Source organism: Antechinus flavipes, chromosome 5, assembly GCF_016432865.1.
Source record: "Antechinus flavipes isolate AdamAnt ecotype Samford, QLD, Australia chromosome 5, AdamAnt_v2, whole genome shotgun sequence".
In the NCBI taxonomy this organism is placed as follows: domain Eukaryota; kingdom Metazoa; phylum Chordata; class Mammalia; order Dasyuromorphia; family Dasyuridae; genus Antechinus; species Antechinus flavipes.
The window spans coordinates 108020060-108302494 of record NC_067402.1 but is presented as its reverse complement, the minus strand read 5'-3'; the positions used below and the strand labels follow the sequence as shown (position 1 = coordinate 108302494).

The window sequence follows — 282435 nt, the reverse complement described above, 5'->3', positions numbered from 1 at the left end:
CAGTTTGACTGGGGCTGCACCCATTCATTCAGTGATTAAGGCTAGGTGAGGTATAATGCTGAACGAGAGAGAAACAACAGAAGAAACAGAAATGTCTAAATTGTCCAAAAAGGGCAGAACAGAATTAGGAAACTGTAGTCTCAATGAGCTTGGTTTTTTTTTTTTTTCTGACAATTTTCTAGTTTATAGATGAGATACTAAGGAGAATACTAGAGAACTTTGACCTGCACAATGCTTTTCTCTCTAAGACGTGCCCACATTTAATAACTCATTTCTATCCTTCTGGAGAGAAGAATCCAGGCAGTAGTTGAATAGGAGGAGGAAGCCCCCAGGGCTTGCTTCTTTCTTCCTTCCTTCTTTCCTTCCTTCCTTCCTTCCTTCCTTCCTTCCTTCCTTCCTTCCTTCTTTCCTTCCTTCCTTCTTCCTTCCTTCCTTCTTTCCTTCCTTCCTTCCTTCCTTCCTTCCTTCCTTCCTTCCTTCTTCCTTCCTTCCTTCCTTCCTTCCTTCCTTCCTTCCTTCCTTTCTTTCTTTCTTTCTTTCTTTCTTTCTTTTTCTTTCTTTCTTTCTTTCTTTCTTTCTTCTTTCTTCCTTCCTTCCTTCCTTCCTTCCTTCCTTCCTTCCTTCCTTCCTTCTTCTTCCTTCCTTCCTTCCTTCCTTCCTTCTTTCTTTCTTTCTTTTCTTCCTTCTTTCTTTCTTTTTTATTTCTTTCTTTTTCTTCTTCTCTCTCTTCTTTCCATCTTTCCTTCCTTCCTCTCTCCCTCTCCCTTTCTTTCTTCCTCCTTCCCTCCCTCCCTCCTCCCTCTCTCTTTTCTTTCTTTCTTCCTGAGCTCAGAAAGTTCATCCCTCAGTGGTAAAATGCTCCTTTATTCACAGGCAAATGATAACCCACATTTTATCTGAGCTGGCTTACTTAAGCTTGTAGTAGAATCTGGGATTCCTAATTTTTCTTTTTATTATAAATTTAACAAAAATAAACATTAACAAAAAATATGAACTATTAGTCCAGTTTTTAAAGTGTATCTCAGATTTAACATAAAATTGCCCTATTTGTCTATATGTCTCTTTCCTCTTGCTTCTTTTGTATTGTTTTTAATATTTTGTTGATGGTCTCTTCTTTTTCTTCCCTTTTTGGGGCATTGATACTGATATCTATCATCTATTTCCCCCACTATGGATTTCTCCATAGTATTCCAAACAGGAAGAAATAAATTCTCTACCCTAGAAAGTCTGAGTCATTTGAGCTGTAAAAGAAATATTACAAATTATAATTTGTCTCAAACTAGATCTTAAACCAGCATTAGGCAATGTGCTTACCTATTCAGATAGGGATTTTGTTGTAACCCATTAGTTTGGATTGGGGAAGAACAGAGGGAACAGAGAGCCTGCTTTTTCAGGGTCCAAGTGAGGAGTAGAAAAGGTATAGTTGCCAAAAATACCTGTCAAATACTTTCAGAATTCATAAAGTGTAGATTTAGAGTCAGAGGAGACTTCTAAGCACATCTATTTCAATTCCCTCGTTTTGCAAATAAGGAAACTGAGGCCCAGTAAGCTTAAATGACTCATCCAGAGTCATACACTGTTAGTAATAGAGATGGATTTTGAACACTGAATTAAGAATCTAGTCTAACATCCTAATTTTTCATATCTTGCTCTTCTGGAGTCTGTTACCAAAGAGGAACAGTAGTGTTTGTGGTCACAGAAGAAGAGAGGACCTGGTCACAGTTCCAGGGCCAAGAAGATTGCTAATATTTGTGACTGCAAAGGACGAGAGACCCTTTCTATGCTGACCAGAGCACAGGGAAGCAGTGATCATATCTCTCCTCAGCCACACCACACATGCCTGATCAAACTTGCCGATCCCCAGAGCTAGCTCTGAAAACAACAGCATGAAAAAGTCTAAAGCTTGGGACATTGACTTCTCGTCAGTAGAGCCCAAGTTTAAAATAAAGTTCAAAGTCAAGAAATAGGCTAAAAAAAGTCAGGAAACAGCAAAAAAAACCTGGACCATAGAAAGTTACTTTGGTGGCAAGGAAGACCAAGATACAAACTTAAAACAATAATGTGAAAACAGCTACCTAAAAAGCTAATTGGACCTAAACTGAACAAGGATTTCTGGAAGAGTTAAAGAAAGAGATAAGAGTGGCAGAAGAAAATTTTAAAAAAAGAAATGAGAGTAATCCAAGAAAATTATGAAAAGAGAATTTACATCTTGGTAAGAGGCACACATACATATGCAAAAAAACAAAAACAAAAACATAAAAAACTCTGAAGAAAATAACACCTTAAAAAAAGACAGAATTGGCACAATCATAAAAATTCACTGAAGAAATGAACTCCTTAAAAAATAAAATTGACCAAATGGAAAAAAAAACGGTACACAAAATCACTGAAGAAAATAATTCCTTAAAAATTAGAACTGAGAAACTGGAAGCTAATGCCTTCATGAAACATCAAAAAAAGTGAAAAGAATGAAACAAAAAGAAGAAAGTATGAAAAATCTCATTGGAAAAACAACTATCCTAAAAAATAGTTTAAGGAACAATGATTTAAGACTTACTGGATATTCTTCCTGTGCAACAAGAGAACTGTTCAGTTTTGCACACATATATTGTATCTAGGATATACTGTGACATATTTAACATGTATAGGACTGCTTGCCATCTAGAGGAGAGGGTGGAGGGAGGGAGGGGAAAAGTCGGAACAGAAGTGAGTGCAAGAGATAATGTTGTAAAAAATTACTCAAGTATGGGTTCTGTCCATAAAAAGTTATAATTATTAAAAAAAGAAAAAGAATTATTGGATTGCCTGAAAGCCATGACCAGAAAAAAAGTGCCTAAAGATCATCTTTCAAGAAATTATGAAGGAAAACTTCCTGAATAGAATCAGAGGACAAAATAGAAATTGGAAGAGCCCACCAATCACCTCCTAAAAAATATCCTAAAATGAAAATTCCCTTAAAAATTAGAACTGAGAAACTGGAAGCTAATGGCTTCATAAAACATCAAAAAAAAAAAAAGTCAAAAGAATGAAATAAGAAGAAAATATGAAAAATCTCATTGGAAAAACAATTAACCTGAAAAATAATTCAAGGAACAATGATTTAAGAATTATTGGATTACCTGAAAGTCATGATCAGGGAAAAAAAAAGCCTAAACATCATCTTTCAAGAAATTATCAAGGAAAACTTCCTCAACAGAATGAGAGGCAAAATAGAAATTGGAAGAGCCATCAATCACCTCCTGAAAGATATCCTAAAATGAAAATTCCCAGATATAAAATAGTCAATTCCAAAACTCCTGGGTTAGGGAGAAAATATTATAAGCAATCAGGAAGAAACATTTCAAATATCATGGAATCTCAGTCAGGATTACACAAAATTTAGCACCTTCGATGTTAACAGCTTGAAGGGATGGACTGGAAGGCAGAAGAGCTAGGTTTACATCGAGAATCATTTACCCAGAAAAAATGAGTATAATCCTTCAGGAAGAAAATATCTATTTAATGAAATAGAGAACTTTCAGGCAAACCTAAAGAAAAGACAAGAGCCTTAAGGGGGTGGAGCCAGGGTAATAGAATGAAGCCAAGAAGCTACTCAAAATTTCCAGTTTCCCTTGAAAACCACCTGAAACCAAGCCTCTGAACAGAGTCTGATGTAATGAAACCACTATCCAGATCAAAATAGATTGGAAAAATTTCAAGAAAGGTCATTCTCACTGGGGTGACAAGGGGGTATTTAACTCAATTCAGACAGTCTGGGAAAGTCAGTGAGAGAATTTTAATCACAGCAGACCAGCAAATGAAACCCTCTAACCTGGCTCAGCAGTGATTAACACTAATGGAGCAGCCTCCAGTCCCAGCTCAGAAGGCAAATTCTTGGAAACCAAGCTGTTTCCTCAAAAAAAAAAGCTTTCCTTTCCAAACACAAGGGGCCCCTGTGCTCAAAGCCAAGGCTAAGAGCTGCACAGGAATCTTGGGACAGCACCACCTTTACCCCAGGAGCAGAATTCAACTATATAAATAAAAAAGAGAAAATATCAAAAGAATAGGAAAGAAAACGACCAAGAAACAGAAGTCTTGACCATAGAGAGATACTATGATGATAGGTAAAACCAAAACACCAACTCAGACAAGGATAAAATGTGCACAGAAGAAATCTCAAACAGTGATATAAATTGGTCTCAAGAGGCTTTTTGGAAGTGCTCATAAAAAACTTTTTTTTTTCCTGAGGCAATTGGGGTTAAGTGATTTGCCCAGGTTCACACGGCTAGGAAGCATTAAATGTCTGAGGCTGGATTTGAATTCAGGTCCTCCTGACTTCAGGATTGGTGCTCTATCCGCTGCACCATCTAGCTGCCCCTTTGTAAAAAACTTTAAAAAGCAAATAGGAGAGGTAGAAGAAAAATGAGAAAAGAAACAAGAGGTATGCAAAAGAGAGTCAATAGCTTGAAAAAGGAAGGCAATTCCTTAAAAAAATACAATTGGCCAAATGCAAAAAAAAAAAAAAATCCACTGAAGAAAACAACACCTCAAAAAATGACTAATGACTCTATGACAAGAATCAGTAAAACAAATTAAAAAGATTGAAAAATGAAAGAAAATGTAAAATACATCACTGCAAAAACAGCCTACCTGGAAAATAGATCCAGGAGAGATAATTTAAAAATCATTGGTCTACCTAAAGGCCAAGACCAAAAAAAGATCCTGGATATCATTCTTCAAGAAATCACTAAGGAAAATTGCCCTGGTATATTAGAAATAGAGGGAGAAATAGTCATTGAAAAAATCCATTGATCACTTCTGGAAAGAGATTCCACAAAGAAAACCTCAAGGAACATTGTTGCAAAACTTCAGAACTACAATCTCAAGGAAAAAATACTGCAAGCTGCCAGACAGAAACAATTCAATATCAAGGAGCAACAGTCAGGATTACCCAGGATCTGGCAGCTTCTACAATAAAGGATCGAAGGGTCTGGAATACCATATTCTGAAAAGCAAAGGCCTTGGGGTTACCACAAAGTATCTACTACCCAGCAAGACTGAGCATCATCTTTTAGGGGAGAAGATATATCTTTAATGAAGTAAGAGACTTTCAATCATTTCTACTGAAAAAAACAGAACTAAACAGAAAATTTGCTCTTCAAACACAGTACTCAGGAGAAGCCTAGAAATATAAACAATTGTTTAAAGTTTAAATTATTTACATCCCTACATGGGAAAATGATATCTGTAAGTCTTGAGAACTGTATTTTGGGGGCAGTTAGAGATGGGCATCACATGGACTAAGGACATGGTTGTGAATGGTTCTGATAATGATGATATCAAAGAAAAAGTCATTAACCCTATTATAACCCCAGGGAAAGAAGGGAGAGGTCTGAGCATTGTCTGAAGCTTGATCTCATTCCTTTTGGCTTAGAGAGGGAATAAATTAATCACTCAATTGGGTATAGAAATGTATCTTACCCTATAAAGAAGTAGGAGAAAGAAGAAAGAAAAAGATGGGGCTGGATTAAAGGGAGGGCAGAGAAAGCAATAAGAGAAGGGGGAGAGGTGATAGAACATAGGGCAGGTAATGGGTAAGGTAGGTTAAAAACAAACCACTACTAAGGAGGGACAGGGTGGAAAGAGAGAACAAAAGTATATACAGGGGAGAAAATAGAATGGAGGGAAATACAGAGTTGATAATCATAACTATGAATATGAATGAGATTAACTTTCCCATAAAATGAAAGCAAATAGCAGAATGGATTAAAAAAGAGAATCCTACAGTATGTTGTTTACAAGATGTTGTGGTCTTAAGAGCTCAAAGCATATGAGTCCTTTGATCTCAGAGGCAAGATGAATGAGATGGGAGACTCATAGAGTGTGAAAAGAGCTCCAGTTTATTATGCTGAACAGCCTTGTTGATATATATTTTTGCAAGAATGATTAGTCCATTGGCAATCCCCAATCATCATTCAGAGAAGCAGGTGCTTCTCTTGCATATGCATGGTGTCTGCCAATGGAAGGAGAACCAATCCAGCAATCTAGCAATTCACTTACAGGCAAGAGGCCCTGTTAAGACATTCCTGCTCATGAGCTACTACGCTGTGACCCTCAGGCCAACTCATTCCACACACATCACTGCTCCTTGCTCAATAAGGACATTTCTGCAACGTGGCAAAAAACTTATTGTGCACCAAAGGTTGAGGTGGCCTCTGTACTCCCTCTTGATGGGATCCCATACCTAGCAAGAAGAAACACATCTGAAACAGAGAGATATATACAGAATAAAGGTAAAAGCATGGAGCAGAATTTATTATGCTTCAGCTAAAGGAAAAAAATAACAGGGTAAGCAATTCTCAGATAAAGCAAAAGTAAAAATAGATCTAATTAAAAGAGACAAGGAAGGAAAGTACATCTTGATAAAGGGTATCATAAACAATAAAGTGGTAATGACATTAAATGTATATGTACCAAATGGTAGAGCAGCTAAATTCCTAGAAAAGATGTTAAGCCAGTTACAGGAAGAAATAGACAGCAAAACCATACTAGTAGGAGACCTCAACCTTCTCCTCTCAGAATCAGACAACTCTAACCACAAAATAAACAAGAAAGAAACTAAGGAGGTTAATAGGATGCTAGAAAAACTAGAAAGGATAGCACTCTGGAGAAAACTGAATAAGGACAAAAAAAGGATACACATTTTTCTCAGCAATACATGGCACCTACACAAAAATTGACTGTGTATTAGGGCACCAAAACCTCACAATCAAATGCAGAAAGGCAGAAATAGTAAATACTTCTTTTTTGACCATGATGCAATGAAAATTATATTCAATAAAGGGCCTGGAAAAGATGGACTAAAAATTAATTGGGAATTAAATAATCTAATTCTTAAAAATGAATGGGTCAAACAAATCAAAGAACCAATCCATAATTTCATCTAAGAAAATGACAATAATGAGGCAACATATCAAAACCTATGGGATGCAGCCAAAGCAGTTCTTAAGGGAAATTTTATATCTCTAAATAGTTACATGAATAAAGAAAAAGAGGAGATCAATGAATTAAGTATGCAACTAAAAAAGTTAGAAAAAGAACAAATTTAAAAACCCCAATTAAATACCAAATTAGAATTTCTGAAATTCAAAGATCTAATAAAATTGAAACTAAGAAAACTATTGACCTAATTAATAAAACTAAGAGCTGGTTTTATGGAAAAAAAATCCAACAAAATAGACAAACCTTTGGTTAATTTGATTAGAAAAAAAGGGGGGAAAAAACCCAAATTACCAGCATCAAAAATGAAAAGAATGAATTTACCACCAATAAAAAAAAATTGAAATAATACTTAGGAGCTATTTTGCCCAACTATATGCCAGTGAGTCTGACAATCTAATCAAAATGGATCAATATTTACAAAAATATAAATTGCCCAGATTAACAGAAGAGGGAATAATTTACTTATATAGTCCCATTATAGAAGAAGAAATTGAACAAGCCATCAATGAACTCCTAAGAAAAAATTTCCAGGGTCTGATAGATTTACAAGTAAATTCTACCAAACATGTAAATAACAATTAATTACAATACTATGTAAATTATTTGGAAAAATAGGCAAAGAAGGAGTCCTGCCAAATTCCTTCTATGACATAAATATGATACTGATATTTAAACCAGGAAGGGCCAAAACAGAGAAAGAAAAATATAGAAATCTCTCTAATGAATATTGATGCAAAAATTTTAAATAAAAATATAGGAAAAGATTATAGCAATTTATCAGCAGGATGATACACTATGACCAAGTGAGATTTATACCAGGAAAGCAAGGGTGGTTCAATATCAAAACTAGACCTAAAACTATATTATAAAGCAGCAATCATCAAACCCATTTGGTACTGGCTTAAAAATAGAATGGTGGACCAGTGGAATAGGTTTGACACACATGACACAATAATCAATGACTTTAGGAAAATAGTATTTGATAAACCCCCAAACTCCAGTTTCTGGGATAAGAAGTTACTATATCACAAAAATTGCTGGGAATATTGGAAAATAATATCAAAAGCTCAGCATAGACCTATATCTCATACTCCATACTAAAATAAGATCAAAATAGTTATGTGATTTGGGCATAAAAGGTAATACCATAAACAAATTAGGAAAGCAAGGGATAATTTACCTATCAGATCTTTGGAGAAAGGAGGAATTTATGACCAAAGAAGAACTAGAAAACATTATGAAATGTAAAATGGATAACTTTGATTACATTAAATTTAAAAGTTTTGCACAAATAAAACAACAGAAATAAGATTAAAAGGGAAAAAGAATGCTGGGAAAAAATTTTATAGTTAGTATTTCAGATAAAAGTCTCATTTCTAAAACATATAAAGAACTGTGTCAAATTTATAAGAACACAAGTCATTTCCCAATTGATATCAAAAGATATGAACAGACAATTTTCAGACGACAAAATTAAATCCATCTATAGTCATATGAAAAAATCCTCTAAATCACTATTGATTAGAGAAATACAAATTAAAACAACTCTAAGGTACCACCCTTACACCTCTCAGATTGGCTAAGATGACAGGAAAAGACAAGGATGGAGAGGATGTGGGAAAACTGGGACACTAAAGCATTGTCGGTGAAGTTGTGAACTAATCCAACTATTCTGGAGAGCAATTTGGAACTATGCCCAAAGGGCTATCAAGTTGTGCATATATATCCTTTGACCCAGCAGTGCCAATACTGGGTCTGTATTCCAAGAAAATCATAAAGGGGGGGAAAGGACCCACATGTACAAAAATGTTTGTAGCAGCTCTTTTTGTGACAGCAAAGAGTTAGAAAATGAGTGGATGCTCATCAGTTGGGGAATGGCTGAATAAGTTGTGGTATATGAAGGTAATGGAATATTATTGTTCTATAAAATGATGAACAAGCTGATTTTAGAAAGGCTTGGAAAGATTTACATGAACTAATGCCGAGAGAAACAAGCAGAACCAGGAATACATTGTACATAATAACAGCAAGAAAGTGTGATGATCAACTATGAAAGATTTGGTTCTTCTCAGTGATTTAGTGATCCAAAGGAATCCCAATAGACTTTGTATAGAAGATGCCATCTGCATTATATATATTCAATACTTCTTTTTTCTTTTTTTTCCCTCTCCTGTGATTCTTTTCCCTTTTGTTCTGATTTTTCTCTCTCAACATAAAGAAATATGTATTTAAAAAGTTAATATACATGTATAACCAGAAAAAATAAATTTAAAATGTTTTTAAAAATAAAGTATTATATAAATGTGAAAAAAAGAATCATTTATCAAAAAAATTGAATATAATTCTTCTGGGGGAAAAACGGATATTCAATTAAATAAAAGATTTTCAAGTATTCTTGATTTTAAAAAAATTACCAGAGCTGAATAGAAAAGTTGACATTCCAACACAAACTCGAGAAAAGCACATGAAGGTAAACATGAAAAAAAAAAAATTTCAAGATACTCAATACAGTTAAACTGCTTGCATTTAAAAGTTTATTCTATCTTAATGAAGTCATGTTGATTCTTAGTCACCACTATTTCCTTATATAAATGCTCACAAACAATACCTTTTGTAAGGAGTTCTAGAATTCTGCCAGGAAACAAAGTTAAATTAAGCAACTCCCTGTTTGAAGACTCTGCTTCTTTCTACCTTTTGGTAACTGTAATGTTTGCTCTTCTTGAATTCATTTGCCCTAAAATTTCACAACAATTCACAGTGGCTCCTCAATGAAACCTGCCGTTTTCTATAACTTTAGTTGTAGTCCTGGATCTAGTGACTCAAATTCATGGGAAGATAATTTAGGTACTCTGTTAAATGCTCCCATCACTTTCATTTTGAGTTCAACTATCTGGTTAACCATTTCTATTCTACAATTCCCAGTCCAAAAATCATTCTTCTTGATGGAGAAAGTAAAAGATTAAAATAATTTTGCCTTCTCTCTGTCATCCAATACCACCTTCCCCTCCATGTCACCAACTTCTTTGATCTCTTCCCTTTTTCCTCTTTGAGACTTTTGTCTTCATACCATTGCCAGTTATCACGATCTTTACCACTAATGACACTATTCTTATAAAACCCTTTTTGTTCATGATCTATTACCAATCCCTATTTCTATCTTCTATGCTTACTTTAAAAAAAATTTAAGTTTGTTATTGAATAACCAACAAGCTTCATGAAATAACACTTTTTTTCATTGGCAAGCACTTCCTGTTTTTTCTCATGAAAATAATTTATATTTAATGTAAAATTGCATTCTTAAAAGCTTCCTATCCTTCTTGGTCTGATTTTTCCTGGGGGACTTTTCACTATAGAATCTTTTAAATCCTTTAAATTCTTTTGTTCCAAAATTTAAAATTCTTTCTTTCTTCTCTTCCATCTCAAATTTTAAGAGGGGGACTTTTCTTCCAAATGCCCCATTCCTTATTCAACAACCAGTTCTTCTCTATCAGGTGCAGAATAGTATTTCTTCTCATCATTTGTTCTATTTTTTAAAGCATAGATTTATCATTAAGGCAAATCAAGAATTTATCAGCTGCTATTCATCAGCCAGTCAGAAAGCTTTATTAAGTGCTTACTATATACTAAAAACCTTTTTTTTTCAAGAATAGAAGGTTTTGGCAGTCCAAATAGTTGACATTTCTCCCTCCTTTCCCTTCCTCAAACCTATCAATACTATATTGTACTTTCCTACCAAGTGTATAATTTGTTTCTTAAACACCTTGCCTATTCTTCTCTTCTCCCTAGGTGGTCTGTAGTATATGACACAATATTGCTTCTATTCCTCCCTCCATTAATTTCCACCCAGAGGATTCACCATATTTCCACCTCATCTTCAGTTCCTAGATTTCCTCCTACAAATAAGCTACATCTTTCTAACCATCATTTTCCAGCTAATTATTTTCCATCCCACCACTGATCACTGATTTCTTTATAATTATATTTGCCTTAGCTTTCTAGCTCACTTTATTACTAATAATTTGAGATTATAAATTTTGTTACTGGACCTCTTCTTGGTTATGCTCTCCTATGAATTACTAGTCTTTTCTACTGCTATTCTTTGGTCAGAGTAGCTCTTGCCAGTCCCGGTGGTATCTGGTTTGATAGACATTTGTAGACAGTTTTCTCCTTTCTCCTCTCTTCAATTTAGATTCACAAGACTTCAGGAAAATATACTTTAACTAGATCAAGATTTTTTATGGTGTTATCAGTTGCCTCCGAGTGAACCAATAGATTCTGATTATATTTGAAAAGCCCTTGAGAAGTCTGATATAAATCTTTTTGAGAAAAATGATCTTATCTCATTCCCAGACCAGATTTAATTTAAATGACTGAATAATTATTCTAATAGAAATAACAACAAACTCTTCAGTTTCTATAATTCCCATGGGACTTGCCAAGCCTAAAACATAAGAGAGTAATAGAAGAAGAAAGAGAAGTAAACAAAATAGCTATTTGTACCTGTATAGTGTTTTAAAGTTTAAAAACACTTTAGAGACATAACGATCTCTACAACAACCCTAAGAGATAGTGAAGACTGTTCCTTGCCCTATTTTGTAAGTCAGAAAACTGTCTCAGAGAAGTTAAGTTACTTATCCATGATCACAAAACTGAAAGTGAAGGAAACGAGATCTGAACTCATGTTTTTCTTAAGTCTGATACTCTTTCCTCCACTGATACAATGAAGAAGAAGATGGCCAAGAAAGGAATTGGAAAAGCAAGAAAAATGGAAGCAGGAAAAAATAAATTGGATTCATAGAACTGTAGGATGATGGAATGTTAGAACTGAAGAGATGATGGAGATTCTATTTTGTCATTTAACAGACAAAGAAATGGAAACCTAAAGGGGGAAGAAGATCTTCCAGCCAGTTGGTGCTTGTGCTGGGAAACCATTACAGAATTACAGAATGGCAAGGGTTGGAAGAGGTCCCAGTCCATACCTAAGCAGGAATCCTCCTGATTTCCCCCATGGGCTTCCCCTTACAGGTGTCTACTAATAGGGAAACTCATTGATTAGATTGTAAACTACTTCAGGGAAAGGCCTGTCTTTTTGTATCCTCAGCACTTAGCGTTTAGTGCCTGGCATCTAGGAACCACTTAATAAATGTTTATTGATTGGTTGAATTGGTTGATTGGGGACCTCATTACCCTTTTAGAAGACCCATTTCATTTTGAGGTTGCATTTATTGGCAATAAAAGAAAAAGAAAACCTCACCATGCCCTTGCTTGAACTGAAATCCATTTCTCTGTATTTTCCATGCATTATTCCTCCCTTCTGAAGTCAAACAAAACAAGCCTAATCTCTCTTCCTAATGACAGTCTTTCAAAAGACTCCCCTGCTTTCTCTTCTCCCAGTGAAGCATCTCTGGTACTTTCATGCAACTTTTTACTATCTTTACTTACTTCTCTTGGTAAATTATTTCCTATTTTTCCCGTATAGCAATTGCTTTGTAAATATTTATTTCCTCATTGTCTCCCATTAGATTGTAAACTCCCCAATGGCCTCTTTTTTGCCTCTTTTTGTATCCCTAGCATTTCATAAAGCGCCTGGAATATAAACATAAATGTTCACTGATTATTGACTGACTTGCACAACACAGTCTTTTTGACCCTCTGCTCCCCTTCCTCTGATACCCTCTAGTTTATCATTTCCTAAAATGATATTCCTAGAACTGAGAAACAGCCAGGATAATTTTCTCCCACTGGATTATGCTCAAGTCACATCTAGAGTAAAATTTTTCTGTTGTAGGAACCACATTTTAGCAAGAATATTGATAAAGTGGATTATATCCAATATGGATTGCTTCCAATGGGGTATCAATAAATATTTAACAACCGGCTGTCTGACACATTTTTCCAGTTAAGCCTAGACAATCAGTTGAAGCTTCCTTGGCAGCATTAACAGACTTTTGAGCTGTAAATACTCAGGACTGAAAATTTAACAAATGAAAGAGCTGGTATTTTCTGGTTCTGTGATACCTCTGGTTGCCTGTCTCCTTTTCTATCTGTCCAGATATCAAGAGTCAAGTTTACTAGTGCTTGTCAGCAAACATCTTCCTTTTTATAATCCATTTTAATTATCTAAGCATATCTAATCCCCGAATGATGCAGGAACGAAGGGAAAATATGAACCTGGGAACAGGTTTGGAGGAACACAAAGTGGAATCTCTTGATCTTCTTGCCTCTAGTTTTTCTCATCTTCGAACCATCCTCCATGTTGCCATAGTAATATTCTCCAGGTCCAAGTTTGACCGCTTTACACTCTTGCCTAAGAAGCTTCAGCGATTCCTTTTTGCATCATCTGCAAACTATTCTACTTGGTATTTAAATCCCTCAGAGGCTGGTTATCCTTATACATACTATCGCCTGATTCTATACTTTTGCCCAAGCTTTTCCCATTCACTTCCACCTCTTAGAATCTCTCACTTCCTTCCAAGTTCACCCCAAGCGCTTTCTCCTAGATGATGCCTTTTCTGATCCTTTCTCCCAGATATTAGTGCCTCTCAACTTCAAACCACCTTGAATTTACTTTGACTATATTTTGTATTTGTTGATATATGTGTATATCATCTTCCCTAATAAAATGTAGGCTCCTTGAGGGCAGAGAATTTCATTTTTCCCTTTTTATCCCCAGTACCTATTACAGTACCTGACACATAGTAGATACTTAATAAGTTTTAACTAATTGATTGACGTGCCAAGGGAGATAACCTATATTAAGAAAATTAGGAATTTCTATTGCTGGAAAGTCACTGTCAAAAGAAAACCATGGGGAAGAACTATCCTCTCTAATGGAAATGAGGAAGATTCCTTCTTCTCTCTTTGAGAAAGTCAAAACGACCTTGTACCTTTAGAGTGACATAATTTAATTCTTTCCAGAACTGGACAAAATCACACAGATAACAATAAATGCTATGCCAGAACACTGAAATTGGAATCAGAGGTCCTGTGTTCAAATATTGTCTCTGTCACTTACTTCCTGTGTGACACTGGACAAATCATCTCATCTTTTTGAGCCTTATAAATATTTGTTGCCTTGCCTTATTAGTTTTTCTTACTCCATCTCTAAAATTCTATAAAGTAATAATTTCTAAACAGTTTATAGATTGTATCTTTTTCACAGCAATCTCTTGATCATCAGTATGGCTGAATCAATGTGACAGTCACATTCTAATCAGTAGGGCTAGATGAAGAATTATTGGCTAGATGAAAAACGTAGGGAAGGTTCTGGGTACCACTCTGGTAGTCACATTTGAACCTTGTAAAATAGGACCAATAATTACTTTAGAAATATAGTTTATTTTTCACTTGGCTACTCATTCAAACAGTATGTCCTCAATAAAAATTTAAACTTTAAAAAAATTTTAACTTTATAGCTTTACTTTATTTTATGAATTTTTTTATTTTATATTTTATTTTATGAAGACTGCTTAGTGATATCAATGTTGCTGATTTTTATTTTGGTTTTATCTGCCAAATAAAACAGAAGAGAAAGACAGTGGATGGAGACAATTCAAAATTAGTAGTGCTTACGGTTGGTGTGAATCATTGAAAACTAGGACTGTTTCACCTTGTTGAATTGGAAATAATTCCCATTCCCTATAAGAATTTTAATGTGCATGGATAAGTTAAAGGACAAAAACATAAAAAGAAATGGATCTTTTCAATATCACTTGGCCACAAAATTCTAGAAGTGAAAATACTCTGAAAGGTTATCTGGTCCAAATGTCTCATGCCACAGATAAGAAAAGTCAGGGCTAAGAGAGACGAATGATTTGTTCAAGGTTACAGAGTAAATTAAGGTTGGAGCTAGAGCAAGACTTTAGATCTTCCAATCTGTTTCCAAGTTTCCACAGTTCCCCGCTACTTTTTGTCTGTAAATTCATTCCCACTTTTATATCTTAAGAGCATAAACAAGATCTACTCCAAATGACAAAAAACCTGTGCTGGATTTGGGGGACTGGGATATTGCCCTTGGCCTGGGTTTAGTCCCAGTCAAAAGGAAATTTAACTTCTGAAGAAAGGAGTCAGGCTATTTTTCTCTTTAAATTCTGATTCATTAGATTACTCATCCCAAGAATCCTGGGGAGAGGCACTTAAAGCTTTGGGTGGGCTCACATTCCCCAAATAAGAGTTGAAAGATACTCCATGCAAAGTGTAGGTCAGATAAAAGACAGCTATTTAATATCCAGCTCTTAGAGCTTTTCTTTTTAAGATTATTTTCCATCTACTTTGCGGGTATCTTATTTATACCTATTTGTTTACATGCTCTCTCTCCCATTAGACTGTTTTTTTTCCTTTTTCTTTTTTTATTGTTTTTTTTCCTGGTTATACACGTATATTAACTTTTAAATACACTTTTTTTTTTATGAATCATGCTGGGAGAGAAAAATAAGAACAAAAGGAAAAAAAAACACAGGAAAAAAAAAGAAAAAAATGAACATAGCATGTATTGATTTACAATCAGACCCCATAGTTCTTTTCCCATTAGACAGTAAGCTTCTTGAGCACAAAGATTATTTTTGCCTTCCTTTATATTTCCATCATTTAGTATAGAGTCTGGCATAGAAAAAGAATTTAATAAATGCTTATTGATTGTTCCTTTACACATACAAAATGCATGAAACACAAAAGACCTGCAAATACATATTGACAAAGACTTAAACATGAAGAATAACTTTTAATTACTATAATGATCTCTAAGGAGGTCTATAGTTAAATCACCAATTTGACCCCATTTAAGGGTTTTCTTGGTAGAGCAATTTGTCATTTCCTTCTCCAGCTCATTTTACAGATGAGGAAACTGAGGCAAACTGAGTTAAGTATCTTTCCTAGGCTCCCCCACCTAATAAGTGTCTGAGACTGAAATTTGAATCAGATGATTCTTTCCTTCTGTAGGACTATTGCTCTATCTAATTGCACTACCTACCAGCATGATCCAGCAAAAAAGAACATTGACTCAAGTAAAAGACCCAGATTCAAATCCTATCTCTGCTGTTTACTACCTGTATTACAGGCAGTTCTGGTACAATGGATAGAGCTACTTCACTCTGCCCCAGTTTCCTCATCTGTGAAATGAGCTGGAGAAGGAAATGGTAAACTACCAAGAAAAACCTCAAATGGGGTCATGAAGGTCTAGAACAATTGCAAAGATCTGTGTTAATCCTGGATACGTCATATCATTTCAGTTTCCTCATATGTAAAAATGCAGAGGTTGGACCAGATGTCCTCTGCAATCCCATTGAAAACTTCATCTATGGTTTGATTTTTCTCTCAAGACTGGGTGGAGACAAGGAAGGAGCAGTCATACAAATGAAATTACTCACAACCAACCCATCACATAGTCATTTGAATATCACTTTCAATACCTGTAAAAGGAGAAGTTGACCTCTCAGGTCCCTTCCAGCTTCAGATCCTATGACCCTATTATGAAATTGGGGACATCACACAAATGCTTTCCCCTTGGGAACTATTTGGGAGCTATCTAGCAGAGGGTTTGATTCAGAGATTGTTACAGAAGCAAAGGCAGTTAGGTATCTTTTCTGGAAGCTCACATCTACCTTTACAAAGACCAAAGACCTCAAACAATATTGTCATGCATGTTGCCGGGTCTACCATTTTAATTTTAAATACACTCCATTGCCCTTCTTTCTAATTTCTCCTCTCAAGATGCAAGGATCTTCCTCATGGCTGGCCACGTCTTACCAGGCAATGGGCATGTGAGCCAAGGTGAGCCTGAGTTTCTATGGATCAAATGAGAAGATTGTTCCAAACTTCCCAGAAAGATGGGTATGAGGGTTGGGGAGAGAAGAAAGGAGTTCTTCAGAAAACTTTGTGATATGCTTCTCCCTTTCCCTAAAACAACTTCTCGGATTCTCTCAGAAGACACAAAAACAGCCATATGCAAATCCCTCCCACTTTCATGATTAAAAAAAAAGGAGGGGAAGGAAGAGTTCTTGTAAGAGAAGTATGCAAAAGCAGTATAATATTTATTGACCTTTCCTGATGGAAGGGAAGAATTAATTCAGCTAACTAAATACTTATTAAGTTCTGAATCACAGAAGGCATTCTGCCAGGAATCAGTCATACCTGGGTTCAAGAATACCAAGATAGAGAACAAAAAAATTGTACTTCAGTGGTACAAAGATCCATTCTCTTCCTGCTTAGGGAGGTGGGGCATTTGATTATGTTAGTTTTGCTAGGTAAGCAAGCAGAAACAACTAGTTAACAAGACAAATTGGTTAAAAGATAAAGTTGGATAAAAGCTAACAAATCAAACCCTACACACTGTTCTATGAACTATTAGAATAATAAATTTTCCCTTATGCTCAACTGAATTTCTTTTAATTATGTCTTTTCGTGAATGAAGTTAAAATTCTGACAGTCAGAGATGAAGAAGGAGTGTATTTCAGGCCTGAGCAAATACACAGAAGTTGGAATGGAATACTGAGTTCAGAAAATAACAATCCAGTTTGGCCAGAACTTGTTAGTTTGGAATAATGTGAAATAAAGTTAGAAAGAAAGAGAGGAGTAAGACTGTTGAATCTTCAAGTCCAGGCTAAGAAGTCTGTGATATATCCAATAGCCAAAGATAATCACTGAAGGCTGTAGAGTTATCCTTTGACTTAGAATGAAAAAGGCAGACATGGGATACTAATTGGGAAACTAATTAGAAAGCTTTTATTATGTAATCCAAGAGGCAAAACCAAAGCTATAGATTTACATATACTATGTTCAATATAGGGATTCTTTCTAGTGATACTCTGTTAGCTAATGTTTCTCCTGAGAACATCAGAATTTGGTTCATGTCTAGTTCTCAAGAAAATGGTGCCCTCAGGGCACTATGGTGGTGCAATAGATAGTGCACTGGCCCTGGAATCAGGAGGACCTGAATTAAAATCCTGTCTTAAAACATTTACTAGCTGTGTGACCCTGGGCAAGTTACTTAACCCTGATCCCAAAACAAAATAATAAAGAAAAAAGACTCCCATGTGAGTTAGTTTAAATCCCACTTTTTTCAGGTGACCTTTCCCCAATATCCTCCCTCATTTAGTTGCTAGTTCCTTCTCTCATATTACCTCCCATTTACTCTATAAATCTTGTATGTACCCTGTATCTTGCATGTACATTATTTATATGTTGTTTCCTTCATTTGAATATGGATTTTCTGTATTTCCCAGTATTTAACATAGTACCTTATATATAGTAAATGTTCAATAAATGATTGGATTTAAATTTTTTTTCAATCAACATAAGTCTATCTTCTCTCCTTCCTCCTTAATTGATAACAAAACCAAAACCAAAAAATTGTTACAAATGTGTATAGTTAGGCAAAACAAATTTCATTGGCCATGTCAGAAAGAATATACATATATATGTGCGTAGGTATATATTTGATATATACAATCATGTTATGTAAATCATTGATCTCATTCAGAACTTTGAATCTCCCACTTATTAGGAGGCAAGTATCATATTTTATTATTACTCCTCTGAAATTGTAGTTAGTCATTATGTTGATTGGAGTTTCCAAGTCTTTTTTTTTTAATTTAATAATAACTTTATATTGACAGAATCCATGCCAGGGTAATTTTTTTACAACATTATCCCTTGCACTCGTTTCTGTTCCGATTTTTTCCCCTCCCTCCTTCCACCCCCTCCCCTAGATGTCAAGCAGTCCTTTATATGTTAGATATGTTGCAGTATATCCTAGATACAATATATGTTTGCAGAACTGAACAGTTCTCTTGTTGCACAGGAAGAATTGGATTCAGAAGGTAAAAATAATCCGGGAAGAAAAACAAAGATGCAGATAGTTCACATTCGTTTTCCAGTGTTCTTTCTTTGGGTGTAGCTGCTTCTGTCCATCATTTATCAACTGAAACTGAGTTAGGTCTCTTTGTCAAAGAAATCCACTTCCATCAGAATACATCCTCATACAATATCTTTGTCGAAGTGTATTATGATCTCCTGGTTCTGCTCATTTCACTCAGCATCAGTTCGTGTAAGTCTCTCCAAGCCTCTCTGTATTCATCCTGCTGGTCATTTCTTACAGAACAATAATATTCCATAACGTTCATATACCACAATTTACCCAGCCATTCTCCAATTGATGGGCATCCATTCATTTTCCAGCTTCTAGCCACTACAAAGAGGGCTGCCACAAACATTTTGGCACATACAGGTCCCTTTCCCTTCTTTAGTATTTCTTTGGGATATAAGGTTTCCAAGTCTTTCAAAAGTCACTCAACTTTACAATATTGTTGTCATTGTATGAATAATTCCCCTGGTTCTCAGATTTCTCTGAAACTAAATCTTTTATAATTTCTCATAGCACAATTCATCACATTCATATACTATAATTTACACATTGTGATTTATGTATCCAAGAGGTGAATATCCCTTCAGGTTCTCATACAAATAGCTTTGTACATCCTTAGAGTGTGTTTTGCATGGATTATCCCTCTCAATATATCCTCCCTTCAATTCCTCCTCCTCTTTTCCTTCTATTTCCTTGGTGAGTGAAATGTATTTCTGTGCCCATCTGTGTGTATTTTTTCTTTCTATGACTAGTTCAGATGAAAGTGAACCAGAGGCAGCCAGTCCCTCAATTTTTTGGTAAAATTTTCCTTGTGCACTCCAATTAAGCAAGATCATTTGCCCTAACCTTCTTTTCCCTTCCTCTTCCCAATGTATTTCTCTTTCCATTCTTCATCTAGACTCTTTTTAGGACTTTTATCTAATTATATTTCCTCTTTGACTCCTTATGATGACAGGGTTCAGAAAGGACAAACATATAATCTCCCCATATTAAAATGTAAACAGCTTATCCTTTAGTCATTTAATCATATTTACATTTTTGTATTTCTCTTAACTCCTGTATTTGAACTTCAAAATTTCTTTGCAGCTCTGGTCTTTTCATTAAGAATGCCTGAAAGTTCTCCATTTCATTCAAATTTTTCTACTGTATACTTAATTATACTCAGTTTTGCTAGTAAGTTATTCTTGGCTATAAACCTATCATATTCTAGGCTCCTATTTCTTTATAGTGCTGGCTACTAAATCGTATGTGATCCTAACTGTGGCTCCTGATGCTTAATATCTTTCTTTTTGACTGCTTGTTCTATTTTTTATTTTAATTAAAAGCTAAGGATTTTCCCGGGTTATTTTTACCTTCTGAATCCAATTCTCCCTGTGCAACAAGAAAACTGTTCAGTTCTGCACACATATATTGTATCTAGGATATACTGCAACATATCTAACATATATAGGACTGCTTGCTATCTGGGGAAGAGGGTGGAGGGAGGGAGGGGAAAAATCGGAACAGAAACGAGTGCAAGGGATAATGTTGTAAAAAAATTACCCTGGCATGGATTCTGTCAATATAAAGTTATTATAAAATAAAATATTAAAAAAAGAAGCTAAGGATTTTGACTATAATATTCTTCAGAATTTTCATTTTTTTAAGGTGGCAATTCGTAATTTCTTCTTGTTTCTACTTTACTCTTTGGGTCTAAAAGATCAGAGCTGTTTTCTTTTAAGATTTCTTGAAACATAATGTCTACATTTTTGGTTACAGGTTTCAGATAGTCCCATAATTCTTCAATTTTTTTTGTGCTCCACCTATTTTTCAGGACAATTGTTTTTGCTGTAGGATACCATATTTTTAATTTTTTTCAGTCTGAGGTTTTTTTTTTCAGACTTTGTATTAATATTTCTTGTTATTTCATTGACTCATTTGATTTTATATGGTCCATTCTTATTTACAGGTATTCTAAATTGGACAAGGTCTTGTCCTGTACCATGCTATTAATTCCCTTCCCAATTCTTTCTTTCACAACTCTCATTTCTCTTCTGATTTCTTCTTTTTTCCATTCTTCTTTCATTTATATGAATATTTTAGATTCTTTTTTTAACTCATACTTATTTCTTTTAGTAATTGTGTTTGAGTTTCTGCCTAAGGTTGGTTAGTTGTTTTGTTTTTAGTTTTTTTTTTTTTTAAGACTTTGCTTTTTTATGTTTTGGAATAATTTTATTTTTCTGGGTTTGTGTCTTCATTGTCTTTTTTATGATAGGATTCCTTTAGGTTTGCTCATTATTTTAGCCATTTTCTTAACTTAACACTTTATGTTAAGTCTAGGCCCTTCTGGAGGAAAAGTCTGACTTAGTTCTTTTTTGTGGCTATTTCCATTTTTCAGAGACACCTTAAGCTAGGGAGCTGAAAGTTTTCAGTGCTCTTATGTAGTCTGATCTAGGGTAAAGTCTGATCATTGCCCCTCTGGTCTGAGCTCTGCAAGATCCTGATCTATGATGCTACTAGACTGAGCTCTCATAAGCCATTTGCTGGTTCAGAATGACAGATTTGTAGGTTTTCCTTTGACTGGAGATATCTGTCCTGTTCATTGTTCTTCAAGCTTCAGATTGGGTTAGAAATTGGAACTGAGACCCTATTCCACTCCTGGGATCCAAGCCATATATGTACTGCTTGCTTTTGATCCTCGCTTGGAACACAGGAGAATTAGAGATCCCAGCTCTGATCATCTCAGAAAGGTACTATTGAACAAAGGGCCCTTTCTTACTCTTCCAGGTAGAGAGTAATTAGCAACAAAGCTGACATTTGGCATCTGTTCCAGAATCCCATACCAGTTCTTGGTGTCCCAAATGGCTTTGGGTCCTCATCCTCCTGGGAAACAATCCCTAAGCAGTATTCCTTGTGGCCAGCTGGTTTCCATCTCCAGCATCCCTGGACTCTTTCTCTGTCTTTTCTTACTAACCTGTATTGGTCAGATAATTCACTGATTTTTTTCTTAGATTTTTATGATCAGGAATTGATCTGATGCATTTTCTAGATCTGCTTAGAGGAATTTGGGGAGGTGAGTAGAGTTTGCTATATTTCTTCCTGCTATTCCACCATCTTGTCTCCTTAATAAATCCTGAGGTGGCCTAGTAATTAAAGCACCAGTCCTGGAGTTAGAAGGACCTGACCTCAAATCCAGACTTAGACATTACTTCTGAGATCTTAGGCAAGTCACTTAATCCTGATTGCCTTCAAAAAACAAAACAAAACAAAAAATATTAAATCTTTAATAAATGCTTATTGACTTGATACAGACCAGCACATACAACATACAAGCCAAGTTTTATTTAATACTGAAAAAGAAAGAGAGGGAAATAAAAGACTTTCACCCATGTATGTCAACAGACAATTTACCTTCACAGTGAATCTCTAAGTCTAAAGAACCTATGTAGTCACCTCCAAATATGTCATATCACCCTAAAGTTCAGCCTCCTTCCCAAACAGTAAAATAAAAACGGTTAAGGAATCTAGAAATTTGCCCTTCCTGTTAAGTCTCTGCTTCCTTTTGGGTAACTGAGCTAGTAAATGTCTGAAACTGGATCTGAACTCTTCTTACATAGTCCATATAACTCATAGTACTAATGAAGGACAAGATCTAATTTTCTTCCATCTTGAAATTGTCACTCTTGTTCATTGGTTCCAGCTTCCTCATTCAGGAAATACCCTGATGTGTCCAGAAAGCTTAATCAACAAAGTTCTTAATTGTTTTCCCTTGTCTTCCCACTGCTTCTGGATAAAGTTTCAGTTGTTCTTGGCTGGACTCGGTGATGTCACCCCTGGATTCCATCTTTGGAACTCTACGATTATCTATAGGAACTTCAAATGAAGTTCCTTCCATGAAATCAAGTTCCAGCATCCAACTGTAGCTTTTTCCTTACTGAACAATATACTTTTCTCTGCCTGTGTATTGGTTCTCACGTCAAAATACCAAGTCCAGTGATATAGTCTAGCGAATCAATAAATTATCCTCTATGTCGCCTTCATGGAGATTGGTGATTACTCCCTCAGGCAAATGGGCCCGGCAAAATCACCCCTTATCAAAGAGCAAATCTTGTGAAGGAATCCAACATTGATAGCTGCAGGTACTAGAGGGATTTCAGAAAGCTTTCAGGTTCTGATGTGAGGAGAGTCCCTGTCTAACCTAGGGGATCATACTTTTGTTTTACTGGCAAGTTATGTCAAATTGGTCTGGTCCCCAGAACAGATGGTTTTAGGGGGTGTTGATTCATCTCTACCATTGGTTGATTTAATCTAGAAGCTGTTATTTGGTAGAAGAAAAAGACTCCCACAATCAGTTAAAAGATTCCATGTGGGGTTGCAAATCACCGTTTAAGAAGCTGGGGTCTGGAGGAAGGCCTTGAACCTACGTTTTCCTTATTCTCTATCCACTGTACCAAACTGTTCCTCTATAATAACAATGTAATAATAACAATTGGCATTTATCTAGAATTCTAAGTTTACAGAGTATTTTATATACGTGATCTTTTTGAGCCTCATCAAAGTTCTGTGAGGCAGGTGGTGTTGGTAACAGTGTCACCATTTTATAGATAAGGAAAGGTTTAATTAAGGAGATTTTAAGTTTCCTAAGGCTGTCATGTTAGCACATGCTTTACCCATGTCTTCAAAGTTGAAGTCCAAGACTCCACTAGACTTCCCTGGTTCCTGACATATTTGAACAGAAAGGGATGGAGGGGCCACCTCGTCCAATTCTCTCAAGTTCACAGACTGAGTTAATAATTCTGAGAAATGTGAAATAACTTGACCTAGGCTAAAAAGCGAGCTAGCATCTGAGCCAGGACTACACCCAAGTCTATGAATATTCACCCTTTATCATGCCACAATTCCTGTGATTCCTTTTTGAAGACTGTGTTGTTGCATTTTCATGGACCCAGGGACTTTCCAAGATTGCCAAGGGCTAGATTCCTCAGGCGAGAGACTGAATGGCCAAGAAACAAGCATGTTGCCCAGTGAAAACAGTTTTCCTCTATTGTTTCATTTCCCTTTCTTCTAGGCTTCCCAGCATATGCCTGATTTCCTTTTGTTCACAACTCACAGTTTATCTGTTACTAAGCTACAAAGCTGATTTGGGCAGAGTGGAATCTAAGAGGTTTACTAAGGCAAGTTTTTGGCAGTGGTTGACTCTTATCTCTGATGTGGTTTGAGCTACTGAGCACTGAACAGACTGTTGGGTACATGCCGGGTACAACTTAGTGACGTGCTCACTTCTGTAGGTGGAGATGATGCTGGTGACTCTGCCTGTACTTACACTCCCTTCTCTGTAAGGATAACATTCTATTTAAGTTATTTTCCCCAAGAGAAAAGCACAATTTTTTTTTATTTTCATGATATCCTCCTCATGACAACTCTGAGATAGACAGGGGAAGAAAGAAGATATTTTTACTTTCACATTACAGAAAAGGAAGAAAAGGTCTATATCACTATTTTATTGTTGTTTAGTTGTTCTCAATCTTATCCAACTTTTCATAACCTTATATGGAGTTTTGTTTTTCTTTTTTAAAAAATTGATAATAGCTTTTTATTTTTCCAAATACATGCAAAGATAGTTTTCACCATTCACCTTTGCAAAACCTTGTGTTTCATGTTTTTTCTCTCCCTGAAACCTCCTCCTATAGACAGCAAGCAATCCAGTATAGGTTAAACGCATGCAATTCTTCTAAACATATTTCTATATTCATCATGCTATACAAGAAAAATTAGATCAAAAGATAAAAAAATACGAAAAAAACAAGCAAACAAAACAAAAATGAAGATACGATGCTTTGATTCACATTCAATTTCTCTGGATGCAGACGACACTTTCTATCACAAGTCTATTGGAATTGTCTTGAATCACTTCATTGTTGAAAACAGCCATATATATATGAATTTTCGTGGCAAAGATACCAGAGCTATTTGCCATTTCCTTCTTTGGCTCATTTTACAAGTGAGGAAACTGATGCAAACATGATTAAATCACTTGCCCAGGATCACACAGAGTCTGAAACTGAATTTGAACTCAGATCTTCCTGATTCCAGACTTGGCGCTCCATCCACCAAGCCAGCTAGTTGCCCCTATATAATCAGTATAGCAATACATTGCTTCGGATAGTTAAAGAAATTAAAAAATAACACACTGGGACTGTAGCTAGTTAAGTAGATTAAAAGCAAGGACTAAGAGCTCGTGCCTATCACATACTATAAATATGCTTATTTCTCTCTTTCTGAAGAAGGTCAAAGTCAAGGTCCTTGTCCTGGTGACAGAGCAAAAAAGAACCTTGGACCATATCCATAATCTTGGCTTGCTAACCTCCATTAGTCACAAGAGAAACTTAGCAGAAGAATGTGGAGGATTCAAAGCAACTATCTCTTTTCCAGGAAAAACATCTCAAGCATGTGTTTATGTGGATGGATTGGGAGAGATTATCACTATATAATAATGCCAGTAGCATTCAGCCCATTTTATGAATGAGGAGATTAAGGCTTAAGGTGGTTATAACTTTCCTATGACTTGCCATGCCATACTTAGCATTGAAGCCATGTTTTCTAAGTCTAAGTCTATGTCCAGGGCTCTTCCCATTGGACTCCCCTGGCTCTTGACGTATTCAAGCTGAAAGGGATCATTAAGGTCATCTAGTCCAACTCTCTCATGTTTACAAATCAAGAGAATAAGCCTTAGTATTTTATTTTTTTTTTATAAAGTGGGCACATTTTTTTTTTTTTTTTTGCCCAGAGAGCAAACAGGGAGAAAAAAAAAATCTGCTATATTAGGTTTTTCCACTATCTAAGCTAACAAATGTTCCCATGATCCCATGATCAAGAAGGTGCATAATAGCTTAAGGGGCTTAGGATACATATTAATGATTAGACACGGACTCTGGCCCCAGAAGCCCACAGTCTAATATTAGAAAGTACATTCCTCCCATCCCGGATTAGGGTGCACATGGACTTATTTCAATGCCTATTAAATGGATGTGGGGGACCCTTCCAGACTCCAATTCTCTTCATTATAATATAAATCAGACTAGAAGATGCCTTTAAAATATTTGTTATTATTGAGATCTTTTCTTTTAGTATCATCCTCATTTCCAAATATATACCTCTGTGCTCCTTGTCAGTAAGCCAGAAGAGTGAGAAGAGAAAATGTTTTAAAAGTTCAGTAAAGCTAACCAATACTTCTACTGTCTAATAGTATATTTGTAAACCCATAGTAACCTGCCCCCGCCAAGAAGGGAGAACAGTATATTTTTCTTATCTTTTCTTTGGGTACAGCTGAGGATACTTTCTTAAATGCTTAAAAGGAACTCCCTCCATAAGGAAGAGAATCCTATGGGTCCTACCAGAAGGGATGAGAGAACCTGTTTTAATAAATCCTTTGAATTCCACTGTGTTCTAATCAGCTTTATAGCTTGGTGAAAATGACCTCTGAAATGTAAAAGAAAGGGAGGAAAACATATACTGAGGATCCCAGAGGAAAAGGGGACAAATGTAGAAAGACTAAGAAACTAGCGTGTCACTTGTCTCCTGGTCACTTGGCTTCTTGTCTGGGGATCTAGATGATGAATAGAGAATCAGAGGGCAGCTTACAAAGTCCCACAGATTAGTGAAAGCAGCAGCCCAATCCCACCCACTGAAAGGAATTTATGGAATTGTGGTAGAGAAAGAAAAGCAAAAAATCTAGGAATCAGGAGACCTGAGTTCTCAGGCTAACTTAGATACATGGCACAGATGGTAGAATGATGGGCTTCGAGTCAGAATTACTCATCTTCCAGAGTTCATATCTGGCCTTAGACATTTACTAGCTGTATGATCCTGGCAAGTCACTTAATCCCGTTTCCTCATCTGTAAAATGAACTGGAGAAATGGCAAACTACTTCAGTATTTTTGCCAAGAAAACCCCAAATGAGGTCACAAAGAATCAGAGATGACTGAAAAATAACTAAACAGCAACAATTAAATAGTCAAAGGATATAAACAATTTTCAGATGAATAAATTCTAATCATATGAAAAATACTCTAAATCACTATTGATTAAAGAAAAGCAAATTAAGATAATTTTGAGGTACCACCACACACCTCTCAGATTGGCTAAAATGATAGAAAAAGATAATGTTGGAGGGGGTGTGGGAAAATTGGGACACTAAAACATTATTGGTGGAATTGTGAACTGATCCAATCATTCTGGAGAGCAATTTGGAACTGCTCAAAGGGCTATCAAACTCTGCCTAACTTTTGATCCATAAGTGTTTCTACTGGGCCTGTATTTCAAAGAAATCTTAAAGGAGGGAAAGGAGCCCACATGTGCAAAATTTTTTGTAGTGATAAGGAACTGGAAACAGTGGATGCCCATCAGTTGGGTAGTGGCTGAATAATTTAAGGTATATGAATGTTACAGAATATTATCGTTCTTTAAGAAACGACCAGCAGGATGATTTCAGAGAGGCCTGGAGAGACTTACATGAACTGATGCTAAATGAAGAACCATTGTACACAGTAACAAGATTATGTGATGATCAACTGTGATAAATGTGGCTCTTTTCAACAATGAGGTAATTCAGATCAATTCTAGTAGCCCTAATATGGAGAGAGCCATCTGTACCAGAGAGAGGACTAAGGGGACTGAACATGGATCACAACATGGTATTTTCACCTTTTTTATTGTCGATTGCTTGGGGGGGAGGGAGTTCCTCATTTTTTTTTTCCTTTTTGATCTGATTTTTCTTGTGCACCATGATAACTGTGGAAATATGTTTAGAAGAACTGCACATTTAACCTGTGTTTGGGTTACTTGCTATCCTGGGGAAGAAGGAGAAAAATTTGGAACACAAGGTCTTAAGGGCAAATGTTGAAAATTATCTTTGCATGTGTTTTGAAAAAGTAAAAAACTATTATAAAACAATTAGTGCAGGACCTCAGGTAGCAAGTTGCTTAACCAGTTCTGTAAAATGCTTTGCCAGCCTTAGAATGCTCTACAAAAAGTTTGGTGTTCTGAGATTCCTTTCAGCTCTAATGGATCACAGATTTGGAGCTGTATGGTACCTTAGAAGTCATCCAATCTCATTCCTTTGCTTGGAGTGAAATAAATTTACAAATGAAGTAACTAAGGCACAGACAGTTTAAGTGCCCAGGTCCAGTGAACAAGCAGAGGCAAGATTTGAATCCAGTCTTCCCGACCCCAAATCCAGAACTTAATCTGCTCTTCCACACTGCCTCAGGAATTCATCTTGCCTTCCTCCTCTTCTTTTCTCCTCTCCTCTAAGCTTAGGGAATAATGCCTTTCTGGGACGAATAGAACACTGTTAGAGAAGAAATGTAACGTGGCCTATCTTTAACTCAGATGAATAAAAAGGATGGTCGGCAAGGGGTACACAAGTCAGATGTGACTGAATGGTTAAACAATAACAAAAACCATAATCCATTGAGATGGCAGGACTGGTGAGATGAAATTAAGCCGGTTGAGGGAATGGTTAACTCAGAGGTCCTCGGTCAAATCCCCTTAGTGCAGCTTGTTCTGAAACCAGGAAACATAAGAAACCTCTCGTGACCTCCTCCTTCCACAATCCTTTCCCCTGGAATGTGAGAGCTCTTAAATCATAGTTTGCCCTGAAATGATTCGCAGGATCAATTTTTGAGGCTCTTGATAGCAGAAGTGGTGACATGGAAGGAGGACTTCTGGAAAACTCCAGCCACTTGATCTGCCTTCCAGGTAATCTCTCAGGTAAGGCTGGAATTCAGCCCTGACCTTCAGAATCCTCTCAGTGACTGACTAATGTGATGAAATTTTATGGGAGCCAGCAGGGAGATCTTTTTGAACCACAAGGTTGTTCTTGTTCTTGTTGTTGTTGTTGTTGAAAGAAGGGGAAAGAAAAGACGAACAGAACCAATGATGTGCAAATCTAGGTTAAGGTTATACAAAGTACCAGCTAGAAAACAGTTTAAGCTTCATAGATTTTAATAAAAGCAGAGACCAACTTGTAGACAATTGGCTCCAGGACAGTCACTGAACCAATAGTTGTGGCAGCTCAGATGCAGCTCCCAGACAGATGGGAATCCTGTGTGTGCATACTGACTGGGTAGCAGAAGATCACAGGATTCAGAGACACAAGGGACCTGAGTTATCACAGGGTCATTTTACAGAAGAGAAAATTGAGACCCAGAAAGGGGAAAAGGCAAGCCCCAGATCACATAGTATGCAAATGCAGGTCCTCTGCCTCCATATTCAGCAAACTATATTACATAATAATAGGGATACTAGTATATAGCTTTTCCTATTTTGTATAATGTCACACATGCTTTCTTAATAGAGATATGGGACAGAAACAAACTCAAAGTTTTAAAAACAAATGTAAAAAATTGTTTTTAATGTAACTGGGGAAAAATAAAAATATTAAATGTATATACATACAAATATATATGTGCATGTATATACATACAAATATATACATGTATATATGTGTACATGGGTGTGTATATATATATGCACACACACATATATGCATACACACACACACACACACATATATACAGTGGTTTGGATGAGGTGGAAGTAGAAGAGCACCAAAGGCAGGTTGTTCTATGGGGCTCAAATGGTATGATTGAAACTCAGAAGAAAGTCATAGCAAACACAAAATAAAAATTTTCTATTGCTCATGTGTTCAAATGTTTTTGGGGGAGGGAAGGTAATAGGAGTTAAATGATTTGCCCAGTGTCCCACAGCTGACAAGTGTCTGACGCTGGATTTGAACTCAGATTCTCCTTACTCCAAACTCAATGCTCTATCCACTGCCTAGAGCATTGGTGAGCCCTGCACAATGCATGGTTTTCTGGAGACAGGATATTCACTGTATTTATCTCCAGCCTTGGCAACCAGACATAGAAATGTCAAAAACCCTTGTTTTTTTGTTTTTTTTTTTTAACAATAAAATCTCAGTAGCTAAAAGAATAAGATGTTCTGTACAGTTGTTTCAAATGGGATTCCCCTCCACTGACCCATGAAGTTTCCCATTCATTTGGTACCAACTTGTATTCAGAAAAGCTAGGAGGGAGAGTGACAGCTAAGAGGATGAGCTCTGATTTTGATTATTCTCCTAGTGTCTCTAGAAGCTCAATGTGCCAGACTCCTCCCTCCTCCTTTTGGCTCTTACAACGTGGAGAAAGGCTCGGGCTGTTCCCTAGGGTCTGTTGTGGTTTTCTCATGTCAAGTGGGATATCAACTAATAGGAAGCAGAACAACGGTTTGCCTCTTGGGGAACAATGGTACCCAGTGGAGTCATCCTGAACCCCAATGTGAGGAAGGTAAGAAATTTATCCTGTCACATCACATGATAAGATGCTTCTGTTTCAAGGACCCTATGGCTGGGATTGGCCATGTTGGCAGCCATGCCCTCTCACAGTTAAGTTTCCTTTTATTGTCTTCATCCCAGTTATCCCTACCCCACCTAATCATGGCTACCAAGGGGCACTGATCATCTCTCTCATCAGTGGTGCCATCATCCTTGCCATCTCCATCTCATTTGTCATGTGCTGTCTGCAAGAAAGGGGGCTAAGGAGCAGCTCTATGGCCACTCACACCATGTAAGTATTTCATATTGGGGAAAAATGAGTTCCCAGGACATATAGCAAGTTGGTCTAAGGTTTATCTTAGGAGATAGAATATAATAATAATGATAATGATTATAATAATAAACACTAAAAATAACTTGTCTTTATATGGAGCCTATTATGTATCAGTATCAGGCAGTAGGATAGATTATGGGCTAATGTCAGAAAGATTCCTCTTTGTGAGTTCAAATCTAGCGTCAGATACTTAGAAGCTGTATGAATCCCGGTTGCGTCACCCTGTTTGTCTCAATTTCCTCTTCAGTAAAATGAACTAGAGAAGGTAATGGCAAACCTCTCCAGTATCTTTGCCAAGAAAACCAAATGGGGCCATGAAGAGTCGGAGCTGATTGACAAATGACTCAATGACAACTATGTACCAGGCTTTACAAATATTATTTCATCCCTCTCAATAACTTAGATGCTATTATCATTGCCATTTTACAGTTAAGGAAACTGAAAAAAAATCACTTAATATGATTTGTCCAGGTTTACATGGCTAATATCTGAGGATGGATTTCAACTCAGATCTTCTAGACCCAAGCCCAGCATTCTGTCCACTGGGTCACCTAATTGCCTTGAAAAAATCTAGCATTCTTTGGCAGAGGATGTTATCCTACAATCAAATGAACAGTTTATAAGAGGTATCAGGGGCCAATGCAAAAGAGACCTGAGATCTTTATGACGATAAGAAACACTATGGTAGAAGCTGGAAAAACTGAGTCAAAAACAACTATCTACTCTTCAACCATAAGTTCATAGAATTTCCAGTTCTGAAAAGAGAATCTCTTATCTTATTCCCTCATTTTATAAATGAAGCAATTGAGCTTGAGTCCAGAAAGGAGAAATAACTAAAACTAACCAGGTATTAAGTAACAGAACCAGGATTTGCATCTCCACTTACTGACTCCATATTTAGTGTTCACTATCCTGCCTTCAGACTTACTGAATCTTGGACTTTCTGAATATAGCCAACATACAAACTTACAGAGTACTCTTCTCTGATATACTCACTGGCTCCAGAGTTAAAGGACCTGGATTCAAATCCTTTTACTGTTATTTAAAAGCTGTCTGACCTTGGTTAAATCCCTCTATAGGGCAGCGAGGTGACATAGTGGATAGAGCACTGGGCTTGAAGTCAGGAAAACCTGAATTCAAATCCAGACTAATATACTTACTAGCTATGTGGCCTTGGGCAAATCACTTAAGCCTTTTTACCTCAGTTTCCTCATCTGTAAAATGAACTAGAGAAGGAAATGGCAATCCATTCCAGTATCTTTGCCAAGAAAATTCCAAATGGAGTCACAAAGAATTGGATAAGACAAATCCCTTTATCTCCATGGCTATTTTATCTGTATGGTGGAATGAATAAGTTAGTCTAGAAGGTTCCTGAAATCTCTTCCACCTCCAGAGATATAATCCTTTGATTACTGAAAGTTCCGATTTCTCACCTCATCCTAACAAGTGTCTTAACCGAAGCTTCACCAAGAATAGCAGCACCACCCAGTGGAGAAATCCAGACCTCTTCTTCCTCCTCCTTTCCCTCCCTCTCTTCCTCCTCCCCTACTCCCAACTCCCCCTATTGAGGAGAGACTTTGCTGCATCAAGAACAGAATACTAGAGTGAACCAGTTACTTTAGTTTGGTTTTTAAATAAATTCAAAGCTCTGTCCAATCCCTTAGCACTGTCCATGGTCCTGCTCTATCAGGATTATATTACAGGTTAGGAAGACCCGATTAAAACTTCAACATCAGTTGCTACAGCTCTATTGGGACCTTCTGATATACAGCCACCCATTGAGTAGTTTCCTCTGCTTTCCTAGCTTGTCATAACATGGATGATAGATTTGAGGGGGGATACAATAATTGCCTTGAAAAAATCTAGCATTCTTTGGCAGAAGATGTTATCCTACAATCAAATGAACAGTTTATAAGAGGTATCAGGGGCCAATGCAAAAGAGACCTGAGATCTTTATGACGATAAGAAACACTATGGTAGAAGCTGGAAAAACTGAGTCAAAAACAACTATCTACTCTTCAACCATAAGTTCATAGAATTTCCAGTTCTGAAAAGAGAATCTCTTATCTTATTCCCTCATTTTATAAATGAAGCAATTGAGCTTGAGTCCAGAAAGGAGAAATAACTAAAACTAACCAGGTATTAAGTAACAGAACCAGGATTTGCATCTCCACTTATTGACTAGTAAGTCATTTCCCACCCATCCATGACCATAGTTCAATTCTTCCAAGTCTCTAATAGTGTTCTCATATTGAAGCTTCAAGTCCTTCATCACAAAGACTGCAGATATATTCACATCCCATCCAACTGAGACAAGCAAAAGGAAAGAAATGTTGCACCAATTTAACTCCAGCAATTCCAAAGGCCCACCTTGCTGTTTAAGTCATAGAATTACAAATGCAGAGCTGGAAGGGACTTCAGAAACCATCTAGTCCAATATCCTCATTTTACTCATGAAGAAACTGAGACCCAGGGGTTAAGTGACTTGCTCAAGATAACATAGGAAATAAGCATCCGAAGTGGGATTTGAACCTAAGACCTCCAAATCCAGAGCCAGTGTTCTTTGCCTTGTGAAGATGTAATAGGGTCTGCTTATCTCATTTCATGATGTATCTTTGGTTGAATCCTCTACCTACATCAAGGCAGGACAAATTCAAGCAATCTTACTTCTCTCTAAATTCAAAACCATTTAGTCATGAACATCGATACTCTGTGAGAGAAGGGAAAAAGAATCAAGGAGAACTATTCATTTGGTCTGAGTCCATTCTTCTCTCTTCCTTAGCCCTCCAAATTAAGAAAATGAGGTCAGTAGCGTCTACTGTTTGGGCAAGAGAAATGCTTGAAGGCTGAAGAGAGAACCTATCCTCCATATCATGATAATGCTCCTTATCATCCCCACTCCACTCCTGAAATTTTTGGAACCTGTTCACCTCCTTAAGTCAAGGATTTAAGACTATTCCTCAACACAGGGAGGCTTTCAACCAAGGCACACAAATGGAGGAGAGTGATAATTGTATCCCCCCTCAAATCTATCATCCATGTTATGACAAGCTAGGAAAGCAGAGGAAACTACTCAAATCACGTTATCTAGCCAGAGCCTTCACAGATCCTTGGTCAGTGATCCTCTGGACTATACAGGAAATTTGGGGTAAGGCATTTGTCTTAGGAGCTTCTATTTGGGAATTTAGCTGAGAACTCCTTGTTTGGCAAAAATTTCAAAGCAATCATCCCAAAGTTTAGACCAGGAAGCACTGAGAAAATAACTGCAATGAGGAAAGAATCAAGTTCTTCTTATAACCATAGCCTTGAACTCACTATATCAAGGATCCTTAACCTTTTTTGTATCATGGCTCCCTTTTAGTCTAATGAAATTTATGGATTCCTTTTCAGAATAATATTTTAAATAATAAAATACATAGGATTAAAAATGAAACCAATTATGAAATGAAAATTCAGTTTTCCTTATACAAGTTCATGAACCCTCTGAAATTAATTCACAAATCCCTTAGGGGATAATTCTAAGGGTGGGATGGAGTTCATGGACTGTAATTAAGAACATCTGCACTAGAGGCTATGTTCATTTTGCCTATGAAAAAGAACAGGTGAGTTTTTATTAAGGAAAATCCTGCCTTTCTTAAGATTAAACACCACCAATCCATGGGTTTATTTCCATAGAGTCAAAACCACCATGTCATTGGCCTCTCATGGCTATTATAGCTAAACAACGTGAGATGACCTCCCAGGACAAAGATAGCACCACAGTACTCTGGTCAGAAGGGCTGGCAAGGACACATTCTAGTAAACATAGATACCTATTATATTGATGTTTCACTTCTGAGGATTGAGACTGGCAATGGAGAAGTTAGAAGATGTGCTAATGGAGAACTATTTCTGAAATAAGTGTTGATCTAGGGATTGGGATAACTGTATTTGAATCTTAGTTCTTTCATAGTGGTATAAACTAGGGCAAAATCATTCTGTATCTCTGGTCCTCAATTTTCTGATCTATAAAATGAGTGCTATGTACATCTCACTGGGTTATTTGTAAGTCTCAGATGAGATCAGATATGTAGATTGCTTTGCAAACCCAAGCAAATGCCAACTTTTTCTCACCATCCTTTCTTCCCTGCCCAACCCCATAAGTTTCCCATGTTATTCTTCCTATAACAGGCAAGCCAAGATAAAGTAGAATAAAAAGAATTCATAGAGTTCACCTTGTGGTTTCTATTTGGTGGCAAGACACACATCCCCAAATCAACTATTCAGCAATGGCCTTATTTTACTTCAGAAACAGAAACTCCTCCAGGAAGGCAAGAGAAGAGATTCCATGCTGCTTTCATCCACAGTAATATGATCAAACCTTTCACAGATTATTGTTGAGCTAGAAAGGATTTAAAGATGACCTGATCCAAATCTTTCATTTTAAAGCTGAAAAAGCTTTTTGAAAAAGGGAAGTTCAAGTGGGTGAGAACCTCCAATTTCCAATGCAATGCTGTCTTCTTTCTGGGACAACAGACTAATATTAGGATTTTCTCTGTTTTGCTTTGATTTTTCCCTATAGGTATCATCAAGGGAGGATGTCTAATACAGGAAGAAGAGCTGATCCAACTGACAAGATGTTACAGAGGCATGTGGGGGCTAACAGGAAGGACCAGAGACAGAGAGAGAGCCTTGCTACTCAACTAAGCTCCATTTATTCTGGCAACCTTACAATCTATGACAACTGGGGCTTTCAGAGGTATTCTTCTTAACTAGGTTCATGGGACTCTTTACATCTAGGTAGGATATCTCCTAGTTAGACAAGCATGGATCCCAAAACAAATACTTTCCTTTGGAAAGCAGAAGAGCACCTTTGAACTGAGCAGTAAAATGAACCAAATTAAAGAGTAGTGTCGGCAAAGCCTTGGGACCAGGGATGCAGCCTGAAAATAAGGATGCTGGCAGAATTTGGAGCCAACTTTATCCCTATACTCCTTCCCACTGTACTTCCAGATCATTCCACAGTTTGGGTCCTCATCACAATCCTTGCCACACAACATTATACATCTGATGTTCTGATCCATCCCTTCATAATCATAGATTATGTTTCTTGCATATACTTGCTTCCCTCTGTTTTATGAAAAAGCAGCATGACACAGTGGATAGAAAACTGATTCTTGAATGCCAAATGATCTAGATTCAAGTACCATTTTGCCTGATGACTTGGGCAAGCCATTTTTCTCTCAAAGACATAGTCAACAACCTAAGGTAATAAGTGACAGAGGAGCCAGCCTGCATTGTTGACTTATACCAATAAAATCAAAAGTCTTGTCCCTATCCCCTCCATCACATGCAATTCCTACAGCTGAGTTTCATTATGGCATAATAGCACTTAGAGCTAGCAGAGCCAGATTTGAACCTGCTTCTGCTACTCCTATACACAATAACTTGAGAAAGTTACTTGATCTTTCCAGGGTTCAGTTCCCTTACTTATAAAAGCAAAAATAAAAATAAATATATTTAAATTTTAATACATGTAATATATACATAATATAAAAGATTTTTAAAAATAAAAATAGCTAGGATGAGTTTAATGATTTCTAAGGTTCCTTACTATCTGATGATCCTATAATCCTGTACCAGCAGAAAGCTATGCCCAGAGAGGGCAATCTGGGGCTCTGATATCTTGTGCCAGCAGAAGATTGTCTCTTCCTTCCCCACCTTAAGCTTCTCTTCACCCAAACCAACCTGTACTTTTTGATTAGAGGGACCAGCAACATGTATTGATTTTGCTTATCAAAAAATAGAAGAATCATTCACTTCTCTAATATCACAAGGGTCAGAGCAAGATTGGGAAATTGCGGCCATGTGGCAGAAAGCTTTTTCCTTCTAGTCACCTAGCACAATTTTGTGAAGATCCCTGAACCCAACTCTGTCAAGTGAAGGGGATACAATGAGAGCATGGAAAGTAAGAGTTGATGCTGGAGCTAGGGAGGCAGAAATGGATAGGAAAATGGTAGAGGAGTATAGTGGCTCCTTTATATTAGGTAACTAATGTTTTGACCTGTCCCTGAGTAATTCTATACTAAGTCTGCTGGGTATGTTTCCTTCGTTCTGTCTTACATAGAGGCAGTGTGGTATGTGCTGAAATAAGCCTTCACTCTAATATTCCGCATGAGGGAGAAAGATGCTCCGTTCTCTTTTAGAGCTCAGAAATAGCATTTAGACCCGAAGGGAAACAGGACAGGAAACAGACACAATTGTGTTCTGTCATAGCCACAGACTTAGCATGGTTGCCCATGCTAGCACAACCTCCATTTGGATCATGGTCCTCTATGTCTCATTTTATTTTTTTTTTGGTTCTACACAGGAGTCAAGAGGCTCTGCCGTGGGCCACTGTGCAGACTTCGGGTTCTGAAATCCCACTCTTTACCCCAGTGGTCTTGCAGCAGGGACCCCGGTCCCCTCCTCCCACTTACATATACCTACTCCAGGAGCCCAGGGACCTGCCTCTGCTGCTCCCAATTCCACACTGCCACACTCACCTTCCCAGAGAACCTCAGCCAGCATGCTCCCGAGGAAACAGCAGCAGCAACAGCGTGGGGGACAGAGTTCAGGATGAACAGACCTAAAACACCTTCTCTACACATCCTTTGAGGTTTTCTAAGCAGATCTCGCAACTAGCTTTTCCCTGAGTCTCCCTTTAAACTTCCTGATAAAGCATAGAGCAGAACAAGAAGACAAAAAGCCAGTGAGCCTTGAGAAGAGGAAAAATGCTTATGGACCTCATATTCTTCCTGGTATCTTCAGCTTAGCTGAGTTCAGAACACACTCAGATCACCAACTGGCTCCCTACAGTAATACAAACTGCTTCACTGGGCTTTTGAAACCATTCAGAATTTTTATCTAGTCTACATTTCCACACTGATGAAATCTTATTCTGTCCTCCACCCTAACTCTGCATGCCAGCCTGATCTTCTTGTAACCCCACAGATTTGGAAGGGTCTACTCCCCACCTCCATATTTTTGTCCAAGTTTTCTTTCTTGCCTAGGATGCTTTTCTTTCTTAGCTCTATTTCTTGGGCTCCTTAGTTCCCTTTAAGCTTTTCCTCATCCTCCATGGATTTTAGTGTTTTCTCCCCTCTGCCATCTCCATTATCACTTTGCATTTTATTTTGTACATATTTTGAATTTACTTATCAGCATGCATATTTTATTTTTGTAGTCCAGTGAACATAAGTTCCTTGAAAACAGGGACCATTCTGTTTTAGTCTTTTAATCTGCAATGCCTTTCACATAGTAGTTGCTTTTAAAATATTTGTTGAAACGAATTGAAAATGCAGCACTTTTGCTTGCCATCTGGGGGAGGGGGTGGAGGGAGGGAGGGGAAAAATCGGAACAGAAACGAGTGCAAGGGATAATGCTGTAAAAAATTACCCTGGCATGGGTTCTATCAATAAAAAGTTATTTAAAAAAAAAAAGAAAAAGAAAATGCAGCACTTTGACCTGCAGGAAAGAATTCTGAGGGGCTGAGGGAAGTAGAGAACCTAAGTCTCCAAATCTATGAAAGTATATTGTACAGCTAAGAATCACTAAGGGGCTAGATCAGAGGAAGTTGGTTCAAATATAGCACAAGATTTGGAAAACTTCTCAACAACTTGGACGAGATGCTGGAATCCTTCCTTACATATTCAGAGAGAAGCCCCTACTTGTCTAGGTTAGCTTGGGGGGAATAGTCCTGTCCAGTGATAGGAAAAGTAGCTATTGAAATTAAGGTCCTACTAAATGAGCAACATTTAAATTAACCTGGATTGTAGAGACCATTCCAGCCACTTAGTCACTCATTTGTAGGCTGCATTTACCAATCAGAATACAACCAACAGCAACATGAATCAAGTTCACTCTTTAAGCTGACTCATGGGTGCCAAAACAGTTGCAAAAACCCTTTCTATTTTTTATCTTCTCAAACCAGATCAGGGAGCAGAGTAAGGAAGACTTTATGTAAAGCTGCTTCTTTTATTACCTCTAGGGGGCACTGACAGGCACTAATTTGTTGCTAAAAGCTCTTAGTAAATGAAATCAATTCTCTAAAAGAAATTGCTCAACTAAAGCACTATCCCTACTCCTGCTTCTAAATGCAATAGTTCCAAGGAAGCAGCTTTCCAAACCAGCCCCAAGCACGTGTACATACATCACACACACACACGCCCATGAGCTGCTTGCCTTCTTGTCATCCTCAATAGCTTTCATGAGAGCCTGCTGGCTCCCACTGACTCATCTTTCATTTATAAAGTCACACATTTTTCTTTTAAATTGGCAATCCCTATAAAGCCACACCTATGTTTCTAAGGGGTCATATAATTTTTCATTTTCTTAGATTTTCCCTCTTTAGTGATAAAGCAACTGTATGTAAATTAGGTACCCCTCATGCTTTAATTCTGTAGTCTTCAAGGATGTAATAGTGGGTCTCTTTGATGCTCTTGTAATTTGTATTTCTTCACACTCAGTTCTCTATTTAAAAACTAAAAAAATTTTAAATGAAATCTTTCTTTGCCTCTTTATAACATTAAACTGTACCCACACAAGTGAGATGTAGTTCTACATCATTAATAAAGAGATCCCAGTCCTCAAATCTATACTACAGATGATTTTCTCTCCAGAATCATCAAAAATCCATCTACAAGCTGTTTCTCCCCACGCACTGTATTGTAGCAGTTTATATCAAAATAAAGTTCATTTTTCATGCATATACAGAAACTGTAGCTGTATTATCTTTACAGAGCCCATATTCAATCATCTATGTAGATTATGTGAGGAAATTATGGAACACATCATTGCAGGCTGAATAAATTTAGCACCTACCAAATAACAGGCAAGATATGATCTGATAGCTAGAAGTAATACATCAAAAGCTTATTCTAACAATTACTATGAATAAAATCCTCAAAATATTCTACAAAATTCAACTAACATTCTGTCCTGAAGACCATTATCACTTGCCAGACTGTTGCCCACAATTATTTGGACATAAACTTAATCCATAAAACAAGAGAGTGTTTAATAGATGTTGCCATACTAAATACATATCATTTCTAAGCTGAACATAAATGTAAATGTGGGAATAGAATTGAGGTTTGCATCACTCTAGCTGTCTGATCTGCCACTGGAAAAGTGAAGATATTTTTAATGCATCTACAGAGGATGAATTTTCAGCTTAATACTTTTACTCAACCTCAAACAGCAGTTATTTTATCCACTTTTGCTATAGTCCATAGAATATTTAATAATTACAAAAACTAAAATTTACATATCACTTGAAGGTTTGCAAAGTACTTTACATATATCTTATGTGATCCTCACAACATCCCTGGGAGGTCAGCATTAATATTCTCATTTTATACATGAGGAAACTGAGGTTGAGACATAAAGTGATTTGCCTAGGGTCACATAGCTAGTTAATATTTGAGGAAGTATTTGAACTCAGATTGTCCTGACTCCAGGATTGGTGCTCTATTCTCTAGACTGCCTAGCTGTCTCCAAAAGAATTACAGCAAAGCAAATTTCCCCAGGATTGTTTCTATCTGAACCTCATGGAAAAGATTAGAACAAGATATCAAAAAAAAAAAATATGGGACAGCTAAGTGGTACAGTGGATAGGGCACCAGTACTGGAGTCAAAAGGATCTGAACTGAAATCCAGCTTCAGACTCAGGCAAATCATTTAATCCTAATTGCCTCCAAAAAAAATAATAATAAAAACTTGCTTTTTTAAATATGGTTTTGAAATCTACAAACTGTTTTTTTCATGTATGATCTCATTTTAGTCGCACAAACTTTTTTGCAGTAACTGCTGGAATTATCCCCATTTTAGAGATGGGAAGACGAAGAGAGTAAAAGAAACTAAATGACTTTTTGTCCAGGGGCACACACCAAACTCATGACTGAGTTGTGATTTTTAAACGCAGTCTTCTTGACCCAAGTTCAGCATTCTTCTATCTCATACTGCTAAAAATATGAAAAACGTAAGCCTACTTTGGAGCCATTTGCCTGACAGTTGGTCAATAAGCATTTATTAAATGCCTTACTATGTGCTAGGCACTAGGCTAAAGAAACAAAAGCAAAAACAGGGTAACCTGCAAGAAACTTACATTTTAATGCAGAAGATGAAATCCAATTAACTATTTACACACAAAATTTATACAGTGTAAATGGAAAATAATATCGGAAGAAGGATAGTGGGAAGGAAGGGAATAAGAAAGGACTCTTGCAGAAGATGGGAGTTGAGCTAAGTCTTAAAGGAAGTCCAAGAAGGAAAAGCATTCCAAATATGAATTTAAAGGTTCAGTTATCATGTTAAAGGTTCAGAGTATCATATTGGAGGGACAGCTCATATGCCTTTGTAGAAAGATGGCAGAGAATGTGGGGGGAAGTATAGTGTAAGAAGACTGGAAAGGAGGGAAGGGGTCAGGTTGTAAAGGGCTTTAAATGCCAACCAGAACATTTTATATTTGATTCTGGGGGTGAGAGGAAGCTACTGAAGTTTATTGAGTAGGGGAGTGATTAGTTTTGCACTTTAGGAAGGCAGCTGAGTGAAGAATGGATCAGAGCGGACAGAGACTTAAGGAAGCAGTCAGAAGGCTACTGCAATAATCCAGATATCCAACTATGAGGAGGTTCTGCACCAGAGTAGCAAAGAATTTTGTGAGATTTATTTGTGAGATAAAATAAAATCATACATTTAAATCACTTTGCAGATCTCAAAACACTATTCAAAAACAAGCGGTTATAATGATTTTATTTTGCGGAGGCAGTTGAGGTTAGGTGACTTACTCAGGGTCACACAGCTAGTACTGGATGAGTAGAAAGGTAAAAGCAGAAGAGAGCAGTTCCCAGGAAAAGAGGGTTATCAATAGCTCTGAAGGTTGAAAAGAAATCAAGAAGGTTGAAGAATGAGAAAAAATTGGGCTTAGCAATTAAGAAACCACTGGTAACTTCAGAGAGGAATTTCAATTCAATGATGAAGTCAGAAGGCAGACTGCTGACTGGAAGAAAGAAGAGGTGAAGAAATGAAGGTGTCTAGCATAGATGGCCACTTCAGATTTTAGCTGAGTATATGAGGAAGAATACAAAATGGTAGCCGGGAGGGATGGCCATGTTTGCAAAACACTTAATAAGAGTAGCCAGGTCACAAGAGAACGGCCCTATTGTCTCTCATGCAGAAGAAATATAGCTGAGGCAGGAAGCGGCTAATAATGCCCAACAAGTAGTTCTGCAGGGCAAACAAGAGTCAGCGACAAGGAAAGGGCAGCTGATGGGAAAGCCCTCACCAACTTTAAAACAAAGAAGAAATATAACCCATCAAGGTCAACAACATTAGAGATACTGAATGGAGAACCAGGCCTGGATACACTCACATGCACATTTTATTTCTTCAATACCAAGATCACTAATGGATCACATTTTTTGACAACAGAGAATGATGAAAAAGGGAGATCCACTGCCCACACAAGCAGCAGGAAACATTGAAAACCAATTAATGTTTCAGAAAATAATTACCTCCATGACGCAGTAATTCACTTAAACTTTCTGGGTCTCAATGTCCTATCTGTACAATAAGGGGCTCAGATTTAGATGACCTCAGAGCTTCTGTCCAGGTCCAAAGCTTTCTAGGTCTGTTCCAGTGATATCAAACTCAACTAGCAATGGGGGCCATTCAACTACGCATAAAAATCCCTGCAGGCCTTACATGGATTTAGATATTTTCTCATTGTTAAGTTATAACACATAAAAATCCAAAAGAAACACCATTTTTATCTGCACTCCTAGAAGGGCTGGGGACTATCTGCTGCCCCTGGCTTATGTTCGACACCTCTGCTGTGAACCCTCTTCGGGATCAGACTAGCATTATAAATACAACTCCAGTTTTAAAAACAAGACAAGACAGAGCTAACAATCCACTGGCCTCATGAGGCAAAGAATTAAAGAGGAATGGATTGTGTGGAACTAGTGAAGTATGGAACTCCTTTCCATAGAAGATTTGGAGGTTACTATCCTTCCTCCTATTTTACTTTCCTATCTTTTTTCGTTCATTCTCTCTCAATCTACTCATCTACCACTAGCCATTTGGAGATGGTTTACAAGCCCATTTGAAAGTATTAAAATATATTTTTAAATCTATCCTAAATATATACTTGGAGAGTTTTAAATATATATTATATATAGTAGAATATATCTACTATTTCTTGGATTTGGTCTAGATGCAAGAACTCATGTGTGAGGGAAATTTCTTATGTGGAAATTCCCTCTACATGCAACAAATTTGTAACTTACAGTTTTAGAGAGTTTCTAAAACTTACAGTTTTAGAAAGGTTAAGTGACTTGCTATTGGTCACAAGTCTTTTGTGTGTGTGTGTGTGTCATGATAAAATCAATTTAGAGATTTATTCTAAAGTTACAAAATTCTGGAAGTAATTCAAATTATATTCCTCAAATCAAATTATTTCAAAAAATAAATATCTAAAAAGCTTAAGAATAACAACAAGGAGGGGCAGCTAGGTGGGATAATGGATAAACCTCCAGTTCTGGAGTCAAGAGGACCTGAATTCAAATCCAACTTCAGACACTTACTAGTTGTATGACCCCAAGAAAGTCACTTAAGCCTATCTGTTTCCAAAAAAAAAAAAAAAAGTATGATGACAAGGATTAAAAGATGACTATGAAGCTGATAGAATATGTGTCAGTTATAAAATGTATGTTTCAACTGAAAATTTTGTTATTAATTTTTAATAAATTTTAATAATAATAAATCAATGAAATTAATTTAGTAAATAAAATAAAATTTAATAAATAAATTTAATAAAATTTGAATAAAAATAATATTTAATAAAATAAATTTTAATAAAAAGTATTTATTGGCTCTCTGTTCCACTTCCTTCTCCCATTAAAAAGAAAAATTGATAACATATATGCAGAGTCATCAAGCAAAACAAATTCTTGGCCATTTCTCATTATTCTGCACTTTGAGTTCATCACATCTCTGACAAGAAGTGAGCAACGTCTTTTATTAATTTTCTAGCATTCTGTTTGATCATTGTGTTGATCAGAGTTGTCGGAAATTTTGCAATGTTGTTGTTCCCCAGAGCCTTCCCAATTCCAAGATCAGTTCTCTCTCTAAATACTTCTGGTTTTTTTTTTTTTTTATTTTTTGTTACCAAAATCAAAGTCTAAGTACTACCCTAGAAGACAATTTTAAAAAGGAATATGATACAATATCATGGAATTCAACACTTTAGAAGCTCAAAATTGAGTCGAAAACATCTACAACAACTTGTATTTATTTTTTTTTGAATATTTGATGATGCTTACAACGGTTAGACTGTAACATTGCTCAGTATTATCTAAAAAACATCAGTTATGTTCATTTTGAATAGTATCAATCTGAATGGAAAATGTTCCAGCTAGCCCATCATCACCAGCAGTTTTCTTTAACTTGTTAGTACTGCCGTTGACTAAGAGGATTTCTGGGTTTGTGTTTTTATTTTCTTCCTTCCTTTTTTCATCTTTTTTTTCTTTTTCTTTTCTTTCTTTTTTCTTGGTAATGGGGTAAGAATGCTCCTCTGCTACTTCTTTTCTATCATTACACAAAGCCTATATGTGTACACACAAGATTCAGAATAAGGTAGCCTCATCTTACCCATGACCTTCTTTAGTTTCTGGCCCCCAGATTTACATCTTCACAATGTAAAGAGTTGTTTTCTATAAATTGTTTTCCTAGTTCTGCTCATTTCATTCAGTATCAACTCAAGTAAGTCTTCTAAGATTTCTCTGAAATGGCTCCTTTCCTAATTTCTTATTCTATTACCTATTCCATGATCTATCTGTTCAACAATTCCCCAACTGATAGATACTCACCCCCTTCGCCTTCAATTCTTTATGATAACAATAAAAAAGCTGCTTTAAACATTTCTGTGCATATGGGTCTTTTTCTTCTTGCTTTGATCTCTTTTAGGTATAGGCATAGTAGTGGTCTTGCTGGGTCAAAGAACATGCTTAATTTAGTGCTTTGGGACACAGTTTCAAATTACTTTCCAGAATGGCCAGAAAACATCATAATTCCACTAACTGAACATTATTGTGCACTTCCTTTTCTTTTTCACAGCCTAACAACTATCATTTTCATTTTAGTCACCTTTGTCAATTAGTGTCAAGTAGAACCTTAGTCTTGCTTTAAATTATATTCCTCAAATTACTAATGATGAGGAACACATTTTTCATGTAGTTGTTGATATAATAGATTTCTTCCTTTGAAAAACTGCCTATTCCTATCTCTCGACAATTTATCTATTGGAAAATTATTCTGTTATTGACATATCCTCTCAATCCCAAAATCCCAACCTAATAACCAAGCCACAGGAGCTTCCAAACTGTCGCTTCCTAGTTGTCGCTAAAAAAAAATTCCTTGTTTGACCACAGTGAAAAGCAGTTGAAGATCTTCAAAAAAAGAAAAAATGATGGCAGAAAAAGTTGCATGCAAAGCACTCTGCTAAGTTTAAAGCAACATAAAAATGGCAATCATTATTTTTATTCTAAGTGGTCAATGGACAATTAAGTTTAATTGGTGAGAGCACTGCTTAAGCTTAAGCTCATCTTTCCCCAAAGGGCTATAAAACTGCATATTCTTTAATCCAGCAGTGCACTACTGGGTCTCTATGATCTCCCAAAGAGATCATAAAAAAGGGAAAAGGATCCACATATACAAAAATATTTGTAGCAAATTTGTGGTGGCAAGGAATTGAAAATAAAGCCATGCATGGATTCTGTCAATATAAATTATTAAATAAAATTTAAAAAAAAAATAAATAAAGCCATGTCCATCAATTGGGGTATGGCTGAATAAGTTGTGGTATATGAATGTAGTGGAATACTGTTGTTCTATAAGAAATAATGAACAGTAGTGGTTCAGTGATCCAATGCAATCCCAATAGACTTTGGACAGAAAATGCCATCTGCATCCAGAAAAAGAACTAAGGAGACTGATTTTTCTTGTCCAACATGATTCATAAAGCAATGTTATTAAAAACAAACAAATGTACTAGGGAAAAAAAAGAAATAACGAGCAGGTAGCTTTCAGAAAAATCTGGACTTCCATGAACTGATGTTGAATGAACAGAACCAAAACATCATACACAGCAAGAGCAATACTGTACAATAATCAACCGTCTTTGCTCTTCTCAGAAATAAAGTGATCAAGACAATTCTAAAAGACTTAAAAAAGAAAGTGTCATTCGCATCCAGAGAAAAGAAATTGGTAACTGAATGCTGATCGAAGTTTACCATTTTCATTTTTTTCTTCCTCACGGTTTTTCCCTTTTGTTCTGATTTTTTTTCTTTCACAACATGATTAATATGGAAATATGTTTAAAATTATTGTACACAATTGGCCTATATCAATTTGCTTGCTGAGAGGGGCAGGGGAAAAGGGAAAGGTGAGAGCGAGAAAAATTTAGGACTCAAAATCCTACACAAATGAATATTGAAAACTATTAACATAAAAATTTACTATTGAGTGCAAAAAATAAAGTAAATATACAATAACAAAAAAAGCAAATTCATAGATTTAATCTCTGCTTGTGCAATTAGTTTCTGTTTCCTAGTCACTTATCTAGAAAAAATGTACCACAAGGAGAAGAAAATAAGAATACAAAAGTTAAATGCAAATCCATTACCACTAGTAAAACAAATACTCTAGGGTAATATCCTAAAGTAATACCACTTTCATTTGGGACATTAACAAAATGTTGAGATATAAATGATCATGATCAAAAAGTAAGACACTCATCTCTTAGGGAAACATGATCCATTTCTTCTATTAAAATATGATCCATTCAGTGAAAACTTCTCTACTAACAAAAGAAAATTAGACTTAGTTTAAGTCTACAGTTTTTAGCATGAGTTCAGTTTAGCCTAGAGAAGTGATAATAATAGAAATAAGAAAAATTCATAGAAAATAGGAAATAACGAAGATGGAGGAAATTGCTTTTTCTACTAAAGAAAAAAGTAAGGATGATTATAGATTAAACCAAGGCAAAGCATAAATATAAAGAAAAAATGGAAAAACAAAGATATATTAAAATATATAAATAAATATATAACATTTGTAAATTACATGTATTAAGTATAAAGATTAAGCCTATAATGATCTTATTGAGGGAACTGAGCTTTCTCAGTTTTCTGAATGAAAACTGAGTTTTCACTTGGAATCATTTAAGAATGAACTACATCTATAATGATAGGGCAATGGATAGAGTATTGATATCAGGAAGGCACTTCTTCCTGAGTCCAAATCCAATTTCAGACACTTACTAGCTATGTGATCCTGGGTAGGTCACTTAACCCAGTTTGCCTCAGTTCATCTGTAAAATGAGCTGGAAAAATAATAAAGCACTCTAGCATACTTGCCAAGTGGAATCATGAAGAGTTAGACATGACTGACAAATGACCCAACAAACATTTATGATAAGAGGCAGCATAGCACAATGGATAAAGGATGCTGTCATCAAGAAGACTTCCAATACACACTAGACATGTGAGCATGAGTTACACAATCAGCATTGATCGGAGGATGATCAGATGGATGAAATAGTAGATCTAGACAAAATAATAATACTCAAGCCATTCATCACTGCATTTTAAGTTAAATAGTGGATAGGTGAGTCTATATAGGGAAAAAATAGTCTCCAACCTCAAGAAGTTTATTTTCTATTGTGGGAGGTAACATGTATATATATCCTCATAGGTAGTACATTGAATGGACTTCTGGACTTGGAATCAGAAAGATGTAAGTTCAATTTTTGATTCATATAATAATTATATATTTCTAGGAATTTCACTTTAATTCTTTCAGTCTCAGTTTCCTCATCATAATTATAAATGAATTATATAAGCACCTCCACCACAGCATTATGAGAATCAAATGAAAACATATGTGGATTATTTTGCAAATTGTACAGCACTACATCACTGCTTACTACTATCACCACTACTATCACTATTTATTTTGCTCAAGTTTTCTCTGGAGTCGGGAAGAAAGAGTAGTATCTGGAAGCCCCTTCTCAGCCCAGGGAAACAATTTACTATTTTTCTGGACACAGCTAACCCTGGCTCCTAAAGTCTGCAACATAGCTGCTTGCCACTCTGTATTCGGTTCAAATAAAAAACAACATTTATTTAGTTCTTACTATGGCTCAAACATCATGCTAGGCACTAAGGATATAGACCAAAAAGCCAAACAGTTTCTGCCTTACATTTAATTGGAGGAAACTACAGGTATCCACGAATCAGCATATGGGTGGAGCAACAGATAGAGTGTTAGCCTTGAAATCAGGAAAATCTGAGATGAAGTCAGTCTACAATACTCCTTAAGCATATGACTTAAGATAAGTCACAACTCCTGTCCACATCAGTTTATTCTATTTGTAAAATGTGGGTAATAATAGCACCTACTATTACTATTATTCTCAGAGTAGTTGTAGGGATAAAATGAGTCAATATTTGGAAAATACTGGATAACTTAAAGAGCTATACAAATATATTTTTATATTACAAAATAATGTTTTCTTCTAGGAGAGATACTATCATTTGGGGGGGGGAGGATGAGGTGGACACAGGATGAGGAGAGACCTGAGAGAAGAGATTTTGCTTGAAATGAGCTCTGAAGGAAACTGGAGATTCTAAGAAATGGAGGTGAAGAGGAAGTGCCTTCTAGGGACACCCAACAGCACAGGAGACGAAATGTAGCGTGAGAACAGCAAGAATGCCCAGTTTGATTGTGCCCCGTAATCCAGGAGAAATGTAGATGGAGTTTGGAAAGAAAGATAGGAGTAAAATTGTAATGGGCATTAAATGCTGAATAGTGGAGGTTGTATTTGACCCTAGAAGTCATAAGAAGTTGCTTAAGTTTATCTAGCACTGGAGTTACATGGTGAGATCTGTACCTCAGTAATGTTATCTTGGCAGCTGTGCAGAAAATGGATTAGAGAACGGCTTAAGCCAGGGCGACAAGAAGCAATTATGGAACAGTTAGATAGCATCAGTCCTGAATTCAGGAGGATCAGAGTTCAAATTGGGCCTCAGACACTGGACACTTATTATGTGATCTTGAATAAATCACTTAATCCAGTTTGCCTTGCAAAACTAAAAAAAAAAAATTAAAAATTGCAATTGTCCAGGTCAAAGATGATGAGAAATAGGTGATATCAGTAAAGTGGGGATGATGGAAATATAGAAAAAGGTGTGGATGCCATTTCAATTTCCTTAATTTCAACAATAATTTAAGTACCTATATATGTCACTATGCGAAGCTTTGAAAAAGATAAACACAAAAAGTATAACAATCCCTGCTGCAAATAATTTAAAATCTAATAGGTGACTAAGTTCACAAAAAGGAAATATCACTGGTTTAGGAGTATGTAAATTTAAAAGTATCTGTGTTGTGTGACTTTGCACATCATAACTTCTGAGGGCCTCAATTTTCTCATTTGTAAAATTAGGGATGGGACTACATAGCCTCTGAGGTCCATTTTTGGCTCAAAATCTATAAATCTAATGCCTGTATAAGAGATCTTAATTCTAAGAGATATTCCTAAAAGGAAATTTCAGGGAAATATTAGACCTGCTAAGCACAGTGAAGAACAGAAGCTATTTACAAAATTTGCTTTAAGGATAATTATTTAAAGTTTTCATCTTGATAGTTTGATGCTATCCAGATTCCAGAGAGTTGACTTTCCTCCAGAAAAGTGTTTAATATCAGAATTAACATTTTGGAAAGCACTCAGGCAGATGGTCCTTTGAGTAGGGAAACTGGTAGTTCTACACTTAGCAAGGCTGAACACACTACAGTATGTTCCATAATCTTGTGAATGGTTTATATAAATGCTTCAACAGCTGACACCTGAGAGAATGAATTGGCCAATAGTCCCATTATTTTGCTTCACCTTTCACTCTCAGAGATCAGCCTGGAACTAGATCTGTTTTAAATTTCCCTGAAATGACCTGAGAAATTCATTTAACTGGGAAGACAAGGGAATACTGCAACACATTGCATTTTTATTTTTAAAATTACTGTGAAAGATGTTTCAGCTTGCATTCAAAATTCAAACAATGAGCCAGTTAGTCTAAACCTTACATGTCAACCTCATGGCCTAGCATTCACAGCTGCTGTTTAAGAGAATATCAAGACGAGACTAATCAGGGAATGAAAATGGAGAGATGGAAAATGTTATGAGCACTGGGATTGGATTTTTGTGGATGTGTAATCAATGGCTATTCAATGTCATTACTGGCAATTTCCTGCTTTACTTCTAGTAAAGGCCCAGATTTCATCATCTCCATACTTGGCCCAAACTTTATACTTTTTATTGTGGTTTGCCCACATCAGCAGCACTTTATTCTTAGCTTCTTTTGGGGGTCTAGGAGGCAGCATTTAAGTAAACTTAAGGTTTAACTGGACTTGAGAAAAATTAGTTCTTTTGATTTTATTCTTAAAAGACAAAAATAGCAAGTATCTCCTTTACCCCAGAAATAGAGGTAGTGGGGGGAGTGAAATGGTTTATTCCATAGCTCAGATTCCATTTTAACATTATGCTCTTTCTAAATCCTTTTGCAATTTCAAATACTGCTCAAAACAAAAATTAAGACTTAGAAATCACAAACTGTCATTGCAATCATTAAGGTTGCAATGGAATATGACCTATACTTTATTTTTGATGTTATTTATTCATCTTGAATAACTTCCACTGATTTAAGAATTTCCTGAAGGTTAATCAGACAGCATATTATTCTGGTCATTCTGGGACCTCAATCCTGGCTCTGCCATTACCTTCCTATGACTACAGGAAAATCATGCATCTGCTACGGCTCATTTTTCTTAACCCTAAAATATTCATCTTACAGGGATGTTCTCTTATTCATTTTTAATGTGGTGTCACCTTATTTTTAAAAAGTGATTTGAAAGAAACTAACATAATCATGAAAACACAAGTATCCTTAACATAGATGGAGAGAGGGAAATAAGATCTAGATGGGAGAACAGCATTTTTAGGAGTAATATAACTGAGCCCATGACAGAAGGGATGGATTCAGGGAAATCTGGGAAGATTTGTATAAAATGATGAAGAATAAGGTAAGCAGAACCAGAATAATGTATACAATGACTTCAACATTATAAAAGAAAACAACGTAGAAAGGATTTGAGAATTCTCATCAATTCAATGAGTAATCATGATTACAGAAAGCTAAGGATGAAATGCTTCCCAGTATTGGGCAAAGAGGCAATGGACTATAGACTCAGAATGAGACATTTACTTTTAGATACAGCCAATGTATCAATTTGTTTTGTCTATTCTTGGTTATTGAAAGGGAAGACTTTTATTTACTTGGGGTGGATGGGTGAGTGGAATTGTGGTTGGGAATGATATTGGTGCCAAAAAAAGGGGAAAAAAGGGGGGGGGATAGGGAGAGAAGACTGTCCATGAAGCATTTAAAAAATGCATAGAAGAAAACAGAAGGAAGTACAGATGGGGACACGAATAAGCAGGACAATATTGGTACTAGTACATTAAATTTAATATCTGGTAACCCTGCATTGTCTTAGAGATGAGACATACTCAAGCAGATGTTATTTAAAGACCATCAGTTAGTGACATTTTCATACAGAGACTCCTGGATCTGCTTTCTGAAGATTTCTGGGAAGAACTGGCAGAAGGTCAGCTAGGAAAAAAGACTGTCCTCCATCTTGGGATCATGTGCACAAACAAGAGTTGAGCAGGCACTGAATATCCAGGTATGAACCCCCCAGTTCCTCCTTTGTGAGAGACTCTTACAAACTACCCTTGCTGCTGCTGCTGCTTCAAATAATGGGTGTGATGCTATGATTGATGGATAGAAGTGGAGTTGATCTGACAAATAAGGAGAACCATGGTTGGTGTGCTAATCAAATCAGCCCTCAGAGACAATTCCTTTCTTCCCACTTCTGTTCCAGAAATGGTTCTGGTTCCAGAAGTGGTAGCAACTCCCATTAACTGTTCTACCTGCCCAGAGATTTTCTTGTTTGATGATTAATGATAGCAGTACAAGTATAGGTTTGGGGAAGAGCTGATGTGAAGAGGCAGAAAGAGGCATTTCACTTTCAGCCCATGAAACAGAAAAGTGGCACTAAGAATATTTCACTCTAGTGTTCATAAATGGACTGAAGGCACACTCAAATTGTACTCTTAAACCAGCTCGTTTTAAAAAGAAATCAATTCTCTAATATGAATTAAAAGCCCTACAGACACAGGAACAAGGATTCATTGACCAAGAATATCTCATATGTTATTTCCCTTGGATCCCTAACCAGTGTTTATATGTGTCCCTTCCTGCATACAACCTGCGTCTGCCCAACTTTTCCTCGAGAATAACTTTACCTGAGAACTACTCTTTTCTGTAGAACAGCTAAGATTCGGTTAACCCTTATCCTACACAGCCCTTGTGAGCTCAATGAAGAGGCAAATCATGCAAAATATATGTATTATATAAAGAAGTTCCATTCCAGAGTTTTGGTCAACCATAGGGCAATTCCAGCTAAATTTGCAAAAGAATTCCCCATTTTGAATTTTAAATATACCTTTAAAAGAGTATCTATACATAATAGAGAAATGAGATTTCATTCACAAACCTGTTTTGTTTTTTTTGTAGGAAAATATTTTAACTATTGCTTATCAAGTTCACAATTTTAAGAAAAGAAAAATTGAGGGGGAAATAAAAAAGAGAGAACTGGATTGGGAACCAAAAGATCTATTTTAAAGTCAGAGGCTCCTGCCTCTGAGATTTTAGGAAAATCACCTCAATGAGCTTCAAAATGAGTACGTTGGAATAGAATGACCTTTTGTTTAGCTCTAAAGTTGTAATGATCTTTTAGACTCTTTACCACCATCTTTATTTAAGGATCATAGTATTATAAAACATTAGAGCTAGAATTTGGGGGATCTGGTTGAATCTTTTCATTCCATATAGAGAGGCCAAAGGAAGTTAAGGGAAGGTCACACTGTCAGTGGCAGAACTAGGCCCCAAATTGTTTCAAGGATAGTGCTTTTTCTATTACACACCATACTGAATCTCCTGACTTTTGCAGAGCAGTTACCTGTAACTATAAGTTCTCATACTATGGGTCTTAGGACTCTTTTACACTCTCACAAATGATTAAGAATCCCTCATAAAGCTTTTGTTGGCTTTACAGCTAATCAATATTTACAATATTAGAAATTAAAATATTTTTGAATAGTGAAGTTTTGATTTCTCATACTCCCTGAAAGGATTTCAGGGACCACCAGAGTAGCTGAACGACACTGTTTTCAAATCCAAGTGGCTAACTGTTAAATTTTTAGTGTAAGCATTTACAGCTCAGAAATCAGCAAAGGCTACGAATTTATTATTTTGTTGTCTGTTTAGAGTCTAGGCTCTAGACCTAAGAGAATAGAAAAATGTGAATGATACAGATTAAACTTAAAAGTGCATTATGTAAACTGGGAAAACATTTTTACAATCAAAGGTTCTGATAAAGGCCTCATTTCCAAAATATATAGAGAATTGACTCTAATTTATAAGAAATCAAACCATTCTCCAGTTGATAAATAGTCAAAAGGATATGAACAAACAATTCTCAGACGAAGAAATTGAAACTATTTATAGACATATGAAAATATGCTCCAAATCATTATCAGAGAAATGCAAATTAAGACAACTCTGAGATACCACTACACACCTGTCAGATTGGCTAAAATGACAGGAAAAAATAACGATGAATGTTGGAGGGGATGTGGGAAAACAGGGACACTGATACACTGTTGGTGGAATTGTGAACACATACAATCATTCTGGAGAGCAATTTGGAACTATGCTCAAAAAGTTATCAAACTGTACACACCCTTTGATCCAGCAGTGTTTCTACTGGGCTTATACCCCAAAGAGATACTAAAGAAGGGAAAGGGACCTGTATGTGCCAAAATGTTTGTGGCAGCCCTGTTTGTAGTGGCTAGAAGCTGGAAAATGAATGGATGTCCATCAATTGGAGAATGGCTGGGTAAATTGTGGCATATGAATGTTATGGAATATTATTGCTCTGTAAGAAATGACCAGCAGGATGAAAACAGAAAGGCTTGGAGAGACTTACATGAACTGATGCTAAATGAAATGAGCAGAACTAGGAGATTATTATATACCTCAACAATGATACTGTTTGAGGATGTATTCTGATGGAAGTGGATTTCTTTGACAAAGAGACCTGAGTTTCAATTGATAAATGATGGACAGAAGCAGCTACACCCAAAGAAAGAACACTGGGAAACGAATGTGAACTATCTGCATTTTTGTTTTTCTTCCCGGGTTATTTATACCTTCTGAATCCAATTCTCCTTGGGCAACAAGAAAACTGTTCGGTTCTGCACACATATATAGTATCTAGGATATACTGTAACCTATTCAACATGTAAAGAACTGCTTGCCACCTGGGGGAGGGGGTGAAGGGAGGGAGGGGAAAAATCGGAACAGAAGTGAATGTAAGGGATAATCATGTAAAAAATTACCCTGGCATGGGTTCTATCAATAAAAAGTTATTTTTAAAAATACCAGAAAAAAAAAGGAAATTATTAAATTTTCAAAATTAAAAAAAAAGTGCATTATGGATTTGTTTGTGTTTTGATGAGCCAGTTAAAACTTTACCAGCATACCCATGGCTGCACCACAAAAATAACCACTTAGGAATATATTTCTTCTTAAAAAATCAAAGTATACCTAGATATCTTGCTACCTTTTTTCGTCTGAGACTACTCTTCCAATGTGCCCAATATCATCATGCTTGCCAAAAGGCTATTAAGACATACCTACCCCTTGTGGGTAAAATAAAGTAACATATACATATCCCAGTTCCATCCCTACTTGAAATCAATCATTCTTAAAAAATCAATCATTCTTAAAGTGATTTGTTTAATCCCCAGTTACCATTTTACCTCTTAATCTAAAATGATATGGGATAAGACTTGTTTAAAGGACAAAAGGACTTTTTTTTTTTTAATCACAGGAGAGTAGAGGTGCCTTAAAGACAATGTAACTATGAGAGAAAGAACACATTATTACCACTACTTAGAAAAATATCTGAAAAACTTACTGCAAAGACTAAAAATGCACCACCACCTCTGACACACAAACATAGATGCAACAGGAAAAAACAAAAACAGAATGTACAACTGAACAAAAAAGTTTAAAGAAAAAATTATGTTTTCAGTTGGCGGAAGCAGAAAAGATCCACAACCACATTCACCCTTAATAAAATTCCAGTACTACTGTTGCTGTGCTGAATGGAAAGCAAGCTTTGGTTGGTTCTCTGAGGTGATCTTTCTATAAAACTGAATATAAAAAAACCAAGTCTGCTCTTCTGCTTCAAAGGACAGTTTGCCATCCACGATCAACTTCTCTTATAAATAAGCTCATTGCACTTGAAATACTTCCTACACTGATTTCTTCCTTATTTTTTTTCCTTTTGCCTTTAAAAATCTACTCAGGTCTCAAAGTAACAGTAAAGTCATCATGAGCCTAGCTCTCTTAACCGTCTATAGTTATACCTCCTCTGTCCCCCCTTTTTTGGTAGACAACTTTTTAAGCAGATAATCCTATAGAAGCCTCCATTCTCTCATCATGAATTTGTCTAAATAAATATTTATAAATGGCCTACTGGGAGTACAGACAAAAAACAAAAAAGCAATTCTTGCCCTCACAGATCTTAATAGTTTATTAGTTTATTTTTTCTTCCATTTGGTTCCTATGTTTCACACTGCCCTGAATATTACCTCAAGATTAAATTTCTCCATGACCAAATCTCAATTATCTTTTCAGTTTTCTATTATCTTTAACTCTGTACCATATCTCTTCTCATAGTAACCTTTTCTTCCTCAATAGTAACTGTCATTTCCCTTTCTTCCTTCTTTTGTCTCCTCTCCCCACCCCCCAACCCCTACTGCCATTAACTTTTAACGAAGGCTGTTTTAGATCCAATGCTTGTCATCTAAATGCACATTTTTCTGTACTTATGTGACTTCAATGACCTCTTTTATGCACGAAGGCTACCAAATTTAACTCCAGCCCTCAGCTCATAGCAGCTCCACTTCTGTTGTCTCTTTATCCACAGAACAGATCACCTTTTATGTGAATGTCCCCTATAAAAAGGTGAAAATCAGAGTTTTCCCCTTTCCTAGGGAAATCCATTACCTCTCAAGTATTTTCTTTTCTTTTTTTTTTTTTCTCTCAAGTATTTTCACTGATTTTGACTTTTCAGGTTCGAAACTGTGGGCTAATTTAAAATTTTCTCTCTTACTTCACCATTAAACCTTGTTTGCTTTTCCACAATCTCTCCTAAATCCATTCCTTCTTATTCTTTGGCCACAGTCTAGATTAGACAATATAATCACCTAAATTGTTCTCCTAGTCCAGATATTTACTTCCATGTTATTCTTGACTCTTACTCTTATATATAATAGCAACCTTCTAAAAAAACCATTTGAATAAAAAAAAAAAGTGGTCCACACTGCAACTCCTATGTCACTGCCTAAGCTTCAAGGACTTCCACCAGATGTACTTTGCCACAACTGTCTTCTTAATTGCTAGAGCTTAACAGACCTTGTCTCATACCCAATTTGGTCTTCCATCCTACTTGCCTTATTCACATAAGCACCTTTACATTTCCTCTCTTAATTTAAATAGCCAAAGCTGCTCAAAATTCATCTTCTTCACAAAACTCCCTGACCCTGATTCCTTCTGGATATAATCAATGTAGCAAATCCTCTGCAGACTGGGTCACTGATTTTGTAGGCAGCTAAGAACAGTTCAAGTCATTGGCCTGGGCAGATGTTGCAAGAAAACTGAATATGGTGTCCAGATCTTGATAGTTTTCATGACAACAACAAGGTTTAATACATTTGTTTGTATGCTACTCAGAACTCTAAACATTTTCTACAGATGTTCTCACTGCTTTTCAAAATTAGGACTAAATAAAGCTTTAGTCATTAACTGAATGCTTGGTTTGCCTTTAAGGATGACGAGTAAACATTACTAATTATAAAAATTATCTATTTCTTTTAAAGGCAAGTCAGTACTTCTATATTATTGGAGAGAACATTTAAGTGCTACCTTAACTGATCTAAAAATCAAGGTGTATCATTCTTATGCATCAAAATGAACAAAACTTCCAGCGGTATTCTGCTTTTATCAGAGTAGGAGAATGAAAATATTATGGGAAGAAGGATTTCTGTTGGAAAAAGAGAGGAAGAGAGAGAGAGTATAGATTGGTAGTAATAATAATGATGGTGATATTTAAAAGAGAGTCAAGGCAACATTTTAAAAATATATCAAAGTTCAGAAGGGGGGACAAAAATGGGACAAGTTTGGTATTATCATGTTAAATTTAACATTCACTTTAAAAACTATACTTAAAAGTTCTGTTTCTTAAATAGCAATTGTTTGGTTTCTTTTATATTAAAAATGTTCATTTGTAGCTTAATTTACAATAAAAGAAAAAAATTTAAATGCTTTAAGTCAAATTCAGAGTATACATCAAAATCAATCTTTAGAGGCAGCAAATATAGCTGAAAGGTAGATAACAGTGCAAAAACACAACTTTGCTTTGTGATATTTCAAAGGCATATGATCTTTCTCATTTCTCTAATAGCTTTTTCCTCCAACCCCCATCATTTATATGCACTGATAAAAGAAATAATGATAAAGTTTGGGATAGCCATTTTTCACATGCAGGTGGGAAATCTTGAAAAATCCTTTAATGTTACAACTATGCTTTCTTTTTTGTGTTAGGTGCTTCTCACATATTCTGTCTTCCTTTGGATCACTCAATAATACATGCATAATGCTTTGCAAACTTTCAAGAATCTTTATAAATACAAACTATTAACTAAATTGATTTGCAGGCAAAAATCAAATCAATTTCCCTTGGTATTCTACAATCCCACTATAATCTGCTCAAAATAGTATATGAATATTAGCTAAGAAAATCCAAAAAATATTAACCAGTACATATTGTTTTCAGATAGCATTTGGTATTATACAAGCCAAAATGAAGCTGATATTCTTTAGAATAGAAGCAGCAAAGAAACACAAAATTAATCTGCTTATTCTATCACTTAAAAGATCCATTTCACAATAAACCCTTTTTACACAGTTAAGCCTCAATGTGATCATGTGAAAGAAAAAGAAATTAGGAAAACAAACAAACAAAAAAAGCCCAAGCTTTTTGGAACATCTACATCAATGTGAAAACCTATTCAGTAGACTACAGTAAGGATTGTCAGAAATTGTATTCCCCACTCTCCCTTTAGTTCATGGAATGGTTTTGGGTAAAAAAAAAAAAAACAAAAAAAACAAAAAGAAAAGAAAAAAAGAAAAAGAAAAGAAGCCATCTTATTCTTAGTCTCCATCACTTTTTAGTTAGAAATGCTTAAGAAATAAGTTTTATGTTTCCCACTTACCTTAAGATGATTATGTAAAGAAACCAGAAAGCAGGTGGTGCATTTCAAAAAAAAGTGGGGGAGCAGACAGGGAGTACAAATAATAAAAATCTTATGGAGAAGCAATGAATAAAACTCTACTATTCAATCATTCCCAATCAATTCTTTCATCTACCTTGTATTGTGGAGAATAATTAAAAGCAGATGTTAGTGATACAGAAAAATTCAAGATAGAAAAGACACAGTATAGGACCAGATATACAAAGAATTTTTAAAAACATGGTATCGATTTTTATTTAAACAAAATTAATAAGTAGCTAGTTGTTTCTTTTAAAATGTCTATCATTTGAGCATCTATTAGCTAAGTCTTGGAAATAGTTTTTAAAATTATTCAGCCCACAAAAATCTCTATTCATCATGCACCTGCTTCCCTTTATAGATTATTGGTAAAGGAAGCTGTAGGAGGTAGAAAGGGTTAAAAGAGTACAAACATATGCTTGCTAATAAACCATTTACCAATACAGATTCTTGTGAAAATATTCATTTCTGGACCTAAAATCCAAAAAAGGTCAAGGCCTAGTTATCATTAGCAATGTCCTGGATACTTAGGACAATGATTTTAATCATCTCAGTCGCTTCTAGAAGAAGTCATGATGTAGAGATAACCTGGGTTTCAGAATTCCACATGCCTCTACCACAAACAAGCTGCATGATGGGGCAAATTACTTCTCTCCCCCAGGCAACCTCCTACAAAGTTATATTGGCCATCTACATCAGTGGATGAATGATTTAATCACAGATACATACAGGAGCTACTTTGAATCACACCCATTTTCTTAAGAAGTATTGACAAAACTTTCCAAAGAGTTATCCCTTTGCAGAAAATTTCTTTTAACTGCCTCATGTGGGTGAAAAAAACATTCTTTACTTATTGCCACTGGAACTGGGTAAAAATATATGGGGCGACAGACAAATGGCTTCAGTGATTCAATATTTAAGTGTCTGTACCAATGAACTCAGCTCTCACTTGGATAACCAAAGGTACTTCATCTGAATTAGGAGAGAAATCTGACTAGCATCATACCACATGGGATGCCCGGAATTGGACTTCTGAAAGCTTGTTCATCTTAAATGCATCATAGTTTTCAGTGTTGAAACAAACATTGGTCCTGAAAGCCTGTTTTCTGGAAGCCCAGAAAACATGTGGCAGCACATTTAGCAGTTCTGTCTTTTCAAGTGTTAGTTTCTTAAATATTAATAATATCACAGAGAGATAGGGCTAACTCATTTTACAAAAAGAGGCAACAAGTTCACTGATTTACCCAAGGCCCAATTGACCCCTTAACAGCATGAATACATTTTACAAGTATCTAATTCCAATATAGTTTTGTATTGGTTTAAAAACAAAGTAAACAAGTTCACAACTGTATCATTTTTTTTCACTGAACCAATGCAAATCTATGATGACAAAGTTTTTATCTGGATCAATAATTTCCATAGTCAAACTCCATGTCTTAGAATACTCTTAAGGGCAAGATTAAACATTTTTATAAATACAGTACAATATAAAAGAAAACCAAGAAGTGGTCAATTCCATCCTCTAATGTATTACAGGATAGAGCTATGATTTTGAAGATCTGTGCGTCTGATATCCAAGCTGTAAATATTCTTTTTAATGGGGCACAAAGGCTGAAAGTGCAACAGTGAGAGATCTGAATTTCTTTAGCTAATTCACAGCTAGACAGAAACCAGACAGATTCCTTCCTGGTATCAGGAAAACCTGAGCTCTGTCTAATATCATTTTGTTCAATGGTATGACATTATTTGTCCCACCAAACAGTGTGGGTTAAAAAAATATTTGTAATTTGAGGGTTCTTTACAAGACCTCAGTAGTAAGGATTGATGATTTCTGCTTAAGTTGCTGAAGATCTTGATGGTCAGATATGTTGATTTCCAAGAGGAAAGGGGATAGCAAGAACTGAGCCCCGGCCCAAATGGTCTTCTTTTATTTCTTGATCTCATAATTCCTTTACATTCTGAAGATTTAATTCCCATTCTAACAAATGGAAATATAAACCAACACAGACTGATCATCACAATTGTTTTAAAACCCATAAATTAAATATAAACAAAAATGGAAAAAAAAAAACCAAAGGTCATCAAGTTTTGTGTTTTATTTAAGATTTTAGTTTTAATTCTGAAGAAAGAGGTACATTTCCTTGTTTTTAGTTTTAGCGTCAGGTTATAACCATGTTTATGTTTCCTTTTTTCCTGTCTTTTCAATACTGCACAAATGTCCAGAAACTACAGGGTTAAGTAAAAGCTGCAGGCAGAGGAGGTCAAAGGTTTCGCTCCTGATGGTGATCATATGGCCCCAATGCAGTGCTATCCCAGAGTGCCCTAGTCAGGTGAATTTAACTTTAAAAAAAAAAAAAAAAAGACTGAAAGAATGAAAGAGAGAGAGAGAGAGAGAGAGAGAGAGAAAGAGAGAGAGCGCGAGCGAGCGAGAGCGAGAGAGAGAGAGAGAGAAAGAGAGAGAGAGAGAGAGAGAGAGAGAGAGAGAGAGAGAGAGAAAGAGAAAGAGAGAGAGACTGATAGAGGAGACAGAAAGACTATAAAAATATCATTTGTATTTCGGCTGCTTATAATTATATTGTTTATATGTTAGGTATTAAATCGAATACTTAAAAAAAAAAAACCAACTTTTTAAAACTTTAAATCTAAAGCCAAAATTGTTTAAATCTCATTTCCCCCTTCTTTATGAATTCTTTAGCAACAGGCCAGTTACTTCTACAGATCAATTTGTCTTTCCGTCAACTTCCATGTCAACTCTCTTGCTTAAAGATACAATCAAGTCCCCCCTGACAACTTACCAAAAAGAAAAAAAAAGATTAAAATAAAATAAAAGAAGCATTTTCCCTGCATAGTGATATACTGAATATAAGATGGATACCTAGACCACTGTTCCCCCATATATTCAGCAATCTCATTTAAATTAATTTGGTTTTGAAACTGCAGTTGATTCTGCATTTACTCATTTAAATGACCTTCTACAGATTAATCGTCATTTTCTGCTACGCAGAAAATGTCATTATTATGTGCAAAAGACAAACAGTAATTTTCTAAGCATCAAGACTGCCCTTTAATTTCATTCAAAATCAATCTCTCTCTCTCACTCTCACTCTCTCTCTCTCTCTTTCTCTCTCTCTCTCTCTTGCTCTCTCCCTCACTCTCGCTCTCTCTCACTCTCTCTTGCTCTGGCTCTCTCTCGCTCTGACTTTCTCTCTTTCTCCTCCTTAAAAGGCATTTTAGGAAATAATCAACAGTGTTGGTTAAACACTGGATCAGCAAAAACTCTTCTGGTTTAAAAGGAAAAAAAAAAAAAAAAAAAAAAAGGTAATGACCCTGTGATCGCATTGCATCTGGGGGTGGGAAGAAAGGGAAAAAAGAGTTGATCAGGAACTGGATTCTTCAGAAAGAAAGTTATGAGAAGGGTACTGTGGGTAAGTTGAGAGGGAGGAGACAGGGCGGGGCAATTCCTGCATTTCTAATGGTTTTTTTCTCCTTCTCTAATGGCGGTCCAGTGCAGAACTCTGTAGTAAATCTGTCGGGGTTTTGCTGGGTGGTCTGAAGGCGGTCTGAAAGCCTGGGGGTGGGGAATGGAAACTGGTGGGATTTGAAGGGGGAGAATAAGGATTCCAGCTGGCTCTGTGCAGAGGGATCTGTGTGCTGAAGGGGTTACTGTGATGGGTTTGTGACGGAGCAGCACTGGGGCCGTCCATCTCTGTGAGGGCCTGAAGGGATTTTAGCCAGTGTGGAGGATTGTCATCTTGAAGAGAGTCTAAATTATTTCCTGTTGATGCTGGGATACCTGACAAGAAAAGAAAAAGGGGAAAAATTGTTGAATTTATACAGAAACAGGAAGTTAACTCAACAAGCAGAAAACATGATTAGTTTGTACAAATATATAGACCCATATTAAACCATACTTTCCTTCCCCAAACAACCTTAAAACCTTTTGCTTCCCCTTCACCCATGACCAAAACTTTTTTGAGGATACCCACATCTTAAAAAGCCCATGCCTTCCCCTCCAAATACAGGGGCCTAGTCCCTGATCTTCAATAAAGACAGAAGTACAAAACTGATTTCCAGTAATTCTATGGAGACATTTCTCAATAGCACTTTCCCCTCTCTAATAGGGATAGATAAGTAAATAGAATAGCCTTATAAAAGAGAGCTTTATAAACAAGTGGAGTATGTCCCTTTTAAAATATACAAGTCAGCCCATTTGGTGCCTTAGGACCTTGGTTTTACACACATGTTGTCAGAATATTACCTCTAGAAGTGCACTTTGCTTTATGAAAAGTATTAGGTACACAGAGAAAGCCCTAATAAATCAAGTACGCACACACCTAGAGATTGCACAAGGCCGCCCGGCGCTTACAGCTTTGTGAAATGAAGACTATTTTGAAGAAACCACTGCATAATGACTCAAGCTTTCAGCTGCTGATTTAACTTGTGCTAAATACCAACATGATGGTAGTCAGTGGAGCTGAAGGAGCAAGAGAGTTACCTGTGATGATGGCGGGGTCCATCCAGCTGCCAGGGCTGTCCCAATTCAGGCTGTCCGTGGGGGCAGTGTTGGACGTTGGTGCACTGTGGTTGGCGTTGGAGGGGGAAGAAGCATTGGGCAGTCCACCAAAGTTGATGTTAATGTTGGGTAGAAGTGCCCTTAGCCCGTCCTGCCATTCCTTCATATTTAAACTCTCTACAGAACTGTTGTTGTCTGGGAGATTTACCAACAAAAAATGAAAGATAAAAAAAAAAAATAAAAAGCTGAAGTTAGAAACATATGTCCTTCTTTGGTGGGCGGGGATTTTTATTTTTATTTTTATATTTTTTGGTATTAAGCACTTACTATGGGTTGCCTTCTCACAGGATAAAATAGGTTGGGATTTTAAGCAATTAGGAGCTCAGAGTCATTGAAATGAAAGGGGGAAAATAACCCTTTAAAGGGCAGGAAATTGAATTCCCTTGTGTAGCTTCTCCAAAATTTTATCCTTTTGTCATCAGTATTTTAGAACACAATTTTGTAACAACAAGATGAAGGTTCAGTCTGTGAGGTGTTCAGGCTGCTGAGCTGTTCTTTTCTAACAAAGGACAAAAGAGTACAAAGCTGAACATATAGGCTTATTTCTGAGCTCATTAAAATGAAAAGCTAAGAATGATCTAAGAACAAAAAACAGAACAAAACAAAAACACATTAATAGAAAAGAAAGCAATCACAAATTCTTCTAATTGTAAAACTGGAGATGCATTTCAGAGGGAGAAAGTAGCAATGGGCTTTTGAATTTGAAAAAATTCAATTCAACAAACATCTGCAATGCCTTCAATCTGTGCCAGGCACTATGGTAAGCACTTGGGAGACAAATACCAAAAACTGAAAAAACAAAATAAAACAAAAAACAGTAAAACAGAAAAACAAACAAACAAAAAACAAAACAAAACAAAAGCAAAAAACAATCCAAACTCTGCAAATCTCCTGCTCTCAAAGAGCTTACATTCTACTGGAGAAGAGAGGTGGTTCCTTTAATTTCAAGAATGAAGGGAATCAGGGCAAAGAGACCTTTTAGAATACTATCAGACAGAAAACTGACTACTATCTTCAAATGGGTTTACCAATCATACAAAGTAGTGATATTATCTGCTCAGAACGCCAGTGTCTTCTGGACATATTTTAATTTACCATCAAATGTATGATAATTTATTACCAAGGTGAAACCTTCCACTACAGAACCTAAAAAATGAAACAGTATTTCCTAAAAAACAATGAATTATCAGTTTTTCAAATCCATATAGTCAAACTAGTTGATAAGAGTTACAGTATCCACAGTCCAACTGTGTGTCTTTTGAACAACAATAATAATAAATGGGATAAAATACAAAGGATAAGACCACTCTACTTTTGAAAGTAGACACAAATACAATGATTACAGGTTTTAAATAATCTCTGGAGCTCCAAAACTAATTATGAATCACTATTGATAATTTTATATGATTTTAAGTATTTATTTTAAAAAACCTTAAGTTTTCTAAAACTTATTTTGTTTTATACGTATCACTTATGTACAACTATTTGTAATTAATCTAAAAACATACTAATCCATTTACAATACTACCCTGTATTATATTTGCATTTTGTGGACTGCAAATTGATTTTTAATGGGTCAAAATACTATGGAATATAAAACCCCAACAGCTTGTGAGGCCCAAGTTTGGAAGGAGGCAAGAAACAGAAAAATAAAAAAATAAAAAAAACCCGAGGAATTGAGATAACCAGCTGGAGACACAGAGCATGTAAGAAGCCTGGGGACTACCTGGGTACCATAGAAAGTATTGAGCAAAAGAATCAAAAAAGTTCGATAATTATCAGAAAAGGATTTCACCACAAGCATAATCCAGTTACCAGGATTCCTTTAATGGGTCATAATCCTCATTTAGACTTAATTACATATTATGTTGGTGGCCATGGCATTGTGCAGTAATATAATTGTAACATCTTCCCTTTAAAGCAAGTTTTACTTAGTAAAAACTAAATTAAGATTCTTTTTTTTTTCCAAATAAGACAAATGAAATTATCTAGCAATGAAGACTTCTTAGAAAAGTTATGAAAACCTGTATTATACAAGGAAATGCTCTAGGAGTTTACTAAGGAAGGGTTGATGAGCTGACTAATGAGTTCACAAAAAGACAGTTACAGGCACCCAAATGTTAATATCAGGAAAGAATCATGGAAAAAAGTGAAATAAAGGATAATAAAGAAATATGATGAAAAAAGAAGGGGGCCTGTTTAAGATCATAATGAAAGACAGATAGTCCATATGTTCCATCTGCATACAAATATCAAAGATTCAGAGAAAAAAAGTCTCTCAGAATTTTCCAGGATTACACTCCTCACAAAAGTCTCACAGGAAGACATAGATAAGAATTAACAGGAAGAGGTATAGATGGGTAACACACATATATACCCACATACACACAACCTTGGGAGTGACTAGATTAAGTTCAATGATGAGACCATAGAAATGCTTAAACATCTTATTACTAATTTATGTGCAAGGATATTATCATTCACAAATAGTAAAACTGGAAAATGAAATGAGCTACTCATCTAGAAAGAACAATGTATAAAAGACATGGCCTGGATACTTTATTACTATCAAAAGATCCTTGGAAGGTTTCCATCATGTTGACTGGTCCTCTTTGAAAGACTTATGGTAAGATAAGAAAAGAATCACATGTAAGAAGTTCTATACTGGTAGAGAAAGTGTCCTCCATAGATCCATTAAAATGCTGAAGAGATATGAGCTCTATTTTTCTTCTAATGGATTGTCATAAAAATAAAGTTATATAATAGTTCAGAATGTACTTTTAAAGTAGTTATAGTAAATATTTATAGTAAACTGCTAATAGCCCAAGAGTTAAGACACTTTCCCTAATGCCAAAGAAGGAAAGTTTATTCACTTGACTCAATCACTTGGATTCTTCAGATCTTCAAATAGGTACATGAAAATCAAATTTTTCTCTCTCAGAGGGCAATAGATTGGATTTCCTCAATTATTTTGTTATTTTGTGTTATAATATATATAATAAAGTGTTATTTTGTGCTCCTATCTATAATCAGGAATGTTGTGAGGGTAAATAAAACGTGTAAAGCATTTTGAACTTTCCTTATTAAAGATAACAAGGCATAAGATAGAAAAAAAGTTCAGCTAACTTAAATTTTCAGCTTAACACCTTAGAATATCTAATATCATGGATGCTGAAATAAAATATTTTCTAATACCATTTATCCATTCATGAGTTCTATTTTTTTTTTTTTTTTTTTAATTCTTAGGTATCATGTAAACAAATAAAGGATTCTAAGTTTGGAGTCTGAAAAGTGGCACGTTAAGACAGAACAAAATGAATCAAGACAATATTTAATGAATAACTATCGTATAAATGTCCTTATGCAAACAAAGTGCTTGGAGTTATGAAAGTAAGAATACAAAGACATGTGATACAAGGTTTCTGCCCTTATAGAGCTTACAATTTAGTCAAGAAAATGAGGCACAAAAGTTAAAACATTTTTTTTAAAAAACAAGGTTTAAATAACATTTCAACACAATATAAAGACCTGTTTGAGTGGTAACATGGTATCGTGGAAAGAGTTATAGATTTAGAGTCTGGGAACCTGATGTGAAATTCTAGCACTGTAGTAAAGGATCTGTCAAAGGACCACAGGATTTTAAATATAAAGCTATAAAGAACTTAAGAAGTTATCTAGGTCATACTTCTCATTTGTAAAACAAGAAAGGCCCAAAGATATTAAGTGATTTTCTAAAAGTAACACACATTTGTATGGACCTTAGTCATATTTAAAATGGGAGCTGGGGCAGGGGGTGGGGTGGGGGAGGGGAGGAAGGAGGGGAGGAGAGTGAAATAGGGATGGACTTAATGATTTCAGAGGCCCTTTTTCAGCTTTAAATTTTATTCCAGAATAATGATTTAACTACCAAAGGAATAGTACAGACAGTCATTGCTAGAGTACAGTAGGACAGAGCATGTGGTAGGAGGGGCACAAAGTGAAAAATTGACTATTCCTATGGATTGTTGGAAGCCTGTGTCTTTAAATTGGGATGGCCTGCAAATACGCACAGACTCAAATGATTTAATTCACATACTGAAAACATCTTGACACATCAAGGTAACACCAGAATAATGACAGTAAAGTAGCTAGTGAAACTGTTAGAAATTACATATAAAATCACAAATTATGTTGGAGGTATTAATTTTTAACTGGCCCATGAGATACTATTCTCCATTTAGAGAAAAGCATAAAACAAAGAAAATACCAAATGGCTTGGACATGATCATTTAGCAAATATAAGGTACTGTCAGCAGAATGAAGGGTTCCTGGCTCTTTATTAATCAGATTGACATATATAAGTGATGATGTAGTAGAAACATTTCAATGAGAAAATAGCAAACCTACAATTCCTATCAAGGAATTATCACTGTTGTTAATGCAGCTTATATACTTGGTTACATAAAATCTTCACCTAAAGGTTATATAATAACCTTTATACACACACACACACACACGCGCGCGCGCGCGCGCATTTTTTGCTTCTAAAAGCTTTCTAATACTCCAACCCAGAGAAGCATACAAAACCTCCATTTTGAAGGCCTGTTTTGCCTTCCTTGGGATGTTATTTTCAGTCTCGTTTCAGTCATTCCCAGTCATTCTTGATACCTATGTTAGTGAGATGCAGATTAACTCATTAATTGGGATCTTCAGGGACTTTTACTTCAGGTTTCCTAGTTTGCACCTTCAGTCTAAATTCTTAGGTATTCAGTTCTTCTTTGCTAGCCTTTATATCCACTCTTTTGCTTTATGTCCAAAGTTTTCTCCTCTTCCTCACAGATCAAGGAGTCCCACTCATAGAAATATTCCTGATTTAACCAACCAAAAAACCAATCTCCGAAAGCCTCAGTCAGTAAATCTAAATGTTGATTTAATTTCTCTATAAAGTTCACTTAATTTCTTTTTGCCACTATAACTCACATGGAGACTCTACTACTTAGGAAAGCAATTTTAAAAACCACTCTTTATTATTTTTTAAAAGTTATTTCCATCAGTACCTTAATTTTAAGAAGTCTGTCTCCTTGCAACCTCACAAATGAGAAATTCCTTCAGTATTATTTAAAAAAAAAAAATTAGTTCCCAGAATGTATACAGCTGAAAATTTTCTAGATACTGTGGAAGAGGTCTGTAAAAAACACATACACAACCAATAAAGAACAATCAAAGGGATAGGCTCTGACTCTAGGAACTTGCTATTCAGGAGGGAAGCAGATATGTGTCCATAAGGTAAAAGGTAAAAGGCAAGAAGTTCAGAGTGCCAGGATAATTAATTCAGGGGAGGGAAATTATCTTAGATAGAAGCAGGAAAAAATTTCATCAAGATGGTAACTAAGCTTTCACTTTACTCAAAGATAAATATTGGACAGATTTATTGGAAGAAGAAAAGTATTTTAAAGTATAAGGACAGAGAATAAATGTATAAAGGAGGAGAAATAAAATGTATGCTTGGAAAAGTTATTCAGCTGAAGCACAGAATTTATGAAGGGTAAAATGTATTACAGAGGCTACTTGAGGCTACATCAAGGTGGACCCTTTAAGTCATATGATGCCTAGATAAATGAATAACACTTGTCCTTTCTATTTAACCAAAACCAAAAATCTAAAAGCAATCTTTTCATAGGACTTCAGGATAGGAAGAATATAAGAAAGCCATCATATCTATAGGCTTAAAATAACCAGATTCAGGAAAATCTGATAAACAAAAGAGATCTAATGGGAAGGTGATAGAATGGCTTTTTACAAAATAACACAGAAAGCTAAACACTATTGGATATCCATATTATACAACAAATATGGCCTAAGGAATCAGGTCCAACAAAAACAGTCTCTTTACTTAAGTGTAAAGCTAAACGATTTAAAATTGTGGGATTTTGATAGAGTAAACGAAAAAACAACCAGCTTCTATTAATAGTGGAGGAGAAAGATTGTAATTTATCTTTTTGTATTGCTGCATACCTTGTTATTTTCTGTTACCTATCTGTAATCACAGATAGCTTCATCCAAAGGCATTTCTCCTTACCAACAGCTGCCATACTGTTTTCATCTGAGAATGGCATTTGTCATTGTGCTTTGTCCTTGTATGATACGTGTGTGTGTGTGTGTGTGTGTGTTGCGTGTGTGTTTTATTCTTTAGAGCTGAGGTGTTAAAGATGTGTCCTATGGTGTCATTTGACCCACAACATTCTGGAGTGCAAGCTGAACCAGACTGAAATGCAATTAAGAAATATTTAATAAAATGCATAAAAATACAATAAAATATAATTCATACTATATTTTATTTATTTCTTTACAGGATACTGCATTTCAAAATTAAGTCACTATGAGCCCAAAGGGATCCTTATATATAGAATAAAACCCTCTATTTCTTCTTGATTCTGACACTACCGCTTTTTAAGAGTCTCAGTTTTTATAGTTTTATATGGCCTTTTTCCTTTCTCCTAACTTAAAATTCAATTTTAATCCATCTTAATCAACTCAGCAAATCTTTTGCCCAAAACATTCTTTCAAGGTTTCCTATATACTTTGTTTTCTGACAGGAGCCAGTTTTCAATGCTATAACTTCGGTTGATAAGATCAATGGAGTAAGAAGGGATCTCGGGCATCTATTCTAAACCCCTTCATTTTACAGATGAGGAAACTGAGGCCAAAAAAGATAAAATGATTTGCCCAAGTCTATACTCTGTTTACTACCTTTCAACTACTTTCTAGATATTTTCAGGAATACCTTGAGAATGATTAGGGAAGGGCTTAGAAGACAACAAAATAATAAGATATTCTTATTACTTTATAATACAAACTTTCCATTTTGACTGGAGCTTAAGTTCATGTAGTTACTCTAGGAGTCTAGGAGACTCTAACTGTCCTTTATGACTCTTCGTTGACAGGTCAAACCTTAGAAGCATGCTTCTCAACTACTAAAAAAGCTTTTGATTCCATACTGCTAATGGAAAACATTAACCTCAATGAGGGCACCTGTTAACATAGCTTTTTGAACCATAGCACTCTGCTGTTTCTGCAGCACAGTTTTCTGCATATATACTTTAAAGAATCATTTGCATAAAATTCTAGAAAAACTTTTGGGAACAGCAAATAGGTGGTGCAGTGAATAGAGTACCAGTCTGAAGCCAGGAGCACCTGAGTTCAAATCTGACCTCAGACACTTAACACTGCCTAGCTGTGTGACCCTAGGCAAGTCACTTAACCCTAATTGAATTGTATCCAATGGAAAGAAGGGAGGGAGGGAAGGAAGAGGGGAGTGAGGGAGGGACAGACAAAGGGAAGGAGAGAAGAAAAGAGGGAAGAAAGGAAAGAGGGAGGGGAGAAGGAAGTAAAGAGGGAGGGAAGGAAGGAGGGAGGGAGGGAAGGAGAGAGAGAGGAAGGGAAGCTCTAACACTTATTCTATATATATACTCTAGATATTCTATATATGAGCTTCTAAGGACTTTAATACATCCTACAAGATTGATTACAGCCAATATGGAGCAGATTTAGGATTAAATTATCAGTCAAGAAATGGAAGACTAAAATGAATATTTTTTTCAACAAAAATTACACAAAATATAATCTCAGTATTCATTCACAACAATTTAAAGACAGACATTTCGTTTTTATAACGTATACACTGAACATTAAAACAATGATTTAATCTGACACCTTTTAAATTAATTTTAAAACTTCAAAAAATCAAAATTAACAATCTGATGTCTACAAAAATCTTTGAGAGGCAAACAATTTTCAATCCAATGAATCAATCATAGATTATCTGGAATATATTTTTAGCACAATGTATTAGTAGAAAAACAACTCATCACCAAAAAAGAAGAAGTTGAATTTTTATTGTAACAAAACAAGTTATACGTTCTGAATCATTTCTTCATCAACAAATAAGATCATATTTAACACAATAAGAACTTACAGTTCAAGTAAGGAAGCATATTCATTTAAAAATTTTGCCTACTTTAGCTATAAATAGCAAATGCTCAAAATTGCATTTTTTTTTAATCCAACCAAAACAAAACAAAACAAAAACAAACCAAAACAAAACAAAAATTAGACTTTGCTATACTAACATAATATAAGAAAATAGTGAGATATGCAAACTGTTCTTTCATATTCCTCAATATTTATATTTTGGGGAAAACTTATTTCCAATTGCAAATTCCTTTTCAATTTAGAATTATATTTATCAATGAATCCACAACACTGAATGTAAGACCTTTACATATTAAGCACAATAAAATGTTCAAGGAAGAAAGTTTAAATACACTAGCAGAATCAATCACTACTTTTAAAATTCTGGAATATAAACTCCAGAGGAACTGATTAACTTGGGCGAAAATGTAATCTCTGCTATTCACTTCCCATATGATATTTGGACAGTCACTTAACATCTCTGGGGTGTAAAGTAAGAAGGTTACAATAAATGACCTCTAAGCACTCTTCCAACTCCAAATCTAAAAATCCTCGAATTCAGATGCTTGCGTTTCCTCTACTTGAATATAAGGCCTTTTTCTTTTGAATTGTATCAAATCTATTTGATACATTTATTAAGTAGCTTATGTATAACTCTACTATTTACAATAGTTATCATTTGGAAGGCTGACTGCTGAGCACCTCAATCATAAAACCAAACTTTATTCTCAGCTATTAAAGGACTGATATACCTGGCAAGAAAATGAGCTCGAAAATATTTACAACGATTTATAAAAACCTTTTTTAAACACTGTATGACCACAGTCTCAAATATCAATGGAAGCTATAATCTCTAGTCCATGAAGATGTGGTGGAAAGAATATCTGACAAATGAATGCTACAGAAAATCAAACTATGCAGATATAATTGCAGGGTCATATAGCAAAGATGCTCAACTGATATTTTGGACTCTATAAGATAATAATAAATCCTTGACCACAGGGCTGAAAACATGGAACGGGATGAGCCAATGGTCAGGCTATGGGACAAAGTTAGAAATGACAAAGGTATTTTATGGATTTGTCCTGATACTAATGAACAATGATGGATTTAGATATGAGGTGTCATATATTAGTTAAAAGGCAGTTTTATTTTTTTTAAACAAAAAGAGAACTATGTATTATTTAATCATATTTATGGCAAACCTTTCTTAGCCAAGGCATTGTCTTTGCTTGACTTACCAAACTTTTAAGCATTTAGCCAAGGAGGAAATAAATAGCTCCTCACACAATAACCTTTACAAACAAAAAACTATTAAGTGGCAGCAAATGTCATACTATCAAATATTATGTTCATTTGATCCAGTTACAGACTAAATACACAATGATTTCAATGTACACAGATAACAAAACTAACCCATGAATATCAACAAAAGAGGGTAGCGCAATGATGTGACTTTGATAGTTTTACAATGTTCCTTTTTAAAGTGAATAATAATGGTGCCTCTTTAAAAAATCTTGTAGATTTCTATTATTTCATACAGTTAAGAAAACTTCCCAGGCACTCAGTAAATCACAGATTCTAAGATGGAAGGAACTTCAGAGATCCAACTCATATAAAAGCAAGACTTCTCTTAATAACATTCCTTAACAGTGCTACCAGATTCAGCTTGGAGACATCCAGATGTGTAGCTAGTTCACTATCTCCTTGTTCCTAATATAACACAAATTTATAAATGATTTAAGTTAAAAAAGCAATATAAGTCTTGTAAAGCCAGGTAAATCACATCAAGTGGGCTCAAAGAAATCTGAAAGATAAAATTCCATCCTCTTTCACTACACCACCTTCCTCATCCCCACTCTACTTCATTACAATTACTGATCTTGCAGGTTTCCCATTCTTATTTGGGGGAATCTCACAGTACTACATAATGTTAAAATTATAAGAAATGGCAGAAATAATTTAGTCTAACCTTTTTTTTATAGATAAGGAAACAGAGATCCAAGCCTTCTTGCTATAAAGTTTTAGGAGGCATACGATCACATCTAAGGACTTTTCTACTTTTTAAGGTTTTGAATTATAATCAACACTTCAAAGGTGGATTTTGAAATCATATTGCTGTCTTTCTGCCTTTTAGGTTCTCAACATCAAATTGAAAGAAACATTAAATTGCATTAATTATAAGATTCAATAAACTGTTGGTGCCACATTAAAAAGGATTCCTGCCCTGCCTAGGTTGATTGGAGTCACCTTAAGTGATCTTAGAAAAAAAATTTTTTTTTCTGTGACACAATTGCATTATAAACACTTATGAAGTAGATGTGGAAGTACATTCTGGTTCTGGCATGGATTTGAATTAGATGGCCTCTGAGATCTTTTTCAACTCTGATTATGTAGTCACTCATCTATTGGTCACTATTGTCAAGCCAGCCCTGTTGGTTTATTTCTACAGCATCTGTGGCTTCTTGCTGATGCAACCCCAGAGCCTTTAATGATGATGTTCTTCTATCATTGAAGCTCACAACTGTGGAATCATCTTTGTGTCTTAGTTCTTCACCATCTTCCTACCTAATCAGTAGCCAGTTCTTGCTGATTCTAGTTTTCTAATACCTCTCACATCCATCTCCTTCTCTCCAGTCACATGTCCATCTCCTTAGTTTATTAATAATAATAAAGTTTATTATTTAGTTTATTATTATTACCTAGAAAGAAATACCTGTACAGCCTATACTATATAGGCACTCTACATTAGTGTGCTAAGTGTTTTACAAATATTATCTCATTTGATAAAATACCTGGTCTATAGCCTAGACCACTGTAAACAGATAGCAAACCTCTAATTTCTGTGGAGAATCACACAGCTGCCAGGTTATCCATAGAAATGTCACTGTCAAAGAGATCTAGTGTCTTCTTATTGACTCTGGAATCAAATATGAACCTCTCTTTAATATCACTTAAAGCCCTTAATAATCTGGCTCCAACACTGCTTTCCAGACTTTTCTCTGCCTTTGCCCAGGATGACCCCTTGTCCAGAACGCACCTTTCTCACTTCCCCTCCATAGAATCCTTAGACTCCTTGAAGACTCAGCTAAAGTGTCATCTCTTACATGGTATTTTTTCTTATTATACAACTGAGAGTGTTTCCCTCACTCTAAAATTATTTTTATTTAATTTGTACATATTTTGATTTATTTGTAGTTTCCTTTAATAGAATGTAGACTTCTTAAGATCAAAATCTACTTTAGGTTTTTTTTTTTTTCCCCTCATATTCTCAGCACATATGGTCTGCCATAGAGCAGATGTTTAATAAACACTTGATTGATTAAAAGGTACAGATTAGCTTTAGTTTCTTTGGGGAAAAAACGGTATAATCAAGAGCAATCAAGAGAACTGCCTTCCTTAGTTCCATCCACTCTACAAGAAGTAAACATACCACTGCTAGATTTGAAGTCAGTGATAGCTGGATTTGGATCCCACCTCTGATACTATCTGGGTGACCATTCCCAAGCAAGTGAACCTTGCTAAGTTTCAATTCTTTGATCTATAAAATAGGGATAGTAATATCTGTAGGGCCCATTCAGAGTTTTGTAAGGCATCAACAATGTACATAAAGTGCATTTAAAAAAAAAAAGTATAAAAGGAAACTGGAAGAGAATAGCTTATCAACAATATGTCCCCTTTATTTCTAGTACCTAAATGGTATCAGTAATTAAAATCCATTTTATTTATTACTTAGACAAATCATTTTAACCTCTTTAAGCCTCAGTTTCCTCATCTGTACTCAGCAGAGTACTATCCTGGAAGCAAAAAAAGCAGGGATAATGAATTACCTCTGACACTATCTATGGAGAGAATTCAACCTCTTGTGCTACTATTTAAGATGATATATCTAATAGCTGCCCACATCAATGAGATTTCCTGTGTAGATCACCTCTCCCCTCAAGAAAAATGAATAAGATGGGCTAAATGATTTCTGAATTTCCTTTCCACTGGTTAAGTCTATGACTCTGATGAGTTGTCAGATACTGTAACTCTTTGGCTTTTCTGTCTGTTTCATATCTTATAAGAATTGCTCTGCGGGACAAGTTAAGATTATAAAAAGTATGATACAGTAGAGGAATATTAGTTTAAATATGAATCAGTTTTAATTTTATCACCAATTATCTTTGCAACCTAATTAAGTCAGAATCTATATGGACCTGAATTTCTTCATGTGAACTGAAGGAGGGAATTAAATAATCTGTAAGAATAATTTTGTCTATCACTCTATCAATACAACTTCAGGATTTCACAAAGACTTAAAGCATACAGCAGAAAGTCATAGAAATACATAAATAATCTTTCCAGGAAAATAACTAGGAAGTCAAGTTACTGTAGCTACTGTGGGCCTTACTAACTCTAACTCAACAATGGAGAAATCACACAAAATCATCAGGATTCTCTAATTCATAATGCATAATACAAAATGTCAGGGAGAAAGAAGAAAAGGGTTATTTAAGCCTCATCCACAAGAGTCAATCAAGAATGCATATAAGAAGGACTGGGATAAATGTAATTTGCAAGACAAACATCAAGATGAGCAACATTTCTAAGAAGTTGAAATATCTTGTAGAATATCATTAGAACAGAATTACATTATATGATATATATTTTAGTTGAACTGAACATTTTTACTATAGTTAATACAAAGACATCAAATAACAGTTGCCAGAAGGCCTTTGTTACAAAGTACATGTATATGATCTAATAAAAAGAATGAAGAATAGCAGTAAGCCTTGAGGATAGGCAGAAGTTATGCAAAACTGAGGCAAAAGAAGATAGGAAACATGTCCAGGAGAAGGAGCCCTGAAGGGATTTTGTATACATATGGTGGGGGAAGGAAGGGAAAGAAAAGATGAAGGCGCTAACTTTAAAGCTAAGGATTTAGTATTAATAGCATCTAAATGTTTGTGCTTTAGAGCAAGGGGTTAACATGTAAATACAGACTCAATGCTTTATTTTGACTTTAAAAACCACCATATGTGGCATTTAACGACCTCTGACCAACTAAGGATTTTAAATTAGCATCAAAACAAAGAGTCCAACTACAGTCAGAAAGTCAGTTATGATCCTAGGCGATCTGGTTGAGAGAAACCCTGTTCCAGGGTTCACCTAAGGAAATTCTGAGGAGTTCAAAGTCCAGTCTCTATGTGATGCAGAACATCTAGTGGATTAGAAGAGCCAAGAACAATGGTTGAATTGACTAGCCCTTATAATAGGATCCATACTCAGAAACAGCTTCCTAAAGGGGCCATGAATCAGAGTGAACACATTCATGTACATTTGAGAATCTAGAATTCTGCAATATGTGTATGAAATAGTGTCCTCACTACTCAGCACTAAGTGTGCTGCATATACCCTGATTACAAACCATTCTTCCTGTTTGCTACTCTAGGGCCCATCTTCTTAAAATGTGGTTCACCACCCCACATGGGGTCTCATGCAGGGGTTGTGTAGTTATGACTTATTATCAGTACATTTTTGACATATAAAGCCATCTAAACTGAGACATTTACTAGTTCTATGACCCCAGTGAAGTTACTTAACCCTGTACACCTCATCTATAAAATGAATTGGAGAAGGAAATGGCAAGCCTCTCAAGTATATCTGCCAAGAAAATCGCAAAAGAGTTCATGAAAAGTTGGCCACAATTAACTGATTAAACAATAAAAATACGGGATTTTAATTAGGTCTTAAAGGAAGTCAGGGTCACCAGTGGACTGAGTTAAAGAGGGAGAGCATGGCAAGTCATGGCAGAAAGCCAGAGAACTGCCTGAAGCCAAAAGATGGAGCATCTTGTTTCAAGTCAGTGTCACTGGATCAAGGAGTGAGGTATCTCCTTTCTTCTATTGTCCCTTTACAAATCTCATCTTCTATAACTTCTATAATTTTCTAATGATCTTTCATCTGTTATCTATCCTTTCTTATCAATCCAAAAGACATGCTTGCCCTAATCTCCTTCTTTGTAAGACCAGAAGTACCTTCTTTCCATATTTAGCTTTTCTTTGAAGCATCTCTAATTAAGCTCCTCTCAACCAGTTTTCAAATACGTTCAGACCTAACCTTTTAAAAACAAATTGAAAAATATTCACTAGACCCAGACATTTCTCCTTCCCATTTAACCAATTTTTCTCCCTAATTTTTCCTCCCAAGTTGTTGACTTGATTGTTTCTACTTTCTTATAAAATCCTTCCAATTTGGCTCCTATGCCTATTTAATTAAGACTGCATTTTCAAGAGTTATCAACGAATTCCTTTCTAGCCAAATTTTCATTATTCTAAAAATCTGCAATCATATAAAGAAATCAAGATTTCTATCTCTCTCTTCCCCTTACCGTCTAAATCCAAGCTTTCTAATTAATCCAATACCCAGACTATTACAAAATCCTTCTGTGTAGTATCATCCCCATTCCCGATCTAATCCCACTGTCAGATCAAACTTGCTACAATTGTCTGTAGCATGTCTCTTCCCTGCTCAAGAATCTAAAATGAATCTCTGTGGTATGAATGCCACATCAAGTCTTTTTCTGTCTCACTTTCAAAACTCTACATACTCTAGTCTTGATCTTCCATCATATTTTCTAGTACCTCACAATGTCAATCTCCATACAATTTTCCTAGTCCAACAAACTTTGATACCCTTCCTAGCTTTCTTACCTGCTCATTTCTAATACTCTCATATCTGTAGTTTGCCATAAAAAAAAAGTCTTTCTCCTTTTTTATTTATTTACACTCTATTTCTACTTCAAGGCCAGTTCAAGTCCAATTTCCACTGTGATGTTTGTTCTGATGATATCAGCCAGCATAATTAATTCATAGTTTGAATCCTCAGATTTGCCAAATGAGTGAATTAGACTCTGTGACTTCTAAAGTTCTCTTTCAGCTCTAAATCTATGTTACTATATAATATAACCAAAGGCAGATGAACAATCAGTGTTTTCCTTGGAATCAAATTATAGAACATTATGTCATTTGTTAGTTGTCGTCAATATTTGCTTATCAAAACAAAACAAAAAGTTATGGTACTACTGGACTATACAATGATACTTCTAACAAAAGTAAGGCAGACTTCTAAAAATTTTATGGTAAAAACCTTAATTATATTCAGATATGGGATATGATTATAGATGTCTGATAGCATATATAACATCATGTGGGTACAATTCCTACCACTGTAAAAAGAGACTGTTACATATCAGCAATTAGGCTAAGATATTAATAAAGTTAGGATACCAACCAATGATTATTAGATGAGCTTTTTGTTACCTATTTGTAATTTACTTCTAAACCAAAGTTTAAGAGAACTAGAAGGAAATTTCCCCCTTCATGGTTTTGAAGGAGAAACTTATATAGAGAATGTTTTTAATCTGTAGCTCACGAGTGTCCTCAATATTTATATAAGTATATAGAACAGATGGAACTCATGTCAAGAGGAATGTTCATATTTAAGAACATAACTTATAGAAAATTTAACTTGTTTCTTATTCATTGTCTATAGAGTGAACAATATAAATGTCACCAACATAAATGTTAGCAAGCAGATATACATTATTCAAACTTTAAGAATTTCAAATTGTAAATTATCTTCATTTTCAACTTTAGATAGAAACATTCAATTTCATGGTACCACTGTCAAGAGACAGAATATTGAAGAGGGTAAAACCATGTTTTTGATCCAGTGTTGAAGGTTCTTAGTTTTACAGTAGATAAGAATTAACTGTACATTATTTAAGTTGTTGTGCATTTAAATTAAAAGTGGTTGCAATTGCTACATGGAGCAAAAGAAACAACAGCTGAACAAGTAAAGCATTCCACTCATAACATTTCCAATGAAATAATCTTGAATGCAAAGACGTAAATAAATAACATACAAAATGCCATGCTAGTTCAGATTGTTTCCTTCTCCAGTAATGGATGTAAAAATGATATTTTGTGGGAGGCCATGTTTATTCACCAGTGAAGGTGAGTGAATAAGATTAAGAGACCCAGCTTTCTCAAATATATCTAGCTTCTTTTAATAATTCATTGTAGATTTGTCTCCTGAAAAAAATTGTGCATCTACCTATACTGTTATTTAGTAATAATGAATTCTATGTTGACCTAAAACTGAACTTCTAGGTTTCTGAAGAAACTGTGGGCTTGTACAAGTGGAGTTGAAATCTCTTTTTACTCAAATGCATTTTTAAATTGTCAAAAGAAGAAAAAAGGGCAATGTTTCTTTAGGCTTCGGAGGAATCAAGACTAAAAATATTGGAAATCTTTTCATGATTTCACAAGTAGTAGCTGTGTGAACTTAGGAAAGTTGCTTAACCCCAACTGCCTAAAAATATTTAAATAAAAACAAATTAAATAAATAACAGCAGGCTGGATAGACTAGACAGTAATTAGTTCCACGAGAAAGAACCAGCTCTCAAATGAGAGCCGTCAACAAACCAACAGCTGTGTGAAGTTCACCCATTAAAAGCTTCAGACTGTTGCCAGTAGAAGCAGAACACCGAAAAGTAGCAAATACTACTAGAAGGAATCTGGAAGTAAAGCTAATGTTCTTACCATTGTAAATGAAAAAAAAAAAAAATCCAAAATGCCAGAATGTTTGGAGAGGAAAAAAAATGAAAGAGGGAAAGAGAGAGAAAGAAGGGGGCGGGGGAGAAGAAAAAAGAAAAGAGAAAAGCAAGGAAGAAAAAGAAGAGGGAAAGGTGAACATCAGAATTAGATTAGGCAGTAAAGACTAAAATTTAATAAAGAACTTGGGTACTTTTTATTTCTAAAGAGTTGGATCTCATAAACAAGAACTGAAAATGAAAATGAAAATAGTCCTTTATCATCCTAAAAAGCTTTTAAAAAACAACCTCTAGTCTTCATAAGGCCTCATTGACTTCAAAATGCATTTAACAATTCTAAATCATGAAATGTGCATCTTTTAAAGTCATCATTCCATTTTTATAAATTGATTGCTTTTTTAGATTTAATCACCCTGTAGTCACTATGAGAGAGTGATCTTATATTTCTAAGCATACAGCAATGAAAAAATGATGGACTTAAAAACTTAATAACAAAAAACAATGAATTATAATATCTTTTGGAAAACTAAGTGATACTATCATGTTTTACTTGCACTTTTATGTGAAATCCGTCTACTGAGGATCTCAAATTTTTCATATTCCATATTCCTGTTTTTGGATATAAGGAAATTATTTCTAGCCTAATGTGTTCCTGGAAAACAGAGCAATGTATTTACACTGTATTCCTACATAATACTAAAAATTTAATTGCCAGTTCAATAATAAAACTCATCTGAAAAAAAAAAAATCATGACCAAACCCTGCTAAAAGACTAAAGGAATAATATTCTAACACCCAGGAAGATGACATATTAATTGCAAGAAGCAGTAGCATGAAATAAAGTTCATACATTTTGTACTTTTTATTAATCACCCAAAAAGACAAGAGATTCCATAAGATGTACCTATTAAATGCAATATTAATAAGGAACTATGCTAAAGAAAGATGAGCACAGTCAAACCAATACACTGATGGAAGAGATGCATATTAAGCTACTGCTAATAGAATTTTGCTATGATCCAATATTCTAGAAACTAATTTGGAATTATGGAAGAAAAAAACTTGATTACAATGCCCATATGCTTTGCAACAGTTATGCCAGTTGGTATATACCTATAGTGCTAGGTATATACCCTGTCAAAGACAGAAAGGTTTCTCTACATATCAAAATATTCATTGCAATAATTCCCATGGTGCTAAAGAACTAGAAACAAAGTAGGTATCCATCCACTGGGGAATGAGTAAACAAGGCATTAGCAAATGAAATAATGAAATATTAAGGCACTCTAAGAAATGACCAATAGGAAATACAGAGCAAAGCATGGGAAGACTTACATGAACTGATGTAGAGTGGAATAACGAAAATATGGAAAACAATATATACATATGGACTACAACAAAGTAATAGAAAGCAAAAATATTCAAACTAAAAACTGTCTAATTATAAAGAAGCTTAACCACAGAGGAAAGTTGAGAAAATGTACTTCCTTCTCTTTCATTGCTGACACTGGGGGAATATGAGTGTGGAATGCTGCATCTGCTGTCAAACACATTCAATGTTTTGGTTAATTTTGCTGAATACCTCCCCTCCCCCCCTTTTCTTTCCTGAAGCAATTGGGGTTAAGTGACTTGCTCAAGGTCACACAGCTAGGAAATGTTACATGACTGAAACGAGATTTGAACTCAGGTGTTTCCCCTCTTTTTAACTTCTTTATTCCAAGGGACAGTTTGCTGGAAAGGATATATTCAGAAATGAATGTAATATAAACTCAAAAGATATCAATAAAAATCAAGTTTTGAAAAAATAAAAATAAAAAGGAATCGTGCAAAATTCCAAAGGTCCATGTAGATACTCCATAGTCTATTAAATTCCTCTGTTCTGCTGTCAAGTCACAATAGTTTCAAAGATTATAGGTTATGTTATAATGAGAGGGAAGAGATGACATGGTCAATGTTCATGTCTTCTTCCCCTCTGGAAAAGTCAGTCATAGTCTAACCAGGGAATGACTATCTGTTTAGTCTATTAAGGAAAATTACACCTAAACATGAGTAACAGCAGAAATTTAGTGTAAAATAAGCCATAGACTTTTAAAAAACATCTTACAAAATACTTAGAAAGTAGCTATAATTTATTTATCCTCTTAAATTTTAATAAAGTATCTCATCCTCAAAAGGCTTAACATTTTAAGCATGTCTAGAAAAAAAGAAAACCAAAGTTGTCCTTAAAAATATGTAAACACTAAAAATAAATAAATAAAAATCTTATGAAGTGTTAGGCTAAAAAATTGGTGAGGTTTACAGAAGGGTAAGAAAATTTCAATAGTGAAAAGGATCCTGATACATTACAAATATGTTTGAATGACTTATGAGAATTAGTGTAAAGATTTTTTTTACCTTTTAAAACAACTTGCCTGAAATTTAGGCAATTTCTTCTAGTTTATATGGATATATATACATACATGCTCAGTTCTCTTAATTACAATACATATTGTTTTTTAATTGTCAGTTATTTATTTCAGAAATGAATTTATATCATAATAAATCATCAAATAACATCTCCATAATTCAATGAATAAGATTCTAAGAGAATTGTCCTTCCAAGTGAACTTCAAACAAATTCATTGATGAAATAAAGCTCAGACTTCCTATTACTTAGAAAATTTAAAATAAACTTTTGTCAATTTTATTAATCATACACATACAAATAGACAATAAGAGTATACTGTAGATGACATAACATAGTAAAGAAAAAAAGATTATTTCAATTCTTAGAACAACACATAACTTGGTTTCTGATGTGCAACTATGAGCTAGATGTAGGAAGATTCGATTGGGCTATGTGAAATTTGGATTAAAATAACTCGTAAAAGCAAAACCCAAACTAAGCCAAGGGGAAAGAGTTGATTATCTGTTGAGGTGTACTGCTTAAGTAAGCCCTGTGCTATGAGCCTAAATACAAAGGATCATGGATTCAAAGCCAGAAGGGATCTCTGAAGCCTTTTAGACTGAACTTTTCACAGTTTACAGATGAGAAAGCTGAGGTCCAAGGAAGGAAAAATGAATTGCACATGAGAAGGAGCAGAGCCAAGCCTTGACCACAGATCCAGTAAATTGTATCACTAAATTTCCTTCAGGTACTTCACAAATACATGGTCCTGTTTGCACAGAAATACAAAAATATGAGGAAAGAAAAATGAAAATCTATGGAAACACTTTTAAACACATGCCCTGGAGAATTTGGTTCAATATCTTCTTCAGATATAAAAGAAAGCAAAATCCATTTTAAAAATTGAATGGATTTCTATTAGCGAAAAATAACACACTGTTCTAAGAATAAGTAACACTTTTGTTTTTAAAATAGCAGGTATGTTAAATCTGCTAGCTTCCTTCTCTCATTTAGAAAAATTTGTCTAGCATTTCCTAAAAACAAAAGATACCAGCTAAAATTTAAAAAGCTCTTCCATACATAACCTACATAACCTAAGAAAAATACTGCCAAAGTATTACTTTTGTCTCACTTTCTTAATTCTCTATGGCTAGTTTCTGGTGTCACCATTTCACTGCTCTCTCCAAAGTAACTAACTTTCCAAATTAACTAACAATCTCCTGACAATGAAATTTCATGTCTTTTTCAAAATTATCACTTTTTTTTTTGACCTCTCTACTGGCACTACCTTCTCCTACTAGGTTTTCATGATACTATTCTGCCGCTCTCCTCCCCACCTGTCTACATCTTCACTGGATCTTCACCCAGGTCATTCCCACTAACCAGGGTGCACCATAGCACTCAGCCCTGGGCTTCTTGACTTTTTTCTTCTTTTATTCCACCTAATGATCTCATCAATTTCATGGATTCAGTTATCATTTTTATACTGATAATTCTCACATCTTTCTACTTATTTAGCCCCAATGTTTCAGCTAAAAGCTAGTCTTACAACTATCATTGCCTACTGAACATCTTGAACTGAAAGTCCTTTAAACATCTTAAACTCAATGTGTCCAAAACTATTGGAACTGTTATGTTAGTATAAAGGACTGCTTGCCATCTAGGGGAGGGGGCGGAGGGAGGGAGGGAGGGGAAAAAAAAATCGGAACAGAAACAAGTGTCAGTATAAAGTAATTATTAAATAAAAATTAAATTAAAAAAAAAAAAAGGAACTGTTATGTTAGGACAGCTGGGAAGTGCAGTGGATAGTGAACCGAGTCTGAACTCAGGAAGACCTAAAAAGTTCAAATTCAGCCTTACATACTTATTGCTGTGTGCTATTGGAAAAGTTATTTAACCTTCATCTGCCTCAGTTTTTTCAATTATAAAATGAGGATAATAATAGGATAGAATAATACTTCATAGGGTTGGGTTTGGTGGGTTTGTTTTTTTTTAAGGATCGATTGAGTTTATATTCGAAAAATAGTTATGGCCAGTGCTGACACACAATAGGCGTTTACTCCAATAACATGCACTTATTCCCTTTTCTTCCTCCTTTTCCCCCAAATCCTCCCCTCTTCCACCATCCTCTCAGTCATTCAGTGTCATTCTCGACTCCTGCCCATATCCAATCTGTTGCCAAGGTCTGTCAATTTCACCAACTTCAGCTCCTGGCATTTTCCCTGCTATATCCCATATTGGAAATGATTTCCTTTTTCATATCTACTCCCTGGTTTTCTTCAAGTCCCAGCTAAAGGGAGTCTTCTGATATCCTTTAATTCTGATACCTTGATCATTTCCATTTTATCCTGTACATATAGTTTGCTTATACATAAGTGTTCACATGATGTCTCTCCTCTTGGACTGAACTCCTTGAGAGCAGAGTGTTTTTTGCCTTTCTGTAGTGCTCACCATAATGCCTGCACACAATAAGTGATTAATAAATATTGACTGAATGACTGAGATATCTTCACCACTTTAATTAAGGAAAGAAAACAAATCAAGTATTTCAAAGTACTTTCAGCTGGAATTAGAAAAACCTTGTTTGCATAAAACTTTCACCTAGAAACTGCTCTCTCCATAGTATCCTTTTAAAATCTCTCATTTATGCTTTATTTTTAGTTTAGCATTTTAAAATTTAACAAATGATAAACATAACATTGATAATATTGGCAGAATATTCCTGGAGAAAGAAAAGCCATGTTATATCCTATACAACTCCATAGAATTCACATTCAATACAGCATTCCAACAAATTATGCAGGTTGTCAATTATAAAATGTACATCATCCTAAGTAGAATCTAATAATAGTAATACTTATTGAAATATCTTTTGCTACTTCTTATGAATTTCTACTAATTCGTGTACTTGAGTATATAGTTCTATACAATGTACTCCTGCTAATGCCTGTAGAAAATTCTAAAGATAAATCCTTGAAATTGTTTCTACCTTCAAAGATCTTGCAATCCTATTCAAATGCAATTTCTATGAGTCAATAATATTGTTTCTAATATGGTTCAAGTGAAAATAAGAAGAAACACCAGGAAGCTCGTAAAGTAACTCAACACAGAACAATAAATCCTATTATTATAGAATCAGAAGGGCTCTTCAAGATAACCTATTCAACCTGCCCATTTTATAAACAGAAACTAGGATGGACATAAGCCATTTTTTTCCTATTTGAAGAAAACAGACAAAAGCATTTGTTTTTCACTCTTTATAGCTTCTCCTTGATAAGGGGACACCACCACCCCAAATAGAAATCTAGACAGAGACCTGATAGAATAAACATACAACAATGTTATAATAAGATAAATCAAAATACACAATTCCAAGGTCACGATAACCCTCGGGCAAGACAACCCAGAAAACAAACCTCAAATACTTAAGTATCATAAAATTTATTTTAGATGCTAAAATCTTAATAAAAATATCTTTTAATGAGAAAAACAAGAGCTATCCATGACCTAGCATGAAACATACATTACATGCCAAGTAAGCATGCTCAAGCAGTTGAAAAAATTTGAATATTTCAGGACACTTAAAAAGTGCAAAAACATCATGCCTCGCTTGGAGATGGGCAAAAAGACTGCCAATGACTGAGATCAGCCTGAGAAACCATAGGAACGATTGTATTAGCCTTGAGTTTATGAAATCCCCCCGCCCCACTTATTTGTTACCACAAAATAACCTAAGTTAGCTAGGAGGGACCAAAATGCTTTGCACTATAAATGAAGATTCCAAATCACTTAATAGTTACAACTATGGAACTCATTAACCAATAATTCTATTCTTTTGTGGTAGATGTTAATGTAAACTAGGGAAAAAGCAGTTAGCAAGCAAAAGCAAAAACACAAAATAGAAAGGCTGATAGAAACTCTACTGAGTTCATTTATTACATTTAATCCAAACTCCTCTGCCTGCCTTTCAAAGATTTCCATACTGTTTTCCTACTCTACTTAGGCAGTCTAGAAAAGAAGATGTATATGTATGAAGTAATGGGAAGGACTTCATACATATACATCTTCTTTTCTAGACTGCGTAAGTAGAGTAGGAAAACAGTATGGAGACATATCTACTCACTATCTCTTTAGTATGTCATATATTATTGTCATTCTGTTCATTTTATTCCTCAAATATTTTATCTCCTCTTTTCATATTTGCTTACATATAAATCTTATCTTTCAAGGTCAAGCTCTAACTGAAATCTTGTCTAGCTACTAAACAGTATGAGTTTCTGACTCCGAAACCATTGCACCATGCTGTGTTGTATTCTTGACAAATCTCAGCAGAATGACAGCTACAGAATACAGTTCAATAAACACCTGTTAATTTTTTAGTTTTTCTTTTATATATCATATGTGTGGAAATATAATTTTTAAAAATTATGTGGGACCAACTACTGCTATAATCAAATTAAAAGAGAAATGTCTACTACATAAAAGGCACTACTGGGTACAATCCCACTCAAAGCAATTAACTTGAACATAGATACAACTATATCTTTCACTCCCAGTTAGTTAATAGTCCTGTAAGTATCTTTTACTGGTTATTAGGAAAACTGAGCAAGAATACTTGGAATGATCATAGTAAATGCATTACTTCTAAAAAAAAATAAATTGACATATGTATCCTAGTGATAGCATGTCAGCAACAACACATTCATCTTCACAGGTGAACAGGACACTGTTGTCATTACAATGTGAAAAAATCTTAAAGACCCTGGGAGAAATCAGGTGGAAAAGCAATATATCATCTGAAAAATCCAAGAGAGTAAAGTTCCCAGGTGAAAGCAACTCTGAAATCCAATTAAAGAATACTATTAAAAACAAAATGAATACTTTAAAACTCAAAGACAGGGAATTTAAAATGTTCCAGTGAGATATCAAACTAAGAATTATAAAATATTTTTCTATAAATAGGGAAAATCTTGGAACACTAAACATTCAAACATCTTGACCAGATCAACTTTTTCTTTGTAGATGCAAAAATTTTATACATATATAAATTATCTGTGGAATATCAATACTGAGAAGTTCACAAAACACAAAAGTTTATTAATATGCAGTAAGATCTCTGAAATATGTTTGAATATATTAAAGTGAATAATCTACCCAAAGTTGGTGACAAATTGCTCTATCCCTCATGCTCTCACTAATTACCATCATTAAACATTTTAGCACAAGTTTTAAAGAAAGTGAAATCAGCACCTGTACTTTGATGCTCAACTCTATAGTACCATAATTTCAGAACATTTTTTTCCTTTTTTACATATGTGTGTGTGTGTGTATAATATATATATAAAATCCAAATGCAGTAAGATGGCTGTACAAAAAAATTAAAGGTACCCACTATGCAAAATAATTGTTCAAAATAATAATTAAGATTTTAATACTCCACCATCCTTATAAAGCTCAATGTTACAAGGCAAAGCATCCAATTAAACCTTTCCAGGATTATTATAAAAAGTTTTTAAAATAACCAACATTTCCACAGAAATTTTCAGGAAATCTAGTTCTAGTAATTGATTATTCTCTCCCTCCTCACCCAAGAAACCTGAAGGCATGAGTCATTTGCAAATTCATGGAGGCTTCAAATGAACCTACCTGCTATAGGGATCCCTCCCAGACCTGTGCTGTGCTGTGGCGGGAGATTCAAGTCCAAGAAATTACTATTTGAGGTGGGATTTGCTGTGTGGTTCAAGTGCATGATGCTATTTCGTGGAAAGGCCATCCAAGGATAGCGGGCTGCCTGGCCTGGAAAACTGAATGAATTATAAACCGCCCGGTGTTGCTGAAACTGAGGGAACCTCTGTGGCAAGACTGAAAAGGTGCTACTGAGAGAGTTGGCATTTGTGGGTGCGGCAGGATGCAGAAATCCAGGGCCTGGCCCTTTGGCGGTTGTAGTGTGTGAGGAAGGGTTCTGAAGAGATGTGGGCGAAAGGGAAGGTTGATCTTGGACTGACAGTTCCTTCTCAATCAGGTCTGCTAAGGCTTTGCGAGTGATGTCAAAGGGATCAAACCCCAAGTCATCCTCTTGCTGTTTAGAGGAACCAAAGCCAAATGCTGCTTGCCAGTCTGTAGAGGATGACACTGGGATTGTTTCTGTCAGGAGGGAAAAATTATAGTTAATAATGTAATGTACATAAATCCACACTTTAATTTCCTCTGAAGCAGTATGTATGTAGAATATGAGAATTTTGTCAAATATATTTCTGCCGTTCGGTTTTATCTAGCTCTTTGTGACCCCATCTGGGATTTTCGTGACTAAGAGACTGGAATGGTTTGCCATTTCCTTCTCTAGCTCATTTTACAGATGAGAAAACTGAGGCAAACAGGATTAAATGACTTGCCCAGAGTCACAGAAAGCCAATTTTGAACTCACAGTCTTCCTGACTTCAGACACAACATTTTATCCACTGTACATATAGCTGCCCAAATATAATATACCAAGAGATAGCTAAAAGCTAAATATTCTGCTATCATATGCTTTTATGAGAGTTTTATTCACATATAGATACCTTATGTTTTTAATAATTCAATAATGAAATAATGAAATTCAGTTGCCATAAATGGATAATTTTATTGTAGAACTGAGTAAAGAAAAAATATTCAAATATTAATCACTGCTCTTTATAATCAAAACTCAGAATGGGTTATTAAAATGAATTCATAGTGAAGAATCAATATTTCTCTTTCTTTGTTCCCTTCTTTCCCTCTCAATTCAGAAAGGGAAGATAAATGAAATTAATATTGGTGAAAAAAACAGGGTGAAAATCAATTTGATGTACGGTATATATATATATATATATATATATATATATATATATATATATATATATATATATATATACATATATATATATATATATATATATATATATATATATATATACACACACACACACACACACACACATATATACACACACATACATACTGCAAGAAATACAGGTACATAATTTAATAATCCTAATGTCAGTTTATTTTCTCTATTTTTATTTAAATGGAATGCCCTAGGGATTTTCATGAATGCTATTGACATTTTATTTAATTCGATCTTTTCTAAGAGAAAAGATCTGAAGTGAACATAAAAATTGTATAACTGGGGAATACCATATTTAATGTCTAGTCCTAAACCATATACCTCTGTGCTACTGAAAATAAAGCTAAAGTAACACTGTAAAAACTGAATTTTGATTCTAAAATAGGTACATTAGTACTTGGCGATACTTTAAAAGTTTTTAGTTTTAAAGTCTTTTAACATTTTCAAAAACTTTTAAAATTTCTAGTTTAAAAAAGGGGAATCAAATCTATCTATTTATGAGTTTCATGAGGCTACCATGTTGAAAGACTCAAGCATTCATACCTGATGTGAAGAGGCTCTGTGGTTCTGGTGCTGTTGGCCAGTCATTGGAAGTCTGTGGGGAACTGGGGAATGGGGGTAGCCCACTAGGGATAGGGTTGGGGTGCCGGAAGTTGTCCGAGAATAGTGACTGTGACTCTGTTACTGCCCCTTCAAAAGGGGACCTTGCACTGTGATTAGATGAACTGATGGGGATGACTGGATTAGGTTTTGATAAACCAGGAGGTGGTGATGGTGTATCACTGTTAGATATCTAAACAGAAGGGGAAAAAAAAGGAATGAAGAAAAGTGAATCTTTTAACTCACATATAACATATATAAGAATAAATGAGAGGTTGGGGGACATGGAGTTAATAGAATTTATACAGCATTTATTATGTGCCAGGTACTGTACTAACACTTTACAAATATCATATTATTTGAGTCTTACAACAACCTTGTGTTGGTAATGCTGTAATTCTCAATTTAAGGATGAAGAAACTGGAACAAACAGAGATTAAGTGGCTAGTTCAGGGTCACACAGCTAAGAAGTGACTGGGGCTAGGCTTGAACCGTCTTCCTGATTTCCAGGTTTACTAACTACCCACTGAATGACCAAGATGTCTTTGTTAATTCCATTTCATGTGAACATATAGCCACTGCCAATCATTTATGTTAACATTTGTAAGTAATAACCTAACACAAAATATTAGGTAGAGAGCAGATAGAAAAATAGAATGCCTCATACAGAAAGGTCACATAAAAACCTAACTACAACACTAGCCAAAAATAACAACAAAAAATATGCCAAAAAATGCCTCTAAATAGTCAAAGCAGATGCCAAAAACAATATCCATACTCACGAACTTTACAGAGTGAGGAAAGCCTCAAGAACTAAATCAAACTTAAAATTGGATACAAATCTAACAAGATGGCTTTTTTTTTTCTCTCCCAACTTACAACTACTAGGAAGGAGCTAAGTAGAGAATTTTTTAGAGGCTCATTAACAGAATTAACAGAAAAGGAAAAAAAAAAAGACAATAACACAAATAACTGGAGACTTATATACCTCAATAGTCCCTAAGAAGATGACAATATCAAAATATAATAACAGATAATGCAATAATATAATTTTTTAAAAGGCACTGATTCAACAAGAGCTTCAATTATATTTGCTGTATTCTGTTTAAAATAATTTCTGTTGTGTTTAAAATAATTTCATTAAAAATAATTAAGTATATTCAGAGATATAAGTGAAAAGATTCAATTATATGGAAAACTGATGTACATAGCATATACCTCATTCTTCAGTGTTGTCAGAAAAAGGAGATATTGCTCAACCAAAATCTTACCTGTTGGGAATTTTCACCATTCCCTATACTGAGGGAATCTGAAGGTTTGTCAATGGGGCTGTAGGGAACACAAAGCAAAAAATTCAAGTAAACTCATGCCCCCAACAAAATGCACAGAGAACAACCTATTATGTAATGACAATCAAATACTTACTCAAGACCTACTATGTTCAAGGCATTGTGCTACCCTCTGGGGAACTCAAAAAGGAATAAAATAAGGTGCTGGCTCTGACAGAGCTTACAATCTAATAAAAAAAAATTCAAATTGCTCAAAGACAATTCAACAAACCTTATATTAAAACAAAAAAATTTTTGTGTGTATAAGTTATATTAGATGGCTACTGGAGTACCTTTAAATTCTCAAAATCTGTGATTAAAAAAGGAAAATCTTTACTGCTTAAATCAGATGATAGTCTAATTTGTTTATCTACAGCCAAATCTACCAAATTAAGTTTTATTTATATAGATAAAAGCATGCTGCCCTATGGTATTCCAAAGCAGCAACTTCTCAGTTACTAAAGATAATTAATAAAAATGGACTATATCAGTTAAAAAATTCTCCTGGTAAATTTAAAAGCAAAAAAAAGATATTTTAAAGATTTTAATATTTCAAACACAAGAATTCAGAATCTATATAGCTATAAATAAAGAACCAAGTAACTGAAAAGATTTCAGGGTTCAGGGTTGGGTCAGAATAATGTAGAAAAATATTTTTAAAATTAGAGATTTAAAGTAATATGAATGGACAGTTTTTAAAAAACAGAATTGAAAATTTATAGGGAAAAGAAAGTAAGAAATACAATTAAGGAGCACTTTGAGAAAAACACTCTTGTAAGAGTAGATATGTTCCCTGAAACTAAAACAAATCAATCATTATCAGAACTAATCAGTCAGTATTTGACAAAGTACAGAAAAAGAGAAAATTAAACCAATGAAACAGAAGAAGGAAGTCAAAAATAGACCAAATATATACAAAAATCTTAAAAGAGTTTGATAAACATATGAAAAACAAAAACTAGGGAAAGGATTCATTATCTAATAAATACTGGGAAAAATTTGAAGTCTGAATATAATTTATATTCTCATCTTATATTAACTATAATAATTTTCTCATGGATAATATATTTAAAAGCCAACTATAAATATTAGCAAAAGTAATGGTACAAATGATTTAAATTATAAATGGGAGATACATTTTTACCTAATGTTCAAACTAAAGAAATATTAGTGAAGCTAATAAATTTATCTACATTAAAATTTCTATACAACAGCAAAGAGAAGTAACCAAGATAAGAATAAAGCAATAGATTTAGTATTTACAATAAGCAGAACAGACAGCAACTAAACATAGACAATATACAGAGATTGATACAAATGTTCATGGGAAGCATACTTCTTATAAAGGATATGAACAATTTACAATCTAATTCAAACAAATTGTAATCACTCAAAAAAGGCCTACCTAACAATCTAAGTAGAACATCTGATACACATACAACAAAAATTTTAAGCAATTACTATGTACAGATCATTGCGCCAGAATACAATGTTTATATAAGACATCAAAAAGACTAAAATATATCAGGGAAATTAAAAACTAATAGTTATAAAATACAATATTATGTAAAAATACATCAGAAATTTACAAAATCAATTGCTACATAAGATCTGAAAGCAATAATTATTATTAAACTTAGGATGTGAAAGGTTTCACAAAGCAGCTGGCATTTGAGTTGAATTTTAAAGCACAGGTAGGAATTCAATTGTCTAAGAAAGGCAGATCAAGCACTGCATGCACAAGGACTGATCATGAACATAAAGGAATGATAATGCTTCCTGAATAGGGGTGGCTAGGTGGGATTGGGCCATGGGGAGGTGAGAAACAATCACAGAACTAGTGAAACATAAGAGTGTGAGGCGAGAAGATGAGAGGAACCAGACAACTACATGGTACCTATCTGTGAAGGACTATGAACGCCAAGCACAAGAGTTTAGGTTTTATTTGGAAGTGAATGCAAATATCTGAAGTGACATGACATGAATGTAGAAGATATAAAGATGTTGTAAATGTAAAAACCATCAACAAGAATAACATTTGAATTTTATTCAAAAACAGAATAAAATCACATAACCCTTACCATAACAAGCTAGAAATTATTCAAAAAGCTTTTGTCTCCTTGGTCTGGAGTTCTGTCAACACTAAGCTTCATTCTCTTTGTTTTAAACAAAATTTGATAGCATTTTAGTCTATGTGTCAATCAATAATCAATAAGTGTTTACTGTGTACCAATAACATGCAAAGCAAGGGAGACACAAAGAAAGATAAAAACAACCTGTGCCCTCAGAGAGACCATATTTTAAGGAGGGAAACAACAAATAAGCAAATTAGATCCACATGAACTATATATACAGTATTAATGGGAAACAATCTCAGAGGAAAGACAATCAGCAGACATGAAGGAGGAAACCTGGAAGTCTCTTGCAAAAGGTGAGGTTTTGAGCTGAGTCTTCAAGGCAGTGTGGAGATGGAAGGGACAAGTCAATGAAAAGGAAAAGCTGAAAGCTGGTATATTTTGTATGAGGAATGCCAATGTCACTGAATTGTAGAATTTAAGAAGAATGGAAGGAAGGAAAAGATTGTGAATGATGTTAAAAGCCAAATAATTATAACTAACCTCTGAGGTAATAGGAAGCTCCTGAAAATTACTGGTCAAATCTGTATCTTACAAAGATTGCTCTGGCAGTGGAAAATGGATGAGATGGAGAGAGATTTGGGATAAGAAGCCCAACAAAATGGCTATTGCAACCCAGCATCAAAGGTCAACAAGGACATAAGGGTTTGTACCAATGTGAAAGCTATATGATTAGAGAAGGTGCATATGTATGAGATGCAACAGTAGAAGAATACTGAATATGTATAATGAGTACCAGAAAGGAGTCGAGGATGGCACATAGGTGTAAAGCCTGGGTAACTGGGAGGATGGTAGTAGTCTTGAGAGTAACAGGGAAGTTAAAAAGAAGAGAGGAATTGGAAGAAAAAAGTTAATGAGTTGTGTTTTTGGATTGAGATATCCAAAAAGCAACTGATGATGACAAATGAAGTTAGTGAGATAAAAGCTAGATAAAAAGAACTGAAAATCATCTACATAAAAGTAATTTAATACATGAGCGCAAGTAAGAAAGTGCAGAAATTTTTTTGTATCATGGGTCTCTTATCTAATGAACTTATGGACCTCTTTTCAGAATAACATTTCATAATACATGAAGTAAAATACATGGGGTTTGCAAAGGAAACCAATTATTTTGAAAGAGTTATCAAAATGCTAAGTAAAGTGAGCAGAACCAAGATCATCGTACACAGCAACAACAAGATTATGTGATGATCAATTTTTATGATTGTGTCTCTTTTCAACAATGAAGTGATTCAGGCCAGTTCCAATAGTCTTGTGATGAAGAGAGCCATCTGCTCTCAGAGGACTGTGGGGACTGAGTGTGAATCACAACATAGAATTTTCTCCTTTTTTGTTATTTGCTTGTTCTCATTTTTTTTTTCCTTTTTTGATCTGATTTTTCTTGTGCAGAAACATGTAAAAACATGTTTAGAAGAATTACACATGTTTAACCTATACTGGATTACTTACTGTCTAGGAGAGAGGGAAGAAGGAAGGTAGGGAGAAGAATCTGGTTGAAAACTATCTTAGCATGTATTTTTAAAATAAAAAGCTATCACTAAAAAAAAATTTTTTTAAAGAAATAGTTATCAAAAAAAAAGTCTCTATGTTTGTTTGTTTTTAATTTATGAACTCCCTGAAATATATCCACAAACTCATAAAGGATCCATGGATCTGAGATCTAGAACCTCTGGTACAGAAGAATAAAAGAGGAGGACCCCAGGTAGACTCCTGGAGAACCACATTTAGTGGACATTATCTGAAGAGTTAGCAAAAGAGACTCAGGAGTGGGACAGACAAATGAGAGCACAACCTGGAAAAAGGAGAAAGAAACTAAGAGAAGAGAGTGAATGACCTTCGGTGTCAAAGCCACAGGGTGGACAAGAAGAGTCTGTATGCAATTCTGATTCTGTTGATTTTGCTTTGCATCACTTCATACCCTCAAGTGTATGGGGAAGAATAATGTTAGATACTGCATCTGAAAATTCCCTGTATACTTCATAGTTAATATCATATAGTATCATAATATTCAATTATTTTAATGACAAAATTTATTTACCTAGTCTATTTTTAGACAGATTGTTTTTAATTATTTGGCTTTTATAAAGATAAAGATTTGAATTTTTTTAAATGATAGGTCTATTTTTTTATTTATTATATATTTAAGATCAAGTCTTAGGAACAAAATCCCAGCATCAAAGGTCAAGATGAGTTTTGTAATTTAATGTAAAATGTCATACAACATTGATGAGTCTTATCACTTGTATTCATGGATCAGTTCCTTTTTTAGAATCAAAGTGTCAAAACCTTATCTGCTATATTTACTGAAAATATTTTCCCATCTGTCATTATTTTATCTTTATTTTTTATATGCTGTGCAAAATCTTTTTATTTTTGTATTAATTCAGTTCTATTTCAATACATCAAATGGTATGGAGGAAATCCTGGATCCTCAAAGGTCATACCATCAGAGTGGAAGCTAAGGCAGGCTATACCTTGCCGAAAAGGCTTCAGGTATGACCACAGAAAAAAACAGTGTTAAAGTTACTGAATTGAGAGACAGAGCGAGAGAGAAATGGAAAGGATAGTAACACAACCACTACAACATATTCATGTCAAATTAATCCAATAAAAATCAGATACCATTAGAAAAGCAAAAATATCTAAAAATTAATCAATAAACAAAAATATATTAAGTATCTACTTTATGTATGGTACTATGCAAGGTACTAGGAATACAAAAATGAAACTGTTCCTATCTTTATTTACACTATCTTTTCTAAAACACATTTTAGTAAAACATTTTGTACTCATTCAATAAACTCCATTGGCTCCTTATTGCTTCCAGAATCAAATATAAACTATTCTGTTTCACTTTTAAAGCTTTTTCTCACCTGACACATGCTCTATGACTGAGATTGGCTAAGTATACCTGCAAGAATATAGTTTTTGCATATGATATACCAAAAAAAAAATCTATTTATCATCATAGAATGTGTGAAATATGTAGACTATTAGATCCCAATATGATAATGTTTGTGGATTAGAAAAAAGTCTTTGAGCTGATAAGGCAAAAACCCATCTTAAAAACTCCCATGCAAAATGTTTCCCTAGAAGATAGCTCCCATGCAGATGCCAAAATTAAAGGAGATTTCCTGAAAGATAATCTTTTTTTTTTCCGGACAGTCCTCTAATACTTATTATTAATTATTATTATTATATAATTGTCATTTATATAATAATAATGGCTAACATCAAATGAAGTAGCCAACAAGATGTGTGCACAAAAATGTTTGTAATTGTCATGAAGATGCTCATTTCTAAAATGTGGCAGCCATAGTAGATTATCTTTAAAATCTCAGTTTTACACCTACAATGCTAAGACCCAACATAGAGTTAAAGTGGAAGAACCTCTTGTGAGATCCTGTTGCTTGAAGATGACCCTGTGCTAACTGCATCAAATCTCAGAATACTGGAGAACCTCCTAAATGTTATCCACTGTCATTCTAAAATACTCAAACTATCTGTAAGGAAGGGAAAAGTGGACAAGAACTATCTACAGTTAAAACTGTGTAATATAGCTGACAATTAACAATCCATGGGGTTCATCTATCAGTATATATCTTAAACAAACAGCAAGTAGATAATGAGTTAGATTCATAATGGAATAGAGAGGGAGTTAGATTACCTTAGGGAATTTCTTTTAAAGGCTCTATCCTTTCCCTTAAAACAAAGGCGAAATTCTTTCAGTGTTCTTCCAGTGCTGTTATATAGTCTCAAGTCATAGAATGCTATAGTCTCTAAGGAATAACACATGTAAAACATCTATTTGTTTTATGTGCTAGATGAGTATAAAGAATGAAAGCATCCTTATTCACCATGAGCTTCTATTTAAATGGGGGATAAAAGTACATATAAAACATACACAAAATAAAGAAATACAAATAAATACAGGCACTATTTTGTGTACACAAACAACTTAAATGGTTATATACAAAGTAGTTGGGAGAGAAAGTATTTAGGGAGTCATCATGCAGGAGAGGCTTCATGTAGGAGATGGTGCTTGAGCTGCATCTTTAAAAAGAAAGAGACTCTATGAGGCAGAGATAAGGAATAAGTACAGGATGAGGAATAACAGGTAAAAGACATGGAGATGGAGAAAAAATGTCATGAGTAAGAGAAGGCCAGTATGGCTATCTCTCGGAATAAAGACGTTCAGGATGTGTCAGGTTTTAAAAGCTATATAGAAGGCAAAAAGAAGCTAATGGAATAAGTTGATTATGGCAGTCATAATGGTACAAAAGCAAAAGACAGTGTGAAGAATGGATTAGGTTGCTGTAATAATCTGGGTAACAAACAAGGAGGGTCTGAGCTAAGGTGTAACTGGATAAATGAAAAGAAGGGGTCAGATTCAAGAGATGTTAAGGTAAAATGACAAGATTTGGCAACTGCCTGGATATGACAGGAAGAGCAATGTAATGCTGACATTATAAACCCAAGATGCTAAATGGACTGTGAAATCTTCAACAAAAACAGGTAAGGTTTGGGTCAAAAAATATTTAGTTCAGTTTTAGGACATTTCAAGTTAGAGGCATAACCAAAATATGCAATGGAAAGTGTCTAAGAGGCAACTGATATTAGAAGAATAACTCTCAGAGTTTGGACATTTGCACAAAGATTACAGGTAAGCCCATGGAAGTTTATAAAGTTACCAAAAGTAAGAAGAATATAGACCAAGGGTTTTTAACTGTGTGTGTGTGTGTGTGTGTGTGTGTGATTAAACCCTCCCCCTCCCCTCTATGAGTTATAGGGTGGTATGGGAAGTCTATGAAATCTGTGAACCTCTTTTAAGTATTTTTTTTTTAAAATGAATAAAAACCACAGAAAATAAAAAAAGACAGAATTACAAAGGAAACATATATCTATAATTTTTAAATATAAATACATTTTGTATATTTGTAAATAAAAATAATATACATAATTCTTGTTATCAAAATATTAAAAGTTCCCAAGTTCACAGATCACTTCCCCTCCAACCAAAAAAACAATCCTTGGACCCTAAGTCTTAGCATAGAAGGAGAAAAGAAAATCCAGGACAGAAGTCTGGGGGATATCCATGATTAATGACCATAATATAGTTGATGAATCAGTAAGGAAAACTAGGGAACATGGTCAGATATACAGATGGTAAACCAGGAGACAGTGATGTCATGAAAATACAGAAAATAGAATACCAGAAGGAGAACTTGGTCAACAGTAACAAAATGTAGCAGAAAGATCGAAAAGGATTAAGGTTAAGAAAGAATAGCTTATTTAACAAAGAGAAGAAGTTCTATGACTAAAAGTAAAATGACTACAGTGGTCAAACTAAGCAAATTTTGGGGACCACAAAGAAGATAAAATTGAAGCTTGAAATGTGAGGAATCCAACTGCAAGACATTAAAAAAATGTAAGAATTTTGAACTAGAACGAGACAATGAGAAAGAGCCAAGAGATACACCTATAAGTTTCATCTTTTTTGTTTGTTTTACTTCATAGTAAAAATGTTGAAGCCATAAAGACAAACAATATCATTGTTAACTCTTGGAGAAGAAAGTTTCATTTTGGTCATGAGCCTGAACGTTAGTTTGCAAAAGGATGAAGAGTGAGTAAAAGAAATTTAGATAAGTTTCTGGTAATTTGGCTGAAAAGAAAAAGGATATGAAACAATTCTTGAGGAATAATAGAATCTAGTAGATGTTTAAGGAGTCTTTTGCATGTTTGAGAGCAATAGATCACTTTAAAAAGGACCAGTTGTTAGAAAGAGGTTGAAGATTTGAGAGAGATGGCAGAGATGATCAAAGATGCTAGCTGCTAGAGAGAACTTGGAATAAAGTACACATGGAAAATAGCTGACCACAATAAGAAGAAAAGTTGCATCTTTTTAAAAGACTAGGGAAAAGGAGATTAAGTATGGGATGTGAACAGGCCTTTGAGATGAAGAGTGGAAGAAAAGTTCAAATCAAAGTCTCAGTGTTTTCTACAAGGTCCTTAGCTAAAAGGTAGGAAGAGGGAAAAAAAAGATTAAACTTTAGGGGAAAAGATAAAGTTTAGGTTAGTTTTTTGGGGATGTGAGATAGAGCATGAATTAAAGAAATGTCTTACTGCAACCAGGGTCCAGTTGAGGCTGTCAAGAAAAAGTGAAGAAGACTCCCACCATGTTGGATGAACTTATGAGAAGATACAGTTAAGAGTTGTACAGGATGGGCAGGAAAAGACAGGTTACTAATGACATCACAGAAGTATGTGAATAAAAAACCTTAATATATCAATAATTCCTTCTGTGTGTTTGATAAAATTGTCCTCTTTTAAGCTACATTATTATTCTTCCTTCCAGGTTGATTTTAAACATATATATTTTTAAATTTTATTAAAATGTTTTTTTTTCTACTTTACTACCTTCATTTTCCCTATCTTCTTCCCCACACAGTGAGCAATCTTTTTACAAAGAATAAAAAACTTAAGCAGTTCAGTAACATATCAACTAAGCCCCACAGCAAATGCAAGTCTATAGTGTCCCACCACTGCAAAGAAAGCAAACTCCATGTTCATATCTCTGCTTCAGCAGCAAGCTTGGTGAATATAATGAATAGCATTGATTTGTTCATTTTTGTAATAGTCATTCTGTTTTTGTCTTTGCTTATTTCATTTTAGGTCATATCATCAAGTCTTCCCATATCACCCTATAATCACAACATTCATTCCTTTTTACTATGCACTAATATTTAACTACCTTCATATTTAACAGCTTATCTACTGATGGGCCTCTACCTTGTTTCCAATTCCTTATGAGTATGGCTCTATAAACATTTTGGTATATATTGATCCTTTTTAATCTGTGACCTCTTGCGCTTATATGCATACTGGATCTCTGGATCAAAGAGAACAGGCATTTTAGTCACTTTCATAAAATAATTCCAAACTGCTTTCCAGATCAGTTGGAAAACTTTAAAAATATTTAGGATGCTACTACAATTATTTGTGCTGAATAATGTGTTATGAATATAAAAACTTTCCCTCTCCTAGAGCTCTCTTACTACCTATCAATAAGCATTTCTTTCTTTTTTTTTTAATTAAAGCTTTTTATTTTCGAAACATATGCATAGATAAATTTTCTACATTCACATTTGCAAAACTTTTTGTTCTCCCTTCCCCTCATTCCCTCCCCTAGATGGCAAGTAATCCAATGTATTCAACACTATATTCACTTTTTCTTGACAACTTCAACTGGACCCTGGTTGCAGTAACATGTTCCTTTTAATTGATACTCTATTTCATACCCCACAAAAACTAAGCTAAACTTGCCTACTATTTGTTTTGTGTCAGGCCCTGAAGACAAAGTCAAAAATTAGAGTGACTGCTGTAGAGGGCTGGAACTCTGAAAAGATGTACTTAAAATTCAGTATAGTTGATGAGATAATAATTCTCTAGCTATGGATGTATTCACTCTAGTTGAATAAATATACTTAAAATAATATGGTGATGTGATGGCTCTCCTAACAAGTTGGAGCATGCTCTGTATGAGGTAGTGCCCTGATTGTACTGGAGTAGTTAAAGGAGTCACAGAGGTCTCTCCATCTCTTGGACACTGCAATATCAGCTACAGAGAACACTTCAGGCTTCAGATTCCAGAGGCCAGACTCCATCTTTGACCAGGCAGCCTCCTTCACTTCACTCCCCAACTAAGCCCAAAGGCTCCGGCTGATCCCGGGGCCCACCAGAGAGCTAGCCCGGACATTACAGATTGTATTTATGGAGTTTATAGTCTAGCCAGAGAAAAGATATACATACCTGTATGTATATATACATAAACCACATAGATTCATAAACAAAACTGATGTAAGATAATTTGGAAAGAACCTGAGGAACTGGTAAGGGCTTCATGAAGGCAGTGATACTTAATTGAACCTTGAAAGAAAATGAGGATTTAAAAAGGGAGATGAGAAAAGAGTATATATCAGGGAACAGAAAACACAAAAGTATGAAGAAGGGAGAAATAATTAAGATTGCCTGTTTGGATGGAATATAAGAGTACAAGAAAGGGAATAATGTATAATAAAAATAGAAAGATAGGTTGGGCCAACTTGTAATAGGTTTTAAATAACAAAAGGAGGTGTTGGTATTGAAACTAGAGGCAACAGGGAGCCACTGGGTTTTAATGAGTAAGAGAATGACATGGTAAAACCTAAGTTTATGAAAATCACTTTGATGGTTCTGTGGAAACGTGTAAGTTTAAGGAGAGGAGGCATAAATACCAACTCAGGATTGAGAAGACAAGGACCTTGTTTAGAGCTAAATGAATAGAAAGAAAGGGATCTGAAAGATATGGGGGGTTGAAAGAACTGTTAATAGATTGCATATTCGAGTGAGAGAACTTGGCATATTATGTATATCACTGATGTTATCAATCTTTGTACCTAGAAGGACTGTAGTATAGGAAATCTAGAATAAGAATGAGATTTAGGGAGTAAATAAGTAGTTCTCTTTTAAAAACATTGCATTTGAGATGCCTATGGGATAACAAATTCAAAATGTACAGCAGATAATTGGTGATAAGGAATTAAGAGTTCAACAGAAATTAGGGTGGGATATATAAATCTGGGAGTCACCTGCAAAGAAACTAAATAATTAAACTTATGTGAACTGATGAGAACATCAAGAAAGTATTGAAAGGACAGGACAGAACTTTGGGAGCAATCCACAATTAGGGGTCATGACAGTATCTAATACATAATAGATGCATAATAAACATTTACTGAATTGAAGTCAAAATATACTGAGGAAGGTTTGGCAAGGTAGAAGAACTAAGAGTAATTTTACTTTCTATTTTGGGTTTTTTGTTTTGTTTGTTTTGTTTTAATGTATGTGGTATACTGGACAGTATGCTAAATTTAGAGTCAGAAATACCTGAGTATTAATGCTCACCTAAATATTTACTATCTGACTGTGAAAAGGTCATTTTACCTCTATTCACCTCAGTTTCCTTTTCTGTAAAATAGGGATAACAGCATATACTTCACAGGATTGTTAGGAGCATTAAACAAGAACAAAGTGTTCTGAAAGCATTTTATGTGCTACTTAAATAATATGCATTGGTTTCTATTTCTGGATTCTCTTCTACCTGTTTATTCTTTTTCTATAGTAAATTTTTATAATTATTATTTTATAAAATTTTTAGACTATCTCACTCTTTGCCAATTTTCTTTTTTCTAGTTCTAAATATTGTTAAAAAAACTGTCAATCATTCCTAAACTTATAAATTTATAATTATAAACTTATAAAAACAAGCAAAATATTCTAAAACCATACTGACACCATATTGCATAGAATCAGATAAAGCCATAATAAAAGTGTCTAGAGATAATATAAAGATTATATATGACAGGTAAAATATTACATATCTATTTATATATGTGCTATATAAGAAATAATAGAATTAAAACTGGCAAAGTTATCAATAAGTGATTGATTAGTCTGGTTGATAGCAAATTAAACTACATTTGGGAACATCTGTATTTCTTTTGTTTGACTTAATGCATTACAAGGAAAAGGCCTCTGTTCATTTTTATCAAAGTCCCTTTGAAGTTATCTCTGTATAAGGTCCATTTTAGATTTTGAAGAGTTAATGTCCAAATATCTGATGTTTTATTATTGCAAGCAGGAAATTTCTATTAGTTTCCTTTGATTCTATGTTGAAATGTAAATGATTTTCAAAGTAATAATTTATACTCTGCTAATTTCTTAAAGTTATTTATTATCTCCCTTTAAATTTTTTTATTCACTGTTTTGTATTTTCTATGTAAGTAATTATGTTATCTGCAAACAAAGATGTTTTAAGACTTTTCATTGCTACTGCTTATTTAAGACATGAAAAACAACCCAATATTATTGCTAGAATTTCTGAAACTGTGACTAAATACACATGGACATTAGTTATTGTTCTAAGTGCTAGAGATGCAAAGACAAAAAAGAAAATACCCTTGCTCTCATAAAGCTTCCATTTTATTAGGAGAGACAACATGCATATAGAAAAATAATTATAACATTAATAAGTGCATGGTATATTGGGGAGAAAGGACACTAGCAACTGGGGAACAGAAAAGGATTCATAAGGCAGTGGTTGAACTTAATCTTGAAAAGATAAAGAGATTTTATCAAGCAAAAGTAAAGAGGAAATGCACTCTGCATGATATACAAGGGGGAATACAATGCAAAGGCTCATAATGGAAGATAAACTGTGGGAAGAAAAGAAGGCCAATCAGGTTATACTAGAGTTGCCAAACTTGAACCAGAATTCTATTTTTTTAGTTGTTTAACTTCATGACAAGCTACTCATTAAAAAAGATTAATCAAATGCAACATAAGGCAAATGAATAAAATCTATATTAAAGATTTCCCCAAATTCTTAGCATGATTTTAAGCTTAATAACTTGTGAAGTATAAATGCCACATATTTATTAAAAATTATTTAAAATATTGATGTTTCTTATTAAAATTCAACATAGCCAGCATCTTATACTATGTACAATGCTCTATCCAACTTCTGAACTTTGGAAAAAACTTTCATCAGCTCTGTTCTGTGACCCGATTATTTTATCCTAGTTCAAATGAAGCTGCCCCTCTGTTTGATATGTCTGATCTTAGTTATCACATCTTAACTAAAGATCTCTCTCAAACAGAATTCCAGTTTCCATCCTTGGGCTGTTCTGTCAAGACTGGTTAAAAGCTTACTTAGTTGGTGCTAACCACTCAAGCATGATTTACTAACATCTTGGTATTCTGCCTTCTATGTATTCCCCCTCTCCCTTTTCACCTCTTACTCTAGGAATAATAAGCAAATTACCATAACCATTGTCTCTGGAAAGGGCCTGCTGACAACTCTGTGCTTTTATTAGTCATACCTATAATTTCCTAGACCTAAAAACACTTTTCCCTAGTCACTATTTTCCAATTACATGTTGTCTCTGTTACTAGAATATGAACTTTTTGAGAGCAGAAGCTATCTCCTATATCTGAATCCTCAGTGTATAATATATTAAGTGTACAATTTTTTTGCATTCATTTATTCATTGCTCATTCATCAAATCATTTTATAGATGAAAAAAAGACACTGAGATTCATTGTGGTTAAATAACTTGCCCAAGACCTTACAGGAATAATTGACAAAAAAGGAATTCAAACTCAAGGTGGATGACTAAAGGCTCAGCACCTCAAGTTTCATTTTTTTTTTTTTTTTTATCACAGCACAATGCTTACTCACACAGTAGGAATGACTGCTGGTATCAGAGAGTAGAAGTGATCTGTTTTATTATAATACAATCACACCATGCCTTTAAATGTTAAAACTGGTAAAAATTCAAAAGCATCAATATCTCATCCTATGTTACCACTCTTATCTGCCTGTATTTACTGAAATGTGTAAAGTATAATTCCTCTACAGGACAATTAAGTGATGAAACCAAAATGTATCAGAGTTCAGAAGAGTAAGAGATCACTTCCAGCTGGAGTGATTAAGGAAGTTTTTAGAGAAGAGGCACTGTGAATCTTGAAGGAAAGATAGAACTTAGTTAAGCGGGGGAAAGAGTAACAGCATTACAAATTGTCAATAGTTCAGTGCATGGAGAAGTGTGGGATACTGCTAAGAAATAGCGTGAAAATTGGGGCAGCAGCAGCAGCAGAAAGAATATCTTTAGCTGCTATTGAGTATAATAGTTGATTTAGAGCCAAGATCTGTTGTTGCTAAAGGATTACATAGAATACAGTAGGTTGAAGCCAAATTATGAAACCCCTAAATTCCACGATACGAAATTTAAACTTCATACTCTACAGAATAGGGCACTACTGAAAGTTTGTTTGTTAAAAACAAAAACAAAACAAACAAACAAAAAACAGGGAAACAATAACAATGGTAATATGGAAAAACTAACTAGCCAAGATGGATTACAGCAGAATAGAGATTGGAAGCAAGGTTCCTCATTGGGAATCTTGTATATTTAAATGATCATGACACTAATTATGGAAAGGAAAACTGGCAAGAAATATTAAAAAAAACTCAATGTAATAAGTTAACTTTTCTTTACCAGACATCATTTAAGAGTTTCAAGTTTAATTATATGAATATATATCATTGTTAATCCAATAAAAATCCATTAAAATCACATTATAAACAAATTGTAGAATTTGAGGGCTATTTTGGCTATTGATGAGAGAATATTGAAGAGAGAATAACTAATAAAACTCACATAGCCATTCTCTTATTCAATCCCTTGTCTACAGGGTAATGAGTATGACTTTTCTTATGAGTAGCAATTTTTCTTAGAAACAACTCACATCAGTGACCAACAATATGCTTTGAGAATTTTTATCTGATAAAACTAAACAAAATATCCAAGTCCTTCATATAGTGGGAAAACCAGGATTGTTACAAAACACAGGAAGAGTATTACTTTGTTCCACCTAGTCTCAGTGGAGTAACTAGTTAAAGCACCAATAATTGTTGCCCAGGAAGAGGCATAAGCAATAAAAACAAATTATTGTATCCTTTTTCTATATAACTTGCAAAATGTCAATGAGTTTAAAATGTCCATTAAAATGTTATCTTCATATGGGAAACCTGGAACAGTTCCAAGTTTGTTGGGAAAATCAAGGTGCAATAATTGCATGAGATCAGATAATTAATACGATCAGTTCCAGAGAACTTAAATATTCAAAACAAAATTATAAAGCTTTTCCATATAAACTTTCATCTTTTCTCTTAGGAAATTATTTGCATTTTGTGGGGAAAATTGAATATAAAATTCATTTTGTATAACTCCTAACACAAAGCAAACAATTTATTTAGCGCTATACCAATCAGACTCCCAAAAAACTACTTTGATGAACTAGAAAAAATAACAACAAAGTTCATATGGAAAAACAAAAGGTCAAGAATTTCAAGGGATTTAATGAAAAAAAAAATCAAATGAAGGTGGCCTAGCTGTACCAGATCTAAAATTATATTATAAAGCAGCAGTTACTAAAACCATCTGGTATTGGCTAAGAAATAGACTAGTTGATCAATGGAATAGGTTAGGTTCAAAGGACAAAACAGCCAATAATTTCAATAATATAGTGTTTGACAAACCCAAAGATCCCAGTTTTTGGGATAAGAACTCATTATTTGACAAAAATTGCTGGGAAAATTGGAAATTAGTATGGCAGAAACTAGGCATTGACCCACACTTAACACCATACACCAAGATAACGTCAAAATGGGTTCATGATCTAGACATAAAGAATGAGATTATAAATAAATTGGAAGAGCATAGGATAGTTTATCTCTCAGACCTGTGGAAGAGGGAAGAATTTATGACCAAAGAAGAACCAGAGATCACTATTGACCACAAAATAGAAAATTTTGATTATATCAAATTGAAAAGTTCCCAATAAACTAGGAAAACATTTTTACAATCAAAGGTTCTGATAAAGGCCTCATTTCCAAAATATATAGAGAATTGACTCTAATTTATAAGAAATCAAACCATTCTCCAGTTGATAAATAGTCAAAGGATATGAACAAACAATTCTCAGACGAAGAAATTGAAACTATTTATAGACATATGAAAATATGCTCCAAATCATTCTTAATCAGAGAAATGCAAATTAAGACAACTCTGAGATACCACTACACACCTGTCAGATTGGCTAGAATGACAGGGAAAGATAACGTGGAATGTTGGAGGAGATGTGGGAAAACAGGGACACTGACACATTGTTGGTGGAATTGTGAACACATCCAGCCATTCTGGAGAGCAATCTGGAACTATGCTCAAAAAGTTATCAAACTGTGCATACCCTTTGATTCAGCAGTGTTTCTACTGGGCTTATACCCCAAAGAGATACTAAAGAAGGGAAAGGGACCTGTATGTGCCAAAATGTTTGTGGCAGCCCTGTTTGTAGTGGCTAGAAGCTGGAAAATGAATGGTTGCCCATCAATTGGAGAATGGTTGAGTAAATTGTGGTATATGAACGTTATGGAATATTATTGATCTGTAAGAAATGACCAGCAGATGAATACAGAGAGGATTGGCAAGACTTACATGAACTGATGCTGAGTGAAATAAGCAGAACCAGGAGATCATTATAGACCTCAACAACAATACTGTTTGAGGATGTATTCTGATGGAAGTGGATCTCTTCGATAAAGAGAGCTTATTCAGTTTCAATTGATCAAGGATGGACAGAAGCAATTACACCCAAAGAAAGAACACTGGGAGATGAATATAAACTACTTGCATTTTTGTTTTTCTTCCCGGTTTATTTATACCTTCTGAATTCAATTCTCCCTGTGCAACAAGAAAACTGTTCGGTTCTGCACACATATATTGTATCTAGAATATACTGTAACCTATTCAACATGTAAAGGACTGCTTGCCATCTGGGGGAGGGAAAAATCGGAACAGAAGTGAGTGCAAGGGATAATGCTGTAAAAAAATTATCCTGGCATGGGTTCTATTAATAAAAAGTTATTAAAAAAAGAAAAAAGAAAAAAAAAGAAACTATATTGATTTAATACAAATTGAAACATACTATTTTTCCCTTTCTTTTTTATTTGACTCTTCTTGTACAAAATGAGTAATATGAAAATGTTTGATATATTTGATTGTTACAGTCTCAGGGAGAGGATGAAGGGATAGAATTTACAACTCAAAACCTTAAATGAAAAAGTAAAAAAAAAATGAAAAGAGATTAGAGAGCATAAATGTATAATGAACCATGTTTAGTTCCATTCAGCAGTACAAGAATAAGAGTGAAGTCATATGGCAAGAGTAATATAAAATTGGGATTTGACAAGGCATGTTCACCATTAAAATAAGGGAGCAAGGAATTCAAGAGTAGAAGATAGTACAGAATTGAACTGGTTCAGCAAAGGTTTAAAAGTTTGGGAAGTATAGCACTGCTGAATGAAGGAATGCAACAATGAAGATGAATAGAGGCACTGGGGAAATGAGGCATAGGAAGAAGTGGAAAGGTTACAAATTATCAGATCAGATAAAGGAAATCCAGAGTTCTTGAACCTAAATGCAGAACTCCTATGAATGATTGCAAAATTAAAATTATGATAATCTCTATGAATATGTAAAGTAGAGTGGAGAAGACTGAGAAACTTGAAAGGTAGGGTATTTGAGGGATTTTCAAAAGGTATGGTGAAGAGAATGAGAAAACAAGAAGGGATAAAGTAGACCACAAGACAAACAATGAACCGGATAAGAAAAAAGGGAGACTAAACCAGAATGTAAATTAATTAATAAATTTTGATTAAATGAATCAAAAAATTGATGGACAATGACATTAAATACAGAATGAAAGCAATCAGGGAAAGGTGTACGCAGACACTCCTATGATATCTCATATGAATAATAGCAAATGTAATCCGTTTTGGAAAAAGTGACAAGAAAAATAATAATCAGGAAGGAGTCAGGTATCAGGAAATGCCAAAAGATGGGTATGATAAGGATAAAATAAAGTTTCCAACTTGATTCTATGACTTTCTGGAAGGTGCTTGGAGTAGGTAAGATAAAGAAGAAAAAAAGTAGTTTTAGAAGTAATTTTTGTTTCTTAGGAATATTCCTTGTTTCTAAACACTCCCCATTTCATGGACATTTACTTTGTTCCCCAGGTCTTTGCTATCAAATAACACGCTGCTGCTTTAGATATTTTAGCGTATATGAGGCCTTTCTTTATATCCTCTTTATTTTAAATGCCTAACCTTAGAGTTTTCTTTTCTTTTTCTTTTTTTTTTAAATATTATCATCAGAAACCTAACAGGACTAATGGTAGCACTCCAATTACAATTCTCATCACAAAGTTTTACTAATGTTGTGTCAATAAAAAAATTAGGGTAACAATTTCATTTGTGATGAATAAAAAAGGATATCATGGTCTAAAATAAACTGTAGTGCAATGAATTCAAAGTACAAAAGAATTCTTCAGTTAGGTTGGAATGAAAGACCAAAGGAAAGGATATTAGAGGAAAATAGGTTTAAAAAAAAAAAAGAAAGAAAGAAAAGAAAGAGACAAGGTAAAACAAGACATAATTTGTAGACTGCAAGATGCAACAAAAAATGATTAATGGGAAGTTGAAATCCAAAATAAGTAAATGAGAGCTCTTAATTGATGTCACTTTTCTCACCAGGTGCATAAAAGAGCTGGCATATATATAACTGCTAAGTTTCTGACTATAGATAAAAAATTGGAAAGATTCTACAATAAATGTTACTCTGACTTTCCAACCCTCCTTTTCCCTCCAACCCCATCTCCCAAAAAAAAAGAAAAGAAGAAGAAAAGGGTGGAGTCTAAAAACCATATACAAGTAAGCTTGGTTTTTATTTCTGGAAAATTTCTGAAACATACTAAAGAGGAAACATTACTAAGAGCCAGCCTAACTTTGTCAAGAAGAAGTCATGTTAAACTAAACTCCTCTTCTTTCTCGATGAGATAACTAGAATAGACCATGTGAATAATTTGGACATAGTTTACTTGGCTTTTCTTTTTTAAAGACTTGCACAAAAGCTTCTACATATTCCAAACTGAATTCCTCACTTTGTACAAACTCCACAGAGTTAAATAAAACCTAAGAGTGACAGTATTTAATTACCTGGCACTTTACATTTGATAGATTTCCATTTGTTAAGAAGGATAAATGTATGTTTTTGTAACTTAATACCAACAACTGTGTTTTTAATCTGAATTTTGTTGTTTCAAATTGTCTTCATTTATTTTTAATTGTTTTAAACAAGTTTTTAAAAATTAATCTCAACTCCAATATCCTCCCAAAGTAAATTTACAATAAAATCCCTGAAAAACGAAGTTTTCAATATCAGCTGCAGTGTGGAGTTTCTTTCACACACACACACACACACACACACACACACACACACACACACACACACACCCTCTTTCTCTCTTTCCCCTCCTTTCTCCTTCCCTCCCCTCCCAACTCACTCCTACACACACACATTCATCATATGCAAAACTATGTCCTTTCTTGCTTTTTAAGATGTCACCTCTCTGGCAGACAATGAGTAGAGTGCTTTCTTCTTCATTTTTTTGGATTCATTATTTGCTGTGTTGCTCTCAAAGGTCTTAAAAGCTTTCAAAATCATCCAGGGTATAAATTGTTCTTCTGGTCCTGCTAACTTCATTCTGTATCAGCACTCAGAAATCTTCCTAATTTCCTCTGAAATTGCCCATTTTATATGGCACAACAATATCCCACTACATTAATAAACAGTATTTTATTTACCTCTCCCTTTCCCCTAGATTCCAATTTTTGGCTACCACAAAAAGAGTTGCTGTAATATTTTTTGCACAAACTTTTTTCCTCTTTTTGGTTTCTCAGGGGGTATAGACTCAGTGGTCATATAATTAGGGCAAAAAGAATATGCAGAGATTGGTAATTTTCTGGGCATTGTTCCAAATTGCTTTTCAGAATAACTGTCCAAGTTTAAGCAAGGACATCACAACTACCAGAGCCTTAAAATATCTCCCCCCCCCAACCCTACTTCCAACATATAGTTTTCTTCTTTTTATCACCTTGCCAATTTAATAGCTATCAGGAAAAACTTAAAAGTTAACTTTAATCTGCATTTCTCTATTAGTAGCTTAGAATATATTTTGTCATGATTGTTAAAAGCTTCAATTTTTTTTTTCATTTAAAAATTGCCTCTATCTTTTGACCACTCAAGCTACTCCTTTCCTAAAAGTTATATACCTTGGTCGTCAGACCTTTTATCAAAAAACCTAGCTGCAAAGATTTTTCTCCATTTTCTGTTTCCCTTCTAATTTTACTAAAAAAATTGTTCATCTTATCTTGTGTAATCCTTTCTATCACTTCCTTAGTCATGATCTATTTGAATCTTTGGGAAAACAAGTATATTAATGTGCTGTTGGTAAAGCTGTCTTGCTTAATTCCTTGGACAGATATTCTGAAAAGCAATTTGAAACTATATCCAATTTGGAAATGTCTGATGCCTTATGTCTATTTGATATGCTTTGTTCTTGTTGTACCCAAATCCAACACCTTTCTACTTTTTTTTTTTGGTGGGGGGAGAATCTTCACATTTTATGTTCCTTAGGTAATAGTACTAGTTTATTACACTCACATACTACAATTAGTTTACCATTCCCCAATCAATAAAGACTAAGTGTACTTAAAAATAATGCAACAAAGAATACTTTCCCAAAGGCTATAAAGAATTTTGTAAAAATTATTGAAAATTTCCCAGTTTTATTCTAAAATAGTTGGATAAAAATCAAAGTTCAATTTGCTCTTGAATAGTTTTTCTCTTTACAATATTCCTATTAAATGAATTTACAAAGATAAAATGGGGGGAGGGGAGAGGTGTGCACCACCATCCATGCAAAGAATATATTCATGTAGAATTTAATTTCAAATCAGACTTAAGATGCTGTTTTAAACTCAATTTCCATCAAAATGCTATCTGGTTGAATACTGTTTATTAATCTAGTTCTTTGTTCTTAGATTTACAAAGACTTGATTTACACATGCACATAATAATTCTAATTGTTATTTCTCTATTCTGCTGTCAATTTTATATTTTTTTATGCATTTAGTTAATTTTGATAAAAGCATCTTTATAAAGAGAGTTGGAGATCTGGTAATAACATTTTCCTTTGTTCCTATATTTCCACCAACTCAACTGCACATTATTTTCCTTGGCATTCTTGGGACTTGGTTTATCTATCTGAATTTTGTCATCACTTTGTCCAATCCAACAGAGTATCCCCTTTTTACTCGACTAGAATAGATTGAATTCATAGATCAATTTGGATAGTAAGCCCATTTGTATTAGAAAAAAATATAATTATTGAATGTCACCTATATTATGAAGATGTTCCTTTCATGCTGTGAAAATGTGCTGTGTGTATCTTGGCAGATTAATTCCCATGTAGAATGATGAATTTTGTCATTTGCTCTATTTTTCTCTTTTTAGCTCTTCTTTCTAATTAAAACGAAGTGCTAGCAATTTTGGAGAATTTACTTCATATATTGTTAATAGCTGATCAATAAATAGTATTGGTTCTCTAGGGTTTTCTGACAATCATTCACAAAGAGAAAATATTTTATAATTCTTAAAAGGTTGTGTTGTATGAGAATTGTTTGTTTTTTAAATGCTTGACAATTCATTTGTAAATCTTTCTGGACCTGAGTTGGGTTTTTTGTGGATTTTTTTTTACATAAGTTCATATATAACTTGTTTAATTTCTCTTTTTCAGGTTCTTAGAGCTATTTTATTAATTTGAAGATTGTCTTAAAAGCAATTTAATCTTTTCCCAGTTTTATTGTCCCATAACTGTGTACAATATTTCACTGTATCTGTAATGCCACAGTTGTGGTAGAATCTTGATGCAATCCATCCATGACTTCTTGTCTTCTACAATTTTTGTCTGTCCTTCCAAAAGTCCCCCAATAAAGTGTCCCAAATCTAACCCAATGTAGCAGAGATATTCTCCTAGATCTGCTGATATTACACGGTGCAATTCTTCTTTGATGTATGACTGACCCAATTGTTTTTCAGTTCCTATATTTGTTTGATGACATCTTTAACGCTGCTTCTCTTGTGCAATTCTTCCTTTTAAAATGCTGCAGCTTAAAAACCCCATGAGTTTCTCCATTACCCTTGGGTGACTTGAAACTTTCATGACTTATATTTATATAAAATTAATGAAAGAACAGTGTTGTTAAAAATGGCCTTTGTTTCATAGAGGAGTGTGGGATTATTAATAGATCTGTACAATTTCTCAAACAGAATTATCCCCTGCTCTTCCAACTCAAATGGGCTAGTTATTTATGATAATTTTCTTTATTTCTTCTTGACAAGTTACAAATCCCTCTTTTTAAAAATTTTCTGAATTTTTTGGGGGGGAGGGAAAGGAAGAGGAGGGGTATTTTGGCTTTGATCACTATCTTTGAAAATTAGGTAAAGTCTTACTGATGGTATATATTTTTTAAAATCAACGCTATTATTCTCTTTTGAAAAATCAACTTTTATTAGTTTGATTTTATTTTAAAATTCTAGTTCCTAAAAAACCTTGGAAGGCAACTAGGTGGTGTAGTAGATATAGCACCAGCCCTGAAATCAGGAGGACCCGAATTCAAATCTGGCCTCAGATAAGCTGTGTGACTCTGGGTAAGTCACTTAAGACCAAATGCCTAAGTGCAATAAATAAATAAATACATAAATAAAACTTGGAGGAGAGAGGAAGGGAGGGGGAAAGGAGGCTGTACATTATATTTTAAGACATTCTAAGTGAAACTGTCCAGATCTATAAAACCAGAGAACAGAGGATTCTATAAAACTAGAAAGTATATATTGATCACCTGAAAAAAGGAATTACAAAAGGAAAAGTTCTAGGAATGTCATAGCCAAAATTCTGAGCTCCCATGTCAAAGAAAAAAATTCTGCAAGCATCCAGAAAGAAGCAGTTCGTGTATAAGGAAATATAGTCAGGAATATAAAACCTGGCAACATCTACTGAGGCGGAGAGAGAGAAGGAAGGAGGAAGAGAGTGAGAAAGAGTACTTGAAATACAATAGTCCAAAAAGCAAAAAATACAGTCTTACAACTATATCCTACAAAGGTGAATATAATCCTGGAGAAGAGAGGGGACTAGCGGATCATCAATGTAAAAGAGGACTTTCAAGCATTTCTGATTCAAAAAAACAAAATACCATCAGAGCTGAGAAGGAACTTTGAAATGGAAATGGAAACCCAGAAAGTAAAACTTATTTGGAAGGACCTATATGATAATACAGTGTTTTCGGAGTGTTCAAGTCTTAAAAGCATACTGAGAGAGTAAGGATTAATTTACTATTTGAGGATTTGAAGAGCTGAAAGAGGAGGATAAGAGGCAAAATACATTAACCTAGAAAGGAGGAAGGAGTAAAATTTGCTGTTTCTCATAAAAGGGGTATAAGAAAGTATACATAAAGGAAGTAATGAATATACAGCATGGGGGCATCAGATGAACTTCACTAATCTGAAACTGACAAGGAAAATTCAACTCACACATATGCAGTTTAAACTCAACAATAGTTGGGATAGAAATGAAAAGAGTTAAGAAAGAATAATATTGGGAAGGAAACAGTCACAAAAAAAAACAAACTTGCTGATCCTAAATTAAGGAATGTCTAAACAAATAAATTAACAGAATGGAATATTACGGTTCTGATCAAAGCAACCAACTATATCTCCACAGATGTCCCATCTATACTGAAAGCATCTGACCTACCTTCTGACAAGTGACTAACAAAAGATGTAGGAACATATATTTTTAGAAAATGGACACTTTATGTATTTGTTTTCCTTGACTAGAGTTATATTACAAGAAAATTTTCTCCCTTTGTTTTTCTCAATTTATGAAATTCAGAAGAAGAAATATTTATCTTTAAACCGTTATCCATGATGCTAATTTAATTTTAAGTACTTATCAAGACCATCTTCTGCAGGGTCTTATCTGATACCCCAGATCCTTCTCCTATAAGGTTTATCATGTATCAACTCTGTATGGATCCGATAGGTACCTCTTTCTCCCAAAGCCAATTACCCTCATGACTTTACCATCTCTGTCCACTATTACTATATATATCTCAACCACTCAAGCTGAAAAACCTGAATTCAATGATTCATTCTTTTCTTTCATCCATACTTCATGTGTTCATTTTTCCCCCCTTTGGAAAGTGTTTCATAACTACTCATTCCTCTATCTCCAACAACACAAACCAGAAAGTATCAGGAAGGAAAGATTTCTGGCCCAGGAAGTTCAAGGAAAAGTTGCATAAAGGGTGGTATGTGACTGAAATCTTTAATAATGGGTAGGATTTCTAAAATCAGAAAATGAGGGAAAGACATAGAATACAATGACTAATGAGATGGAGCAAGGAATCAAAGAGTAGGAATGATGGATATGATTTAACAGAAGCATAAGGTATAGTAGGATAACAAAGGACAGCAAATTGGCAAAAATGACAAAAGACAGAAATAGTAAATACTAAAGTGTTTTGGAAAGACAAGTATACTAACATGTTTATTAGTAAAGTTGTTTTATTTAAAAGAAGAAGGAAGGTGGCAGTGGCAGCAACATTACACACCAAAATATTTAAAGCAGTGTATTTTATGGTTTGTTGGTGGTTGTCCTTCAAGCTCAAAGAGGATTCCAAAAAAATGGCATCGCTATTTCAGGATCCCTATATCATTTGGTATAATGTGTCCAACTGTGATTGATCAAAACAGTACAACTTTAGAAAGCTCTACCACAGGTTGGACACAAATAGTTCACGTGAACATCTGCACTGAGATGTCTCTAAATTTGTGCATCTTATATTCCTTTTGAAATAATGCAATTCTATTTTACTCGGAGAACACAGTGTCTTCTTGGATGTGGATACTTCATGCTAGGCAGTCCTGTGCCAATGGCTCCCATGTGTCAAGAGAGTCTAAAAGTCTGGGGCCACTAAGTACTGCAGTCAAAAGAGTGCCAGGCATGGAGTCAGGAAGGCTTATTCCTGATCTCCAATTTGGTCTCAAACACTTACACTAGCTGTGAGACCCTGGGAAAGTCATTAACCCTGTATGCCTAGATACATTTTGTATAGCAAAGAAAGGATGTCCAATTATTAGGGAATGGCAGTACATGAATTGAACATCCTGAAGATATCTCAAAATCAACATACCAAAACAAAATATAAAAGAAAATGTACTGTTAGAAACAATAAATATGACTGAAGCAGGCAAGAGTAGAAAGACTTACACGAATCAATGCAAAGTAAAATAAGCACAGCCAAGAAAACACTACATGAGTACAATTTAAATGGAGGGGAAAAGCCCACCATAAAACAAATGAATGTTTCATAAATACAAAGAATAACCTGAGCCCAAAAGAAGAAGTATGAGAAAGCAGCCCCTCCTACCCACATACTTCAGTTTACTGAAAAAGGGTATAAGGATATGGAATACTGCATATATTATGAGAAATTTTCAATATATTAATTGGTTTTGCTGAATCTGTGTTTTCTTTTTGCTCTTTTATTTTATCAAAACTTAAACTCAATGGCAAACTCAAAGAACAAACACAAATTATGAAAAATATTAAAGCAACTCAGAAGAAATACATGTCAACAACTGAGGATGACAGGGCTTGAACAAAGGTTGCTTGTATTCATAACTCTAATGCCACTTGTGAACTGCTCCTACAACAGCTTTTAAACTGAATTCACACATATGTCTTTCTTCCCCTCTTCTTCTTCCTCCTTTAATTTTCCATGGGTAAGAGCTGGATACAATATATCAAAACTGTGATAATTAAAGGATCTCCCCACCCCAAATTAATCTGAACAATTCATTTCCTTTTCATGCAATTATAAGTTATGACTTTCTATCAGCAATGCTAATGGATCCATTTCTTTCATTCATTCTTCCAATTATTCAATTATCTACTACATTAAAGCTAAGAATTCCAGTGTACAACAACCAAGATGAAAATGCTTAGACCTAATCGCAGGACTTTTACCCAAGATGAAAGCCTAAACAAAGAGAAACTGCTGATCTCTTAAAGGGAAAGAGGAGAATAAAAAGGAAGGAAAGAAGAGGAAGAGGGACAAGGAAAGGGACAGGAAAGAAATACATACCAGAGACTATATCATGATCAAGAAATCTAATAAGAAACTAATGTGACTTCTATTTCGGGATTATGCAAAAAGTGAGATAGAAGGTAGTGGACAAAAGAAAAGCAAACTGCCTGCAAAGCCAACAACTCAGAAATCTAGCATGACAAGTAAGATCTATAGTCTACAGAGTTCTGTGATCAGAAGCAACAAAAGTAAGCAAAGTCCCTAAAGAAAATCCCAGGGAAGTCAGAGAGCTAGAGCAAAATCCGAAAGTACCACGGAAGGAACATTAGGAACCCTAGGGAACAACAATGTGATGGTCTGTCTCTAATGGCCAAAAAACCTCATGGGATCTAGTGTTCTGAGCTGTCATAGGAAGACCTGAAGCTGGCACAAAGCCCCAGTTCAGGAACTAAACCAGAGAAAACACTAATTTTTGTAGATCCCAATAAGCAAGAAATTATAAATGTGAACAATTAGTGTATTGATTCAAAGGAAAAAATGAATCTTCCACAAAGACATTAATACAAAGAAGAAAGGAAGCATCTCAAAGCAATTAAAAGAACAAACTGCTGAAAATAGGAAGTAGTAAATTTTATCTAAGAAATGGATCCCTGAAAACCAGAATACATCTAGCATACATCAATGAGACAAAAAAATACTCAGACACAAGTAAAACACTAGAAGTGAAAGATATTTGATATCAAAAATAAAGTGATCAGGGGAGGGGGAAAGGCAAGGAGAGAGATAATTTATCTATCTGAAAAATCCCGAAGTTCACACAAAATAAAATAATGATTAAGAAAACCAATGATCAACTAAAGTTTCCATCCCATAACTCTATTCTATCCACCCTCTGAAGAGCAGAAGAGACATTTGTAATGTTCGACACTCTTAAGGCAGCAAGAGTGAAGGATTCCCCTAGTAAAGCATTAGGGTGCTCAGAAAGCCAAACAGTGGTTAAAAAGCAATAAGGTGGGTGGTCAATAACAAGTTCAGGGATGTGTAATACAAGCTCACAGGTCCAAAGCATCTAAGGTCCCCTTACACTCCCTGCAAATATATTAAGGATTCTCAATACCAGAGCTCTGAACCTCAAAGATCCAAGCAGCCCTAGCCTCAAAAAGAGAAGTTCACCACAATACTATTTAACAAGATGAAATAAGGATGACTGCCCTACACAAGAGCACAAAAACCAGGGCAGGGGAGTGGAGTGGGTGAACCTGGCCTTGGCTCAAAGTTTCGGTCAGAAATAAAAGTCTAAGACGAGTGAATAAAATGTGATTCAATATCAAAAAAAGGTTGCTAATTTATGGCAAGTATAAGCAGAAACTCAAAGGAAACTCAGTATTTCATTACTACTAAGAAGAAAATTAGATTTTAAAAAAGGGGAAAAAAAGCTCTGAAGGAAAAACTTAGAAGAATAAGTAATTTAGAAAAGTATCTGGGGTAATTTTAACCAATATTGTCTCTAAAATATTCTAAGAGATCAAACAGAAATCAATGACTCCAGGAAACAGCAAGAAAAATTCTTAGAACAAAATCAAGAGTTGGGGGAAAAAATATGACATATCATAAAACAAATATCCTACAAAATAGATCAAGAAGATATTGGTTTAACATCACTGGATTCCCTAAAATCTAGGATTTTAAAAAAAACAAATCACTGGACACTATATTTTTAAAAATTCTTAGTGAAACTTCACAAATCTATTAGAACCATAATGTAAAGATAGAAATTATCTCCTGAAAAGACTCATAGAAGTAAAGATTCAGAAATGCCACCAAAATCCTAAACTTCCATAACAGAAAAAAAAAATTACTGTAAGAATTCAGAAACAAGCAATTCAAATACTAGGAATCTGCAGTCAGCATCAGACAAGACACAGCCGCTTCTATTAAAAACCAGAGGAGATCTCGGAGAACAATATTCCAAAAAAGGCAAAATGGTTTGCAACCAAGGGAAAAAAACAGGATTTTAACAGACTTTCGAGTACTTCTACTGAAAGGCAAGAACTGAGGGTAAGACTTTAAAAAAATAAATACAAAAACTATAAAATATAATACTAATATTCAGATGATTTTCAAAGGATAATAAGCAAATGAAACAGGAAAAACACAAGTCCTAAGGATGATATGCTTTTATTTGGGGGATTTATTTATTCTGGGAATCTGAAAAGGGAATACGAAAGGAGTGTGAGTAAATATAATATTATAGAAGGGAGCAAAAGGAAAAAGACCTCGCTAATTTTTATAATTAAGATGAACAAGACAAGCATACGAATATGAACTGAAGAAAGGAACAGATATCAAATGGACTTCACATATCTGAAATAAAGTTGAATATACAGACAAGAACATATATTCCATAACATGCGCTGCACACACGCGCACACACACATACGCGCACACACACACAGAATTAGGTGTACAAATATATCAAATTTAATAAGGAAATAACTGTGGGATGAGGAAATGGGAGTTAAGGAGGAAAATACTGAGAGAGAATAGAAGCAAATAAAACAAACTTTGATCTTGGATGAAGGTGGGAGAGGGAGAGGGAAGAACCAGACTATAATAGAGTTCCTATCAAATGAGGAATGACTGAACAAATTATAGTAAACAAATGTCATGAGTATTCTTGTATCAAAAGAAATGATAAGCAATGATGTCAGCAAATCCTGGGCAGTATGAATTGATGCAGAATGAAGTAAGCAAAAACAATTTACACAAGGACACCACCATTGTAAGAAAAACAACTTCAAAAGACTTAAGAACTCTGTTCAATGCAATAATTAACTATCTCTAGAGAACTTTTGAAGAAGTAGGATGCCCTCTTCTTGTCAGAAAAGTGACAGTCACAAAGTACAGAAAGAATGTTTTTGTATTAGGCCACTGTGTAGATTCATTTTGCTTGATTATGCTTACTTATTAAACAAAGGGTTTTTTGTTTTGTTTTGTTTTGTTTTTTTAATTTTCCCAGATTTTAATTGGAGGAAGGGATTTTGGAAAAAGGGTAGTCAGTGATGCCCTCCCCCCCAAAAGGGTCATTATAAACATTTTTTTACAATGCACAGAAGAGAACAGAAGGAAGTTCAGAAGGAAGCACAGACAAGCAGGACAGTTTTGAAAGTAACGTGTGGAATTTATTATATACTTTTTTTTTTTAAAGCAAGCTGTATGAAATGGAGATTCATGGTTTCATATACAATCCTCTTTTCATGTTCTGCTGTCTATGTTGAAATGCTTTGGGGGGGATTTTTAAATTCAGGATAAAAAAATAAAATTATTTTTAAAAAAAATCTAATGGTAGATTGTCACAGTGGGGGTTCCCACACAGATGATATCCCTGAATCCTAACTTAGATAATTCATAGCAGGAACAATCAGCAGCAGCTGGATCACAGGATCAGGGCAGCAGTGGAGAGAGGCACATCATGAAGCTGCGGTGATATTTCCCTGTCCTGATATGATCACAGGTTGGGCCAGAAGTAGATGTCATTTAGAAGCAGCATCAAGGAAGAAAGTGCTACAGAAGAAAATCCATTTTGTCAGTCTTACTGACAATTGTGACAGCATTCACTCACCTGATTCCGTTTTTTTATTACTCAAAGTATTTTATGCTTATTGCTAGTCAGTAGTTAAGTACCAATCTACAAAGCTACATTTTCAATATGTAAGAAATATGCACACAAATTCTAGACGAGAAATACATAGTTTAAATAATATAAGTTATTAGGAAACATCTAGAAAGGAAAAACCTTTTTATCGTAATTTCATTCTTGCCCTAAGTGCTTCAGATGGCAATATTCATAAAAGAGTAATAATACATGTTTAATATATTTTTTAAAAGGGTAAGGAAGGAGAAGAGGAAGGTGAAAAGGAGGAAAGGATCAAAGGGAGAAAAATATATCCATTCAGCTCATTATTCTTGGGACTTAATTTTATTCATCTTTGATGTAAATATAAATTTCTCATAATTACAATATAGTACGTATGCTCTGCCCTGAGATCTGTAATACATAACAACACTAGGTTGATACTATTGCATTAACCTTTAATATCCAAAGATAATAAATTAACAATGACTTCATAGTCTAACTTTTAAGTACAAGAAAAGTATTCTGATAATCCGTATGTTGGTCAGAGATAAATCTGAACAAAGGCTTTCACATACTAATATATATTGGCAATAAAACTATATTTCAGAATTGGACACCGAAATGTCAACAATTTTAATTCTGGTAACGTATATATAAAAGAAAAAAAAACTCAGTGTCCTTGAATTACAAGAAATGTTGCTTATTTAAAATGAAGACTAACAGAATTTTGAAGTGATATCTCTGCTAAAATAGAATACAGACCTGACTACTTAAACTTAAGATATTTTAGGCTACAGTACAACCCAAAGAAAGGTCTTACACATTAATACTATGTTCTGATGGACAAAAGCTATACATAGTGTTATGCACCAAAATAAAATAAATGTCATCCAATTCATGGTAAATGCTACAGGTTTGTATAAACACTGAAGCTATACAAATCCACTTAGAACCCTGTGATAAAAACAGTATTTTCGTTAAGGCAAATGAGGTTCTGGAATACAATATCTCTATCTATGGAGAATACATTCTACAGATTCCCAAGAAAAAATCCTTGAAATTTTTATAGATATGGATATGTGTATTTATATAAAAATATAGATATACACACACATATGGCAAGTAGAAAACTGTGATCTATATATAGAAATATCTATAGATGCAGAAATATATCTATCACAGTTTTCCACTTGCCCTGCTAAAACTCAATCTTTTCCATAGAATTTTCAATTCTTGTGATTGGATAAAGAATAAAGCATCAATTAGGTGCCAATCATATTCTGAACAACTGCCAATCTTCCTTTTAATAGAGAGGGTGATACAGCACACCAGCCAGTAAGAGGGAGGGGCTGTAGTGGCAAGGCGTAGTAAGACCATCAGATATTTGAAACAGCCAATCCTAAATCAGCAAATCAGGAAGGTTTCTTGAATAGTAAAGGAATTCTGCATGGAAAGGACAAATGTTAGGCCTGTCACAAAGTACTGTGCTTAAAAAGCATAGAATAAAAATCAAGTACTTAAGCATATACCTCTGCAGTGGCGTCACTTTGTTCTTATTCTTGTCAACGGAACCCGTAGATAACTGAAGAAAATTGGGGTTTAATTTATATAATTCTTGAAGTAGCTTCTGTTCATACTCTTGGTGTTTACCCGCCTGGTGGAAAAAGAAAATAAAACTGCAATGGCATTCATATATTAGCTGCTATGAAATATTCCATCTTTCTCCTAGAAGCTTAAAGACACCAATAATACCAGATTTTTCCAGCCAAAGACAAACTGGCAAACTTTCTAAATTAAGGCAATTTCTTTCCTATTAAATATACATGATATATAGCAAAAAGAAACAACAAAGGAAATATTAATTTATTTAGAAACAATTCATTATTTACATAATAACTTTAAGACTCAGGAAAACAAAGCCAAGCATTGTTTAATCAAAGTTCTTTAAAGTAAAAATAAAATGTAATTTCTAACAATTTAATTATTTAACATTTTTTGACATTTAAAAAACATTATGTAGCATCAAATTAACGCAAAATAAAGTAAAATTTCATCAAATAGACCTGCTTCTCATCTGTTGTTTCAGTCACCAAGTCCCAAAAGAAAAACATCTTAACAAGTCTCAGATAATATGATTAAATTATCCAAGAAAGCAGAAAACTTGGGAGAGTAATAGGGAGGTGTAGAGCACAAGGAAAAGGGAAAATATAGAGAGAACTTAACTCAGACAATTAGAAGCAAATAGTAAATGTTTACAGTACTCATTTTACTATGTGTAGATACAACAGGTTGGCAGGAAATATAAATTACTTTAATATTTTGTGCAAAGTTAAGTACTGCTTACTTTTGTTCAGTCTGATGATGGTAAAGTCTAATAAATAGCTGAACAAAAACTAAAGAAAGATAATGGCATTTATGTGACTACATAATCTATTTTTTAAAAAATCTATATTTTTTGTAATGTTACTCTTTATTCTGAGGCCCCTTAGGTCATACATATATACTTTCCATTCACATTTTCTTATCTATTCTATTTAGAATAAAATATTGAATTTCCTCTCGAAATAAAAGAAAAAGCTCTTCAAATTTGTTATGATAGTTATAGAATATTTTAATATATAGTTATAGAATACTTTAAAAGGAAGAAACACTTCTGGAGTGATATTTATACTATTTCCAAAAAAAGGTTAACGAAATCTCTGATGAACTAAGACTGACTCTATAAAGCATTCAGTGCTTCTAGAGATACAAACTCCAAAAGTTTAAAAGCTTTGAAAATTCCCCCTTCACAAGGGGGAAAACTTCCTTTAAATGATTACTGAAGATTGTTTATCAAAATATCTCAATAGGGGCAGCCCATATAATACATGTTAAATCTTATTATTACCAGGCAGTGGTCAAAACAGGCAGTTTTCAAAAACTGCTTTAAATAAGCAAATTAGCTGAAGTCATTTGGTATATTTTATGATGCAAAATCTAGATGTCAGCAAGTCTTCTTTGGATGCCATCCAAGAAAACTTTCCTAAGACTCATTTTTAATATTGCTTCTAATCCCAAAGACAACATAAGATTGTACTATATTTTTTTTATGGAGGGATTTAAACTGCAATTCCAAAGTCAAAGAAGATAAACTTTTCTCAATGAAAATTAGCAATACACTCTTCATTCTAATTAGACTTGCTCTAGGTTGATGTGAAGAATGAAAGGTAGCAATGAATGCCCCCCACCTTCTAAAAGAGAAGTATTCCTGCAAAAGTCCACAGCCACAAATCTGAAGTCCTCATCTACAATAGGGAAGTACAGCATTATATTTTGGTATAATCCTCATGTAATGTGATGTCTTTTCAAGATTTTCACTTCTAAAGAATATTTATACTATAAATTAAAAGGAGACAGGAGAGGAGGAAAAGTGAAAGAACATAGGACATTAAGCATTCAATTCACTTTTTCATAGGATACTAATTCAATGAACACTTGAAGAGAGAACATAACTCTCTAAAACATCATCTCCCTATCTTGATGGTTATATTTTCTAAGACACCATGTAAAAAAACACAGATAAGAAAAAACCTAACTATTGGGCATGACATCCTACTAAGATTACACTTTGCTGATAACATTATTCAACATTACATATTTTTAAAATAAAGATTTCTACTTTTGAAGGAAATCATTTAACAAAAAATAAAAACTAAGGGTTGCTCTCTCTGCAAAGCTGGCAATTCATACTGCTTTACTACCTGCATTTCCTCTTTTGTGAAGCTAGCTGCTTCATCCCCCAATTCATGTAGATACATACAGTCCGGTTTTGGACACTGCATATTCTTTAGGAAGTAACTGCAGTATTTTGTTGTACCTAGAGAAGCCTGTCGGAAAAAAAAAAAGAAAAGATTTGAAGATCACAAGAAGGACAACAATACAAGTTGAAAAACATATGCCAATGTATATTTCAGAAAAGATTCCATAAGAAATTTGGCTGGTATGGACATTTGTTTTGCTTGACTTGACACTGATACTGCTTGCCTTTTCAGTAGATGGGAGAAAGGGTAGGAGGGAGAGAAAGTGTAACTCAAAATTTTAAAAGAATGTTAAAATAATTTTGATGGGGGTGAAGGGTAGAGACCTGATTCACAATTATTCTATCAAAAAAGATTCCTGTAGAAATTAGCAATTGCCTAATTAGATTATCCTTGTCAGGCATTAATATTAATGAATTATAACAGACACATTGTTTTGAAACTTGATATATAAAATCTGTCCAGTAAATAAATTATATTTTGGCCCAAAAAATAGGTCATCAAAAAGAATTTATATTACCTTAAGTGTTCTGCCATCTACTACTACGTTGTTGACACACTGTATGGCTCTGAGAGCATCTTCTGACCGGATATAGGTGACATAAGCACTGGCACTTGGACCCTAAAGTGAAAACATCCCATCCCACTGTCACAAATACTAAATCAAGACAATAACAAAAGACTTCTATTACAATGATGAGAAAGAATTTAGGACAATTTATTTGAAAAACTTTAAATAATGAATGTAATTTTCGATCAAAAGAAAGTTTAAAAGTCCAATTGAAAGCAGAAATTTTGAACTTTTAGCTATTTAATTCAACCTTTTGATTTAAACCTAGAAAAATTAAATGACCTGCCTATGACCACACTGTAAGCAAAATTAAGATCTTGAACCCAGAGCCTTCAATTCCAAATCAAGTACTGTTTTTTCTTTAGTATCTCTTCTGTTCAATATAATATGCATATCTTTATCTAGACTATGCCCTACATAAGAATCTGAGTCAATGTCATTTGATCTGCAAAAAATAAATTAAAATCACAGGTCTTGATTTAAGTTTTAAATAAAATTTTCAAATATAATAAAAGTGGCTCTTATAGCAAATTTTGTATAACTTTGACAATAATTTCCAACTTTCCCTCCCCCCATGTAAGCACATAAAATAAAAACAGATAAGGCATGCTTAATTAGTCTTATCTTAAAAATGAAAATTAAGATTATCTATCCTAATACCAACAATATTAAAATTTCAATGTCTGAAGCCTGTGCCAGTTGGCAGAAGTATTCTAAGCTAATTTCAATAAAAAGGTTGAACTTTTTTTTTTCCATCATCTTTGCTGTTAACGAATAGAACAGGAAATACTTAGGTGTAGATGCCATTACAAATAATTGTATACCAATAGAGGGTGCTATTTAACATCTCTGAACCAAAACATCCATTCATTCAAATTCCCAAACTAATCTTCAAAAATGAAATAAATTTTAATAATGAACCACCACCTTTTAGAAACAGAATGACTAGTAGCCTATGTTATGACTAAGGTTTGAACAGAAAAAAAGAGAAAGGGGGAAAAAAAAAGATAAAGATCCCTAAAATTAGTTACCTGTGAGCCTGCATATGATGTACTATTATTGATGACAACTTTATGTATTTTACCAAACTTCCCAAAATATTCTGGTCGTTTTAAAACCTACAAGAGAAAAAAGATATAATGGTATGTGTTTATATCACTACAAAAAGGAAATAAAAATTAAAATTTTCTCCACTTTTACAAATAAAAATTAACATATACTACAAAGTTTAAATGAAATGATATCAAACCCAAATTAAAAGTGTATCAATTATCCAATGTGATTATATCAAAAGTCATGTGGAAAAAACATAGTTGCCAGGAGAGGATGGTCTTAAAAGTGGAGGGTATTTGGATTTTGTTTTTAACTTTTATCTTTGCCAAGAGTCATTGATAAAGAAAATCAAGTACTAACCATATTGTAAGTATAAATATAAATCTCAGGACAAAAGGCATTCAGCAATTCAAACTGATATATTAAAGGAGTTTTTTCCTTAAAATAAACCTGCTCTTGTATTAGTAGGACAATGTGGTATACCGAAGGTGATATCATAAGATCTATCTATGTTTTACTTGAGCATCCTTTCTATACTACTTTGCTATAAAGCACAGTCACTTCACCACACCCCTGGCCAACAGACAGATACATACACACACATACACACGCATACGCATACACACACACACACACACACACACACACACACACACACACACACATACTACTCTGTCTTTTCTCTGTCTCTCCTTCTCTCTCCTTCTCCCCCTACCCCTTCTCTCCTCTCTCTTTCCCTTCTCTCTCTCAAATTAAAAAGCCTTAGCTTACTGATTTCCAGCTAGGAAGAACAAACTACCTCTAGAGAAATCTATTCTGTTTTTGAATTGTTCTGTTAGGTATGTTTTCCATATAACAAAGCCTACATATGTAGCAAGACCAACACAACTTTTAACTTCTATAACACCTTCATTATGTACCCCACATTTATATAAGATTTTTTAAAAAGTATGGTTTTGCTTCTAATATTTTGGTAAATGCAAGTACTATCAAAGACTCTTAAAATATTACCATATTGTATAATACTGTATGACATAGCATATCTAAATGCATATACACATAATATAGGATTAATAAGGCTATATGAATAATAAATAATATCATATAACTAAGCTATATGAATAATAATTCCTTGCTAGGATCTTTGTATATAGGGATTTTATTACCCCTAACCTATGGCATCTGAGTCAATGTTTCACATGGAAAATTCTGGAGGGAAAAATATATGCATGCATACATATACCACATACATATATGAACACCTCTATAAGGAATTGCTCGCTTAAGAACAACATAAGGTCATTCTCCTCACTTGGTAGAAAACTGGAATGTATCCCACTGATATTAATTTTCCAATGCATTTTGTTTTCATACCTAAAACCAGTTGAAAGGTCTCCCTTATTTGGGATAACTTCATAGATGGTATGTCTATCTGGGTCCAATGAGCCTCAATGCCTCTGGCATCTCAGATAAAAACTTATTTTTCCCTTGTTAGCTAACCTGGAGGAATATTCTATTTTCATTTCCTCATCCTCCCTCAAATAATTACTGCACTCAAATATCCCTAAGTGCAAATTTAAGATCAAAAGTAGCAGATCACACCTTGCTCACACCACACCAACCTGGAATTACAGAAAAAGAGGTAAAGAATCTCTATAATACTACAAATCACAAATCAATACAATTATTTGACTAAGACAAATACAGAAGGGCAACTTTTACTTCCATGATCCTCCAATTTCAAGGTACTATGGGATTTTAATAATAACAAAAACAGAAGCTAGTCTTTATATCATATTTACTATGTACCAGTTTAATTATCATCTCATTTGATCCTCACAACAACTCTGAAATGTAGGGACTATCATTTTCGCCACTTTACTGATGAAATAATTGAGACCAACAAGATTAAGTGAATTGTCCAGTGCCCAGTCTGAGACCAGATTTGAAATCAGGTCTTCCTCTAGACCCACTAGCATTCTATCCACTGCAGCATTTGTGAGGGTAAAGACCTGAGCAAACTATGATATAGGAGGAGGAACAATGGACCAAAGGCTCTTTCTCAGGGCTTTAGCAACAATAAGGACAATTCTACAAGGAATCTTATTTCTTCATCTACTTTTTATCTTCCCTACCATGAACAGGTAGAGGATAGAATAAAAAGGGAAGATGATCACTGATGCATTCAGTATTAAAAACTACAAGTTAATATAAATGAAATGCAGCTTTTAATCAGCATATTAATCCTGTCTACAAAAAAATAAGAAAGCAGAGCATAGGAGCAAAGGCGGAAAGTTCTATTATGGTACACGATCCTTAAAAGTAGTTATGGGAAAAGCTGAATTCTTTGTGATTTAAATCAGATTACCTATTAAGATGTTTACCTGTTTACTAAATAGCTAAACAACTATGGGCATTCCATATGGATTGTTGAGTGTTATTTCCATGAGATCTATAAATTGCTTACCTCTGGGTCTGCTAAACGCTGGGAGAGTCCTACCACAAAAACAAGGTTCTTTTGTACCACACGTACACTTGCCAAGTGTTTACGATTCTCTGATATCTTCTGTTTCCTTTCATTCTGCTTCTGTTTTTTTTCATTCTTTATCCTTTGCAGTTCTTCCTGGGAGAGTGGTTTATACACTGCTGGGTCCTCTGGATATGGCTTTAATCATGATGCAAACATGGTAGTTAGCACAAATGTAACTTGGAACAGGATAAAGTTAAAGGAGCCAATATGTTATTTAATTTTTTTTAACTATTTTTGGAACTGACTAGACAAATAGTAATTTTAACTTATCCATCAGAAAAACACAACTGTTCATCTCAGGCAATTTCCTTTGATCAATCTTTAAGCGAATTTTTTAAAAGTTTAAAAGAAATAGTGGTCAGACTTCTTTAATTTGCAAGACGGCATTGTAACAGCTTTTTAAGGGCATTAAGAACAGAATCACAGGGCCCCTGCTTAAGTACTTTAACAAATGTATACATCTATCACTTACATACTTAAAAAGAAAAGGCTAAGTTTTCTAAAGATAGGCAGGGCTAGCAATGGTCAGCAGCTTGACTAGCTTGCCATTAGTTTGATGACTTTGGGCAAGTCACTTAATCTGTAAAAGGAAGGGTTTGGGCTAGATAATACCTTAAGCTCCTTTCAGCTCTAATGACATGAGATGAATAAAAGTATTTCTTAAATACCTACTAAGCCCCACTATGTATTAGGTACTCCACTAGGGGCCATGGAGATAAATACAAAATTGAGAGTTCCTCTACAGAAGGGATGCATAGTAAAAATAAAAAGAGGGAATGTAAAAAATAAAAGAGAGAGTGAAAGGTATAGGGAAGGGATAGAAGCTCACTCTGATAAGAATCCCAAGAAGAAATGAGATAGGAAGGCTTTCCAAGCTTGGTGAAACATGTTGTGGAAAGGCATGGAGATAAGACTTGGGATATCATATACAGGGAATAGCAAGTAGGCCAACTTGGCAACAGAGTCAGTCAATAAACATTTGTTAATCCCCCTATGAATAGCCTCTGTCCTAAGTACAGACCAGAAGCTGGGGGTGGGGTAAGGAGTGGGGTAAGGGGTGGGGGGTGGGGTGGGAGGGAGGGTAGGGAGGACAGAAGAGGAAGGGAACCAAAGGTAAAGGGAGCATATGTGAGAGATGTTACAAAGGCAAAATTGACAGAACTTAGAAAAACTTTCGATATAGGGATGAGATGAGAAAAGGTGATGTCAAGGATGATAACCGGGTGGGCAAGCTTGAGTAGATAGGAAGATGATGAGGTCCCAGTTAGTACGAGAGAAGTTTGGGAGTAGAGCTAGGAGTTAGAAGTAATGAGCTCATTCAGTTTGGATATAAAAAGCAGGGCTAGCTAAGTACCTATTAAAAAACTATTTTAAAAAATTATCTGTATTATAGATAAGTTTCTATAAAAAAAGCCACAAGACCCCATGGCTAGAGGGTGTAACCTAGATGAATATTCAGCCAAGAACATTGAGCAGGTTTGGCCAAATAGGAAGGAAAAGAACAGGAGAGAACAGTGAGGGAACTGAAAACCCACAGGGAAGAGAATACCAAGAATACTGATAGTGTCAAAAACTGCACAGAGGACAAGAAGGATGAAGATTAGGTCAGAAACTTGACTGTAGAAACCACTGAATGTGGGAAAGGAGTCATAAAAAAAAAATCAATAAAGAAAAGTTCAAGCCAAGTTGTAAAGAACTTTAAATACCAATAAAAAAGGTAGTTTTCTATCCTATAGGCACAGAGAGCCACTAAAGCTTTGGGGAAAGGGGGAGTGACATGTTCAGATCCATGCTTTAGCAACATCAATTTGACAGCTGTGTGGAGACCAGATTAGAGAAAATAGAAACTGGATACAAGACCTATTAGGAAGCTATTGCAATAGTACAGGAGAGAGGTAATGAGAGTCTAGACTAGGGGAACTGTGGGTACAGAGAGAAGGTAGTAGCTGTGATCATTGTTGAAGAAGTAGCACTGACATGATTTAAAACATTATAAATTCATTGACAATGAACCGTCATGCATGATTGCAAGATCAAGAACCTACGGGACTAGATAAACAGTAGTACTTGAAAAAGAAACAGGAAAGTTAAAAGGGGAGATAGGTTTAGGCAAAAATGCTATATAGGCCATGATGAATTTGAAATGATTATGGAATATCCAGGAAGAGGTGTTTTTGGTTGGTTTTTTCCCCCTGAGGCAATTGGGGATAAGTGACTTGCCCAGGGTCACATAGCTAGGAAGTGTTAAGTGTCTGAGATCAAATCTGAACTCAGGTCCTCCTGACTTCAGAGCTGGTGCTCTATCCACTGTACCCACCTAGCTGTCCCTTAGGGGAGATGTTTAACAGCAAACTGCATATACAGAACTAGGACTAAAGATAGATAAAGGATAGTAAATATATAGATTTGGTAATCACATGCATAGAGAGAATAATCAAATCCTCAAAGTAGAAGAGCACCAAAAAAAAGTGAGAAAAATGAGAAAGACCAGGACTGTTTACTTAAAATAGGAGACCAGATATAGACAATGGTAATATAAAGGAGACCAAAAATTAATACAGATCTGAAAAGAGCTACAATAAAGTATTATCACAAAAAACTAGAGAGGAGAGAATATCCAGAAGGAGGCAAACACTATGGAGAAGTGAAGGAAGACAAGGACTGAGAAAAGATCATCAGACAAAATATAGAGAACACAGGTGACCTGGAGAAAGAAGTTTCAACTGAGAAGTAGAAGCAGAAAACAATGCAAAAATTAAAAAATATACAAAAGAGGTGAAAAAGAGAAAGCAGGTGATGTGAGATCATACAATGATTTGAAAAGATGATAGGATCAAATAAAGGTTAACAAAGAAATTTTTGCATGTTTAACATGACTGTCATGCCCATTGTTTACTGTCTTGGGAAGGATGAAGGGCAGGGAGGGAGAAAAAAAGTTGGAGCTCAAAATCTTACAAAGACAAATGTTGAAAACTATATTTATATGTAATGGGGGAGGGGATTTTAAATGATTAAGTATTTTAAAAGAATTTTTTGCAGCAAAATATATATGTGCCATATAATGGCATACAGTGGCAATGGGAACAGTAATTACATGACAAATGAGGGAAAACTAGAACATACAAAGAGAGATTTAGGAGGAGAAAAAACCAATAACATTTATTTGGGAGATGGTGACTAACTTGGCTTTGATAAAAGATTACATATAAGCATCTTATCTTAGTCACGGTTATAAGTGTTTTCCAAACATCAACCAATTTTTTTTATACAATGTTGCAAGAACATTCCTGTTTTGATCAATGTTGTATATAATGTCAAAGGAGACACTTTACTGTTTATCTTGCTCAGCCTTCCAGAGGCTGTATTAACTAAGCTTGCTTCACCCCTCTCCCCTATCATGCTTTTCAATTTTTACCCATTTGTTTGCTCTTTTGTAGAATTATTTTCACGGGGCAGCTAAATGGAGCAGTAGAAAGAGCACCAGCACTGAAGTCAGAAGGATCCAAGTCCAAATTTGACCTCACACACTTAACACTTCTTAGCTGTATGACAGTGGGCAAGTCCTTAATCTCAATTGCCTCATACTTAAAAAAAACAACAACAACAACAACAACAAAAAAAAAACCTTACATTCATGTTATTTCATAGCCAACTCAATGCCATCGAGAACAAAGTAGAATGGAATGCTTCAGAAAACTCAGTTAAATTCTTGATCCAAAAAAGGCTATTTTTAAAAGCATAAATTCTTCTCAGTTTCTAAAATTAATCTAAGTTTTCTAGTCCAATGATCCTCCTTAGTATGCTCCTGAAAGGGGCCAAAAGCAGCCCCTATGGTAGAAGGCATGTAAATCAAGTTGCTTAGGTAACTGATATAACCTCTGCAATTCTCCAGTAGATGAGCCACTCACAAAATTCACTTTTTGTTAGTTTTGGAAAATACTACTATATTGAAACAAATTTTCTTTATTTTAAAACTTTATTACAACTTAGTTTTGAGTATCTTATAAACACCACAAATATAATTAAAGCAATTAGTACATTTACATATCAAGCATTAGGATTGTACCACAATAGAGTTAACAATTATGTATGTTCTCATTAATTGATGTCCCACTTTAAATAAGCAATATTCTAAATTCAAAACTAAGTGACTATTGTAACCTATAATATAGAAGATTTTAAATTATGCACCCAAAAGATCCTGAGATTAGAAATATAGTCAAGAGATTCAAATGCAGTAGAAAAGTTCTTACTGTAAAGGGCACTGGACATAAAAAGGGAAAGAAGGTCCTAGAGTTTATAAAGTACTAACTACAAGGATTTAAAGTGTTAAAAAAGGAAAAAATCTAATCACTAAGGGAAAACTACAATTACCAGGTGATGTAATTCTTCTGAAGTACTCCCAAAACCAATGCACGGCATAAAATTATCTACCATCTGAACCTCAAATGAAACATGGCATAAGTGTCAGAGGCAAAAACTATATCAGCTGTTTTCCATTCAGCTGTTTTTCTTTATTAGGAGGGGGGTTCAATTGTGAAGAGGAAAAAGGGTACAAGATAGATATAGCTTGTAAATGCCTATTCCAAATGACTATAGCAAAAGCTTTCAACTAGGTGTTTTCTATGACAATCTTTTTGGTTTGCTAATGAAAGTCAAAGAAAAAATTTTTTCTTCATGGAAATATATACATTTAAAGTCAGGAGAATTATGTATCTGAAAGTTATGATAAAATAAATTATCATTACTTAGTTGTTTTTTTTTTTTTAACTGCACCGTGTAAGTGCTGGATATGGACTCAAGAACTAATTTCAAATTCCATCTCAGCTAGCTGTAGGACTTTAGGAAAGTCATTTAACTTCTATATGTGTAAAATGGGGGTAAAACAACATTTACATCCCAGGCTTGTGTTGAAGATCAAGTGAGATATTATAAGTATAGTATTTGGCAAACCTTAAAGCACTCTACAAACATTAGATTTTTGTTTTTAGAGAGAGCAAGAATCACAAACATGCTTCCTGATGTAAACGTCAGATACCTTACCAGTTTTTTAAGTGAATTATTTGTCAAAAACTATGTCAATCACCTGATAAAAATCCCAAAAGCTTAATTCATAATCTAATTTTTTTATTGATTCTAAAGAATATACAGAGACTATTTCAAGACAGTCTTCTGAAAAGAAACTTATCATTGTCAATATTCTATATACTTAGTCCAAACAAAAGAATAACAAGCTACATAAAAATAAATTTAAAGAAATTTTAAATTAAGGGGAAAAAAAGAAGCTATTACACTATAGTGATGAAGTAGAAAGGGAATGGATTGGGAACCAGAATACTTTAGATAATATGCTATTAAGTGGTTATGTAAATTAGGACAAAACATTTAATCCCCTCTATATTTCTATTTCCACCTTCAGATGTTAGTGACAAAGTATACAATATTCTTCTCAGGCTCAAATTAGACCTTATTCAAAAACTTGGTATATTCTTTTATTAAAGCAGAAAATAAGTTGATACATTTCATAAATAAGTCTGAGAGTGTTACATGGTTATACCAATAGAACAAAGTGAATGTTATTATATTACTCTGAATTAGATGCTATATAGCAAGAACCAATAGTGCAATTAGAAGTTGCCAAATATCCCAAATATGTAACAAAACATTCATTATTGTACTTTCTGAAGTAGTAAAGAATTGGAAAGAAAATATGCATTCAGTGATTGGGGAAATAACTGAACAAAATGTGGCATATAAATGTAATATCAATGTGACATTAAGAAACAACAAATATGAGAAATTTAAAGGAACATGGAAGTCCTACATGAAGTAATAGTCAATTTGAAGAGAAAAATATGAACAAAGATGATTATAATGCAAATAGAGTCCTAAAATGAAGTCAAACTTTAAATAACTATAATGATAGCCCTCTCATCATCCCAGGAAAGTAGAAAAGCAGGTGGATAGAGTAGTAGAAAGGAAGACGCTTCTAGGAAATAAAACTTATGACTTTCTTTTTAATCAACTGTTTCTTCTTCTTAATTATTTTTCATTATTAAAAGAGTGTGCAAGGAAGATATTCACAAATTAATTAGCAATGTAAAAACAAAAAGTACAAATAAAAGTGTTTTTTTTAAAGAGCTATTAACTAGCATGAAATCTAAATAGTATGAAATCTAAGCATCTGACAAAATATAGATTTAAAATACTGCTAAATTACTGAAGTTTTCCCTTTTCTACAGAGCAACTTGTCAACTTTTTTGTCACTATGTTAAATAAATCAGTTCTACTGAAACTTTCCCCTGATACCCATCAGAAAAAAAATCCAGGAAGTAAAGATGGACTATGTTGTAGACCACTAATAGTAGGACAAATGTAAATGAAAATAACCTAAGGCATTAATTCATATCTCACAAACTGGCAAAAGATGAAAATAACTAATTCGAGAAAGGAATTAGAAAGATAGGCACATTGGTGTATTGTTGGTGGAACTGAGAAGTGGCCCAAACATTTTGGAAAGTAATTTGGAATTATGAAAATAAAATTACTAAAATATTCTCACATTCTTTAATCTAGAGATTCTATTACATTAAGCCTCAAGAAGGCCAATGACAAGAGCAAAGTTCATATATACCAAAATATTTATAGTAATATTTTTGTGACAGCCAAGAATTGGGTAAACAATCCCTAAAAAAAACTATTTTACATGAATGTAGTGAAATATTACTATATTACTATGATGTAAGAAATGACTGCTATAATGAATACAAAAAGATCTACTTAATATGATAGAATGAAGAGTCAAGAAAACAATGTATATAACTACAATAATGTAAAAGGAAAGAACAAGAACAACCCCACACACCAAAATGTCCCAAAAGGGAATGCTACAAAATTATAAAGAACAAATATGACTCCAAAGAAGATATATGAGAAGGCACTCTCACCCTATTCTGCAGAAGTGGGAAGTCCATAAATATTACCCACTGTGCATATGTTTAGAGTTCTTCAACGTATTAATCAAATATATTGATTTTTTTTCTTTTTTTGTCTTAAAAAAAATACTACTTGTTATTTGGGATGACTGGGGGGGGAAGAGGGAAGAATTTTGGAAGAAATAATATATATGATGATGTAAAAAATGAAAGAGAGTAATCAATAAAGGGGGGAAAACAGGAAAGATAGACTAAAGATGTAGAATGAGATATTTTCCAACACAGCTACTCTGTTAATTTGTTTTACTTGAATATCCTTATTTGTTACAAGAACAGACAAGGGGTAGTTAATATTTAGTAACAGATGCAAAAAAGAGGACATTAATAAAATAAAACATTTTTTTAAGTACATGAAACAAAATGTAGAACTTCTTTGGAAAAGAAGGGCACAAATGAACAATAATGTTATTACTATCTTGTTAACATTTATATATACTTTTTAAAGATCATCTATAACAACAGAAGTTTAGTTTCACATAAAAGTCTTTTTATTCTTTGTATACTGAAATGACTGATAAAAAATATTTTAAAAAAGAAACAAATGCAGTGGCAAAGTTTTCAACTCACGCATTCAACCCAAACTGACTCCTTTAATTTATTACTATTGTTTAGATATTCTTCCAAACTATTATAACAATACTTCCCCATACAATAATCAATAAAAAATAGTATGTCATATTTAAATCTATTTGTAGACATTATTTTGATATGTAATTACTAGATCAAAGAAAGTAAACAAGACATGTTTCAATATAGCTTCTTTTTTCACTTGTTATGCATATGTTAATATTTTTACAGGTTACTTATATGTCAGGTTTTACGTAATTTTATCACTATCACACTGGTACATCTCTCAAAAACAGCTAAACTTGACTATATTCATAGTATTCTACATATTATTCTTGGAAAGTAAAAATTAAGCAGATTGAGTGTGGATTCAGTCTATTCCCTAAGGATTAAAACACCAAGAATTAATTTCTGATCTCCAAACTCCAGAAGTTAGCAGAAGGACTATTCAAATCTATCACAGTACCTCAGGGCACTAAAGGTAAGGTTAGGACTAGTGCTTCCAGGGTTTATGAGGCTGAAAGCTGAGTGGTAGGATTACATATGGATATCTTTCAGGAGTGCTTCAAATAATACCATCTTGGGATAAAGTTATTAAACAGGAGTGGGTTCAACCTCCTGAGAATACTGAATCACAGTTATTTACTAACCATATGATGAGAAATATCTTCTTATTACCCAAGAACTATACCCCTATTCCCACTATGTTTGGAGTCCTACACCGAATCCAAGCTAATATCTTCATTAAAGTATCCTTTAAAAGTGAAGTACTGATCAGGAAATCTTTCCCAATGTTATGATGACAATCTACCAGCTTTGCCACCAATATTCAACAACAGCTTCTTTAGGGTTCAGTTCATCCATCTATTGAGATTCTGTCGTAATTGTTTACTTGTTTACTCAGATTACACACTACTGGAATCTTCCCTCTTCAAGGAAATTCATTTCTAGCATAGTCTTCCTCTCCAAAGCCACCCTAGGGCCGTTATGTGTGAGTGCAAGCGCATATGTGGACATGTGCTTTCAAGTCCCTTTGAACACTCTGTTGTCTCAATTAATTAATAAGTCTTATGGCTCTATCTTCAAACCCCATCTACAAAGAAATGGTCATTTCCTTCATTTCATCCTCATCCATAACTAAGCTAACTGTGAAACCCCTCCTTCTGATCATACCTCCATATCTTTCCATCTCTCCCTTTGTCTTCTCTTATCCCTATTCTTCAGCTTTACTGTCATTATCAATCCCTCTCCCTTCTCTATCATACTTGCTCTGGTCTCACTTTTCTCCTTAAGAAGTGACTCTTTGACTGGCCAATTGATTAACTCACTATTCTCTTCTCTCAAATTTCTTGTTTCTGCCAGTTTGCCAAACTTCAATTCAGAATAATCAAATTTCTTCATTCTCAATCCTAGGAAGGTGAAAAAAAGTTAAACAACCTTTCCTACAGGGTTTATTTCAAATTTGTGGTTTAATCTCCACCAGGTTGCCCTTAATGCTGCATGGCAATTCCCTTAGTTTTTTAAATACTATCTCACTTTCTGTTACAGCCATTCCAAAATTTCTCTTCTCTTTTCTCATATCTTACCTCTTTTAAAAAACTCCTCTCTTCTCCATGTAAGATCTTACCTTCTACTTTAGAAAAGAGACTTACAAACTAATTCTGCCCTAATCCACATCTTTCTCCCCTACTAAATAGTATTTTTCCCAACTAGATGTAAAGATAATTTTCAACATTCACTTTTATATGATTTCCAATTTTTTTCTCCCTTCCACTTTCCCTCCAAGATGGTATGCTATAGAGAGCTGGAACTCTGAAAAGGTGTATTTGACTCTGAAGACAGCAGAACACTTAAGGCTAAATATCTACTCAATGTATGATAGTAGTTCTATAAATATATGGTAATATGATGGCTCTCCTCATGATTGGCGCTTGCTGAATATGTTGTGATGAGGTAATCAGAGGCAAGGATTGAGGGATGAGGGAGATGATCAGACTCTCTCTGCCGCAGCTCGTTGAGGAGAGGAGACTTCAGGTTTCATACTCCAGAGTCCAGGATTCATCTTTAATGAGCTGAGTGGCAGCTTGCCTGCTTCCTTCACTTCTCCTAAAGACCAAGGACTTTGACTGATCCCGACTCTGACTGATCCTGAGGCCCTCCAAAGAACTAGCCCAGACATTATAGTAAGTAATCAAATATAGATTACACATGTACAACCATACTAAACAAATTTCCATATCAGTCATGTTATGAAAGAAAAATGAGAAAAGGAAAAAACCATGAGAAAGAAAAAACAAAACAAAACAAAGCAAAAAAGTAAAAATAGTATGTTTTTATTAGCATTCAGATTCCATAGTTCTTTCTAAGGATGTGGACAGCATTTTGCATCATGAATTTTTTAGAACTGTCTATGACTATTACTGAGAAGAGCTAAATTGATCAAAATTGATCATACAATCTTACTTGTAACTATTCTCCTGTTCCTCTCATTTCTCTCCTTATCTACTCATGTAAGTTCAGGTTGTTCTGAAATCTGCCTGCTTATCATTTCTTATAACACAGTAGGATTCCATCTTCATATACCACACTTTCTTCAGCCATTTCCCAAATGATGAGCTTTCCTCCATTTCCAATTCTTTGTCACCATAAAAATGAGCTTGTGGGCCTTTTTCCTGTTTTTTATGTCTCTTTGGGAGAAAGACATAGTAGTGGTATTCCTGGATCAAACTGTATGCACAGTTTTATAGCTTTGGGCAAAAAATTTCAAGTTTTTCTCCAGAATGTTTGGATCGTTTCACAACTCTCCACCAATACATTAGTGTTCCAATTTTCCCATATTCTCTCCAACGTTTATCATTTTTCTTTTCTGTCATTTTAGCCAATTCAATGAGTATGAGATAGTACTCATGAGGTGGGAGTTGTTTTAATTTGCATTTGTCTAATCAATAGTGATTTAAAGCATTTTTCATATGACTATAGATAGCTTTAAATTCTTTATCTGAAAACTGCCTATTTATATCCTTTGACTATTTATCAGTTAGGATTTATCTTATAATCCCAATACACATCTTAAGAGTCTTCACCACACTCTTCATCTCTAGTATCTGACCAAGGAGATGGCTCTTCTTCCTGCTAAAATAAACACTTCAATTTTCCCTTATTGTAGATTTCCTCTCTAGGAGCTTCCTTCTGTCTTCAGTTTTTCCTTATCAACAAAGTCTTTTCCTGCTACCTAAAACACATCCAAGTCTCCCACTCTTAAATTCCACCTGATCCTGGCATTACAACTCTTTTTCCTTTCACTATAATGAAGCCTCTTCTCATCCTCCCATAGCTCAATGTAAAACTGTTTGTTTTCCTATCTTCCTACTATGATTCACAAATAAAATATAAGATTCTCCAGGGCATTACCAGAAATCTGGACGTGTCCACTGAATTAAAACTAAATGATCATCATGAAATATACAATAAACTTTCAGTATTCTAAAAAAATTTAATCAAAAATAATATAAGCCTTAAAAGAACATATTTCTTTTTATTGAGAAAAAAAAAATTCAAGTAAGTAAAGATAATTTGAATAGAACTTTTTGTACTCTGAACTACTCTGTTCTAGTGATACAGCAAAAGAAAGCAATTAGGTTTCCATCAAAATTCTTCTTAATATAGTCTGTTATAATATAATTCCAAACTTGACCATGAAGAAATTTCTGCAATTATATATTGTGCTTGGAGAATAAATTAAAAGTCAAAAGTCTATCCAAGATCTAAGAAGTGACTTTGCCCACAATGATATGCAAAATCCTATATGAGACCATGAATCATCCTATGCAGTGATACTTCAGATTACTTTCTAAATCTTGCATAGCAGTTTACAAAACTCATTAGTTAAATTTCTAATATATTATCAGAAATTTCTAATTGGTTCAAGAATCCTTAATGATATAGATAGATTAGATTTCTTTAGAAAATAACATCAATGAATGAACTCATCTTGATTAAATCGCAAAAAATGTGAAAGATGAAAGAATTAAAACCATGTGGCTTTACTTTACAGATTTAGAAATTTGAAAAATTCAGGGGAAAATGAAAAAAAAAAAAATCACCCAGAATATTTACCTTCCCAATATTTTTGGAAGCAATACAGTTAAGACTACATTAAACTATTTTTAAAGTACATTCTAACACTAAAATTCTTATAATTGCTCAGATAAAACATGCTACTATGCCAATGTATGTGTACATATGTTTGTATGTACACATGTGTGTACACACACACCTTTATCACTCAAACAACAACATAATCATAAAAGGGGAAAACAAAATATAAAAAAAAAAAACCCAAACCTTATTTTTGTTATATTTTCTATTGAACTTACCTCTCACATCTAAGTAAACAATGCAGCATTTTCCAATTAAATTGCTGTGATCTTTTGTAGAGACTGCCTAAAAATGCCATATACTGACTGTTCTGCTGATTTTACAAATGAAACAAACTTCCTTTGATTAAAAAAAAAAGTGACAAGTATTTTTTCATTCCATTTTCCCCCAACAAAATGATGTGAGAAATGAAGTAAGAAGTCATTTATTAGTGACAAGTAGTAGGACAAAGAGCCTTGGCGTCAAGAAAATCTGAGTCGCACCTCAACACTTAATAGCTGTATGATGCTAGTAAATCCCTTCATCTCTCAAATACTCCAGATGATTCTAAGACTACAGATTACAGAAGAGTTTTGATCTACTTTAGTAAAAGGAAATTTCCTCATAAGCAGTTTTTTATATTAATGAAAACAAAGTTCTATGCTCAAGTTTCTCCAGTAGCAAACTTTCTAGATAAGGGGGTTAAAAAAAAAAAAAGAAGCTTGCATTAAAGTTCACCTATGAAGATCAATCAATCATTAAACATTTGTCAGGTACCTACTATGTTTCAGGCACTGTGCTAAGTGCTGGGGATACAAAAAGATATCAAAGACAATGCATGCCCTCAAGGAGCTTATAATCAAATGGAGGAAATAACATATAAACAAAACATATATAAAGCAAGCTACATAAACAATAAAAAGGAAATAACAGAGGGAAAGCACTAGATTTAAGAGGCTTAGTTAGAGAAGGCTTCCTGCAGAAGATAGAGTTTTAGTTGAGACTCAAAAGAAGCCAAAGAGATCAGAATGGAAGAAAGAGAGCATTCCAAGCAGAGAGAAAGCCAGAGAAAATTCCTGGAGTTGAAAAATGAAGTGCCTTGTTTATGGAACACCTCAGAGGCCAGTGGAAAAGTAACATGTAAGAAGACTGGAAAGGTAGGAGGGAGCCATAGGGTTTTGAATGCCAAACAGAATTTTGTTTTTGATCAAGGAGACATAGGAAATCACTAGAGTTTGCTGAGTTAGAGAGAGGAAAGAAAGGGTGGTGGTAACAGGATCAGACTTGAGCTTTAAGAAAATCACTTTGATGGCTAAATACAGGAGGGATTAAAATGGGTAGAGTCTTTGAAACAGGAAAACCTACCAGCAGGATACTGCAATAATGCAAGCAGGAGATGAAGGATTATACTAGAGTAGTGACAGTGTCAGAGGAGAGGAGGATATATTTGAGAGAGATATTACAAAGGTGAATTCTAGAGGGCTTGACAACAGCTTGGACATGGAGACTGAAAATTCCATAACTCTTCAATAACTTTTTCTTTATCATGTTCCCCAAACATTTTTTTCTTTCCCCTAGTGACTACTTAAAGTGACTACTTTGCTCTTGCTCAAAGTCTTCACTTCATTATACTCAAAAGTCAAAAGATAATAAACTGTTAAATCTATCAAGTTCAGGAGATAAGATCTGAGTGATAACCATCCTCAAACCTATCCTATTTTTAAAAATTGTTTAAATATTAATCACTTGTATTTTTTAATCCCAGGAGATAAAAAGAAATTATTGGAGAAATCACCAAATTCATAAAAGATTTGATTTTAAATTCAAATATTATTTCTATATATATAAGATTTGCATGTACTACTCATTGGTAATTTTCAAAGTACTTCCACAAACTCTGAGTCACCCTTAATACAATATACATTATTATGAACAAAACAGGTACAAAAGTAGATTACTTTGAAGACATCTGTGACATCTTTTCTATCATGAATTTAGAGTTCTCTAAAAATCTAATGGTACAACATTTTTAGTAACTATCAAATAAAAGAAAAGCCAGGATAGTTTAGGATATCCTTATGAACCAAAAAAATCATATTAAAACCTACATGAAAAAAGAAAACTTGCCTCAGATTTGAAAGGGAGAATTTTTTGCTTCATTCTCCTATCAATGCTGAAAGCAAAACCTATCAATGCTGAAGTAAAACATCTCTCACTAACAAGACATTACTATATCCTATTTATTAGTTGATTTGTGATTTGTATATTAATAAGAACAAGAGGAAGGATTTTAGTAATTCTCTAATCCTAACTTATCAAGTATGTATATATGCAGAGAGGGGAAAGAAAAGGGAGGAAAAACGGTAGGAGAATCATTCAAAAAATATTTTTTGTAATGTAAAGAGTTTAATTTCACAAATTTGAGCAAACTGAAGCTCAATGATTAAGTAACAAGCCCAAAGTCACATACCTATTTGGTTACAGAGCCAGGATCAGATGTTAGATCTCCTACCCCAAAGTACTATTAGGGCTGCTTTAGAAAGTATATGGCTACTTGTAGCTTCAGCTGAAGATAAATACAGATTTCCTCCCATTCCCATGGTTCAAGATGAATTTCCTAACTTGCTGATTCACCAACATGAAAAATTTAAGCTGTTACCATAGGGTATGTACCTTTCTGCAAGCAGGACAAAGTCCATTCTCATCAGTGCGAATACGATGCCAACAGAAGCGGCAAATTTGGTAGCCACAAGTGCAAGGGAAAAAGTTGATATCATCGATCTCTAAGGGCTCCATGCAAAGGGGGCATTCCACAGGGTCTTCCTTTGCATCAGGACTGCGAGACATCTTCACGTGTATACACAGCAGCAAAAAAAGTTTATAATAACTTAAGGGAGAAGGAAGGTCAGCACTGAAAATTAAAATGGAGCACTCTGAAGACCTGTGAGAAAATCAGAAAAAAAAAAAAAAACACAACAAAAATTAATTGTACATGTAAAAACACTGGAAACTATAGGTTTTGCCTAAGCTGTAGTTTTATAAAATAAAATAAGTTTAATAATGTTTGCATTTGATGTAAGCACTGAAAGCATCTATTACATCACTAGCATATAAATTTGAGATCCAAAACCAGATATAAAGGGAATTAAGGAGGAAAAAATGGTTCTATGGAATACTGTATAAAATTAGAGTGCTAAGAAAATTCTCAGTATACCTAACAAGATTTAGAGAATATCCAAGTACTATAATGACATGTTTCAAGGGAAGGGAGGAAATGAACAGATATCTTCTATCTTGAATCTTATTCTTCAAATTCTCAATCACTTTTGAGTTTATGGTGGGATAAACAAAATGCTCAACATATCTAAACATATCATTAGATTTATAAATGAATTAATAATGTGGTAAATATAAACTAGTCAACTTCTAAGAGTTATTAAACACTAAATAATATTAATATAATGAACATGAAACAAAAAATACTAAATAATTTCATTAAAATTAACTAATTCATTAAACATTAAATAACCTAAAATCTGATAAAATAGGCATTTATCTAATGTATATGTCTTAGAATCTAAGTGCTTATATACTAAATATGGTTTAACATGTTACTGGAAACAAATGACCCACCATATCTTTTTCTGACAGAAAACTGAAGGTTTATGTGGAGAGTGGGAAAAAGACACACATAGACACACACAGAGACAGAGACACAGGGGTAGAGAGAGGGGCAGAGAGAGGGGGGCAAAAAAAGGGGGGGCAGAGAGAGGGAGCCAAAGATCATACTGTAAATCAAAACGAGATAATAGCAAAAATGTAGTACACCTGATTCTACCACTATCCAAAATCTTTTTAAAAAAATGAATTAACTATGACTTCCAAAGACTTTAAGAGGGAAATATGTGGGTAGAGATAGCCTAACAGAGGTACAGATTTGAGTCATATATTTGCAGTTGTGACCGATGTATTTATTTGTTTTACCTGAAAATATTTATAACAAGAGTGGAAAAGGAATACAGCACTTGGTGGGAGTGTTAGAGAAGAAGCTAGTAGTCAGTAGAAAGTGAGAATATGATGTAAAAAACAGACTTTAATAAGATCTATTTTTAAGGGAATTAAATTCCCATGTAAGTTAATAAGAGCAGGTAGGTAACCCAGTGGGTAGAAAGATGGACCTGAAGTCAGGAAATCTCATTTTCCTGAGTTCAAATCTGGCTAGCTCTATGACCCTGTGCAACCTGCTTAACTATACCTCAGTTTCTTCCTCTGTTAAACAAGCTAGAGAAACTACTCCAATATCTTTGCCAGGAACAAGTCTAAATGGGGCCATAAAGAGTCAGAAAGGACTGAAAAGCAACTGAACAACAATAGCAATAAATTTGCCACTTAGTATTTATATAATCTTGGACAAATCACATAATCTCAGAAGCTTTTAGGTGCGTAATGGATAGAGTTCTGGACCTAGAGTCAAGAGACCTGAATTTAAATTTGGCCCTGACAGGTACTAGTTATAATGACCCTAGAGAGTCACTTAACCTTGTTTGCCTCAGTTTCAACATCTATAAATATAATGAACTATACAAGGAAACTGCAACGACCACAGGATCTTTGCCAAGAAAATCTCAAATGAAGTCAGTCACTCACAACTAAAATGATGGAATAATAAAGTTAACAAAATATTGATGTTTACTTCATGGAAAATCTGAATTAAAATACTGGTTTTACCTAATAACTGAAAAATACTTTTCCTTTCATTAACAATCTATGTCATTATATCACTGAAACAAATCTAAGCTCATCTAAGACAGAGATTTGGGGGATAACTCCCATTTGAGGTCATCTAGGTGATGCAGTGGTGGGAGTACTAGATCTTGAAAGTCAATAAGACCTGTCTTGCTGAGTTCAAATCTGATCATCTCAGACACTCAATACTTATGTGAATCTGGACAAGTCAATTAATCCATTTGTTTAATTTTTCTCATTTGTTAGATGAGTTGGAAAAGGAAATGTCTTTTCCAGGCATATACTTTTCTACAAGCAGGACAAAGTCCATTCTTATCAGTGTGAATATGATACCAATAGAAGAAACAAATTTGGTAGTCACAAGTGCAAGGGAGACAATATCATCAATCTCTAAGGACTCCAAAAAAAAAAAAAAAAAAAAAAAAAGGAAATTCCAAACAACATCCTCATTCAGGAATGTTGTTCCTCCTCATGTCCATCTCTAGGCAATTCCAGCTTCCTTCTAGTTACAAATAAGATCTAATCTTTTACAGGATGATTTTCTCATCCCTCCTAATTCTAAGGCCTTCTTTCTGTTGCTTACCTCCCATTTATTTCATATACAACTTGATTGCATATAGTAGATCTCATGTTACCTCCCCAATTAGATTGGGGGTTTCTTGAGAGTAGGACCTATTTTATTTTTCTTTGTATTCCCAATGTTTAGCACAGGATCTGACAAATTGTATTAGGGACTTAATAAGTGCTTACTAACAGAGAAGAGGAATTGATATGAGAAAAATTGAAGAAACTTTCTAGCAATCTCAATAATAGTATATTACTCTGGATTTCTGAGTCCTTGGTAACTACTTGGATGGTAGTGATAGGATTATGATGTGGTACAAAACTCTGACAAGAGGCCAGATTTTACACTTTAGATGATTTATCTCTTATAATATAGTAATAATTATCTAACGTGTACTAGATTGTAATAACCATGCACAAGTTTTAAGTCACAACTCTATAGTTATGACCATAGGCAATATCCAAGTTTTATTTGTCCAAGTTTCCTCATCTGCAAAATGACATAATAAGTACATTACCTGTCTTGGAGTAACTGAAGAAAATGCTTTGTAACATTGTAAGCATTATACAGAACAAGTCAATTATTACACAGAAAAATGTGATAAATCCAATAGTAGCATAAAATTTAAACTGGAACCAAATCCAAATCTTTTTGGAAATGATCACTGAGGTCAGAAAGAGAGAGAATAACTGACTTTATTCTAGGAAATCATATCATATTGCTGAGAAAAGTTTAAAAAAAAAAAAAAAAGAAGTTTCTACCTTCTTTCCCAGGTCTGTTTCTAGTCAAAGTAAACTCTATCCTATTCTTTAAAGAAAGACACTATAATTCTCATTTTCATCCTTTCACTCATAACATTCTTTTTTAAAATGTGTTACCCTTTATCTTCTTCCCCACAACCTACAATGAAACACAACCAATCCTATTAACTTAACCAAGATTAATAAAAACAGACTTGAACATTTATAGAAAATATCCTTCCCTATGGTTGGAATGAACCAAAATAATAAACATCAATAATTCCCCAATTCATTTACAATAAATATCAATGAAAATACCAAAAGGTTACTTTATAGAACTGGATAAAATGGTAATGAAATAAATATGTAAGAACCAATAACTTATTAAAGGCAAAAAGGGAAAAATGAACTTTTCACTTTAAAATATATTATAAAGGGGGACAGCTAGATGGCACAGTGAATAGAGCACCAATCCTGAAGTCAGAAGGACCTGAGTTCAAATCTGTCTGACCTTAAGCAAGTCACTTAATCCCAATTGCCTCAGCAACATCTATATATAAAATAAAACTATAATGAATGACAATTGAAACTTCCCAAGTCTAGAATAAAAACAGATTATCTGAGAGACCATAAATTGACAAAATATATCCAAATTAATGAGATCTTTTTTTTTTTTAAGTTTTAATGAAGCCTTTTGGAATTTGCACCTGTCATTTCTTAAACATTCCTCTACCCCACTGAACCCTTCTCAGTAACTAAGACAAACAAGTAATTAAATGATTAATCAAAACTAACTTACAAAGTAATACGATATGCTGCACCTACAATTATCCACTTTTCCAATGAGAAGAATGAAATAGATAATGCACTGTCCAGTCACAAAAATAAGCAGATCAATGCCATCAATCTCAATTCAGCTGATCTGTATGTTTTCACTTACATGTAAATGTTCTTTTCTTTCCCTGTCCTGCTATCTTAGCTCTTAATTGTATTAATTGATACAGGTCTCCAAATATTTCTAGAATTTATGTTTAATAGTAGAAAATCAAGTTGTCATAAGAGTGTAGTGAAGTTAGCCTTGAATTCAGGAAGATGTCCCTTCAATCAAGTCTTGCTTCTGACACATACCCACTCAGGCTTTAGACAATTCTCTAAGACTATAAAATGCAGAGAAAGTAAGAAAATATTTGCAGGGAGAGGATTTCCTAAACCAGGAGTTCCACTTCCTTTTATTATTTTCATTCTCTCTCAAACTGAATACAGGAAGAGAATGAAAAGGAAGAAGGAAAGGGAAAGAGAAGTCAAAGAGAAGGACCAAGAAAGAAGCACAGATGTAGCTGTTGCTAGAAAGTTTCCCAGGATATTCAGGGACATGACATGGATTTATTCTCTATTCCTTCTATTTTACACACAGCTAGAAATATTAGAAATGAGCTGCTTTGTTTCAATATCGACTAGTTCACCCCTCCTTATCCTGGTAATCCCCTGTTCCACAGAGTACTATACTGATGCCAAACTTAGTGCAGACACTCGACTGGCATATCACACAGTACCCTAGAACTCCTGTGTTCAGGCTCTCCTCCTGCCTCAATCTCCCAAGGAATTAGAACTACAGGCACGTGCCACCATGCCCAGCAATTCTACCTAAACTGATCTACTTGTTCAGTGCCATACCATATCCCCAATTTTTAGCAAATTTATTATCTTAATTCTATTATTTTAAAAAAAAAAACAATCAGAAGGTCTAATATTCAACATGGAGAGGATTAATACAAAATTTTTAGAGCAAGGGTTATTCCCCAGTAGATAACCAGTTAAAGGATATGAATAAAAAGTTCAAAAAAAAAAAAAAACCCTGTAAATTAATTATCACTTGAAATCAATTTTTTAAGAAGACAAACTAAAATAACTGAATTACCTTGTAAAGAAATCAAAAGCCAATGCGGAGGTTGTAGAAGTACAGGGAAGCTCTTGGTTCAATGAATCAGAAATTTCAAATAATGCTAAAAATAAATGACTAGAATGTCCTTAAGAAAGTCGTAGAATTTCCTTTTAGGGTCAAGGAGACCCCAAAAATGTTGGAATTCTGGACCAGTAACACAAGATACCTCAAGAGAATTTGCAGGTTCAGACCCATTTCCAAGTCAAGAGGCAACATTTATTATAATTGAAACACCTATTAAAGCAGATTAAATTCCAAAACGAAGTTAACAGAGAGCAAAGAATAAGAACATAAATTTATAGGAAAAACTAAGAGAAACCAAGGATTTGTGCTTCATGTCACTGATATGTTAATTTTATGACAAATCTAGAAAGATGAAGAATAGTCTGGTTCTGACTTTTTGTACAAGTGCGGTACCCACAATTCCTTGGCCAGATCTCACTGGGTTGACTTCCAGAGGTATGTTTTTAGGACTGAAACATCATTAGCTTAAGTGACAGGCATCTAATTTTATCCTGCACTAGCATTAACTTTAAGAACCTCATTATTGTTGCTCATTAGTCTCAAACCCCATTATCACTGACCCACAAGCTGGTATCTGAAAGCCAGCAATCTTTTGGGCTCAACAACTTGCCCTAATCTATCTTGCTTCAGTTTATTTGGCCAAGAAACACATCATTCTTAATTACATCATTTACATAGTCATGTAGTCTTGGGAATATTCCTGAGAACTGCACTTTGACCCAGAGATCCCATATGCAGGTATATATACCACCAGGATCCAATACAGAAATATCTGTTATATACTCAAAATATTCAAAGCAGTACCTTTCATAATAACAAAGAACTGAAAATAAAGTAGGTGCCCATCAACTGGGGAATTAGTACATGAAATATTTTGTAATAGACTGTAACTGTATTAAAAGAAATAATGTATCACAAAGAATTTGGAAGGGATGTAGAGTGACCCTGAATAAAACCAGAGAAAAAATTATACATAATGACCAGAAGAATGTAAAAATAAAAATAAAATCTGAATTATGTGCAATTGCAATAAACAAATTTAATGCCCAACAATCTCTCCTTTGTTGCAGTTGTGGAGATGCTACAATTCCACAATAATGAAACACTAAAGATGATATCTAATACAATTAACATATTGTCTAGTTTTACAAAATTGTTTTTCTTTTTAAATTTTTGTTCTAAAGGTCTCACTGCATAAGGAAAGGGGGAGAGGTGTAAAAAAATCATCAATAAAACTATATCTAATCTATTATATATTTATTATGTCCAACTAAAAACTACAACTACAAAGGAACTGCTACAAACTAATAAGCAATCCTCAATAGGCTAAAGATTAAATAAGATAGATTAAAACAAGGGAGGAAACTGAAAATACAAAATCATTCAACTTCACCAATAATCAGAGAGAAACAAATTAAAATAATTGAGGCAGTAACTCTCACCAATTCAACTAGTAAAAACAAAGTGACAAAGCAATGCTGTTAGACTAGTAGGGAAAAAGGGCACATACTAATATTACTTACAAATTGGAAATTTTTTGTAAAGCTATCTGGTAATATATTAATCATTGACTCTCTGACCCACAGATCTTACTAAAACGTACATATATCCTTTTCTTTCTTTCTTTGATTAAAACTTTTTATTCCAAAATGTATGCATAATTTTCAATATTCACCTTTGCAAAACTTTGTGTTCCAATTTTTTCTCCCTTCCTTCCCCCTCATACCTTTCCTAGATGACAAGTAATCCAATATATGTTAAATGTGCAATTTTTCTATGCATATTTCCATAATTATCAGGCTGCACAAGAAAAAACAGATCAAAAAGAAAAAAATGATAAAGAAAAAATGCAAACAAACAACAAAAAAGTGAAAATACTATGTTGTGACCCACACTCAGTCCCCAGTCCTCCCTCTGGAATACAAATGGCTCTCTCCTTCACAAGGTCATTGGAAGTGGCATGAATCACTTCACTGGGTATAAGAAATGATCATCTTATAATCTTGTTGCTGTTAGATACATATATCCTAATGATATAATTAAAACCGTAGCAGTACAAAAATATTCATAGTTATTAGGTCTACTGTAAAACTTAAAACAACCTATAAAAAGAAATAGCAGAAGATAAACACAAAGAAAGCAATACTAAGGAATGGAACATACATATAAATTCTAAGTTTAAAAAACAAACAAACAAACAAATATTAGAAGGCAGAGGGTTTTTTTAAAGCAGAGTTTTCCAAACTATTGGGATCACCCTAGGGGGAAGGGAGTGTGTGTGACCCTCAGGTGGAGAAAAAAGAGATGCCACAAAAGAATGGTAAAAATAATAGAGCTTTTAAAATTATAATCACGGAAATATATTCACTGTTTCAATAAAAATAAATTGCAAATCAGTCAGTACAAGCAAAATGAATCTGACAAACTTACTGTAGCCAACACTGAAGGCAGTGAAGACTATTTAAAACATCATATGTAAATGAGGTCAAATTTAAGAAGCCATATGTCAAATCTCTTATCTCTTTGTTGAAGGAAATACATGATAATACTACCATCAGTCTACCTAGGCTCATGACACAAAAAACTGCTTCATTTTAATAGAAAGTATATAAACTCCAAGTTAAATACACGTTGTATGAAAATTAAAAGTGACATATCAATTACCTTTCTCTACATTTAAGAAGATAAGTGAATTTTTCCAAAACACTAAAATTTAACTAAAATGATGGATACAATTAAGTTTAACTTATTGATAATTTCAAGTTATTTTAATTTTTAAGTGAAATAATATTCCTTCAGTTTGAAAAATACATAACTATTCTGAAGAGAAATTCTCTGGAGCAACTAAAACTAGCATAAGCAAAGACCCTAGAGCTTAAGGGATGTGAAAATTACAAAACCAAAAAGCAAAAAGAATCCACAAAATCTACCATAATTATAATTTGACTTCACAATCTCCCATGAAGAGATTGTTCTATATAAATTATTTCATTAAAAAACAGCATTTCCATTGCATATAGTATTAAAATTAATGAAATGAAACATTTTGAATTGTACATATAAAGTATACTAGTAAAAATCAGAAAATTTTTCCAGAGAAAATTAAGCTTTTAATAAGCAACAATAAACTTTTTGAAAAGAATATCTTTAATATTAAAAGGACTGCTTTGTACACATAAAACTAATGCAAACAAAATTAGAAGGGAAGCAACAAACTGGGAAAACATTTTTACAGTTAAAGGTTCTCATAAAGGCCTCATTTCCAAAATATTGACTCTAATTTATAAGAAATCAAGCCATTCTCCAATTGATAAATAGTCAAAAGATATGAACAGACAATTTTCAGATGATGAAATTGAAACTATTACCACTCATATGAAAGTGTTCCAAATTACTATTGATCAAAGAAATGCAAATTAAGACAATCGGAGACACCACTACACACCTGTCAGAGTGGCTAAGATGACAGGAAAAAATAATGATGAATGCTGGAGGAGATGTGGGAAAACTAGGACATTGATGCATTGTTGGTGGAGTTGTGAACAAATCCAATCATTCTGGAGAGCAATCTGGAATTATGCCCAAAAAGTTATCAAACTGTGCATACCCTTTGATCCAGCAGTGTTTCTATTGGGCTTATATCCCAAAGAGATACTAAAGAAGGGAAAGGGACCTGTATGTGCCAAAATGTTTGTGTCAGCCCTGTTTGTAGTGGCTAGAAACTGGAAAATAAATGGATGCCCATCAATTGGAGAATGGCTGGGTAAACTGTGGTATATGAATGTTATGGAATATTATTGCTCTGTAAGAAATGACCAGCAGGATGAATACAGAGAGTCTTGGAGAGACTTACATGAACTGATGCTAAGTGAAATAAGCAGAACCAGAAGATCATTATATACCTCAACAACGATACTGTATGAGGATGTATTCTGATGGAAGTGAATTTCTTTGACAAAGAGACCTAACTCAGTTTCAATTGATCAAGGATGGACAGAAGCAGCTACACCCAAAGAAAGAACACTGGGAAATGAGTGTAAACTGTTTGCATTTTTGTTTTTCTTCCCAGGTTATTTTCATCTTCTGAATCCAATTCTTCCTGTGCAACAAGAGAACTGTTTGGTTCTGCACACCTATATAGTATCTAGGATATACTATAACATATTTAACATGTATAAGACTGTTTGCCATCTAGAGGAGGGAGTGGAGGGAGGAAGAGGAAAAGTCAGAACAGAAGTGAGTGCAAGGACTAATGTTGTAAAAAAATTACCCAGGCATATATTCTGTCAAATATATATATATATATATATATATATATATATATATATATATATATACACACACACACACACACACAGTAAAAGGACTGCTTGCATCATACAAAGCTGTTTATAGAATTGCTAATGTTAAAAGCCTCATTCAAAAGGAGAAACACTGCTGGTCCCCCTTGCAGGTCATAAAGTGAGAAGAATTGCACGTGCATTTGAAGTTCTCTTGATCAACTGAGAAATTAGTATCTGTTTTGCACTGCAAGTAGATAAAGCAATGGATATAATTAAAGATCTGCTCATGTGATTACACGTATCATATTTTACACAAATTAATATTAAGGAAATTAAGTGTATATTTTGTGTTTTTTTTTAAACTTTTCAAACCTATTCATGTCAATGCTACATTAAGAGTTTAAAATAAAACTGATGAATTTTGGGATGAAAATTATATGAGCATTTTCAGAAGCCAATAAATGTCAGAAGGAAGATCTATGTATAAGCACTGGTTAAAACTATAACCCCCTCACTGCAGTCAGATTGCATGATTCACAGAATCATTTCTATTTTAAAAAAAAGTGTGGAAGTGCAGAGAGCTTTACAAGTTGTTACAAGAATAGTCAACATTATACAAAAACAATCTATTAAAAGGAAGGTACTTCTCAAAATTGTGACAATAAAGGATCATAAGATACATTTATATTATTGTGAAACAAGCAGACTTTTTTATAGGCCCAATTTTGTACTGTTACTCCACCTGTTCTCAAAAGTCCTCAGTACAATGAGTAAAAGTTCTAGTTTTCTTGTTAAAGATGGAATCACAGTTTGAAATATTAAGGCTGAAAGGATTCAAAGACATTGACAAAACTGTGCTTGATAAAATTTGTCCCTTGAGATGTTAATAATTATGGCACTATGTTCTTTTTGGTACTGATATGCAAAGAATCATCACAGAGAGATCTTCTAGTTAATTGAATTCTCAAGATAACTCAAAATTATCCCTGTAGAATAACAGGACGTTAGTACTAGAATGGCTCTTAGAAATTATGTAGTCCAACCGCCTCATTTAACAGATGAGAGAAATGAAACCCAAAAAAAGATAAATGACTTACCCAAAGTCAAACAATAGTCACAAAAAGATCCAGATGTCCTCAATTCTAACTTAGAGTTCTTCCTATTATACCACTATAATAACTCTTATTATTAATTATAAATCTAAACTATGCTAAATATAAAAGATTAACAGTGGGTTATTGCTTTGCCACTGGGCTATTTCTATGAGAATTCCACCAAGACAGACAGACAGGCAGAGAGATATGAAGATAATAATAACCTCTTCAAAGTACAATCAATGCAAGGAGAGGCAGAGGAGATACACAAATGAGGAAACACCATCCAAGTTAATAGACTTATACATATAAGTTAATATAAGTATCAGGGGACCATTAAAGTAGCTGTGAAACCCTGAAAAGGACCATGGGATACTAGATAAAAAAGCTCTAGTGATGCCACTGTCTGCGTTAGTGTTTTGGCAACCGTGAAGCAAGAAATATACAGGTAGTGCTGGATTCTTGCCCAGTTTTACTTGAAACCATCATGTCAATCAATTATAGCCTGACAAGAGAAGCGAAGCAGATTAACTGATTCTCGTACTGCTTTTTGGCAAGAATATCTTCAGCTCTAAGTAGCCAAATTACATACCACAGATATAAGACAATCAAAAGAAATAATCTTATTAGAAATTAAATAAGAAAAGAAACTGTTACGTTACTCAACTCTAAAAAAGAGAAAAACAAATATTCAGGAGCATAAAAAAGCCACACTTAATATCAACTCTGTGAGTGCTACTTAATAATGAAATATAGTTTTTAAAAAATGCTGATTTTTCTAATTACTTGAAAAGGAAATGGGCAGAGTTAGGCTGTAATTTTTAAAACTTTTTTTTGAGTCTAGTGGCACAAACCCAATAGACCAACTATACTAAAATGGAGTGATTCAAAAAAAAATCATTGTTATAGCCATCATGAATGAATACATACTCCTACAATATCTGACACTAAAATATTTTAGGACTTGAATAGAATAATATATGCTGCAGCTGGTGCCACAATAAGGACCAGGGAACTAAAGACAGTAATCAAATGCTATCATGGCAAAGTGGCTTGAGAAAATTATTTATTTAATCAATATCTAACAACTATGCATAGTAGAAAACATTGTAATGTCTGATTGAAATGTATAAAATAAAATACAGGAAACAAAAGTATGTCACAAATCGTTTCTATTTTTAAATCAAAAGTTTAATTAATGCAATGAATAAATTAAAAACCAATTATATAAAACAATCATAATTTATACTATTAAACTGAGCTCTTAATTATTTTTTCTGTCACAGATCTTTTGGGCATTTTGGAAAAACCTACGGATCACTTCTCAGAATATTTAAACACACATAAAATAAAAAACACTAAGAAAACCAAATACACTGAAATGTGTTATTAAATTTATTTTTTATAAGTTCTTGGATCCCAAGTTAAAAACACTGTGCTATAGAAGATTGAAAAGTAAAGATATAAGGGAAGAGACTGAAGCCCCAAAGAACCTAGAAAAATCTGGTATTGAAGCTAGAAAGAATTCTAATAACAAAAGGGCAAAGATGAATTTAATACAACATAAAAAGTCTATGAATCATTAATATGCTAATAGACAGAATGGCTATGTCAAAGGAGATGAATGAAATACTAACTTATTTGCAAAACTAGAAAGCAGTAAATCCAGAAAAGATCCAGAATTATGTTTCCTGTACATAAGAACATAAATTTAACAAAGCACTCTACCAGTTCTTTAATGCAAACCTCTTACAAAAATTAAGTATATAAATATAAATTTTATACAAAATAATCACAACTTATGCTCCTCAAAGAGCTTTTGATGATAGATTTGTGATGGAGAGAGCCATCTCCATCCAGAAAGAGGACCATGGAGACTGAATGTGGTTCACAACATATTATTTTCAGCTTGTTTTCTCTCATTTTTTTTTCCTTTTTGATCTGCTTTTCTTATGCAGCATGATAATTGTTGAAATACATATAGAAGAATTGTACACATTTTGATATATTGGATTATTTGCTGTCTAAAGGAGGGAACAGAAAGAGGGGAAGGAGTAGGAGAGGGAGAAAAAATTTCAAACAAGGTTTTGCAAGGGTGAATGTTGAAAACTATCTCTGCATAGATTTTGAAAACAAAAAGCTATTATTTTAAAAAATCTTTTAATAAACAAGAATGTATGTTGACCAAAGAGCAAAAAGAGTATGCCAAAATATTCCAAAAATGTTAAAAAAAAAACAAACCAACTAATTTTCAATTCAGTTTTTACTCAAGAAATCACTAAAAAGCAGCAAAACACTTTAAATATGTTAAAAAATAATTTTAACAGTATTTTATTTTTCCAAATATATACAAAGATAGTTTTCAGCATTTACCTTTGTAAAACCTTATGTTCCAAATTTTTCTTACTCTCTTTCCCCCTTCCTCAGACAATAAGCAATCTGATATAGCTTAAAGATGTGCAATTCTTCTTAACATACGTGCAGTTCTTAATATATTTCCCAAAAACACAGACAAAAAAAAAACAAACAAAAAACAATCACAAAAACGTGAAAATACTATGCTTTGATCCACATTCAGTCTCCATAGTTCACTCTCTAGATGTGGATGACACTCTCATATTGAATCACCTCATACAATGCTTTTATTGAATACTTAGTATCAAGTCTAAAATTGATTCCAGGCTCATGGCTTAGTCATCCATGTACAGAAAATATGTAAAAGAAATTTAAATATACTGAAAACACTGTAGTAGTTGATCTCAATATGCATAACTGTTTGAAACAAGACAAGAATATAAAAATGTGAATAACAATATAAAATTTGGATTCTTCTATGGAGACTCTAAGTCAACTGTAATTTTGCCTAAATAAACCTATTATCATCCCTACTGGGTATAAGAGAATATGACTTCCAAATGGCATAAAGTTACTCCACTGAAAAGCAGCTTCTTCTAATAAAAGTAAAATTTTGAATGTGCATGAATAATGAACAGAGACTAGAGGCTTTGAGATGGAAGTTAAGCCAAACTACAAAGGCAATATTTACAAAACAAACAATTTTGTTCATTCTAAGAAAAAGTTTAGGCAAAGTATGGCAACAGACTAAAAACACAACCCACATACCAATCTTCATGTATATGTGTATAGTTAAATGTATAACAACTACAAATTATGCAAATAATAACCCACACAGTATCAATAAACCAGAATCAGAGAATAATTTAACACTTATTGAAAAGAAGCATAAAAATGGATCTATTTCCTCAGGGCACTCTATAACAAGCTAGATATTTACAGAAATGTTTTTGGGACAAAAAGGCCCATACTTGCTCCCAAAACAAAAGTAAAAGATGAGAAGATGTATAAATGTCCCTGTATTTGTTATATGTAACCAAGAAAAGATAATCTCTATGAAGAGTCTATAAAATGGCTAAGATTCAAGAAGATTTCCAGTAAATATGTAGAAGATAAACCTCAATATTCTTATGCAGGCTACTTTCCAACAGGGATTGTTTCACTCATCTATACACATCAATCTTTACCCCCAATGACTTACACAGTATCTGTTGTATAAACAAAAACAACTTATAAACAAAATAAATTAACTTTTTTGATGACTCAGAAGCCTCATTGGGTCTATCACCATTTGTATTTTATTTTTTGTCTTCTCACTTGCTATGAGATTTTCAAATATCAACTTCCTATCATCAGATGTAACTACCTTTCAAAGCCTTTCCTCTTTTAATATGCTAGAATCTAAGCAATAAGAAAAATCAATGTTATTGCTGTTACAACAGTTTAAATGAGTTAAAAATCTGATGAGAGCATTTCCTACGGATTAAAGTATTTTAACTTTAGAGCAGGATGATATTTTAAGATTTCAGATACATTTTCTGGTCACCCATCAGCTCTTGCTCTCAGCTCCTTTATGGTACTTCTACTATGGTACTCAACCTCTCATTAAGGTGAGTCAATAACCTCCTGCCACCATTGTTTTCTTCTGCAATCTGCCACCAGATAACTCCTTAATATAATGATTCAAAGAAAGGGGCAGCATAGTATAGAGGGTAGAACACTGATGTGTCAGGAAAATTAACTCAATCCTCACTATATTTACTAGCTTTTCGACCAAGAGCAAGTTATACGCTCAGTTTTGCTATTGAGAAGTTAACACTTCGACTATCTACCTCACCTTAAGGCTAAAAGAAAAATGCTTCCAACCTTAAAAGTATTACATATGTGAGTTATTGTACCATTCCTTTCTCAAAAGTTTTTAATGGGTATCTTGTCTCCAGGGAAATATCCAATCTCCTCAGAAGCAGGAAAAAATGAAGTAGGTGCCAGTGATTCATGAACTAGGGGAAAGAGAGTACAAGAGAGCAAGGAGTTAAAGGAGTTTGGGGAAATAGTGGTGCCATTGATATAAAGATTGCTGAAAGGAAAGCTGGTTTTGTTAGAGGGAAAGGAAAGTAGCAAAGACATGATGAATTTAAAATAACCATGCATTCAGTAGGTGTGCCATGAATAATGGCAATTATGGACAAGGGAAACTCAAGTTCAGATAAGAAGCTCAAACCCCTGCTACAGCTTGACAACTTACAGATAAGGTAATCGCCAAGGCAGAAATCATTTCTAATAAAGGAAAACATAAGAGAAACCAATAAAATGACCAAAGACAGAGGGGGAAAAGACTAGTTGATCTCTAAGATACCTCACAACATTAATATTTTCAGATTTCACAGGAATATACACAATTAAACAAGGAAAAGAAAAAGGGAAAATCAGTGAACTAATAGTTTCCAGTGTACGGAAGAGAATCAAAAAGTTTACACTTACAAAAGCAAAAGAAGAATAATTGTCAGGAGACCGAGGAGATACTACCACCATCAATCAAGCTAACGAATTCATCCAAGACTAGGAGGCTTATTGTTGGGAGAGGTAAAGAAATCAATCATGAGAGCAGACCAGTGGGGCAGGATGGAGTTAGGTGTGATTATGAGCATTTCTTGTACAGGCTGATGGAAGCCTCATGGAGCCTGGGCCTAAGTTGGGCCCAGGGAGGGAGGTTGTCCAAAAGCCAGAGCGGCATCAAGGCCACATTCAATATCATGCACATGCGGCACTGTAATCTGAGCAGGAAGATGACATTCTCTAAGTTATCCCCACCTGCAGCCATCTCTCTCTCTAGAATATAGGGAGCTCTTCAGGGAGCAGCCATGGAAAGATCTGCTAGGTGGCACAGGAGATAGAATACCAGGCCCAGAATCAAGAAGAAGCATCTTCCTGAGTTCAAATCAAGCTTCACTTATTAACTGTGTGACCTTAGGCAAATCACTTAGCCCTGTTTGCCTCAGTCTCCTCATCTGTGAAATGGGCTAAATGGCAAACCACTTATGTCTCTTTGCCTTGAAAACCCCAAATGGAGTCATGAAGAGAGACACGACTGAAAATATGTAATATCATGGCAGGGTCTGCCAGTCAGAAACATAAAGTATGGATAAACACTAGTATAATAGCCCCTGCAACTGGCTATCAGAAGTCTTAGACCACTCTTCTTTCAGCATCAACTTAATGGTTCTTTGTGTGCCCTCATTAAAATCTGTGCAACTATGATAGGCTCAGTCCCTGAAGAAACCATCCCATTTAGGATGGCAATTCCTTGTTCCCTGCAGGACTCTTCTTATCTATGATGGGAGGGACTTAGTCCACATGGAGATTAGTGTCCACTGATGTCCTAGGTACAGAAGAATCTGGAATATGATGCACGATCATACCATGCAGGTGACAGGGAATCCGGTGACCAGCATTACAGGCACACATACAAAGTAAGGGATATTCAGAATGATTGCTGCTTGTTGTGATGTGGAATTTTTAGGACTATGTCTAAGTTTTTATGTTTTTTAACCACAAAGACTCTCAGAGCTATCAGAGAAAGGAAAAGTTACTTAGCTGAAGGAACATAATTAATTTTCTCAAAAAAATGTAACAACTTTGTCAAGCAGAAAGTGTTTCTACAAGAAAATTCTCATTATTACACACAACTCCATCATGCCTTATCAGTCTACCCTCATGACTGACTTCTTCATCACTACCAACAATAAGCCTCCTACTCTTGGATGAATTCTTTAGCTTGACTAATGAACACAATCCTATGTTGTAGTAGAAGCTCTATATGCTAGTGGGTCCATATTTTGTCAATGAGAAGTGGACTTGGTACTACTTGAGAAATCTACTATTAACTTCTTCACATTGATCAGTCAATCATTTACACTTCCTGTCACCGACACCCTTGCCTGAGAGTGTGGTTATCACTTCCATCTGCAACACACTCTGATGAAGCACTGACTGTAAGATCCTGATCCAGAGGTAGCAGTGTGAATGAACAGGAAGCAGCCAAAAGTCAACCCCCTTATTAAGAATTCCCGGAGGGGCTGAAGACTCTCCCAGAGTTTCTATAGGCACAAGAGTTGCTAGATGAGACAGGTAACCTCTGTAAGAACCCTCTGCCCTAGAATGACATTCATACCTTTTGTCAAATAGACAAAAAAAAAAAAAAAAAAAAGGGAAATCATAAGTCAAAGAAAGTAATAAGAAGCTATGAAGTAACCACATCAGAATAGCAGCAGTTACTCTGGCTTTTCTAGCTATCCCTTAATTTGTGCAAGGCTAACCTGTCAGATTGGCTAAGATGACAGGAAAAAATAATGATGAATGTTGGAGGGGATGTGGGAAAACCGGGACATTGATGCATTGTTGGTGGAGTTGTGAATGAATCCAGCCATTCTGGAGAGAAATCTGGAATTATGCCCCAAAAGTTATTAAACCATGCATACCCTTTGATCCAGCAATGCTACTACTAGGCTTATACCCCAAAGAGATACTAAAGAAGGGAAAGGGACTTGTATGTGCCAAAATGTTTGTGGCAGTTCTGTTTGTAGTGGCCAGAAACTGGAAAATGAATGAATGCCCATCAATTGGAGAATGGCTGAGTAAATTGTGGTATATGAATGTTATGGAATATTATTGTTCTGTAAGAAATGACCAGCAGAATGAATACAGAGAGGCTTGGAGAGACTTACATGAACTGATGCTGAGTGAAATGAGCAGAATCAGGAGATCATTATATACCTCAACAATGATACTGTATGAGGATGTATTCTGATGGAAATGGATTTCTTCAACAAAAAGAAGATCTAATTCAGTTTCAATTGGTCAAGTAAGGACAGAAGCAGCTACTCCCAAAGAAAGAACACTGGGAAATGAATATAAACAATTTGCATTTTTGTTTTTCTTCCCAGGTTATTTTTACCTTCTGAATACAACTCTTCCTGTGCAACAAGAGAACTGTTCAGTTCTACAAACATATATTGTATCTAAGATATATTGTGACATATTTAACAAGTATAGGACTGCTTGCCATCTGGGTGAGAGAGTGGAGGGAAGAAGGGGAAAAGTCAGAATAGAAGTGAGTGCAAGGGATAATCTTGTTTAAAAAAAAAAAATTACCCAGGCATGGGTTCTGTCAATAAAAAGTTATAATTAGCCAAAAAAAAAAAAAAAAATTGTGCGTGGCTAATCATCTGCTACTAGAAAGATGAGGTGGTTCAGTCATTAGAGTGCTGGGTCTGGAGGGAAGAAGATCTGAATTCAGATTCAGCCTCAGATTCAGCCTAGCTGTGCAGGCATGGGCAAGTCATATAACTTCAGTTTGCCTTGCTGCCTTAACTGCAAAATGAGAATTAATAGCACCCATTTCCCAGAGCTGTGAGCTTTAGCACACAGCAAGTGCTCTATAAATGCTAGCTGCTATTACAATTATCATGATGACGATGCCATTACACTGAACACAGTAAATCATAAAATGAACAAGTAAGTTATAGGCAGATTTTAGGATGCAACATTAAGGGAGAATGGCCAACAGTCATGAGAAAAATGTTATTATGCTTTTAATGAAATGTTAATTTTTTTATTTCAGGCAATTACATAGTTGAATGATATATCACAGCAAAGACCTTGATGCTTGAATACATATCCTATTTAGCAGTGGACAATCTCAAACCAACAATATACTGCCTCAATTATAATTAACAACTTTTATTCTTTGCCAGCTTTCACAGGATTATGCCTATGATTGTTATCATAATTATACTTTTTTAAAACCGCTGCTTTTTACTATTGTGTTTTGGTATAATGCAAAGGGTGCTAGACTCGTAGTCAAAAGAGACGAAATCTCACTTCTAACTATAATCTCAGCTCAAGTTATATGAAAATGGTCAAGTTAATCATTTAACATCTCTAAACCTCATTTATCTATCTATCTCATAGAGTTGTCATGAAGATCAAAATGCAAAATATTTCAAAAACTTCAAAGTATTATATAAAATGTCACTTGATCTTTAAGTCAAAGAAAAAAGTTAAAATATATATGTGGCTTTAATGTATTTAAATTCAAATCACTCAATTGCTTTCAAATGAAACACATTTACTTTAACTATATCTTTGTAAGGATATCTTTAATATCCCCCTGTCCAAGTGCTTTTCTCTCTGACAGTTTAAAAAAAAAGTTCCTTGACATGCCTCCTTGAGACAGCATAGTCAAAGCATAGAACACTTGAAAGACTCAATAAGTAAGTACATTCATTGTGCATGGTAGTAATAGCATGTTATAGAAAAGATATCCATTTCTTTTGCAAACACTAAGTAAGCAGTTTAAAAATGCCTTTTAATTCATTCATTCATATCGGAGCAAAAGTGAGGGAAGTTGAAATGCAATTAATAATCTTCACCAAAGATATAAACATATTAAACTAATATATTTTTAAAGTTAGGATGGGGGAAAGGCAATTTAAGAAGCCATGCCTGGCACTCCAAGCTCTGACTCATAGGCTGGACTTTTCCACCTCAGTTGCCTTTAGACCAAAAAGAATTTTCCCTAACCTCTACTCCACCCCACCCCACCCCACCTCACTCTGACTCCCTGGATTGATGATTTTTTCCTAAACCTCTTTCAAGAGGAGTTCAAACTACTTTCACTTTACTCTTGGCTTGATTCACTATCCAGATTTCATTACCTTTCCAGCTGGTATTTTTCCTCCTCTTTGAACACTCCTCCCCCACTTTACCGTCCCAGTGCTATCTTCCTCTATTAGAATGAAAGCATTTTGAGGGTGGTAATTGTTTTGTTTGCTTATATTTTTAGCCCTTGTGATTAGCCATATTATTCCTGGACTATAATAAGTGCTTAATAAATAATTCCTTCAACTTTCCAATGACACAAAAAACAAGAAGGGAGTGAGTTTAGGCGACATCAACAAAAAGAAAGAAAAGCTGCAAAGTTTGGCAACAGGAAGAAAAAAATTTTGTCTGATAGGTAAATGTAGACACTAGAATCAGAAATAAAATCTAGATTTAATCCAATTAAATGAATACTGGTTAAACTCTATGTATATTAAGAGTTCCTTGAATTTATACAAGGATTCTTAAAAAGGGCCAAATAGCCCCGTAAAGCATATATATTTGATATTCATATGAAATGATTTGAATAATGAAAAAACTCAAAATAGATCAAATCATTTTTTGAAAAATTCAAAATATTTATCTATCTTCCACTCGAGCTCTTTTGCAATGAATATCTTTTTTTGAAGTGTAGCTATATTCATCCCAATTGTATAGGAAGTAGAAATAGCACTGGTCTGAGAATTTACTCTAGTTCATTCATGCTCACTGTATAACATGAGAATTTAAAGTGTCTGGGTCTCAGTTCCCTCATCTATAAAAAGGAAGGATCCATCCTAAATATGTATGCACAATTCCAGCACTAGAATCCTACAATTTAATTCTTTGAATGACAGATTTTCAAAGTGATCATTACTTAAATGACAGAGATAAAGTTTCAGAAAAAAAAACTTTTCAAAATCTATCATAAAAAAAATATGACTACTGCTATTCCACAAAATAAAAGAATGTTTTTTTAAAGAGGAAAGATTAACGTTTATTTTTTTTAACTGTTTTCCACAAAATATGCAATGTTAATGGAATGAATAACCACAACAAAATAATCAAAAATGGATATTGCAAAACTGTACTGTATAAGAATGGACTTAAAGAGTGTATGAAAAAAATGCTTCTCCCTCCACCAACTCCTTTACAAAAGTAGGAAGTCTATGGGTATGAAATTCATCTATTTTCATATTTTTGACATACTAATGAGTTTTGCTGTTTTTTTTTCTATCAAAGAATGATTTTTTTTTAAAGCTAAAAAAGAATATAGACAAGTGTCACACACAATGAACAAGAATGGATAAGGTGCGATCCATATCATTAAAACAAATACTCAAAATTGCTAAGCAGGTGAATAAAGGATCCATATGTGTAAAAATACCTGTAGCAGCTTTTTGTGCTACAGATATTTTTGGAACTGGAAATGGAGTGGATGCCCATCAGTTGGGGAATGGCTGAATGAATAAGTTATGCTATATGAAGGTAATGGAATATTGTTTTCTCTAAGAAATGATGAGAAGAAGTGAAATGAGCAGAACCAGGAGATCATTGTACATGGCAACAAGATTATATGATGATCTAAGGGACGTAGCTCTTTTCAATGGTGAGATGATTCAAGCAAGTTCCAAAGACCTTGTGATGAAGAGAGCCATCTATTCCCAGAGAGGACTGTGAGAACTGAGTGTAGATCACAACATAGTATTTTCATATTTTTTGTTGTTGTTTGCTTGCATTTAATTTTTTCTTATTTTTTTCCCTCTTTGATCTGATTTTTCTTGTGCAGCAAGAAATTGTACAAATATGTATGCATATATTGGATTTAACATGTATTTTTACCATGTTTAACATAATATATATTGGATTACTTGCCATCTAAGGGAGGGGCTAGGAGGAAGAGAGGATTGGAACACAAGGTTTTGCAAGGATCAATGTTGAAAAAAATTATCCAAGCATTTTGAAAATGAAAAGTTTTAATTAAAAAAAAAAAAATGATGAGTAGGCCGATTTCAGAAAAGCCTGGAAAGACTTACATGAATTGATGGTGATTGAAGTGAGCAAAACCAGGAGAACATTATACACATTAACAAGAAGATTGTGTGATGGTCAACTGTGATAGACTTGGATCTTCTCAATAATGTGGACATTCAAGGCAACTCCAATAGATTTGGGCTGGAAAATGCCATCTGCATCCAGAGAAATGACCATGGAGACTGAAAATAGTTCACAGCATAGTATTTTTCCACCTTTGTTTGTTTCTCTCATTTTTTGTTAATTTTGGCCCCTCCCCCCCCTTTTTTTTTACACATGACAAAGATGGAAATATTGCACACATTTAATTTATATCAGATTGCCTACTGTCATGTGGAGAGGGGAGTTAAGGAAGGAAGGAAGAAAAATTTGGAACACAAAGTTGTACACAAATGTATGTTGAAAATTATCTTTATATGTATTTGGAAAAATAAAACTATTTTTAAAATATCTTCTATGTGTATGTTAAAACCCTAAGCATCCATGACAGATGCTACTAGTGATTGTTCAGTGATCTATATGCTGAATATCATCAACAAGGATAATATTTAGAACTGAGACCACAGTAAAAAAGGCAATTTCCTGAATGAGTAACATTTCTTTGTCAGTACAGGTTGGCATCTTTCTATAACTTACAGTCTTAGAAAATTGACTGGAGAACCAAAAGACTCAGTGACTTATGTAGGGTTCAATATCCAGCATGTGCTATTCTTCAGTTTTCTCCCAGCCCATCATCCCTGCACTAGCTACACTCTCATTCTTTTCCCATCTTAATTACTTGGTGTACCAGTTCAACTCTATACTGTCCTCTTTTCTTGAGTCCCTTTCTTGTCCTGCCAAGCTTCTACCCTGGATAACTCCCACCACTCTTTCTACACATGTGCTGCTGAACAAAGTGGAACAAAGTAAACCATGCTGACTGGGTCCACTACAAATTTATGTTAAATCAACTCAATTGGGTCCTCAAGGCAATTCTTTTATACTTTCCTAATTACTTCACTATTCCACCTCATCCAAACATTTTTCAAACTTTCTTAAATTTCCCCTGATTCTCCCATTCCCGACCCTCAAAGCTGAGGATCTTTTTCATATTTGATAGAATTAACTGAAGCCATTCATTGAAAGCCTTCTCTACTCCTCATCTCACATCATCAAGATACCATCTGCCAGTCTATCTATCCCTCCTTCGCTCCCTTTGGTTCTCTTTGTCAAGTTTAATCCTTCTCCATGAATGTAATCCCATTCCATCTTGTCTCCTAAAGCAGATTAACCCTATTATCATCCCTATCTCACATAATTAACCTTCAATCAATCCCTGTCTATGGATGCTTCTCTACTGCCTACAAACCTACTTATGTCTAATTTCTCCCATCCTCAAAAAAACGAAACACAAAAATCTTATCTAATCTATCTATTGTTGCTGGCTATTGTCCCAAATCTCTCCTTTTTCATGGCTGCATTCCCTCAGAAGCAAGCCCCTTAGCCCTAGCATGGGTATGCCTATTTCCATTCCTCTTTCTTTCTTTTTAACTCTAGAGCTGGTTTCTGATCTCATTATTATAACAAAATTGCCCTCTCCAAGTTACTAATCATCTGCCCATCAATTGGAGAATGGCTTGGTAAATTGTGGTATATGAATGTTATGGAATATTATTGCTCTGTAAAGAATGACCAGCAGGATGAATACAGAGAGGCTTGGAGAGACCTACATGGACTGATGCTAAGTGAGATGAGCAGAACCAGGAGATCATTATACACTTCGACAACGATATTGTATGAGGACATATTCTGATGGAAGTGGATTTCTATGACAAAGAGACCTAACTGAGTGTCAATGGATAAATGATGGACAGAGACAGCTACACCCAGAGAAGGAACACTGGGAAACGAATGTGAACTATTTGCATTTTTGATTTTCTTCCCGAGTTATTTTTACCTTCTGAATCCAATTCTCCCTGTGCAACAGGAGAACTGTTCGGTTCTGCAAATATGTATTGTATCTAGGATATACTGCAACATATTTAACATATATAGGACTGCTTGCCATCTTGGGGGGGGGGGGCGTGGAGGGAGGGAGGGGAAAAAACGAAACATAAGCGAGTGCAAGGGATAATGTTGTAAAAAATTACCCTGGCATGGATTCTGTCAATACAAAGTTATTATTAAATAAAATAAAATTTAAATTAATTCATCAATTTTTGTCTTTCTGCTACCTAGGATACTGTTGATCTTCCTATTCCCTTAATATCATCTTCTAAGTTTTCATCGTACTATTTTGCCCTGGTTCTCCTACCTTTTGGTGTTCTTTGTTGCATCTTCATTCATGTAAATTTCCCTAACCCACAGGGCCTAGTACCACTTTTTTCCTCCCTCTATACTCTTTCATATGGTGATCTCATTAGCTGCCATGGATTTTATTATCTCTACAACAAGGATTTTCACATCTAGTTACCCAGTTCTACCTTCACTGCTGATCTCCAATCTCACATTTCCAACTAAACACCTATTACATGTCTCAAACAGATTTCTGGCATATGTCAAGCTCAAAATGTCCAAATCTGACCTCATTTTCTCCTCAATATGCAGTCCTCCAGGGATCCTTATGGATGGCTTTTTTACTTCTCATATAATCTACTGCTAGATTACACAAAGTTGGACACAACTTAAACAATTCAACGGCAGCAATTACAACAAAGCACTGCTTACATAAGCGCTCTTCTTTCCTGTGATAATAGCCCACTCCAAAACAAGTCCCTCATCACCCCACACCTGCATTACAGCCACAGCCTGCTAATTGGTCTGCCTACATCACTGCGGTCCACTCTACAGAGAACCCTCAGAGGGATCTTCTTAAGGTCCATATCTGGCCCCATCACCACATCTGTCATACTCAAAATTCTAATAGCTCTCTAGTCTCTCAGACCACATATGAAATCCTCTGGCATTCCAAGTTCTTCTTACAGCTCCTCCCTCCGACACACACCAGGCCCAAATGGCACCCACTTGCTTGATGTTGCATCTCCCAACTCCAGGTCTTTTCACTGGATTGCCCCCTCCTCCCCAAGGCTATAAAGTTCTTCCTTTTCATCTTCACGTTCTGGCTTCTTTCCCTTCCTTTTTTCCTAGTTAAAAACCAACTTTTGAAAATTAAATTTAAAATGTGGTACCAAATCCATGGAGTCCTCAATCACTATACGTTTCTTCAATTAAATTCAAAACCTCTGAAAAGAAATCGGTCTAACTATCCACACTGCAAAAACTAACAGAACAGGAAAAGGTTTACAACCATTTATTTGTTGTCAGAACAATTGGGCTAATTCGAGAAACTAGTTAATAAATAATTCAATAATCCCCAATTCTTCCTACTACAAAGTCCATCTTCTGAGAACTACATAGACAAAGGTGTGTGTGTGTGTGTGTGTGTGTGTGTGTGTGTGTGTGTGTATCACACACATAGAGAAATAAGAGGAGAAAGAAATAGGGTAAGGTGGGATACAGAAGAATGTATAAATTAATGGGAGTGGCATAAGGTATGTTGATTAATGTAAATGGAATAAAGAAGGGGGGAAAGGATGGGGGAAGAAGATAAAGGAAAAAGCTTTGAGCAATAGCAGGAAGTTACAAAATAACAACCTAAGAAAGATGATGTTACCCACCTTCAGAGAAACAGAGGACAAATAAGCTTAGTATAACTTTACATAGAATATATGAATTAATATGTAGCCTTCTTGGGAGAGGTGAGTAGGAGAAAAGATGAAAAAAGTGCACAGCAGAGAACAAAAGAAAATCTATAAGGAAGCCAATAAAAGATAGTGTGGATATGTGTCCCATTACAAAATATACTTCCTTGAAATGGAAATTTATTAACACATTTTAGATCATCTCTTACGATCTACTGTACACATGATAATTTTAAGTTTTAAATAAATATTTTTTTAAAAGTCTATCTCCTAACAGATATTTTCTCATTATTGCAATATGACTACAAATTATGGAACACCACAATCTCAAGAAAGCTATTTCAAACAATTTAAAACACATATAACAATCATAAGTAGGCTGCAATCCTATTAACTATGATTTGGATATATGGAAAGTACACCAAGAATAAGAGGTAATAGATAGTGCTCCCAAATATTATTTGGCAGGCCCAAAAGAATAGAGGAAAGCCTCCAAAACTTGTAATGGATCTTTTCTAGACAATTTATGGAAAGATAGGAATAAATCACACAAGTTGAAGAATATCCATATCCATAAGATCACATATTACTTTCCAGATACCTCCAACTTCAACAAAGTATAGAAGAGCAGTACTTGGGAGGGGTTATAAAAAGTATTTTTGAAAATACTATACCCCAAAATGTAGAAGCCACAAGAAAAATACTTTAAAATAACATTTTAAGAAATCAACAGGTATTTGTTAAATACTTATTTGGTTTATTATAATAATAGCTATTATTTACATAGTACTAGGTAGCAGGCATTGTGTTAAGTACTTAATTATTACTGCATTTGATCCTCATAACAACTTTGGGAAGTAGGTATTCTCCATTTTTACAGTTGAGAGAACTGAAGGAAAGATTAAGTAACTTAAGTCACATAGCCAGTAAGTGTCTTGAGTCTGAACTTTCCTGATTCCAGAGCCACTGCACCATTTCTTTATAATATATTTCCACCCAACATTAATTACAAATCTGTTGATTGATATGAGTTTAGGATTTATTTATTCCAATTAATTGGTATTATCCAAGAAATTCTCTCCTGATGTTTATCATACATTTCTCATCTGATAGCAGGATCAGAACAATAGGCTCATTCCTAATAACTCTGACATAATGGGCACTAGCTATTTAATAACTTTTATTTTTGAATGGGAACCAAGGAGCTCACCTTAGTCATTCATTGATTATCCCTTAATGCTGTCATATTAACAGCTCTATTCTTTTTCTGATTGGACATCAATTTCTTAATATAAATTACACCACTTTTGGTGTGCAATTCTTCATTGCCCTCTGGGTGATTCACAACATTGATTTTTCAGAGACTATAGCAGTCTATAAGTTACTGTCATATAAAGTCACTGGAAGAATAATGGTCTTAAAGAGAGTCACATCAGAAAGAAACCTGGCATTATTAAAATGCTGTGCAATTTTCAAAAACAATCCAGATTCAAACTAATTTCTCTTATCCAATTCTGGACTTAATTCTGCCTGGGCCATCCTTAGTGTCTGTCTAAAATATATGTATTGATACAGTCATACAATGCTGGTCAAATAAAAGCATCTCATAGCATAATCCAAATGGGTCAAACATATGGCTTGCAGGCAGCATTTCAGCCAGCAACAGTTTGGAGAGCAAGCCAACCAAATTAAAATGTAATTGGAAAATGTTTAAGAAAATATGCTAAAATGTAATAGAATATAAACATTAATTTGTAATTTGAATCAATATGTAGTCCTCCAGGGATCCTTATGTATGGCTAAGTTTCTAAACAGGCTTTCCTCATTCATTTGGTTTTTCTAGTTGGTTATTGTTTTTAGATGGACCTTCACAGACATTGTGAAATTTTTATTTTAAAAATAAATAAGGTTAATTTTTAAATGCATGATATTTCTTCTCATTTTTAGCCATCTTCCAAGTTGACATTGAATCTCATCTCTATTCTAACAAGCTGATGGTCAATGTATAGGAATAGCTGATTTGGAAATGACTCCTACATCAACAGTCATTTCCTGTTTAGCTGTAGTCAATTTCTTTTTATGGTTATTATTAAGAGCTAACCATGGACCTTCGGGCTCTTTCACTTCTAAATCCTCAATAATATTTTCCCCAAATACTTTTCACTCTCCTACCCTATACAAGTTTTATGTAAAGTTTTAAGCTATTCTATCTTAAAAGACTTGAAATACAATGTATCTTTGAATCAAATCATGAGATTGTAATGGACATAGGTGACTTAATTCAGAAGATTTGAACAAGTTCTTTATTGAACACTTCTACAAAAGATATTAGCACATAACTTAAACTTATATTCATGCCATCCTTTCTTCATTTCATTATAAATGTTAATATAACAATACTGATAAACTAAGTTTATTGTGCCTTCAGGTAAAAAAAAAAAAATAAAAAAACCACCCAATTCTGCCTACTCCTTTATTTCCTTCTCTGATGGGTATGGAAGGGTGAAATAGGGGGAACTCCGGGACCTATGAACCATCTTTCCATTTATTTACTATTTCTTTTTGTCTTTCAGGTCTCATTTACAATATGAGTATCCAGACAAATTATTCATTTCCACTAGCAGTATGTCAACTCAATGTCGTTCAACACGGATCTCACATGTAGAGTGCCAATGATTAATGGTCACTGAAAATTTTTAATGACTTTTTTAAAAAGAAATTTTATTCTGAACTTATCACCAATAAAACGGGTGTTTTCTATAAATAGTAAACCATTAAAAAAAAGTCTATACATGAAACTACAATTCTCTTATGCAGTTTTTTTTTTTACTTTTTAAAATAGTTTTTATTTTTCCAAATACATGCAAAACTTTTTTGTTCCAAATTTCTCTCCCCTCCCCCACTCTATCCCATAGACAGCAAGCAATTAAATAAATTCAATTCTTTTAAATGTATGTCCATATTTGTTATGCTGCACAAGAAAAATCAGATCAAAATGTGAAAAAAACAATTTTTTAAATAAAAAATTCAACATGTAACAAGAGTTTTCTTGCTTATCTGTTACTGATTTCTTCTCTCTTTTTTTTTTACATCAATGTTTCCATGACCCTCTTTTCTTTGTCCTTTTTTCTTTTTGATTATCCTATCCTAAGCTTCCCATCTACCCACCATCAAAAGAATAAAAATAAAACTCTTGTAAGAAATATCCTGGTCAATCAAAACAAATGTTCACATGGACCATAGTCAAAAGTTAATTTATTTTCCTATATTTTGAGCTCACAGACTGTCAAGAGACAGCTAATAATGCCTTATCAGATCTCTAGAATCATGACTAGTTATTGCATGATGAATTTTTAAGTATTTCAGCATCATTTGTCTTGATGTAATTTGTTATGGTTGCTAATGTATAAAAACTATTTTGATTTTATTCAATTCACTCTGCACCTCAGTTCATGGAAGTCTTCCAGGTTTCTCTGAAATCATCCTCTAGCATTTCTTTTGGTACCAGAATATTACTTTCATGTAGCATAATTGGGTTAACCATTACACAGCTCACAGACATCACCTTAGTTTTAATTTTTCTGTAACAAAAAGAGCAACTGAAAATATTTTTTATGCATAAGAACCTTTTCCTTATCTATCTTTGGAAAGGAATAGGCTTGCAGTCAGGAAGACCAGAGTCCAAATCTCTCAGACACTTTCCAGCTTTGTGATCCTGGGCAAGTCAACTGATCTCAGTTTGCTTCAGTTTCCTCAACTTATAAAATGAGATCATAATAGCATCTACTTTCCAGGGCTGTTAGGTGATCAAATGAAATATTTGCAAAGCATCTCTTGGCACAATGTATTCTTAATAAATGCTAATAATTCTTAAGTGAGAAGAGAGAAAGATGTAGAGAAAACAGGGAGAGCTTTGTAAAGGACCTTAATTTTTTCTGTAAAACATTAGGCAAGGTTCTCAATTGAGAGGGGGAGAGGAGGAGAACTTATGAGTGGTTTAAGAAGTAATCAAAAGGTCTGAAAACCTACAGTGGAGAATAGGACATGAGTTGATAAGGGAATTAGAGATGGACTGTCTAGAAGCAGTTGAGGCTATGTACCAAAAATGTGTATTACATACAGTAAAAATGTGTAATTCCCACCACCTTATTTCAGCAACACATATATAAGTATGGAGATGGTGAAGGATAGCAGTGATCCAAAGTTCTAACTTAACAGGTAAAATTATCAGGAAGACCAGGATCCAAGAGACGGCATTATAGAAGTGAATAGATTCACCAAAAAGTCAAGATGGGAAAAAGAGAAGATAATGGATTGGGAAAGAATTGAGGGTCAAACATCAAAAGTCATGGTACAGAAAAGATTAAGATTTTATGAGGGAAAATAGAGGGAAAGATGAAAAGCCAGTGGCTTATGCAGTCCGATAAAGACTTCAGAATATGAAGGTGGTTCATTTGTAAATAAGGCCAAGGATATGTGTAATTGTGTAGGCTGATGTGGAGCAGAGAAACTCATTTAGAATAAAACTGAGGAATTAAATGTGTAGAATATTTGAGGGAGAGTCAATGTTGAAGTACCCTAGTACAAGGAGAAAAGGTGGGGAGGACAGAAGTGTGAGTCACATATCAAACTCATAGAGGAAGGAAGGGCAGTGATGGAAGTGTCAATGTGGCTCAGTCAGTGTGAGCTGAGGAGAATGAGTGAAGGTACAGAAAGTACTAGATAAAGTAACCAGGGAGGCTGTGTCATGTGCCAGAAACTAGGTTCTAGTAATAGCTAGTAGATGGAAAGAGAGATAAGGAAAATATACAGAATGAAGGGAAGTTTGCTGCCTGCACGTGTGTGTGTGTGTGTGTGTGTGTGTGTGTGTGTGTAAAACACAATAGATGTTTCATAGGGGCATAGTGGAAAGGCTGGATGATATTTGATTGAAATAACAGGGATGAAAGGGTTGAGGGAATATGAATGCAGTTTACATAATCTATGGAGGTTCAGAATCACAGGATATGAAGGCTATGATCATGTAGGAGAATGCTGATCAAAATTAAAACAATAAGAACTGATATAGTTCAAAGGAGTGGATTCATTCTTCCCTTTAGGCAAAAGCTGATAAGTATCCCTGCCAAGGATACAGTAGAGGGGTTTTATTCTTCTTTAGGTAAATATTGGACTATGTGGCCCTAAAGTCCCCCTCAACTCAGATTCTGGGATAACAGGATAGTTGTAAAAAAATTATAAATAATTCATAATTTTCCAAAAATCAACACAAAAACTTTGCATGATACATTTCAACAAATCCCATACGTTAAATCCTTTGTGAAAAGAATTTCTAAACATTAAAGTTGACCCAACTCAAAAACCGAGATAGAATTAAGTCTAGTGTTTCACAATATCATGAATTTATTGCCCAAAAATAAATCACTCTAGGGGGTTTTTCTATAGACATGTTCTTTTAAGATTTGGCATTAACAAATTAAAGCTGGTCATGAACAATGCCCAATAGAGCAAAAAGATCCTCAAGAACAGATGCTAATATGTGATATGATATCATTTAAGCATGCTGAACCTAATGGACATTGAGTAATCTTTTTTTCTATAAACTACAGGATCTAATACAGGAATCTCACATTTAAAGCACCAACTGACTTTATTAAGTAACCTGTTTCTTCTTCTGAAAATATACTGTATTTTTTTTCTATTAAGTTTCATGGAAGGGGCAGCTAGATGGCACAGTGGATAAAGCATTTAATGAAACATTTTTATAATAATTTAAAAATAAAACTGTATTTATATTTTTCTATTTTGCAATACATAAACACTATCCTCCAGTCATCCTCTATGATTTTTTTTTAAATCTAGCAAAACCAACATCATATGCAGTATTCTACATCTACAATTCCTCAAATCCTGTAAAGAATTTGCCTTCCCTTGATATAAAGTAAATTCACATAAATCACATCACAAACAAATCTCTGCAAGAAGAGATAGTAAAGGATACTTCATTTAAAAATAACTTTAGACAGCATAAAATACCTGGGAGCAAATCTGACAAAACAAACCATGAACAAAAGTTTTTAAGAACTTTTTATACAAATAAAATCAGATTTAAATAACTGGAAAAAATATTCATTGCTCACGGACAAGCAGGACTAATATAATAAAAATGACAATTTTACCTAAACAATTTATGTATTCAATGCCATCACAATTGACTTACAAAAAAGTTATTTTTACTATTAGAAAAAATAATAGCATAATTCATTTGGAAGAACAAGAGATCAAAAATATATATATTTTTAAAATGTAACAAATAAAAATATAAAAGAAGGTTTAGCTGTACCAGATCTTAAACTATATTATAAAGCAGTAATTATCAAAAAAACCTGATATTGGTTAAGAAATAGAAAGGCAGATCAATAGAACAGAATAGATAATTTATGGCAACAGATGACTACAGTAACCTTGTGTTTCACAACAGTTTTTTTACGATAAGAATTTATTATTTGGTAAATTATTTGGTAAAAATTGTTGGAAAAACTGAAAAGCAGTCTAGCAAAAATTGTACATATATCTTACACCATTTACAAAGATACAGTCAAAATGCATACACAACCTAGATACAAAGAGGTATTATAAGAAAATTTGAAGAACATGGAATATATTACCTATCAGACTATAAATAAAACAATTTATTAATAAATACTAGAGCAGTGTGAGGTATAAAATGGATAATTTTGATATCAGATTAAAAAGATTTTGTATAAATGAAACAAGATCAAAGGGAAAGTAGAAAATTGAAAGGGAGGGTAGACTTTATAATAGCTTCTCTGATAATCACCTTCCAACCCAAAAATATAGAGAACTCTAGCAAATCAATAAGAGGATGAGTCATTCTCTAATTGATAAATGATCAAAGGATACAAACAGGCAGTTTTCTGATGAAATAAGAACAATTTGTAGTCACATTAAAAATGCTCTAAATCACTATTGATTAGGGAAATACAAATTTAAAACAACCTTGAGATAGCATTTTATACCTATCAAACTGGCTAAAATAATTGAAAAAAAAAAAGCAACAAATGTTACAAGAAGAATGTGGAAAAACTGGGACACTAATTCATCGTGCAATTGTGAACTAATCCAGTCCTTTCAGAGAACAACCAGGAATTCTGCCCAAAGAGTTATTAAACTGCCTATACCCTCTGACCTAGCAATGCCATTGCTAAGTCTGTTTCCAAAGATAAATTAGGAGAGAAGGAAAAGAACCTACATGTTCTAAAATATTTATAACAGCTCTCTTTGTGGTGGGAAAGAACTAGAAACTGCAGGGATGCCTATCAATTGGGGAACAGCTGGACAAGTTGTGATACACATACAATCAGATGGAATACTATTGTGCTATTAAAAATGAAGAATTCAAATGATCTTAGAAACACAAAAAAGAGAGTGAAATCAGCAAAACCAAAAGAAAACTATACACAATAACAGCAATAGTATTTTATGAACAACTTTGAACAACTAAGTTATTCTGAGTACTAAAAATATCCAAATAAACTACAACCTAAGGATGATACTATCTCCATCCAGGAAAAAAAATTGATTTAAAAAATATATGTATAGAATGTTTTACTTATATATCATATAAGTAAATATATATTACATAACATATATATATATATATATATATTTTACACACACACACACTAAATATTACCATCTGGAGAAAGAGAGAAAATGGGGGGGGGAGGGGAGAGAAATTATATAATTACATATTTAAAAGAAATAGCAAGTTGTACAAAATAGATTTGCAGTTTCATTTGCAATCATCTTTTTCTATTCTACTTTGTTATGGAAATGTGTTTCTTAAGTTCAGAATAAAACAAATACATCTTTTTAAAGTTGCCTTCTGAAATCTCCCATTCTTTTTTGGAAGGGAGGAGGTTGGAGGAAACAAGCTATCTTGATCATATAGTTGTATTTTATTTTTGTTTCCACTAATAGCTAATTTAAAACAATATAGCATTTTCTAGTTTTAACTATAGTAATGGTTATATTGGTAATAACTATTAACAAATATTTACTAGGCAACTCTCAAAAAGTTATTGCTAACATTTACATAGAGCTTTAGCGTAAGCAAAGTGTTTTACATATATTAACTCACCTGAACATTTTGAATGAAGCATTAATTAAGCATTTATTTATATTTTATATGTCAAGCACAAGGATATAAATAGAAAAGCAAACAATCTCTTGCTCAAGCAAACACACACATGAAAAGTTTCAATGATGAAAACTCCCATGTTCCTTAGGGTAGAGCAATAAAATAGATGTTAATACCAAACATGCTAGTAGTAATCTCGGTTTCTAGAATGACAATATCGCAGAATACATGGAGAGAGAATCAGTGCTGGAGACTGGAAGACCCAGATTCACACCCTTCATTTAACCAAACTGAGCTGCAGGATTCTAAACAAGTCACCTGAAATCTCACTACTCTTAGCCAATGGTATCAAACTCATGAAAACAGGAGCCACTAATTCCTACATAAGGATCCCCAATGGCTACTCCTATTTGCCAAAGTGATAACCCAAAAATACAAATCGGACTCATTCTCTTGCTCCAAAACTTCTGGTAGCAACTTGCAGCTTCTAAAATTTACAACAAACAAAACCCACAACCTCCTTAATCTAAGCATTTAAAAAGTTCCACATTCTTGTTCCAAATTTATTCCATATAACTCTCCTTCTAATACTACATTCCAGAAAAACTGACCTATTTGCTGCTCCCCAAAGGTGACATGCCCTCCTTTTTCTTTATGCCTTTTTACACAATGCAATGGTTTCCAATGCCCCCCAGTTTAAAATTTTTTTGCCATGCCGCACTATAAAATCTATAAAATCCTTAGGTCAATTTTTTAAAAACTTAATAGTAATTTTAAAAACAAAAATGATAGAAAAAACTTGACAGATTTAGAAAATAATTTAAATGTTCATAACATAACATTCATAAAAATAATATCAAAGTGATGGTTTTATTTTTGGCACAGTTTTCAAAATGTACTAGCATTGATAGTGCTACCCATAATTCTTTTTTAAGCCAAGCAGGATCAATATTGTCTTTATAATAACTACCACACAGATTCCTGGTTCATACAATGTTAAAAATGTTAGTAAAATCTGTCATCATTCTTTTTGATAAAACAAAGAAGTGTATTTGTCTATATGTAAGACATCTTAGGATTTTCAAATGCTTGTTTAAATGTACAACATTTCTATGTTCTATGAACCTTTCTTTTTAGACAAAGCCAGACTAAATCTTTTGTATTATTTTCACTATCTTTAAAATAAAGATAGGATTCCTTCTGTAAGATAACTAATTGGTTAAAAAATAGATCTTCATATATTAGACTATTTGCCATCTAGGAGAGAGAGTATGTGTGTGTGTGGAGGGAAATTATAACACAGGGTTTGCAAGGGCAAAGAATTGTCCACGCATGTTTTGAAAAGTAAAAAGCTTTAATTAAAAAAAAAAAAAAAAAAAGGTCTTCTATTTCATTTGCAGAGAAGGTGTTTTTAAAATTGAGAACCACATAAAATTATTCTCTAGTGAATTATCCATAGTTTTAATTTTTCACAAACATAGTCACTTTTCCCCAGAGTATGAATTTGAGGCTGTTGGATTGATTTGCTGTGAATACTTAATGTATATACATACATACACCCACACAAATGCACACACATATCCACCCTTCAGGAAGAAATTTGTTAGAAGATTGTATTTCATATTTACTATTATCAGTAAGAAAAAAATCCCACAATTTCTTTTGGATTAATCCCCCCTTTATCAGAAGAAAAAATTCTGTTTCACAATAACATGAAGTTACTCTACACATTGGTCTCTTTTTGTCTCCATTTTACAAAAAGCCTTCTTTTCAATGAACTTTTTTTTTAAAATTAGCCAACTTTTAAAACCATAGCAGCTCCATACAGATTTTTCTTGATATAATAGACTAATTATCTCTGAAGAATGCAGGGTATACAAAGATAAGGGGCCACATTTTAAAATTGTGTATTAAATGAAAAAGGAACTTACATGCTAATTAGGTTTAGGCACTCTGTTGACTATCAGGGCTACAAATGAAAAAAGTAAAATCCTTGTCCTCAAAAAGCTTATATTCTAATAGGAAAAACCAACCTGTATAGGTGAGTTTGAAGCCAGGATGGAATACTAAATATTAAAGCAAGTCACAGAAATGATAGTGGAGTCATAAGAGACTGAATGACATCTTTTCCAGAAACAATATCACCGATTTGATTGTTACTTTTGTCAGAAGAGGAAGAGGAGGAAAGGGGCTTGAGCAAAAAACATAGAGTACAATTAGGGTTCACACACCTACATTCTATCCTGATTTAAACAGTACTCAAGTAATACAAAATCAAACAAAAATCAACAATACTTTTGCTTGGAAATCTATCCATTATACTAAAATTTTCCTTTGATGAATTATCAATAGGAAAACAAAATAACCAAAGCAAATAGAAAAAAAAATCCAATTCAACAACATATCATACATATGTAAACAAATTAATATCTTTAACTACATCTGTTGCTTACAATGCATAAAAAGATTTTTTTGTTTCTCAATTCATGACAAAGGTTTTCAGATAAATAGGCAATCTTGCAACAATGTCATTTACAAATGGAAAGACTTGAATTTGCCTTGTAAATGATTCATCTTGTATCATTTGGACTAAATCTTTGCTACAGGTAGCAGCAATTTTTCTCTACAAATTACACTGTTACACAATGCAAGCAGTCCTCCTTGTTGCCACGGAGTTTGTTTTTGCTTTTTAAAAGCATATCGTTCTCTCTACAAAATTTCTCACCTTACTAGCTTAATTATTGTCACTTTCAATATTTCAATTTATTTGTTTGCAAGCAATTCAAAATTAAGGTAGTATATAGCCAATAGCACTCTATGAATTGCAATGATTCAGTGGATCATATTTTCTGAATATATACTTTTTGCTTTGTACTTGTATTTCCAATATTTAAATTATCTCTATTGTTTGTGCTAAAATTAGTTTGAACAGTTCCTGTTATTTACTTGCCCATCATGGGAAGGCAATACACTTTAAAAAGAATTAAAAATTTTAAATTATTCAATGTGTAGTTATTGAAAATATCTTATCTGTAAGTTGAGTTATTTCAATGTTTTAAGTTTGAGGCTCTTAAAAATCATTTTTACTAAGTTGTCCTGATCAAAATTAATTCAATATTTTAAAAATATAACAAATATTTTGTATTTTTAAATCTCACACAAATGAATGTTTGACATCAGATTTAAGGACTTCACATTCAAATGCAGCTAGCAGCTCAATACATTTATTTCACAAGCCTAGACTGAGTAATAGTAATACTGTCTAATCACTTTGTATTTTCCTAAAAACATTTAATTTAGTTTGCACTCTACTGCATAGGTGCTCTTTAGCATTTCCTTGCAGTCACTATATAAATCTTGCATTTGCTAACTCTAAACTGAACTTTCTTTTCATTTTTCAAAAGTGAAGGTAGAAATTTAACTTACATATTACCAATAATTTTGTTGTTGCTGTTTAATCATTTCAATCATGACCACATTTGGAGTTTGCTTGGCAGAGATACTGTATTTTCCTCTCTAGTTCATTTTTCACATGATGAAGTTGAGGCAGAATCAAGTGGCTTACCCACAGTCACAAAGTTATCTAAGAGGTTCAAATTTGAACTGAGGCCTTCCTGACTCCAGACCAGGTATTCTATTCAATAATTTTTAATGCTACCTTATCTTCCAAGCCACAGAAGGTCTCAAACCACTATCACCACAAATACCTCTCTACCCCAGAATGGGGCAAACCTGACTCATAAAAGATTCACTTCTGGTGTCACCTTTCTGATCCCTTGAGTCCTTAGTACATATTTCTTCCTGAAATTACTTGGGACTATAAAAAAAAGCCTGACTGATACTCCCACCTGCTACCCACATTCTGGTTTCTTTGGCTTCTCCACTATGTCCTCCTGCCCCTAGGTATTTTCCCCTTTTCAGCTTTCACTTGTGTGTAGCCTCTTAAGTGAAAGAAGTCTTTTTACCTCTTTGTTTTTCCACCAGAACTTAGCATAGGGGCTGGCACAAAGTAGCTTAATTGTTGTTATTTGTCCTTTGTTCTCAAAGACAACCATTATATCAGGGAGGTGATGCCATGACATGCAAGTGAAATGAATTTAAGTGAGAGAGGCTGTGCAAGATTTCTTGCCTCACTTTTCCCTCCAGAGTCACCTGGATCTAGTGGCCAGATATAGATCAAGATGACTGGAGATGGCCCTGAATGCAATGGGAGACCATAACTTAATAAACATCCTGTGACTGATTTGCTGAGTGACATCCAAGACTTTTCCCTTCCCCTCTTCATATGGCACCAATCAATATTTTTCAAGCCTTATTTCAAATAATCCATCTTCACAAAATCTAAGCTCCAGATAAAACTGCAGTATTCACCCAACCACTTCATTCTATTCTCCTCTTTCTTCTCTCCATGCCTAAAATTCCTTCTCTCGGTTGTTTACCTCCTACCAACTCAAATATACTCTTCCATAAAGGTCTAATACTCTCAGAAATATGGCCTCACAGCACAAGCCTTGTATATTGTTTGTATGCAACACACTTATCTAACTAAATGCCCCTAATTTTCCCAAGGGTAGAGACCCGATCTTAATTAACTCTCTAAAACTTTCAAAAACAATGCTCACTGGTGTTTTAATAAATATTAGTTTAACTAAACCATATGATCAATTAGACTAGAAAACTAGGTTAAGAGTCAAATTAGGAGAATCTTGAATACCAAACTAGGTATTCACTCTAGGATTGAATTGTCTTAACTAGTATGTACAAAATCATCGAGTCCAGAGATGTCAAAGATACGACCAACAACATTTACAAGTGCAGTCAGAATATGATAAAAATGTAATTGGAAAATAGCTACCAAAATAAATAAAAATATAATGAAACACCGATAATACTGCATTTTAAAACTAAGACAATATGCAGCCCATAGAAATAATTATGTACAGATTTGTGGTCTTCTATTTGAGGTCAACATCACTGACCTATTCTTTAGTATTTTAAAGTATATTTAAGGGGCTGTCCACTGCAAATGCACTGGCCATCTACTGATATGTCCTGCCAATACAGTAACCTTCCTCTTTTTTATCTTTTGTTCTAGTCATGGTAAATAAATGAGTAAGACTATTGTTTCAGGAAAGATTGAGTCAAATTCAGTACCCCATGGGATCCATTGATCATCCTGATGCCTGTTCTAATTTCTTTCCCAAGAAACCATTCCTCTATTTGTATGTATATATGTGTGTGTGCATCTCTCTCTCACACACACACACACACATACACATACACACACACACACACACATATACTCACACACACAAATATACTTATATAGCACCTCTTTGAAGGCAAAGATTGACTTAATTTTCAATTTATATCTTAACTGATTTGCACAGTGCTTAACACAAAGTAATTGCTTGATAAAATTTAAATCTATTTATTCCTTATTTGCAAAAATCACTGCACAAACACTGGCAAGATTGGAAGAGTGCATTAAGAAAACTATTCTGTCAACATTATATAAAAATGGCTTGGCAGAAAGCACAAAGTGGGTTGGGAAAAGGGAAGAAATAATAAAAGTTAGGAAGGCTAACACTAAGTCTAGATCAGAATCTTTGCTATTTATCCCCGTTCCCCAAGCATATAAGAGTCTGTATCTTCATACTTAAGTAATCAACTTTAACAAGCCTTTCTGAAGCAAACAGGTAAGTACCAACAAGTTAAAATAAATACGTAATCTGAGATCAATATACTATATAAGATTTCAAGAGTGCTCGAGTTATAGTTCCCTGTTAGCCTATTATCTGCTATCTTTACCTTATTATCCATATTCATTTCAATATATTCAAAAGGAAATTCATATAGCCCTCCCCAAAAAATTCATCCCTCTCAAACTTCTCTTACTCTATATAAAGATTCTATCACCTTTCAAGCCACCAATGTTCACATCTCAATTATCCCAGATTTCTTTTCCTTCTGTACTCCACATATACTAAGTTGCCAGTACTTGTCCATAATTTTCATGCTCCATCTTCTCTTCATTTAGATACTAGCAGTCTATAGTAGTACAGTACAGGATAGAGGCTATCACATAATTGGTCTCGCTTCCTTAATCCCTTATTCCAATCTATCTTCCACAAAAATATCAAAAGCAATTTTTCTAAAGAGCAAGCCTGACCGTTGGCCTACTTATTAATAAACTCTAGTGTCTTCCTATGATCAGATCTAATGTCCTCTGGTTATTAAAACTATTCACAACTTGGCATTTTACTATCTTTACAAACTTATAATGCTACTCCTCTCTCCCTATACTCTACAACCCAGACAAATGATTCATTTTGCTGTTTCTCACACACAACATTCAATCTCCAGTTTCCCTATTGCTGTGCTGGTTATCCCCCGTGCCTGAAATGCATTCCCTCTTTATCTCCCTTCAAGATTCAATTCAAGCCTTTTTTCCTAGTCCAGTCATTGCTACTGCCTCCCTCCCCAGGTCATCTTTTCTCCATCTGCATGAGTCTCATTTCTATTTCATTTTTGTAAGTTGATTCCTCAATCACAATACAATCCCTCTGACGGTATAAACAAGCAGTTTTCAGAAGAAGAAATCAGTTATCAACAGTCACATGAAATAATACTTACTCACTTAGAGAAATATAAATCAAAACAACTCTGAAGTACCACTTCACACTTATCAGATTGGCTAAGCGGACGAAAATGATAAATGTTGCAGAGATGTGGAAAAGTAAAGACACTGATGCACTGTTGGTTAGTAGAGTTGTGAAATGGTCCAACCATTTTATAGGAAAATTTAGAACTATGCCCAAAAGACTATGAAACTGTATATACCCTTTGACCTACTGATACCACTATTAGGTCTATATCCCTAAGAGATTAAAAAAAAAAAAAAAAAAAAAGGACCTATATGTAACAATCAGAATCCTATGACTGATATGAAGTAAAATAATAGTATGAGTTAAAATGTCTTTTTGTTTTTTTAAACAGTCTTTACTATGAATATCATATATGGTATTGTGATCTATTGACACTTATACCCACCTTCAGGCACTAACAATATATATGCTATGTGAAATCTAAAATGCTAAATTCTATGCTTTTCTAGTTCTGTATGTACTTTTTAATAGTCTTTCTATTCCTTCTTTCAATCTCAGATTGTCAACTGTCACTTCTTACTATAATCACTTTGCCTCCATCTAAAGACCATTTCTAATTTGCTGTTTCTAACCTACTGTGACCTAGGAAAGCAGATAATCAGTCTTTATAATTGTGGGAGGTTAAAATGAATACATCCTCAACAAGGTGCTGTCTTGTGAGTGAAACTATAGCATATAGGCTTTTTGTCTACTTGATCCTTGACTATATTCAGGACAACGGAGGATTCCAAATAAAGGACACAGACTAAGAGTTAAAATTTGTCACTTTGGAAAATGTTTTATTTTGAAATTTCGCACTTCAAATAATTTATCAGCAGCAGTGTGATTTAGACCTCAAGAGTCCTATTATGAGCTACCACCCCAATCTAAAGCCTGAAGAGGAATAACCAAGGTAGAAATCCTAGACCAAAGAAAAGCTCATAGTCCTATCATTTTGAATCATCAGAGCTGCCGACTACTCCAAAAGGGACTAAGCCACAGGCCAGTTATTCAGATACTAATACAGGAATTTGCAGAGCTCAGACTACAGGGGTAGTAATGAGACTTTGTTCTGTATCACACCACTTTGGGAGCACTGAAAGCCTGCCAGACTCCAATCTGAGCTGCCTCTGAGATGCTAGAATAATACAATATTCAATAAGTAAATAAAGCAGCAGCTGCAGCAGCAACAGCAGGATCACTCCAAACCTTTAATTTGAGAAGTATACAGAGCCTGGCTCTGACATAAATTGTAGTCAGAAAGTAGGCTGGAAGAATGAGCAAATAAAAAAATAATCCAATCATAAAAAAAATTATGATAAAAGAAATGCTCAATCACAACCCCAGAAAAAAATTCAAAAATTAACGTGCAAAGCTTCAACCCATGGCTTGGGAATAAGTTAAACAAACAAACACACACTTCTGCAGGAATTTTTAATTCAAAATGTTTTTAATCAATGAAATGAGAGCCTTAGAGAAAACAACTAAAAAAGAAATGGGAATTATAGAAAAATCAGAAAGGGAATCAACATCTTGGCACAAGAGGTACCAAACTTTGCCCAAGCAACAAACTGTGAAAATCAGAATAAATTCAAAAGAAGCCAATGACTCCATGAGACAAGAAGAAATATTAATTAAAAAAAACTTTTAAAAAATAAAATATGTATCTCTTAGCCAAACAAAACAAAACAAAAAAATAAACAACTGACTTGGGAGGAAAAAACAAAGGATCACTGGATTATTTGAAAGTCGTGACCAAAACAGACCAAAACAGTATAAAAGATAACTGTCCAGATCTCTTAGAATCAGAGGGTAAAGTAGAACTAGAATCCACTGGTCACCCCCTAAAATCCCAAGATGACAAATCCCAGGAATATTACTGTCAAAATTCAGAGCTTCTAGGCCAATGGAAAAATACTCAAAGAAGGAAAAAAAAAAAGGCACTCCAATTCAATCAGAATCAACCATTATTTGGCAGTTACCAAATAAAGGAGCATAAAATTTGGAATACAATATTCTAAATGGCAAAGAATATAGTCTTACATTCAAGAATAAATTATCTAGCAAAATTAAGTATAATTAATCACACAAGAGGGAAATAGATTTTAATTAAATAGAAAATTCCAAGTATTCCTGATAAAAATGAAAGAAACTAGGAAATGTAAACAAAGGAATCAAAAGAAATATAAAAAGATAAACATGAACAGTTATATTAGAAACTAAACTGGGGCAGTTAGGTAGCACAATGTCAACAGAGCACTAATCCTGGAATCAGGGGGACCCGAGTTCAAATCCTTAATATTTAAACACTTACTAGCTGTGTAATCATGAGCAAATCACTTAACTCTAATTGACTTACAGAAAAGAAAACAAAAAGACATTAAACAAGGATCAACTATTTACATTATAACCTAAGTTAAAGCCCTGAAGTGTTTCAGTCAAATTTTGATGCTCTTAAACAAAGGGAAAAAAGTGGCTGACACAAACTCAAAGGAGAAAAGACAGACAATACACACATTCAACAAAAGAGAAAGTGGGAAAGAAAAGGAGGATTAAGAGGAAGTACAGGTTAAAAAAGAGATCAGTCCTAAGCAACACAAACTAAAAATGTACAAAAATAGTATAGTTCTTTGTGTGGTGGCAAAGAATGTAAACAAGGTGACCATAAATTGTGAAATGAATGAACAAGTTATATAAGAAATGATCCCTAGATCCCTGGGAAGACTTTCACAAACCAACGCAGAGTTAAGTGAGTAGAGCCAGGAGCAAGCTGACAAATACTTGGACTCCTCTGGACTAGATGATTTTGTACATGCTAATCAAAATAGCTCAATCCTAAGGTGAAATTTCATAACCTGGAATTCAAAATTCTTCCAAATTTGACTGTAACCCAGTTTTTTAGAATAATCATATGGTTCAGTTAAACTAGTATTTATTAAACACCAATGGGCATTGTTGATGTTGATTGATGCCATATTGTGAAGACAGGAAGGGAATAGTCCTGAATGTCACTCAGCCAGTCAGTCACAGAATGTTTATTAAGCTAAGGTCTCCCACTGCATCCAGAGCCATTTCCAATCATCCTGATCTATGACCACTGGACCCAGATGGCTCTGGAGGGGAAGGTAACTTTGTACAGCCCTCCCTCATTCAAATCCAATTCACTTGCATCTCATGGTATCACCTCCATGTCATGGTCCTCTTTGAAAAGGAAGGACACACAACAATAACACCATTTTCAGACACAGCATACTTGATTATGCCTACAAAGAAATGTTGATTTCTTTTTTAAATAGGCTTAGGAAATTTAGGAGAAGGTTAAATATTAATAGGGATTCCCACCCAAAAAGAAAAAAAAGTGTTATTAAAAGAATTTTTAAAACATACAGAAAAGAAGGTTGGAAGAAGACAGAATTGAAATGTTGAATTCATATTCTCTTAAGAAATGCAAGCTGGTATATGAAGACAATGAAATATAAAAATGAACAAGCTGATTTTAGAAAGGCCTGGAAAGAGCTACATGAACTGATGGTGAATAAAACAAGCAGAACTAAGAATACATGGTACACAATAACAGCAAGTTGTGATGATCAACTATGAAAGACTTAGTTCTTTTTAGTGGTTCAGTGATCCAAAGCAATTCCAACAGACTTTGCACAAAAAATGCCATATGTATCCAGAAAAAGAACTATGAAGACTGAATATAAATCAACACATGCTACGTTCACTTTTCTGGTTTTTTTCTCTCCTATGATTTTCCCCTTTTGCTCTGATTTTTCTCTCTCAATATGATTGATAAAGAATTGTGTATTAAAAATAAATGAAAAAAGTATAAAGAAATGCAATCAATGTTTAAGAGATGTTATATAACATATACAATCCTCTGTTATATGCTTATGAAAATTCATGTTTGACGTTTGTCAATACAAAATAACAGAAAAGTAAACCTAAATTTAAAAAAATATTATTTAGAGAGAAAATTATTTCAGTCTTCAAATATCTGAAAAAACGTAAAAACACGTAAAAAACAGGATCTGGTATTCTGCTTGGTCACAGAAGGCCAATGTCACTGTAAGGAAAAAACAGCTGTTTGGTTTACTACAAAAGGTCATACTCCATCACCAAGTCTTTCAATAAAAGCTGAAAAATATCTGGAGACTAGGATTTCATTAATCTTTTGAGGCAGCTTATCCTTTGTTGAAAGAGTAGAACAGGAGTAACACACACACAGCCTAAAATAATCTCAGTTGTGGTCCAAACCAGACAGAAATATTTAATAAAATAAACAAAAACGTAGTAAAACATAAACAAAACCCCATCTTAAAATGAGAGCCACAAAGATCCTTATTATAATTTATGGTCCCTATTTCTAACATTAGTTTGATACCCCTTCTATACACTAAGGCCTCAGGCCCTTCTAAGATCTCTTCTAGACACAATTTAGAATTGTAAAATTCTAAACAAGTAACCCCTACATAACAAATAACTGAAGATTAATGTCATGTTCTCCTTCAATCATCTCTTTTATATATTAAATATTTAGTTTCTTCTTTTGCTCCCTGTATGGCAAAGTTTCATGTCCTCTCAACAGACAAGTCACTCTCCTTTCTAAATTCTTATGTGCATAACTTGAACACAATACTCTACATCTAGTCTGATCAAGGAAAATACTATCAGTGACTTCCTAGGTCACTTCAACACATTTATGATTCAACCACCACCTTTCTCCTTTATTATGATTGCAACAATTTTAATATTTAAGGAAGCAATTACTCGTATCATCTATTCCTTTGCATTTTTTATCCATTTCCTCATGACCTATCCAACATACTAGAGGTCCCTTCCTCTATATTTTTATCTGAAAGATAATTTTATCATCTGAAGATGCTTTTGCATCTTTGAACATTATACTTCTTTAAAAAGACCTAAAATCACATTTGCTTTACTGGCTCACTGATATTTTACAATGTAAAAAAAAATTTTTTTTTGCAGTGTACAAAAATAATCTAGGCTGGATTTTTCTCCCAATATCAACTTCTGACTTCTAACATCTCGTTCCATCCTGTATTTGTGCAAATAACTTCTTGTACCTATACTAAAATGAGCTGGAGAAAGAAATGGCAAGTCACTCCAGTATCTCTGCCAAAAACAAAAAAAACAAAAAACAAAAAAAACCTCAAAAGCTGTCCTAAAGAGATGAATACAACTGAAAATGACAACAATTGTTATTATCTACTAAATTATTTTAATTTTCCATTTCACCTGAATTCTTTAAACTGTATTCATTTCACTCTAAAGATCATTCTCATGTGTAGAAAATAATGTAACATAATTGAAGTGCATCTTTGTTTCCTGATCTTTTTGCCCCTAAGCTGGTTTAAAAAAAAAAAAAAAACAAAAACAAAAAAAACCTTTCTTTATTTCTTCATTTGCTGAAACCAGTTCATATTGAGATTTATACCCATGCAAAAAGTTAAAATCACTTAAATCACTTTGCCTTTTAAGACTTCAATTTGCCTTGGCCCTTATTCTAATCTTTTATAAGATCTTTTCTAAGCTTGTCTATGAACTCCCTGTACAGTTTCTTCAGATACTTTACCCTTTGCAAAATAATTCATAGAAATCCATTTAAGCTACAGCAAGCACTAGCATTTCATGCTTAAGAAATATCTCTCTGACTTATCTCTTGAATTGACTACTCAACCTCATACACACAAACACACCTATGTTTCATGTTCAAATAGATTTCCATTATAAAGAAAAATTTTGCAACAGGATAGGAATTATTTGTAAGAATATGTACCATTTGCTCTGAATATAAGGTTTTTCATCCTTCTTATTTCCAATATTTAGAAAAACCCCAGTGAAGAGTGATTTTAAAAAAAAGAACATCCTCCTATGCGTACTATTTCACTGATGGATTCTCCATTGTCTCTATCATCTAAGTCAAAATCTTATAAAAAACCCTTGGTTTATCAGTTTCTTTTTTTCTTAATGATATAAGATTTATTTACTAAATCATTCCAGGGTACCTAATATTTTTATCCAAAATTGAAAATTTATATTCAAGTTCTTCCCACATTCACATTTTACTTAAGGATAAAGCCAGGTGTTGGACTAGTACAGGTGCTACAAAAATATATATAAAATCAACAAGCACAATAAGTTAAAGTTTTTCTGAGATAAAATGGACAAAAGTTATACAGGACAAGAGGCTATCAAAGAGTTGTAAACTACATTAATGGAAAGAACACCTACACTAGTGGAATCATATCTACTGAAGCAAGGATGTTTATTTTATTATTTAAAGATTGACACCAAATAGTAAAATCAGCATGAGCAGTAATAATTGACCAGTCTAGGAACTACTTGGCCTTCTAAGTTTTCACAATAACTGCTCCAAAAAAGAGGAGGAAGAAATAGATGAATAGACATAATTCCTAGTACTGGTTAAATGTACACAGAGCTCTGTGACCATTTCCAGAATCTCTTTTCAAACCCTTTTTTAGATCTCAGTGACTCAACTACAGATCTCAATTTGAAGTTGGGAACCAATGCCTTATGGCAAGATATTACCTTTTTTGAAGAAAGAAAGAAGAGAGAGAAGAAAAATTATTTGGCTCACTAACTCTAAAGTAAATTTTCCAAAGTCTGCATTATGCCCAGCCACTGTTTTTATTTTTCCTTAAAGAGATTCTTCATATCTTTCTCTTCCATTCTAGCCACAAAAATCACTCAAAAAATCTCTCAAAAATCACTTTTAACCCTCTCATTCTTGCTCCAACATGTACAATGGTCTGATAGTATCCCCTGTATTAAATAAAAACTTTTGCAAGATTTCAATACAGTCTAGGACCACTCTACCTATACCACCTTATCATTCATTTATACATCTCTCTATCTGGTCAGAGTAAATCTATTCATTTATCTTCCCATCATAAACCATACTAATTTCTCTATTTTCCTATTCAGACAATTTTCCCCTTCATCTCAGATGATAACCCTGGGCCTTTTTACTAATCCAGCTCTAAGGACCTATATTTCAAAGAATTCTACCTATTTCAAGAAATTTTCCCCAACTACTCCAGTCTATATTTATTTTCATTTCCTTCTCCAGAAAGCTGACAGCAGTTAATAAGTTTTGATTCTCCATTGAGTACCTAATTATCAAATCATAGAGTGGCTTAACATTTCATGTGTAGCATACTAGAAATCTACCTGTGGTAAATCTATGCTCTGATGAGGAAAAAACAGAACATTTGTGTAATTTTAATTCTACTAAGCATCAAGCAACCAAATGAGCCTTTTCAAAATAAAAAGAATATACCTACTCTTTAGTAAACAAGATTTCTTCAAATTTTTTCAAACTAAGCTGATAACTACTCTAGAGGAGTAAACAATGAACCCTCAATATATATAAAGAGTTGGATTTACTTACAATGTTTATAACAAAATTAATTCAATACATATTCAAACATATACATTACTTACTAGCAGAATGATGAATAACAATGTTAGAACTGAAAGGCAATTTAATACCGTCTAATTTAACTCTTAATTTTACAGATTAAGTTGATGAGTTACTGTACAATATCGCAACCAAATAAAGCAATTACTACAACTCAAATTTCATGACTGCATAACATTACATTGCAACTCAGAGGCTGATTTATATGGCTCATAAAAGAAGAGAAACTAACGATCAAAAGAAGAAATGAAAGCTAAGTGCAGTACACAAGAGTTAGTTTGTTACAGGAGTTCATGAGTATTGACAAGAGCAGTTATTGACAAAAGATGGAAAATCTCTATTTTATAGTAAGTGTGAAGGGTGAGGAAAATTATTCAATGATATAAACACAGAATATGTAACAGTTTTCTCCCATAATCAACAAATTTCTCTCTAGCCAATTAAAGTAGTTTCCCATCTAGAAGAAAGGTTTTAGAAGTTAGCAAAACATCTCCTCCCCTTCCTGGTTTTCAAAGAAGGAACTTCAATGATTCTTAAGATGGAGGGGCTTAATGGTAAAAACAAAAGAAAAGAAAAAAAAAAAGAAGGAAATTCTTTTTAATAATATGTTCATAGAGGGACAGCTAGGTGGCACAATGGATAGAGCACCAGTCCTGAAGTCAGAAGGACCTGAGTTCAAATCTATTCTCAGACACTTAATACTTCCTAGCTGCATGACATTGGACAAGTCACTTAACCTCAGTTGCCTCAGCAAAAATAAATAAATGAATGAATATGTTCATAGATACTTGCAAATCTAATTGACAGGATTAAAAGTAATATTTAAATAAGAAGATAAGAGAGTATAGATAATAAATAATGGCAGTTATAACAAATATTAGTAACAAAAAATCCAATTAAAAACAGAGATAAAACAAAAAATGTCAATAATAAATAAAATTTATGGACTAAAATGTCTATACACATATACACACACACACAAATGAAAACAGGAACAGGTAACAAGCAAAGTGAATTATAAAGAGACTACTGAAGGAGTAAAATTAGATTTCACAGGTAAGACAAATATAATGGAATATGTTTATAAATAAAACAAAATAAAATGGGCAACACAGAATTGCACATTAAGAATACTTATTTCCTTTTATGACACAGACATGATACTGATACCTAAACCAGGTAGATTGAAAACAGAGAAAGAAAATTATAGACCAATCTTCCTAATGAATATTGATGCTAAAATCTTAAATAAGATATTAGCAAAAAGACTACAGAAAATCATCTCCAGGATATACCACGATCAAGTAGGATTTATGCCAATAATGCAGGGCTAGTTCAATATTAGGAAAACTATCAGTATAATTGGCCATATTAATAATCAAATTAACAAAAACCATATGATCATCTCAATAGATGCAGAAAAAGCATTTGATAAAATCCAACACCCATTCCTATTAAAAACTCTTGAGAGTATAGGAATAAATGGACTTTTCCTTAAAATAATCACTAGCATCTATTTAAAACCAGCAGTAAGCATCATATGTAACGGGGACAAACTGCAACCATTCCCAATAAGATCAGGAGTGAAACAAGGTTGCCCACTATCACCGTTACTATTTAATATTATATTAGAAATGCTAGCTTTGGCAATAAGAGTTGAGAAAGAGATTAAAGGAATAACAATAGGCAATGAGGAAACCAAATTATCACTCTTTGCTGATGATATGATGGTATACTTAGAGAACCCCAGAGACTCTACTAAAAAATTATTAGAAACAACCCACATCTTCAGCAAAGTTGCAGGATATAAAATAAACCCACATAAGTCATCAGTATTCTTATATATCACTAACAAAACCCAACAGAGTTACAAAAAGAAATTCCATTTAAATTAACTACTGATTGTATAAAATATTTAGGAATCTATCTGCCAAGGGAAAATCAGAAACTTTATGAGCAAAACTACAAAACACTTTCCACACAAATTAAATCTGATCTAACCAACTGGAAAAATATTAAATGCTCTTGGAGTGGGCGAGCAAATATAATAAAGATAACAATACTACCTAAACTAATCTGTTTATTTAGCGCTATACCAATCAGACTCCCAAAAAAACTACTTTGATGACCTAGAAAAAATAACAACAAAGTTCATATGGAAAAACAAAAGGTCAAGAATTTCAAGGGAATTAATGGAAAAAAAAATCAAATGAAGGTGGCCTAGATGTACCAGATCTAAAATTATATTATAAAGCAGCAGTTACTAAAACTATCTGGTATTGGCTAAGAAATAGACTAGTTGATCAATGGAATAGGTTAGGTTCAAAGGACAAAACAGCCAATAACTTTAATAATATAGTGTTTGACAAACCCAAAGATCCCAGTTTTTGGGATAAGAACGCATTATTTGACAAAAATTGCTAAGAAAATTGGAAATTAGTATGGCAGAAACTAAGCATTGACCCACACCTAACACCATACACCAAGATAACGTCAAAATGGATTCATGACCTAGGCATAAAGAATGAGATTATAAATAAATTGGAAGAGCATAGGATAGTTTACCTCTCAGACCTGTGGAAGAGGGAGGAATTTATGACCAAAGAAGAACTAGAGATCACTATTGACCACAAAATAGAAAATTTTGATTATATCAAATTGAAAAGTTTTTGTACAAACAAAACAAATGCAGACAAGATTAGAAGGGAAACAATAAACTGGGAAAACATTTTTACAGTCAAAGGTTCTGATAAAGGCCTCATTTCCAAAATATATAGAGAATTGACTCTAATTTATAAGAAATCAAACCATTCTCCAATTGATAAATGGTCAAGGGTATGAACAGACAATTCTCAGATGAAGAAATTGAAACTATTTATAGACATATGAAAATATGCTCCAAATCATTATTAATCAGAGAAATGCAAATTAAGACAACTCTGAGATACCACTACACACCTGTCAGATTGGCTAGAGTGACAGGGAAAGATAATGCAGAATGTTGGAGGGGATGTGGGAAAACAGGGACACTGATACATTGTTGGTGGAATTGTGAACACATCCTGCTATTCTGGAGAGCAATTTGGAACTATGCTCAAAAAGTTATCAAACTGTGTATACCCTTTGATCCAGCAGTGTTTCTACTGGATACTTTAGTATCCAAAGAGATACTAAAGAAGGGAAAGAGACCTGTATGTGCCAAAATGTTTGTGGCAGCCCTGTTTGTAGTGGCTAGAAACTGGAAAATGAATGGATGCCCATCAATTGGAGAATGATTGAGTAAATTGTGGTATATGAACATTATGAAATATTATTGTTCTGTAAGGAATGACCAGCAGGATGAATACAGAGAGGACTGGCGAGACTTACATGAACTGATGCTAAGTGAAATGAGCAGAACCAGGAGATCATTATATACCTCAACAACGATACTGTTTGAGGATGTATTCTGATGGAAGTGGATCTCTTTGATAAAGAGAGCTAATCCAGTTTCAATTGATCAAGGATGGACAGAAGCAGCTACACCCAAAGAAAAAACACTGGGAAATGAATATAAACTGCTTGCATATTTGTTTTTCTTCTCGGGTTATTTATATCTTCTGAATCCAATTCTCCCTGTGCAACAAGAAAACTGTTCGGTTCTGCACACATATATATTGTATCTAGGATATACTGTAACCTATTCAACATGTAAAGGACTGCTTGCCATCTTGGGGAGGGGTTGGAGGGAGGGAGGGGGAAAAATCGGAACAGAAATGAATGCAAGGGATAATGCTATAAAAAATTACCCTGGCATGGATTCTGTCAATAAAAAGTTATTAAAAAAAAAAAAAAAAAGAATACTTATGAGAAGAAATGCCAAGAATCAGAAGGGAGCACATGTTGGGAACACTCCTGTGAAGATTAAAGGAGAAAGGAAAAAAGAAGTAGTATTATTGCATGAATATAATGCAATCCAAACAAAAGGAAGAAATGGTTGAGTCTTTGAAAACAGAACAAAAGTCTAGAATAAAAGCATGAAATTATTAATGGGGGATTTCAATTACCCAAACATCTGCTAAAATGGCGTCTCAGACAAAAGCAGGAAGGAAAGTTAGTAGTTTTTCATTGTTCACTCTTGTCCAACTTTTCATGACCCCATGGGCCATAGTCTGTTAGGTCCTTCTATCATCCACTATCTCTCAGTCTATCCACATTCATGTCTATTGCTTCCATGACACTATCTATCCATCTCATCCTCTATTGCCTCCGTTTTCCTTCAAACTTTCCCAACATCAGGATCTTTTTCAACGAGTCCCCATCTTCTCATTATGTGGCCAAAGTATTTAAGCTTCAATTTCAGTATTTGGCCTTCCAGTGAAGATTTGGATTAATTTATTTAAGTATTAACTAATTTGATCTTGCTATCATCTTGCTCTATATTTTGACACTGGACCCAAATGGCTCTAAAGGGGAAAGAGAGGTAGATGACCTTGAACTTCCCTTCCTCACTTAAATCAAATTCACCTACATGTCATGGCATCACCTTCCTGATGCCATGGTCCTCTTCAAGAATAAAAGACAAACAACTATCATTGCTGCCCAAGGGACTCTCAAAAGTCTTCTCCAGCACCACAATTCCAAAAGTCTTCCTTAAGGCACAACTCTCACAGCCAAACATTGCAACTAGAAAATAATATAGTTTTGATTATACCAATCTCTATCAACAAGGTAATGTCTCTGCTTTTTAACATGATGTCCACATTTAACATATCTTTCCTTCAAAGGAGCACCTTTTAATTTTTAAAATTTTTTTTTAAAGTAGTCCATTGGCTTTCCTTAATGATTATTTCACTCTTCAAACCATATTGGAATTGCTATTATGGACCTGATCATTCTGACCAACAAAGAAGATGACAAAGAAAGTATAGGTAGAATTCTATGCCCTCAAGCCACATAACAATGAAAAAACTTCTTAAGAATTAAATAGTGAAGACATAAACAATTCCAGTGAAGAGAAAAAGTGGGAACTATCTAAAAAGAATGATGCTCAACTATCTCTAATATGATAATATCAAAGATATCAGATTAAGAAAATTAATTCATATAAACCAAAGGAATTAATACAAATAAGACTAAAAGCCAAGTGAAAGATTAAATTTCTAATAAAAGAAATGAAAATTAAAAATGAAATTTTACCTCATACCCAATAAATTAGCAAAGGCAACTACTCAAAAGTTGGAGAACTATATGAAAACTGGCACACTATTAACTGTTGGGAAAACTGAAAATTCATCTAATCATTTTGAAAAGTTATTTGGAAGTATCCTAAGAAAATGATATATAAATGCCCTTTGACTTAGAAATTCCATTACTAAGCATATATCCTAAGAAAATCAATGATAAAACAAATTCCCACATAAATCAAAATATTTGTCAGTACTTTTTGCCATACAAAAGAACTGGAAACAAAGTAAAGGCCTATCAGTTGCTAAACAAATTGTGGTACATGAACATAATGAATTATTACAACATTACTAGAAGTGATAAATACAGAGAAAAAACCATGTCAAAACATTAAATGAACTGATGTAAAATTGAAGTAAGCAGAAACAGGAAAACAATACATATGACAATATAAATGAAAATAAGAACAAAACAACTCCTAACAGAATGCTATGATGTTATAATGATGGCACTTAGCCCAAAAGAAGAGAAGGGAATGTACTTGCCTCCCTTCTTTGTAGAAGGGGGATTATGGGTGTGGAACACTCCATGTATCTTCAGACAAATAATGTTTTGGTTAGTTTTGTTGTTCCTTTTTTTAATCTTTGTTAAAAGGATGACTATGATGGGGGAGGAAGACATACTGAGGCTCAAAGACAATATTAAAAAACAATAACAATTCAAATTAAAAAATAAAATTATGAAGCAACACAAAGAACTAAATTCTTAAGAGTTTTAAAAGACATACAGAAGATGAAAGCATGAATCAATAATTAATAATAGAGGATAAATATAAAAGTTTGTATGGCTACAACAGTCATGAGTTCTAAAACACAGTTCAAGTTGAAGTTAGCTAAATGCTAAAAACAATCTAAACGCTTTTCTGACTACGTCGGATAAAAGGAGATTCAAAGGAAGGGATGCTGTTTAGCAAGAACAGAACAATTAAAATAGATTTTTTTTTTAAAAGAAAGCAAAACTACTCAACTCTTATTTTGCTTATGTTCTCTCTGCCTAGGAAAATGATCCTTGGACTAGAAAAACAAAACAAATATGGCAAACCATGAGTTAAAATAAGTAGGGAAGATATTAAGAAGAAAATGTATCTATCCTGGATGATAAATCATAAAGCCCAAATGGACAGTATTTCAAAGTACTAAAAAAAGTGGTAGACATAATCACTACATCACAGTCATAAAATTAAGGATGAAGTAGACAGACATCAACAATGAAAGAGGAGCAAGCATTTTCAGATGAAAAAAGTCAAGAAAAATAAAGTAAATACAAACACACACACTTCAATCTGTACTCAGAGTTCATCAGTTCTCTGGAAGTCAATAGAATTTTTTAGCATGAATCCTCTGGATCATTGTATTGATTAGAGCAGTTAAGTCTTTCACACAGTTGGTCATTACAATATTGTGATTATTGTGTACAATGTTCACCTGGTTGTGCTCACTTTATTTGAATCAGTTTATATATCTTACCAGATTTTTCTGAAATCATCTCCATCATTTCTTAAGCACAATAGTATTCATAATCATATATCATAATTTGTTCAATCTTTCCTCAATGGGTATTCCCTCAATTTCCAATAATTTGACAACTGATCCAATATTCTTAAACTTTAAATTTTAGAAAGTATTATTAAAGGGGAGGTTTGTGAAAATCTAGAAAGAAAAATTGTGTTCACTATTAGGCAGCAGTGGTTTCATCAAAAATAGGCTGTTGAGCTAATTTTTTTTTTTGGACAGAATTAACTAGACTGGTATAAATATGATTTACTTAGATTTCAGCAAAACATCTAAAAGTATCTCATTCTATCCACTGTGAATAGGGTAGAGATATGTAGGCTGGATGATAGGGCAATTAGATAGCTCCACAGTCATTATTGGCTGCTCCAAAGAGAAGTCAATAAGACTCATGTTATTGGCCCTGTGTTCTGTCCATTTTTATCAATCACTGGGATAAAGGCAGAAATGGCATGCTTAACAAATATGATTTATTTAAAGGAGATGCAGTTAAAGTGTGAAAGGACAGTTGGAATCTAAATTGATCAACAAGCTAGGAAAACAAGATTAGATTTTACACTTGGATTTTTAGAAATCATCTTCACAAATACAAGACAGTGAAGATATAGCTAAATACTTCACAGCAAGATCATTTAGACAATATTAACAGCAAAAACAAGTTAGTAAGTTCTTATTCTACACTAGTGGAAACACAGTACCCAGAATATTGGAAAAGACCACATTCCGTCCTAGTCAGACCTCATCTGTACTGTTTTGTTTAAGTCCTGGGTGTCACATTTTAGAAAATGTGGTCTGATTTGTGCTTTAGGAAGATCAATTTGATAGCTTAATGGAGGATGAATTAGAGTAGGAAGATATTTGACAATGGGAGACCAACTAGCAGGCTACTGCAATAGTTCAAGCATATATTGCAAAAGTAGTTGGTTACAGTGTTAGAGGAAAGAAAGAGAATTATATTAGAGATGTTACAAAGATAGAAATGACTGGATTGGGGGGAAGAAGACGAAAAATCATGGATGATAGGCTAGAAATCTAACAATATCAGAGCTATTGAAAAGTAGAATATTGTGTCCTAGGGCTTTCCTGTAATTACCGTCTAATGTTATAGAGAAAACACTTGTTCAGGTAAAAGTTAAAAGTGGTCACATCCACTAAGTTAGGCTGTCCTTCAAACTAGGGCCTTATTTCTTTTTGCTTAGAAGCAACTGGTGGAATGTGCTTTAAAGTACAAGATTCAGAGTTAGGGAAACCTAAATTCAAATGTGACCTCATCACATACTAGCATTATGATTCTAGGTAAGTCACTTAACTTCTGTTTGCCTTAATTTTTTCAACTATAACTGCACCTAACTCACAGGGCTGTTCAAAGGATTAAATAAGATGTAAAAAGTGCTTAGCATAGTGCCTAGAACACAGTAAGTACCATATAGAAATTTTATTCCCTTCCCTTCCTGATCTCATTATCTCCGGTTCAATTATCTTTAGAGATATTTGATATTTGTATATATGTAACCCTAATCACTTAGTTCTGAGTTTGTCTTGCACCACCTAGTATCTTTTAGACAATTTCAAACTGAATGTACAATAAACATCTCAAATTCAACATATCAAAACCAGAACCCAAAACATTCTTTACTCACAATTATCCAGTTACTGCTGTGGGCACCTATCATCATCCCAAGCTCAATTTCATCCTAAACTCTTCACTTGCGCTCACCTTACACATCTAAATTGTTGTGGGGTCTTGTTTCTATCTTTTCAAGATTTCCTTTACAATATCAAGGGAAAGAAAGGAGGGTCTACATTTTAAAAACAGGTTCAAACCAGCTAGCAGCACTACATTTCCCAACAATGTCAATTACTTGCATTCCCTTGGACTCCACAATCAGCATGCCCTAGGATATCACTTTTTTATTATACTCATCATCTTTTAAACTACATCAGCTTTGATACACGCATTTTCTGTATCTTCCATATCCTCTATCCCTTGATTGAAAGGCACAGTTGCTAGATGGCACAGTGAATAAATTGGTGGGCCTAAAATCAAGACTCTTCTTCCCGAGTTCAAATCTGGCCTCAGACACTTACTAGCAAGACAAGTCACTTAACCCGTTTGCCTCAGTTCTTTATCTGTGAAATGAGATAGAGAAGGTTTGTAGAGCTACTGCAAATGGTGTCATAAAATGTTGTACACTACTGAAAATGATAAGCACTCCATGGACTGAACTCCTACATGGCTCCCCTATACCTTTTCCCTTCTCCACAACCTTCTGAGCTTTCTTTTGTGTTATCTTCCCCCATAAGATATAAGCTTCTTAAAGGACTGTCTTCATTTGTAACAGTGAATGGTACACAGCAGGAAATTAATAAATTTTTATTAACTATGTCTTTAACTTTGAAAAGATCAGAGAATGATGACTGAAAAGTTAAATTTGAGTTAAAATGGCTTATTTAAAAGAAAAACATGAAAATTTTCTAAATAGAGTCAAATGTCAATAAGTGAATAATTATAGTAAATACTTGTCTTTCTTGAGCTTTCAAGGGAAGATGAACAAAACATTCTTAAGGAAAATCGGAGAGGGGTGTGGCAAAATAAGATATATCCAGAATGATTCAAAAAAAAAAAAAAAAAAAAGCACTAAATTCTCTAGAAAAATTAGAGTTTTTTTTTTCCCCCTATGGAAAACTCCATGGTTACCAAGGCCCAAGGAAGAATAAATGTCTAAATCACAAAATAATCTATATTAATTTTATTCTTTAACATCAATAACTTTGTTCACTAAGATCTGTTAACAATCATTTTTTACATAAAGATTTTGAAGCAATATTTCATTGGCTTTTCGTATAATAATATGCTGTATTCAAATTGAATTCAAAGATTTTTTTTAAACAAGGACTGTATTATCCAAGTTAATCATCTGCTTTATTAGCTTGTCTCCAAAACTTCAGCCATTAAAAAAAAAAAGTCTACTCTCAAGACAAAAATTTGCTATCCTAAATATATTCAAGATAATTTCTAAAGATTTCCAAGAAATACTTTGAACAGAGAAACATTGAGAATAAAGGTACTGCTTGTAAAGGTGATAATTCTGAAACAGATGACAGTCATTTAAATAAATTCTAAATGTTTAGCTTTTTAAAATTTCAGTATATAAGAACAATCATAAACCATTAATTGTTCCTATTTATTTAGTATTATCCTTATAAAAATACTCTGAAGTAAGTGATGGATGCATTAATATCCCCATTTTGCAGATAAGAAAACAGGTTCAGAGAAGTGACCTGACATGCCTTGGGCCACTGTAACACTATAGTTCATATCAGTGTTCTTCTACTACATTACCCATGAATTGCTATATTGATCTAATAAGCAAATCAAGCATTTCTCAGGTCAAGCAGAAAGAAAAGATAAACAGATGTATGCCTGTAAATAAATATTATCTCACTCCAGAGTCAAATGTTGTATCCACAGAGCTGGATAGAACAAGAAGCTACTCTAAAGCTCTTCTGAAAATCCCTGCATCCAACACAAACAGTTGACCCCTTCCCTATCACCCATCTACCAAGACATTCACAAACCCAGAGGCTCTGTTAGCTTCACTTAAGCAGGGGAAAAAAAAAAATCCCATTATTCCATGAAGACTTGGTCAAAGTCACCCTTTGACTAAGAGATGAAAAGATAAAAAATTATATGGAGAAAGCACAGTCTAAAGTTCCAAATAGGAAGTTAGTAAGAGAGAACAGAAACAAAACCAAAACTAATGCCTAAAAGTGGCAGAACAAAAGTTGTGGGAGGGGGAAAATACAGCTTTTCTTCCTGTCAGAGGCACCCTTACTTTAGGAAGAATAGACTAATCACCACCTCCTCCTTTCCAGCTCAAATAGATTCTTCTTACACTGGCTAAAATTCTACCAATTAAAAATTCAGTTAACAAGCAAACATTTCTATTGTCAAGAGGTACTCACTGAACACATCAATATAAAAGTTTTTAATTCTTAAAATCTATTTCAATAGTAAAGTACAAAAATTTAAGGGATGTTTCTCAAAGGCAGGCCCAGAATTAGCTGTGCACAGTCAACAGAAAGTATGACTAATACACTGAATTCAGGAAGAATGGTAACTGTGAATAAAATGGATTGAGAGCCACAGAGTTGGGAAATGAGCAAATTTTATTAGGCACTACTGTTTTAATCCATTCATGTTACTTACTGATCATTCTCAAAACATGAATCTTGATTCAAAAAAAGACTAATTATCTCTTGCTCAAAGCTCCTATTCCATACATGTTTTCCCCTCATCTTTTTATGTCCATGACTTCCAGGCTATTTCAGTAGAACTTAAATCCAGTGCTACCATAATTTCAAATTTTCTAGTCTCAGGACCCCTTTACACTCTTGGAAATTATTGACAATTGTCCCAAAGACCTTTTGTTTATATGGGTTATATCTACCAATATTTACTCTATTAGATATTGAAAAGGTTTAGTATTATTATGAAAACAGTTTCGACTCTGAACAGATTGACACTTTATCAGTACTTTGAGAATTACTGCTTTAGAGTCCAACAACTTTTATCTACCACATAGCTTTCTTGTTCTAAGAATGATTCTTTTATAAGTTTTCTCCTATTCTGAAACCTGTATCCCCATTCTCTTTTTCTTAAAGCCTTTGAATGGTTCTGCCTAAGTACGTTCAAATAAAGAGAGAAAAACTTAATATATTGTTTCTTCCTATCCACCCAGAATGGATATGATAGTTCCCTCTATGGGATCACCTTCATGGCTTAATAATATGCACTTACATTTGTAGGCAGATTCCTATTGGCTTTTACTAAACTTAAGACACTGAATGTTGAGTTGAAAAATTACCCATGCATATGTTTTGTCAATAAAAAGTTATATTTTTAAAAAATACTGAATATTGGGGTACACTCCCCACCTATCATCATTAATTGGTTGCACAAAAACACAAAAGATGAGCAAATCAATGTTATGAGATTGAGGAATTGTTAATCCCACAGGAAGAGAACTAACCAAAATTAGCCAGGAGAAAACAATGAACAAAGCTAACAAAGAGAATGCTTAGCCTACTGCAGATCAAGGAACAAAAACCAAGAAAGATATATGAGAGGAAAAGATATTCTAAAACAGAGGTCAGAGCTGCAACAGAGAAGGTCAGTTAGAAACAGGACTCAGAGAGGTGTGGTAGAAGTTAGTTATAATGGTTTAACAATGTCATCTGTAACATCCTGGATCCTTCATTTATTTTCAATAATGACCACTTTTGGTTCTCAGTCTAAGAGGATACATTGGCTCCTAAACTATGAATAAGAATTATCTACTTTTCACAGTGACCTTAATGCTAAATTTAATGACAAATATTACTTGGAGTGCCAAATACCATTTCACATCACAAGCCCAGAAATACTTGTTAATGATGAAATCAACAGTCAAGTAAACCACAAAAACTAATTCCTAGTATCAATAGAGCCTAGATCTACCATAAGAACTTTTCAAATGTTATTACTCCTCAAAATGCTAATAGTGGGAAGTACAAATATTTATGGGTATGATATATAGCACCATGGACAGAGAATGACAAAAACTAAACACCATGTTAAAGTCAAAGAAGAAAAAACAGCACATTACTTCAGTGGTTAAATCATAGAAAAAGGCAATTTTGATGTGAATTTATAACCATAAGATTAATTCCTTAAAAATAAAATAATAGAATATTTTCTTGTATTATTAGAATAGAAGATCTTAATATGAAATAGTTTTACAAACTTCAAAGAATCTTTTGAAGGTAGGCTACCTTTCTTTTCTGAGGGATCATTATTTCTCCTTTTAAAACAGAGAAGTAGATGGAAGGAGAAAGGAAGGGAGAAATAGAGAGTCCCATATATAGTAAACCTTAACACCAAAAGGAATGGGGAGGGAAAAAAAATCTATCTAGTTCCATTATAGTAATGAAAGAGGGAAAGAAAAGCTTTAAAAATTATTCCCAGAGGAGCAGCTAATTGGTGCAGTGGATAGAGCACCAGTCCTGAAGAAAGGAGGACCCAAGTTAAAATCTGGCCTCAGACACTTAAAACTTGCTAGCTGTGTTACCTTGGGCAAGTCACTTAGCCCCAACTGCCTCCGCAAAATAAATAAAGTTACTAGCTGGTATTCTCCTCCTTCTCTGTAACATACGCAATTGAATGTTATAGTATAGTAAACGAGAAATAATTTGAAGCTCAGAATTCAAATCCCAACCCTAATTAATCTGTGTGATCTGACCAAATCAAAACCACTCTGAGTCTTTAATCACAAAGTTCAACTGGTTTTCTAAGGTTCCTTCAAGCTCTAAATTATATGAATTAAGTCATGATCTTCTCATGCTAGCACCTATTCACTTAACAAATATTTATTATGGCCCTACCTAATTTACTAAATTGGAAAGGACAAAGACTGCAAATAAGATGAAGCCAGCAGGCAGAATGGTTGCAATGAAATTCTAGAGTTCAAATGCCACAGACTGAGGTTTGCGATTGAAGATGACTATGAGAAAATGGCTTCATTTACAAGGTGAGATGGTTGACTATAACATGAAGTCCCTTTGAGAGGCATCATGGTTCAGTGGGTAAATAAAAATCAAACATAGATATTAGTCTCATTTTCCCCCAAGACTCCTTCTCACACGATACAAATTTCCCTACTAATTTCTTATGTGAAATATGCAGAATGTCTCTATTAAAAGAAGAATCCCACTGTTTCTGGTAACATCATTACCAGAAGCAGAAATAACACAGGAGTTATTATGAGTGTGTATCCGCTCTTCTCCTATTCTAGTTGAAAAGAGAAGGGTGGGAGTAAAAGTTTATCCTTTTTCCCATTAATGTTTTCCAGCTTACTATTACTGGAATAATAATAATAATAACAGCATAGAAAAACAAATGTAGATACACTAAGAACAAGTTCTTTGTAATTTTGATGTTTTTAATGTATCTAATCCCTCTCTAGTTTTAAGTACCAGAATTCATTCATTCAATAAACATTTACTAATTATTAAGTAACCACAATATGCAAAGTAGTATACTAGGGAAAACTAAAAGAAAAGGTCCCTTCCTTCAAGAGGATACATCTTAACGGAGAACAGTAAGACAGCATTAAGAAAATAGCGGGCACAAAATATTCTATTACAACCAAAGGGCCTCACATTCAGCCTACAGGAGGTATTTAATAAATGCTTCTGAAGTTCAAATGAGAAACCTTCCTAATTCTCAGATGAGGGTGACAAGATGTTAGGGAGTGGAAGAGCAGGAAGGTAAATAAAGGAGATGAATGAATGTTTGAAGAAGCTGAGGGTAATACCAAGTCAATTTCACTGGCATCAAAATTTTGCCTAAGATCAGTATTTAATAAACAAAAGCTGCTTGCTGAGGTATTTCCCAGTCTAGATAGGTATTTGGTTGTTGTTCTTCATTTTGGAAGAGGACCAAAATGACATTACTAAGTTAGAGTCAAGTTACAGTATGTCCAACTGTGGCTGAACAGACCAACACAAGCTCAGAACACTCTATAGGTTGGGCACAAATATATTTATTTGTCTTTCTCGTATTACTATCTCTGACCACTTTTTGAGTGTTTGAACTGTAAGTTGTCTACAAAATATCTTTTTTGGCAAGTGTACATTTGGCAATCAAACAATGTGGCCAGCCCATCAGAGTTACGCTTCCATCAATGCCTAAGTCCTAGTCTTCCTTCGCTCCTTTCTTTCTTCTACCACTGCAGAGTTCCTTTGGGGGCTTCCATGCTGAGGAGGAGGCCAGGCTAATCAACTTTCATTTCCTTCTAGGATACTGAAGTCATACCCCAATTTGGTGCCTTCTTCCGCTACTTTTGAGCTCCTTTTGGTGGGTTGTTTTCTTCCCATTAGAATGTGAGTATCTTGGAGATAGAAATTGTCTTTGCACTTGTATCTGTATATCCATAGCTAACCTTGGCATAGACCATGCACTCAATAAACACTTATTGCTTGCTTTTATGAATTTCCAATCTTCCTTCCTTATAGCTAATACCCTAATTGTGCTTTAACAAATTCACTTTCATTTTTGCATCTTTCTTCTCAAATAAAGCTGCTCTGCCTTCAAACACACAAATATCTTTTTCAACTTTCCTCTCTAGATGCCTTTTTATTCCTTTGTAGTCTAATTTCTGTTATATATGCCATCTCAATTTCCATTTTCACTTGCATGCCAGAGGCCTAAAAGTATCAAGAAATACTTACTGATTTATCAATCAATAGGAAGAACATTGACCAAATAGCTCCTGAGAATTTAACTTATTTCAAATAATCTGATAAATATGTACATATATACATACACAAATACACATGTACATATGATAAATATAAACCAAGCAAAGAGTAAGTCTTGAGTAATTTAAATTTATATAATATTAGAAATGACAAATACTAAAGAGAAGTAAAGATCATGGGCCTTAAAAACTCCAAGGTGCTTAAAAAAAAAAATCATGCTCAACAATTTGGAACTATGTCCAAAGGACCATCAAATTACATACCTTTTGATCCAGCATCGTTTCTACTGGGCTTATATCCAAAAAGATCTTTAAGAAAGAAAAGGGAACCACATGTGCAAGAATGTTTGTGGCAGCTCATTTTGTAGTGGCAAGGAACTAAAACCTGAGTAGCTGTACATCAGCTAAGAGAATGGCTGAATAAGTTATGGTATATGAATGTTATGGAATATTATTGTTCTATAAGAAATAATCAGCAGGATGATTTCAGAGAGGCCTGGAGAACATGAACCAATACTAAGGGAAAGGAACAGAACCAGGCAACATGGCAACAACAAGATTATATGATGATCAATTCTGATGGATGAGACACTTCAAACAAGATAATTCAGACCAGTCCCAGAGATCTTGTGATGAAGAAAATCATTTATACCTAGACAGAAGGCTGTGGTAACTATATGTGGATCACAACATAGCATTCTCACTCTTTATTGTTTGCTTGCATTTCATGAATCTCCTGGAAAAGCTCCTGGACTATTTCTTCTTTTCTAGTGAAATTAAACACCTAGTTCACTTCTTCCAATTCTTAGTACCTGAAACTCTCAGATCTTCAATATCCTCACATGACAAGACTTATTTCACTACTTCATGTCACTATTGCTCACAAAAATGTTCCATTTCCTTGATCAGAAATTCTAATCTCCCTCCATCTAACCATAACTTCCTATTAATAATATATCTTTCCCTCACACCTTCTAAACCTATTAGTCACTTTCATTTGTACCTCAACCCCTCTAGCCACCATGTTTTGTTTTTTGGGTTTTTTTTTTTTTTTTTTACCAACTCAGGATTTTCTCAACAAGGTCATTAGCCTTATTCTTACCTCACTTTTCTTCCTTCCCAGTGTCAATCTTTTGATTAAAAAATTCAACTCTGTACCATTCTCCTTCTGTAATGTATCTCATACCAAATCTCCATCCTGATTTATTCCCACTACCTAATTCCTCTAGACCTTTTCAAATGAAATTTACCGCTGCTAAAGGAAGTCACACAATCTTGACTAGGTATTCCACAGATTTATGTTTTTTAACTTCAACAGAACCTCACCTTGGCACGTTATTTTTTCCCAGTAAGCTCTCCCTCTTGCCAAATTTTCCCTATTACTCTCAAGGGCACGACCATCCTCTCCCAGTCCCCTAGGCTTGTAACATCATTGTATCATCCTTGACTTCTCCCTCCCCCTCTCCCTCTCCCACCCCCATATGAAATCTGTTGCCAAGACCTGTCAGTTTCAGCTTTGCAACATTTCTCAAAGACACACTCTTCTCTCCTGATACTGTAACCTCCCTGCTACTGACCCTTATCACTTCACAGTTGGACAATTGCAACAGCCTCCTGGTAAACCAATCTGCCACAAATCAATCTCAATCTCAATCTCAATCTCTCTCTCTCTCTCTGACACTATCTCTCTCTCTCTCTGACACTATCTCTCTCTCTCTCTGACACTATCTCTCTCTCTCTCTCTCTCTCTCTCTCTCTCTCTCTCTCTCTCTCTCTCTCTCTCCCCTAGTTCATCCTACATTCAGACATTAAAGTGATTTTCCTAAAGTGCAGATCTGCACTCAATCTCATCCTCAGTAAGCACCAGGATAACGGAGTACTCTCTCTCACCTGATCAAATACAAAATCCTATTTGTTATTCAAAGCCCTTCATTACCTAAGTCTCTCACATCACAAAAATCAATGGTATTTTTAAATATTATTCCTCAACCTCCTTGAGTTTTCTCTAGTATTTGACTTCTTTGTGACACCATTACCTCGTGGATCCCCTCCTACTTGTCTAAGCACTTCTCAATCTCCTTAGTTGGCTCATCATCTTTATCAATTAAGATAATATTTGATCTGGCACATAACAAGGTGATCAAAAAATGCTTGTATCTCACTACTTCTTAACTATGAATGCTTCCCAAGTAGAGATCTTGGGTTCTCTTTTGTTCTCTTCCTATTCTCAGTGATCTTAAAATTCCAATGGGTTTAATTATCTCCTTTCAGGAAAGCCTAGAAATACTTATATGAATTAATGCTGAGTGAAGTGAGAAGAGCCAGGAGAACATTGTACACAGTAATAGCAAGATTATATGATGATCAACTATGAAAGACTCTTCTCAGCAATTCGGTGATCCAAAACAATTTTAATAGACTTGGGGTGGAAAATGCTATTTGCATGCAGAGAAAGAACTATGGAAATTGAATGCAGACAAAGCATACCATTTTCACCTTTTTTGTTTGCTTGTTTTTTCTTTCTCATGGTTTTTCCCTTTTATTCTAATTTTTCTTTCACAACATGACAAATATGGAAATATGTTTAAAAAGATTGTACATGTATAACCTATATCAATCAGTGCATGCTGTCTTGGGGAAGGGGGAGGTGAAGGATGAAAGAGAAAAAATTTAAAACTCAAAATCTTACAAAAATGAATACTGAAAAGCTTTAAATGTAACTGGGGAAACAGTGTACATAATATTGAGAAAAAATAATTATCATTTCCATGCAAATGAAGAGATGATATCCAGTTTAGCTCTTTATTCTGTTTTAGTACCCCATCACCTGAATGTATTGCCTTTCAAAATAGATATCTCAATAACATCTCAACCTCAATTCATCCAAAAATATTCTCTCCCACCCCCTAATCTACTCCTCTTGTAACCTTCTCATTTCTGTTAGTTACTTACAATTCCTCCAGTTTTGCAATTTATAATCTCAGCATTATTCTCAACTATTTGATTTTCTTCTTCACTCCACATACTCAATCACTTTACTTACTTAGTTACAGTTTCTATATCTGAATCTCTCTCCCCATTCAAATAAGCACTACCTTAGTTCAAGGCCTTATCTCCTCTCGCTTAAGACTATTGTAATGGCCTTTTGATCACCCTGCCATAATTCTCCCCTCATTCCGAACCACTCACATAACTGATGCAATTTTTTGGACAAGGAGCCAAGAAACCCATTTCCCAAACTCCCCTAAACAGAAATAGAAAAATCCAGCACCAGATCAAATTGTAATGAGAGAAATTTAAATCACAGTAAATTTTCTAATCCAGAACAGCATTTGGAAATAGTCATAGAGGTCTATGAATACTGAGAACTGAGGTTTAGCCAAAAATACAGTGCCCGAAGCACTGCAGCAGAAGCAGTCTGTGCAGCAGAACAAAAGGAAGTCTCAGAATCATATGGGACATCTCAATATCATGCAAACTGTGGAAACAGGTACCAACTGGCAGCTTTATCAATAGAAATGTAGCTAGGTGGGGTGGTATAGTATATCAGGATAAGGAGCGTCTCAGGGTCAGAAGATAGGCACCAACTAGCAGTAGCAGTATGACTTAGCTCCCAAGAGTAGAAATGAGTTCAAACTTCTAAAGTATTATGAAGCCTGAAGTGAAATAATCTGAGTAGGAATTCCAGACCAAAGGTTAGACTGCAGTTCTATCATTCTATACCAGCAGACTGATAGTGTCTGAGTCTACTCCAGTTGACACCAGTCTAATATTTGTTCAGATTCAAATGCAAATCAAGAACTGCCAAAAATTATACCAAGTGCATAGTGATTATATTTGGCCCAGAATCAGACCACTTTCAGAGTGTGAAGAGCTTGCCAGTCCCCAGCCTGAGATACTGGAATAGCACAACACTCAATAACCCAATAAAAAAACAAGACCAGCCCAGATCTGACCCCTAAGAGTGTGCAAAGTCTAGCCCTGACATAAAATCCGAAATTAGAAAATAAATGGGAAGAATGAGCAAACAAAAAGAGAATCCAACCACAAAAAAACTATGATGGTAATAGAGATAGTCAAGTCACCAATCCAGAAGAGAATAATTTCAAAACACCTACGAGCAAAGACTCAAAGAAAATTAAAGTTTGGATGAAAATTCAACAAAAATTCCAGGAGGTGATAAAGACATTTTTTATAGTTTAAATGTTTTTAATCAATGAAATGAGCACATTAGAAAAAACAATTGACAAAGAAATGAGAGGTGGAGAAAGAACTGGAAAGTAATACCTTGGTACATGAGAAACAAAACTATTCAAGCCAACAAGCTCTCTGATAATCAGAATGAACCAAAGAGAAGCCAATGACTCCATGACACAATAACAAATATTAAAACAAAGGTGACTGGACTTTTAAAAATAGAAGAAAATATAATATTTTTCAAAACTGATCTGAAAAACTGGATTAAAAAAGTTAGGAATCAGTAGATTATTAAGCTGGATTCTGGAGAATCTCTACACCTCCTAATAGAAAGAGAAGACTCAAGAGTGCAGAATGAGGTGATATATCTATGGACATGGCCAATGTGGAAATCTGTTTTGCTTCTTTATGCATGCAGATTTTGTTTTTATTTCATTTTTGATGGAGAGGGGGGAGGATTTTTACTTATTAAAAAAAATTTTTTTAAGATAACTCTTTTTCCATATCACTCATTTATTCAAATTCTAGTGGCTCCCTTTTGCTTCTAGGACCAAATTAAATTCTTCCATTTGGCTTTTATGTTCCTCACAACCTGCACCAAATTATCTTTCCACTTTTACTCCTCTTCTAGAACATTATGGCACAGCCAAACTGGCCTTCATTCTATTCCTTTCAGATCTTTATCTTTACTCTGGCCTCCCCCTCAAGCCCAGAAGGCACTTTCTCTCCTCAGCTCCACCTCATAGAACACCTGGCTCAGTAGGCAATTCAAGTATTAACTTTTGTGTGATACTTTTCCCCCAATCTTAACTGCTAAAGTCCTTTCTGTCTACTTTGTATTTAATTACATAATATTTATTTTGTCTTTATTCAACATATACTCATACATTCATGTCTCTCTCAAAAGAATTTGAGATCTTTCAAAGTAGCAACTGCTTCATTTTCTTAATATATAATCATAATATTTTATTAAGAAATAACCCCCTCTTCATCCTATTCCACAAAACTACTCTTCAATCCTCATCCTCTTCTTTTTGCTCCAATTTTTTTATAGAATAGGAGGCCCTTATCCCTCAACTTGATCAACCCCATTACTTATACCCTTGATTCCATCCCTTTATCTGCTCAGGTGGCATGTCTCTGCAGGCAAGCATCCTTCTCTTACCCATTTTTTTCCTAGCAGTCTACAAAATACCCGGCTCTCTCTTTTAAAAAATAATACCTTTATTGATTCTATCATCCCCTTATATTACATGTGTGTACTTATGTAATCCAATTCAGTAAAGATCTATTAAGCACCTACAACCTGCCAGATACTGTTAGTACAGTGTTAGGGCTTAGCATTAAGAATACAAAAAAGCAACAAGACAGTCCCTGTCTCAAAGAGTTTATGATCTAATAAAAGCAATAACATGCAAACAAATACAAATAAAGCAAGCTATATCCAAGATAAACATGAAAAGGAAAGTACTGGATTGAGAGATTAGGGAAGGCTTCCTGAAGAAGGTGGAACTTTAATTGGGACATAAAGGAATTCTAGGATATCAGAAGTTAGGACAGAGGGAAAGAAAGCATTCCAGGTGTGAGGAATGAACAGAAAAAATACCTGAAGTCAAGAGATAAAAGTATCTAGTTCACAGAACATCCAGGAAACCATTGTCACTGAATAAAGAGTATGTGTGCAAGAGTAAAGTCTAATAAAACTGGAAAGTTAAGAGGGGGTTAGGTTATAAAGGCCTTTTATAGCTAAAAAGCCAAACAGCATTTTGTATTTGTTTCTGGAGACAAAAGAAAGCCACTGAAGTTTATTGAGTGGGGGTATTAACATGATCAAATCTCTTTAGTGGCTGAATGGAGACTGGATTGGAACGGAGAGACTTGAGGCAGGCCAACCCACCAATAGGCTATTACAATAATCAAAGTTGAGATGATGAGGAAGCTATACAAGAATGGTAACAGGTAAGAGGAGAGAAATAGACTTATTTGAGATATGATGCAAAAGTGAAATCAACAAGCCTCGTCAACAGATTAGATAGGAGAATGAGAGAGGGAAGAATCCAGAATAATTCCTCAATTTCAAACTAAAGGACTGGGAGGATGGTGTTGCTCTCAACAGTGATTTAATTTTAAAAAATAAAAAAGAGGAGATGAGGTTAAGGGAAACGAGTTCTGTTTAAGACTTACTAAATATATGTGCATATTGTAATTTTATATATGCACATACACACATATATATATACACATGTATATAAATATCTGTGTATAGATATAAGAATAAATACATACATATATATTTTGTGTGTGTATCCTATCTTTCAGTTAAACTCTTAGAAAAGTTGTCTACACAGGAAGTCTACTTCCTTTCTCTCTTTACCACTTGCAGAATGGCTTCTAAACATCACAACTGAAATTATTCTCCCCAAAGATACCAAAGATTTTTAAATTGCCAAACCTGATGATCTCTTTGAAATCCTTAACCTTCTAGGGATCTTTGCTGCATCTGACATCTCCTCTACTCTGGCTTCTCAAAGCAATGACTCTTACCAGTCTCCCAATCTTCTCAAGTCTCTTCCTTATTGGATCATTATTTGTGCTCTGCTCCTGTGTGTGGTAAGTACAAAGGCTCTGTCCTGCATCCCTTTTCCCCTCCTCTCTTCGCTCTTATGGTGATATCAGCAGGTCTCTTGGATTCATTTTATCTCTAGGCAGATAACTCAAATCTATACACAGTTTCTCTCTAGAGTAATAACCCAAAATAACCAACTGCCTCTTAGACATTTGCAATTAGATATTCCATATGCATCTCAACCTTAATATAAATCATTTATATAATTATTTTCTTTCTCTTAAATTCTCCCCTCTTCCTAACCACTTGTTGAAGACAACCAACCTTTCAGTCACTCAGGTCCCAGCTTTACTCAATTCTTTACATTCTTCAGCCCTGTAGCCAATTAGTTATCAAGTCTTCTACCCCCTTTTTACAAAGTCACCATTCTAATCAGGACCTCATTACTTCTCATCTACATTATGAGACTCTAATTGGTCTCCTCTAACTTAGCTCTCTCCCTACTGCATTCCTAATTGCTAAAATGATCTTAAAACAGAAAGCTGACAATGTCACTCCCTGGCCTCAGTGTCTGCCAAATGTCTTTAGGCTAAAGAAATTTTCAGCCTGTGTTTTGAAGTGTTATGCACATTATATGTCTACACACAACCCACAAAATTTTGCAGCCAAACTATCCCACTTGCTCTTTCATGTTTCCCTTCTCTGTGCCTTTATATCGACTGTCATATATCCTTAGAATGTAAACCTTCCTCACTTTAGTTTCCTTAAAGACTCAGCTCAACTGCCCCCTCCTTCTTCCTCAAAGCTGATCTTGATTCCCAACATGTTTAAGTGATCTCATCCCCAGAAATTACTTTGAACTTATATTTTCATGTTATTTCCTGACACTCAACAAATTAAATGCAAACTCCTTGAGAAGAGGAATTTTTTTTCTTTTTTATCTCCATTGACACCTATCACATGTTTACTGAATAAATGAATACACCACCACCACTTCATTAATCATTAGCTGTATTCTTTTGATTATATACCTTTTAATCCTTTGCTGACCAGTTTCTCCCCTCTTTTCACACTTCAACTCTTCTTTACTTCCAAGCCACCCAAAATTCATCTTTCTTATGATCAGACCACCACTTTTATGGGGGAAAAAATGTTTAAGGGCTCCTCACTTCAATTTCACCTGCTGGTTATTTAAGAATATCCAAATTGTTAATCCACTAACTAATTTACTCTTTTCACCTGCAGAATTCTTGCCCATACATTAAATCAAAGCTTTTAAAATTAAAGATCAATAACAATATGGGACAGTCACAAAATTATGACATCAATAAATATTTCATTAATATATCTATTTTTATACTTATGTATTTGGGGTCACAAAAATTTTTCAGGTGAAAAGGGATAGTGAGAAGAAAAAGTTAAGAAGCCCTGCATCAAATGACAGCTTTAAGAACCCTCTCCCAGTTTGTTGCTTCCCTTCTAATCTTGTTTGCATTAGTTTTATTTGTACAAAGGCTTTTTAATTTGATGTAATCAAACATCTTCACAGTTAAAGGTTCTGATAAAGGCCTCATTTCCAAAATATATAGAGAATTGACTCAAATTTATAAGAAATCAAGCCATTCTCCAATTGATAAATGGTCAAAGGATATGAACAGACAATTTTCAGAGGATGAAATTGAAACTATTACCACTCATATGAAAGTGTTCCAAATCATTATTGATCAGAGAAATGCAAATTAAGACAACTCTGAGATACCACTACACACCTGTCAGATTGGCTAAGATGACAGGAAAAAATAACGATGAATGTTGGAGGGGATGCGGGAAAACTGGGACACTAATGCATTGTTGGTGGAGTTGTGAACGAATCCAACCATTCTGGAGAGCAATCTGGAATTATGCCCAAAAAGTTATCAAATTGTGCATACCCTTTGATCCAGCAGTGTTTCTATTGGGCTTATATCCCAAAGAAATACTAAAGAAGGGAAAGGGACCTGTATGTGCCAAAATGTTTGTAGCAGCCCTGTTTGTAGTGGCTAGAAACTGGAAAATGAATGGATGCCCATCAATTGGAAAATGGCTGGGTAAACTGTGGTATATGAATGTTATGGAATATTATTGTTCTGTAAGAAATGACCAGCAGGATGAATACAGAGAGGACTGGCAAGACTTACATGAACTGATGCTAAGTGAAATGAGCAGAACCAGGAGATCATTATACACTTCGACAACGATATTGTATGAGGACGTATTTTGATGGAAGTGGATTTCTTTGACAAAGAGACCTAACTGAGTTTCAATTGATAAATGACGGACAGAAGCAGCTACTCCCAAAGAAAGAACACTGGGAAACGAATGTGAACTATCTGCATTTTTGTTTTTCTTTCTGGGTTATTTTTACCTTCTGAATCCAATTCTCCCTGTGCAACAAGAGAACTGTTCGGTTCTGCAAACATATATTGTATCTAGGATATACTGCAACATATCTAACATATATAAAACTGCTTGCCATCTAGGGGAGGAGGTAGAGGGAGGGAGGGGAAAAATCAGAACAGAAACGAGTGCAAGGGATAATGTTGTAAAAAAAATTACCCTAGCATGGATTCTGTCAATATAAAGTAATTATTAAATAAAAATTAAAAAAAAAAAAAAAGAAACCTCTCAATATTTTCCTCCTTCCTGAAAGAACCTTCCTCTCCTCTCTCACATAGCAACTTTATTTTGCAAACAGTTCTCACTCACAAGACCCTTCTAAATCTGAAAGAAATCTTAAGAGTTTATCTAATTCAACCTCCTTGTTTTAAAAATTTGGGTCTCAGTTAAAAATTAACTGAGACCCAAAGAGGTGAAATAATTTGTCCATGACAGCAAATACCAATGCTAGAATTTTGAACCCAGATCCTGACTCTCAATCTACTTCCCTTCCTATTCTATTAGTCATTTTTCTGTTTGATCTTCTTGTTAAACTATGAACTCTATGAAGCCAAGATTTATCTCTTTGCAGAAAGCATCAGAAGACCTGGGTTTGAATCCTTGATAAACTACTTATTAAAATGTGTGATTTTAAAAAAGATAATTTAATATCTGTAGGCCTGAGTTTCCTCATTTATAAGATGAGGGAGTTGAACTGACCTGTAACATTCTTTCTAACTCTAAAGATATGGTCCTATGATCCCAGAACCTAGAGCATTACTCAGCACACAGCAAGTACCTAATATATTTGCTAAGTGCTAAGAAAGATGGCTAACCAAACCTCAGTGCTAATGATAAAATAGTTGAGAAAATTCTGATTATGTAAAAAAGGGGAAATATAAATTTAGTTTCAAAGCCTGCTATTATTTCTAGCAAATTAGAGGGTTTTGTAACTTTAACAATTAAAAAATGAGGCCAACCATCTCCAAAGCTACCTGATTCAGCTATATCTTATAGCTATACCTGAAAGAGTAGCTGAGAAACCTCCGATGTAGTTAATATATTTAGCTACCCACCTTTCTCTCCCTTCTGCCAAATTCAATCAAGCTCCTTAAAACATCTTTTCATTTTCTGGAGAGTGAAGAGATATGTACCTGGCATAAGGGCAACTAGTTTGCACAGTGGATAAGAGTGCTGATCTAGAATCAGGAAGACCTGAAATCATCAAATCAAATTCATTAATTGTCCCTCAGACACTTATAAGCTATGTGATCCTGAGCAAGTCACTTAAACCTGTTTATTTCAGTTTCTTCTGACCTAGAGAATATAAATGACCTAGAGAAGAAAATAGCAAACCACTCTGGTATCTTTGCCAAGAAAGCCCCAAATGGAGTCAGAAAGAATAAGAAATGACATGAAAACAATAAAACCTCTCTTGAAGAATTTGCCCATAAGCAAACTAAGGAGTTCCATTCCATATTAACATATAATTTTCACTCCATGTAAATGAACAAGTTCAAATATAACCCAACCTTAAGAATTGTGGAAAATCAGAATTGTAGAAAACCCTCAAAGAAAAATCTGCAAATACTATATCAATAATAGAGGAGGAAGGAGACAGATTAGAGGAGCATCACAACTCACATCTTCATTCAGTTTAAGGTTTATGAAGTTCTTTCCTCACAACTATCTGTGACATATATAATGCAAGCATAATTATATCTATTTTGTAGAGATGAGGAGAAAAATGAGATCCAGGGTCATAGGATAATAGGGCCTCAGAAGCTATCTAGTTCAATCCCCTTCATGAAGGCTTCAGACATGAATGACTTAGAATAAATGGCAGAACCATAATTTGAATTCGGATCTTTTAACTCTTTATTCAATCTTCTTTGGTCAGGATTCACAAGATTTGAGATTAAGATCTAGGCACTGATAATTTTATGTTTAACCACATAACGTCTATTGAATTAGTCCTTTCCATTGAACACTCATTAAGGTGCAGTCCAAAGACAGAATGAAAGATTTTAAGTGACGCAACGGCTGCCATCAGAGGCTCTCAGAAAACTGCAAAGCATGCAAAGCTTTTCTTTGGCATGATCCTACTCCCTTTGGAACCCCCTCTCCCACCTCCTACCTCTTGACTCCTCTCTCCACAATACCATCACATTGTCTTCTGTCAGTCCTCCACTCCATTTAGGCTTACCCTCCTGCTCCAAAAATTACTCCTTTCTGCCTTCTATGCTGCAAATTTCTTCTAGGTGCTGATCTGATGGAGTCCAAAAGTCTACATTCCAAATTCTAATTCTGACATAACTGTATAACATTGGTCAGGTCACTTAATCTCTATAGAGAGTTCAGTTAGTTCATCCACAGAATAAGAAGCATTATTGGCCTATAGGCCTAAAGTATTGGCCTAAATGACTTCCATTTCCCCTTATGGTTCTCAAGATCCATAATTGTCTGATTTAATGAATTCAGAATATAAGATGAAAGAAATTGGTTCCAACAGAGGGAAAGGAAAGAGTAGAGGGGAGGAAATCATTTTCCAATTTAAAGAAGCTGATTAACCTGTGTGAATCTTTAAATCTCTGAATATGTGTGGATTATCTATTTTTAAAAATTAGTCCATCATAAAAATTCTTGAAATACACAGACTGGAGAGGATGGGAGACAGGGTGAGACATCATTCCATCATTTCCCTCTTCCATTTTTGCCTCATTGAGGTTTTGCTAGCAAAACAATAAAAAAGTCATGCTTTTGCGGGATGCGAGGGGGCAGGGGAAAGCATTGCTTGGCACAAGACAATTTACTCTAAAGTATGACAGAATCCTCAAATATAGAAGCCCTCCTGTACTTAAAGATATTCATTTTTTCCTCACCTCTAATAACAATAATGAAGAATTGGTGAGCTCTTTCTCTATTAAAAAAAATGGTATAAGAAGAAGTATAAAACATCATGAAATCCTAAGCTTATTTTAGGAATAAGCCACCTCCCTCCCTCATCAAAAATTAAAACATACAAAAAAATTTGGATCCAGCCTTCTGAACCAAAGCTAGAATGCTGAAAACAGTTAAAACAATTCTGCAAAAAGAATGAAATGGCTTTTCTTCGACTCCAAAAAACTCTGGAACATAACTAAATTGGATTTAGCAAAAATTAACGATATGTCATGGTAAAAGGCTCAAGAAAGCCTTAACAATTCAAGAGTAAAAGAAAATGTTTTCCATGAAGTGTCATATTGTATATCTTTAATCATTATTATTTAACTGAGCACTATTTTTAACACTTTCAAAAAATAGAAAAGAAAATGGGAGGAAATTGCTAGGGAAAAATTAGGATGAATTTAATATAAAGCTTTTAAGAATCACACCCATGCCTACTTTTCCCTCTTCTGGATTCCTCCAAACATAAAATGTGTTCTAAATGTTTAGGAAAAAAACAAATTATTCTTTATTTCATGTGCTTGATATTAAAGAGAAAGAACTGTACCATATAATTTTTAATAAAGTAATAATTGTGACACTCATATTTTTTCTTCAGCTTTAAGATAGCAAAGTCAAGAGAAGTCCAAAATTAAACAATTTATAAATTCCTTAATGAAATATAGCAAATATTATACTGAAATTACATAATAAATGCAAAAAGTTGACTTAATGAAAGTCAACAAAAGCAAAAACTTTATTGACTTCAAAGAAAATAGAGCTCGAAAAAAATCCAACCAAAACTAACATGGGTAAGTCTTAAGGTTTAAAAAATAATAATAAGTTCATGGAAGAATAAACTGTCATTTCACTATGTCCCTGCATCCTTCTGCCTGCTGACCTAACCTTATGCCCTCAAGCAATGAGGTGGAGCTTATTCAATAATCTTACACTTCACTAGAAATTCTCTCTACACTCAAGCCAATTTTAAATATAATAAATATAAGTTGTTCAAATATACTCCCAGTGTTCCTTTTAACTAATACATACTTAAAGCAGTAAGTGAACCACACATTTATCTTAACTTATGGACAGAAGATATTCTATTATTAATAACAAAGAGCTGCTTTTTTTTCTTTTAAATTGTTAGACACCTATGCCCAAAAGAATAAAATTAAAATAATTTTTATAATATTAATTAACCTTTTTTACTGGAATTTTTTGTGATTGTAAATTGAGCAATCAATGTAGCTAGCAAAAATGAATATCCTATTTCTTCAATCCTATAGGCTTGATTTCTGTCTTCTTTCATTCCCTAGATCCAACCAAGCAGTAACCTGTTAAGTAACAGTAACTGATCTTTACACAGTATTTTTAAAATCTGCCTCATATATTTTACTTGATCCTCATAACCACTGAAATATAAGTAATACTCTATACTGCAATATTAATGATAACATTCCTATTTCATATATAAGAAAACAGAATCAAAAAGAAAAAAAGTTAAGTAATTTACAGAGCTAGTAAATGTGGCAACATTTAAACCCAGATTTTCCTGTATATACCCAGCAATCAATATCTCCACTGACCTTTGAGTGACCTGAATTTCGGCATTCTGAAGACCAAGATTCCAAGATTTATACCCATATAACATTAAGGGGAAACCATAGTTGTTTAAAAAAAAAAAAAATGAACTCTATTTCAGAATTTGAAGAACTGCAATTTCCCAAAGAATCTTACCTGCTTTCCTTTTTGATCCCGAGCCCAATTCACTGTACATTTGTACTAAGATAATATACAAAGGGATATTTTCTATTGGTTGTCTAGTCAACAGCATATCCTAATCTGAACAATAGGAATTCTTCATCTACTTGTTTCTTTTACGTGGATAATTAAGAGCAACAACAAATAACCAAAAAAAAAAACTTGGAGAACTTAACCAAATAAGAGAATTCCCCACTTACTTTGTTATGAGATTAATGTTCTTATTAATGTCATCATGGTATTCTTCTTGCTCAAAAACTTGCAATGGCTCTGTACTGTCTTTGTTATCAAATCATAACTACTTTCTCCTTCCAGAATTTGCCCACTTATTCCTTTTCTCTAATGTTGACTTGTTTTACTGTTTGCTATTTCTCTCTACAACTCATTTTGTAGATGAGGAAACTGAAGCAAAAAAAAAGATTATATGAGTTGTCCAGGTTCATACAGCTGGTAAATGAGGCCAGATTTGAACTCGGAAAGTCTTCCTGACCCAGGGTAGGTGCTCTGTTCAATGGGCCACCTAGTTGCAATCTGTTCAGTCTTGTCTAATTCTTTGCAATAGTTTTTGAGGTTTTCTTGGCAAAAATGCAAAAAAAATTCCCATTTCCTTATCTGGATCATTTTGCAGAGGGGGAAACTGAGGCAAACAAGGCGAAATTATTTATCCAGGGTCCAATGAGTAAGTATCTAAGGCCAGATTTGAATTTAGGTCTTTCTGATTCAAATCCTGGAACTTTATTGACTGTTCCAATCACCTGGGCCAGCCCTCTAATTGAATGTCTCCCCAAATACTGGCTTTTCTTAACAAATTCTATAAACATGTCCAAAGATCCTCATTCTTTTAAAAAAAAAAAATTTCATTTGAACCTGCCACAACCTTAAACTAGCATCTTTAACTCTCATTTTCACTGCCAATATCTTAGTATTATCTACTCTCATTCCCTTCCCTTCGGTATAATCTTTGGAGAGTAGTATCAGCACAGTGATGGGATAAAGAAAGGATTAAGTGTTGTTCAGCCACATCTAACTCTTCATTTGAGGTTTTCTTGGCATAGAGTGGCTCACTACTGCACCCACCGAGCTGAAAGTGTTAAAAGGAACTTAGCTAGTAAATCCAATGGCCTTTTCCCAAAGCACATCTCCTAAATCTCTGCAATTTCTGAATTAGAAATATCTTCCTAGATAGTCTCTCTTCCCTTGGTTTTCATGATACTATTTCCTCCTGATTTTCTTACCTGTCTAATAATTCCTTTTCAGTCTCCTTAGGTATACCATCTAACCCTTCATACTTAATTAAATACAGGTGCTCTCCAAATCCTCAGTCTTCTCCCAATCACTCTAAACCCTAGGTGATCTTATCTGTTCCTGTTGACTCTATTCATTCAACTCCCAAATTCTTCAATCTAATTTCTCATCTTAACTCCAAAATTCCAACACCAAAGCAATGTTCGATATTTCCACATAGCTCTCTCTCTTTGGCATTTCAAACATTATTTTCTCTTGAACTTTGCCCACCTCCAAAGTTCTCTACTTCTACCAAGGCTGCCAGCATCAGAATAAGGGAGAGAGTGCAAGACTCAAGTGTCAGGAAAACCTGGATTCAAGTTCCATGTTCAACCCTTGCTGGCTGTAAAACCCTGTGCAAGTCACTTAGCTCTTTCAACATGAATTTTCTCCTCTGGAAAACTGGGGTAATCCTGGCACCTACATCACGGGATTAACGGGAGGTTCAAATGAAATATTATTCCAAACTTTAAAGTGCTATCTGAATATCAGATGTACGTACTGCTGCTACTCCTCCTCCCCTGCAGAGCAGGCCATTAAGCACTATCAGTTTCACCTCTACAACATCTCTCCTATCTACCTTCTCTTCACTCAAATGGTCACTGCCCTACTTCAGCCCTCATCTAAACTACTGCAATGGCAATTTCCCATGTATTCCCTCTCTAATACATCTTCTAAGGAATGGATAAAAAAATAATCTTTCACAAGTTAGAGGTCTGATCATACTCTCTTGCTCAAAAACTTTCAAAAGTTTCCTATGATCTTTAAAACTATTCAGCCTGCCTCTGGTACCAATCTAACATTTCATATTTCCTTTCATGAAGTCAAATTTCACTACTAACCTTTCCAGAAATGCCAAATTTCATCTCCTACCCTCATGAATTCAAACAAACTATCATATCTCTCAACTTGAATGTACAGGTTCTCTCATCACCAACACTAAAATTTCTCCTCAATGAAACCTTACTGATTTCCCAATTTAGCATCCTTTCACTCTTAAATAACTTTATATTTACAACTGCATCTCAATTATGCATTATTCCACACCAATACCAAGTAGAAAAGCAATACTTTGGCAGGAATTGGCTGTTTCATATTTGCCTTTGTATTTCCTCCATAATTCCACAATGATGAATTCAATTGGAAGTAATAATTCCCTATGATCTTGCTCACTTTTCCTTCACAAAATCTTCTTCCCAATCAACTCCTCCAATTCAACTTTCCATTCAAACAAGTCTCTTACTATCATCTACTACTCACATCACACTGCTTCCTACTTATAGGCATTGGCTCATGTGAGAATTCCCCAGTCTTTGGATGTCTTTAATATCTAAATCCTTTCCATTCACCAGGAAGCCTTCCCTATCTACTCAAACCCACACTAGCCTCTACTGCACTCTGTGTGCTAAAAATGCAAAAAGTACAGAGTAACTTGTATTTTCCTGTTTTATGTATCCAAGTCTTCCCAATTGGATCATAAGTTCCCCTATTCAGAACAGAAAAGCTGTTTTATATGTAATTTCTGCAAATCCTCAGTATCTTACAAAACACAATAGGCACGCAATAAAATATTGGTTCAAATAATAATTACTTCAATGGAGCTAATATCCCATCAACAATCAATCAACAATCAATAACTCCATCTAATAAAATAAGTGAAAAACTACCCCCTATCTTTTAATTCTGTGCTATTTTTGGCTATATCACCTAGTAAATCCTCCACAAAGGGTCCACTCAACTGATTGAACAGTCACTAGATCCCTTAACACTCTCTATCAGTTATTTATCCATAATGAAAATTCAATATCACAAGTCTCAAAAAAAAGTTCCTTTACTTCATAATCAAAGACAAAAAAAATTAGTTTGCAAATATGTTCATTCTGAATGAATACCTTAGCCCTTGTGCATAAATTTCCAGAATTTGTTTTTCAGAGTGCATGGTGGTATAGTAGACCAAGACCACCTCAGCTGAAAAATACTGTGTTTAAGACAAAGAAAAATCGAAACGTAGATAGCAGAAAAAGTATCACTATCAAAAATTATTTCAAAGGATTATAGATTTTGAAAGACCTAAAACATCAATTTGTGAAAACTTCTAATTTTCAAGGGGGAAAATTGAAGCTATTAAGAAGCTAAATGATTTGCGCAAGACCACAGAGCAGGAATTGGAAAGTTAGGACTCCTGACCCTAAATACAGAGTTCTTTCCACTGCATCTTGCTGCCTTGTCATTCCCAAACTCAACTCTAGTTGCTCCCTATCACATCTAGGATCAAATACAAAAAGCTTCTTTTTATTGTTCAGAACCTTTCATAACCTAGGCTCCCACTACTACCTTTCCAATCTATTTACACTTTACAGCTCCCACCACATTAGGTACTAAGACTCAATGATACTGGTCTCCTTGGTTTCATGGTCGAGTCTCCATTCAGCTTCATGCATTTTCTCCAACTGCCTCCCATGCCTGGCCCTCCTCATTTTTGTCTGCTGGTGTCCCTAGCTTCCTTCAAGTTCCAGCTAAAATCTCACCTTGTACAGGATGCCTTTGCCAATCCCTCTTAATTCTAACAGTTTTTCTCTGTATTTTATATATGACTTGTTTGACCATATTTGTTGCTTGCTGTTTCCCTCACTGGATTTTAAGTTCCTGAAGAACAAAGATCTTTTGCATTTGATTCCCCAGCAGTTAGCACAAGACCTGAAAGACAGCAAGCACTTAATAAAAGCTTACTGACTGACCATCTTCATCATTTTCATTTATTTCAGGCTTCATAATTACTGTCATAATCAAACATGCAAGAAATCAAACTCAATTGGTAGAAAGAGAGGGAGAAAGGAAAAAGTAGAACTGATAACTCAAATCAGTCAGTGACCTGAATTCCATATTGTGATGCCACTAAGGTCACTCAACAGTACAAAGAGAGAATGTTTAATATTGCAAATACCCAAAATTGGCACTTCTTTTTATTCCAAGAACTTAAAAAAAAAAAAAAAGCTTAAGAAATTTCAGTTATTTGGCATAAAAGTGAAGCATCTACTTGTTGCAGCTAAAGAAAGGTTTTATCCCTCTGATATTTCAGTTAATAACTGTTTTACAAAACTTGATCACTATTTTCTTCAAAAAATTACTTTCTACTCCACCAAAAGCAGCAGCCCCACACACTCATATTTTCTATATATCATTACCTTTTGCTTTTTCTTAACAGAAAATAAGAATTTTGTTAAATTCAAAATTGAATACAGGGATCAACACAAGAAAAACTTAACTATTCCGTTTTCTTTTCCAGTCTACCCTTTTCTAAAAACTCAGAATCAATAAGCATTCATTAAGTGCCCAACAATGTTATAGGCATTGTGCTATGTGATGAGGATATGAGGACAAAAATGAATCCTTGCTTTCAGGGAGCTTTAGAAGAGCTATCATTGCTAAAGATTTTCTTTCAAATTATACATATTTAAAAAAAAAAGCTTTACTCATCAATATGAGATACAGAAGCTATAAAGCACCATCACCACTACATATTATCTAATGCATTTAAAATTTGAATTCTATAATTATCAACTTTTAAGTTTTTTTAAGGAAAAACCGCAACCTAATGACTATAAGATAACCTTCAAGAGTAAATTGCCTATATAAGTAGTTTTAAACTGATTCTCAAAATCAGAACTGATTCTTCTCCCCACCTCAAAATCAAATTTTCTTAAAAAGTAAACTAATAGGGCTTTTCCTTTTTAATTTGCAAAAAGATTCACCAGTAATAGATGATTTCCTCATAGGAAAAGTTCCTACAAGCAGTATCAGAGTTTAAACCTTATTTTCTTTTATGAGTTGTATTTTGAACCTCTTCTGTCAAAATCTGTTTCAATTACTACCATTACAAAAATTGACATCATTTTATCACTTTGAAAGAAACCATCTAAAAGCATACACATAATAAAATTAAAGGCCTTAAGTTTTTGAACAAAGTTCTTTTCAGAAGCCTATAAAATTGCTGTTAAAATCTATTACGAACACCATGTCTGCAACCTTTACAAATTTTTTGCACTTTTTATAAAGTAAAGAAAAAATGAAACTGAAAAGCACCACCATCATCTTTCACATGAAGAATTTTTTTAAATAATCAAACACATTATTAAGTTTTATAAAATTAAAATGGGGATTTGCACACAAATTTTTTTCAAACATTATTGGGATTTCCTAATTTTTACAATTTAAGAATGTTAAATAAACATTTTCCAGTACATGTTCTTCTTGGGTGGCAAAAAACACTTATCTAGAAGAAGAAATTCTTTGGGCAAATTATAAAGTGCATTTTACTTATGATATGTAAGATACAGAAGAAATATAGTAACCTAATTCCCTCTATTCATCAATCTTCAACCACTGAAGTTGGATCTTGTCACTGTACTCCCCCAAAATCCAGAAGGAACTATTTACTGATAAAAGCTAACTGAATGGTATGCAGTCTGAAATCAAATTCTTGGCTTGTGAAAAATCACTTTAATCTAATGATCTCTTTTTAAAATGATGAAAATGAGTTTCAATAGCTTTAAACCAGTGTAACAAACATAGCTACATAAAAATGCATCCCTAAAAACAGTCCTGTGTGTTCAGGAAACATCCTCTATTTGCTCATTTGAGTCTTACCACAATTCTGTTGGGCAGCTACTATATATCAGCACCAGATTAAAAATGAAGGTAAACTTGAGAAATTTAAATTATCATTTAAGCCTATGATCATATAACTTTGTCAAAAGTTATAAACTCAGTGCCTTCTGAGTGAATTCAATTAGTGACCTGATGCTTTATTATACAATGATGCTTCTCATTCTTTTAAAACTGTCTTTTAGGAGGTTGGAAGGGGCCTGGAGAATAGGGAATATGTCTTTAAACTAAATTACCTGTAATACCTGTTATTGCACTAAGAAGCTATTCCTCACCAATAAGGATTTTTAAGATTATTTTCATATTAAAATTTTCTCATTCAATGAATATTTATTTTATACCAAAATGTCTGTATATTACTACCAGTAAAACCATTCTAATTTGGTTCACATCCTTTTGAAATTGAAGGATATAAGGGAGCAATTTCATTTTTCACATCCTCCAAAGCTAGAGTTCTAGGCAGTATGGAAATTAAATTTTTTAAACTAGCCTACTTTATCATGAAACTTTCTTTTAAAATAAATTAAACATAATCTATTCAATTCATGGACAGAACTACTAAGAATCCCTACAGTGACAGAACATGCCCCATTTGTTCAAAAATTTTTAAAAAAAGAGATAAATATGAAGCCATAATGCTTTTAAATAAACTATATAAGAAGTTTTAGTAATCTAATTTACTACTCCCTAACAAAATGAGATATTACAATCATTAGCTATACAAAAGAAACTTACATTAAAAGTAAAATGCTAAAACTAAGAATTTACATACTTATAAGCAAGAAAAAAATGGAAAATAATAATTTACTATTTAATTCTTAAAGAATTTATTTAATGAGGAATCGAAAAGAGCCTTTTAAAAGAAAATGGTCAAATTATTGTGCACTTCTTGCCATATCAAAGTAGTATTATGCTAAAAGAAACTACTTGCATTTTAGTCAAGCTTGACTAACATTTTAAAACCTGTCAGTGTATTTTGATTTGTTTAAAAATTGTAAAGCTTTTCCATTATACAATCAGGAAGAAACCAGATGCAAACAACAAGTTTGGCTTCCAATACAGATGATCAATTTTATTATCAATTTATTATCATGACCCAATCCCAAAACTAATCATTATTTCAAGGGATATAAGCATTTATCCGCTTTTACAATGGGGAGATAAGGATTTCTACATTAACTTGCATCAGTATTTTAATGATAAAGGGTGGAGACAAAGTAGGAGCCTAAGAGGTTAAAAAAAAAAAAAAAAAAAGATTAAGGAAAAGAATTAGCTAGTCAAACTTTTGATTTCATTTTTTGCCACAACTGCCAAAACTCGGAAAGTTTCGAAGAATAGTTTGTCCTGGTCTGCCTTTTAAATTAAATCCACAACAACATTACAAAGAGATCTGGATGCAAACCAAACTTAGGAGGCATTAGCTAGTGAGCTACTTTTGAAAGTAAAAGATATCCTAATAGATGATCTTGCAACCCATTTCCTAGATCTAAAAGATCACATCACAGACTAATTTTGCTTTTCTGTTCAGTATGATTACATCAAAATCATCTAAAATGCAAAGTCCTTAAATTATTCTTTTATTTTCCATTTTCATTTTTTTAAAAGCACTTTTTATAGGAACTAATCAGACTCCTTACAATTTATGAGCCCTTTTCACTAAGTCAGTTTCACTGTCAGTGCCACCAACACCATGCATGGGTACAGTTTTATCATTTCTCTTAACCTAGTCCCAGTCAGGTTAAAAATAAACAAAATAAACATATCTGTAAGATTATTTTTGAGGAAAAGTATTCTGTTCAGATAACTGCCATATTGGAAGTTTAAGAAAAGACTTGTTATTAATTCCTCCAAAATACAACTATTAACCAATCTAAACTTAAATTACAGAGAAATTTTTCATACAAATACTAAGGGAACTAAATAAGTAACAAATCAAACCATATTTCCAGACACCAAGTCACCTAATCAGCTGTCAATTATGGAAGGGAACAGAGGCATAGAAAAATACAAAGTTGTAATCCAAAAATCATTTATATTTAGCATTGCAATGCTTATGTGTGCCAGTTATCTTCTTTTGAATCATTTGGGGGTAATATTATGAATAATTTCCATAATCTGAGCATATACCAAGTGGTTGAAGGAGAGGCAAATCAGAAGCAAACTGGATAGGATACCAGTCTAAACTGAAATTACCACAAGCTGGTAATAGCAACTAATACACACGTGGATATGTGTATCCACAAAATGTGTATCCAAAAAATGCTTTATTAAATTTAAAATTTGAGGAATCTGCTTAAAATTTCCCAAAGTGGTACTTCTTGCTTACACTGTCATTCAAATCCCCAGTTCTTTTACTCTCTAAACGTTCCAGTAAGCATGGCCAAACACGGGGCATCTTCCCTTCAGGAACTAAAGATGTAAAGACTTTGACTACAGAAATAAAGGGAAATACAAGCAGTCTGGTTATGAAGAAAAGAGGCGGGGGAGGTGAATGAAAAGCAGCTTTAAGATAGTTAAGCAACTAGATGAAAATGAAATTAAGTGCTTAAAGGGCAGCACTGCCAGGAGTCCAAGACAGACTGTAAATGGGCAGCAGCAGCAGCAGTTATCGCGGGGCAGGTGTACCGGTGGGTTGGCTGAAAGCAGCAGCTCCAGGGCGTCAGCAGAAGGGGTAGTGGGTCCGTGTCCGGAGTGATGGCAATAGGGCAAATAACAAGTAGCAGCCCTGGCCGTGGAATAAATGTGTAGCAAGCAATTGGAGTGAGAGTGGAGGTGATGTTAGATACAGGGATGGGGGCGCGAGGGCTCGGGAAAAGGGCTACCACCTAAGACATAGGGAGTTTGGGGAAACATGCAGTATCAGCCCCTAGTCTCGTGTCCCGAAAAGAAGGTAGGGGGAAAGAGGGGGTGTGGGGGGAGGAGCTTAACAGGCTCCCCCGTGGAAGAAGCTTTCGAAGGAGGCTCCAGCTCGCCCCAGCCTCCTCCTCCGGCTGCTGCCGCCGCTGCTGCCGCCGCCTCGCTCCCTTTTCCTGGTGGCCGCTGCTGAACCGAAGCGAGAGGAAGAGAAGGAGGAGGAGGAGGAAGACGAGGAGGAGGAGGGTGAAGAAGAGGCAGGGGGTGGGGTATGTGTTGGGGGGTGGGGGGGCGGTGCGGCCTGCACAGTCCCCGCGAAGCCTCCGAGCTCTCGTAGCCGGCCAGCCTCCGGCTCCCCCTAAGCCCAGCCCCGCAGACACCCACCCGCCTTCCGCACCTCGCTTTCTCCTCCTCCCGAGCCCACGGGCTGGCGCGTCCTCGCAAGTGACTGCTGAGCGGCTGCCGGGGCAGGCCTCGTCGGGATAGGGCCGGATGGCTCCTCCAAGTCCGACCTTTATGGCTGAGAGGGGGACTCTCGGCTTTCCGTGGGTTCCACAGCCGGACGGGCCACCATCTTACATTAGGGTAAGACTGCTCCGGCCTCTCTTGCGCAGGCGCACACGGACCCAGCCGGGAAGGGGGGGAGGGGGAACCGCGGGAGAAGAAGGAGGTGGCTCCGACTTGTCTCGCTGCACGCTGGGAGTTGTAGTGCTTCCGAAGCAACCGCCCAATTGCAAGCCGGGAATTGAAGTTCTCCTTCCTTGCTCCTTTTCCTTCTTCTGAGGGAGAGCGGGTGGAGTGGTGGGCAGATCTCACGTGGCTTCCTAAACTGCTGACTGCCCTGGCCTTTCCCTACCCTCCCCGCGAGCCTGTAGCGCTCCGGTGTCATTTGATTGTGGTTTTTCGTTACTGCTGCGTTTTTCCCGGTTTGCTGAAATGCAGCGATCAGGATTGTCCGTGGCATCTAGGAGCAATCGCCAAGATTGGGAGAAGAGATCACCTCCTCTGCTCGTTTAACCCAGAAAATAGGATTACAGAGGGGAAACCGGGACTGAATAAAAAGTTAACATTAAAAACCGAGCATGAGGGGTGGTCTAAGTTGTCAGGTCCCAGCTGAGCAGGATTACCGCAGAAGCAGTGTGTTTGCGCACCGAGCGTGGGCGAATATATAGTAACAGTTAAAAGATCTCTCTCTTTCCTTTTATATCTAAACTAGAAGGCAAGGTTTCCTCATTGTTGAGTGATAGTGACAAAATGCAAAATGTTCTTGTTCGGTTTTCCGGGAGCTTACGAGAAAAGCTAGTTGCACATGCAAGAATGTGTGAGTTGATGTGCAAGCACGCGAGAACTCACTTTGCCAAGGGTGGGGTGGCTGACCAGACCGTGCTTCTGGTCAAACTATTGCCGCTTCACTCTTTGGCTCATCTCTCCCCCTCTCCCCAAAATCTGCCCATGAAGCCGAAAAAATAAAAAAGTCTAGCCTTGTAGAAGTCCTCAAGACTCAAAAAATGTCCGGTTCAGACGCCCCTACCGTTTGTGACTCTCAGCACCCTAAAACGAAGGTTCAGCAGCTTCTTCTGCTTGCCCTTGTGATACTAGACATGGGTCCGGTGGGAAAGCTGTAGTTTCAAATTCCAAACCAGCTTCCGCCTTGGCAACTCGTGCCTGGCTCTCTCAGGCTCCCCCTTCTGTAAATAGAAGTGACGCTACTTTGACAGGTCGGCGGCTTGAAACTGTCTTTGGCGGTGTTTTTTCCCTCCGGTCCTAACTATAAAGAGCCACAGAATTATAGAATTTCAGAAAGAGAAGAGATGTTAGAATTTAATCCCACCCCTTCTCTTTACAGATGGCCAAACTGTGTCTCAATTACATCCTTCAAGAGCAAAGTATTACCATTGTTATAAGAATAAATAAGGAAAAGTTCTCTGATGAGTTAAAAAAAGCTTCCGTAAGAAGATATATAAACTGTAAGATATAATTAGTAGATGCACAATAAATACTTATCGACTGATGCAATGTTTGGAAAGTACTTTGAAAAGTTTTGTGTGTGTGTGTGTGTGTGTGTGTGTGTGTGTGTGTGTGTATGCTAAAGTTGTGTGTTATTAGTGGTTAATGTAGCAATTCCTTAATTACCACAAAGTGAATATCATGTTGAAAGAACATCCTCCTTTAACATTAAACCTATTTTCCTTTATGCTTCAATCAGTCTCTCAGTCGAGTAAGAGAAATGTGTCAGTAATATCTCCATCAGGTGAAATCCTGCTTATCCACCATCAGTTTGATAAATTGAATCAAGTGCTGAGGCTATTTAAAAAAAAAAAAAAAAAATCCTTTCTTTCATCTTACCTTCCTGATTTCCCTTGGCAAAAGTGAGCTTTCTCTAATTGGAATTCTCACTTTATATTTTATACATTTTTACACTTTGCTTGGTTTTGCTGGGGGGGGGGGGGAGGTTCCCTTCAAAATTTGTGCTTTTTTTGGTGCAAGAAATGCCATTGAGGATAGTTCTTCTATCAATGAGAATAAATGTGAGTTAGCAGCTGTTCTGTTACTTAGAACTTTAGAAAGTTTCCTGGGGTCACTGTGAAATTAAATATCTAGTCACAGTCCTGGTCTGTACTTGAATCCAGATCTTCCTGACTTCTTTCCTGCCTCTCATGTATTATATATGTATATTTAAAAAGTCTCTTTGTCCTCCGGAGATTAAGTTCTGTTTGGGGAAAATGAAAATTGGGTAAAGTACCAACAGGTACATGGTGTATTTCATCTTTTTACAATATTATAAACCCTATCAAGAAATTTATCTATGTACTCTACTCAAGGCCTACCACCTTGCTTTGTTCAAAGAAAGCACTCAGCAACATTTGTTGAATTGAAATTCTCTTTTCTTTTTTTTCTCTTTTCTCTTTCCCTTCCTCTTTCCAGATTCCATTTTCCTCTATTTTTCTCCTTCCCTGATGGTCTTAGTCCTGTCAATAGCAACCACAGGCAATGTTAGCTCTGATTAAAAAAAAAAAAAAAAAAAAAAAAAAAGATTGCCAACAATATCCTATAAAGTCAAATTTAAAAAAATAAAGACCATCCATCTTAACAATGCAAAAACTGTGTTGTCCTTTCAGAGTTTTGTTTTGCTGACATATGTGCACAATAAATATTTATGGTACTACTCAAAGGAACATACCACTAAAATAGGAAAGTACTCTGAGCCCCTCCTCCTGCTAGATCATAACAAGTGAGGTTTGTCTTACTTATGATAGAATTAGCCCTTTCAAAGGACCTTCTAGTTCTAAATACTATTGCTCTATGGATTGGAGGAGAATCATTGTGTAATGGAGCATGAAAGGAAATTCTGATATAGACAGGAAGGAATTAGAAGAAGCAAATTAAGGTTAGGATCATTATTTTATATAGTTATTCCTAAGAGACCTTCAAAATTGGGGGAGAGGGGTTTTTAGTATACATTAATTTTTTAAATGACAGAAGCATGCAAATATGAATTGGTTAGAACATATATTAATATTCACGAAATATTTCCTATTCTCCCAGACTTGAATATATGTTATTTTGACATAGGTTGTTTCCCTAGAACACAAATCATAACCAATCCCTGCCTGCCTTTTTTTCCTGTGTGAATCTTCTCCATATCTTCCATTCATGAAATAAATATGTTTAGCATTATTTAAAAACAAAAATCATGATAAAGACTAAAACATCTAATAAATTGTACTTTTAAACATAATCGCTTAATCACAAAATCAGAATAATCAGCCTGGAATGAAACTTAAGAAGTCATCTAAATATCTAAATCGAAGGTTCTTACTTTGGGAGCTGTGAATTGAGTTTTTAATACTTTGACAACTAAATTTCAGTATAATTGGTTTCCTGTGTAATGTTATATGTTTTATTTTATTCATTTAAAAACATTACCCTGGCAGAGAACCATGTTACCAAAAAGAAAAAAGAAAAAAAAAAAAAAAAAGGTTCAGAGACCCTGGTGTAAATAATCAATAACAGGTGTTATTTATTCTTTTGCTAATCTCCAGAAAGGAATTTCAAGCCCATTTTAGAGTTTTGTTAGAGTTACAATAAAAATGTTCCTTTTAATAGTCAACAAAAGTGCTTCTCCTTTCCTCATTCTTTATTTATGTTTGTTTTCTCCTTATTTGATCTTTCATATACATAGGAGAGGGGGAAAAAAAACAACTCTGAGATCCCTTTTTACAATCCTGTCTTCCAGTTGTTTCTTTCTTCATAAAATGTTATCCAAGGTGATATTCTTATTGATGAAAATAAGAACTTAAGATTTAAATCCAGCAAAAACCAACACAATTTTTGGGCCCAATAAAACATAATCTTGTTGAGAAACAGGGATTGATTAATTTTTGTCTTTGTATCCCCAGTGCCTATCACAGTACCTTGCATATAGAAGGTACTCAAAGTTTGTTGAAACTAATGTCTTTTAAAATGTATAATTAACTAGCAAATAGGGCCTTCTGATATATTACTTTTTACCACATAAATATAATCTTTATTCAAAACTGAGAAGTAGCCTGGTATGGTGAACAGAAACCAGCTTCAGAGTTAGAAAAATTGGCATTCAAGTCCTATCTTTGACTCCAGGCAAATAGCTCACTTTTCAGTGTCCAAGGAGTTTTCTACATCAATGAAATCATAATTCCCATAAAAATTTTATAAATCAAATAATGTCATTTAGGCAAATTAAGGAAGTTAATAAAATCAATGAAGGAATTTTCTTTACTGTGCATTATAGTCCTTAAGTGTTTACTACCACTGCTTTGATTTTTTTTCTGCTATTGGTTGAGATGGGATTAATGTCTTTTTGTCTATGTATATGATATGCAGGACTCTGACAGAACATCAGAGGTAATATCATAGGTCACTAATCCAAACTGTACCTGACTGCAAATTATTGAATCAACTCCCTAACAAGAGATCTCTTACTCATCATTTCTTCAATTGAAAGAAAGCCCATTTTCCCTCTTCTGTTTTTGGAGAATTCCAACTTAAGTTTATTGGTCAACTATCTGTCTTCAACCTAATTCTGTTCTCTGTGGCCAAGCCATTAAAATCCAATCCAAAATTTGTTGATAATTAACCAAATCACAGTGTTATCTGTTTATGTAATTATTATGAATTTTTTTGGTGTTTACAATATTGAATATCAAATGAAAGGCAAATGGGTGGCACAGTGGATAAGAGTGCAGAATCTGAAGTCAGGGGACTCACCTTTCTGAATTTAAATTTGGCCTCAGATATTTACCTGCTATGTATCCCTGCACAAGTCACTATCATTTTCCCCAACTGTAAAATGAGCTGCAAAAAGAAATGGTAAATCACTTCACTGTCTGCCAAGGAAACTTCAAATGGGATAGCAACACAACTGAAATATCTGAAAAACATCAAATGAAACACAGTTTTCAAAGGTTAAATGCAATTCCTTTCCACCTTATATACTTCTATTGGTGTTAGGATACTTAAAGAATATCTTGTCTTCAGTTAATACACTCATTTTAAAATTTTTTAATAAGTATTTTATAAGTGTTTAAAAATTAGTAGATTTCTATCAGGGCCATCATACCCTCCTCTATAAAATTCTGTTACATTTGGGCAATTTGGGGATCATCTCTTCTGGAAGCTTTGAGTAGGATTTGAGAAGGACTTGGAAAAAAATGAGGGAAATGATTGTAATAATAAAAACTGAAAATAAAATACATGCCCAAGAATCAAGCATAGATTATAGTATTTGGCTGCAATGGAATATTACTGCACTGTATTAAATGATAGATATAAAAAATTTGGACAAAAGGGGAAAAAATTTGAATGCAACAGATCCAAAAGTGCAATATTCACAATAGCTACAGCAATTCAAATAAATCAACCAAAATTCTGATGAAATATAGCAGATTATATAGGCACTAACAGAGTTAAAGCAGACATCTTTTGTGTTAACTAATGGTAAACTACAAAAGTAGAAAGAGTCATCTTGATATTAAGTGACTTCTGAACCCTTTTCCTGGAACTTTGAGAATCAAAGGAGATTTTCTTTGCAAAGCACTTAGCTTTGTGCAATACTTAGCGATTAATAAAAATTTGTTCTCTCCTCCCCCTACCACTACCCAGAAACCTCTGGTGCAGAAGAAGGGATTGTTTGGAATTTTTATTGAATGAAAGAAAAATGTAAACTACTTTTTTTGAAGTAAGGAAGTTATTTGGAAAAAAAGAAGGTAGAAAAGAAGGACAAAAGGACAGCCAAGTGATAAGGCACATTCATTAATGGCTCACTTATATCAATGTGATTAATGAGTATAATAAGTGAGAATGAAAACAAATAATACCAGTCATTTAAGCACTCCTAAAACAATTTGCCTTCAAAATGTATAAATTACTTCAGAGATGAGGGTGAATGATTTGCAATTTTTTTTAGTTATTTTTCATTTATTTAAGGTACTAGATTGTGGGTTTGGGGATTTATTTCTAATAGATAAAAGTATTCTTAAGTAGATGTAGAATAGAGTAATTAGTGAATAATGTCCAGCAAAAAATAAGTGTTTAATAAATACTTGTTAAATATTATATTGTTAAACATCATATTCATTCATTATTGGATAGAGATCTGGTCTCTGAGGCAGCTAGACCTAGAGTTTAAAACTCTCTTCTGATACATTTTTACTGTGTGGCCTTGGGAAAATCATTTAATCTATCCATGACACAGAGTTTAAGCCCATAAGACTAGGTACTGCAATCAGGAGAAACTTGTGGACAGTGACAAGATTATGTGTTGATCAACTGTGATAGACTTAGCTCTTCTCAACAATTGTGTGATTCAAGGCAGTTCCAATAGATCTGGTATGAAAAATGCCACCTGCATCCAGAGAGAGAATATGGAGATATTTGTTTGTTTTCTTTCTCATGGTTATTTCCCTTTTGATCTGATTTTTCTTGCACAATATGACAAATATGGAAATGTGTTTAAAAGGATTACACATATTTAACCTATATCACATTGCCTGCTGTCTTGGGGAGGGGGGAGATAAGGGAAGGAGGAGAAAAATTTGGCATACAAAAAATGCATGTTGAAAACTCTCTTTGCATGTATTTGGAAAAATAAAATACTATTGATAATGAAAAAGAACACAAAAAAACATAAAGAACCAGAAAAATAAAAGAATAGGTGCTCATCTGCTATGATATTGGGAGCTGTATTCTTTCAGAAATTCCTTATATCCATGAAAGCATAGATTCAGTGCAAAAATTGCTAAGGAATATTCATAAAATAAGATACGCAAAATCTTGTTAAGTGCCAACTGAAAGGGAATGCTTTATCCTGGATGAAAGTGGATTTATGACAAATCTACAAGTATATCTGCTGGATATATTGTCTCACAAAGGAGACAATACTCTCCTCCATTTCATTCTCACCCACAGAGTTCAGAAAAGTCACCTAGTAGAATGTTACTTTCCATATTTGTGGTTTGTTCTTCATCATCAATAAAGATATTTGCTTTGACTCTGATGTCATGGTTCCAGCATTGTCTGTTGTATTTGTTATTGTTGCCTTTATGTTATTGAAATTATTATACATGAGGATGGATTGAATTCAATAGAACATTTATTGTCTATATACTATACTATTGGGAGGGAAGGGATGGAATGAAAAAGGAGAAGACAAAGACAAAAATGAAAATTCTCTCTCTCAAAATGCTTACATTCTACTAGGACATAATAGGTATTTAGATAATGTAATCTGAGGTTGGAGAGAGCACTAACTATAGAAGGGATACCTGAAATAAAGTCATCTTTCTTCAGCATTATTCCTTTCAGAAACTGGAATGCTTTTGTGTAAATACACAAGAATGAAAAAAATAATGTTCAGTTGCAGAAAAAAATTAGAATCCAGTTTGACTCTATATAACATAACATATAAAGTTAGTTTAAAGCAACTGCAGATGTTTGTCCTAGAGAAAAGAGGAAAGTAATTAGGAAAGGAGACATATGAGAATTCTCTTCTAGTATTTGAAAGACTGTCAAGTGTAAGAGAAATTAAATCTGTTCTTCTTTGTTAAAAGACAAAAACTAAGAGCAATGGGTGAAAGTTTCTGAGAGGCAATTTTAGTCATGATATAAGGGAAACTCCTTAATAACTATCCACAAATGGAATGGATTGTCTTGGAAAACAGTGGTTCTCTCTTCAAAAGAGGTCTTCAAGCAACAGTTGACTATAACCAGTTGTGTATATTTTCGCATGCATCTGGACTCACTGGTCTCCTAGTTACTTTCCAATGAAGATTCTGTGGCTTTGTGATACCTGTGAGGTGACAACCTTGCTATAAAAGAAAGTATATTGAATTTGGAATTAGAAAATCTGGGTTCAAATCACAGCTTTGCTATTTATTTTCTCTTTGAACTCAGTTTATTTCTAAACTGAGGGGATTAAATGAGAAAATCTCAAGTTTCTTTTTCCCCCCAAAAGAAAAAGTTTCTTCCACTTATCAACTATGATTTTATAATGTTAAATTATTTCACCTCTCTAAGCATCGATTTCCTTTTCTGTGAAATGTTGAGGTTAAGTTAGGTAATTTCTAAATACCCTTCTGTCTCCAAATCCTTCGAACATTCGGCCACCCAAATTGGCAAAGATTTTCTTTATCACCATGGACAGCACCTACTGCAAACCTCCATATATTTTGTCTTTCTCTCATCCTTTACATTCAGTAAGCTGCCAAAGAGCTATCATAGTGGGTCAGATCTATGTACCATTCAGCTCAAATTTTTTCCCATGATAGAAGCTCCAAGGGAAATAAGAGGACATGGTATTCCACTAACACCAATTTTACAAGACTAAAAAAATACCCAAATCTGGTTATTTGGTTGGGTATTATTATTGATACTGCATTATTAAGAAGAATCTGGTCATTATCCTTAGTAATGCAGTATCAGTAACAGTCTATTACTTTACCTAAACCCTTAAAAATTATTTTTATTTCTTAGGCTCTTATCAACTTTTGAGATAGTCCCATAATTTGACTACCCCCTTTATAAAGCAATATTTCACTTTGTCATCTATAAGGGGGATAATGATAGCTCCTACCTCCCAGGGTTGTTTTAAGGATAAAATGAGATACTATTTGTAAAGTATTTTGCAAATGTTAAAGTATTGAATAAATGCTAGCTATTAAAGCTATCCTTTGTCCTAAACTTAACTTTCTCAAGCTTCAAGAGGGTACTTCTAATTCTAGCCTAATATTGAACAAACAAGTCCATATTCATCCTTTTTATATTGTTCATTATTTTGTGGACTTCTGTGAAATCTTCTTTCAGCTTTCAGCTTTCTAGCCTGAAGTTGTTTTTAATCTATTCTCAAATAGTAGTTGTTTCTTTCCTCCTTCCCCATTTCCTTAATCAATTTATTTTCCCTTCTCTGGACTATCTCCAGCTCCATTATATCTTTCTTGAGATGCAGTTGCACTGTGGTTTTGTATAAAAATATACAATATAATAGAACCAGCTACACCCAGCAAAAGAACTCTGGGAAATAAGTGTGAATCACTACATAGGATTTCCAATCCCTCTGTTTTTGTCCACATGCATTTTTGATTTCCTTCTCAGGTCAATTTTACATTATTTCAAAGCCCAATTCTTCTTGTGCAGCAAAATAACTGTATGGATATGTATTACATATATTGTATTTAACATATACTTTAACATATTTAACATGTAATGGTCTACCTGCCATCTAGGGGAGGAGGTGGGGGGAAGGAAGGGAAAAGTTGGAACAGAAGGTTTTGCAAGGATCAATGCTGAAAAATTACCCATGCATATCTCTTGTAAATAAAAGGCTATAATAAAAAAAGAATATACAATATAGTTTTCAGATTCACTTCTAATAATCTCCTTGATGATGCTCAGTATTTTGTAGAGAATGTAAAATCTGGAAAGTATTTTAAATATTACCCAGCAAGATGCCCTCATTTAAAAAAAAAACAAAACATTATTGGGAACCTTATCACATCAACTTTCATCAAGTTATACTTTTTGTAAGATGTTGTAGTATAGTAGAAAAAACAATAGGCTTGGAGTTAGGAGAATTTCTCTCAAATCCCAGTTCTGTCAACTATCTGCATGATTTTGGATAAATCAATTAAATTTTCTGGACTTCAGTTTTCTCATCTGTAAAACTAGATGATTGGATTAGATGTTTCCTAGGGTTACTTCTAGTTCTAAATTTATGGTTCTGTGATCCCTGTGATTTTTTTTCTAAGGTTAACATTGATAGTCTGGATCCAGGACCCTGTAGGAATATGCAGGATATGCTATGCGTGACTCCCCCAGAATGATGTCTCAATTTATTTTATCCTTGATAAACATCATAATAGAAAGCCTTTTCTTTCCTCCTTTTCTGTGTTTCCAACAGCACAGGCCACTATGTACATGGGCACACCAGTGGTCCCAAAAAAGCCCTAATGAGAGATGTGGAAATGTGGGAAATAAAAGTGGGAATACAATGAATCTTGAATAACACAATTTAACATTCTAATTTCTTTCAACATGTAATCTGGGGTGGGGGTGGGGAGAGTCCATATTCTATCCTCTTGTGCTAGATGCTGAACTGCAATTAACTATAATGGCTCAGACATCATCCTATAAATACAATTCATATTATTTTCCATGAATTCATTACCTTGTACTTACTTCCATTGAAACCCAACTCATTTACCACTTTTCAGCCTACTCATAAAGCTTTGCTTTTCTGCAACATCACTTGAATCTATTCATTAATCTCTGTTCCTATAGATTCCTTATCTAGATCCTAATCATCACACATCTGGATTTCTCCTAAACTACTTTTTGGTACCTCCCAAATACCAGTCTTTTTATGATCCAATATATTCTGTAAGCTGTTCCTAAAGGCATTTCTGTACCCAATGTGTTGGCTATGTACCTTTTCTTCTCAAAGAGGTGTTAAGAATGAATCTGCTACTACAATCTACATAAGGCAGTCTCTGTCTGCTTGCAATCTAATGGAAGAAGACAACACACAAAAGAAAACTTAAAAGGGAGGAGAGAAAGTACAGGGAACATGGTAGAAGTCAAAAAAAAGTTATAAATGAGTACATAACCAAGTAGAAAAGTGAGGTATGTCTTTTTAGTCTTCCCTCCTTTAATAGGATTTGAGGAATACTTGATTCCACTCTCCAATCAGAGGGGCAGATAATGCTGATGAGATATGGGTATGAATCTTGCAAGATGACAAAATTTTCCAGTGGGCATAGTAGAGAAATCAAAGCAATTCAAAATGACTGTAGCAGAAATAAAGAAGTCCAAAATGAATGCAGCTGGGTAGGAATGGGTGGGTGGGAACACACAGAGAGAGCCAAGAGATCTGAAACACTGGTAACCTCCTAATTGGTCTCCTTGCCTGTAGACCAACCTCCAACCAGCTGTCAAATAAATATTCCTAAAGTATAGTTCTGATCATATCAATTTCCTCCTCTGGAAATTTCACTGGCTCCCTTAAGGATACTGCCTCAAGGATAAAGCACAAATCCCTCTGATATACAAACATGACAGACAATCTAACTCCAACTAATCTTCCTAAATGATTTCGTATTATTCCTCCTCATACATTTTGTGTTCCAGGCAAAGTGGAGTTCAATGCAGTAACTACCTATTGTTCTTCTTCCATGACATCCCACTCACAACTTCTCTGTGTATCTTTGCAAAGGCTTATATGTTTTCCCTCCTCATCTTTGCTTGGAATTCTTAGTAAACTTGAAGGCTCAGTTCAGGAGCTAATCATCTCTTAATTACAGTTTTTCCTTATTCCAATAATTGTCAGTGCTATCCCTTCTCCACCTCCCAAATTATTCTGATTTTACTTTGTTATATATCTCATATTTTCTATTTGAGTGCACGAGCCCCAATAGAATGTAAACTTCCTCGAGGACAGGAACTGTTTTGTTTTAATCTTTGAATTCCCAACATTTAGCACAGTACTTGAAACACAATGAGTATTTAATAAATCCTCAAGAAACTGCAACTTTGATCATAGATCTTGGAAAAATCATCTGCTAATAAATATTTGGTTTCTAGCTCACAAAATACCCTAATTTCTAACTTGGAATTTATTTCTATAGGAATATTCAGGGAAACAAAGACCAATTTCATTTTTACTGTCTTGGGAAAATGTAATCTGTTTTTTGGAGGACCTATGCCAGATCTCCTGAATAGATATCTATTTTCTTCCCCATGTCAATCTTTGTTATATTTAACTGGTACCTCTGTGGCCAAAGGAATATTATTTCAGGTGACTAGGCAAAGATAAAGTAAGGTAAACCTACCATTCACTAGGCTGGAATGCTCCAACATATCAGTGCAATTAAGTAGATGGATGCAGATGAGAAATAAATATGACTCAGGAGGAGAAACTGTGAGAGGCACATTGATTCAAATGCAAAAGGATGGAGTATAAAAGAAATGTAAGAAATATGAACTATGAAATATAAGAATTCAACAAGGAAATATGACTCTAACAGAACAAAGAAAGTTGAAATGGATGGGGAAAATTCATAAGAATAGTATTGTAGAGAGAGACAAAGAGAAGATCCTAGTAAGTGATAAAGTATTTCAATCAGGTTACTAATCAGGGACATTTGCTGTTTAATACTGTCAGGAGTAGTGGAAGAAATTGAGGTATTCCCTATCATAGTAACTGAAATGCCCAATATTGGGGGTCTTCACCAAATTTTAGTTAACATCAAAGCTGAGAATTTCAGGATCTTATTTAGTCAAATGGATAGAGCAAAGGAATACCTCATATTCTTTTTATTACTCATTATTATTATTATTTGATTTGTTGTTATTTATATATTATTTACCCAAAGCAATAAATATATACTGGGTAGTTGATAAACCAGTTCCCTATCATGATGTCTTGAAAACATATTTTCTCTCTTTCTCCCTTTCTTACTTAAGAAGAGCTCTTTGCTTATGAAAAGTTCAATGTAATGATTGTTTATCCTTTGGCTTTGATGCTAAAACTTCCCTTGGGGAAGTAATATAGTTAAAAAGGAGAGAAAACTTAAAAGATTAAGTAATAATAATAATATAACTTATATAGCCTAGTTCTCTCTCCTTCAGGCCCAGATGTGGGTTTACATGAACTGAGTTAAATCTTGGCAGTTAATATCTAAAATAATATTTCTTGGGCATGTCCTCTGAATCAGTCTTTTTTGCCTGTTTTGTCCTCACACCCAGAGTTTTCTCTGGGAAATCTTGAATATGGATAAAAATATAATGTAATTGATGTATTCCTAGACAAACTAAGATGGTGTCATCACCTTAGAAGATGTTAGAGGGCCTAATTTTGGGAAATTAGAAGAAAGGAGTATGAGAACATATTAAGCGTTAGTTTGCTATATGTCTGGAAACAAGTCTTTTTCATTAATGATATGACTGGAACTGTCTGCCTCTTTAAAATGGCCTGGTTAAGCATAACTAGGAACTTACTGCATTCTAGTCTAGGGAAGAACTACTTCATATACCTTGTAGTAAAAATCCTAGGCTCTAATTCCTTCCTCCAGAAGGGAGCTCATTTTGACTTTATGTGTTTATGTATGTGTAGGTGATATCCTGAGTTCAAATCTGGCCTCAGATACTATCCTAGCTATGTGACCTGGGCAAATTATTTAACTCTGTTTAACTCAGTTTCTTCATTTGTAAAATGGCAAATCGCCATTTTTACCAAGAAAACCCCAAATGGGATCACAAAGAATTGGACATGGACAAACAAATATATGCACATATGTATGTAGAGATACAGAAAGCTATCAATATATGTGAAATGTGCATCCATGGAAATAATATTTACATGTCTATACACATATATGTAGATATATATCCACAGGGATCTAGGAGTCCAGCAATCCAGGTCAAGTGCTGCAGCCAGCCCATCAGTAAATACTAAGGATCAAGTGGTCAAAGATACCAGCCCACTGGGGCTTTGGACTTGAACTTGTTAGCACTAATACCATTTAGAAACAAGCTAAGCTATAAGCCTAATTCCTCTTTCCTTCCCAGAGACCAAAATAATGTTTGTGTGGTGTGGGATTATGTCCTCATATCATTAAGAGAAATATTTTTTATGATTGTTCTCAGTATATCTTTGAAGTGAATATTCCTTTGTCCAGTATTAAGTGGTTTAAAGAAACTGGGGTGCTAGTCACTGGGCCCCTAAAAAGAGGGAGAACACAATTGTTGGCATCTCAAGCTAATGGCAGAGAAGAGAAACTTTCTTAACCTCTTAAGGGTACTAGAGTAGCCTGGAGATAAAATAGCACAGACCTGACCCTCATACAGATTCAAAAATATGTTACAATAGGTACAGAATCACAAGTTCCCATACAAGCAGTCAAAATAACAGTTTTAATTTCATGCCACAGAAAATACAAGAAATACATAAAGCCTTCTTAGTAGCTTGATAAATGATCAATGGAAATTCTTCCTTTCCAATTAGCTCTACCTTTCCCTCAAGACCTCGGATTTATGGTAATAGTGGCAGCATACTATGACTTTCAGATTTGAGGGTTATGTGTTCAATCTTCTTCCTCCAGAAACTAGCAATGTCTAGGAATTAGACTTCTCTCACTGGAAGACTTGGTCCCTGAGCTTAGGTAGTTATAGAGGCAATCCTAAGGCTAGTACTGTTTGGGGAATCCCCTTTTCTTTCTAGGGTTCAAGTCTTCCCACTAATGAGTTTCATGATTCTCGTTCCTGAAGACATATGGTTCAAAAACCCCATACCTCCTTTTCTGACTCTTTAGTATGGGCCACAGATACCCATGTTCCTCCACTGTCTTAGTTGCTACTATCACTTGGGCAGAAAAGCTATTATCTCAGATTAAATTGGGCAGTCCTTGGAACTGCCAATTTCACAGGTATTTCTCTTCCAGGAACCAATGGACATTCTCAATCTCTGGCCTCTGACTTCTGCTCAGAAAAAGACTGGGGTGGGAGGTGGGGGAGGGTAAGGAACTAAAATTAGGCCAACATCAAGAGGTAGCTCTGCTTCATAAAATTTCTCAAGTGATAAGCTAAAAATTAAGCTCATCATCTGGTTAAACCCAATAAATTTGACCAGCCTCCTGCAGTAACAAGTCATATTGAAATAAAATCTTGGCAATTGTAGCGGGTGCTCATAGTTACATTTTTATAGTACTTTACAATTACAAAGTACTTTGCATACATTGTTTCACTTTATCTTTATATATCGTTTTATTTTATCTTTACAACAACCCTGTGAAAGAAGGAGTATAAATACTAGAAAATAGGGATGAGAAAACAAAAGCCAAGTTTGCACAGATGATCAATAGGAAGCCCACATTCAAACCTAGGTCCTTTGGGTTGAGCAAGAACTCTTTCCACTGTGACATACTACCCTTCTTAAACCCAGTGACTTAAATCTTCACTTTGACAATTTAGAAAATGGAGACATAAGTGATTGACCTAGGGTAATAAAGCTAGCAAGAAAAAGCTTCTTACCCATATCAGATTCTAAAAGCAATGCGCTTTCTCTCCTACTACTATATGGTAAGTTCTTCTTACACCTCTTTTCTTAATTTGTTGCTAAAGCTAAGGAAGTATCTTAACCAAGATTGATCAATGAATAGGTTAAGTAGGAAGTCACATCTGTAGTGAATGATTTGAGAGACCTTAATGATCAAGTACCACCTGTCCAGATTTCTCTTTCCTACCAGATGCCACACTGCATTAAATCCTTTTATTAAATACTTATTATTGGGGTAAAATACTCTCCTCTATAGACTTTTCTTTTAATATCAACACTAATAATAGCTGGGATTCCTATAGTGCTTTAAAGTTTATAAAACACTTTCCATACAATATCTCATTTTGAACCTTATAACCAAATTCAGGAGGTACCACCTTAGTGTGGTACAGAATACCCAGGGCAGAATGATAATGTTGGGCATCTGGGAAAGCAAGGAAAACTGGGAAGAGTGAGGGAAGGAACATAGGTGTAAAAGAGCTCACATAGGGAAAGATAAGAGCATTAAATAGAAACTTTTCCCATTTCAAAATCCTCCTCCCACTTTTATACAGGTCTCAGGATTTCAGTCTGTAAACATGAGAATAAAACAATCATAATTAGGCCAAGGAATAAGGGTTTTGTCCAAGGACATATGAAAACAGCTAAGCTTTACACCTACATTACCAAGAATAATTAATTGAAGTAGCAAGCTATCAGACAGCCACTGGATGCTCTGCCCTTGGTGCACTCTTTCCCAGCCCATAGCCTCTCACATCTCTCTCACACAGCTTCCCCAGCAATTATTTTCAAGCAACTTGCCTCGGTACACAAATTACAGGTGACAGCTCTGAAAAATAACAACAATCCACCACTGATGTTAGTACACCCAATGGAATAAAAGGAGGTAGTAGGGTCCACTTCAGGCATTATCTCACCTAGTCCCTCCAACACTTCCCCCCATATGCTTATAGTACTTCTTCTGTACCTATTATGTTTTTCAGAAATTATTCTGCAATACCCTTATTTATCTAAATGTCAAATCCTCCTGTGAAACTATATTGGATTGTGTGTTTTCTAATTTTTTCATCTTTCCCACAGCTTAGTGCAGTGCTGTGTTCACAGTTGGTATTTAATAATTGTTTATTGAATCAAATTGAGTGAAGAGTAATGAAAACGATGCTGAAACACAATGGAACTATATTGGACTTCTGCAGTGGTAAAAAAAAAAAAAAAAAAAAGAGGAAATCGTGAAATGTGAGCATCTGCCCTGGAAAAATTAGATGGTGACTGGGCTTGCATAGCATGAATGAAATTAATGTATAACCAAAAAGATTCTGTCAAATGGTTTCCCTAGAGACTTGCTCTCTTAGTGAAACACCAGCTGACAATCTAGTATTACCAAGTCTCTATCTGACTACTAAGGATGCATCTGCATCAATAAAGACAACCAGAACTGCATGACCTTCATCAAGCAAACCAGATAAACTCTCATAATTCCACACTAGGTGAAGTTTCTGATGATGGCAGGCTGCTTGACACCATTAATCCACCTTCCTTGTACCTCTGAATAAGACGAATAAGTATAGGTTACTCCAAAAGCTACCAAGCACATACTTAATTGCCTTTTAGAATAGTTTGACTCTAGTTGTAGCTTAATAAGATCATTATTAGGTCATAGCAAATGATGCCACAATTGCCAAATGTGTTCCCTAAAATTGAGAAATAATAATGTCACATTTCCATGGTATATCAAAGTTTTATAAACTTCTTTCTAATAATTATGTGAGAAAAGTAGTATAAGCATTATTGACCCTGTTTTACTAAGGAAACTAAGGGTGCGAGAAGTTGTTACTTGACCAGAATCAGGCAACTAACAAATGGAAGAGCCAAGTAGCTGTGATGAAATGAAGGGCAATGATGAGTTAAATCAACATACATTTATCATGTGCCATGCCAGTGCTACCCACTGGGGATATAAAGAAAGATAAAAATTTGCCCTCAAGGAGCTTACAATCTAATGAGGGAGAAAACTATGTAGAAACAGGACATATGCAGCATATATTTGAGAGTGAAGTCACTAGCATTAAAAGGGACCAAGATCACATTTGTGTCTAATGATTGCTAGTCTATCATTTGTGGCCCATATTCTGATGTCTTTGTTGAATGAGGCCTGAAATGAGCCCCTGAAGTCTTGTGATCCACATCCTCCTTCTACATAGTATGTTGGTGTCCAAAGCATCTGAGGGAACTATACACACTTAACAAATGTTTATTGAATGAATCTTTAAAAAAAAGAAACAACAAACAAACATGAGATCATGGACTTTGAAATTTTTTTTAAGTTGAAAGTATAAAGAAATGCATTGTAGCTGTTAATATTAATACTATTTACATGTTAACACCATTGTCCATTATAGATTGTAAGATTCTGGAGAGAAGCAATTGATTGTGTATCTTGATTCTTAGATGTCATGTGCCTTCTTGCACATGAAGTATGTTAGATAAATAAATCAATGATGATTTTATCTCTTGAGACCAATTGGTTTGTACTCTGGGAGTTAATTGTGTACTCTTATGGGTGATGAGGAAAGAATGAGCTTCTTTTATCCATCTGATTTACAAACATATTAGTAATGTAGCTGCTGGCTAAGGAGAAGCACACACAAGTATACAAACTGTTTTCCTCACTAAGGAAGGTAATAGAAATAGGGAGTGCACTGGTAGAATTACTTCGCTCCAGTCTTGGCCATCCAGCCTCACCCCCAAGAAATTACCTTCATTGGTCCTAAAGTATACATGGACATTTGAGTATCAATCATCCTGCAATATACCTATAAATTGAGGAAGCTATTCTCTTTCCATCTCTTGTGGTTAAACATATCAACATGCATGGATGTGTCCACTTTACCCAGAAAGTAATCAGTCTTTGTGTTTGGTTCTTTTTTTTCCTAGTTAAGAATGATCTGTTTTCTGAACTTATATATTTATTAAATAATATTTTATTTTCCCTCCAGAAATGTGTAAAGACACATTTTAGCATTCATTTAAAAATTTTTTTGAACTGCAGATTTTCTCTCCCTCCCTCACTTCATCCTTCCCTGAGAGAGTAAACAGTTTGATAAAAGAAATTCATGTTTAATCATGCAAAACACACTATCATATTAGTCACATTGTTAAAGAAAACACAGACCCAAAAAGGAAAAAAAAACATGAAAAATATGGAAAGTGAAAAATAATGTGCTTTCATCTGCATTCGGATATCGGTTCTTTCATTGGAGGTTGTAGTGATTTTATTATGAGTTCATTGGAATTGTCTTGGATCATTGCATTACTGAGAATAACTAAATCATTCACAACTGATTATTGTATAGTATTGCTGTTCAATGTACAAAGCATGTACAATGTTCTGGTTCTGCTCACTTCATTTTGCATCAATTCGTAAAAATCATTCCAGGTTTTTTTCTGAAATATGCTTACTCATTTTTATATCATACTAATGTTGCATTACAATCACATATCAAAATTTGCTCAGCCATTCCCCAATTGATGGGTATCTCTTCAATTTCCAATTCTTTGCCACTTCAAAAAAAAAAAGACCTGCCCCCCCAAAAAGACTCTTTTTGGATCTCTTTGGGATACAAACCTAGTAGTAGTAATTGTGTTTGATTTTTAATCTAGACTTAAAATGTTAGGGGGGAAAAGGAAGGCAAGAAAAAGGGAGGAAAGGAAGGAAGAAAGGAAGGAAGGAAAGAAGGAAAGAAGGAAGGAAGGAAAGAAGAAAGGAAAGAAAGAAGGAAGCAAGGAAGGAAGGAAAGAAGGAAGGAAGGAAGGAAGGAATCCCCAATAGGATTCATATTTTCCAATAAGTGTCTTAAAAAAAAACAAATAACCTATTTTCCTTTCAATGGCTTTTTTTTTTTTTTTAGTAAGGAACACATTATTGAAAACTTCATAGCACAACTGTTTCCAAATATGCCTCACAATGTTACTATGTAGTCTTAGGCAAACCAGTGAAAGAAGTTACATATGCTGAGATAAAGGTCCTGTTCTCTTTTTTTCTCCTGTTGACCCTCTGCTTCCACCCACTAAATATTTCTCTCAGTCTTTTGCAAAAATCTTAAAGAAATGTTTCCAGTTCAAGGCATTTGCAAAGACTAAACAAAAAGCAGAGAAATTGAGACAGAAATATGCACTCCTCTATCCAGCCAAATTCAGTCTGCAATGTGCCTCTTCTTTCCACTGGGAGAGACCAATAAAATTTACAGACATACCCCCACCCAAAAAGAAAGCTGCCATAAAGCCACTAACAGGGACCCACACCCACTCACCCAGCCACCCAGCCATCCGCCCACCCACCCACAATCTAGAATGTTCAAGTCAATACCTATGTTATATTGTTTATATGCATATATAGGCACAGCATATGGATTTTCTTCATGCGATTTGTATTTTTAAATGATTATTCGTTTTAAAATTGATTATTTGTTTAATATCTACCTTCTGATTTCTTCTCTTTTTCAATAGAGGTATTTGGGGAAAATATAAGACCTTCTTGCAAGATCTAAGGCAACGACCTAACAGTTAACAAGCCTATGTGGCAAATATTTTGCTAAGGCTACAAAATAAAAACAAGAGCAGTCCCTGCCCCCAAATTGCTCCCAAACTATTGGGGAAGATGAAATATACATGAATAGGTACACATAAAATACTCTATTTTTCTTTTTTTTTTTTTTTTTAATTTGTTGTTGTTTTTTCCTTTTTTCTTTTCTTTTCTTTTTTTTTTCCCTGAGGCAATTGGGGTTAAGTGACTTGCCCAGGATCACACAGTTAGGAAGTGTTAAGTGTCTGAGACCAGATCTGAACTCAGGTCCAGGTCCTTCTGACTTCAGGGCTAGGTCTCTATCTACTGCATCACCTAGATGCCCCACCCTTTTTCTTTAAAATAAAAATTTTAAACAATTATAATCTGTGGTGTTCTTCTTTTCTAAAATATGATCATTCTCTCTGGGAGCAGGTTTCTTGGGGAGATTTTCTGGAGGCAGCCTTAGTTTCAGTTCAAAGTAATAACCACTCAAAATGCAGCCAGCTATTAAGGTAGTTCTTTATTTTCTCCTTCAAAATAACCCAGTTAGCTTTGTTGCCAGTCCTTTGCTTCTGCCAGCTTCTCTCTGAATCTTGGTTCTACTCCTCCGAATCCTTGAATCCTTTGTTCTGCCCGACTGCAGTCTCTAGCTTGTCAATCTCCCAAACTGACTGCCTGACAAGCTCTAAGAGCTTCTTATGCATGATCTCTTAAAGGTGTGAATCCAAAGGTTGACTCCTCCTCTGAGAGAGTGGGATTGTGGGAGGTGTAAACTTGGACATCTCCCGACTTGTGAATTCCAATGTGTGAGCCAATGTGTGAATTCTCAAAGGTGTGAGCTCTAATGTGTGAATTCTCCCAAAGCTGTAAACCTTAAGCACACAAGCATTGTTTCCATCAACTCTAATGAGTTAACACTTTGTAAGGATCCTAACAATAATCAGTGTCAATTGATAAACACCGTGTGTTTACTATGTGTTGGGTATGCCACAGAACACCAGGGATATGAAAAGAGGCAAATTTTGCATGGTCCTTGTCTTCAAGGAGATCACATTTTAATTTAGGGAGAAATATGTGAACAACAGTATACATGTAAAATATATGCAGTAGAAATAGGAGATGATCTCAGAGAAAAGGCATCAGCTGGGAAATGTCTCCTATTGCAGATAACATTGAGCTGAGTCTTAAAGGAATCCTTCAAGAGGAGGGAGTACTTTGGACATGAGCATTAGCAATTCAAAGTTATAGGAATAAAAAAATGGAACTTTCTGAGTGAGAAATTGTGATGACCGTGTACTTAAAATCAGCCGGAGTCAGGAATTCAGGTTAAGGGAAAAATCTTCAATCTTTATTCTCAGTAGAGGTGAGGGGGATTGCTATAGCAATATGGGCAAGAAGGATTGCGATAGCAATATGACAGGAAGGATTGTGATAGCAATATGGACAGGAAGGATTGTGATAGCAATATGGGCAGCTGCGACAGGAAGCCAGCTAGCAGAGGGAGATCAGAGCTGAAGGGCCATCGCAATGGCAATGTGAGCAGCTATGTCAAGACGCCAGTCAGCAGTCTCTCCTTCCACTTCCCTTCCCACTCCCTTGCCTCCACCTACCAAAATTGTCATTTCCTATACAACATATCAGGACTTGCACAAAGAGTGGGAGGGGGCCATTCTTTCTCCAAGCATATATATTAATAGAGTATGATCCAATTACTATTTAGCCTTACGTGCTTGGGACCTCAGTGCATCAACTCAAGCCTCAGCCCATTACAAGAAATAAACACTTTGTCCAATATGATTGGTCCATAGAGTACTAGTATACATGGAATGGAATAATGTGTGAGAAGACTGGAAGGACAGGAAGGGGATAGTTTGTAAAGAAATTGAAATTACAAAGAATTATCCCTAGTTTAATACACTATAACCAACTAGGGATTTATACCAGGAATGTAGAACTGGTTCAATATTAGGAAAATTATTAGTATAATTGACTATATCAATAATCAAAGTAACAAAAATTATATGATTATCTCAATAAATGTAGAAAAACCATGTGACAAAATCTAACACCCATTCCTATTAAAAACACTATAGAGTTTAGGAATAAATGGAGTTTTCCTTAAAATGATCAGTAGCATCTATTTAAAACCAACAGCAAGCATCATAGTAATGGGGATAAACTAGAACCATTTGTGATAATATCAGGGGTGATAATGTCAGGTCCACTATCCTTATTACTATTTAATGTTGTATTAGAAATGTTAGCTTTGGCAATATAAGGAGAAAAAGAAATGAAAGGAATTAGAGTATGTAATGAGAAAACCAAATTATCATTCTTTGCAGATGATATGATGGTATACTTAAAGAATCCTTGAGAATCAACTTAAAAACTATTAGAAACAATTCACAACTTTAGCAAAGTTGCAGGATACAAAATAAATTTACATAAATCATCAGCATTTTTATATATTACCAATAAAGTTCAGCAGCAAGACATACAAAGAGAAATTCCATTTAAAATAACTGTAGATAATATAAAATATTTGGGCATCTACCTGCCAAGGCAAAGTCAGGAACTATATAAACACAATTACAAAACATTTTCTACACAAATAAAGTCAAATGTAATCAATTGGAAAAGTTTCAAATGCTCGTGGGTAGGCCAAATTAATATAATAAAAACGACAATACTGTTTAAATTAATCTGCCTAATCAATGCCATACAAATCAAACTCCCAATAAATTATTTTATAGAGCTAGAAAAAATAATAACAAAGTTCATCTGGAAGAATAAAAGGTCAAAAATTTCAAGGGAATCAATGCAAAAAATTCAAATGAAGGTGGCCTAACTGTAGCAGACTTAAAAAAAAAAAAAGCAGCAGTCATCAAAAACCATTTCGTACTGACTAAGAAATAGAGTAGTTGATCAGTAGAATGGGTTACGTTCACAAGACACAATAGTCAATGACTATAGTAATCTAGTGTTTGACAAAACCAAAGACCCAGCTTTGGGAATAAGAACTCACTATTTGACAAAAATTGCTGGGAAAATTAGAAATTAGTATGACAGAAACTAGGCATTGATCCATACCAAGAGGGTGTCTTACCCTCTTACCAAGAGGAAGTCAAAAATGGGTTCATGATTTAGATATAAAGAGTGATATTATAGGCCAATTAGAAGAGCATAGGATAGTTTACTGTAATGGACTGAGGCTTGAGTTGATGCACTGAGGTCCCAAGCACATGAGGCTAAATAGTAATTGGATCATACTCCATTAATATATAAGCTTGGAGAAAGAATGGCCCCCGCCCACTCTTTGTGCAAGTCCTGATGTGTTTTATAGGAAATGGCAATTTTGTTGGGTAGAGGCAGGGGAGTGGAAAAGGAAGGGGAAGGAGAGACTGCTTGCTTTTGCCATTGCGACCACCTTTCAGCTCAGATCCCCTTCTGTTAGCTGGCTTCCTGTCACAGCTGCCCATATTGCTATCGCAATCCTTATTCACCTCTTCACTTCAATAAAGATTGAAGATTTTTCCCTTAACCTGAATTCCTGACTCCGGTTGATTTTAAATACGCGGTCATTACAATTTACCTCTCAGATCTGTGGAGGAGGAAAGAATATGTGGCCAAAGAAGAACTGGAGTACAGTACTGAATACAAAAGGGATAATTTTGATTATATTAAGTTAAAAAAGTTTTTATACAAACAAAACCAATGTAGTCAAGATTAGAAGAAAAGCAATAAACTGGGTGGGGGAAGGAATTTTACATTCAAGATTTCTGATAAAGGCCTCATTTCTAAAATATAGAATTGACTCAAATTTATAAAAATTCAAGTTATTCTCCAATTGATAAAATGGTCAAAGGATATGAACAGATAATTTTCAGATGAAGAAATTGAAACCACTGCTAGGCATATGAAAAGATACTCTAAATCATTATTGATCAGAGAAATGCAAATCAAGACAACTCTGAGGTGCCATTATATACTTTCAGATTGTCTAATATGACAGGAAAAGATAATGATGAAGGGGATGGGGGATGCAGGAAAACTGAGACACTAATACTTTGTTGGGGGAGTTGTGAACTGATCCAACAATTTTAGAGAACAATTTGGAACTATGCTCAAACGACTATCAAATTGTACATGCCCTTTGATCCAGCAATCTCTCTACTGGGCTTGTATCCCAAAAGAGCATAAAGGAGGAAAAATGTGCAAAAAATGTTCCTAGTAGCCATTTTTGTAGTGGCAAGCAACTGGAAACTGAGTAGATGCCTATCAATTAGTTGAAGAATGGCTGAATAAGTTATGGTATCTGGATGTTATTATTCTATAATATTATGTTCTATAAGAAATGATCAGCAGGATGATTTCAGAGAGATTGGAGAGACTTGCATTTTATTTTCTTTCTCATTTTTTGATCTGATTTTTCTTGTGCAGCATAATTGTGGAAATATCACTAGAAGAATTGCATATGTTTAACAAATGTAGGATCACTTGCTGTCTAACGGAGGTGGTAAAGGGCAGGGAAAAAATTTGGAACACAAGATTTTGCAAGGGTAAATGTTGAAAATTATTTGTGCATATGTTTTGAAAATAAAAAGCTTTAGTAAAATATTAATTTAATTTTTAAAAAGGGAAATTACAAAGTAGACTATATTTGATACTAGAGACACTATGGAACCACTGGAGCTTATTCAGAAGTGATGTGGTCATATCTGGACTTAGGAAAATCATTTTGGCAGTTGTATGGAGGATGGATTATAGTGGTTAAAGATCTGAGGCAGGGAACCATCTCCAGTTGCTAGTACCTTGTCTTGGTCTGATGACCTAGACTGACAACATAGCTAAGAAGATAGCTCTTGGTTTCCTTATATTGTAAGGGCTATCAGAATAGAAAACTCATACCCTTAAAATAAGAGCTCTTTTCCATTTCAAATGAAATGTGATTATCTCTCCATATGAAACAGGACATGGAATAGCTAGAAATAAGAAATACTGCCTGTCCATCACATTTCCCAGATTGTTGTTGGTCTTTCATTTTTGAAGAGGACCAATGACATCAAAAAGGTGATGCCTTGACTTGAAAGTTAAGTGGATTTAAGTGAGGCAAAGTTGTATAAAATCATCAGCCTCATGCTCTCCTCCCTCATTTCCTAAAATCATTTTTCCATGCTCTCAACTATCCACCAGATGTTCCCAATTCCCATCCATCTTCCATCAAAAAAAAATGAGAGAAAAGTCAGAGAGACTTAATTACATCATTCCTAAATTTAGCCCTGGCAATCTTGGGAATCCAGGTAATTCAGCCAGCAGACTAAATCCTTGACCATGGGATTCCATATTTCTGAGTGCCACCAATGTAGTTCAAGTTCAGAAAGATTCCATGAATGTGGGGAAATAGAAGCTCAGAGGACAGAGAGAAAATTTAACAGTTTGTTTCATTAAAATTGTAGCTTTAAAATCACTTCTGTTGATACAGATTAATACAAAAAGTATTTCACCAAAGTGAAAGGTGACACAAAATGTGAAAGTCATCTAAGGTTCTATCCAGGAACTTCTTTGCTCTCCACAAACAATCCCTCTTAAATAAACTCTTATTGATTCTGTTATCTCTCTGTGGTGTGAGATAGAAACTGGACCTATGATTTCATTGAAAGAAAGAACTAACAAATAGAAGTATATATAAAATGATTTTTCATAGATATTTTCATGATAGCTATCTCAAGGATGGGAAGCGCTGAGAGGGAAGAAAATTGTACATAATAGATTGCAGTTTTGTGTGCATTTTTAATTCTACTATGTTATGGAAATGCTTGTTTTATCCCATAAATAAAAATTTAAAAAAGAACTCGATGAGGAAAAACACTCTACCAATTTGCATTGACATTTTCTCTGCAATTTATATATTTATATATTCTATAGACTTGCTTAGAGATTGAGAAGTTAAATTATTTCCCTTGAATTATATGCTCTATATGTAACAGAGGTCTACCTTGTTTCTTAGGCCAACTTGTTATCCCTTATGCCACAATGAATTTCTATCTCTGCAAATGACTGCCAAGTCCATCTGTCCCTACATTCTGGAATGCCAATCCCATAACACCATTATATTACTTGGTATCTTTACCTGGATGTCTCATGAGATTCTCTTAGTCAAGCAATTCCAATGGTTTCTTATCACTTCTGGAATAAATATAAACTGCTCTGTATAGTTTTTAAAACTGATTGTAATCTGACCCAAACCTACATTTTCAGTCTCATTGTACATGATTCTGACTTCAACTTGAGATTAACAATCAATGGCTTCAACATTGATTGATGATGATCTGTTGAGAATACTATGGAAGTGTTTGATCTATCTCTCCAGGATCATGTCCTTATGTATGGCTCCAACAGAATTGACTAGTGGGATTCACCATACTTTAGTCCATAAGTAGCGTTTAGGGCACCATAATTCTCTGAAGAACTTTGGAATTGATTGTATGACATAGGAGACATTGGCACAGGACTACCTGGCATGGTGCTCCATTAAAGAAGATGAAGTGTTCTATGAGCAAAACAGAATTGAAGTTGCTCAAAAGAAACACAAGATTCACAACTTTAAAGAATACATTCCAAATGTTCATTTAGACTATTTGTTCCCATAACATTCCAAACTCACATTGGTCTGATCAGCCACAGTTGGACACAGCATAACTTGATTCTAACATAGTGATGTCATTTTGGTCTTCTTTGAAAGTGAAAGACAACAACCAACCAATATGACACTTCTTGCATTCTGTGATGCAACCAAAATGACTTTCTCTCTATTCCTCTAACATTGCATCTTCCTTCCTTTGCTCTGTTTGGCTCCATACCTGGAATGTACTCCCTCCTTTCTTACATTTTAGGGTCCCTCTCTTCATTTAAGATACAGATCAGGTGCCATCTTCTCAATGAAGCTCTTCCTTATCTCCTAGCCACATTTCCTCTTTCCCAAACTACCATATCTTTAATGACTTTGTAAATGTTTCTCATTTCTAGCTTTATATTTATAGGATATTCATTTTAATATTTAGCTGACTGCTCTTTTAAAATATAAGCTTATTGAAAGTTGGGATTGTTTCATTCTTTGTACTTTGTACTTGTATCTCCACCACGCAATACTGTGCCTGTAACATAATATTTAATAAACATTTGATGATTGATTAATGGGAGCAATAGAGGTAGGGAAACCAATTAAGAAACTCTTGTGATAATCTAGATTTGCAGCTTATATGTAGTAGAATAATGGCTGTAGAAATAGAAAGGAAAGAAAGAGAAAAGAGTCAAATCCAAGATCCTAAATATGAGAGGATCCTTAATAGAAACTGCACTCAAAAGGGAAGGATAAGTTTACTGGAGAGACAAGTTTGATTGCAGATATCTTGTATTTATTCTGTTCTGAAGCAATGGAGTACTTACATCCTGAATATTCAACTAAGCATGTTTCCTGGAGGTAGGCAGTCTCTGGAACCCTAGAGAATTGAAGTCCCTAAAGTTTTCTTATTGTGATGAAGAATGTCCTCAATGGGTTAGAGATTAGCTTAGTTTGAGAAGATGTAGGGAAGGAAATAGCTAATTTATGTCCCTTATTTGGATGTAAGGTGTGCTAAAGAAAGAGTAGCATCCTTTTCAACAGCAAGGTGATTCAAGCCAGTTCCAATGGTTTCGTAAGGAAGAGAGCCATGAGCATCTAGAGAGAGGACTGTGGGAACTGAATGTAGATCACAATATAATATTTTCACATTTCTGTTGTTTGGTTGCATTTTATTTTCTTTCTCATTTTTCTTTCTTTTCATCTGATTTTTATTTATTATTAAAATTTCTTTCTTTTTTTATCAAAGCTTTTTACTTTTAAGACATATGCATAGATAATTTTCAACATTCACCCTTGCAAAATCTTATGTTCCAAATGGTTTCTCTCCCTTCCCTCCACCTCCATCCCTAGGTGGCAAGTAATCCAATATATGTTAAATATGTGCAATTCTTATATATATATATATATATATATATATATATATATATATATATATATATTTCTACAATCATTATGCTGCACAAGAAAAATTTAATCAAAAAGGAAAAAAAGGTTCTATCCTGGAACTTCTTTGCTCTCCACATGTTGTGGAGCTATACTCAGTCTCCATGGTCCTCTCTCAGGGTGCAGATGGCTCTCTCTCCATCATAAGACCATGGAACTAGTCTGAAAAGAGCTATGTCCATCAGAATTGATCATCATATAATGTTGCTGTTGCTGTGTAAAGTGTTCTCTTGGTTCTTGATTAACACATCAGTTCATATAAGTCTCTCTAGGCTTCTCTGAAATCATCCTGCTGATCATTTCTTATAGAACAATAATATTCCAAAACATTCAAATAACATAACTTATTCAGCCCATAACTTATTCATCCACTCATCTTCTAGTTCTTTGCCAAAGGGCTGCTACAAACATTTTTGCACACACAAGACCTTTTCCCTTTTTTATGATCTCTTTGGGTTAGAGGATAGAGGCTCAATAGATATATTGCTGGATCAAAGGGTATGTATAGTTTGATAACCCTTTGGACATAGTTCCAAATTGCTCTGCAGAATAGTTGGATCTGTTCACAACTCTACCAATAATGTATTAGTTTCTTGGTTTTCCTACATCCCCTCCAACATTCGTCATTATCTTTTCTTGTCATCTTAGCCAATCTGAAAGGTGTGTAGTGGTACTTTAGAGTTATCTTAATTTGCATTTCTCTAACCAACAGTGATTTAGAGCACCTTTTCATATGATTAGAAATGGTGTCAATTTGTTCATCTGAAAATTGTCTGCTCATATCCTTTGACCATTTGTTACTTGGAGAATGGCTTGAATTTTACAAATTTAAGTCAATTCTCTCTATATATTTTAGAAATGAGGCCCTTATATCTGATTTTTCCTGTGCAGAATAATTGTGGAAATAGGTATAGAAGTATTACACATGTTTAACATACATTGCAATATTTGCCATCTAGGGGAGGAAGTGAGGGGGGATTTGGAACACAAGGTTTTGCAAGGGTGAATGTTGGAAACTTATCTATGCATATGTTTTGAAAATAAAAAGATGAGAAAGAAAGCAAGAAACAAAGAAACAAAGAAAGAGAAGGAGGGAAGGAGGGAAGAAAGGAAAGAAGGAAGGAAGGAAAGAGGGAGGGAAAGAAGGAAGGAGGGAGAGAAGGAAGGAGGGAAGGAAGGAAAAAGGGAAGGAAGGGTAGTATCTCTGGAATAAGTGCTGCTGAGCTTTTTTCACGGTTGCTTTCCACCTTTGGTGTCCATCTGATCCACTTAACTCTCACCTATGGCTCTAAGAAGCTATAGCATGCACAGCAGCCACAACCCAGTAAACTGTTTCAGCTGACAAGCTAAATCTAGTTGAGAATTAACAAAAGGTCTCAAACCCTAGAGTTGGGGATGGGGATCTACCCCAATCTTGTGAAGACTTCCCCTGGTGGAATGGGTGGAAGAGAACAATTTTTTCCAGTGGCCATGAAAACCGGTTAGACACTGAAGAGACCAAGGTCATTTACTGCATCTTGAATCACTGGACTGTGATGGTTCTGGAAGAGAGAGTGAGGCTGATGAATTCGTGTAACTCTGCCTCATTAAATCCAATTTACACACAAATCAAAAAATATCACATGACATTTTACCATTTCTACCATGTCCCTTATATACTCAGAAGGCCTCCTCCCTATTAAATATTCAAAGACACCTGAATCTTAGGTGCCAAACACATGAGGAAAATTTCTTATTGGGCCATGCTAATTGTTCTATGTTTGTGATCTAATCTGCCAGATGCCCACCTCAGTTACTGGCTTATTATGGACATGTTTGAGGTGCTCAAGGAACATCTTACTATATCTGTCCAAAAGCAATTTGAGATGTAGATCTAGAATTTAAAGAAAAGGGCAGATTGAATTATGTCTCTGAGTGCATGATATGATTTTAGTGTCATATTTAAAACAAAATATTAGGGAGATACCAATTTATATAAAAATAAGTAACTATTAAGTATATGCATAGCAATTTCAAGAGAGAGGAAAGCATTGGTAACCTGGAGAATCAGGAAAGGCTTCCTATAGGAAGTAGCACATAAACAATCACCTGCCAGATGAACTATGGACAATGGAAAGGGGTGGCTTCACCTTTAGTCTTATTGCTAAGGAAGCTTATTGTTTTCTCTGTGCTATTTTGTGCGCCCTTTAGAGAAATAATTTGCAAAGTAGTTGTCTGTTTGCTGCAGTACAAGTGGAAGCTTTCTTCCAACCTCTTTGTCTATCCTTTAGGAATCAGTTGAGAAAGAGCCCTTCCCCCAGTTACATAGGCTCTTCCTGGTCAAACAGGGTGGGGCAGGATAGGACTGAGAGGGGCAGGACAACATATAAAAGGATAGTGTCAATTCAAGCAGTGGGCAAAGACAGTACTCAATGGTACCAAGATTCTTCTGGATTTCTGGGGGTAAGGTGATTATTTATCATCTAGACTTGCTTAGCCTGCCAATCCCTTACTTATCTAGTTCAGCAATAGTGATTCACTTAAGATCAAGTTCTGTCTGAGAAGCTAGAAAAAGCTGGCATAATCTTAACCCTGTAGTCCATAGATATTCCTCAGCAAAACTGAATTAGAAGCCCATCATCCCTGGGTTCAAAGGAATATATAATCAGATTAACACATTTTTATGGAAAATTCCATCTACCTCCAGAAGAAGATTTGATGGGGTCTGAATAATGATCAAAGAATACTTTCTTTTCTTGACATTTTCCCCCTTGGTTTGTGCTTTCTTTTGCAACATGGCTAATGTGGAAATATGTTTTACATGATTGTACATGTATGATCTATGTGAAATTGCTTGCTTAAGGAGGGGAAAGAGAAGAGAGAGAATTTGAAACTCAATTTTAAAAATGAATTAAAAATTGTTGTTACATGTAATTGAAAAATATAAAAATTTTTAAAAGAACAAAAAAGTATTTATGAATATGGTAGTAAAAATATTTATTTACTTATCATTGGTATGGTTTTACTTTCTAATCTACCAAAAATACCTGATATATTAAGAGTAAGTCCTAAGAGGAATGTCAAATCCCTGCTGGAATAACTAAAGACAAGCCTCATACTTCACCAATAAGAGACTACTCTGGATTTTATTTGGTGTGTCCTAAGAGATGTGCCCAAACTAAAAACTATCTTATCAAATGTACATTTCCTATAGGCAGGGGTTCACAAAATGCCAGATCTGGGTGAGAAACACTAAGATTAATTTAGTCCACCAATAAATTTATTTGGAAGGCTGACAGAGCATGGAGATATCCATCCTACTATAGTAGGATATCTTGCTCCCCTTACTCAGATGAACATAAAGTATCTTCATGGCTATTATCTGGGCTTTAGGAGATTGCTTTTCCAGACCACTTGCAAGCCATATCTTCCATACTGAGATCCTGTGTAATGGCCATTAGATGCTTTAGACTCCAGTGGTATAAAGGAGCTTGGAAACAAAGCCTTGTCTTACCAGTGTCATAAACCAAGAATCCTAGTTTTGGGGTCAAACTCAATTAAGTGGGGAAGTGGTAGTGCAAAGAATAGATTAACCTTAAATGAAGTTGTGACAGAAAAGAGGATGATCTATGTTCTAGATAGTCTGGTCCTTTCCCTGGGAAAATTATGGTGGAGGAGGGTCCTACATCAAGGACAAAACAATGATTGTATTATTGGGGTGGTGACACAGAGAAATGTACTGCATGGAAGACTGGGCAGATGGAAGAGACTCAGATAATGAGATGTGGGAAAGAAACACACTTTCCCAAGAAGGAAGCATTCCCATTTGCCTACTGGAAGTATTCCATAGGAAAACCTCTGCATTAATTACATTTTTGTGTTCTACCAGTAGATGATAATCAGTCAAAGGTTAATGGCCAGAAACTGTACTCAGCAGACCTGAGCATCCATCTGCCATATAGGGAAAGGAGATTGCTATCAGAATTTTGAACAGAGATGAAAAAGATTAGGACCCTAATGTACAGTGAAATAATGTGAGATTGTATAGATCATTAAAAAAGGGGACTTCATTTGGAATCCAAAGATTTTGGATTCCAGGCTTGTTTCTGTCACTATATGATTTTGAGCAAATCATTTAGGTCCTTGGAGCTCAAGTTACCTCATCTGCAAAATTGAAATAATGCTTATTTCATGTTCAGAATCATGGTATGTATAACCTATATCAGATTGCTTGCTGTTTGGGGGTAGGGGGAGGAAGAGGAGGAAAAAAATTGGAACTCAAAATATTACAGAAATGAATGTTGAAAACCATATATGTTAACTGGAAAAACAAAAAACTTTAAAAACAAACAAACAAACAAACAAAAAAGAAATAATGCTTATTTCTTCACCATTGGGCTATTGTACATAGGTGTGTCGGGTTATAAAATATCCAGATGCAGCTTCTGTCAAATTTGTTATTTAGTTTAGTAGCTTAGGAGCAGTGGATAGATGAACATTTGTAGCAATCAACATATATACCAGGTCAGGATCCTCTTAACAACGGGCTAACAGATACCAGTCATTTCTCCTTTTGCCCTTAAAAGGGTGCTCCACTTGTCCTCAGCAGAGATATTTTTTCAATGTCATCATTTCCCAAGTTGGGTTAATTCATTCATTTTAAGATAACAGTCATTATTATTGCAATTTTCCTGATCACAAATCATTTTTAGTGAATAAGGAAAAAATGCTAAATGTTTAGTACAATAATCTAAACTAATCATGAATAGTTCAAATCCACACATAAATTCTAAACCACATTTCATTGAAAGATTTAATTTTTTTACCACAATACTTTTTGCTGATATAACTTCTAAAAGCCACATGCAATGTAATTTATATAATATTCCATCTACTTATAGATAGCTCATTAGTATCAACATTTTCTCCCTGGACATCAACTTGTAGCATCTAGGAAACTACGATTCTATGGAACAAAACTCAGGAAACCATTGTGTCTGTTTCAAAGCTCACTTTGGACTGGAAAATCTGAGGTCTCACTCCATCCCAACTGATATAGATAATAGAAGGTTATTTGTGGTTATTTAAGAAGTAGGCAATACAGCCAGGCCAAACTTTTGTTTCCTTTTATATTCAGAATAGAAGATTCTAAAAAGAAGTCTGAGTTTATGTAGCACATTTTTACATCTATGCTATTGTCTTCTTCTATAAAGATATCTTTTATTTTTCCCTTCTACGTCCTCTGTCAGGAGCTGAAATGCTCCTAGAAGCATACTAGAAGCAAACAATGAAGTAAAAGTCTTGACATAGCTTGACAAAAACATAAGTCAATTTTCTGCCAGATGCATTTTTTCCAGTTATTTTCTTTCATTTTTTTGTTTGGTTTTGGTTTTTGAGGCAATTGGGATTAAGTGACTTGTCTAGGATCACACAGCTAGTAAGTGTTAAATGTCTGAAGCCAGCTTTGAACTCAGATTCTTCTGACTTCAGGACTGGTGCTCTATCCACTGCATCATTGAGCTGCTCCCAGTCATTCTTTTCTTAAGGGCCAGAGAAAACAAATATATTTGGGAGGCAGGGGGCATAGTGTGATGGAAAAAATGAATAACTGGATCAGGGAGACCTTGGATCACTCAGTCATCAGTTCATTGTCAGTTTAATCACTTTTTACCTCAGGGTCAGAATAACAGGGAAATACAATATATTCCTTTATCTTCCAGGCCTTAGAATAAAGATATGGATTAAGAGATCAGAGCTGTGGGTAGCATATTAGCCATGATGCTTTACATATATTACCCATCGTCCAGAACCAAAATTCTGGGTTTACATAGACCAGTCTCCATCCTGGAAGGCACTTTACAAATCACTCCTTTATGCTAATTGTCCCTTCATACAAGACTTCATACTAGAAAAATCAAAATGTGGCTCAAATCTAGAAAAAGAGGTAAGAGGACCCTCTTTTCCAGTGCAAGGATCTGGGCTGACAATACATCAAATATAGAATATGTTTTATTTGATAGCAAATGCAAAGTGCAAAAGACTTGCACCCAGGCCCAAAGAAGCAGGCACCCTTCTCTAAATTCTTTGGCATTGTATGGATACCAATAAAACAAGTAGGCTGTCCTTCAAACTCTCTTATTCATATTGAGTGACTGGCTTACTTCCTTTTCTGCTCATAAATCTCTCTGATGAGATCCTTTATGATACTTTTCCTGAGCAATTCTTCATTACTAACATGTTTCAGGCTATTTCACGAACACCATTTAAGGACCCTGAAACTTTAATTCTTCATAGACTCTGTCACTCTATAGCTAGCAGCCATAGATTTGTCTAGTAAAGATTTTGAAGAAATGAGAAAGTAATTGTTATTAATATTTTCTTGATAGCCTTTTTCAGGGAATAATGTCTGTAATATTTTCTAAGCATTTGGTACTCTCCCTCTTTTCATTTTTTTTTTTTTTGAGAATTGGTCTCACAACATCTTCAAATTTATGCCACCAGCTTAACTCCAGTATAGTCCAGATTAATCTTCAGAACTTCATTTTTCTCAATGGCTTTTTTGATTTCTTACATTGAATTTCAGAGACTTATGTTAGGAGTTCACAGTCTTTGATGGGCAAAGGAGTTTGTTATAGAAATCTTAATAGATTATTTCCATTTTTCAACAGATTTTTTCTTCCTTCATTCAGTTCAATCCTTAAATATTCTAGGGATGATTTTTCTAAATCGGATCTTTTATAAAACTTTTTGTGGACTTATTTCCCGCTGTGCTGCAAATGTACATATAAAGTACTATGCTTCTCTATTCTTTTTTTCAAAGGCAATCAGGGTTAAGTGATGTGCCCAAGATCACACAGCTAGTAAGTGTCAAGTGTCTGAGGTCATATTTGAACTCAGGTCCTTCTAAATCCAGGATCATTGCTCGCTCTATCGCGCCACTTAGCTGTCTTCTATACTGCTTCTCATTTGTTTGTTTGGGTTTTTTTTAATATGATTCTTTTTACAATCTTTCATTATTTTCTTCTGTAAGACTTTATACATGACTTTATATTCCAAATTGATATTGATCAACATAGCAAAAATTAGAAGGAAAAGTAGATAATTGGGAGAAAATCTTTATAAATTTTTCTGATAAAGAAGTGATTAAAATATATGTGAATAAGGGTCATTTCCTAATAAATAAAGTGGAAAATATATATATAGGCAATTTTCCAAGGAAATCCATTTGCTCAACTAGCATGTGAAAAGGATGCACTAAATCAGTAATAATTGAAAAATGCAAATCAAAGCAACTTTGAGGTTCAAATCAAAGCAACTTTGAGGTTCTGCATCACACCCATCAGACTCTGCAAAGATGACAAGAAATTAAAATGACAAGTTGGATGGACTTCAGGAAAATAAGTACATTAGTACATTGCTGGTTTAGCTCTAGTTGGTCTATCCTTTAAAAAAAAGTAATTTAGAACAGTATCAAAACTTTTATTAAGATGTACATAACCTTTGACCTTATTACAATTATAGACTTATCTCCCCCCCAAAAGAAGAAAACAATCCAAACATTTATGATTATTTTTGGTAGCCCAAAATTACAAACTGAGGGGGGCGCTCTCTTATTGAGGAATGGCTAAACAAATTGTGATATATTAGTAAATTTATTGTTATTTTTCTTCTTAATAGCATTTAAATTATTTTTACTACTTAAGAATATCATATATCTTAATGTATTATTGTACCATAAGAAATGATGAAATCAAGTTTTAGAAAAAACTTGAGGAACAACTAAGATGGCACAGTGGATAGAATACATGGCCTGAAGTAAGAAGGACCTCAGACACTTACTTCCTATCTGTGTGACCCTGGGACTTAAGGCACTTAACCCCAGTTGCCTCCCCCCAAAAAACAAACAGAAACTTAGAAGATCTCTTGGAATTTATATAGAGCAAACCAAGTAGAAGTTGAAAAACAATTTCTTCAGTGATTACAATATCACAGAGCAGTGATATCAAATAAATAGAAATGGGATCCACTGAACCATGTATAAAGATCCCTGCAGGCCCATATTGACTTAAAAAAAAAAAAGCCCCACATACTAATATTAGCTATTTTATTATATTTTCGTTCATTTTGTTAAATATTTCCCAATAATTTTTAATCTGGTTCAAGTCACGCTCAGGAGTGTTATGGGCAGTGTATTTGACATCTTTTATAGAGAAAAATAAGTTTGAAAAAATGTAGAACTTTGACCAATGTGACGAGAAACCATGAATCCAAAAGAATGAAGAATGTCACTTACTTTTCAATAGAGAATTGAATTTAAAAAAAATTATTTTCAGTTCCAAAGATTATCATTACAACATTGTTGTTATTCTTTACAATGTTTTAATTCTGTTTACTTCACTTTGCAAGTGATAAATACAAAATGCAGAAACATACATACATTCTTGGCCATGATTAATGGGAAATTTTTTTTTCCTTATTATACAACTATGTACTGAAAGTTTTATTTTTGGGTTCTGTTTTTGTTATTTTGGAATTTTTTTGGGGGGAAGAGTTACTAATTGGGGCTATGAGACTAATGAGAAGGACAGATTAAACAAACAAAAATATATTGCTCATAGTTAATCTACCATTTTATAGGAGATCAAATATTTGCTGAAGTAATTTTTGGATCTCTGGAATATTCTTATATCAAGTGATTTACACCAATCAAACGTCTTTAGGGAATGCTGATATCCTGTTTTGATGTCCCCATTTGAGAATACCATAAACTTTAGAATTACTTCTATTACACACCATCTTTTTAAAAAATTATTCTTAATTGGTTTGCTTTTGATTACTGTCCTAATAAGGTAATAGGTTGACTGCTGACAGTTGATTAAGATATAACTCAAATTAATAATAGTGTTCTATTTTTAGAATATAATCAATTTAGTATCTTGATGATTTTATTCAATATTTGCCAATTTAGTGCCTCTTGACCCTCTGCTTGATGAAAGTATTCATGTTGTAAAGGTGTGAAGTTTCTACCTTCTTTTTTGGGCGGAGGGGGCAAGGCAATTGGGGTTAAGTGATTTGTCTAGGATCGGATCATACAATTAGTAAATATTAAGTGTTTGAGGCTGAATTTGAACTCAGATTCTCCTGATTTCAGGGCCAGTGCTGTACTGCGCCCTCTAGCAGCTCCAAAGTTTCTGTACAATGTATAAGCCTTCACATTTTTTTTCCCTACCTTCTTACTCCTAAGCCATGTTTTCCAATATATTTTGTATCATCTTCTCTTATGTCAGTATTTACAGTTGTCATCAAGTATAAAAAGTATGTGTTGATGTAATGTGATGAGTTCTTGGTAGAATTTTTCTACCTCCTTATCCTCTGTCACAGATGTTGATGCATTGGCTTAAATTATCTTCATGGTGGCTTTACTACATGATTTATGTCCAGTAAAATAGCTTTCCTTGGATGCATAATGTAAGAAATTCTACTAGATCCTTCACAAGCCTCTCCAAGGAAAACCTGCGAGCATCTTACCATTAATTTGCTTCCATTTATGTATAAAGATTATCAAATATAAAAGGCATTAGGATATGAATACATGTAAAAATGGTTCTGGGTGAGGTCATGATCTATGTCATAAGAAAAATATCTCCTACACTTGTGTTAAACTAGAAAATACTGCCAAGACAGTGTCTTAATATTTATTTTCTAAGCCTCTGGAAAGATTATATTCTTAATTGCATCCTATGCCTCCTATTCTTTTTATTCCCTGGCACCAGATATTTCTTATACCAGGGCTTCTTAAACTTTTTCCACTCATAACCTCTTCTTTGCCCAAGAAATTTTTGTGTAACTCCACATATGCACATATACATATACTCATAATAAATCATAATTTTGTGACCCCCTCATTCAGTTAAGATAGCACATATAGAGTGAAGCCTAATTTAAGAAGCTGGCCTTATACCAATAACATAGAATCAATAATTATAACCCACATAAATGCCTTTTTTCATCCCTCATTATTTGAAATTGTTAACCTGGTCATCCCTTCTCCAAGCAATTCATCAGACCCCCACCATATAGATACATATGCCTATAAGAAAAAAAATATTATTTAACATTGTTGCAAAGATATATCATGTATTTGATAATGTTTAAAATGTGTAGATAGAAATAAAAAGATGGCGTTGGCCTTCAAATTTTTCTAGAATACTTTATTTTTTTAACTTTTAATTTAAAATTTATTCTGAAATTCAATTTTAAAAGGAGTTTTTTCCTTCAAAAATGTTCTTCTCTTTTCTTCCTTTTGCATTTCCTTCTATTCTCTTCTGTGCCTTCTTTTTTTTTTTTTTTTTTTTCTTTTATAGCACCTTTGTTATTTAAGGCAGGTAAGTGGTATAGTGAATATGAATAAAGGACTTGGAATTAGGAGGATCTGAGAGCAAATTCTACCTTTAGACATAATACTGATAAGATCCTGGGCAAATCACTTAACCTCTCAGCTTCAGTTTTCTCATATGTAAAATGAAAATAATAAATGCACCCATCTCAGAAGGTCATTGTGAAGATTAACTAAGATCCACATAACTTTACAAACCTTAAAGTACAATATAATTCTATATAAAATTATAAAGTACTACATTAATTCTCCTCTTAAATTACACCAAATAAACATAAATAAAATGAATACACATATTGACCATATTCAAAAATGAATGGCTGTACCTTGTATTCGTCACTCTTGTGTCAGGAAATGGGTAATATATTTCATCACTGGTTCTCTGTAGACATGATTGGTCGTTATCTTAATCAGAGATCTTAAGTTTCAAAGTTATTTTTCTTAAAGTGTTTTGTCCTTGAATATATTATTTTATTGAATCTACTCACATCACTGGATCGATTCACACTACTCAGGATTTCTTGAAATCACCTATTTTATAATTTCTTACAATGCAATAAAACTCCATTGCATCTACATACCACAACTTGTTAAGTTTTTACCTAATTGTCTAAGAGACAAATTCTAAGGCACTCTATCATACTCTTATTCTTTACTCTCTCTCTCTCTCTGTCTCTCTCTCTCTCTGTCTCTGTCTCTCTCTTTCTGTCTCTGTCTCTCTCTCTGTCTCTGTCTCTCTGTCTCTCTGTCTCTGTCTCTCTCTCTGTCTCTGTTACTGTCTCTCTCTCTCTCTCTGTTTCTGTCTCTGTCTCACTCTCTCTCTCTCTCTCTCTCTCTCTCTGTTTCTCTCTCTCTCTCTCTCTCTCTCTCTCTCTCTCTCTCTCTCTCTCTCTCACACACACACACACACACACATATCATTTAACTGATGCCCTTACTGGTTTTTTATTCTTCTCATACACCACAATTAGGAGAAATAGTACTTCCCTGAAATATTTTTTTCTCCTTTCTATACTACTTTATTCTTCTTTTTATCCTTTCTTCCCTTCCCTCTTCCAACCCTCAGGACAGAACCAATCCATATCTAGAACTTCTATTTTTTTTCTTATTAAATTCCTTTAAAGACATTAAATACTATGCCATCAGATATTTCCTTCTAATTGCTGAAATAAATAAGTTTACTTTTCTAGTTTCTTTGGACTCTAGGGCTGGAATTTCTTTATTCTTTTTTAAAATAGTATTTTGCTTTTCCTCATTAAATGTAATGATATTCAACATTTATATTTTTAACAGTATTTTATTTTTTAAATTATATGTAAAGATAATTTTCCACATTCCACATTTCCACATTCATTTTTGTAAGATTTTGAGTTATGATTTTTTTTCTCCCTCTCTTACCTCTCCTGCATCAAGAAAGCAAGCAATCTGATATGGGTTATACCTGTACATTCATTTTAAACATATTTCCATATTAATCATGTCATGAAACAAAAATCAGAAAAGAGAAAAACACAAGAAAGATAAGGAAGCAAACAAATAAAGATGAAAATAGAATGCTTCTATTCGCATTTTCTATTATGTATTTATTTCATCTTTATTTAACCAACTTATTTCTGCTTTATTTCATGAACTGAAGTTTTATGATAGGGCTGCCTTCCTTTCCCCGATGCTCTTTTGAATGGAATGATCCATATTGCTTAGTCTCACCCTGGGTCCCCTTACACTGGGAATTCTTACACTGATTTTCACACCTTACCGATAGCTCTCTTCTTCATCCCACTCTATAACTGAAGTTCATAGTGCTGGATCTTCAGGGCCTTCTCTGAAGAATCACAAGTGTTAGAGATCTCAGAGCCTCCAGGCCAGACTTCTCTTAGTCTGAGCATCAGAAAGTCTTGAAGGGTGCATGTATGCAGTATCTGGTTGCATAAGAGGGACTGGCGTTGACTTTTCTTTAGAGGATAGGACTCATTTCTCTTGCCTGTTAGATATTGGTTAAGTTTTTATACCATTCTCAGATGAAAGATGTTACTATAACTCACTGAATTTCTTGATCATTATCTGCTATAGTTTTTTATTGGATTTCTTGATCATTATCTGATCTGTGAAAAGTTCAAAATTTTGCTGGAGCAGGTATTTGAGAGTTACGATGGGAGTTGGAGAGAGAAGGATTGCCTCTTATTCAGTAAGGTGACTCAGGGTGAGACTAAGCAATATGGATCATCCCATTCAAAAGAGCATCAGGGAAAGGAAGGTAGCCCTATTTTAGCCACTTGTTTTCTGGACCAGAGGAACAAAACTTGCAGTCCACTATTCTCCTGGGTACTACCAAAACCATAAAATGCAATTGGGAAATACTAAAAATAAAAACAGAGTAAATCAAAGATAGCATTACCTTTCAAAACCGAATCAATGTGCTCACTTCATTAAAAGGATTCTTATGTAGGGGTTAATAGCTTCCCATTTTGATTTGAGTTTGACACCGCTGTCCTAGAATACTTTCTCTGAACTTTTCTTTCCTCCTTTGTTACTGCCTTGTTTTATGTATTTCTTTGTTAAGTGTCACTCTGCCTTGAAAATAAGAATTATTATTTTTTTGCTTTTATATCTTTGGAGTGCCCAACACATAATAGACAGACATTTCAGAAATGATGAATTTCATTGAATTAAAAAATCTGGAAAATAAACTACCATGGGAACTTAACAAAAAGTACTAAAACAGATTTATCATAAGGGAAGCTTGGATGAAGTAAAGTAGATGTCTGCTACCAGATGGATCCCTTTTTGGAAAGAAATCATCTTGGAAAGCTGTAATGCAAATGTTAGCATGTTGCATGTCTTTGTTTCAGTACTGGTTTATCTCTCTACCAGACCAAGAGCTACCAGGCCTGAAAATTTAGAACTTGGGCCTTTTGCTCTGGAAAAAAAAAAAAGAAAACAATCTTTTCCTAGGAGCAGAGACTGTTAGTATATGAAGTGCTAAATTTTTAAAAGGTGGTCATTAAGGAGAAATTTAATGAATCCACATCTTTCAGGTCAGAAGCTAGATTCTGAATATAGTTGCTGAACCATTAAACAGTAATATTTGAGATTATGGAGGAGAGGGACTTCAGATTTGGAGAAAGACAAGTGTACCAATTTTTCAAAAGGGAAATAGATTGGAATCTATAGATTCTAGGCCAGTAGACTTGATTTCAATTCTAAGGAAATTTTTAAAATCTAGAAAAGGAAGTAGATATGATAATGACATAGTCTGAATTCAAGGATATGTCATGAGAGAATAACTCTACTATTTTAAAATAAGGTTTGTAACCAGATAAATCATGTAAATGGTATACCCATAGTTTAATTCAATTTTAGCAAAAAATTTGATAAATTGTCTTATCCTACTCTTCCACAAGAAGAATATTTTCTACAAAAGATGGATAAATGTGAACTATTCATCTGTATAATTAGATGCATTTGAGACAGGTTTAATGGCCAAAGTCAAAGAATAGTCATTAGTGCTTCTGTCAACTTGGAAGGAAATCTCCATTGTAATACTCCAAGAATGGTCCTCTGCCATTTAACATTTTGTATCAATGGATTAAGGCACAGATGGTATAATCATAAAATTTGCAGATGACAGAGACCTAGTAAGGATAGCTAACACCCTGCAAGATAGAGAGACTTAAAAATTATCTTTACAAACTAGAACATTGGGCTTAATCTAATAAAATGAAATATAATAAGGATAAAATGCAAAGTTTATATTTATTGGCTAAATCAACTGCACAAGTATAAGGAGGAATAAATGTGGTTAAATAGTTTATTTGGAAAAGGAATTTATAGGATCTTGCAAGCACAGTATTAGTCCAAAACATGACATGACAGACAAAAATAGTTAATTCAAGCTTGGATTACACTAAGAGAGTCATAACTTCTAAGAATAAGGAGGTAGTCTTAGACTTCATTTGGATTGTCATGTTCAATTCTAGTCACCAAATTTTAGAAAAGACATTAATAAGCTGGAGACTGTTTAGAAGAAGGCAAATAGAATAGTATAATGTGGTGTTCTTCTTTGTCTATAATATGATGGTTCTCTGTGGGAGCAGGTTTCTTGGAGAGGTTTTCTGGAGGCAGCCTTAGTATCAGTTCAGATTAATAATCACCCCAAATGCAGCCAGGTGTTAAAAGTTCAAATCTTTTATTGCTTCCTCCAAAATAGCCCAGTTAGTTTTCTTGGTGGCCTATCTCTCGGCTTGGTTCTAAGAGCTCCCTCCGAATGTCTCCAAATCTAAAGGTTTGTCCTTCAGCCCCCAGCCAGCACAAAGGTGGAAAATGGAATGAATCTGACTCCACCTCCAAAAGTGGGCTTGTGGGCTTCCTCCCAGAGTACTTCTGTGTCTGTCCCAGAGTGCCTCTGTATCTAAGAGCTTCTCGCTTATATGAGCTTTCTAAAAGTGTGAACACAAGCATTGTTTCTATCAGTCCCACTTAGTACCTTGTTTCAAGTTCTGGCCTATAACATCTCCTTGTAAGGTCAGATCAATTATACTGAACCATGCTAAATTAGATAATTATTGTCTGTATCAACTCTAATGAGTTAACATTTTGTAAGGATTCCAGCAGTATAAGACCTCAAGTCCATGCCACATGAGAACCTGTTGAAAGAAATGAGGAAATTTACCCTGAAAAAAAGAAAATTGGGGCAGGGGAAATGGTGAATGAGAGAGGGAAAAGCATCGGGACACACATAATAGTTATATTTATATATTTGAAAAGCTATTCTTTTGGAAGAAGAATTCTACCTATTCTGTTTTGCCCCCAAAGAAAAAATTAGGAGCAAGAGGGTAGACATCACAAAGATGCACATTTAAACTTAATGTGAATTCCCAATAATTAGAGACACTCAGAAATGGAATATACTCCCTCAGAAAATAATTGGTTCATTTTCATAGGACATCTTCAGGTAAAGATTAAATGACTATTTTGGATATATTATAATACTTATTAGTTATTGAATATGGGTTGAACTAGATATCTCTTAAAGTCTCTTCCAAGTTTGAATTTCTGTGCTTCTATTATTCTCCCACAACTAATCTGAATATAGACACCATTGTGTAGTTCTGAATCTGGCTATCTCTTTGGATTGACACAGAGTCCTCTTTGCTCTTTTAGCTCACTGAGAGAACTCACTAAGCATGCGGGAGAAGTTTCCAATTAGAATGAGACTGACTGAACAGATGTAAGTTGGCTAGGACAAACTGAGGTTAAAAAAAAAAAAAAAGATAGTCCTCCAAGGTAGCCATACCAGAGATGTATGGAATAATTTGCAAAATATGATAATAGCAAATAAATGGTAATTTAAAGTATTTTGAGCCTTTAACAAAGCCCTTAATTCTCTGAGGTATTACTACAGTATTATTAAAAACTGAGAAAGCCTAAGGCTCAAGGGAGGTTAAATGACTTACCTAGGTCACAATGATGTTATATGTCAGAGATGGTATTTGAACCCAATAACTCAGGACTATAAAGAATGAAAAGCATTTATTAAGTTTTTTATACTTAAAATTATTATTATGTATCAGTGTGCTAAGTGCTAGGGATACAAATATAAAGTCAAAATATTTCCTCTATAAACTTAATTCTAATAGGCAGATCCAATACCTACCAATGAGTGACTGGCAAACAGAATGGGCTATTATAGTTTAACAGGAATAATGACTTGAGTGATAGGGGAATTGATTGACATGATCTTTCTAATGTATTGATTTGATTAAGTTGCAGAGACAGAAGCTAATTGAATAGAAAGTTTTAAGTACAACAGTTTTTATTGTGATTCTCCAGGATACCCGACAGCAAATTATAGACCTGGTACGCATTGGTCCATGAGGAAGCTCCTCTTCTAAAGTATGCCTTAATGTCAACCTAATCTGATGAGCATCATTTTCCAGCTTCCTGGACCAAATGTTTGCTTAGTGCTTTGCTAAGTATACATTCTTGAAACTAATTGTTTTGCTTATCCATTCATAACACTTGCTGGCTCAAATTTGTTTGCTCCTACTTTAGCAAGCATTATAGAATTTCATCTTTGGAAGGCACTTCAAAAACCATTAAACTTGGATTTCACTAAGAATCTCTTCTACAATAGCCCTAGCAAGTCTTATTTCTATTTGAAAACCTCTACTGAGAAAAAACTATTGCCTCATAGGGTCGATCTGAAAATTATCATTGCTATTCAACCAGTTCAGAATCTACCTAAATATATTATCATCCAATATTATGACTTTGTCAAACATCTTGATGAAACCATTGTACTTTGTCTATAATATTTCCTGATCTAACAGTATAATAATCTTGTTAAACTGGATGATTTCTTCTTTTTGTTGTTTGTTTTGTTTGTGAGGCAATTTGGGTTAAGTGACTTGTCCAGGATCACACATTTAGGAATTATTAAGTGTCGATGGCTGGATTTAAACTCAAGTTCTCCTGGCTTCAGGGCTGGTGCTCTATCCATTGCATTGTCTAGCTGCCCTGCAATCCTATTGAAAAAGTAAATTCAGTATAGCATGACTAGGGCTTAATGAACCTTAGTAAAGAATTTTACAAAAAAGAGATGTCCACATAGCCAGCCTAGAACTTAAGGTCTTCATTCTCTTCCTCTTTTTAAAAACTGAAACATCTATTGTCCATTTCTAGACCTATGGTACACAACTGTTCAGCATTCTCACCAATTTCTTTTGTTTCCCTTAAATTCTGTGTGTCAGAACTAGGTATCTTCAACTCATTGATGTCAGCTATTTTCTTACTATTTTTCTCATTTCTCATGCATTTTTATCAGTGGAGTGCTAGTAAATGTTTAGGAACCAGCAATCTGGGAAATTTATATACACATACATATACATATGTGGTGATTAAAAAGATTCAAGAGACATAATTTCTTGGTAATTTAATCATTTCATTAATACTGCTAGTATTTTGATAAAAGGATGATCATTTGGTTGTATCTCTCTTAGACCAAAGATAATCATTGTGGCCAGCTCATGGCTTATATGCCCATTGGAAGAGGGGTATTCCCAAGGATAACAATCAACTGTGATTGATTAACAATTAAGGAGAGAATGAATATTACAGTGAAGGGCTGCATTTGAATTTTGGAAGTAAAGTTTGTACTTTGATTATTACCCCCAGCCTTGGGAAATCTATTCAAATATCTCCACCCAAACCTGAGTAGAATACAATGACTTCTCTACCTGGGCTGGGTCCGATTAGATGAGAAGGTTAGCTCAGCCTTCAGAGACTGAGTCTTGAAATGAGAATAAATTGGGGAAATCTGAATCTTCTCAAATATTGGTCATTAAAAATAATTTCTCTTATGTATATAGATATATGTATGTTCATTTACTTACATATATATGTACATACACATAAATATGAACACATTATATGTATTGTTGTTCAGTCATTTCAGTCATTTTTTTTTGACCCCATTTGGCATTTTTTTAAAATACATGCGAAGATAATTTTTAATATTCACTCTTGCAAAGCCTTGGGTTCTAAATATTTTTCTCCCTCCCTACTACCCTTTTCCTAGACAGCAAGTTATCCAATATAGGTTAAACATGTATAATTCTTCTAAATACATTTCTACATTTATCATGCTGCACAAGATAAAATCAGATCAAAATGGGAACAAAATGACAAAGACAAAACAAGCAAATAAAAAACAACAACAAAAAAGGTGAAACTACTATGTTGTGATCCATATTCAGTCTCCATAGTCCTCTCTCTGGATGCAGATGGCTCTCTCCATCACAAGTCTGGTGTGAATCACCCCATTATTGAAAAGAGCCAAGCTGATCACTGTTGATCTTCACAAAATCTGTGTTCTTTTGGTTCTACTCACTTCACTTAGCATCAGTTCATGTAAGTCTTGCCAGGCCTTTCTGAAATCACCTTCCCATCTGACATTTTCTTGACAAAGGTATTAGAGTTGTTTGCCATTTTCTTCTCCAGATCAATTTATCGATGAAAAACAGGCAAACATGATCAAGTGACTTGCCCAGGGTCACATAGCTAGAAAATATTTGAAAACAGATTTAAACTCAGGTATGCCTAACTCCAGGCTTGCTATTCTATCCACTGTGCCATCTGGCAGTATATGTGTCTGTGTATATGCATTATTATTAATAACATATTCTGTCACTTTTAAGAATCCAAACAATTAACAAAACAATAAAATCAGGCTCTGATTTGTAGTATTTTTTCAAATTTTTTTTTCCTCTATTACATTTATCAGAAGCCAGAAGTCGTAGTGGTCTCGATATTATTAAGAGTATTGTTCTGTTATTTTTTATTCATTCTCATTTATCTGCCCCACACTTCCCTCTTTTTGTTTCTGTTTGAACTCATCAAGGAACTGCTTTAAATCCTATAAGTCTTTGTAGACTATTTTTCAATAAATGCATTTGTGATTTTTTTTGTCAGAATTTAACTTTTTGAGCATCCAACAATTCTCTTTAGGTAAATTTTCTCTTATAGTCTCAGATCATGAAATCTTATTTATCTTATCCTCAAACTCATCAAAATTAAATTAAACTTGAATGACCATGACATCATTATTACTGTAATCAATTTGTGTTAGGACCACTGGCTTCTGAGTTTCACTCATTTTCTCCCTACCAGTTAGTCCCTCCTTGTTGGTCATAAGCAAGTTTCAAGTAACTGTTCTCTTTTGTTACTTCCTCTAAGTTCAGAATGACACAAACATCTAGAATGTATAGATGGTCTAAGAGAAAGAGACAGAGACAGAGCTACAGATGATGATAACAATAGCACCTATTCATAGGGTTGTTGAGAGGAAAAGAGCACCAAGGGAGGGAGAGGGAGAAAAAATGAATCACTAGCCTATCAATGCATATTTGGTATTCCTAGCAACAACTATATTGTCCTTCTAGGTGACACTTCTGGATAGAGCTTGGGATCAGAAAGACTTCTGATCTTCATGACATCTTCATGAGTTCAAATCCAACCTCAGATACTATTTGATTTTAAGCAACTCACTTATTACTCTTTGTCATCTATGTAATAAATCGGAAAGGGAACTGACAAATCACTCCAGTGTTTTTGCCAAGAAAACCCCAAAATGGGGTTCACAAAGAGTAGGGCAAGACAAATGATTGCATCAGGATTTCATAATGCATTTCTACTAGATAATTATATAGGATGATGTATATGTATATATTTTAGAATTTATGAACTGCTCTTTCTGTACATTGAGGTAGGTAGTATAAATATCATTATCCTTATTTTGTCAATGAGGAAACTAAGTTTTAGAGAGTATCAATGGTCACACAGTTAATAAGTGTTAAAAGTAGCACTTTGACCTGGTTTTTTGCTTCTAAACTTCAATGCTATTCCATTAAATTTCAATGCCTTGGTGCGTTATCTTCTTATATTCTGGTAATATTTCTATCTCAAGAATCAATCTTCATAACCAAAATATTCCTTTCCCTGGACAGTGTTGGCTACACAATAACAGATTTTTGATTCATTTTTTCTTACGTTCATGGGGATTACCAGTAGTATACCCTCCTGTCATGGTAATTTTATCTTGAATGTACTAAAATATTTCCATATAGATTAGGATTTTTTAAGTCCCCCAAAACAAAGCTAATCATTATCACAAAAAAAGCCTTTTACCTTCCCCCAATTTCTGTTTATACTCTGAGTAGTTGGATACTTTTGTCTTTCACATACTAACCATAGTATTTAAAAAGGAGTTGCCTTTCTTCTATACATTATAAAATGACTTATGTCTGAAGGTAAAGGAATGGGCTTGGGAGTATGTTTAAGGTCTCCTCTAGCCTTAGGAAGCTATAATAATCAAGGATTCCTAACATCATCATAAAAAAAATTACTAAGTACCTAGCCTTGTGCTAGTATGATGTAGAGTTAATTTTTAAAAGCCCAGGAGCAATAACATTTTAATGTAGTAATCATGTTTTTTTTAATTAAATGCAAAAATAATTGCTTATTTTATCATTTTACAGTGCTCACTTTAATACAATTTTATGGTTGGAAACTAAAATTCTCAAAAGTCATGGAAAATAGCAACTTCGATGTTTCCTGAAGCAATATTAATTTGATATCTAATTTTAGCATTTTAAATCAATGTGTCTATTACTACTTAAGCAGCTATTAAATGTTCATTTAAAAATATTCAGTGAACTGCAGTGTGGCCAAGTTAAAACTGCCACAGGATGCTCAAAGCTTGATAGCACTAATAACATTCATGAGCATAATATACTGCTGTGGCAGTAGATTACAAGTGATTTTCAAATCTTTCCTAGGTGATTAGAATTCATCAACCTTTGGCCTTCTTTCTTTTCTTAATTGAGGATATAGTAGGAACTTCTCCTATAGCCTTTGGTGTTCTAGAATGATGCTAAAGGGAATTCAGGGCAATGTATCCTATCTTAATTTTGCTAAATCTCATTAGCTGTTTAGTACAACTGGCCTTGGAATTATCTACATAATTCATATTTCTGTACTTTAGGCTAATTATTGTGGCAATGTGGGTTAAAAGATTGAACTGAAGTAGAGAAAGACATTACATCCCAGAGAGTCCAGACAGGACTTGATACTATCACTGAAGCTAAGAGAGTAGCAATATCTAGTAGAAGGGAGTGGCTAGGGCTCTAAAACTACAGAGAGGTCAATGAGGATGAGGTTTGAGATTTTAGTTAATAGATCATTGGTAACATTGGAAAAAGCAGCTTCATTACAGAAGTGTGATAAGAAGCTTGATTGAAAGGGTCTGAGAAGTAAATGTGTAGTAAATGAGATTTGGGGTTTTTTGTCTTTTTTATTTTAATCTTTGTTTGGTACATTTATTTGGTTTTTTTAACACATTGTTTTATGAATCATGTTGGGAGAGAAAACTCAGAGTAAAAGGGAAAAATAATGGGATAAATTAAAAAAAAAAACAGAAAAATAAGTGAACATAGCATGTGTTGATTTACATTCAGTCTCCATAGTTTTTCTGGATGCAGATGGCATTTTCTGTCTAGAGTCTATTGGGATTGATTTGGATCATTGAATTCCTGAAAAGAAACAACTCTTTCATAGTTAATCGTGGCATATGCTTTGCTATTGTGTGCAATGTATTCCTGGTTCTACTTATTTCACTCGGTATCAGTTTATGTAAATCTTTCCAGACCTTTCTATAATCAGCTTGTTCATCATTTTTTATAGAATAATACTCCATTACCTTCATATATCACAACTTGTTCAGCCAATTCTCCAATTGAGGGTACCTACTCATTTTCCAATTCTTTGCTATCACAAAAAGAGCTGCCATAAGCATTTTTGCATATGTGGGGCCTTTTCCCTCCTTTATGATTTTCTTGGGATACAGACCCAATAATGGCACTGCTGGGTGAAAGAGTATGCACGGTTTTAAAGCCCTTTGGGCATATTCCAAATTGTTCAATAAGATTATATTTGTAAATTGCTTAGCATAGTGCCTGGCACATAGTAGGTGTTATATAAATGTTAGCTATGATAATGATAATAAAACATACTTCCTACATCTTAACAAATGATGGACTCAGATTATAGATTTAGACATTTACTTTTTGTTTTTCTTGACTGCATGTTTTTCAGTGGTGAGGGGAATGGGAACAAAGGAGAGAGAGAAGATGGATTTTTCATTAATTGAAAAAAAAACTTTAAAAAAGAAGTGTTATTTTTCTTTAGATCAAGAGTAAAGGAGGATTAAGTAAGTATGAAAGAGGGATTCTGAAATATGGACTAAGATGAATGAGGCAAGTTGTACTGGAGTGCCTCAATTTTTTTCAATCAGAAAGTTGAGTCATTATTGAGAAACAAGTAATTAGGGGTGTTAAGTTCTTGAGGAGAGAGGAAAAGGTTTGGAAAAGCTGCTGCATAAAGGATTGACAGAGAACTCAGGTACGTTAAGGTTAGGTAACATGAATTTGGATTGGTCAATCATCTTGGTTGTATGTATGATTTTCTTCAGTGGCACTCAGAAGCATGGGAGTAGGTGAAAAAGAAGGTAGAATGAAGGGAAGTGGCCCACCTACCTTCACTGACAGAGCTTAAAGTTGATTGAAAGGTGGAACCCATGCAAACTGGTTGTGACATTTTTGCCTGCTCCAAGATAGCTATTAATGGCTTTGGACATAGAGAATCTCCCAACTGCTGCACTCTTCAGGATCTCTAAAAGAGAAAGATACAAGAAAAAAAGTTTTTTAAAATTTCTGAAGATTCCCTTTGTGAGGCAATGGATGAATCTCTCCTCTAACAAGAAGGTATCCTCCAAAGAGCCTGAGCCAATGAATTGTCATTTTGGTAGTCCCTCTTCTGGAAGGAACTCAGAATTGTTGAAAATTAACCACTTTATTTTGGTGGCAACCCTCCTCACTGTATTTTAGGAACATCTTTTCTCAATGAAGTACACAGGGGTATGTCCATATGGAGAAGCGAACAAAAAGAGACTCACTTTCCCCTGTAAACTCAAAAGTTTAATGGATGGATTCTTTGAAATGCTACTGTTAGCTAAAGGGTCAAGATGAAAGGAGGAAAGTGAAGTTAAGATTATTTATGATGGACAAGGAAGATAGAAATTCATATTATTGTACCTGTTGAAGATGAAAGTTTAGATTTAAAAAGTATCAGGTGGAGGCAGAGTTGAAAGAATAGGAGATCATGATCAGAGACGGGAACCAGGTTTAATTCAGGTAAAGATAGGAAAGGATCTGCAAAGGCTAAGTTTGAAGATGTTTGGAAGCTTACAATATTAAAAATTTCAGAGGGCACATTGGAAGACTAGTACAAATCCTTTGAACAGCAGTTAGATCTATAATGGGTAAGGCTAAGTTAAATAGAAATGAGAACTGGAATTGAGAATTGTAAGAGGTATTTGCAAAAAGGTCTAATATGAATACAAGAGATATAAGGAAAGCTGGAGTTTGGAAAGTAGACAGGAAGTCTATACTGATGCTACAAGAAGAGGATTAATGAATAGGAAGGATTTTGTTATAAAGTGTAAAAACACTTTCAAGTTTCTAATTAGAATGTTAATTTATGTTTGAGCATAACTGCAGCCCCAAGTGGCAGATCTGGGTATTGATGGGGAGAGTGCTAAGATAAATTTAAAAGCAATTATTGTACATTCCTGTAGAAAGTACATATATATTAGGACTATCACTGGGATTCAGGAATTCATATTGTTTAAACTTTGTGAGTGATGCTATATGTACATCTGAAAGATCTCAATCTTCTAGTATTGTACCAAATGCTATATAAGTCCTTAAAGTTTTGGATGTAATAATTTTACTGGGTGTGTCTATTAGGATTGTTTCATATGTTCTATTTATAGTTTGGTCTTTATACAATGATGATTTCATGTACTTGGCATGCAATTATAATTTCTCATGCTACTATGGTATTATATTAAAATAGGAAGACACTCCATTCTTTTATTGTACTATAAATATATTTCAGCTCTAAGAAATTTAAGGTAATTTCAAACTTAAGACAGGTCCAGAGAAACTAAGATTTAGTCTGTTTGAGGCCTTTGGGGGCAAATAGGAATAAATAAATTGAATTATTTGGGGGAATCAGGATGAATTTATTCTCTAGTAAAGATGATAGCTATGGTGTAGTGGGGAAATGACCCAATTTTTTTCTATTTAAGGATTCATCCAAACCAAACAGAAGACCTGGGTTCTAACCCTGGCTTTTCTAATAGCAGCTACTCAATCTGCTATTGAGTCATCTATAATATGAAGGGACTTTGAACTAGATGCTAAGTAGGATTTGCTCTCATTTTATTCTCTACTCTATATTTTTGCTCATGCTGAGTGTGTCTTTCTCTATGCTTCTTTTCTTCTCATACATGTCTATTATATTAACACATCAAGGAGCTGTGATTTCATAGATTGGTGAACTTCATAGGTCAGATGACAACCACCTATAATTTAGATAAATTTTCAAAAAACATTAAGTGATTTGTCCACAGTCACAATCTGATATGCATCAGAGGGAAGATTTGACCCCAGGTTGAGTACTCTAGCTACTATGCCATATTATCTTTCTTTGATATCTATTGTTCAGTCCTATCTGGCTCTTCATGAGCCTGTGGACCATAGTGTTCCTGGGATATTGTTAATAAAGATCCTGAAGTGGTTTGTCATTTCCATATGGATTAAGGCAAACAGAGGTTAAGTGATACATCCAGGGTTAACAGAGCTAGAATGTGTTTGAGGCTGAACTTGAACTCAAGTCTTCCTGACTCCAGGCTAAATGCTCTATTCACAGAGCCATCTAGTTGTTTCCTCTTTGATGTCTGTTTTGATGCATACTTTCTTTACAGCACAACATTAGCCTTACATTTTCCAGGATAGCTTTCCTTTTTATCACCTCAAATCAACCTCTCCATCCATGATTTACCTTTTTTTTTTTTTTAATTAAAATTTTTTTTCCATGTTCTATTTTTACACAACTTTAAGGTCTATTCTTACAACACAACGTTAGCCTTATATTTTCCAGGACATCTTTGTTTACTACTCCCTACCCCTTCCTCATTCATGTTCTAGCCTGGAAGTAGAAACTTCTTTGTAAGCTCCTTGAGGTCATAGACGGTTTGATTTTTGTTTTAGTATGCTGAGTACTGGAGCATACTCTTACTCCTTGTAAGTCCTTAAGTAGGTGTTTGTTAAACTGATTAGATCCCTCTTTGAATACTAACAACATCTTTACTTTTAAATATATAAAGTTGTTATGTTTGTACTATGTGATTTAATTAAATGCAATTCAACTTCTCTTTCTTCCTAGCCAAATTGCTATAAAGCTTGGTTTAAACTCACTGGCTCTATTTTTTCATTTCCTTCTATTCATTTGTCAATGTCTTTATAATCATTTTCTATCCACAATACTCACATGATAATTCTTACTCCAAAATTTTCAGTTGTCTGTTAATTACGCAATCAATCAAGAGATGAGCATTAATTAAGCACTAGCATGTCAGGCACCATACCAAGTGCACAGAAATACAAAGACAGATTTTTCTTGGTCTCATTCAACTTGATCTTTTTTATAGTTTTAAACCACTGTAGATTTCTTTCTCCTGGACACTCCTTTCCTCTGTTTTCCACAGTTCTGTTTCTTGTTTTTTTCTTCTTCTACTTTTCTGTTCTTTTTTGCTGGCCCATCCTCTTCTTCCGTGATCACAAATAAATTTCTCAAAGGATTCTATCCTGGGCCTTTTCTTTCTACACTTTCTCTTGGTGACCATATTAGCTATTATAGATTTAATTATTATCCTCTATGCAGGTGACTTCTAAATCTACTTAATTTAGCCTTAATCTCTTTGTTGTATAGTTTGATGTTAAGTTAGCTTACAGTTATTCTGTAAGCATCCTAAACTAAATATGTGTAAAAGTGAACTCATTTTTTTTTCCAACACTTGTTTCTTCCTGAACAATCATTTTTCTATTGATGGCACCACTATATTTCTTGTCACCTACATTTACAACCTTTTGGATCATCTTTGATTCCTTCCCTTTCTCTGGAAGGACTGATGATTCTGCCTTCACATTTTCATACACTTCTCAACTCACACAGCCTCCCCTTTCCTTTCAACTTTCATTTTCTCAACTGGACCATTGTTATAGTATCCTAATTTGTTTCTTTGCCTTTAGTTCCTCTCCTCTACAATCCGTTATTCACTTAGCTGTCAAATTTATAGTTTTTTAATGTCACCGCTATATGTCTGTGCCAGATACATTGTAAATGCTTTAATATCTACTTGTATCCTTGCCTTAATTAAAAAATATTCAATAGTTCCCTATTTTCTTTAGGATAAAATACTTTTTTGTTTTTGCATTTAAAGCCTTCAACATTTTGGCTTCCACATAGCTTTCCAGTTTTATTTCATATTGCTCTTTCATACATTCTCCATGCCAGTCAAACTATTCTGTTTGATGCTTTCTTGTACAAAATATTCTATTTAACATGTCTATGCCTTAGTACATATGGTCCTTTGTATCTCAAATGTAGTCTCTTTTCATCAGTGCCTTAGAATTCCTAGCTTCCTTCAGAGCACAGCTCAGGTACATCTCCTCAAAAAGAACTTTCTTGATCCTTTCAGTTATTAGCATTCTTTAGTCCTTGAAATTATCTGGCATTTATTTATTTGGATTCTTGTTGAATCCCCCAGGAGAATGTAAACTCCTTGAGATCAGGGACTACAAGTGCTCCTCTACCTGCCCTCTTTGTTTTCTCAGAACATAAC

At 34.4% G+C, this 282435-nt stretch overlaps 2 protein-coding genes across 3 annotated transcripts; one reads left to right on the top strand and one right to left on the bottom strand.

Moving 5' to 3' along the window:
• Positions 1–28531: 28531 nt before the first annotated feature.
• Positions 28532–39226, top strand: SUSD3 (sushi domain containing 3). The gene is made up of 5 exons (XM_051962400.1): positions 28532–28592; positions 29966–30169; positions 30298–30448; positions 35052–35228; positions 36840–39226. The coding sequence occupies exons 1-5, from the start codon at positions 28532–28534 to the stop codon at positions 37099–37101; spliced, it is 855 nt and encodes a 284-aa protein (XP_051818360.1). The 3' UTR covers positions 37102–39226.
• A 22000-nt stretch (positions 39227–61226) lies between these two features.
• On the bottom strand, positions 61227–228154 carry CNOT4 (CCR4-NOT transcription complex subunit 4). 2 transcript variants are annotated; one of them, XM_052001743.1, is made up of 12 exons: positions 227943–228154; positions 142135–142402; positions 127700–127897; positions 125211–125297; positions 124129–124230; positions 123552–123677; positions 121341–121465; positions 90333–90390; positions 89005–89254; positions 87243–87740; positions 62584–62796; positions 61227–61881 (listed from the first exon to the last, which is right to left on the bottom strand). In XM_052001743.1, the coding sequence occupies exons 2-12, from the start codon at positions 142306–142308 to the stop codon at positions 61580–61582; spliced, it is 2133 nt and encodes a 710-aa protein (XP_051857703.1). In that variant the 5' UTR covers positions 142309–142402; positions 227943–228154; the 3' UTR covers positions 61227–61579. The 2 variants fall into 2 exon arrangements, with proteins under 2 accessions (XP_051857703.1, XP_051857704.1); XM_052001744.1 differs by lacking the exon at positions 62584–62796.
• Positions 228155–282435: the final 54281 nt, after the last annotated feature.

Excerpts from the sequence above, each read along its gene's own strand:
- CNOT4 (XM_052001743.1), bottom strand. The coding sequence starts at position 142,308 with ATGTCTCGCAGTCCTGATGCAAAGGAAGACCCTGTGGAATGCCCCCTT. Across the intron at positions 125,298-127,699 it reads AGCGTTTAGCAGACCCAGAG|GTTTTAAAACGACCAGAATA; the intron begins GTAAGCAATTTA and ends TTTCTCTTGTAG. Across the intron at positions 61,882-62,583 it reads GGACCCCGCCATCATCACAG|GTATCCCAGCATCAACAGGA; the intron begins GTAACTCTCTTG and ends TTTTCTTGTCAG.
- SUSD3 (XM_051962400.1), top strand. The coding sequence starts at position 28,532 with ATGGAAGGAGGACTTCTGGAAAACTCCAGCCACTTGATCTGCCTTCCA. Across the intron at positions 30,170-30,297 it reads TGAACCCCAATGTGAGGAAG|TTATCCCTACCCCACCTAAT; the intron begins GTAAGAAATTTA and ends TCTTCATCCCAG. Across the intron at positions 30,449-35,051 it reads TCTATGGCCACTCACACCAT|GTATCATCAAGGGAGGATGT; the intron begins GTAAGTATTTCA and ends TTTTCCCTATAG.